The sequence below is a fragment of the Chionomys nivalis genome, chromosome 7 (assembly GCF_950005125.1).
Source record: "Chionomys nivalis chromosome 7, mChiNiv1.1, whole genome shotgun sequence".
NCBI lineage: Eukaryota > Metazoa > Chordata > Mammalia > Rodentia > Cricetidae > Chionomys > Chionomys nivalis.
The window spans coordinates 9,764,482-9,986,859 of record NC_080092.1 but is presented as its reverse complement, the minus strand read 5'-3'; the positions used below and the strand labels follow the sequence as shown (position 1 = coordinate 9,986,859).

At 47.8% G+C, this 222,378-nt stretch overlaps 7 protein-coding genes across 16 annotated transcripts; 3 read left to right on the top strand and 4 right to left on the bottom strand.

The window, feature by feature from the left end:
- Window positions 1–11,597: 11,597 nt before the first annotated feature.
- On the bottom strand, window positions 11,598–22,947 carry Septin12 (septin 12). The gene is made up of 10 exons (XM_057775336.1): window positions 22,899–22,947; window positions 21,225–21,395; window positions 20,308–20,433; window positions 20,159–20,240; window positions 18,391–18,528; window positions 18,162–18,279; window positions 17,978–18,073; window positions 12,872–12,968; window positions 11,896–11,947; window positions 11,598–11,802 (listed from the first exon to the last, which is right to left on the bottom strand). Exons 2-10 carry the CDS (start codon window positions 21,382–21,384, stop codon window positions 11,598–11,600), a joined length of 1,074 nt encoding a protein of 357 aa, XP_057631319.1. The 5' UTR covers window positions 21,385–21,395; window positions 22,899–22,947.
- A 5,479-nt stretch (window positions 22,948–28,426) lies between these two features.
- On the top strand, window positions 28,427–29,339 carry Smim22 (small integral membrane protein 22). 4 transcript variants are annotated; one of them, XM_057776393.1, is made up of 4 exons: window positions 28,427–28,496; window positions 28,808–28,948; window positions 29,030–29,124; window positions 29,259–29,339. In XM_057776393.1, exons 2-4 carry the CDS (start codon window positions 28,813–28,815, stop codon window positions 29,298–29,300), a joined length of 273 nt encoding a protein of 90 aa, XP_057632376.1. In that variant the 5' UTR covers window positions 28,427–28,496; window positions 28,808–28,812; the 3' UTR covers window positions 29,301–29,339. The 4 variants fall into 4 exon arrangements, with proteins under 4 accessions (XP_057632376.1, XP_057632375.1, XP_057632377.1 ...); XM_057776392.1 differs by having other exon boundaries at window positions 28,804–28,948; XM_057776394.1 differs by having other exon boundaries at window positions 28,427–28,534; window positions 28,804–28,948; window positions 29,030–29,109.
- Window positions 29,340–29,669: 330 nt separating this feature from the next.
- Window positions 29,670–34,977, bottom strand: Rogdi (rogdi atypical leucine zipper). 2 transcript variants are annotated; one of them, XM_057776768.1, is made up of 11 exons: window positions 34,834–34,977; window positions 34,697–34,768; window positions 33,826–33,908; window positions 33,636–33,690; window positions 32,823–32,903; window positions 31,832–31,927; window positions 31,178–31,276; window positions 30,740–30,853; window positions 30,600–30,649; window positions 30,374–30,500; window positions 29,670–30,162 (listed from the first exon to the last, which is right to left on the bottom strand). In XM_057776768.1, exons 1-11 carry the CDS (start codon window positions 34,876–34,878, stop codon window positions 30,121–30,123), a joined length of 864 nt encoding a protein of 287 aa, XP_057632751.1. In that variant the 5' UTR covers window positions 34,879–34,977; the 3' UTR covers window positions 29,670–30,120. The 2 variants fall into 2 exon arrangements, with proteins under 2 accessions (XP_057632751.1, XP_057632752.1); XM_057776769.1 differs by lacking the exon at window positions 31,178–31,276.
- A 229-nt stretch (window positions 34,978–35,206) lies between these two features.
- On the bottom strand, window positions 35,207–75,677 carry Glyr1 (glyoxylate reductase 1 homolog). 2 transcript variants are annotated; one of them, XM_057774539.1, is made up of 16 exons: window positions 75,569–75,677; window positions 74,544–74,580; window positions 73,527–73,606; window positions 61,622–61,760; window positions 60,947–61,186; window positions 55,454–55,540; window positions 53,715–53,771; window positions 53,048–53,098; window positions 52,882–52,955; window positions 49,908–50,007; window positions 43,720–43,812; window positions 42,909–43,010; window positions 42,069–42,231; window positions 41,635–41,814; window positions 41,213–41,337; window positions 35,207–37,161 (listed from the first exon to the last, which is right to left on the bottom strand). In XM_057774539.1, exons 1-16 carry the CDS (start codon window positions 75,604–75,606, stop codon window positions 37,087–37,089), a joined length of 1,641 nt encoding a protein of 546 aa, XP_057630522.1. In that variant the 5' UTR covers window positions 75,607–75,677; the 3' UTR covers window positions 35,207–37,086. The 2 variants fall into 2 exon arrangements, with proteins under 2 accessions (XP_057630522.1, XP_057630521.1); XM_057774538.1 differs by having other exon boundaries at window positions 35,208–37,161; window positions 43,720–43,830.
- Window positions 75,678–75,805: 128 nt separating this feature from the next.
- On the top strand, window positions 75,806–108,478 carry Ubn1 (ubinuclein 1). Of its 2 annotated transcripts, XM_057774949.1 has the most exons (18): window positions 75,806–76,553; window positions 80,577–80,864; window positions 87,261–87,347; window positions 87,853–87,948; window positions 88,259–88,393; window positions 89,278–89,381; window positions 90,099–90,534; window positions 94,740–94,810; window positions 96,680–96,809; window positions 96,933–97,051; window positions 97,446–97,574; window positions 97,755–97,901; window positions 98,741–98,791; window positions 98,889–98,931; window positions 100,376–101,596; window positions 103,775–104,018; window positions 104,252–104,341; window positions 106,276–108,478. In XM_057774949.1, the coding sequence occupies exons 2-18, from the start codon at window positions 80,616–80,618 to the stop codon at window positions 106,323–106,325; spliced, it is 3,402 nt and encodes a 1,133-aa protein (XP_057630932.1). In that variant the 5' UTR covers window positions 75,806–76,553; window positions 80,577–80,615; the 3' UTR covers window positions 106,326–108,478. The 2 variants fall into 2 exon arrangements, with proteins under 2 accessions (XP_057630932.1, XP_057630933.1); XM_057774950.1 differs by lacking the exon at window positions 104,252–104,341.
- Window positions 108,479–108,616: 138 nt separating this feature from the next.
- Window positions 108,617–163,027, bottom strand: Ppl (periplakin). 3 transcript variants are annotated; one of them, XM_057776225.1, is made up of 22 exons: window positions 162,833–163,027; window positions 139,085–139,184; window positions 133,192–133,346; window positions 132,505–132,625; window positions 131,874–131,993; window positions 131,750–131,791; window positions 130,480–130,641; window positions 130,291–130,398; window positions 128,802–128,897; window positions 126,533–126,655; window positions 126,236–126,382; window positions 125,287–125,438; window positions 123,528–123,625; window positions 123,185–123,342; window positions 119,873–120,051; window positions 119,646–119,784; window positions 118,546–118,739; window positions 116,356–116,506; window positions 115,332–115,415; window positions 114,109–114,225; window positions 113,734–113,826; window positions 108,617–112,108 (listed from the first exon to the last, which is right to left on the bottom strand). In XM_057776225.1, the coding sequence occupies exons 1-22, from the start codon at window positions 162,892–162,894 to the stop codon at window positions 109,445–109,447; spliced, it is 5,265 nt and encodes a 1,754-aa protein (XP_057632208.1). In that variant the 5' UTR covers window positions 162,895–163,027; the 3' UTR covers window positions 108,617–109,444. The 3 variants fall into 3 exon arrangements, with proteins under 3 accessions (XP_057632208.1, XP_057632209.1, XP_057632210.1); XM_057776226.1 differs by having other exon boundaries at window positions 108,617–112,105; XM_057776227.1 differs by lacking the exon at window positions 131,874–131,993.
- Window positions 163,028–177,853: 14,826 nt separating this feature from the next.
- Sec14l5 (SEC14 like lipid binding 5) lies at window positions 177,854–217,452 on the top strand. Of its 2 annotated transcripts, XM_057776709.1 has the most exons (17): window positions 177,854–178,068; window positions 178,609–178,712; window positions 197,174–197,323; window positions 198,002–198,133; window positions 198,875–199,003; window positions 199,822–200,014; window positions 201,184–201,276; window positions 202,717–202,829; window positions 203,893–204,082; window positions 207,544–207,632; window positions 207,722–207,792; window positions 208,448–208,619; window positions 209,665–209,799; window positions 211,710–211,844; window positions 212,172–212,399; window positions 214,600–214,778; window positions 216,216–217,452. In XM_057776709.1, the coding sequence occupies exons 2-17, from the start codon at window positions 178,650–178,652 to the stop codon at window positions 216,325–216,327; spliced, it is 2,184 nt and encodes a 727-aa protein (XP_057632692.1). In that variant the 5' UTR covers window positions 177,854–178,068; window positions 178,609–178,649; the 3' UTR covers window positions 216,328–217,452. The 2 variants fall into 2 exon arrangements, with proteins under 2 accessions (XP_057632692.1, XP_057632693.1); XM_057776710.1 differs by lacking the exon at window positions 201,184–201,276.
- Window positions 217,453–222,378: the final 4,926 nt, after the last annotated feature.

Below are 222,378 nucleotides of genomic sequence, written 5' to 3'. Positions count from 1 at the left end.
TATCAGCTCTCAGCCACTCACCCACCCAAGCATGGGTGTGGACTGATCACAGAAGTTCACCTTACAGGCCAACGAGGCTTGGAGAAGAAGATAATGAGGGTCAAGGCAACCCAGGCTCCCTACTCCAGGGACAGGTGCTCAATCCCCAGGCTTCCCAGGAGACTGAGATCTTGGGAAAGTATTTCTACCCAGGCAACCCCTTTTACAGAGCAGCTCTGAATCTGCAAAGGGGACCCCAAATTCACCTAATTCCTCACTGGCTCCTGAACAAGTCCCACATTTTCTTTCTGTAATTCGGGAAGGCGGGAATTCTGGCTGCAGAGTGCTGGTGGGAAGCAGTCATGGGCCAGCTACACAAACCCCATAGTATAAGCACCCACAACTCTTACTGTGCTGTAGCGTGCACCGCCAAGGATCCCCCCAAAATTCATGTCCCCTCGAACCTCAGAACACGACTTAAAAGCTGGGTGTGGTAGTGCACACATTTGATCCTAGCACTTGGGAGACAGACGGGTGGACCCCAGAGTTCAAGGCCAGCCTGGTCTACAGAGCAAGTTCCAGAACAGAGAAACCCTGTCTCGAAAAACCAGAAGAAATAAGAAAGGGTGAGGGAGCAGGAAGGAGGGAAAGTGTCATGGGGCTCAATTAATGGGGCATTAGCAGCCACTTTAAGCTGGAAGTGCGAATGGATTCTCCACCAGGTCCTCCATCCCTCCCAACATCTTGACTCTATAGAGGTTTCTGTTACAGAAGCCACTAGGCTATGGGGTCTGTAACACAGGACACACATGCATCCTCCTTCCTACTCTGTGCCCTGGGTACACTGGAAGTACTTACTTGTGCAATGACCTCATGGTGGCCACAGGACACAGAGAGTCAGTCCAAAGATATTCTCGGGTCAGGTTTGCTGCACTGACTCTTTTGGCCTGTTGGCTTCTGGAGAAGTTCTAGCTGTGGAGAGCTTCATCTATTGTTTGTCAGGCTCTCGCCTCAGGGCAGCCTGGCCTGCACACTGGGGCCATACTGCAGGATGAATGAGACACAGTGGCTGGCATGGGACCCATCATGCCTGCACAGCCGTATCAGGGGTATCAAGAGTGGGAAAGATATCACCTTCAGCAGCTGACTCAGCCAACATGAGAACTACCTGCCCATAAGGCCCGTCACAGACCGGCTCCAGAGGCCTCAGTTCTAGACCTCAGGCTGCGAGAAGAGGACTACATTGCCTACAATACACCGCGTGGCTGTTAGGCTTCGTTTTACAGGCTAATCTGCAGTATGCACTGTGGGTAACATAGTTCAGTTGCTAAGTCACTCACTGAATCTCCAGTTCATCCATTCCTGAGTGTAGGTAGGAAAATTTGTTATTTATTTGGAGACAGGGTCTTTCTGTTTAACTCTGGCTGTCCTGGAACTCATTATGTAGAATAGGCTGGTCTCTAACACACAAAGATACTCCTGCCTCTGCTTCCTCAGTGCTGGGATTAAATGCATGCGTGTAGATTTTTTTTTTCTCCAAAGACAGTCTCATGTAACCCAGGCAGGCCTTAAATTGGCTATGTTGTCAATAAAGCCTTGAATTTCTGATCCTTCAGCTTTGACCTCACAAGTGCCAATCTCACCTGCATTCTCTATGACACCTGGTCGGTAGGGTGCTGGGGATCTAACCCAGACCTTTGTGTATACTAGGTAGGCACTCTACCTACTGAGTTACAGCTCTAATCCCATTTCAAATTTCTTTCGTGAGTCTCTGCTAGTTTGGACATCCATTTTTTAAGTCTTGTATACATCGGTACACTTGAAACTTGTGTTTACATATACAAATGAGCATGTGCACTTGAAACTTGTGTTTACATATACAAATGAGCATGTGCACTTGAAACTTGTGTTTATATATACAAATGAGCATGTGCACATGCAACTTGTGTTTATATATACAAATGAGCATGTGCACTTGAAACTTGTGTTTACATATACAAATGAGCATGTGCACTTGAAACTTGTGTTTACATATACAAATGAGCATGTGCACTTGAAACTTGTGTTTATATATATAAATGAGCATGTGCACATGCAACTTGTGTTTATATATACAAATGAGCATGTGCACATGCAACTTGTGTTTATATATACAAATGAGCATGTGCACATGCAACTTGTGTTTATATATACAAATGAGCATGTGCACATGCAACTTGTGTTTATATATACAAATGAGCATGTGCACATGCAACTTGTGTTTATATATACAAATGAGCATGTGCACATGCAACTTGTGTTTATATATACAAATGAGCATGTGCACATGCAACTTGTGTTTATATATACAAATGAGCATGTGCACATGAAACTTGTGTTTACATATACAAATGAGCATGTGCACATGAAACTTGTGTTTACATATACAAATGAGCATGTGCACATGAGCATATGAAATGATGTTGACAGGGATGGCACTGGGAATAAAGGACAGCAGACTGAGAGAAGAAAAGGATGCTGTCAGGAGAAACAATACTAACAAAAAGGTGTTGTGGAATATTTGTTTAACTATGTAAAGATGTGTTGCATTCGTTTACTTTGTTTGTCTAAGGTACCTGATTGGTCTAATAAAAGGCTAACATGCCAATAGCTAGGCAGGAGGTATAGGCGGGACTTCTGGGCAGAGAGTGAGTAGGGGGAGGATCTAGGCTTAACAGAGACAGAAGAAGACAGAGGAAATATAAGAAAGAAAAGGAGACTTAGGGAAATGCCAGGGGCCAGCCAGTCATTCATGGAGGAGGCAGGAAAGTAGGACATACAGAATGAAAGGTTGAAGGCCCTGAGGCAAAACAGATGAGTAGAAATAGGTTAAATTTAAGTTAAAAGAGCAGTGGGAGAAGCCTAAGCTAAGGCTGAGCATTCATAATTGATAATAAATCTCCATGGCTTTATTTGGAAAGCTGGTTGGTGGCCTAAAGAAAAATCCAACTACAGAAAGGCCCCTAAGTCACTTCAACTCTACTTCAAGGCTTCCTTAGAAAGGACGGATGTCGAGACTAAGAGAAAAACAAGCATTGGGCTTCCCCATGGACTCTGCAGCGCCTAGGAGGCTGTGTATACCCGAGGGAAGCATACCTAGGGCCAGTGAGTGTTTCCTTCTCCCAGAAGGCATGTAGAATGTTCTCAACAAGTAGGAAATGCCCCTTTGAGGGTTTCATTTCCAAAAAGTAAAACTTCAGAATAAACTGGGAGTGATGTTACACACCCGTGTTCCAGCTACTCCTGAGGATGAGGCAGGACGGTGGCTGAGCAGCCTGTTTAACGTAGAGAACCAGTTGGCAGCAAAGCAAAGGTGGGAAATGGGCCTGGTGGTGGTGGCGCACGCCTTTAATCCCAGAACTTGGGCAGCAGAGGCAGGTGGATCTCTGTGAGTTCAAGGCCAGCCTGGTGTACACAGTGAGTTCCAGGACAGGCTCCAAAGCTACAAAGAAACCCTGTCTTGAAAAAAAACCAACCAACAAACAAAAAAGTGGGAAACATATGCTAAATCCCTTTGCCACCATCTGCCCAGAGCCAGTGGTCTCTCGGGTCAATTCCCATGACTCAGTGAGTTCGACCCTGACTGTCCCTTCCTAGATCAGCTCAGCCTCTTTCTGCTTCCCTTTCCTGAGCTAGGTGGAAGCCCAGGGTCTATGCACTCAGAAACAGAGGAGGGGACCCGGCTCAATTTTAAAAAACGCTGTGAAGATCACCTACATGAAGACAATATTCCTGGGGGCTGGAGAGATGACTCAGCAGTTAAGAGCATTGCCTGCTTTTCCAAAGGTCCTGAGTTCAATTCCCAGCAACCATATGGTGGCTCACAACCATCTGTAATAAGGTCTGTTGCCCTCTTCTGGCCTTCAGGCATACATGTAGACAGAATGTTGTATACATAAATAAATAAATATTTTTTTAAAAAGACAATATTCCTTCCACATAGACATTTCAAACCAAAATGCTGAAAGGGCAAAGCACCATGCTTGATGCCTAAGCACATACAGCAAAGTACAGCCCTTTCCCCAGCTATAACCACGCAATTTTCTAAGGCCACTCCATTTACAGGAAGAGATGTCATAAGTCCCTTTTGCAGCCTTGTGACCCACAGTTTTTCCTTACTAGGTCACAACCCTATTCAAGGCCTATCCACCTCTATGATTTCATTCCCTCCCCCCTCCCCCCAAAAAACCTCCTTTAGAATCACTGTGGACAGCATAATTTCAGAAGCTACTGAGACTGTCTATGGTTATTGCTAAGACACTCAAGTATGACTGTACCTTGAGAATCCCACACCCATGCTTGGGGGTGTGTACCCTCCCTGAGTGCCTATTAACTTCTGTGCTTAAATCTATGTTCAAAAGTTTTCTCTCAAACAGGATCCCACTATGTAGCCCTAGCATGTGGGCTCTATGTGTTGAGCAGGCTGTCCTTGAACTCAGAGACCCGCCCCCCCATCTCTGCCTCCTGAGTTCTGGGATTAAAGTCGTGTGCCACCCCCACCGTCCGGCTGTAAAGTCTCCTCATTTTTAAAAACATTTTATTTATTTTTATGTACATTGGTGTTTTGCCTGCATGCCTGTCAGTGTGAGGATACCAGATCCCCTGAAACTGGAGTTACAAATAGTTGTGAGTTGTCATATGGTTCTGGGAATTGAACCCAGGTCCCCTGGAAGAGTTCTTTTAACCACTGAGCCATTCTCCAACCCCGTAAATGCTCTTCTTAATGAACTCTAACCTAGCCAGCCAGTGGTGGCACACGCCTTTAATCTCAGTACTTTGGAGGCAGAGGCAGGAGGATCTCTGTGAGTTCGAGGCCAGTTTGGTCTACAAGAGGTAGTTCCAGGACAAGCTCCAAAGCTACAGAGAAACCGTGTCTCGGGAAAGAAAGGAGAGGGAGAGAGAGAGAGAGAGAGAGAGAGAGAGAGAGAGAGAGAGAGAGAGAGAGAGAGGTGGCCTATCTTGCAATCCCAACACTAGTGGGGCAGAGACAGGTGGATGCCTGAGGCTCCATGTCCAGCTTTCCTCGTCTTGACAAGTCTCAGGACAAAGCACAAAAACAAGGTGGATTGCTCCTGAGGAACACCACCAAAGAAACAAACACTGGCTACACACACACACACACACACACACACACACACACACACACACACACGTCAATCCATGCTGGGCAGTGGTGGTTTAAGCCTTTAATCCCAGCACCTACTAGGGAGGCAGAGGAGGCAGGTGGGTCTCTACAAGTTCGAGGCCAGCGTGGTCTGCAAACAGATCAGCCAAAGCTACACAGAGAAACCCTGTCTCGAGCTCCCCTATCCCCCCAAAAAGAAAATCCATTCGCCTAATTTAGTAAAACTGTAGTTACCTCTACAAGTAAAGAACAGCTACAACGCCGAGTTTTAGGCACTCAAGTAGGAACCGGCACTCAAGAAATCCAGAGATTTCTTGACCCAGGTTAGTTGAGTACTAACCCAGGGGTCCAGTCTCCTTCACCTGCCTTTGAGAATCAGCAGAGTGGCTCACACGACAGACAGGGTTCCTGGACCTGGCCTCAGGCAACAGGTCTGCCCAGGTTCCGCCTCCTCCTCCCTCGGCAACCACAGGTTCTTGGCCTGGATGGATCTCCTCCCAAGCTGTCAGTCTTACGCTCCGGAAGCGGAAATGACGGGCTTAGGCTGACCCTGCAACCGGACTACGTTTCCCAGACCACCGCGCGCCGATGCCTGCTGGAGAAGGCTTCGAGAGCTTCTTGGGTTGGGCGGTGCTGCTTTGAGTCTTGTCTGGAGCCTAGACTGAGAGAGTTGTTCTGGATGGTGCGCCGCTACGGACTTTTGCGCACTTTTAGCCTCAGTATCCATGTTGATGAACGGGGACGTTTACTCTGAACCGTCTAACTCACAATCATCCGTTGACCCATTTGTTTAGACGCTGCACACTGAGCCGGGCGGTGGTGACGCACGCCTTTAATCACAACATTCTGGTCTACAGAGTGAGTTCTAGGACAGCCAGGGCTACACAAAGAAAACCTGTCTCGAAAATGAACAAACAAAACTGTACATTGGTCGAGCTGAGTGCCTCATTCCTCTCATATCAGGAGGTTTTCAGCCATCTTAAAGCCACCCTGCAAAACCTAAAACAGCACAAATGCAAGCCTCAGACTGAGTCGGTCTTTTCCTACTTCCAACTGAAACCTTAGTTTGGCCCAGCGACTATTAAGTTATTTTTGCTAAGAAACCTCCTGTTTGTGCTAATTGCTCAGAATAGCCATGGGCTGTTTATCCTCATGACATTGCTGGGCTTGGACAGTCTGTTTCCCACCCTTTATCACACTGGATAGCCTTGGGGGACACTCTTTTCATACTTGTGTTCCTCTAGGGAACGTGTGGCAATGTCCTGGTTAACAACAGGGAAGTTAGTACTGGCATGCAGCCGGTGAAAGATTGGTGGTAACTGTAACGGTTCTAGAAGAGTGCAGGCCAGCTTCTTTATGGCCAAGACTGATGGGGCAGCGCTGAAGCTATGACCAGCAGTGTTGTGTGTAATCCCATTCCTAGAAACGCAACTGCTGAGCCAAAGGGCACGTGTTCTTGAAATACCACAGGGTTTGCCAAGTTGCCCAAAGCTCATCTGAAACTTCACAGCCTATTGTATCATGAGTAATGTCTCAACCTCTGTGTGGCAATATGCTGCCTCTGAGACGGTGGTTACGAGTGATGTGTGCCCGTTGAGCCCTAGGGATAGGAGTTCCTTAAGCCTAGAGCTGGCCGAGAGCAGGCTTGTGAATTCACTAAGCAGGCAGAGAAACAGCAGCATAGGGTCCTTTTGCTGAGCGCTAGCTACGGTGACAGACACTGGGATGAAGCGGAGGGAGTTTTGTCCTCTCACAGTGTAGTGGTTGGAAAGAAAATGGCCCTCAAAGGGAATGATGGTACTATTAGGAGCTGTGGCTTGCTGGAGGAAGTGTGTCACTGTCGGGATGGCGGGATGGGCTTCCATGTCTCCTATGCTCAAGCTATGCCCAGTGTTATAGTTCACTTTCTGTTGCCTTCTGATCAAGATAGAAAACTTTCTTTCTTTCTTTTTTTTTTTTTTTTTTTTTTTTTTTGATTTTTTGAGACAGGGTTTCTCTGTGGCTTTGGAGCCTGTCCTGGAACTAGCTCTGTAGACCAGGCTGGTCTTGAACTCACAGAGATCCGCCTGCCTCTACCTCCCGCGTGCTGGGATTAAAGGCGTGCGCCACCATCGCCTGGCAAGATGTAAAACTTTCAACTCCTTCTCCAGCACCGTGTCTGTCAGCATGCCACCATGTACTGCCATGATGACAATGGAATAAACCTCTAAAACGGTAAGCCACCTCAATGAAATGTTTTCTTTCATAGGAGTTGCCAAGGTCATGATGTCTCTTCACATAGAAAACTTGAGTAAAACACATAGCTCCCTAGTGCAGGAGACTTATGAGATAATAAACCTTGGATAACATGCATAACAAGGCCCGAGGACAGTAAGCAGAAATCCTGGGAATGCAGTTCTCTTGGCAGAGTGATTACCCAGCATGCACAAAGCCCTGGGTTTGATCCCCAGTACAGAAAACTCAGAGAAATTCTCCCGCCTCTGCCTCCAGAGTTCTGGGGTTAAAGGCATGTGCCACCATGCTCAGTTCAGCTTTTTTTTTTTTTAAGTTAAGGAGGATGTCCTAGTTATGGTTTCTATTGTTGAGATGAAACACTGTGATCAAAAGCAGCTTGGGGAGGAAAGGGTTTATTTCACTTGCATATCTGCACACAGAGTTGGTGCAGGAGGGTTCTGTATTTGTGTTGCTTTCATTGTTTGACTAAAGAAACTGCCTTGACCTTTTGATAGGGCAGAGCTGAGGTAGGCGGGGAGGACAGAACTGAATGCTGGCAGGAAAAAGACAGACAGAGAGCCGCCATAAAGCTACAAGGTCAGACATGCTAAATATTTCCCGGTAACCCACCACCTCATGGTAAATACAGATTAATAAAAATGGGTTAATCAAGATGTGAGAGTTAGCCAATAAGAGGCTAGGGCTAATGGACAAGGCAGTAATTTAATTAATACAATTTCTGTGTGGTTATTTTGGGGGTTAAGCTAGCTGGGCCTCCTCCTACTACACAGAGTTCATTGAGGGAAGCCAGGGCAGAAATTTGGTGGCAGGAGCTGATAGAGAGGTCATAGAGGGGTGTTGCTTACTGGCTTGCTCCTCATGGCTTGTTCAGCCTGCTTTCTTTTATTTTTCCTTCCTTCTTTCCTTCTTTCCTTCTTTCCTTCTTTCCTTCTTTCCTTCTTTCCTTCTTTCCTTCTTTCCTTCCTTCCTTCCTTCCTTCCTTCCTTCCTTTCTTTCTTTCTTTCTTTCTTTCTTTCTCTTTTGGGGAGGTTTCAAGACAGGGTTTCTCTGTGGCTTTGGAGCCTGTCCTGGAACTAGCTCTTGTAGACCAGGCTGGCCTCGAACTCACAGAGATCTGCCTGCCTCTGCCTCCTGAGTTCTGGGATTAAAGGCATGTGCCACCGCTGCTCAATTCAGTCTGCTTTCTTATAGAACCCAGGACTATTATCCCAGGGCTTGATGTGGGATTCCCTTCTGTATGCTAGAAATATGTTTTATTATCATTGGTTAATAAAGAAGCTGCACCTATGGCAGGTCAGAATATAGCTAGGCATGAGAACTAAAAAAAGAAGTCAGAGTCAGAGAGATGCCGTGTAGCTGCTGAAGGAGAAAGATGCCAGAACATTACCAGTAAGCCAAAGCCTCAAGGCAATACATAGAATAATAGAAATGGGCTAATTTAAGTTGTAAGAGCTAGCTAGGAATATGCCTAAGCCATTGGCCAAGCAGTGTTGTAATTAATATCGTTTCTGTGTGATTACTTGTGTCTGGGAAGCTGGGAAACAAAAGCAGTGATGTGGGATTCCCCTCTGTATGCTATGAATGTGTTTTATTACCATTGGTTGATAAAGAAGATGCTTTTTTAAAAAATATTTATTTATTATGTATACAGTGTTCTGTCTGTATGTGTGCCTGAAGGCCAGAAGAGGGCACCAGATCTCATTCAGATGGTTGTTAGCCACCATGTGGTTGCTGGGAATTGAACTCAGGACCTTTGGAAGAACAGGCAATGCTCTTAACCTCTGAGCCATCTCTCCAGCCCAAAGAAGATGCTTTGACCTACGGCAGGGAAGAATATAGCAAGGCAGGAAATCCAAGCAATGAAAGAGGAGGAAAGAAGGCAGAGTCAGGCAGATGCCATGTAGCTGCTGAAGGAGAAGGATACCAAAATCTTACCAGTAAGTCACAGCCTTGTGGCAATATACAGATTAATAGAAATGGGTTAACTTAAGATATAAGAGATAGGCCGGGTGGTGGTGGCACACGCCTTTAATCCCAGCACTTGGGAGGCAGAGGCAGGTGAATCTCTGTGAGTTCGAGACCAGCCTGGTCTACAAGAGCTAGTTCCAGGACAGGCTCCAAAGCCACAGAGAAACCCTGTCTCGAAAAACCAAAAAAAAAAAAAAAAGATATAAGAGATAGCTAGGAATATGCCTAAGCTGTTGACCAAACAGTGTTGTAATTAATACAGTTTTTGTGTAATTATTCAGGTCTGGGTGGTGGCTGGGAAACGAAGTACAGTCTTCCTTTACAAAGCAATCTGTTTACATAATGGCGCCCAATGTTCAGCAATGTACATCCACATAAAGCCTAAGAAAGAATTGTAAAGGGGCTTCTAGACCCACAAAAACGGGAATCAATTGGAGCTTCTTGGTATCCACAGTTTTTCAGCTAGGCTCTGCTTGCTGGCCGTAAGCAGAGGCACAGCTTTTTTGTTTGTTTGTTTTGCTTTGCTTTTTCAAGACAGGGTTTCTTGGTAGCTTTGGAGGCTGTCCTGGAACTAGCTCTTGTAGACCAGGCTGGTCTCGAACTCACAGAGATCCACTTGCCTCTGACTCCCAAGTGCTAGGATTAAAAGGCGTGTGTCACCACTGCCAGGCTGAGGTGCGGCTTTTTAAGAGATGGCATCCTGGTTAGTACTGGTGGCACTAATGGTTCTGGCTCTTTCAGGAGTTCCTGCACAAAGCACTTAAATGGGGTTTATGAGCAGAGTGCTACAAGTTGCTTAATGGTGACATAGACCTGCTGCATCCCTGGAGCTGGGGAAGTGAGCATGGTTCGCAGAGGTGGTGAACATACCTCCACCATGTTGGACAGAGTGGAGCCAACAGGCAAAGCCATAGTGTTAGTCCTAGCCACACCTGCTTAGCATTAAAAAAAAATTTCCCCAGGTCAGAAAATTATTACAGATACACAATAAGACAGATTCAGACAAAAAGACCTCTGTATGGGTCACAGTGTTGGATAAATGTACATGGGCTTAGGAGAGAGAAAAGAGTACAGACAGTCATAGATTAAATAGTAAAGGTAATAAAATAAATATTAAAAAGTAATAGAGTAAAAAATGCCACATAAAGATGGAATATACACAGAAAGCCTGAATTATATATATTATTGTGTGGGGTTTTTTTTTTTGATTTTTGGATTTTGACTGTTAATGAGTTAACTTCTTGAAAACATTTGATTCTGGGGGCTGCTAAGCTAAACCAGCATATATATTTTAAAGGTTATCTTGGCTTCAAAATTTGAGTCTAAGAATATGTTACTTTGGAAAAGAGGTTCTGCTTTTGTTTCCAGGCTAATACAGTTTATGGAACAAGAACCTCTAAAAGGTCTCCATGAACCCTAAAAATACTTCAAATTGACTATCTAGTTGAGGATAACCTTGATTTTCTTGTCTCTGTGTGTGTTCTGTATTTTGTATTTTCAAGATATGGCTTCTCTGTGTAGTCTTGGTTGTCCTGGAACTTGATCTGTAGACCAGGCTGGTCTTGTACTGAGAGTCCCCTGCCTCTGCCTTCCAAGTGCTGGGATTAAAGATATGAACCACTGCCGGGCGATGGTGGCGCACGCCTTTAATACCAGCACTCGGGAGGCAGAGGCAGGCAGATCTCTGTGAGTTCGAGGCCAGCCTGGTCTACAAGAGCTAGTTCCAGGACAGGCTCCAAAGCCACAGAGAAACCCTGTCTCGAAAAATTCAAAAAAAAAAAAAAAAAGAACCACCACTGCCTTGATTGGATTCTTCTTTCCAACTAGAATATATTACTCAAAAGTTGGGCTCATCTTGATATGAGCCAGGAACCTCTCACACCCTAAGGCAGACTCATATCCCCAGGCCAAGGAACCACCAAACCTTGAATTTCTTATCCTGTTTCTTCCTCCTGATTTCTAGGATTGCAGGTGTGCACACTGCTGGCTTTATGTGGTGCTGGAGATTCAACCCAGGGCTCTGGGCATGTCAGGCATTCTACCACCTGAGCCATATCCACAGCCCCCAAAGTCACCCTTTTATATCAGACTGGCTCAGAGGACTCATTTACAAACCCTTTAGTTGTCAAAGCACAGCTTTTAGTACAAAGCAACATCGGCTTCTCGTAGATGCTCTGGTCTACATGTAGGTGTGTGTTGGGGGCTGGCTGCTGAGGACTGGAGAAGCCTAGCAAGCTTAGGGCTATGACACTCAGCACTCATCTTCCCTGGAGTCCTTGTTAGCTCGCTTCCGGACCTTCCCTGGTCCAGGGGACGTCAGCTGTACTGGGGAGGCTGGGGCCAGGTTCACCCAGCCTGGCCCTCGGGGCAGCTGGTGGCTCTCGTTGAGTCTGAGGACCCGGTAGTTCTCATAGTGCACATTGTGGGTAATGTCCTTCAGGTCCTGGAGATGGGAACTGAATGATAGGAGCCAAGTCAGCCTAGGTCACAGTGGTCCCACCCAGATCCTGCCTCTCAGCCACCCAAACACAGGGTACCCCACACCTCACCGGATGAGCAGGTCTCTCAGGAGAAGAAACTCACAGTGTGCCATGTTCTCCACTGCAAGACAAGGGGCCTATCACGGCTCTGTCCTCTGAGAGTCCAGAGTAGAGAGCAGCTTCATGTTATGTGGCTTCTGAGAACTGCCCTTGCCGCGGCCCACCTCCTCCTCCCTGCTTCATTCATTCACCTATTCATTTATTATGTATACAGTGTTCTGCCTGTGTGTGTGCCTGCATGCCAGAAAGAGGGTACCAGATTTCACTATAGATGGCTGTGAGCCACCATGTGGTTGCTGGGACTTGAACTCAGGACCTCTGGAAGAGCAGCTACTCCTTTTAACCTCTTGAGCTATCTCTCCAGCCCCAATTGATTCACCTATTCATTTACTAATTGTTGTATCTCTGGGACCTGGCTCCTACAGATAGTTGCTAAACTAGTGAGCCCAGCCCTCACGAAAGACAAAATTTTTGCTTTTGTCTTTCTTTCTTTCTTTCTTTCTTTCTTTCTTTCTTTCTTTCTTTCTTTCTTTCTTCCTTCCTTCCTTCCTTCCTTCCTTCCTTCCTTCCTTCCTTCCTTCCTTCTTTCTTTCTTTCTTTCTTTCTTTCTTTCTTTCTTCCTTTCTTCCTTCCTTTTTTTTTTTTGAGGCAGAGTATCAGATAGCCCAGGTTGAACTCAAACTTCCTAAGTAGCCAAGAATGACCTTGGACTTCTGATTCTCCTACCTCCACCTTCCACCTCTCTCATTCTAGACTTGTGGGTGTGCTGTCATGTTTGGTTCCATCTGTTTAAAATAATGATAATAATAAATCAGGGAGCTGAGGTAGGAGTAACTCCCACCTCCATGCGCATGGAGGGAAACCCAAGGTTGCCTTGCAGGTATGGGCAGCTGCCAGGCAAGGGGTGCGAAGGATGCTGTAGGTGTAGGGTGTGCCCTGTTTCCAACCCATACCCACTGCATGTCTACCATGTCCCCAAACTTACCTTCAATGATGCCCCATTTGGTCTTGCGGCCCAGGACACATCTCCCATTTACTAGGTGTTCTCGGTCAGCCCCAACCACAGCAAAAGGGATCTGCTCCTAAGAGAGAGGAGAGAAGAAATTGAGGCAGAAGTCAAGCACATAAAACTAGGAAGTCCCAAAACTATGAAGTCCGGCTGGATTTCATGCTATCCTCACCTCCTCTTTAAAATGGTGGCACAGATGATGCTGGTGCAGGGTTGTCGGCTGATGGGGAAGTGCCCAGCACAGTTAAGCGTTAGCAAAGTAACGCAAGGAAATGGTGTTATTTTTTGTTGCTGTTGTTGTTGTTTTGAGACAGGGCTTTTCTGTCTAACAGTTCTGGCTATCCTGGAACTCACTCTGTAGACCAGGCTGGCCTTGAACTCACAGAGATCCACCTGCCTCTGCCTCCCGAGTGCTGGGATTAAAGGCATGTGCCACCATCACCCAGAGGAAATGGTGTTGTTATTAACTCCTACATTAATTACATAGTCTTGAGGGAAAGGGTGTGGCTCAGAGCTTAGTATGAACGAAACCCTGAGTTTTGTGTGAATGCATGCAATAATGTGTGCGCACATGCGCACATGCACACACAGAGAGAATATTGATAATATCAAATATCTCAGGAATGAGACAGTAATGAAGTTATAAACAGGCCAAATAGGAATTGTACACAACAGGAACTGGCCCTGGTACCTAGTGGCCAAACTGAACTGGCCACCTTGTGTTTTCCTTCATAAACTTTTACGGATACCACATAAGGATGGGTGGTGGTGGCACACACCTTTAATCCTGAGGCCAGCCTGGTCTGCAGTGAGTTCCAGGACAGCCAGAGCTATGTAGTAAACCATGGCTCAAAAACCAACCAAACAACAACAAAATTCTCATGGTAACTAGGAGTTTACTTAAAAATTTCAATACAGTTAGTTTTCATTTGTACGTGTGTAGGCATGCGTATGTGTGGACACATGATATATTGTCAAAGGACAGTTTGGGAGGGTTGGTTTTCTCCTTTTTCCATGTGGGTCTGAGTATGGAAGTCAGGTCATTAAGCCTGGTAGCAGACACCTTTACCCACTGAGCCATCTCACTCGCTCCATCATAAAGCTAAAAAATAGCTTTCAATTTATTATTTGAATTAAAAGTTATTTATTTTTATTAATTTTTTGAGACAGGGTCTTACTGGGTAGCTCTAGTTGTTCTTGAACTTGCTGTACAGATCAGACTGACCTTAAGCTCACAGAGATCCTCTTCCCTCTATTTCCTGAATGCTGGGATTAAAGGTGTGTGCCTTCTTGCCTGGTTTTGATTTTTTGAAATGACATGTGTGTGTGTGTGTGTGTGTGTAATTTTATTGATTTATTTTGGTATTTTGAGACAGGATTTCTCTGTTAAACAGTCCTGGCTTTTTGTAAATCAGGATGGCCTTGAACTCACAGAAATCTGCTCCCAAATGTCTGCCTCCCAAGTGCTAGGATTAAAGGCATGCACCACCACCACCCAGCTTTATGTATTTATTTTTAAAGAGTTAAAAGCAGCCAGGCGGTGGTGGCGCACGCCTTTAATCCCAGCACTTGGGAGGCAGAGGCAGGCGGATCTCTGTGAGTTCGAGACCAGCCTGGTCTACAAGAGCTAGTTCCAGGACAGGCTCCAAAACCACAGAGAAACCCTGTCTCGAAAAACCAAAAAAAAAAAAAAAAAAAAAAAAACCAAAAAAAAAAAAGGAAAGAAAAGAAAAAAGAGTTAAAAGCAGAGGTTGGAAAAATGACTCAATTGTTAAGAGCACGTGCTCTTTTGGTTTGGTTGGTTTGGTTTTCAAGACCGGGTTTCTCAGTAGCTATGGAGCCAGTCCTGGAACTTGCTCTGTAGACCAGGCTGGCTTCAAACTCACAGAGATCCACCTGCTTCTGCCTCCCAAGTGCTGGGATTAAAGGTGTGCGCCACCACTGCCCAGCAAGAGCACATGTTCTTGCAGAGGACCCAAGTTTGATTCCCAGCACCCAGATCAGTCAGTTCACAACTGCCCAGAATTGTAGCTTCAAGGAGTTGACCTCATTCACCTTTTTTGGGCAGTTGCACAGACACACATATATACACATAAATAAATAATAAAAAATTTAAAAGATAAAAAAATATTATTTTAAATTCTGTCTATGTGTGTGCTCATATAGGTATGTGTATGTGAGTGCATGTGAGGTGACTGAGTCCCAGGTGATTGTGAGTGCTGGGGACAGAACTGAGGTCTTCTGGAAAAGAATCCAGTCTCCTAATCTTTGAAACATTTCCTAGCCGCTGCCTGTGTGTATGTGTGTGTATCTGTCTGTCTCTATGTCTATCTTTCTGTCTGTGTGTGTGAGAGAGGGGGAGTGAGTGTGAGAGAGAGACAGACAGAGAGAGAGACAGACAGAGAGACAGAGAGACAGAGAGAAAGAGAGAGCACTTGCGTGGAGGCCAGAGGACCACTTTCGGGAGTGGTCTTCTTCTTCCACCATGTGGGTTCCAGGAATTGAATTAAAGTCATTAAGCTTGAAGCAAGCACCACTAACCATTGATCCTCTTGCCAGCCTCTATTCTTTGAATTTTAAATTGTTGTTTTCTGCCTAGAGGTGGCTCAGTAGTTAAGAGATGGCTCAGCAGTTAAGAGATGGCTCAGACTGGACTGAAATCCCAAGGTCCAAATCAGGAGCAGAAGGAGAGAGAACACGAGCAAGGAACTCAGGACTGCGAGGGGTGCACCCACATGTTGAGACAATGGGGATGATCTTTCGGGAACTCACCAAGGCCAGCTGGACTGGGTCTAAAAATGCATGGGATAAAACCGGACTCGCTGAACATAGCGGACAATGAGAACTGCTGAGAAGTCAAGAACAATGGCACTGGGTTTTGATCCTACTGCACGTACTGGCTTTGTGGGAGCCTAGGCAGTTTGGATGCACACCTTACTAGACCTGGATGGAGGTGGATGGTCCTTGGACTTCCCAAAGGGCAGGAAACCCTGACTGCTCTTCGGGCTGATGAGGGAGGGGAACTTGATTGGGGGAGGGGGAGGGAAATGGGAGGTGGTGGTGGGGAGGAGGCAGAAATCTTTATTAAATAAATAAGTAAATGAGATGGCTCAGTGGTTAAGAGATGGCTCACTGGTTAAGAGATGGCTCAGTGGGGCTGGAGAGATGGCTCAGTGGTTAAGAGCATTGCCTGCTCTTCCAAAGGTCCTGAGTTCAATTCCCAGCAACCACATGGTGGCTCACAACCATCTGTAAAGAGGTCTGGCGCCCTCTTCTGGCCTTCGGGCATACACACAGACAGAATATTGTATACATAATAAATAAATAAATAAATAAATATAAAAAAAAGAGATGGCTCAGTAATTAAGGGATGGCTCAGTAGTTAAGAGATGGCTCAGTAGTTAAGAGTACTGGCTGCTCTTCCAGAGGATCTGGATTCAGTCCGCAGCACCCACATGGCAGTTTGCAACTGTCTGTAACTCCAAGATCTAACACCCTCACACAGCCATACATATAGGCAAAACAACAATGTATATAAAATAAAAGTAAATAAATTATATTTTAAAAAATGTATTTCCTGAGACAGGATCTCATGTATCCCAGATTGGCCTTAAACTTGCTACGTATCCAAGAATGAGCTTGAAATGTGGATTCTCCTGCCTCTACCTCTCAAGTGCTGAGTTACAGGTGTGCACCACCATTTTCTTCATCGACTTAAAAATATTTAATTTTATTATTATTGTTTGGAATGTTGGAGATGAAAATCAGGGCCTCATGTAGTTACCTTTGAGCTACATCCCAAGGACCTTGAATGTTTCTTTTATGTGGTGATGGGGACCAAGCCCAAGGCCTATGAACCTGCAACTTTATTGGTACAAAAGCCCCTTTGTTTTTCTCCTCTGGGGCTGCTCTTGGGGTAAACTGCAGGGTTCAGGAGTTGCACCAGAGACTATCTGGCCCAAAGAAAGTAAAATATTTACCATCTGGTCACCGACAGGAGTCACCATCTGGCCACCCACATAGGAGTCACACCTGGCCACCCACACAGGAGTCACACCTGACCACACACACAGGAGTCACCATCTGGCCACCCACATAGGAGTCACACCTGGCCACCCACATAGGAGTCACACTTGGCCACCCACACAGGAGTCACACCTGGACACACACACAGGAGTCACCATCTGGCCACCCACACAGGAGTCACACCTGGCCACCCACACAGGAGTCACACCTGGCCACCCACACAGGAGTTTGCCAGGTTCCATGTTTGTTTTTCTCACTTGCAGCTGAAAGGAGAAATTCAAACTTCCTAGCTGCACCCATTCTTGGTTTGGTCTTCTTGAGACACAGGATCACTATAGAGCCCAAGCTAATGTAACCCAGGCTGGCCTTGCATTCACAATCCTCCTGCCTCAGCCTCTTAGGTGCTGGGATTACAGTAGCTAAGAGTTAAAATTTTAATAATTGCAATTACACACACACACAAATATTTTCGAGACACGATTTCTCTGTATAACAGCACTGGAACTTGCTTTGTAGACCAGGCTGGCTTTGAACTCACAGAGATCTGCCTGCCTCTGCCTCTTGAGTGCTGGGATTACAGGTGTGCGCCACCACTGCCCGGCTACATTTATATTTTTTATTTGTTTATTTATACTCTAGTCTGTGTTTGTGCATGTGTGCATGAGCACACGTGAGAGCTGTATTTCACCACATCTGAGTTTGTGCTTGTGTGTGTGAGCACACAGGAGAGGTGTTTTCCACCATATCTGGTTTTCCTCATCCATTTTAAAATTTGGTTACATTTTAGCATTGAGTAGTAGTAGTTCTTTCTGTGTTAGAATGTAAGCTCCAGGTAAAGCCATGGTTGACAAACATTTCTTCCCATCCTATGGGTTCTCTGATGAGAGCTGTTTCTTGCTCATTTTGAATTTGTGAACAGAAGAAGAACCTTTAAATATTTACACACATTTCCTGAAGCTGCAGAAAGAGATCGATTTTCTGATGGGAAGGATGGGTGGGAAGGAAATCAAATGGCCTTAATGTCACCAGCCGTTTGCACCTTCTACAGCATCTTACCCGGATCTTACTGTTAAGGAGCCGGTCGTTGATATCCTCATCAAAACATTTCTGAGGGTAAACATCGATGCAGTGAGTTTTCAAGTTTTGCTGGATCTGGGGAACCAAGCATAAGTGATCTCAGCACACCATAAGTTCTGCTCGCTGCACACTGACCCAGCTCCACCTTGGGCACCCAGATCACCCTGCTCCGGAAGGCGTCTCGCTCCTCAATGGTCAGGCTGTCAGCCCGGGCGATCACGGGCACCACGTTCACAGTCCGGCACAGTCGCCGCAGGAACTCAATGTCCAGGGGCCGTAGGCTGGCCAGGCCAGGACAGTGACAGTAGGGGGTAGTGATGGATGAGGGAGGGAGGAGAGTCAACCCAAAGATCCCATCGAGTGGCCCTCCCGCAGCCAGTGGGTCACCTCACCAGTGGCCAGTGGGAGGCACGAAGTAGACACAGCAGTGCACACGGGTGTCGGGGATGTGGCGCTGGCGAGTGATGAGGAGCTCTTCATGTAGGTACTGCTCATACTGTTGGTTGATGTAGCTCAGGATAGGGTCCCAGCTGGGGTAGAGATGTCCCCTCAGCACCACCTCCCGGCCTCTGGGTGTTCTATCTACATTCTCAGAGACACTCGGAAACCTATGCCTCTCTTCACGTGGGGTCTAAGCTTCCCTGCTCATAAAACTAGCACAGTAATAACACTTACTGGCTGGGCCTGGTGCCACAGGCTCATCATCCCAACTACTAAAGAAACGGAGGCAGGAGTTCAAGCCAGCCTGAGTAATTTAGGGAAACCAAGTCTCAAAACAAAAAGTAAAAACTGGAGCAGGGGATATCATTCCGTGCTTGCTATCATGCCCCACCTCTTAGGTTCATTCTCCAGCTGAATACGTTTACATATCCTAATATCTACATTACCATATCAGATGTATATACAAGAGGAAGGGTGGTCATTAAATGACATTTGGTCTCCAGCATGGTCCAAGACATCACTGGTTCTCACCTGATGGCTGCAAAAGTGTGTGTGTTCATGTGTGTACCTGTGTGGAGGTCAGAGGTCACTCTCAGCTGTCTTCCTTAGTTGCTCTCTATCGTATAGTTATGCCTGACTTGGATTTATCTTATTTTATGTGTGTTTCACCTGCATGACTGTGGTAATTTGAATGTAATGGTCCCCATAAGCTTATACGGAGTGACATTATTAGGAGGTGTGGTTTTGTTGAAGTAGGTACGGCCTTGTTGGAAGAAGTGTGTCACTGCAGGGGTGGCAGCCAGGGCCATAAAACAAAACAAACAAAACAAAACAAAAACTTGTTTTGGAAAAAAAAAGTTGCCACAGTCATGGTATCTTCACAGCAATGGAAACCCTAACTAAGACAATGGCACAAAGGAGATCAGAAGAAGTCATTGGATCCCCTGGAACTGGACGCCAGTCCTCTGAGCCATGTCTCCAGCCCCTGACTTGGAGCTCTATTAGACAAGGCTGTCCTCGAGCTCAGAGAGCAAGCCCTTCACAGAAGGCACCATCTCTGCAGTCTGACTCCTCTGATGGGGTCTTCCCATCTGGGTTCCTGTCAGCACAACACTCCAACAGAGTGCCTGACTGATTCTGCTCTTGGAGATTTTTTTTTTGTTTTGTTTTTGTTTTTTTGAGACAGGGTTTCTCTGTAGCTTTGGTGCCTATCCTGGAACTAGCTCTTGTAGACCAGGCTGGCCTCGAACTCCCAGAGATCCACCTGCCTCTGCCTCCCGAGTGCTGGGATTAAAGGCGTGCGCCACCACCGCCCGGCTGCTCTTGGAGATTGAGCCCAGCACCTCGCATGTGCTGTGTGAGCTTCTAACCCCGAACCGTAACAGTGAGCTGTGTGCTCAACCTTGTTCCCCCCCTTCCGTTGTGGGATAAGAGTCCTGATACGTTGCTCAGGCTGGGTTTGAACTCATGGTTCTTCTGCTTCAGCTGCCAGAGTGCAGGGATTACAGAAGTAATGGATCTCTGGTGCTTTTATTGAGCACCAACTGAATACTAGACAGGCTAAGACCTGTGCATATTCAGCCCTCACCAGCTCAGGAGGGTGAGCTGAGTACAGGAAATTAAGGACCACAGGTGACAGGGACAGATGACAGTCACTCCAGGGTACTTCAGGGTACTTTTTCCCCTTGCGGGGACAGAGGCTGCACACCCAGGACCCACCACTTGTCATTGTTGATCTGGTCTCCAAAGCCAGGTGTGTCTGTCACTGTCAGCTTCAACTTCAATCCCTTCTCCTCGATGACTGTAGAGGGAGAGAAATGGAAGACTATAGCCGTGGCTGGGCCCATGGGGCAGGCAGGGTCACTCACCATGGGTCACAGAGTGCAGCTCCAAGGTTTGTGGCATGGGTAGCTCCAGGTTGGGCAGGCTTGACTGCCACACTTTGGACTTGAACAGCGTGTTCACCATGGTGGACTTGCCCAGCCCACTCTGCCCTGGGAGATACAGAACACAGATATGTATATTAGGTATGTACCTCATAGGGTGTGTGTGTGTGTGTGTGTGTGTGTGTGTGATTGGTTCTGCCCTCCACTCGGCGTTCTGAGCCATCTATTGCATAAGCATCAGCAGTAGAGCAAGGTCATTTGTGGTTGCTGTGTCTGGAAGGCCCTCACCCATGATCACCCTTTGCTGCTGTAATCCCATTATGGGTGGTTTTGTATCTAATGACGCAACATCTCTCAGATATTTAATTTCAGCTCTTCTGTGAGCTGGTAGTTCAGAGTGGATCACTGTGTCCAGGACAGGGGAGGGGCTGTGCCCATGCCTGGTGGGCCACTGTGTCCAGGACAGGAGCAGGGCCGTGCCCGTGGCTGGTGGATCACTGTGTCCAGGACAGGGGCGGGGCCGTGCCCGTGGCTGGTGAGTCACTGTGTCCAGGACAGGGGCGGGGCCATGCCTGTGCCTGGTGGGTCACTGTGTCTAGGACAGGGGAGGGGTTGTGCCCGTGGCTGGTAGGTCATTGTGTCCAGGACAGGGGCGGGGCCGTGCCCGTGGCTGGTGGGTCACTGTGTCCAGGACAGGGGAGGGGTTGTGCCCGTGGCTGGTAGGTCACTGTGTCCAGGACAGATAAGAGGCCATGCCCATGGCTGGTGGGTCACTGTGTCCAGGACAGGGGAGGGGTTGTGCCTGTGGCGACCTGGTAGGTCACTGTGTCCAGGATGGGATAGGGCCATGCCCGTGGAGTCTTCTTCATTGCTCCCTCTGTGGCTCTGCCCCAACTCACCTACTACCATGATGTTGAACTCGAACCCGGTCTTCATGGCCTTGATCCTCAGCTGGTCTAGCACAGCCTCAATGCCCACAGAACCAAACATCTCACAGGGTGGGGTCCTGGGGCTGGAGGGCCGCGAAGAGCAGGGAGAAGGCGATTGCCTCTCCTCCATGGTGCCTGTTGCTGGGGAATTGTTGGAGATGAATGTTGTTTGCTAGGGCTGGAGCTCAGAGGGGCTATTCTGAGTGAACTTTTGAGAAAAGCTTTTATGTAGCCCAAGGGGACCTCCTTCTGCTCTGTAGCTGAAGGTGACCTTGAACTCCCAATCCTCTTGCCTCCACCTCCAAAGTACAAGGACCCCAGGCGGGTGCCACCAGACCTCCTCTGAAATAACCTTGGGAATTGCAGCCAGGACTTCCCGCACACTGGATGAGCAAGCACTCTGCCGACTGAGCTACATCCTGGTCCGTCCTTGTGCCGCCACCCCTCAGTTTCACACTGTACTTTAGGCCAATCTGGAACTCCCTACATAGCTCAGGCCAGGACAGTCTTGAGTTTGTGACAATCCTCCTGCCTCTGTTTCCCAAGTGCTGGGATTATAGGTGTTTACCACCATACCTGGCTGGAGTCCTCACTTCCCAACCATAACTGAGTATGTTGTTCCCTGCTACGCTCTAAAACCCCTGATCAGCCGGGCGGTGGTGGCGCACGCCTTTAATCCCAGCACTTGGGAGGCAGAGGCAGGCGGATCTCTGTGAGTTCGAGACCAGCCTGGTCTATAAGAGCTAGTTCCAGGATAGGCTCCAAAACCACAGAGAAACCCTGTCTCGAAAAACCAAAAAATAAATAAATAAATAAATAAATAAATAAATAAAACCCCTGATCAGACTGAGTCTTCATGACCCTAGGCTGGGGAGACTGTGTCCCCATCCTGAGACACTCTTGTCTCAGAAATATACCCCTCCCCTACTCTTCTCGTCAATGACCTTGCCATTCAGACCTCAGTGTTTGTGGCCGGACTGGAGTCTTCAAGGAACCACAATTAGGGAGCTCATTATCTCAACATGGAACTTGGGGACCCTTCACTTTCTACAGGGGGACAAAGAGCAGAGTTGGAAGAGATGAAGAGATAGCGACAGATCTTGAATGAAGGAAACACCACACACACACACACACACACACACACAAACAGGAGAACGGGGGTTGAGGGCAGGCTGAAATGGGAAGCAACAGAGGACACAGAGAAAGAGAAGTTGGCTCATGTGGCACCTGGTGGAGGAGTTCCTTGGGGGAGCTGTGAGCAGCTGGCAGGTCCTAGGGTGCTCCAAGGGGGAGGGGAGGGCTGGCAGTTAGCCACAGAATCTAAGTCTGCTTCCTTCTTCCTCCTTCCTGTGACTTACCCCCTCCCCCTCAGGCAGGAGGGGCTAAGGCCAGAGACCTGTTCCTTCACTCTAAGCCCTGAAACCCTAACACCAGGCAGTGACCCTGACCTCAACACATAAGACTCCCAGCTAGAGTTGGGAGCCCAGGTCCCCAGTCAGGTCCCTCATCAAGACTTCTGGGTTGATAAAAAGGCTGGTTTCCACTTCCAAGTCCATGCGCCTTAGCTTTCTGTTCAGAACCATGAATAGAGACTCATTGTCTAGAAGCTGGCACCCATGGGTGAACCTGCCTCTAGACACCTACCTTCTGGGCAACCCTGGGATTCGAAGTCACCTGCGCTCTGTGATCTCAGATTACAGATGAGAGAATAAAGCCTGAAACTGAAGGTCACACAAGGAAGCAGCTGAGCTGGAGCAGCAGGAAGTCTGTCTCAGTTTCCTGTTTACGGGAATATGTCCTATGTTATGCCCAGATCCGTGAAGTCCCCCAAAAGCCAACAAGGAGACTGAGTCCTGTATGCAAAAGCAAAGAGCCTTTATTTTAAGCAAGTTTGCAAACTTGGTCTCTCCACATGTCCAAAGTATTGGAATAAACGGAGAGCCCCGAGCTCAGTCAGAATTGGGTTTTTAGAGTAGTAAAGGTGGGGGCGAAGGGTTTCTGAGGTTCAGGACCCCTGATTGGCTGACATTTGTCTAGTGGTATCCTGGTGAGTGTGCTGGCAGGTGATCCTATCTACAATGGTTGGAACACTAGGCATTTCGTTTGGATGGTCTGTTCCTGGGTGATGCCTGGGTAATCTCAGTTTGTGGTTTTTCCTGCAACCAGGTATTGCTTCAGGGTAAACTACTGAGACTCAGGCCTCCATTAAACTTATCGAGGCTAGGTCCATGATAATGGTTGGAAGTTAAGGACTTTGGGTGATCTGTTCCTATTAACTTATCGTGGTGGGCTGAGCCCTACATCTCTACACCAGTATAGTGAGGAAGTAGCTGAGCTGGAGCAGGAGGCAGACTGTCCCTGCTTCCTGGTATAGACAGGGATATGTCCTATACCAGCTGTGTTAGATGACAAGAGAAGCGTGATAGACACATCTGAAATGCCAGCACTTGAGAGGCCGAGGCAGGAGGATTTTGAACTTTAAGTTATCTTCATCTACATGGTTAGATCCTGTCTCAAAAAAAAAAAAAAGTATAGGGTGGGACTGGAGAGATGGCCATCAGTTAAAGCAGTGGAACTCAAGTTTGATATCAGTATCCACATGGTGGTTCACAACCATCTATAACTCTAGTCCCAGGGGATTGGACCTCTTTTGGCCTCCTAGGGCATTGTGCACACATGGTGCACAGATATGTATACCGGCAAAACATTCATACACATAGAATAAAAAAACGTATACTTTTGAAAAAGGGCAGTTGTTTTTGCAAAGGATCAACTTTGGTTCCCAACACTCATGACAGACACTCAGAACCAAATGTAACTATAGCTTCAGGGGATTCAGCACCCTCTTCTGAAATGGAAGGCACCTGTTGCACACATACACACACACGCACACAATAACAAAAGCAAATCTTTAAAAGGGGGCAGGGGAGAGAACTGGAGGAAATGGCTCTATTTGTAAAGTGCTTGTCATACAAGCATGGGGATTTGAGATGAGATCCCCAATATTTTCTAAAAGGTGAGTATTGCAGGCATGGTGATGCATGTTGCAATCCTGGCTCTGGGAAAGCAGAGACAGGCAGATCCCTGGTAAGCCAGCCAGTCTAGCCAGTGAGCTCCAGGTTCAGTGAGAGACCCTTTCTCAAAACATAAGGTGGAAAAAATGGTTGCAGAAGACTCTGACATCAACCTCTGTCCTCCACACATATATGAATTCATACGCACACACAGATATGCATACACATACAAACATGTACACGCACACACTAAACATAAATAGCCAGGTGGTGGTAGTGCATGCCTCAATCCCAGCATTCAGAGGCAGAGGCAGGTAGATCTCTGTGAGTTTGAGGCCAGCCTGGTCTACAGAATGAGTTCCAGGACAGCAGGGGCTACACAGAGAAGCCCTGCCTTGGAAAACCAAAAAATAAATAAAAATCCCTGGCCAATCTGCCCTCTTGAGTGGGCCACATAACACTTTATTTTTGAGACAGGATATCTATCATATGCCCAGGCTGCTCTTAACTATAACCAGGGTGATCTTGAACTTTGATCTTCTTGACTGTATTCCTCAACTGTAGGATTACAGGTGTGTACCACCACACTTAAGTTTTTCTCCCTTAACTCTTGCCCAACGTCTAGACATGGAGGGCTTTCTGTAATACAAGCTTTGATTGGGCTGTCCTACATGCTAGCCACATGGCAGACGCCCAGATCCTGAGACAAGAATCCCACAGCTCCCAGAAGCAGGTACAGAGTGGCTGGATATGTTCTCTGGAGCACAGTGAGGACACCTTTACAAACCTCACGGATGGAAGGCTGCAACCTCCTCATGAGAGAGAGAGAAAGAGGAGAGAGAGAGAGAGAGAGAGAGAGAGAGAGAGAGAGAGAGAGAGAGAGAGAGAGAGAGATGGGAAAGGGCAGAGCTTCAGCATAGAAGTGCCTGTGTGAGACCTGTTGGCCTTTGGATTGCTGGGGGTTACCAACCAGCAAAGTTTACACATAGAGAGGCTACAAGAGTGGTTGACTGTATTGGGTTTAACCCAGGATTTCTAGGCTGGTACGATGGCTCAGAGGGTAAAGCTGTCATGAAACACCGTGACAAAAACAAGCTGGGGAAGAAAGGGTTTATTTGGCTTAAGCTTCCACATCACAGTTTATTGTCAAAGGAAATCAGAACTCAAACAGGGCAGGAACTGATACAAAGGCCATGGAGGATGCTTCCCGGCTTGGTCCTCATGGCTTGTTCAGCTTGCTTTCTTATAGAACCCATGACCACCAGCCCAGGGGTGGCACCACCCACAGTAGGCTAGGTTCTCCTTCATCAACCACTAATTAAGAAAATGCCTCACAGTCCAACCTGTGTGTGTGTGTCTGTCTGTCTGTGTGCGGTTTTTCAAGACAAGAGTTTTTTGTGTTACAGCCTTAACTGTCCTGGAACTCACTCTGTAGACCAGGCTGGTCTTGAACTCACAGAGATCTGCCTGCCTCTACCTCCTGAGTGCTGGAAGTAAAGGTGTGCGCCACCACACCAGGCTCCATAGCCCAGTCTTACTTTTTTTTTAGACAGGGTTCTCTGTGTAGTCATGGCTGTCCTGGTACTCTATAGACCAGGCTGGCATCCAACTCAGAAATCTACCTTATTATCTACTTTTTAATTTTGATTTATTTTTTATTTTTTGAGATAGGGTTTCTCTGTATAACAGCTCTGGCTGTCCTGGAACTCAATTTGTAGACCAGACTGGCCTCAAACTCACAGAGATCTGCCTGCTGGGATCAAAAGGATATGACACCACCACCAGGCTTAGAGGCATTTTTTTTCAGTTGAGGTACCCTTTTCTCTGATTACTCTGGCTTGGATCAAGTTGACATAAAACTAGTCAGCACAAGGTACTTGCAGCCAAACCTGATGATAGAGTTCAATCCCCCAAATCTACACAAACATAGAAGAAACCTACTCCTACGAGCTGTCCTCTGATCTCCAGCACACACACATATGTTGCCCCCAACAACATGCACACATACAACAAATAAATACATTCATAAACAATAAATGCAAAAAATATTTCCAACCTTTTCCTTACAATTAAATTGAGGACATCTGGGGCTGGAGAGATGGCTCAGTGGTTAAGGGCACTGGCTGCTCTTCCAGAGGACTTGGGTTTGATTGCAATACCCACGTGGGGGGTTCAACCAAATGTAACTCCAGTTCTGGGTTTCCAACTCCGTCTTCTGGTCTGCACACATGTAGTGCAGGCAAAACACTCATACACACTAAAAAAATATAAAATTGAGGAATCTCGGGGCTGGAGAGATGGCTCAGTGGTTAAGAGCATTGCCTGCTCTTCCGAAGGTCCTGAGTTCAATTCCCAGCAACCACATGGTGGCTCACAACCATCTGTAAAGAGGTCTGGCGCCCTCTTCTGGCCTTCAGGCATACAGACAGAATATTGTATACATAATAAATAAATAAATTAAAAAAAAATTGAGGAATCTCAGTCTTTATTTCTGGCAACAAAGGTTGGAACCCATAGCCTCCCAAGCTAGATGAGTGTGCTCCGCAGGCTACAGTCGCAGACCAGGAGTTTTTCTTCCATTCCTCACTCTTCTGGGTATCTCTGGGGCTCCAGGCTTCTTTTATCCAAACCTGTCTCACGTGATCCTTTCAGACCGGTTTTCTGGCATTGACTTAGCAAGCCCTAAGGTTTGCACGTCTGGAGGGGTGGACAGATGTCTCTGTGTGGGCTCTGTTGTAAGCACTGGTCAGCTCCTCCCAGGTGACCATAGGTGGACAGGCATGACAGTGTGCTAGTCCAGCTGTAGACGAGAGGCACACACTATTGCCCTACCCCACGTCCTCACTTCTCCTATCCTAGTTCCAGCTGGCTCAATTCTCTTCTGCCCACTTCCTCTTGAGTTCCTTCTCCATCTTGTCCTGGCTAGGTTTATGTCAGCTTGACACAGGGAGCCATCTGAGAGGAGGGAACCTCAACTGAGAAATTGCCTCCACAAGACTGGGCTGCAGGCAAGACCATACTAATTAGTTTTTGGGTGGTGCCATTCCAGGGCTGCTGGTCTTGCAGTTCTGTAAGAAAGCAGGGGAGTAAGCAATGAGGAACAAGCCAGTAAGCAGCATCTCCATGGTCTCTGCATCAGCTCCTGCCTCCAGGTTCCTGTCCTGTTTGAGTTTTTACTTTGGCTTCCCTCAGTGCACTGTGATTCAGGGTATGTAAGCCAAATAAACCCTTTCCTTCCCAAGTTGTTATGGTTATTGTGTTCCAGCACAGCAATAGAAACCCTGATTAGGACAGACATTGCTACCATGGACTAGAACCACGAGCCAAAGCCAACCTTACCTTTCTTGTTTTCCTTTGCTATTTTGTCACAGGGAAATACAAGTAACTTAGCACAGCATCCCGCTGTTTTGAGACAGTTCCTTGGGGTTAGCAATGTGTGGAATTCCCACATCCTGGGGCTGGGTGTTTGGTGGTGCACATCTTTAACCCCAGTGGCGAATTTCCATTTGTTCCACAAACAACCAGGACTGTGTAGAGAGACCCTTTCTCCAGAATGAATGAATGAATGAATACCTGAGGAAGCTGACACTATGGCAATCGGGCGGTGGTGGCGCACACCTTTAATCTCAGCACTTGGGAGGCAGAGGCAGGCGTGAGTTTGAGACCAGATTGAGTTCCAGGACAGACAGGGCCACATAGGAACATCTTGTCTTGAACCCCACCCCCCACAAAAGAAGAAGAAATAAATTGTTGTATTACGGTCACATGTATCTAGGCTGAGAGCACAGCATCTGGACCGTCAGGTGTCAAGAAAACGGGAGAGCTCACTCTGCTTGCTTTCACTGGGGAAGTTCAGAGTTCCAAGAGCAAGGGCCCCAGGCCCTTACGGACTCTAACTTCTGAAACTTTGGGTTCCCATTAAATGCTTTCTTTCAGAAGTTGCCTTGGTCATGGTGTTTTGTCAAAGCAACAGAAAAAGTAACTAAGACATCTGGGATACTGAGAGTAGAGGGTACAGAGCAACAGACAGCCTGTGACTTTCTTCCCCAGCCCCGGCAGTCAGCTGGGCCCTGGCCTTTGCCTGTTCTACACCCTCAGCTGGCCCAGAGGGGAGGGCGGAGCTGGTTGCTAAGGTTTCAGGTAGTGTGGATCCGGAAGCAGGAAGTAGTGTGAATTTCCAGGACCCTGGGCTTACCTGGTTTGGGGTAGAGGGCACCACCAGAGGCAGGTGGGGCACTGGAAGAGGCCTGGCTAGGAAGAGAGAAGGTAAAGGGATGGTGGGTGGGTAGAGGCTGCCAGGTAAGGGTCAGCGGGGTGGGGGTGGGGCGCTAAGGGCCAGCGGAGGAAAGGGAGCCAGCAGGTCTGGAAGGAGATGGTGGAGAGAGGTGTGACAGGGAAGGGAGGGGGTGCTGGGTCAGGAGCAGAGGGAGCAGGAGGAGGCTGGAGGGCTCACAGGGCAGAAGGCAGGGTCTTCCTAGGTTATGGTCGAGGAGGTTGTGGATGACCTGAAGTGGTCCTTTGGGGGACTGGGGCAGGTAGCCACGATGGGACAGGCAGCTGATGAGCTGAAGCAGGAGCTGGAGGCCACTGCAGAGGAAGTACTGGGGAGGCTCAAGAGCCACCAGCTGTTCCAGTCTGATTGGGACATCGCGGCCTTTGTGGTCTTTCTCACATTTGTGGGTGAGTGTGGCTCCTGATCGCAGGCTCTACCCTGGTGTTGGGGCAGGGCCACATCTGGATGCCTGTCTGTCTGGTCCCCAGGCACTGTGGTGTTGTTGTTGTTACTGGTTATTCTTCACTGCTGCTGCTGTTGCTGTACCACCTCCCCCAGACCCCGGAAGGTGAGCCCTGGGAAGGTAAGCCTGGGAAGGGGTGTCACTCAGGAAGGAGAGCTCCTATAGCAGCCTCTTAAGTGGGACAGGCTCTTCTGCAGAGGGTTTAGGTAGAGGTTGGGAGTGTTACCCACAGGGCTTCTCTGTCTCTCTTGCAGGAAAAGCCCAAGGGTGTGGATAACTTGGCACTGGAACCTTAATGCTAGACCTTGGCATGGGTCCTGCTGGATGACAGTAACAAAGCCAATTTTGCCAAAGCCTGAGTCTGGACTGTGTTCTAACCTGCCATGGACCGTGTGGTGGACTCAGGGCCTGAACTCCCGGGTTGACATCTGTCACTATCCCACAGGGCCACTCTGCAGCCAGGGTTCCCTTTCTCAAATGTGTGTTCTGCCTGGGTACAGGCTGTGATGCCAGCACTAAAGGGGCTGAGGCAGGAGGATGGCAAACCCCAGGCCAGACTCTACTTCAAAGGGCCTGATATGGTGTTGAGTGGGGGAAACCAGGTGATAGGAACATGGGAGGCCACTGATCAACCTAGTCCCACTGAGCAGAGACAGACAAGAGCCTCCAGTCAAAAGCTGACCTTTATTTCTTAGAGGTGGGCTGAGGTCACAGGACAAATGTCGCAGCACTGCGGCTCATTCACAGGCTCCCTCCTGCGGCCTGGGCCCCTCTTCCTCCCTGCACATCACAGCTCAGTGTCATCCCACCCCTTCTCTAATGGGAGCCCTGGCCCCACCCTTAGTCCAAAGGTTCCCAGAGAGTCCAGAAAGGCAGGGTTAGGACCATGGCCACACCTCAGCCCACCTACTTGACTGCCCTCCACCATCATAACAACCAGGCCAGCAGTACTTTCTCTAGGTGCCTTGAATGTTTGCTTCCAGCAGTGCAAAGGTGTCCCAGGGTGGTGAGGAGGGAGAGCCTGGCAGTGACAGGCATCACAGGGGGTATGTGTTGGGCAGAGGGACTCCAGGACAGGGCCACCCTCCTGGGAGGAGGATTCCGGCAGGTGCTTGCTCAGAAGGGCCGGGAGCTCCAGTAGCTGGAAAACACAGAGATCTGCAGAGGGTGGGGGTGTGGTCAACAACAGGTTTGGCTTCAGGGGGTATGGTCAGTGGGGTGCTATACCCCACAGAACCCAGATGTGATGTCAAGGTTACAGAAGGGGCTCATGTCTGGGAACTGTTGCCAATGGGCTTTACAACTTGGGGACACTGAAGTATGACGTGGCTCCTGAATGGCCTTCCCTGCCCCAGATGCCCCGACACACCTTATCCTTGAGCTGCTGGCAGAGCTGCAGGGAGACAGTGAAGTACACCAGGGCGTCATTGAGCCAGGGGATCACGCATTCTACCTTGTGTACATGGCTCACCTCTAGGCGCTGGGAGCCCCACTCACTGGGGAAAAATGACAAGTGGATCCCTGAGGGTAGGCCTGGACCTCAGATGCAGAGGGGAGGAGGGAAAGGGCTCTAGTACATCTTACTGTGTACTTACAACATGGCCCCAGGGCTGTGGAGCACTGCACCTCCAGAGGGGCGGAAGTTCTAGGCAGAAGCAGCACAGTCTATGAGGGTGGGGTGGAAAGCTCTCAGCAGGGCTGGTGTGGGGGCATTGGGAGGCAGAGAGAACTTTACCTTAGTGGAGGTGGGCTGCAGGGCATGCAGCTGGTACACGGTGAGACATAGCTTGTTGAGGTTGATGTAGACATTGACCAGCAGGTCAGAGGGTAGGGTAGGCGCAAACATCCGCTGGGGGAGAGAGGAAGTGGGAGGGGGGAGGAGGAATAAGGCCCTTTCCCACTTTAGGCTGTACCACTACAGGGTATGAATTACCTTATGGGGAGCCCCAGTCCTACCCCCAGCTGCTTCTCCATAGGCTGGGGCACTAGAGGCTCCCCACCCGTCTCCATAATCTCTGTGTGCTGCTAGGTTGGAAGCCACTGGCTGAAAACTGGGTTAACATAATTGGGGAGCCAAGAACTGAACCCAGAAAACTGTCCAGGCACCGAACTCCCACTGGCTGTGCTTCTCAGGAGGGACGTCTCTTGGACAGAGGTTATCTGAGGTACTAACCGTGAGGCCGCTGGCAGCAATCTCAGGCAGGGTGAGGGTGGCTGGGGTGGTGAGCCGGTTTCTGGCTCGGGTCAGCTGCAGCATCACAGCGTCCATGAGCTGGGAAGGGGCAGGTCATCACTGCTACCTGAGCGGTAGCAGCTGGGCTCCCTTGTGTCCCACCCCCTTGCATCAGTGAGCAACATCTGTAGCTTCTACTCCTGCCAGGTGACTATGGTTCCCAGGCCTAAACTCTGTAACCCCAGTAGGGGTGCTTGCCATTACCTGGGGTGGGGGTCTTAAGAGAAAAAGCTAGAGTCCTGGGCATCTGACAGCTGTCTTCACATACCGTAACGCGGCCTCGTTCTGTAACAGGATTTTACCGCGACTACCACTGCAATACTAACAGGTAGATATGGGGAAACAGGGCATTCACCAGGTGAGTCTTTTAACATGTGAGCAAATGGGGGCTCACAGTAGCAAAGAACTTAAGGTTGCACATCTCACGTTGAGGTCTGGTGACTGGAACCAGGCCTGATACTGCACTCCAAGTCATCAGCCAATAACTGTGGCCAGACCCGTGAGCAATGACTGGGAAAAGGGCAGCTTCTAGTGAAGCCTGGGGACAGGGGGCTGGTGTTGTTTGGAGTAAGGGGGTGGGACAACAGGAGTCACCTTGAGGACCTCGGCTCCTGTCTTGAACTGGTAGCTCTCATCCCGGTTTGCCAGGAGGTAAATGGCTTGGCTCACGTGGTTTCTGGCATCCTGGATCTGGGAACAGCCCCCACCACCCACATAACCAAAGTCTATTAGTTTCAGGATAGCCACATTTCTGAGTTCTCAGCCTGATCCCATAACACAGGACCCTACTTGATGGGCTGATCTCTCAGGATAAAGTAGCATGGTCTATGGCCACAATACCCTCCACAGCTGTAGTCTTTAAAGTTGGATGACCAGGCCCTGGGTAATCCTGACTGCCAAGGCACAGTGGCTCCGGGCCCAGTGTCACAGACAACTCCTAGTACACCTACAAATAATCCTGCAGGGCTCAAGGAGGAAATAAACAAGGACAGGAGAGACCTCACAGGATTGGGTGGTGGTGGTACCGCCTTTAATCCCAGCAATCAGGAGGCAGAGGCACGTTAATCTCTGCGTTCAAGGCCAGCCTGGGTGGCGTAGAAAATTCAGGACAGCTGGTGACTTACAAAGAAACTGTCTTGAACCCCGCCCCCCAACATGAGAAACCTTTAAACAAAATAAAAAACCCCAAACTCACAGAAGCAGGAAAGGGTAAGAATCCAGACAGAGCAGCACACACAGGCAAAAGCCCTGCTGTAGGGACCAGCTTCAGATCAGGGTGTGTGTATAGTAGGCAGGAGACCTGTGTATGATCCCAGGTACCTGGGAAGCCCCTCTGGAGTAAGTGGCATTCAAAGGGACCTTTAGCTGTCCTCACGTGGTCAAAGTTACAAAGGTAGGGCCAGTTTCACATCCGTCATGTGGAGCAGACACTAGGGCCCCAAGGCACCATCACTGCAGTTCTGCTAGCAAACAGTCTCCTATGTTTGCTGTGGTCACAAAGTCCCTACAGCCAGACTTCCCCATGAAAGGCAATCAATCCCAGGGAGGCCCTTGCTTGGGCCTGCCATTGGGCAATGGACCTCACCTGCTGTAGCTTCCATTGCTTGTCCTCCCGGAAGGCAAAGTGTAACAGCTGGTTGTTCCGAGGCATCTTCAAGTTCACATCCTATGGGCCAGAGTGTGATAAGCAGGCAGAGGTACCCCTGTCCTTCCTGAATCCCTGGAGCCAGGAATGCAGTAGATAGGTGGCTGAGGGCCCATGCACTTGGGGGTTAAGTGAACATGATGTGTAGAAACAGGAACTCAGGTCCCACAAAGCAGTGAAAGGGAAAAGCAGCTGAGAAAGGAAAGGTCTTAAGGAGGGAGTGCTGTAAGATCAACACAGACAGGATTGTCCCCAGTGCCTTGAGGCCTTGCATAGTCCAAAGCTCAGATGTTGATTTAATTTTGATCCAGGGCTAGGCTGCCTAGGGTGCCAACACTCACATTTCACAGGGTCCAGATGTCAGGCCACCCACTCCTCCCCACCTTCCCAAAACAGGGTTTTTCTGAGTTACAGCCCTGGTGGTCCTGGAACTAGCTCTTGTAGACCAAGTTGGCCTCAAACTCACAGAGATCCACCTGCCTCTGCCTCTCGAGTGCTGGGATTAAAGGTGTGCGCCACCACCACCTGGCTAAGCTAGCTAAGCTACCCACTTCTTGTCCCTTGTTGAATCTATGCCTGTCTCATGAGGTAGTGTTAGGGTTGCCTGTCAAGTTACAGACATACAAGGAAACAGGTCCAGAGAGCACAAGGGTCCTACCCAGAGGCATGCAGCTAGCTGGTGGCAGAGCTAAGAGGCCATCACTGTCCTTATCACCAGCAGCACTGTTAGGGAACAGGGCCCGGGGGACTCACCGCCTGGCTGAGGGCATCCCCTTGCAGAGTCAGCACACCCTTCACCTGGTCTGTGCTATAACACACAGGAGTCAGAGGGGTACCTGCTACTGTCCCCTCCTCTGCAGGCTGAATCAGAGTGCCACAAACATTTCCTCCCCCAGGTACTCCAAAAGTGCCCTCCCCAAAGTTCCTGCCCAACCCAGCTTACCCACAGCTGCCCAGGATAAAGTTCTCCTGCTTGGTAGGTCCCTCTGTGCTGGGGCCTTGGAGAGTGAAGCGCAGAGAGGCCTCCTGTGGAAGACAGGGCAGTTCCAATACCCCAGTCTGGTCAGTGCTCCGTTCTGAGGCCCAGATATGTTGCCAAATTAGTCAGGGAAAGGACAAGGTGGGCAGGCCTGACTTGGCTCCTCTGCCTTTGCCCTACCAAGCCTTCAAGCGTCTGTGAACTCAGACCTGTTCGTTCCATGGACTGAGTATTGGGAGCTGCCAGGTAGGAACACAGAACAGAGAGGCACAGTACCCAGCTAACTGGAGCACTGTGATCCGGTGTTGGGAGCAGAGGCAGGGAACCATTCAGTAGCCATAGTAACATGCTTTCCTAGGTCACTGTGCTAGGCATTTTGTGAGACGGTTTATTTATCTCCACAATAGCTCTGTGAGCCCAGCTGGTTAGGGTCAGGGAAGAGGCTCACGGATGTAAATTGGCTGAGATCACACTGCAGGGAGGGGGATACTTCAGAGTTTGGGTTATCAGTTTTTGTTTTGAGACATTGTTTCACTATGTAGCCCACGGCTAGTTTCTAACTCGTGATCCTCTAGCTTCACCCTCCAGAGCGCTGGGATTACAAATTCACCGCCACCCGGTTCATAGATGAAATGTCACTGTTTCAAAGTTAATCCTCACTCAAGACCTCGTGTTAACCCTGGGGTCTAATACCTCGCTGCACACACATACTCACACATGTCACCTTGCCTGCGTCTGGACTGTTAACTCTTCTGAGAGCGTTGGTACCTGAACGCCACGACGCTGCGGGACCGGTGGAAAGAGGGATGGCAGGTCGGCCGTGACCGGCACTTACCTTGAGGATGTCCTGCAGCTGTTTTAGCACCGCGTGCACCTCTGCGTTCAGCAACCAGCGGAACTCCTCCTCCTGCGGACAGCGCGGCGTCAAACCCGTCCGTCCCTGCCGCCCGCCACCCACCGCCCGCGCCTCACCAGCACAGCCCGCTCCGCAGCGCTCGCAGCCATTGCGGTCGCCATCGTCGCGGCCGCTCGCCGTCTCTGAGGTCTGTAGTCTGGAACTTGATGCGCCGTGCCCGGCCCTTCTCCTCACCCCGTCACTGATTGGCAGATGAGGCGCAAGCTCCACCCCTAACCTAGTGACGCCGCACACGATCAGCTACCGCTCCAGATCCCGTCACCGCCCATCTGTCCTTCTTAACCCCCGTTCTCCAACAGGGGCGGGATGCTACGCCAACCAACCTATCTCGACTGCTTACTGATTGGCCAGCGGAGCCATCCCTCACTGCGCTTTCTGTATTGTTCCGCCAGGTGGCGCCCGCCCAGCAGGGACACAGGAGGACTCAGGTGGGCTGACGTTGGAAGGAAGTCTGGGCAGGGATGCCCTCTGACTCCCAGGCAAAGTCCCCAAAGCGCTCTGGAACAAGTGGCACAGCTGTGGTACCAAGAAATGTTTTATTTTTCTTTTTTCTTGCAGTAGCTTTGTTAATTGCACAAAATCATGTTTTGTTTTTGCCATTTAAACATTATCACACAATCCTATTCTGAAAGACAAATGCTCATTAAAAACAAAGCGAAAATAAAAATTCACAACCTTAATCACCTAGATTTGTCATTAAAAGGAAAAAGGGGAGGAGGGGCTTTCTTACAAGCATTTTCACAATGTCACATTTTCTCCTTAAAAGGGAAGGATTTCAAAACAAAAGGTGAAATAGCTTAAACAGAAATAGTCATAAAAAGGAACTTTACAGAATTGTCAACAATATTAAGACAACATTGACTAACCGGTTTCCTTACAGCATCTTCCCCTCCCCTAACCCCCAGGATCAAGACAGAATATGTTCAGACAGAAACAGGCTCAGCATCCCAGTGAATGAGCATTTGTACTGAACCCCAAAAGCATTTGTTGCTCCATGCCTATATGTCCTGAGATCCTTATCCCAGGTTCTTCCCAGTGGAAAAGTCAAATTGTGGCTTTGGAAATCCTAACTCATGAGGAGGAAGGCACACCCCTCAAGTGACTCCTCTCATGTGACATTCTAATAAGCCTCTCTCGCTGGTCCCCTCTCCAAGGAGAAATGCTGGGGCCTACAGAGGACTGGCTCCATCTCTGAGGAGCAGTTAGGTTAACAGAACAAGGCCCAGTTCTCTTCTGTCCCAGCAAACCCAGGACTTGGAACCATTGATAAACTGGCAGAAGTGAGGTTTCATTTCAAAAGCCCAGCCTATGAAATGTTCATCTATGAAATGTTTATTATTGGTGTTGGTCAGGCTGGGTCTGGGCCAAAAGAGGATGTGATAGAAATACTACCTCCCTGGGAGGAAGAGGGAGAGAGGGGCATGCAGGGGACCTGTGTAGAGCAGGTTGAACAGGTGGCCCGGCTGAAGAGACTGCCATTAACGGAAAGAGGAAGGAGCCACCCACCCCACTCCACCGCTCCCGGTGCCCTCAAGACCCCATCCCATGGGTTGGAATGCAAATCCAAACAAAACCTCCTGGGAGGAGCAGGCTCCAGCCACAGAGCCAGCCGTGTAGTCATAGAGCCAGTTGTCTGGGTGGCCATGCTCGTCTCTTCAGTTCACAAAGGCGTTCTGGGGAGGTGCTGCATAATGGTAGTGTCTACAGGAAAATCCTCCTCAGGAGGAGGCCCACAGAGCCTCCTTTGGGAGTCTGCTGGTTCATGATGGCTCAGGGGCCTCTTCTTCCAGGGGCCCAGTTGGGGGCATGGCCCCTCTGCCAGCCTCTTTCCTGGGGAAGTTGAGAGAAGGCTTCCTGTGCTCCCTGCCAATTCTAGTTCCTCTAGTCCCTCGACCAGAAGGGTGCTGAGATAAGACAAGCTTGGAGGAAGAACAGCTAGGCAGCAGTTTCTGGGCAGTTTTTATCCTGGGGTGGGTAAGAGAGTGTGTGTGTGTATGTGTGTGTGTGTGTGTGTGTGTGTGACAGAGACAGAGAACACAAGAGAAACAGTGAGAATACACAGCCTCCTGCTCCAGGGCCAATGCCCAGCTCAAGAGTTCTTCACAGTCACCTGTGGAGATCCTCCAATCCCTGCCCAGGGCCTCAGGGAGGGAGAGTGCTGCTGTTTACTGTGCTGATGCAAGTCTCAAAGTCTGTATAAAAGGAAATGGAGACAGGTAACTGGTCCAGAGCTAAGTCCCAGAACCCTGACCCCACGTTGGGGAGAGAGGCCAGAGGGAAGATGGGAGGGGTGGATGGATGGGCAAGGCTTAGTGTATGTAGGCTCGGTACACTGCAGACATATCATTGTCAGACTGGTCCAGTGCCTTGGCTCTTTTGTATACCTGGAAAAAGAGGTAGATGTCAGTCTCTAGCTACAGAGCTATTGTGTGGAGACCCAGCCCTGATATGACTCTTGTCTGCTGCTTAGCAGGCAGGACCTGAAGCTTGGGATATCTGGGTACCAATCCTGGCTTGATATAGGGCAAATGTTCCAGCCTCTGTGGGCTTCTGCCACAGCTTGATGTGCAGAAGCCAACAGACACAATTCGCATAACTTTACTCAGAGGACTACACATACTCAGAGATGTGAAGTGTTCAGTGCCACTAGGAGTGGCAGCCCTCAGTGGAGAAAAAAGTAATGTTTTATTATCCCCAGGGTCGCTGTGCCCTACTGTTCCTGATGCATGAAATATTTTCTTAAAAATGGTTGGCACTGCCTAACCAACTTTACAAAAGCTCCTTTGTGCTCCTCATCAACATTGCTACGGGACCCTCTGATTTACCTTCTACCTGTTATTTTGTTTTATTCAGTTTAAAATATTTATATTATTATTTTGGTTTTTGAGACAGGGTCTCTTTGTGTAATAGCTCTGGCTGTCCTGGACTCACTCTGTAGACCAGGCTGGCCTTGGACTCACAGAGAGCCACCTGCCTCTGCCTCCCAAGTGCTGGGATTAAAGGCCTGTACCACTACTGCCTGGCTAAAAATTTTATTTTATTATTTCACATGTTTCCTTGTATATCTGTGTACTATCTGTGTGCCTGGTGTTCTTGGAGGCCAAAAGGGTGTTGGACCCTCTGCAGCTAGAGTTACAGATGGTTGTAACCTGTCCTGTAGGTGATGGGAATTGAACCCAGGTCCTCTGGAAAAGCAGCCAGTGCTCTAACTCCTGAGCCACCAACCCCAGTGTTTAAGTTTTATTGTTTATTGTTGTTTGCAATAGTGCTTTCCTGTAGAGCCGACAGATCTCATAGCCTTTCCCCCCCTTCTCACTATGTATCCCTTGCTGTTCTGGAACTCACTATGTAGACCAGGCTGGCCTTGAACTCACAGAGATCCACCTGCCTTGTTCATTAATTTTTATTATTATGTTTTAAAGACAAGGTCTCACTATGGCTGATCTAGAAATCATTATGTAGGCTAGGTTGGCTTCAAACTCACTGAGATTAGACTGGATATGCCTCCTAAGTACTGGGATTAAAAGTGTCATTGATTTTACGTACATGGGTGCTTTATCTGTATTTGTGCACACTCTTATCTGCTGAGCCTTTTCTCCAGTACAGCCTACTTCCCCCAATGCTATTTCTTACACCCTGAAATTTTTACTTGTTTAAAAGCTTCAAACTCATTTTCTGTTTCCTCCATTAAAATACAGAAGCTGCAGAGAAGGGGACAGCTGCCTGTATACCACCATGTTCCCAGAACCTAGAGTAGAGTCTAGCAATAGCAGCCACCCAAAACTCTAATCACTTAAAAGGTTGAAAAGAATCAAAGCCACTGTGTGACAGGCAACAGAGCACCCAGTTTTGCTGAGGTGATATGTGTGGCCACACACAGGGCAGCTGAGCAGTCTAGCAGAATCACCATAAAGAAGAATACACACTCTGGTCATCCTGGTGCATCTGTTAATGCAGAATGGAGTCTGAATAGCTTTCTAGATCAAACACCAAGAACACCATCACTGGCAGGAATGTGATAAGAACCACCCCCCCCCTCCATTTTTTCAGATAAGGTTTCTCTGTGTAACAGCCTTGGTTATCCTTGAACTAAGACCAGGCTGGCCTGGTCAGTGCTGGGATTAAAGGTGTGGCCATCACTGCTCGGCGAGCACTAGAATTAAAAGCATGCACCACTACCCGGTTTGATAAGAAACTCTTAGCAGTCTTCCAGGTAAAAGGAATAATGCCAGAGAAACCTAATTTTTAACAAAGAACAGAAAGATGGGAACAGCTATCTAGAGGAACTAGTCAAGAACCTATGGTTAGGGACGAGTATGTGGTAAAGTGAACAAGGTTTCTGATTTATGCAAACTGGCACAGGATGAATTATGAAGTCATCAAGTTTAGGGTATCCACTGAATACTGACCACAACCACTACAGAAAAGCAAAGTATTGACAAAAAGCCAATATATGAATGAAAATGAAATTCTACCACACACACAGATAGCCTTAGAAAAGATAAGAAAGAACAGATGAAGAAAGGCACTGAAGGAACAAGTGCTCTTCAATACAGGGGCAACATGCTAACGGAGGGGCTAGCCTGGGAGAACCTGCCCTCAGGGTCTTGCGCAGTACAGAGCCTAAACTCACATGATCCAAGGGTTTTACAGTCCATGTTGGGGTGTGAAATGAACCAAAATTCCAGAAACAAACTGGACCCACCATGAAGCTCTCCCAGAACTAGCTCTACAAAGAGCCCTTCCTAATCACATCTAAGATGAGTTTTATGAGGAAGCTGCAAATATAAAAGAAATTCCCTGCCATTAATTAAGTGGGGGACAGAGATGCTCAGCAGTGAAGAGCACTTGCTGCTCTTGTAGAGAGCCCTGTTTTAGGTGGCTCACAACTTCCTGTATTTCCAGGGGGATCTGACATCTCTGGTCTCTGTGGACTACCAGGACTCATGTGCACACATAATTAAAAACAAATCTTTTAAAAAAGTGATTATAAAAGAAATGAAGTGGAAACTCAAATTCCAACTACTTAGGAGACTGATGGGAGAGAATATGTGAGCCCAGGGATAAAGAAGCAGCCAGGACAACAGGGACTCCTTTTCCAAAAGAAATTTCTCAAAAGTGACCATGTGATACACACAATGCATTATATGAGATGGACACAGCACTGATACTGAAGACGGCTGAATGCAAGTCCTAAAACCTCAGGCCATGCAAACATGACATAATTCAGCTGGGTATGTTGAAATATACCTGTAGTCCTAGCACTATGGATACTGAGACAGGAGGATTGTGAATCTGAGCTACCTAGTGAGATTCAAGACAGCCTGCGCTATAAAATAAAATCCTATGAGAAGGGCAGAATTAAAGGAGAGTAACAGGAATCCCACAGGTACAGCTGAAATATGTGAACAGCCAACCACTTTGATCAATAACTGAACAAGACAAACCAGCCACAGAACAAACGCACACTCTATTTTTCTTTCTTTCTTTCTTTCTTTCTTTCTTTCTTTCTTTCTTTCTTTCTTTCTTTCTTTTTTTGGGGGGGGAGGGTGGCATTAGGGATTGAACCCAGGATCTTGTACATAACAAGAAATGTTATCTTTAGTCCTTCCTGTGTTCTGCCCCCTATGAAGACAGGGTTTCTCTGTGTAACAGCCTTGGCTGTAACTTGCTCTGTAGACCAGGCTGTCCTTGAACTCTGCCTGCCTCTGCCTCCTGAGTGCTTGGATTAAAGGCCTCTGCCATCATTGCCTGCCTTTCCTTTATTTCTGAGACTGATTCTCACTAAGTTGTACAGGCTAGCCTTGAATCTTCTGCTTCAGTTTCCTGAGTAGATAAGGCTACAGGTATGTATGCCATACCTGGCTAGACAAACTAGAATAATCCACAGAGCAAAGAAGAAATCATGAAGAAAATAATAACAATTACTGTGGCTCAGAAACATGAGCTCTCATGCTCATGTCATAGGTAAGTCTAGAACTGTTGCCTAGGGTTCCTCCTTCAGGATTACACAGGAAAAATTCAGGAAAAATAGTGCAATCCTACACAGGATGTTCTTTTCCTTTTTTGGCTCAGTGTATTGAGAATAAAATATAAAGATGTCGCCAGGTGGTGCTAGTGCATACCCTTGATCCCAGCACTTGGGAAGCAGAGGCAGGAGGATCTCTTTAGTACAAGGTCAGCTTAGTCTACAGAGTGAGTTCCAGACACCTAGGAATACACAGAGAAACCCTGTCTCAAAAAACCAAAAACTAAAAATACAAAAACAAAGAAAATTTAAGAATTAGGTGTGGGGGTACACACTTGTAACTTCAGCACTCAGGAAGCTGAGCAGCAGAAGGATCTGTTCAATAAAATGGGCTAAGCAAACAGGGAAGAAATAACAAACAACTAAAGGCAAGAATCTAGGGCCTGGACCACTTGATGTCAAGTTACCTCATTGGCTGCAGCTGCCATGGGGGTAGGGTGGTTGACTGCATCGCCCAGTGCAATAGCCAGGCGGAGATCCTTCTGAATGTATTTCAGGTAGAAGTCAGGTTTAAAGTTTCCTTGTAGAATATCTGAGGAGGGAAAGCCATTCATCAGAAGTCTGAAGACCTACATGAAAACTGCTTTAGAGTATCAGCTTCACCTCTAGCATTTCCAAAGTCCATCTCCTAAAGACTGGAGACCCCAACCTGGGGTCTCAAAAACCATTCACTATGTCTCTGGGCCTTCTCTGACTGGGTCAAGGACTGACTGGAAAAGGAGCTCTTTCTACACAATGAACCAAGAAAGGACTTTCCTGGATGATCTGGTCCAACTGCTCAGTTCCAGTGAAAACAAAAATGCAAGAAGAGAGGCCAAAGGTGACTTACTTTGGCACTTCTGGTCCAGGAAGATGCTGGCCAACTGTCCCTGATTGAGGATGTCCAAAAGCGTTTGCTGTGACTGGCCTGTCACCTGGGCCAGTGTCAGCCCCTCAGCGATGGTAGCCATGAAGCTCCCTTGTACCATGTTCACAATCAGCATCATCTTGGCTGCATTGCCAACTTCACCTGCAGGGCAAAGGTGACGTCTCAAGAATCCTATAGGCAGGTCATCTCTATCTGCCCTCACCATGCACCCTGAAAACTTCTTTCATCTGTCCTGGACAGGACAGGTTCTTTTTCCTTCTAGATACTAATTGTGCCTGGCAAAAGAAGCCTTCTTTCAGGGAGCCTGGTGGGAAGGCCATGTGGGACAGACACTGTGCTTCCCTGCCCCAAGCTTTCAATTCCAATATGCCCAGATTGGTGGGCAGATGTATTACCTAAAAAGAAGGAAGTCTTCCCCATTGCTTGGAAGCAGCTGCTGCAGTCCTCATATAAGCCCCTGTCTCCGGCTGCTAAGATCACCAACATCCCGTCATTGGACAGTTGTTGATTCCCTGAGACTGGGGCTTCCAGAAAGCGCCCCCCTCTGGATACAATTACCTGTAAGGAAAGTCACAGCTTCTGATGGGTCTTGCTTCTCCAAATATGGAGGAAGGAACATAGGGGTCACGGCGCCCCATCATAGAGTATGTTAGCATTTGGCTATCTACACTAAGGTTCCAAATTCTACTACTACTGTAGTAGGTCAGACAGGCCTACTACTTAGTTTTAGTAGAACTAAGTCACAGAAAGGAAAAACGGAGCTAGGGTCTGCATCTTGTTTCCCAGTGTTCTGGTTCTCAGAGACCAAGGGGCAAACATAGCCATACAGATACCTTGGCTGAATTCTTACCCACTGGACCCTGCCCATCACTGAATTCAGCCACCCTCAGAACACAAGTGGGCCCAGAAGATTGGTAGGAGGACACTATGCTAGACTCAACTGTAGACAGTTGCTTAAGCCAAAAAGGCCACACTGGAAGTCTGGAGGCTTCTCACTGCAGGAGGGCTGACAGCATGGGGCCTCCTGTCTACTAGCCTGCAGTGACCTTCCATGGCAGTTCCAACCAGCTGAGGCTCTGAAGGGGGACAGTCAAGAGGCTAGTCCCAAGGTTCACGACGTCCGTTCTGGCTTTGGCTCTAGTGTAACCAAACTGCCCGAACTTGGGTGTGGTCAGCCTGGGTCTTGGGCTCCCACTGAAAAGATGATCCAGAGCCAGCCTAGATAAGGCTGCTACCTGGGCCAGCTCGGTGACTGTATCCGCATCCACCGTTGACATGTCCACATAGCACTTCCCAGGGCGGATCCCTTGCAGCACACCGCTGGGGCCCAGCACCAGCTGTAGGGACACAATGAGGAGCAATAGCCCAGGCTTGCAGTTAAGTGCTCAGAAGTCCCTGCAGAACACAGTCTGTTGTTTTTGGGGGGCTCACTTCCTGATCAAAAATTAACTATTAAGAATGAAAAGGAAAGAGCCACTTAATATGTATAGGACAGAAAAGTAATTCCAGGTAGAGGCCAGCCTGGTCTACCTACATAGTAAGTTCCAGACTGGAGACAGCTACATAGTGAGCTTTTGTTTAAAGTCATTCCAGAATATATCCCTTTACTTTTGTGTTCTCTTCCAATGGTTTAAAAGACACAATCTTATTACTTATTATGGGGCTTCTTTGGACTAGATCACTCAGTTTAACAGGATCACTAGTGTTCCTGACTTTGTAACACATGCAAATTCAGCAACAATTAAAACAGGAGTTGGTCCTTGGGTCAAAGAAAGGCACACTCAGCTACAAACAGTCCAGCTCAATAGAATATCTAGAACAAGTTCAGACAAATGTTTCAGCAGACTTCAAGGACTCTAGAAATTCATTTTGAATTAAAGGAAGTCTGTATTCATCTTTGACAACATCTTTCCCAATGGGAGATACCCCCAGATGGGATGTCCCCCCCACATGCAAACACTCACTCAGTGTGCAGGGGAGAAGGGGAGGAGGCCAGCCAGTTCTCTTGGCTACGACCTGAGATGCTGAGGGAAGGGGGATCCTTACGTCCTTGGCTGCCTTTGGATCCGACACACAGGCAAAAGTGATGTCACAAGTTGAAACGACTTCAGCGGGGGTTCTTCCTAGGCGGGCCCCCTCCTGGATGAACAAATCACACTGCAAAAGTCACAGATCCTAACGTGAGCTGCATGCAATGCACAACAAACATGCCGGACAGGCCAGAGATGTGTGGACCCCTGGCTGGTCTCCCAAGGCAGGAGGCTGAGGCCCCAGGACACTGGAGCTGGAGGCCTGACCTCTTGAGTATAAAAGGACAGAAACTTTAAAAACTATATTGTTTTTGTGGATAGACATGGTATCTAGAATGATATACTGTTTTAGAAACACAAAGTCAGTGTCTGTTGAAGGCTGGCAGTTTGAAGAGCAGGATACGAACAGTGCCTATGTCCAGCTCCTCTATGCTAGGAGAGCTCTGGTAAAACCAGCCTAGGGACCTGAGCCACTAGCACATGCAGAGGAGCAGGGTTGGGCTGTGTTGTCCCTTTCTTCTGACCACCATTCTGTCTTGGGCTGGTTCCAAATCCTGTAGCCAGATTAAGACTTATGAAGGGTCTCGAAGATCTAACTTCTTTTTGTCTAAAATTAAAATCATCCAGAATATTCTGCAAAACAAATCACTGGTATTTTGGTGTACAATTCTCCCATAAGATAATTGAAAGAGAAAGCAGGGCGGGAGGAGGCACACCCCTTTAATCCTAGCACTTGGGAGGTGGAGGCAGGGGCATCTCTGAGTTCAAGACCAGCTTCATCTATCCAGAACAACCAGGGCTACACAGAGAAACCCTGTGTCAAAAAAACCCAAAAAAACAAACAAACAACAACAACAAAAAAAAACAAAAGAAAGTATTAAAAGAAAAAAATCAGAATAACTTGGACACACATTTTGTACTGTTGCTTTTCTTTTTAAATAAAAACTTTTTAATAAAGCTTATTTTATATATTTATTTTAAATATTTTGCATATATATATATATGTATATGTATATGTACTACATGTGTGCTTGGTGCCCTTGATGCTCAACTGAAAATGTTGAATTCCCTGAATCTGGAGTTATGGATGTTTGTAAGCCAACACGTGGGTTCTGGAACTGAAACTGCATCCTTTGCAAGATTAAACAGTGTTCTTAAGTGCCGAGTCATCTCTCCCGGACTCCTAAAACTTTTTTTTAAATTGCATTACTTTTATTTGTGTGCCTGTGCATGCACATACACATGTGAAGGTTGTAGAACAATGTGCTAGAGTTGGCTCTCCTTCTCCTGCATGGGTTCTGGGCACTGTGCAGGTGGTCAGTCTAGGCAGCACGCATCTTTACCACTGAATACACTGAACCATCATACTCTGCCACAACTACTTTCAGTTGGTGGACAGTCAATATTGTCTAATTTTTGCTTTGGAAAACTATTATCCAATAACTGATGATCTAGAACTGTAGAGAAGGCTCAACAGTTTAAGAAGGACTTGCTGTTTTGTCAAAGGACATAGATTTTATTCCCAGCACCCACATGGCAGTTGAGAATCTTTTGTAACTCCAGTTCCAGGGGTTCCAACACACTCTTCTGACTTCTAAGGGCACCGTGCATGCATGCTGTATACATAAATACAAGCAAAATATTCATACACATAAAATATAAAGTACATATAAAATAAAACAAAATCTTAAGGTCAGATGTAGTGGTGCACACCATTAATCCTAGCACTTCGGAGGCAGAAGGTGGATCTCTGAGAGTTTAAGGTCAGCCTTGAACTCACACATTGAGTTCCAGGCGAAGGCAGAGCTATACAGTGAGACTGTGTCTCAAAAAGTCAAAAAAAATTTAAGCTGGGCGGTGGTGGCGCTCGCCTTTAATTTCAGCACTCAGGAGGCAGAGGCAGGAGGATCTCTGTAAGCTCAAGATCAGCCTGGTCTATAGAACAAGATCCAGGACTGGCTCCATAGCTACTAAGAAATCCTGTATCAAAAAACAAAAGAAAACAAAAAACAAAAAGCAAAAACAAACAAAAACTTAAAAAGCAACAATATCAACAACAACAAAAACACTACTTATCTTTTTTGTAAAGATTTATTTATTCATGTATTTTATGTATGTGAGTCCTCTGTCCTCACACACATCAGAAAAGGGCACCAGATTACAGATTGGTTGTGAGCCATTAATTAGGTTGCTGGGAATCAAATTCAGGACCTCTGGAAGAGCAGCCACTGCTCTTAACCTCTGAGCCATCTTTCCAGTCCCCATATTTATCTTTTCTTTAGAGAATTTTGATTGTTTATAGATGGTTTTTGCAAATTTCCTCTGATCAGCCTTTGTTGCTCCTCCCTACCTTGTAATGAGCAGCCTTTCTGGAGGCTAGTGCTGTCTAGTCTACTGGGAATGAAGCTTTAGGTTTTGTTTCTAGGCTAAGGAGCTCTCACAGAGTGCCCCATCTTTTGAATTTTGATTTTTAAAAAATTATTTGTATGTACCTATGTTTACAGGTGCACATATGTGTGGGCTCATGTGTACATTAACATGGAGGCCAGAGCTCAACATCTAGTGTCTTCCTAAACTGGCCTCAAGGTTAATTAAAAATTTACTGCAAATGCTCTGTTTTTATGTGGATATGAGGGGTTTGAACTTAGAACCTCAATCTGTTTAGTAAGATTAACCATCTTCCCAAGTTAATTATATTTTAGAGAGAAAACAGGTATACAATGGGCATGGCAGTAACAGGAGAATCACTGCCCCACCCCTTTTATTTAGAGACTATATACTTTACACAAATCAATGTTGACCTGAATATATGTATATACACCATATGTGCACATGGTGGCCTCAAAGGCCAGAAGAGGATGTCCGATCCCTTGAACTAGAGTTATAGACAGTTATGAGGAACATACATACAGCACTGAGATGTGAACCCTGGTCCTCCGCAAGCACTTTTAACTGCTGAACCATTTTTCTAGCCCACCACTTACTCTTAAATCTTTTTTTTTTGGTCAGGCAGTGATGACACATGCCTTTAATCCCACCAGCCAGGAGACAGAGGCAGGCAGATCTCTGTGAGTTAGAGGCCAGCAGCCTGGTCTACTCAGTGAGTTCCAGACAGTCAGGACTACACAGAGAAACCCTGCCTCAGAAAATAAATAAATAAATAAATAAATAAATAAATAAATAAATAAATAAATTTTTTGACAGTGTCTAATTCTGTAGTTCAGATTAGCCTTCAATTTGCAATTTGCTAGGTAGCCTAGGCTGGCTTTGAACTAATGATCCTTCTGCCTATCCACCTGCCTCTGCCTCCCAAGTGCTGGGATTAAAGGCGTGCACCACCACCACTCAGTTTATTCTTTTTTTTTCTGAATACTAAGACCATGTTTCTTATTTATTTCAGAAGCACCAGTAGATCTTTCTATTTTGCTGTCATTCTGATACAGTCTCACTGTGTTGTGCAGTCAGTCTGGCCTGGGAAGTCTAGTCTCCTGAGCAGCTGGGACCATAGACACTTGCCTTTGTACCTGGCCAGAGGACTATTCAAACTGTTTTCTTGCTTTTATATTTATTTACTTAGTGATACATGTATGTGAATACGTGGGTCAGGAGTCCCTCCTTTCACAATCCTGGTCCTGGTGATAAAATTCAGGACTCAGGTGGTTAGACTTGATGGCAAGAACCATCACCTACTGAGCCGTCTCCCCAGTCCTAGAAGACCTTTCCTCTTTTGATGTATGTATATCAGCATCTCACTATGTTTGGTTGGCCTGTAACTTGTTATATGTATGTAGGCCAGGCTGACCTTCGAACTCATAGAGATCACATTGCCTCTGTCTTAAGTTCTGGGATTGAAAGCAAGCATCATCATGCCCAGTCAAAGGCCATTTCTATCAACAGACTTAAAAGAAATTCCAAGGGGGATTATTAGAGGACTACATGGCTTTTTACAGCAATCTCCTGCCTGGTCCTGTGTTGAGTTCTTCAGAGCTGAGTACTGTCCATTCCTGCCCTCTAGGAAGCAGGTGCTCTTGCTCCGCTACTCACACAGGGAGAGATGAACAGAGTGTCTTGCCATGTAAAGTATACAGCATATCTGTGATTTGAATTTGGGTCTGCCTGACTTAATTCTTAGATGCTTCACTCTCTTGTCTATGTTTTCCAATCAAGAAAAACGGCAGGGCTGGAGAGATGGCTCAGAGGTTAAGAGCACTGGCTGCTCTTCCAGAGGTCCTGAGTTCAATTCCTAGCAACCACATGGTGGCTCACAACCATCTGTAATGAGATCTGGTGCCCTCTTCTGTCGTGCAGGCATACCTCCAAGCAGAACACTGTATATATAATAAATAAATAAATAAAGAAAAAAGAAAAAAGAAAAAAAAAAAAAAGAAAAACGGCAGCCAGAGGCACCTCTTTCAAAGGGAAATGTCCCAGTACCACACGTGCCCAGACACCCTGCTATCCCTCACTTGCAGCAACTGCAGTTCTGAGGAGAATGCTGGAGTCACTACTGCAGTGGAGCTTTAGGATCTTACCTCACAGAATCTACCCAATGCTCAACACCTGTGGCCTAACAATAAAGCATGACCTTTGGAGCCCACTATCCAGGCTCCCCACAAAACCCAATCATTTTTCTGTTCTTTTTTTGTTTTTGTTTTTTTTAAAAAGATTTATTTATTTATTATGTATACAATGTTCTGTCTGCATGTGTCCCTGCAGGCCAGAAGTTGGCAACAGATCTTATTAGAGATGGTTGTGAGCCACCATGTGGTTGCTGGGAATTGAACTCAGGAACTCTGGTAGAACAGTTACTGCTCTTAACTGCTGAGCCATCTCTCCAGCCCCATTTTTCTGTTCTTGAAAGGCATCTGATCCAGTACAAACTAATTTTGGGAGTGGAGGCACTGAGGAAGAGAACCAAGGCCTTGCTCTAGCACTGACTTACAGACTAGTCCCTAAAATATTTTGTTTTGAGACAGAGTCTTATGATGTAGCACTGGCTGGCTTGGAATTTACACTGTAGGCCACACTGGCCTTGAAACAAAATCTTTTGCCTCTGTTGGAACCAAAGGCATATAAAACCACACCCAGACCTGAAGACATGCTTTTTTTGAGACAGGGTTTCTCTGTGTAACTGCTCTGGCTGTCCTAGAAGTCACTCTGTAGACCAGACTGGTCACGAACTCACAGAGATCCACCTGCCTCTACCTCCCAAGTGCTGGGATTAAAGGCATGAGCCATTACTGCCTGGTTTGTCTGTTTTTTTTTTTTTTTTGTGTGTGTGTGTGACATTTTTGTTAATTATCATTTTTATTAATATTTTGTCATCATTTAGCTCCAATGTCTCCTTTAGTGATCAGTCCATATAAGAACAGTACTCTCATTTCCTGAAGCATGCCTTGCTGCTTAACCTGCTCAGAATGGGCCGCATCATAGATACAGTATGGCGGTTACAAAGGATGAAGCTGGTCTGCCTACATACTCCACACGATAGGGTATTCTTCATTTTATAGCAATGGTATTTCTGCTGCTATTGTTATTTGTATTTTCTTTTTAAAAAGACTATTTTTTATGTATGTGTGTGTGTGTACGGACACATGAGCACAGGTGTCCATCAGTCAGAAGAGGACATGGAATTTGCTGGAGCTGGAGTTATAGGTGGTTGTAAGCTACCTGATGTATATGCTAGGGACTGAACTTTAGACCTCTGGAATAGTAGTACACAGTACACACACTTTTCAACTGTTGAGCCATCTTTCCAGCTTTTTTTTTTTTTTTTTTTTAAGACAAGGTTTCTCATAACTTTCTCTGTAGACCAAGATGGCCTTGAATTCATAGAGATCTGCCTGCTTCTGTCTCCTGAGTGCTACAATTAAGGGAGAGCACTACCATGCTAGGCTTCTTTGTATTTTTGAGAAAAGGTCACACTGTAGTCTGGAGCTTCCTATATAACCTAGGCTAGCCTAGAATGCAAGGCAATCCTCATGCCTCAATCTCCTCGGTGCTGAAATTACAGTCACAGGCCATCATGTGTGGCACACCTTGAGTAGTTTTAAATATTTATATTTTTATAATAACATATATCCTTCTGTCTGGACTAAGCTTAGCTCATTTTCCTGTGTACAGAACACTACTGAATGGAAACACTGAGTAACTACCCCCAGTTACTCTACTTTCCAAGAGACAAACCTCACCCTTAATACTTACTTTCTCTGCAGTCCGGTTCCAGACAGTCACTGTATGACCCATTTTTAGCAAATTGGAGACAATGCCACTTCCCATTAAGCCAAGGCCCAAAAATCCTATCCTGAAAGAGACAAAGATTGGTTGGTTCAAAGGCACGTCCATCTTGCAGCACAAGTAATAATGTACTTTTTTCTTTTATGACACTGGGTATCAAACCCAGGGGAGTTTCATGTTAGGCAATGCTTTACAGCCTTGGTCCAGCACTGTACCTCTTCTTCTGGATGGTCAGTAAGGGTCCCTAAATGCATATGGCCATGTCTAAATCTTTGACCACCAGATACCAAAGCATGACTTTCCACACCTCATGGCTAGTCTTCCAATCGTGGGCCCTCTTGCTTTTGATAGAGCATCTGAGCTTCTAATTCCACTCCAGTGACAAAGCACAGAGCTGTCTTCAGCTCCTGAATGGCTTCCTGATCAGCAACTCCGTGCACTAGGCTTTCAGACCACTATATAGTGTGCCCCAAATCCATAAACTACAGAGACAAGTGTTGATAGCTAAGGGACTCCACAACGCAGGAGGCTACAGTAGTAGTATGCACTGCCTCTCCCTGACACCTGTTCTTCCAGGTTCTCACCCTACATCCTCCAAAGCTTAGTTTCCAACACCTTATTCTCAATCCATCACAACTCTCAGTGACTGAAACGCAAATGGTAAATTTTGCCTACCTTTAACTTCTGCTACTTATTCTAATTTCCTGCCACTGGAGAAATTGATGGGACTACTATCTGCACAAATACATAAAGACAGCTACTACTGCTATCTTTATGTACTTGTACAGAGATCTTAATCTTGCATAAATGTCTTTTCTGGTTCTTATACTTTGTGAGTATGTTTTGTGTGGTCAAAAGATAACCTTGAGTGTCATTGTCAGACACAAACAACCTTTTTGGGAGACAAGATTCTCACAGGCCTGAAACTTGCTAAGCAGGCGAAGCTGGCTGGCCAGTGAGCTCCAGTGATCTACCTGCCTGTCTCCTTAGCACTTAGATTAGAGAGCAATGTTCCTGTGTCAGCCTCCTGAGTGCTGGACTCCAGAGTGAACCACTATACCCAGCTGGTTTTTATATACTTTCATATCTTCTTGCATGGTATAATAGTTAAATGCCTTTCTTTCAGAAATTTCACTATTTTCTTATTTTCTATTTGGGTTTTCTCTCAGTTCTCAACATTTTCTGCAAATTCCTCACAAAGGCTCTGTGCAGCCTCTCTATACTTTTGGTTTTTCTGGAATCTCACCTGCAAGCACCATTGGAAAATGACTCCTTTAATTGGAGGCTTTCCTTATTCTTTCCTTATACCTAGTACTCAACATTCTCTGTCCCAGCACACACAACATCATGTTAATCAAAGCCACCACCTTCTTCAACAAAGGGTTCTTTGACTATTAGGTTTTATGACAAGACTTTTGACATTCATAACTCTCTTATGTAGTAGTACAATTTCCCCACACAAAGCCTTTCAAGTCAGTCATTTTCTTTCCTTTTGTATCTTAGGAAACTCAACAGATATGAGCAAAGTATCTGTATTTCCAACATGACAAGTAATAGTCCAACAGTTGCTATGTCAGTGTGGGTTAACATGGATCAGTTGCTTTGGTAGCTGACTTCAAACTCAATATATAAAGAAAGAGATGTTTTGCCAGGTGGTGTTGGCATTGCATGCCTTTAATCCCAGCACTCAGGAGGCAGAAGCGGCGGGTCTTTGTGAGTTTGAGGCCAGCCTGGTCTACAGAGTAAGTTTTAGGACAGCTAGGGCCACAGAGAAATCCTGTCTTGAAAAACTGAAAAACAAAACAAAAGAGTTGTCTTGAGAGGGAGTCAAGGTCTTGGGTGAGAATATGATTCAAGTCATTAGTCCTGTGCTGGTCTTGTTTTTAAAACCAATACAATCCTTACTAAAGGATACCTACCTTCTATCCTGGCCCTCACCTTTCTGTTTTGAGACATGGTTGTGCTAAGCAGTCCACGTTGGCCTAGAACTCCTGATCCTTTTCTGTCCCAGCCTCCCAAGTGCTGGGATCGCAGGTGTGCACCACCACCTCTGGGCTCTATCTCCCCCAACCTTTGATCAGTTTCCAACAAGCTCCTATCTTCTGCACACTGCAGAGAGGGAGTTCAAGAAGAATCTATATAACCTGGGGTTTCAAGAGTTTGAACTGTTAAAAGTTATACTGAGTTTACTCTGTGAGAGAACTCTGTGGAAAGTACAAATGAGAATTCATACTTGTTATATTGCTCAAAACACACTTCCTTAGTAATGAAACCCTTTCCATCAAATGACTGCAGGCTCAACTGACTCAGCTGAAGTAGCAGTGAAGCTACAAATACAAGTCTCAGGAAGATTTGGGGCCCATCATGTAGGCAAGGTGGAAAGCAGCTAAGGGTGCATGGGAAGGACAGGGAGGTGACAGAGGGAGAAATGGGTAAGTTAATACAAAGGGCTTTATTTCAAAAACCTGCTTGCCTCTCGCAGGGCTAATCTTAGAGCTCCCATCATGCAAGGTAAATGTATATACTGAGCCAAATTTCCAAGAGTGGCTCCAGACTAGCAGCAGCAGCAAGAGCAGTTAGTCCTGCTACTTGCAAAGAAGTAAATTCTTGGGCTGCACCCTAGACAGACTCTATCAGCTGAGAAGCCCTATCCAGGATGGGGGCCTGAGGCAGTGCTTTACAAGCCATCTTTTGAGAGGCTCAGAGATCTTCTAAAGTAGTTGTTCAGACTCAATGACAATTAGGGAGCCAAGACCTGAGTCTAGTCTCAATGAAGGACCCCATGGGAGGTGGGGGTAGGAATGACAACTTCCTCTGATAAATAAAACTGTTGTTAAATTATTATCAGGCTTGGACATGCCCTTCAGGGTTCCCTTGGTGCCGCTTCCCCAGCTGAACAGAATCCGGAGTCTCCAGGAGGCCTCATCATCCAAGGTCTTACTTTTTGTCTGTGGGTGTGATGCTGCCATTCACCGCTGTGCTGTCTGCTGCCTGGATGGAGGTGGAACCAGTTTCCTAGGGATAGGAAGTACAAATGATCATCTAGCAGACTGACCACAGCGAGACTACAGGTGAGGTAAAAATTGAAAGGCAGGGAGCTTACATACCTCTTCACATATTTTCAACTTCTTTGTGATTGCCTGGTAACAGACAGCTGGCTAATAAAGAGGAAGGAAAAAGCCAGCTTATTAAGTGCAGTGCAACAGGTCTACATGGTAATTCCCCTAAATGGTTATACCTAAAGTGAGACAATAACACAGGATATTTCTTTGTTGTATAATTTTAAGAAATCCAGAGGGAAACATTTATTACCTTTCAACACTCCACATAGCTCTTTGCAGGTCTTTGTCTGACTCTGGGTATTAGGTGTCAACTTATGTATCTTCTTATGGAGCTGGTCAGTAAAAGCTGGGCTGGAAATCAAATCTGCCCACCTCCAAAGTCACTCATTGCTATAGGATCCCTGCAAAGTTTGGCCCAACCCCGTCTCACAAACTTTAGTAAAGCTTCCTGCGATGGCCACAGGGCTGGGAAGCTATCCTGACCACAGAACCACAGGATGTGGACCCAGGAAGCATGGGGAACCTCATGGAGACAGCCTTCATGTCTAGCTCCTTCCGCCTTAGACTCTGAAGGTAACAGCTGATATCTCAGCAGTACAAGTGGCTGAGTTCTAAAAACTGTTCTCAGTTTTAATTTCACTGGCATGTGCTTCCCTCATGTAGCTTGTTGCTACAGCACTCATAAACAGGTTCGCCCCAAGTGAGCACTCACCTTCTCTGTTTGGCTCAGCAGGAAATGATGGAAATGAGGATCGGCATCTTTGACTGGCTGAAATCAGAAAACAGGGAAATCAGATGAGCTGCCCTCTACCAAAGTCACTTCCTCTTGCTAAGATGAGGGACATCCTCCTGCTGCAAGGTTTCTTCAACAAAATTTCTTTCAAAGCTGTTGGGAAACTTCTATTTTTTGAGAAAGGGTTTCTCTGAGTAGCCCTGGCTGTCCTGGAACTTGCTCTGTAGACTACACTGGCCTCAAACATACAGGGATATTACCTGCTTCTGCCTCTTTATTTGGATTAAAGGCATGTGCCATCCCCAACCCTGGCAGTATTTTTTTATTTTCTGTACTAGGGATTGAATCTAGAGGACCTTGCCAAAGCTAGGCAGGTGCTCTACCTCTAAGCCCTCTTTCCACATTTTTTTTTTTTTTTTTTGTTAAGACACTCACTTTATTGCTCTGGCCTCAAACACATAGATTCACCTGTCTTTGATTCTTTGTCTCTTTCATTTTTTTTCTCTGAGACAGGGTTTCTCTGTGTTATAGCTCTGGCTGTCCTGGAAATTGTTTTGTAGACCAGGCTGAGTTCAGATTCACAGAGATCTACGTACCTCTGCCTCCTGAGTCCTAGGATTTAAGGTGGGTGCTACTACCACCTGGTTTCTTTTCATTTTTATTTTAAGCTAAAATGGATTCATGTTACTCAGGCTGGGCCTTCAGCTCACTTGGTTTCTCAGGCAGGCCATGACCCTGTGATCGTCTTGCTTCAGCCTCTGCTAGGATTGCAAGCCTGTGCCATCAGGCCTAATTCTGGCCTTTCATAAGCCAGAGTTAGCATAACTGCCATTCTAGTTAAGGAAAAATGGATTCGAGTACAAAAAAGAGAGATGCTTCTGCAGTTTAAGACCAATCACTCTAGTAACTCTGTGGAAAATACTATAAAGCCCTCCTGCATTTTAGTACTGAATATTCACCAGGCATGCAGCTGGTCTGGCTCATAAGCCACAACAGTTCCATGACTCTCTTCGTTTCAGAACTCTGGTCTCCTTGGGTCTGAGGCCAGACCCTTGTAGGGAGGGCTTGGCTTCCTGGAATCAATTCTGATTACAGTGGCCAAGACCATAGAGCTCCACAACTGTTCACAACTATGCAGGCACAGGGAAGACAGTATGACCCCACACTACAAAACATCAAGAACTGCATTAATTGGGCTTAGTAGCTACATTTCTATAATCCTAGTATCTAACATCGGTATCTGAGGTGGAAGGATATCTAGTTTGACGTAGGCAGGGACTACCTAGGGAGACCCTGTCATAAGAAAAAATAACCTCTCCCCTAACCCTCCCCCCCAAAAACTACTTCCTCATACTTCCTCTAAGGTGGTGTGTGTGTGTGGGGCACATGTACAACAAAACAGAGAAAAAAAAAAAAGAATATTAATGGAAGAGAGGATATTTACAATAAATACAAAAACAATTCTACTCCAAACAGTAAGAATGATAATGGGTCTATAATCCTATATATGATGTTAAATAGGTAAACTGCCTAGAACATTAAACCAAAAACACCGAGCAATTTTTTCCTCCCAGACCTCTGTATTGCTATTCAATAAAACAAAACCAAACAACAGAAAGGGTGGAAATGGAAAGAGGATGACATAGCAAAGCCAGAAAATCTGCTGTGTGCTTGTTCTGACATTGTGGCCCAGTGCTAACAGAAGGAAAATTCTTTACCTCGCTCGCAGTTGGCTGCCATTTAAATGCGGCCATTGGTCCCGCCATCATCCCTTTCACAGTGCTTGACTCAGGGATGGTGAGGTCCTAGAGGAGAAAAGCAGAGAAACCATCAGGATATTTCGCTTCCCTTTTGGCCACACTCAGCCCTAAACTAAGCTCCTGGCAAGTGCCATGGTCTAAGTGTAAGTTCAAGCCAATCCCCGGGGCAAGGTTCTAAGTGGGAGAAGGGCAACTGCTTCCTGCCAACACAAAGTGAGCCTTCTTCTCCAGTCCTGTAGTAACGAAAACCACACAACGCACTTATGTCACAAGAAGGAAGGTTAATTAGGAAGCTGCCAACAGGTCACAGGGAAATTCTTTTTTTTTTTTTTTTTAAAGATTTACTTATTATGTATACAACTTTCTGCCTCCATTTATACCCACACACCAGAGGAGGGCGCCAGATCTCCTTATAGATGGTTTGGAGCCACCATGTGGTTGCTGGGAATTGAACTCAGGACCTCTGGAAGAACAGACAGTGCTCTTAACCACTGAGCCATCTCTTTAGCCCCGGGAAATTCTTTATGGCAAGTAATAATCACTAAAAAAACAGTAGCTTCAGAGAGAATCTACCTTGTCTTAAACAAGAACAACTCTATGGTACTGCTGAGGAGACCTGCCCAGATCTGAAAGTGATGATGAATGCCAGAATACATTTTGGCACGGTTTCAAATGAGTAGCTCTTCATCTGCATGGCCTGGGCCCCACTCCCTTGGACTAAGCTGGTCTGGCCCCTCCTATCCCTGTGATAATAAATCATACCTTACCCACCTTGGTGGGATACCAGGGTGAATGCCCACGTGCCCACAAACATTCCACCTTCCTGGTGCCAGGTCTCCTCCTCTACTAATTTGAGTTTCCCTTGACTCAAAGGGCAGTGATCACTGCTTTGTCACTATAAAGCCACCCTTCTCCCTGTCACTCACACCAAACTGGCCAACATGGTACCATCCCTGTAAGCAGGCAGCTGAACAATGTATCTCTTGCTCCCTCTATGGTTCCATGCAGACTAGATTTCACACACCAGCTCATGGCAGACCCCCTATTTGCCTGAAGCCAGTTTCCCATGTCTCACAAGGAAGCTAAAGTTTGCTATAGCAGCCTTCTGGAAGGGCTCGATAGTCAGTTACCTTACTCCACACTCTTCTTCCCTTCCTCCCCTACCCTCCTGAGACAGAGTTTCTTTGCTTAATAGCTCTGGCTGTCCTGGAACTTGTTCTGTAGACCAGTTGGCCTCAAACTCACAGAGATAACACCTGCCTCTGCCTTTCGAATGCTGGGACTTAAGGTGTGTACCACCACTAATTTTTTCTCTTCCCTTGCCATTCTCTAGTTTAGCAGCACTCCATTCCCCCATCCCAAATACCCCTAACTCAAACCTATCTCAGAACTTCTGTATTACTGGGGATGGTCTTCCATCATGTCTACTGAGTCACAGGCTCACTTTAGGACACCGTGGAAAGGTTCCTTCATGAAAGTAGCTTTATTTGACCTCTCAGTACCTTCTCCCATTTGAAGGTGATGTTGATTACAATGACAGCAAAAGTTTCAGAAATCATCTTAGTACTAATTTACATATATGGTCTTATGTAACCCCATTACTCACAATGGAGAACTAATACTGCCTTCCTTTTACAGAAAAGCAAAGCAAGGAGATCAACTTGGTTAACTGTGAGACAGATTAAAAATTCAAACTCATGGGAATGGTGGCACACATCTTTCATTCCAGCCCCCTCAGTTTGCATAGGTCCAGGCCAGCCAAAGCTACATAGTGAGAACTATCTAAAAATATACACACAAACCCAAAACAAACAAACAACCAGAAAAAAAAATCAACTAACTAACCAAATGAACAAACAAAAACCCATACAAAACAATCCAAATTCCAGTAATTTGGACCTAGGGTTGGTGCTATTACAAGTGTGTTCTCCTTCCACTCCACATTGGGAATCAAGCTGGCATGTAGATGAACCTAAATATGCCTTAGAGAAGTGGGGGTGGGGATCTCTTCCTGAGAGGGGACGTGTCTGTACAGTTCTCAGGTTTTTCCCTAGACATGTGGTCTGCGATGAAGTTGCCCAATAAACATCTGTGTAATAGGATGTTGTAGCACTGCCCCAAAATAGTTCTGCAGTGGCAGATACAATCTTTTTGAGCTAACATGGAAGCCTCCAATCACGTTACTACGTGGCACCTGACACAAGGTTGATGAATTTTTAAATTGTATTTAACAAGGGGCTAGTGAGATGGCTCAGAGGTTAAGAGCACTGGCTACTCTTCCATAGGTCCTGAGTTCAATTCCCAGCAACCACATAGTGGCTCACAACCATCTGTAATGAGATATGGTGCCCTCTAAATAAGTCTTTTAAAAAAAGATTGTATTCAATGAAGTTGGGACAGTGGAGCTCCAGGGACACCAGAATGAGAACAAGGAGTTTACAGCTCTTGGTTCAAACATAAAGTAAAGACCACTATCCCTGATTCACTCTTCTTGGTGTTAGTGTGAAATTTCAGGACTACCACGGGACTGACTGAACTTGGGCTGAAGCTCTAGTTCTTAGCTTAGAAGCAGGAAAGTCCAGTCAAGACATGGGAGCAAACCTCCGGGCAAGATCTGAAACAGATGTCTAGACATAAATTCAGTCTTGTCTGAAGGTAAGCATTTTACACCTCTGAGATCAAGGTTGGCCTTTTCAGTTATCCTTAGGGGACAGAAGATTGTACCACAACAGAATGGCACTCACCTGGGCCTCTGCAGCTAGGAGCCTGTGCTTTACTGCTTACTGCCAGCCAAATGACAACTGCTATGCTAACACACTTGCACTCTAAGCTACAGGACAGATGAGGTCAGATGTACTGTCACTCCAGTACCAGGGCACACTCTCTGAAGCACTGAGCATAGGCCCAACCCTAAAACACCCAGAAAGGACCCAGCTAGGGGGCAAGAGCAGGTTGCTTTCCTAGACTGAAACCTGGTTAAAAGTTACTACCACCCAAGCCGGGCGGTGGTGGCGCACGCCTTTAATCCCAGCACTTGGGAGGCAGAGGCAGGTGGATCTCTGTGAGTTCGAGACCAGCCTGGTCTACAAGAGCTAGTTCCAGGACAGGCTCCAAAACCACAGAGAAACCCTGTCTCGAAAAACCAAAAAAAAAAAAAAAAAAGTTACTACCACCCAAATGAGTTACTCGGTTGTAAGGGTGAACTGCTTCTCATTATCAGCTTGAAGAAAGCCTTGAGATAGAAGAAAGCTTGCATAGGATCCTGGGAGGGCTAGACTGAAGTAACTTTCCACCTCAGTTCTCTGCACACCTGGCTCCTACCTGGAAATAGCTCACTCAGGATTTGGATCTTATACCCATCACTCTTCAGGTACCGTCTTCAGAATCACCCATGAACTCACTCAATTCTCACAAACCTATGAGGCTCCATCAGACTAGGAAACTGAAGGAAAGGAACTTGGCCACAGTCAATCAGTTTCAGGAAGCCACAGGTTATATATAATCCAAACCCAGGGCCCATGTTCTAACCTCTCCATTGTACTTCCCTTTATCTAGTAGGAAGCTGTTTCTGTCCAGGGTAATTCAGGAATCTATGAGGAGCTTGCCTGAAGACAGTGTAATTTGGAAGACAGTATAAAATGTGACAACTCCAATTTCTTCTTGACTGAAAACTACATTATGTCTTTTGGGAGCTCCTATCAGGTCACATTCCTTGCAAAGTCCCCTATTCACTGAGGCTTACAGTTCTCTGAAGCTCCCTACCTCCTGATCATGGTCATAGGGGAACTCTTGCTCTCTTAGCCTCAGGACAGTGTGAAGGACCTTCTCCAATCAGTGGCCCAGAGAGGCAGACCAGGCTGGGTGTTTTTAAAATGTGAATCAGATTCAAACATTTAAATTTAGGGTGTTTTGTATACGATTCTGCATTTCTGGCCCCTCTCATGAAGATCAGACAACCTGGCAGCAGTTGGCCAGGCACCCTGTGAATGGGTATAACTGGGCCAGCTCCAAAAGAGCTCTCCTGTTCTTTTTGCAAACTCAAGGCAGCTTTAGTTGCTCTGTGTGGTTTCACTGGTGTCTGATTGAACCTGCCAGTCTTGCTCTGGTGTGTAGTGTTTCATCAAGGTTTTATAACCCAGTACTCGCCAGCCATCTGGCTTCTGCTCCTTTTATCCTGGCTGCATTATCAGTGTTCACCTCACAATTCACAGGTCACTCACTTCCTGAAATTCAAGACTTGTTAGACACAGGTGAGAGATGCGCCGTTTCTTCCTGGTTTCATCTGGCCACACGTCCAACTTTACTAGCCCTGCAGTACAGTCTGTCTTCTTGAGCACCCCTCTTCATATTCCTAAGACAAGCTCATCTAGTCTCATGGATAAGGCTATTCTTCATCCAAGATGGCTTCCCAAGTCTACAGCTCTAATACTGTTTGGGTCATGCTTCAAATGCATCACACTAAAAGAAAGAACCAAAGGCTAGCATGTAGCTTAGTGGTGGAGTGTTTGCTGGCCATGCGTGAAGCTCCAGGTTCTACCTTTAGTTTCATAAACAATGACAACAGCAAACCCCAAATCCCTCCAAAAGCAAAAAAGAACCAGCTCTCTCTTCTTCAGCTCTATTTCTTTCTTTTTTTTTTTTTTTTGGTTTTTCGAGACAGGGTTTCTCTGTAGCTTTGGAGCCTGTCCTGGAACTAGCTCTTGTAGACCAGGCTGGTCTCGAACTCACAGAGATCTGCCTGCCTCTGCCTCCCAAGTGCTGGGATTAAAGGTGTGCGCCACCACCGCCCAGCCAGCTCTATTTCTTGACTCCTGATTATGTAAGAAAGCAAGGGCACTATCTTCTAGGGGTGAAGTTTGGCGCTACCTTCTTTTTCCTTTTCATCTACACCCCTCCACATAACCAGCTGCCAAATCACAGAAAGGCTTCCTCTGACATGCCTCTGCCCCATTCCTTTCAGGAAATGCTATCCCTTCTCATGGGTGATTATGGCTTTTTATTTGGCTTCAAGCTGTCTTTTCTGTCCTCACAGTTAACAAGGCCCAGTTTGGCACACAATGCCACCCAAACAACTAGGTTAAATAGCTTTCTGGACGCTTCCATTATCATGAATTTACTGTATGGTCCTCTGTGATCCAGTGTCAACTTATCTGTCCCTCTACCTGCCAGGACACTCATGCCAGATTCATGCCTCACATGGGATACATGCTCACCTCTACAGAGCTTTCCCTCCCTTCTTGCTAGCCTTACCCCTGGCCAGGCCAGTGTACCTAAGCAACTCAAGAGACTGCTCTCCTTCCTCCACCTCCTGCTCCTTCTATGTCTGTGCACTTTGTTTTCACATCATTTATAAAACATGGCAGGAACTCCACACCCACTAGATGAGCATGGCTCTACTTTACACACACACAAAAAAGCACTAGTTTGGGAAGCTACAGTGATAAGACAAACCTTCTCATCCTTTGGGGGCCGACCCCGCTTCCGGGGACTTTGCTCTTGGGCTCTTTTAAGGCATTTGGAGCCTCTCTCTGAAGAACCTGAAGTCACCCTCTTCTTTCCTTCTCCCAAGTTCTTCTTCACCTTCCCTTCAGACAGGCTAAGCTTGCGTTTCTCATCACCTGAGTTTGGCCTACTTCTCTCTTCACTGGAATTACGCCGATTCTTGTCATCAGCAGAAGGGTGGGATGATGTCTGAAAGTTCAACAACAATAATGATGACCACTACAACAGTCACTACCAACACTGGCTATGTAGTGCTCCAGGTACTTCTGTGAATTGTCCTCATAGCCACCCTGACAAACAGGATTCTTGCTCACCCATTTGACTGGAAAAACAGTTTAAAAAAAAGAAAATCACGTCACTTGTACAGCCCTAACACTAGCAGGTGGTTATGTTCCTAAGCTCTCTAAGGTACTCCAGAGTTGAGCTACTCCTTCTAAAAGCAACATGCTTCAGAAAAAAGTGAGCCTAAGAAAAGTGAGCCATGGGCATAGAGTTCTGGGACCACAGCTGTTCCCTTGCTGGGCATCTCATGGGAATGGAGAGCGTCTGTGACACATTTCATCTGCTGGTAAACACGCTGAACCACGGGCTGCTGTTGCGGGGAATTGCTAAAGTCTCTCTCACCTGGTCTTTCCCCTTGGCTCTCCTGAGGAACTCTTCAACAGCATCCACAGCTTGCTGGAACCGTTTACCCTTGTTGATCTTTATCATTTCCTCTTTATGAGCATGATAAGGCTTTAGCTGTTCTACTTTGATCCAGGCACTAGTAGAAAATAAACACAGAAAGAGTTTTATCCATACTGCATATGCCAACACAGTCCTGAGATCTCACCAGGGTAAGATTTGAACATCCATTTGTGTTGGTTGGAAATTGGAAAAGAATAAACCTCACCACCATTCATCTCAAACTCTTAAGCCTAAAGCACATTTCCTTCAAACAAACAGAAACACAATAGGTCAGAACTTTCCTTAAGTGAAATCATGGTCATACATTTTATTTTCACTCTCATTTGCTAGCCTTCCATACCCAACCACACACACCTGCAACTGCAGGAGAAGCCTGTAGATAGTCTGCTGTTTACAGTGCGCAGCATGACGGCTATGGATACTTGCAAGCATTATAAACCATGGCAACACTTTCACACAAAGAAACAACTGCTGCTGATCAACTATTTTTGTTTGCTCTTTTTTTGAGACATGCTCTCAATACATAGCTCTCTGTTCTGGAACTTACCATGTAGACCTGGCACTCCTTCTACCTCTGCCTCTTGAATGCTAAAATTCCAGGTATGAACCACCACATGTGACTTAGTCAACTATTTGAACCAGATTTACAAAATCTGTCCATCAACCTAGAGCCTAGAATCAGGAAATTTAACCAGGATTATATATCTACATATCTCCATCCATCCATCCATCCATCCATCCATCCATCCATCCATCCATCCATCCATCCATATAAAAAGCAAGTGTGTAGGAGGTTCTTCTGTTTGTGTGTTACTTTCATTGGTTGAATAAAGAAGTTGCCTTGGTCTTTTGATAGGGCAGCCTTTAGGTGGGTGGAGTAGACAGAACAGAATTCTGGGAGGAAGAAGGCAGGGAGAGCCACCCGCCATGAAGCTGCCAGGTCAAACATGCCGAATCTTTCCCGGTAAGCCATGGCCTCGTGGTTCTACACAGATTATTAGAAATGGGTTGAATCAAGATGTAAGAATTAGCCAAGAAGAGGCTAGATATAACGGGCCAGGCTGTAATCTAATTAATACAATTTCTGTGTGGTTATTTTGGGGGTTAAGCTAGCCGGGCAGCAGGACACAGCCCACTGCCCCTCCATACTACAAGCAAGGACTCAGTTTGGAGAGATGGCTCAGTGGTTAAGAGCACTGGATGTTCTTCTAGAGGACCCTGATTCAATTCCCAGCAACCAGGGGATCTGGACTCTATAGGCACTACACATACATATACATGCTGCACAGACATATAAGCAGGTAAAACACCCACCTACTTTAAGAAAAAAAAAAAGACAAGAATGCATGAACTTTGATTCTTTTGCCTCTACCTTCCAAATGCTGGGAATTGAACTACTTATCAACTGAGAACTCTACCCCAAATGCAACATATAAAGTTTCCTGTTCTTCAGATATTTGTAGCCAGTGGGCCTAAATTTATTCCTTAATGATGGTATCCATTGCTACTAAACCACACACACATATGGTCTGGGATGAGGGGAGCAGCCACAAATGGAAGCTTTAAATGACATTCTTCTTGAAAGGCAAAATGAACTCCTATAATTGTTAATTTCAACTGTCATCATGTAAAAAACATTAAAGTAAAAATCAAAAACAAAAACAGCTGTTAGTTCTGGAGTATCTGGCCTGTCACGGAACATAAACAAGTCTTCTGCAGTAGGCTTTCTGCGGCTCCTCCAAATGCTGTTCTGATTCTAAGCACAAATGAGAACACATTACAGGTATCAGTTGTACCTGACAAGTTATCAGTTAATTTACATGTTTCCCCCTGTAATACTCATAGGATCTCACAGAATAACCTTCAGAAAAAGTGGGCCAGGCTAAGAATACAGAAACTGGGTTACAACAATAGCTGAAGTTTCATTCTTTAGAGAAAGCCAGAGAATATTAACCCATTATGGCCCAAGTGTTTTTTATCCACCTCCATCTTCCTGCACTGGGTGTTGTGTGAGCAGTTGTGAGGATGGGTCAAGAACAAACATGGTAGTCCTTAGACCTTGGCCCACAAGTTTTAGACAGCACACTAGGGCAGGCATGGTATCTATGGCTAAGGCAAAACCCACAAAGGGACAGATACTGGTCTCTGGCACACAGGGTCAACAACAGCAGTGGAGTGAGATATTTTTTAGTGGTTAGTTCAGCTACAGTTTGGAACCTTACAAGAGAGGCATGAATCCAATCCACAGGGAGGAAACATGGATTAAGGTACGAACCTCTTAATGCTGGCTAGTATGTCCCTAGGGTTCCCAAACCCGACCTCTCACTGTATTTATAGAATTCTAAGGACAGAGGTAAAGCCGTAGTACTAACTGGTGGCTCAGTTCTGAGACTACACCAGTATCAGGGATAAAGCCTAAAGAGTCAAGGTTCTCAAGACCCACACTGTCCATCCTTCCCAGAGCTGTAAAACTAGGTTAGATGCGCCACAAGCAATAACCCCATTCACTCCTTTTTGTCACTGCCATGCCTGTTCCTCCTACCAACCTGATTCAGAGAAAAACAGCACAGGTGAAGATTTCTCTGGAAGAAATGCCAATAAATTAGCCCCTAGTTTTTTGAGTCAAAATGTTTTAGACAGATTTCTGATTTCTGTAAGAAAAAAGAATACATACAAAATCCCACTCACCTTCCTGACAGGACTTTGAGAAACTGTGGTGACGCACGCCTTTAATCCCAGCACTTGGGAGGCATAGGCAGGTGAATTTCTGTGAGTTCGAGACCAGCCTGGTCTACAAGAGCTAGTTCCAGGACAGGCTCCAGAGAAACCCTGTCTTGAAAAAACAAACAAAAAAAAAAAAACAAAAAAAAAAAAAGAAAGAAAGAAAGAAAGAAAAAAGAAAATATCCCCAATACAATGATCTTTGAAATATTCAAATGTATTTTGATGTTACAATACAAATATGACTTTGAGAGGAGAAAAGGGACAATGTTAATCTATTCAGGAAATTGATCAAGTGACAGAGAGGTATCCTGCCCCATCAAAGTACAGTCAATAACATGCCAGCTCACCAGAGTCTAGAAGAATCACCTCTAGAAAGCAAACCACACTCAAATCACTTCAGCCATCCAAACAAAATGTGTTTTATACTGGTTATGGTGCCTTTTAGCTGGAATCTCAGTAAGACTTCTAATCCTGGAGAAACAGCAAAGCAGCCTAGGCTGGCATGAAACTGGTGCCAGTAAATGATAGCTCCATGATAGCATCTTTCAGTCATTTTTAGGGGTTAGAAAAACTGCCTGCCAAGTGGGTAGGAAGGTGCTAAATAAAATGCTCAGCTGGATAACTATTTTACCTTGTTTTAGTTCATGTGTATGGATGTTTTGCCCACATGTATGTTGACATACCGTGTGCCTAGTGCTACTCATGGAGGCCAGAAGGTGGTGTCCCTAGAACTGGAGTTATAGAAGTTTGTGAGCTGGTGTGTGAATGCTGGGAATCAAACCAGGTCCTCTGGAAGAGCAGCCAGCACACTCGACCACTGAACCATCTCTCCAGTCCCTTGGCTGGGTAACTCTTCAGCATTAAAAAATAAAAATTTGCAATAAATAAAATACATAAATAAGTGGGAGGGCAGGGTCTAGCTTGGTATTCACTAGACCATTGGTTTTCACTGTTGTCTAGGCTAGCTTTAAATTCATAGAGATCTGCCTGTCTTAGCTTCTCAAATGCTTCAATTAAAGGTGTGTACATCACCAGCCCAGCCTCAAATTAATTTAAATTTACCCATTTATTGATCTTTTTTTCTTTTTTGGTTTTTCGAGACAGGGTCTCTCTGTAGCTTTGGAGCCTGTCCTGGAACTAGCTCTTGTAGACCAGACTGATCTCAAACTCACAGAGATCCGCCCACTTCTACCTCCCGAGTGCTGGGATTAAAGGTATGTGCCACCACTGCCCGGCAATTTATTGATTTTTTTTTTTTTTTTTTGAGACCATGTCTGTATGTAGCCCTGGCTTTTCTGAAACTCAAAGATCCGCCTGCCTCTGTATCCCAAGTGCTGGGACTAAAGGCGTTCATCACCACACTAACTTTAATTTTTGGAGGAAAGGTTCTCAGGTAGCCCAGGTTGGCCTCAAACTCCATATGTAACTAAGGATGAATTTATCCTTAAATCTTTGATCCTTTTATTTTGACTTCTCAGGTGCTAGAGTTATGATTATAGGGGTGTATCACCATGTCTGATTAATGAGTGATCAGGATCAAATCCAGAGCATTATTCATGTTAAGCAGACACACTACTGAGTTCCAGTCCTAGCTCTTGTGATGGCATTTTAAATAAAGACTGTTCTCTTTGTTGAGGGTGGATGATAGGGGTGGTGGTGCTAATATGAAGCTAGGGCTTACACATGCTAGTCATGTGGTCTACCAATAAGCTAGACACTCAGCCTTACACAGCTGTTTTGTTTCTTTACTTGTGATTTGTCTCACAACCTTTTCCTAGGACTTAGAAGAAGTTGTACCTATTGAGACCACTTTGCCATATATCAGGAAGTTAAAAAAATAACAAAACTCATCCAGTTTGTGCCTAAAGTATGAAGTCTTACTTTGATATACAAGGGAGTTAATTATACATTGTTTCTGGTAGTAAATGCTGGAAAATAAGAACTGGAAACCTATGAGGTTACCCAATCAGGTATTTCTTAAATGTAAAAAGAAGAAAGAGCGCCGGGAGATGGTGGCGCATGCCTTTAATCCCAGCACTTGGGAGGCAGAGACAGGCGGATCTCTGTGAGTTCAAGACCAGCCTGGTCTACAGTGTTAGTTCCAGGACAGGCTCCAAAGCCACAGAGAAACCCTGTCTTGAAAAACCAAAAAAAAGAGCACTATCTGTATTGTAATATGCTACTAGCTACATAAGAAGAATAAACAAATCTTGATTCTGTATCTCTGGGATGGTACAATCCAAAAAAACTAGTCAACCTGAGCTGAGTATGTTACTCCCAGCACTTGAGTTGGTTGCAGGCAGTTCTCTTGTGATGTCCAGGGCAGCCAGGGCTGACCTGGCTCAAAAACAAAACCAAACCAAAAGCAACAAAAACTAAAACCTACAAAAACAACAAAAAATAAACTAGTCCCTTGGGATGTGGTGGTGCACTTGGGAGGCAGAGACAGGCAGCTCTCTGAGTTTGAGGACAGCCTGGTCTACAGAGTGAGTTCCATAAGAAACTTTGTTCTAGAAAACCATAAAAGGAAAAAAATCCAAGTAACAACAACAAAAAAACCCCTAACCAACCAACCAACCAAACAAACAACCAAAGGGGTGGGGGGGGAAAGAGAAACTAGTCTACCTGAATGGCTGAAGGAAAAAAAACCAACAACAATGGAATCATTTCATTATTTTCAGATTCATTTTAAAAACCATTAACATTATCAAGAATCCAAATTTCAATTAAAGACCTTTATGTAGATCATTCCAGCCTCTCAGTAGGTTCTACCATAGACTCCTGGCTTAGAGGCCTGCTGTAGTGGGAAACTCAACCTGGCTGCTGCTTTGAATTCATCTGACATGGCTGACAGCATGTTCCTTGGTGTCTTGTCATACTTTCTACAAACTCTTCAAGACAGACCTGCCACTAAGTTATTCTCAAGATAATTCCACTTAAATAAAAATGCCCACACTTTGGAGCTGCTTTCTCCTTAAGTGAAAAACCATATGACAACCTCACATGTGTCTTAGTCACTGCTCAGATACGAGAACCTTACAAGAATCTGGGCTGGAGCTTTGAAATGGAGGCACATAAAAACAGGAGTGGATGGGGACAACATATAAAAAGACACAGGAGCAGAAAGCCCACATCAGGTCGGTCTCCTTCTCTATCTGGATGTGTGAGTAGTCCTTAGAGGCCGAAGTTGACATGTGTCATCTCCAATTTTAAGCTAGTTAGAAATGAAGGCACCAGGAAACAAACACACACATAGGCAAACAAAGGCAATATAGAAATGTCTGAGTTCACTTCAAGCAAAGTTTACCTTAGAGACACCAACAAAGTCAAGCATGGCTGTGCACTCCTGTGATTCTAGCACTTTGGAAGTGGAGGAAAGAGGATCAGGACTTCAAAACCACAACAAGAACAACAAAACAAAGTATCACCATCACTGCCACCACCAACAAAAGAAAACACCAAGACTTGTAATTAAGATGAATTTAGAAAACTTTGTTTCTAGAACTTGATGTACTTAGTTTTTATTGTCAACTTGACACAACCAAGCATGGATCAGGTCCTTCTCCTGAGAAGAGGGAGCCTTAAGTGAGGGAGAACTCAGATCAGATTGGACTGTAGTTCATGGGGAAATATCTTGATGGTTGACAGGAGGTCCCAGCCCCTGTGGGCAGTGTCACAACTAGGAAGTTGGTCTTGGACTGTATATGATAACTGGCTGAATAAGTCAGTAAGCAACATTCTTCTATGGTTCCTGCCTGACTTCCCTCAAGGACTGTGACCCGGAGGCATAATATTGAAAGAATCCTTCCCTTCAAATAGTTTTTGGTTGTGGTGTTTAATCACAGCAACAGAAACTAACAAGGACGCTGGTAACGTCCTCAAGTGCCTTTCTACTTGTGCTGCCTCCATTAAGCAATAGTCACCACTCCTCTATGGGCCTGTTTCTATAATTCTACTACATGACACCTGTTCACTCATGACACTGTCATCAGTCATGGTGGGAGTCACTGTTTGGACTGTTCCTGTTACTGGGGAGAAGAATCTAGTCCATTCTGTTCAGGACAGCTCCACGCAGCCCTGGCACGGGACAGGTTGAACACTGGACCTCACTACTCACTCAGCTCCACTCTCCAACTATGAATGGTATCAGATAGAAAGTGCATAGCTCAATGGCAGGTGAAAAGAAAAAGGTATGCTCACACATTTCCACCCAGTATGTTCTTCATCAACAACCATTTAGTTCTTTACACCTTATTATCAATGAGGCCTGGCTCACCTTTGATGTGGCTTGATTTAAAAAGCTCCTGAGCCTGGGATTCTGGACATCTTACCATTTAAATTTGCAATCCCTGGTCCTCATACGAGAAGAGTAAGAACACCATCCCTATCTACTTCCTGAAAGCAGAAGGAGAACTGGCCATAAAGATTGCCATGGAAACTGAGGTCTCTAGTCACAAGCTGCCCAGTTGGCCTATAGTATTCTCTTAAAGAAGGAAATTCCTTAGGGCCTTTCCTTGATTTATCATCATTATTTATTTTAATTTGCTGTGTATCTGTGTTTTACATGTATGTATGTCTGCACCATGTGCGTGCCTAGTGCTCATGGAGACCAGAAGAGGGCATGGGATCATATGGAACTGGAGTTATACACTGTTGTGAGCCCCATGTGGGTTCTAGGAATTGAATCTTGGTCCTCTGGAAGAGAAGACATTGCTATTAACCACTGAGCTATCACTTCATTACCTGCAGTAGTATTCATGAACTGGTGGCTCTGAGTACCTGCAAACTAAATGAACACTTTCTCATTTCACTATCTCCAGCTAGAGAGCAAACCAAAAATTTCAATAGTGTGAGTGTGTATGTGGGTATGTACTAGACCACGATGTACAGAGGTTAGAGAACAACTTCAGAGAGTCAGTTCTTTCCTTCTACAAGAAGGTTCTGAGGACTGAGCTCAGATTATGTGGACTGGCAGTCAAGTACCTTTATCTGCATCTTTGCCAGCTTGCACTAATCAAAATACATACACTGATTAAATACGTAATTTCTTTTTATTTTTTACGTTCAATGGTGTTTTGCCTGCATGTACGTCTGTGTGAGGGTGTCAGAAGCCCAGGAACTAGAGTTACAGTGAGGTGTGAGCTGTCATGTGGGTGCTGGAAACTGAACCCAGGTCCTCTGGAAGAGCAGCCAGTGCTCATAACCACTGAGTCATCTCTCCAAGCCTTGATCAAAAAAAATTTTTTTAAAGATTTATTTTTATTTATTTGTATTTGTATGCACAAGTGTGTGCATATGCACATGTGCATGCATGTCATATGTGTGCAGGTACCACTGAAAAGCATAAGGTGCCAGATCCTTTGGAACTAGAGTTATAGGTAATTATGAATTAGGTACTATGGGTGCAGGGAACCAACTAGGGTCTTCCAGGAGAGCAGTTAAGTGCTCTAAATCATGGAACCACCTTTCTAATGTCAGGTCAAAATTTTAAACTCTGAGAGCCTCATCTCTTCTTTGATGAGCCATAACCAAGAACAGACTTGTCCAAGGTAGATTCTCATACACTGATTCTTGATATTTAACTGTGGTTATATGGTATAGTTAATAGAGCTATGCTGAAGTTATTTTTCCCTCATTTATTTTAAAGTAAAAGGGAAAAGGTGCATCTTGGAGAGCTGACTCTATCTCATTAAGTCCTGTCCTCAACAGAGAGGCCTGATGAGGTAGGTTGGGCCTTCTTTTCCTAAGAAAAGAATGTAATTTGTTAGATGTTTTGGTAAGAAAGGAAAGGAAAAGCCAGATGTCTAAAACTTTAGGATCATAAATTTTATATATACACACACACTGAAAATTTTTGCTTTTTATTTATGTGCATGTGTGTGTGCCATGAAAGTTAACGTGTACTATGTGAATATTAGTGTCCTTGGAAGTCAGAGACACCTGGTGTGGGTGCTGGGAACCAAATCCAGTCCTCCGCAAAAGCAAGCAGTAAATACTCTTAACTGCTGAGCCATCTTTCCAGGACCATCATTAAGACATTAATAATTTTACTCAATTCTGCAATAAAGGTCCTTGCTAAAATAAAAGTTAATTACATGCATTTTCCACTAATTCATGTGTCAATTTTGAAACCAAGTACATCTGACTGAATCCTATGTTTTTCAGGAATATAACAGCATGGGTTGGGCTCCATTCACTGGGCCAGGGTTCAGTCACCGATGAAGTCTTCAAAATAGGATGAGCCAGGGTCACACTTACCCTCAACCCTAATGTCAGTCTTAAAGCTTCCACCATAGTCACAGACATATTTGCCCTTTAGAAACTTGTTTTTATCTCTAAAATATTCAGTTATCATTTGTCTATAATACCTTCAAAGTGACTACTTCACGAACTAGGGATCATTGTGCTGTTCCTGAACAATCATGCATTCTATTTGAGGTGTCCCTTGCAGAACTCTTGAAGGCCACTAGCTAGTTCCTAACTCCTGACCATGTTTTTTTTTTTTTTTCCCCCAGGATTTGCTTTCCCATAGTAAAGAGCACTACTCTCCTGTCTGACACTTCCCTTCTCTGGATCTTGACTAGCTCTATCTGGTCTTCTGGGAAACAACTAAACTGCACATAGGTTTTCTGGAGAGCCACAGTGCTAAGGTGCAAAAATGTATTGTTTCATGTTAGAAGTGATGCTGCTTTTCCTCACAAAGCATTCCATATGAGGATGATGGCTCAGAAAGGTGAAATAGTTTGCTTAGATCAGAGAGCAGGTAGAACCAGTTATCTGATACACGTTAGGCAGACAACACATTCCAACTTATTTTTTCAAGTACTCTGCTGCTACCAAATAATCTGGAGCTCTCACTCCAGAGATAATACACTGACCTAATAAACCAGCCTTAACACTGAGCACTGAGGAGGCTGTCCTTAACTAATTCATGTGTCAATTTTGAAACCAAGTACATCTGACTGAATCCTATGTTTTTCAGGAATATAACAGCATGGGTTGGGCTCCATTAACAAGAGTGCTGCAAACCCATTTCACTTGTTCAGTGTCCACAAAACAAATAATCAAGTACTTGAGTCCTACACTGGGTTTCATCTTTTAGGACATTAAACCCAGAGCCTCATGAATGTTAAACACACTACTAGGTTCACCCTGAGCCCTTCTAAAAAAATATTTTAACGTGGAAATCCATCAAAGAAACTAAGAGGCTTAAAGTCATTTATAGTTACTTGTTGCCTTGTATCCAATTGTTACGTACCTACTCGAGAGAGCTTATTGTTTAGAAATTACATTATCACTACCGGCACTGGGTTATTATGTATGCACTCAACATGTGCCCTTATCACTGACTACTCAAGTTCATGCAATTCCAATTTCCTGTGTCTTACTTAGTTCTAGTATCTTGTGTAGATAGAGAAACCTTCTAGGATTTTAGCTTTAGAAAAATTTACCAAATAATGGCTTTCAGACCTCAAATAATCTGAATGAGTTCCCATATTTCTTTCAGACATGCCTAATTTTTCATCTAGTCATCTTAAAGTGTGGCTAATAACATTGCCTGTGATTCCCCAGCACCAGTTATGTCAGGCAAGAAGCCTCGTCGTTCCCATAGTTCAATAGGATCCACATTGCCATTTTCATTCCTGATTATCCAAACTCTATTCGTGCTTTCCAACTGGATTCCCATCTTGTTACCCATCATCTTTCCTAGACCTTGCTGTTCCCAACTGACCTCGCCCTCTTCCATCACAGTTTTTAGTTACTTTGGTTACTCTGCACACTATCCCAGCTCAACTACTAAATCTCCTTCTCTTACCAAGCTCTCAAAAGGTGAGGACTAAACATTCACCATCCTAGGAATTCCTTCAGTGTCTAGCACTACTGAATGTAGACTCATATGCAACATCACCAATACCTGTTTTTCTATCAGGATAATCTTCTTTAAGTAGTCTATGGCAATAACACTTTCCTTCCTTCCTGAGGCAGATGAGGTAGTGGTGGTGATGGAGATTGAACCCAAGGTTTTGCACATGATAGGCAAGTGCGTTACTACTGAGCTATAGTTCAGTCTAAATTCAAGGCACTGAAGAACATTCCCTCTTCCACAGGCTCACTCTTAGAACTCAGAGTAACCTTCCTTGAAACACTGCTACCACAAAGCTGGTAAGTTGGCTTATGAAAAAAATAGGGGGCAGGGTATATCTGTATTGTGAAAGTCAACATACTATGTAAACTGAAACCTGGTAGAGCACTCTGACACAAACTCCTGAATGTGTGAAGCAATCTATAAGAAACTTTCATATACAGCATTATATGTTGCTTTTACGGAATTAATATTTTGGCCATCAGTATCAGATTTAGCAGAAAAATCACATTTTTTAAACTTAAAATAACATTTTTCTTTTAACAATTATAAATAAAGAAAAACAACTGCTTAAAGAAATCAGGTTACCTAGCCAGAATCAGGAAATTCTCTTGTACTGAAGAGAAAGTTAAACAAATCACTGCAAATTCAAGTTAATACACATTCTTTCCTCTGTGTCATTTCTTAAACTGATGTAATGTCAAAGACCCTCAAAGTAATGGTTTTAGATTCTTTCAGTTCAGCACATAGTAAGTTACTTTGTCTTAACAATGAGAACAGGATTAAATAAGTACTTTTATCAAATAACATCTTAGCTTCCAGTGTACTCAAAAACAGACCAGACTACAGAAAATCAGCTGGGCATGTAGTTCAGTGGTCAATGGCTTGTCTAGCATGGACAAAGCTCCAGGCTCCATCCACAAGGCAACAAAATTTTTAAAAAATTGATGAGAGAAGCAAATAGGAACTGGTGATTAAGCGAAGATATAAGAAACTACTTTAATATGTCTATAATATGTAGAAAGTTATGAACTCTGGTTCTTACCTGAGGGACATTACTATTGGCCCCAGAACAATTTTTTTGCCAAATAAGAAAGAATACCACTCATTATCTGGGCATGCATTCAGAAAGAGGTACCATTTTTTCACACACTGTAGTAAGCCTGAACTAAGGAGCCTTAGAATATTCCCAAAGCAGGTCAGACTCGGGGGAACACCCAAAGGCACCATGAACTCTCAGGGCATACTACTCACTGATCTTCTGTTCCAAAAAACTTCACAAAGAAGCATTTCTTTCCACGTGGTTTCTTCAAGTCCTTGGGTGGATTAACAATCTGAAGGATAAAAGGGAAAAAAGGTATGAGAACCCAGCAGTCTACTAGAAAAGTGATCTGAAAAACAAAATAAAACAAAAAACCACAAAGATTTTTAAAAAGAACTATGTTCCAAAAGAAACCAAGGCTTTTATTTGTCCTGTATCTGGCAGTCTTCTATGGTGATATGAAGAAATGTGCAAATGTCCCCAAAGAGTCCCCATGGCTAACACATAGTGTACTGTTTAGTACATAGTTTTTATGCAATGGCTCCTGGTATATAAACAGTTAAAACTAACAGCAATATCACCTCTACCCCCAGGTAATATGCGATCAATGAAGAAACAGAAAACATTCTTCAAAATACTTTTGGTGCAAGAAGAGTTAAGACAGGAAATGGTGAAAATAAAGGACCTACTGTGGCACAGGAAACACCATATTGGAAAGAGTCTACAGACATTTCCTGGATTCCTGGCAAGACTGAAAACTCAGAACATTTGGAAAGCTATGATGGAGCACCTCTCGAAAAATCTGGAATGTCAGCTTCTGCAGATATGCACTGGAGCAGCACATATGGTAGCAGGGAAAGAAGATTTAAACTTAGTTGGGACAAAAATACTTTGGCTTTTCACTAACCTACATTTAGACTTTCCTCTTCCTGCAGAATCTGTTTCTTCTTAGATTTAAACATAATGCTACATTCTGATTACAACTGATTTCCAAGATAAAAAAACAACAACGAATTTCACACCCATCTCTGACTGAATACAGACATGATAACTACATAAAACACTCTGGTTTATGACATACCTTTCAAACCGACTGATAACTAGAGGTGAAATACCAAGTGTTATCTGAATGAGCCCATTTGAAGCCTGTGTTAGAGACTGAAGAAACTCAGATTTCTCCCACACCCTTAACTTCAGAGGGCTTCTTTTAATAGTAGCAACACACTCACCTTTCCCGGCCAGGGAGGATACCGGCCCAGTTTCCCCCTAGAGAAAATAATACAGAGTCAGAACTTGCCCTGGAAAAGCCAGTCCAGCTCCTTCAGCCCACTCAACACGCAATTTATGCTCTTGTAACTCTAGGCTGGCACTTTCAAGGGCCAGAACAAAAGCAGGCAAACTGGAGTCCTTAAAGGGCCTTGCCCAGCTGGGCTCAGGACCCTCACACATGAATACAGAACTGTGTGTGCGTGTGCCTGCGGTCCGTGCAGTTTTCCACTGAGAAAGAATAAAGAATAACAAAACCATTAAGAGTCACTGGTCTGGGCCCTCCCAGTGACAGGGTTGGAAACAGTTCTTTCTTAAAGAGACTTTCCCTAAGTCTGGTTTAATTCACCACAAGATCAGCCTGCCTTTGACAAATGATCATGGAAACCTTCCTCTAGGTCGGGAAACTACGCAGCTCCAAGGAGACAATGGTCAGTCTTGATTCTGGCTGTTGCGCGGGGACACAAGGAACAAAACGAGAGGCACTGGTCACCGCCAAGCCATTATTTGCAAAGGAGAAGTCCCCCCCCTTCCCTCGGCCGGGCAGTCGCATTTCGCCACCTGGAACCGAGCCTCCAGCCCATGTCTGTCCCATCGGAACGCGGGTTTGGATGGCTCTGTCCCCCGCGAGGCAGCCTCTCCTGTCTTGAGAGGAGCACCGGAGAGACCCCGGGACTAGGGAACCTGCGCGACAACCGAACTCTCTGCAGTGGCAGCCAGCGTCCGGGTTCCAGAGCCGTAGCCCTCCCCTGGGATGGCCTCGGGGTTGAGAGACCGGACCGCCGCTGCCACCCTCGGCCTCGGTCCCCCGGGGACCGGACAGCCCCTTCCGCCCAAGCGTCGTTTGCAGCACGGCGGCACCTCGTCTTCCCCACTCTCCGCTGCCAGGAGCGCATAATAAAGCAATTCCTGGGCCAGGTGCCAACCCTGTAACCAGGGAAAATAGCTTCGCGCCGTCTTTCCTTCAGCCCTGGCAGCCGGGACTCACCACACCAAGTCGCCGAGCCGCAGACTCACAGCCGCCATCTTACCACCCAACCACCGCCGCCGCACGGGCAGCCGGGAACTTCAGGTCGCCGCGGCACCGCCCATTGGAGTGGGCCTGACCACGTGACGGGGGCCTGCTGTCATCCGCCAAGCGGATGCGCTGACGTCACCGCGCCGCTGGCGCTCATTGGGCGGCTCGGAGGCACGTGACTTAAGCGCCGCGCTCTCAGCGCGTCGAAGCCCGGAGAGTCCGGGCTCCTGCCCCCTCCTCCCTCCGGCTCGTGACAACGAAGCGTCCACGGTCCAAAGCAGCGGCGGCGGAGGCTGCGCGGCCGGACTAGCGCGAAAGGAAGCCGACTGAGCTGCCCACCTCGCTTCCGGGGCTCTGGACTCATCTCAAGTCTTTCTCGCCGCTTCCGTTACGGCCGTTAGTCGGGCGCGGGCCCCGGGCCGTTCCTGAGCCTGAGGTGCCGGGCGGACGGGGCTTGGAGCTCGGGTGCTGCCCTGACTGACCCCGGCGCGGCCTGGAAGCCCGTCTCGGTCCAAGCTGGTATCCCGAGAGGCCCTGGTTCCCCGCGAGCCCGCGCTCGGGGCGGGAGCTCCAGCCTGCCGAGGAGCGCCCCGATCGACGGTCGGTTTCCGGAGCGCCGTCCGCGCCAAACGTCCTCGGCGTCGCCCGACTTGTTTTCTTGGACGTCGACTTGGCATATCTCGGCTCCCCCCCTCACTCCTCCTCCGGCTGGCGAGAGAAAGCGGCGGTTTGTAGAGAGACTCCCTTCGCACGGGCTGGGGACCCGGCCATGGGCCGCGGCGCGGGCCCTCCGCGCGCCCGCACGCAGCGCTCGGGAGCGGGCCGCTGAGCGCGCCGCAGCCCGGGGGTCCCGGGCCGGCATGAGGACCGCCACGGGGGGACGTCTGCGGCCCGCGTCGGCTCTGGGGACAACCGTGTGTGCCGCGGTCCGGTCCAGCCTCCCGCGCTAGCCTTCGTAAGTAGTGTGACACTTTGCAAGAAGTTGTGACAGCTGGAAGACAGATGACAGCGAACTGGGAACAGTTAGCTGCCGAGGGGCAGGGCGGCTGCCCCTAACTTCCGCAGACGGGGTTGAAGCCTGACTTTTGAGTAAGAGAGTTTCACTCTCAGAGCGGGCGGCTGGGAATCCGTGAACTTAACTCTAGGTTGGACTTAACTTTTTTCAGTCAGTGCTAGCTCGGAAGGTGTCGAGTTCATGCCCTAAGGCAGTGGCCCCCATGTAGAGGCTTTGATTGTAAATTGCTCTGGGGGCAGTAGGATGGAGAAGCTGGGTGGGTACCTTAGGTTGACCCCAGCCTGTTTTTCTTTGGAAACAAATTGCCCAGAAGTACTACAGATTAGTTGTAGGGACTGTCATTTACACTGTTATTTTAAACACAAGCTGACCATTTTAAGTGTATTTAATGTTTCATAAAATCACCTAATAAAGCTGGGCAGTGGTGGCGCACGCCTTTAATCCCAGCACTCAGGAGGCAGAGGCAGGCGGATCTTTATGAGTTCGAGGCCAGCCTGGTCTACAATAGCTAGTTCCAGGAGAGGCTCCAAAGTTAATTCTAGCTAATGAAATAAGGCAGGAAACAAAAGTAAATGTGAAAGAAAAGTTGTCATTTCTGTAGATAATAAAACTGCATTTTGCAAGAAAAAGAGGAAAGCCTTTAAGGAAAAAATGATTAAATTAGCATACAAGTTTGTCTCTTTCATCAATAGTCTGTTTAAAAAGTAAAATGGTTAAAAAGAATATGAGAACAAAAACATAAACAGCCCCTGGGATATCTAGAGATGTAAAGGAATCCAGTGACTTTTGCATGCTCTGAGCTGCTGCTGCTGCTGCTGCTGCTGCTGCTGCTGCTGCTGCTGCTGCTGCTGCTGCTGCTGCTTCTTCTTCTTCTTCTTCTTCTTCTTCTTCTTCTTCTTCTTCTTCTTCTTCTTCTTCTTCTTCTTCTTCTTCTCTCCTCCTCCTCCTCCTCCTCCTCCTCCTCCTTCCCCTTCTTCCCCTCCTTCCCTTCCTTCTTCCTTCTTCTTCCTCTTCTTCCTTCTTCCTTCTTCTTCCTTTTTCTTCCTTTCTTCTTCTGTTTTCAAGACATGGTTTCTCAGTGTAGCCCTGACTGTCCTGGAACTCTCTCTGTAGACCAGGCTGGCCTCTAAGAGATCTGCCTGCATCTGCTGGGATTAAAGGCATGTGCTACCACCTCCCTAGGCACAATATTGTTTTTTTTTTTTTTTTTTTTGCCCCCTTTGTGTGGCATTCTAATATTCAAATCATTCAGAGTATTTAAGAGCCTAATTTCACAGCCTGAGCTACATGGAGAAACCCTGTCTCAACACAAAACCAAAACCAAAAAAATACTCCCAAAACTTCTAATCTTTAGGTGTGTTTTTATTTTCTTCTTTGCCGTTTTATTTGGAGACAGAGTTTCACATAATCCAAGGGGCCTTCAACTCCTTCCTTAGCTAAGAGTAATTTTAAATTTTTGATCCTCCTGCTTCCACGTCCACTATGCTGAGATTACAAGTGTCTATTGCTGTTCCCATTTTAATTCACTGTGGGAATTGAACCCAGGGCCTCCAGCATACTAGGAAAGCACTCTGCTGAGCTCTATCTCCAGCCCAATCTTAGCTGTTTTTAAGACTTATAAAATTTCATTAATGTTTTGTTTACAAATTTTAAGAACTTATATGTCAAAAAAAATTACTTGAGGGTCTGCAAGATGGCTCAGCAGATAAGGGTGCCTGCCTCCAAGCCTGAAGACCTACATTCAGTCCCTGGAACCCACACGATGAAATGAAAGAATCAACTTCTGTAAGTTCTCATACATGTGCACACATGCATACATGCATGTGAAAGTAAGACTTGGACAGATGTTTGAGACAGCACCAGATTAAACTTTCCTAACAGTTAATTCTTTTTAAACCAGATTAATTAAATTCTCTTAAGTGATTTAAACTACACTAAGAAAAAAAATTTTTTTTTAATTCTTTCAGATACTTCATATTTCTTTTTTTCTTTCTTTCTCTTTGGGGGGAGGGCATCAAGACAGGGTTTCTCTGTGTAGCCCTGGCTGGTCCTGGAACTTGATCTGTAGACCAAGTTGCCCTCAAACTCATGGAGATCCACCTGCCCTTCCCTTCCCTTCCAAGTGCTGGGATTAAAGGTGTGCGCCACCACTGCCTGGCTACTTCATATTTCTAAAGAGGTAAACTTGTAAGCCTTATAGTAAGCTCTTTCCAAGATCATAACTCATAAATTTAATTAATAAATATGATTCAGAATCTTTTATAAACTTTAGAAGTTAATTGCATTTTCTTGAGCATTTGGAATTAAATGCATAAATTTAACATGACCTTTAATATACCTGACTGTCCTAAATGTTTTTAATGGTTTAGCCCCACAACAATAGCATGTTGTGATGATAATAAAACTTAATCAAAATCTGACTTGTGAGAGTTAATAGGTGATTTACCTCTTCCTTTAGTCCTGTCTCCCTGCTAAGACTTGTACAAATTAGCTAACAGGAATATTATTACTGACTATGTGCATTTGAGTTGTGCCCTCTAAAGACCTGGACTGAGATGAGGCTACATTTTATAAATTTTGGCTAGAGGAAAGACTAGAATCTGGTTGCCAATTTCTTCATCCAATTGAGTAACTTGCTGATCCATTTCTTACAGTAAGATTGTGCTTCCTCTCAGTGGGGAGCCTGTTAGCCTTTAACTTTCAGTTCAGGTTTGTTTTCACAGCCAGGTGAAATTTCTGCAATGTCCTGAGACCCTTGGAAGTTTCCTTTTTTTTGGGGGGGGGGGGGGAGTTTCTTTTTTTTTCCAGTATCCTAGTGCATGTTGGTAAACGTTTTGCACAGGCCAGTCTATTTTACTGGTTATGCCTTTGCTGCCTGATTAGAATGACTTTTTAACTCATTTGTATAGTTTTTACTCCCTTATCTGATCTTATGTCATCTTTTTATGATAATGAACGAAATGAATATCCATTATAGTCTACTATATCTACATATATGATATATATGATATAGTCTACTATATCTACATATATGATAGGCAAATCATTCTGAATTCATATTTGTGATTCATTTTGCAAAATACATTTTGGAGGGAACTTGCACAAATGATTCTAAAATTGATCTGAAATAGGTTAAAAGCCAGTTATCATTATTTTTCAAATATTTATTTTTTTGTGCATTAGTGTTTGCCTGCTTGTATGAATGTGTGAGGGTGTCAGATTTTGGAGTTACAACCAATTGTGACCTCTTATGTGGTGCTGGGAATTGAACCCCGGGTCCATTGGAAGAACAGCCAGTACTCTTAACCGCTGAGCCATCTCTCCAGCCCCCCCAGTTAGTTACTATTTTAAAAAGAAAGATGAGCTTTAATTTCATATACTAAAAGTATAAGAGTTTTCAAGACAAAGCTGTATTGGTTAAAGAATCTCTCAAGTACTTGATTAATGTAACATGGCTTTTAGCATGGACCCTGAGTATATAAGGTCTGCTTTGGTCTGAGAAATCATCAGGAAAAGGAAGATTACTCAGTAATTGGTACTGGGGAAAAAAAATAGTTAGAGCCTGTTCTCAGACTTTAGAGGACATTAAGTTCAACTTAGTTTAGAAGTTAGTATCTATAAAAGACTGAGGGGGTGATTTCTTCCTTATGGTCTGTTTGTAAAGAGCTTTCTAGGTACATAGGAAATGAGAAGGGTCACATGCAAAAAAAAAAAAGTTTCTACTGCATTAATACACAGGTTTAACCTGAATTATGTGATGCAGGATGATTTATAAAAAAGGAAAAAATTTATATTTACCACTTTTTGCTTAAATGAGTTAACACAATTATAATTTATCAATGGATTCTTCTTGACAAGGAAATTTTTTTTTAACTCTGTGTAACTGACAACTGTTTTGTTATTTTGATAATTTCTTCCTTTGTTATTTTGGTTTGACCTGGCCCTTCTTTTCAATGTTAACAGAAATCATGCAGTGACACCTGCTAAGACTTGTTGGTAGCCATGTCGGAGCCCCACAGGGTCCAGTTCACCTCTCTCCCAGGTTCTTTGAATCCTGCATTTTTGAAGAAGTCCAGGAAAGAGGAGGTTGGAGGAACAGAACAGCATCAAGACTGTGAGCCAGCTGCAGCTGCTGTTCGGATTACACTCACCCTCTTTGAACCAGATCACAAACGCTGCCCAGAGTTCTTCTACCCAGAGCTGGTGAAGAACATCCGAGGGAAGGTGAAAGGCCTTCATCCCGGAGACAAGGTACATTCGAGTAGACCCAGAGTTGCTGCAGACCTAATATGAAGATATGTTCACGTGGGCCTTTATCTCAGGGAAGGCCTGGACTCTTGCAAGATCACCACTCATCTAGAGTAGGCACTGGGTAAAAAAAGAATTCTTTTAAGAATCTTTCTCCTAGCCAGGCGGTGGTGGCGCACGCCTTTAATCCCAGCACTCGGAAGGCAGAGTCAGGCGGATCTCTGTGAGTTCAAGGCCAGCCTGGTCTACAAGAGGTAGATCCAGGACAGGAACCAAAAACTACGGAGAAACCCTGTCTCGGAAAATCAAAAAAAAAAAAAAAAAAAGAATCTTTCTTCTGATTTATGCTAGAGAAAACCGTATGGCACATCCAAGGCCAGTTTGAGTTATGACTGGTTATATAAATAAAAGAAGCAACACATTTTTTATGTTAACTTTTTTTTTCTTTTCTTTTTTTTGGGGGAGGGGAGTTTGAGACAGGGTTTCTCTGTAGCCTTGGCTGTTCCAGAACTTAATCTGTAGACCAGGCTGACCTCAAACTCACAGAGATCTGCCTGCCTCTGCCTCCGCATCCCAAAGGTTGGGATTAAAGGCATGTACCACCGCTGCTTGGTAACATTTTTATGTGACATAGGTGAGATCATTCTTTTGATGGTTGCAGTGGTGCATACTTTGCCCTTTCTGTGGTAGAAAGATGGATAGGAAGAGGCCCACACTGCTCATTTCTTTTTACCAGGAGTGTCTTGTTTCTTTTCTGGATGTGTAGAAGTCTGCTTCTGCTTTTTTTTTTTTTTTTTTTTTTTAAGCTTTCTTTTTTTTTTTTTTTCGGTTTCTCAAGACAGGGTTTCTCTGTGTAGCTTTGAAGCCTATTTTGGAACTTCCTTTGTAGACCAGGCTGGCCTTGAACTCACAGATCTGCCGGCCTCTGCCTCCTGAGTACTGGGAAAGATATGCACCCTCATTTCCCAGCTCATTAACATTTTTAAAAAGTGTGTATGTTTTTATGTAGTTTCGAAACAGTGTCTTTGTTTGCTTTATTGTTGTGAAAAACACAGACTAAAAGCAACTTGGGGAGGAGGAAAGATTATTTTAGTTTACAGCTTACACTATAGTCCTTCATGAAGGGAAGTTAAGGCAAGAACAGAAGCAGGAATTATGGGAGAATACTTCTTATTGGCTTGCCTCTTTTGTCTTGCTTATACAACCTAGGGCCACCTGCCGAAGAATGTCACCACCTAGAGTGGGTCATGCCCACATCATCCATTAATCAAGAAAATACCCCCCACAGACTTGCCTATAGTTCAGTCTGATGGACACATTTTCTCTGTTGAAGTCTTTTCCAAGGTCACTCTAGCTGGGTCAACCTGACCAAAAAAAAATGCCAAGAAGTACATAGTCCTACGCCATAGCTTGGAATGACCTTGAACTTAAGATCCTCCTGTGGTGGGATTACATACTTATATCACTATGCCCAACTACAAAATCAAAATATAATTTTTAGTTGAGTCATTCATACATGATAAAGTTTGTGGATTTTCAGAAACTCAGCACAGCCATGCAACCTGTACATGACATGATTCACAAAATAGAACTTTTATCAGGATACTAGAAACATTTCTTCTTGCCTCAAAGAACACTGTCTCCCCATAGGCAACTGCTGTCAAGACCAGTTTTGCATATCTTTGTGTTTTATGTATATAGTCATATATCATAAGTAGGAGGTAGATGAAGAGCATTTTAAGCATATACTAGTGTACTGTGTTAGACTAGGAGAAGAAGGTAAGATCATACTCAATGGAAGTTGGTCTCTAGAATAGCCTTTACTAGAACAAGGATGAAGGAAGGTAGCACCTGGCTCACAGTGTCTGAGAGTGGAGTAAGGTCATGTTGATACAGTCTCTAGCATAGCATCTCAGTGTCAAGTACTCACTTAGCCTGACTCATTTTAGGGATGTTTGGAGGAAGCATGTCTAGTTAGAAGCATTCCTCACTTTTCTTAAATAAAAATGTATAGGGTTATATTTTTTTGTTTGAGGCAGGGTCTCGTGTATCCCAGGCCAGCTTCTTAATTTATTGTATAGCAAGATGCTCTTGAATTCTTTTTTTTTCTTTTTTTAAATATTTATTTATTAAGTATACAATATTCTGTCTGCATATATGCCTGCAGGCCAGAAGAGGGCACCAGATCTCATTACAGATGGCTGTGAGCCACCATGTGGTTGCTGGGAATTGAACTCAGGACCTTTGGAAGAGCAGGCAATGCTCTTAACCGCCGAGCCATCTCGCCAGCCCCGATGCTCTTGAATTCTTGAACCTTCCTTCTTCACCTTCCAGGTGCTGAGATTAAGCCATATGCCACCATACTTGACCAAAAATATGTTTTAGTTATTCTTTTTAAAGCTATGAGTATTTTTCCTATACCTATATATGTGTATTGCATGTGTACCTGGGTACCTGTAGAAACTAGAAGAAGGTGTCAGAACCCCTGGAACTGCAGTTACAGATAATGGTGAGCCATCATGTGGGTGCTGGGAATTGAACCCAGGTCCTCTACAAGAGCAGACAGCATTGTCAACCACTAAGCTCCATTATTTGCTTTTATGTATATGAGTGTTTGCTTTACATGTGTGTGTGTTGCATATAGACGCTAGAGGAGGGGGTTGGATCCTCTGGACAGTTCCAGTTCCAGTGGGTTGTGAGCTACTATGTGGGTGCTGGGAAGGGGACCACAGGTCCACCGCAAATAGTCTTAGCTACTTAGCCATCTCTCCAGCCCAAACTGTTTGCTGTCTTGATTGGTATCTTATTGATAGAATAAAGTCAATGTGTCTATACCAAGGGTCATCTGATAGGGCCATCATGCTGTATAAGGGCCAGTAAACAGGATGAGAAAAATAATTTAAAATCTGTTCTCAGTTCCTTTTTCAATGTAAGGTTAATGTCCCCTTCCTTAAGAGACGTTAGTAGGAGTAGGTTAACATATTTATCTATGGCCTTAAACCAAATGGGTAGAACAACTAAAGTTAGAACTCCAGTGCTCTTGCTTACCTTTTTTTTTTTGTTTTGTTTTGTTTTGTTTTGCTTTTTGCTTTGGCAGCTGGGGTAGAGAAGCTCCATATTTTCAATATTGCAGAAAAATACATGGAAATACACAGAGAAATTTGGATAAAGTTTCAAGGGAATCACTCCTGTACTTCAGTTTTACAACTCCTGAGTCAGGATCCTGAGTGTAGGTCTGCCTTATTAAGAGTATAGTATGCATGAGGTCCTCGACACCATTACCACTCTTAGCATAATCTGATACGTTCGTGTGTTGGCTCAGTTAGCACATATTCTTCACAATGTGAAGTGCTGCTGCATGGCGAGGACCATATAAAAGTGGGAAGGACTATCCCTGCTTAATAGGAATTTACAGTCTCATAGGTATTTTAAGAAAATCCTAGGAGAACAGGTAGCAGAAGTTAAAATATGATGAGGTGTAAGCTCCAGAGGGCTTTGGGTGATCTTAATAATGGCCAGGATGCTGTGTTTGGACAGAGGTAAACCTTTGGTCCAGAAATAGTAATTGAATGGTGTGTTGGCTTGGCTTTGGAGTGTTCATGTTGAATTGAGTAGTACTCAAAAATGGGATTTCTAATGTTATTATAGCTGCTTAAGTTGTATGTGATCATTGTAGAAATATTAGATGATACAAATAAGCACCTGTTTTTAAAAACAGCCGATGTAGGTTTGAAGAGATGGCTCAGTGGTTAAGAGCACTGACTGCTTTTCTATTATAGGACCTGGGTTCTGTTTCTATTAACCACATGGTGTCTCACAACCACTTGTAACTCTAGTTCTGGGGGATTTGATGTCCTCTTCTGACCTCTTTGGACACCAGGCATGCACATACTATACAAAATATACATTCAAACAAATCACTTATACATATAAAATAAAGGTAAAAAATTTTAAAAAATCATTTATTGCTATTTAAATGTTTATATTTTGTATGTACAACAATATTTCAGTATATAGGTACACTGTAAATCACATAACTGATCTTTTGGGTAGGTGGGTTTTAGTGGACTGAAAGGTGTGGAATAAAGGAATTATTTTTTTTTGTTTGTTTGTTTGTATGAAGTTGGGAAATTGAGCCTTACTATGTAGTAAGCTGGCCTAAAACTATTCTTTTGCTTCTCTTTTCCAAGTACTGAGATTACAGGCACGTAGCTCCATGCCTGGCCTAGAGTAGAGACTTGTTTTGAAGCAAACATTAATTTTTCAGTCTTTTATTTATACTCTTAAGTTTGAGCATATTAATCTCTATTAATATTAAAATTCCTTGTTCAAGAGCATATATCCGCTATGAAAAATTTACTTGATTAAAAAGTACATGAGTAAGCTTATGGAGTAAAAATAAACTTTAGAAGACAAGATGAAAATATTTGGAATGATTATCGAGGTTGGCAAACAAGAGGGTTATGACAGTGGGCCCTTGAAGGTATGTTTCTAAGGGTAGCAATTCCTTGAATCAGTGTTTGACATAAGAAGTACTATTTAGACCACTTTTTGAGTTCCTTTAAATTTTTGTTTGATGATGATTATTCTTGTATTGTTTTGGTTCTTCTTTCCTTTTCTTCAATGTGTTGTGCTTACTAGGTAAAGACTATCAGTGGACTACTCAAACCTAATACACTCTTCTAAAGACAGAATGCTTGTCAAGAATTTGTATTATATTCAGTGGATTTTTCACCTTTTTTTATATCCTTTTCTTAATATGAAATGCTTCGTGAATTTGTGTGTCATTACAACAGGAGCCATCTTCGGTGTATTGTTTCAGTTTTAGTATATATTCTGCCAAAGAAAGCACTTTTTAAACTTTTTTTTTTTTAATCTGTTTCTGGGTATGGTGGGGCACACCTTTAATCTCAGCACCTGGGAGGCAGAGGCAAGCAGATCTCTGAGTTCTAGGCCAATCTGGTCTACAGAGTAAGATTCAGGGCTACAACAGAGAAACCCTGTCTCAAAAAACAAAAGGAAAAAGGGGGAAAAAAGACACTAAAATCTTTTTATCTCTCTATTTATTTAACGTATGTGGATGTTTTGTCTGTCTGTGTGTCTGTGCTATCACAGGCCAGAAGAGGGTCTTAGATCCCCTGAGACTGGAGTTAGACATGACTGTGAGCTGCCATGTGGATGCTCGGAGTTGAATCAAAGTCATTTAAAGAGAAGTCAGTGCTCTTAATCCCTGAACTATCTCCTAAGACATCATTTTTAACCTTGACTGTTAAAGATGTTTTATAAAGCCTATTGATCTCAAAATGTTTTCAAGTACCTAAAATAAATTGTTGCAGAAAGAATCAACTTTATTGAGCACAGTTCTGTAGACATTAAACATCTCTAGTAAAGGCCCTTTGCTCTGTTTGAAGCCTCATTGTTAGGCCATTGTAGATACTAAGTTTTGTTGAAATTACATATTCTCTCTTCCTCTCTCTTTAATGTATGGTTCTTGGATTGAGCCTAAGGCCTTGATCATGTACGGGCAATAACACTAAACTAGACCCTTAGCCCTTTTTTCTTTTAGTTTAAGACAAGCCCTCAATGCATTGTTTAGGTTATTCTTAACTTCACTCTATATTCAGGCTGGCTTTGAAATTGAGGTCCTTGTGTGTTACAAGGAGAGGCCTGCTGTTTGTCCCAGCCGCCTGGCTAGCTTACACCCGAAATAACTACACATAAATTGTATTAATTAAATCACTGCTTGGCACATTATCTCTAGCCTCTTATTGGCTAGCTTTCATATCTTAATTTAACCCATTTTTATTGATCTGTATATTGCCACATTCCAGTGGCTTACCGGGAAAGATTCAGCATGTCTGACTCTGGCCACTCCATGGTGTCTCTCTCCTACTCTGCTTTCTTCCTCCCAGAATTGAGTTCTGTCTTCTCTACCGACCTAAGTTCTGCCCTATCAGCTAGGCCAAGGCAGTTTCTTTATTCATTAACCAATGAAAACAACACACAAACAGAAGTATCGCCTACATCACTGTGCCTCAGCCTTTCTAGGAACTAAGATGACAATGAACTGATACACTTACTGCAATTTTGTTTTTTAAACAAAACATGATGTGATGGCAGCATGTATTCTATCTTGCTTTTTCTAAAATTACAGTCTTGGTTCTTTTTTTTTTTTTGGTTTTTCGAGACAGGGTTTCTCTGTGGCTTTAGAGCCTGTCCTGGAACTAGCTCTGTAGACCAGGCTGGTCTCGAACTCACAGAGATCCGCCTGCCTCTGCCTCCCGAGTGCTGGGATTAAAGGCGTGCGCCACCACCGCCCGGCCAGTCTTGGTTCTTTAACCAGGACTATGGCTTTGTATGTGTGTGTGATTTATTTTTTGTGGAATGATCTCTTTCCAGAAAAAAGATGTCTTGGATCCTTTCAATGATGAAGAAAAAGAAAGGCATAAGGTGGAGGCCCTTGCACGGAAATTTGAAGAAAAATATGTAAGATTTCTGTTTGGGCAAGATAACAACTTCATTAGTGAGAGTAGTCTCCAGGCATTTTCATGTTCATTTAGTGGATTATCATGTAGTCAGAAGTGATCTGGAAATAGATGTAGGACTCAGAGGAAATAGATTATAGCTATTAACCAAATGCATTAAGGTTCAGAACTCTCATGTGGCAGGAGAAATGCGTGAGTTAAATGGGCAAATAAGGCCTTAGAGAATGTGTTTGTTACAGAGCAAGAGAATCCATTTATTTCATTCTTCTGTCTTAGGCCACTTATGCAGATATAAATCTGCCCTATTTCCAAAGGTCTTTAGAGATGGGGTTTGGGGTGTGTATGAGGTGAGAGAGGGAGAGAGACACAAAGACAGATAGGAGATATAGGTTAAGGGTAGTATGTGTTTTCAGTACTTTTCAGCCTTTAATCACTAGCTGTTGAGAGTCAAGGCAACATTTATTGTACTTACCAAAAGCATGTGACCCCTTGCTTTTAAATTTCAGGGTGGAAAGAAACGTAGGAAAGACCGAATACAGGATTTGATTGATATGGGGTATGGCTATGATGAATCAGATTCTTTCATCGATAACTCTGAGGCGGTAAGTAGTTACTGAATGTATGGTACTGACAGTGGGGCAGGGTTGTGACAGTTTGTCCTCTTAGTACAAGGAGTCCTGAACTTAAGAGGACGGGACTTCCTGGACCCAGGCTTTGTTTTTTTCATGTGAAAATCACAATCTTTTCTTTCTAAAATACCCAGTAGTTTGCACATTAGTGATTGAGGAGAAGATGTCTTAGCATGGTGTTTGAAGAGTGACAGAAAATTCTAGTTGCAAGGTACAAGATGTGCTTTGTACCTTGTACTATAGAACCAGAAATGGGAGCTGATGGTATGTTTCTCCCCCTTAGTATGATGAACTTGTTCCTGCTTCTTTGACAACAAAGTATGGAGGATTTTACATTAACTCGGGAACCTTGCAGTTTAGACAAGCTTCAGAATCTGAGGATGACTTCATTAAGGAAAAGAAGAAGAAATCTCCAAAGGTTAGGCTATTCTTCCTTTTGGATTTCAGAAATACCTTTTGCTGTGACTGTGAGATCAGTAGGTGACTCTAGTCTTTTAGGAAGGCTGAGGAGACTGGTAGAAAGGTAGAAAGTTGTCTCAACATGATGTGAGTATGGGAATCTGGTCAGGCCTCAGTCATTTCATCCATGTCTCAAGATGTTCTAGTAGGCTCAGCAGCGTCATGTTTGCAGATACGTCTCAGAGTGGGTAGAGCCATGAGGGTGTGAGCTAGTGAACTGTAAGCCATTCTTAATGGCTTCTCCGCTGTGGACTTGGAGAGAACTTTAGTTCTAGGACTGTCACCCACCGAAAAGAGTCAGCCTTAGACTGAGCATATTTTAGGGTCTGTCTACCACTGCCTGTTATTTAAAATGAGAGGACCCACCTACAGCTTATTCTGAATCGTCTTCAGGGGGCTGGAGAGGTGTCTCAGCAGTTAAGAATATTGACTCTTCTTCCAGAGGTCCTAAGTTCAATTCCCAGCAACCACATGGTGGCTCACAGCCATTTTAGTGGGGTCTGATGTCCTCTTCTGGCATAAAGACATACATGCAGATAGAGCACTCATATACATAAAATAAATAAATAAATGGTTTTTTTGTTGTTGTTGTTGTTTTAAATTTTAAATCTGTCTTCAGAACAGCCACCATGGAGTTTCCATCTGGGTGTTTGCTGAACACCGTTGGTGGGATCTATAGGTTCGTGTCCCAGGGACTGCTTTGAAAGAAAAGCCTTTTATGTTCATAAAGGAAATAAAATGAGTCTGAAGATGTATCCTACCTGGAGCAAGGCCAGTGCTGTTTAGTGTACTTGTTCTCTAACTCAGGGAGTTGTATAATTGTACCTTGTCTTTAATTTTCAGAAGCGGAAGTTGAAAGAAGGTGGTGAAAAGATAAAGAAGAAGAAAAAAGATGACACCTATGATACGGAGAAGAAATCAAAAAAGTCCAAGTTTTCCAAAGCCGGGTAAGAGGCAGCAGCTTTTCGCTAGGATAAAGTCTGGCCTGTGAGGGCCAGATGAGGGTGTGACACTTGAGAGCTGGCTTGCCCTCTCCCTCTTCCCCAGCTTCAGAATAGGCTATAGGGCCTGACCTTCCTTTTCTGTCTCCTCCAGCAGGGCTGTTCTGGGTATAGTCAGCCATTCTCATCTCTGTGTGTCAGATAACCTATGTGCCTGTGTTCTTCTGTCAATGTCGGCAGCTATTTCTGTCACCAAATGGTTGTTGGTGTTCCTTGTTCTCTTAGAACTCCTCTCTGTCCCAGTTCTTCTGTCTTAGCTGTTATGTCTATGGTCGTGATTCCTCCTTGGTCAGCCCAGCTGCCTTCAAGTTACTGCTGTTCTTTCTCTGCTTCTCATGCTTTCTTCCCTGAAATACTTTTCTTGCCCCTCCCTTTTTTTTCCTACCTTTTATTTCAGCCTGGCAGTGGTTCTTAACTCACTGGATATTTACATTATATGACACCGTGTTGCTAATCTGTATTCATACTCAAGCTTTGGTCTGACAAAAATGAGTTCTCTCTGCCATGAGGATGGAGGCATGATAACAGAGTGAACTGACAGAACAGAGGCTTTCATGGAGATTCTTTCCTGGGAGCAGGGATAAAGGCTACCCTTTAAAAGGATAACATTTCTCGTGGAGAGAGTCCTGCAAGCTGAGTAATCAGTTTCCCTCTTGCTTGCAGCTTCACAGCCCTCAATGCCAGTAAGGAGAAAAAGAAGAAGAAGTACTCTGGGTTAAGTGTTAAAGAGATGCTGAAGAAATTTCAGAAAGAGAAAGAGGCTCAGAAAAGGAGGGAGGAGGAGCATAAGCCTGTAGCTGTTTCATCAATAGATGCTCAGAGCCTGAGAGAATTGGAGGGCACTTCTGACCCATTGCTCTCACTCTTTGGCTCCACTTCTGATAATGACTTGCTCCAAGCTGCCACTGCCATGGACTCCCTGACAGACTTGGACTTGGAGCAGCTACTCAGTGAGTCTCCAGAAGGAAGCCCTTTCCAAGATATGGATGATGGAAGTGATTCCCTTGGAGTGGGATTGGATCAGGAATTCAGGCAGCCCTCTTCCTTCCCTGAAGGCCTGCCAACACCCCTGGAGAAGCGTGTTAAGGAGCTGGCTCAGGTATGGAAACACAGTATGGCTGAGCTTTCCTGGAAGCTATTTGGGTAGATTGGCATTAGCTCTACACCTTGTGAAGTTTGCTGCCAAACAGACCCTTAGTGAGTTGGGAAATGGAAGTGTAAAGTTCCCAAGTTCTTATTTCATCCAAGAAGGAACTAATGTAAGCTTTGCACATCAGACTTCATTTTTTTCCCCGCCTCTCTTAATTCCTTCACTTCTAGAAATTTTACTTTGGGGAGTTGTTTTCTCTTGTTTTATTTTCTGCCTATTAGTTTCTTTCCCACAATTCACCTTTGCTTTTGTGGTTGTCAGCCCTGATGTTGGCAGCAGGCAGCTAAGGTAGAATGTCATTTTTTAACTCTTCCAAAGATTTTGAAAAATTCATTGGTTTGTCAACACATGTATAAACATAGAACATGCTTAACTGCTACTTGGTTTTACTTGCTCCCTTGTGTTGGGTATCATCAAGAGTGTTCAGGTGTACCTACATGGTGGCATGTGGGAGCTTAACATTGTGAGCCCTTTTCCTGTCCCAGACAACAGCAAACAATCTTTAGCATGGGATAGCTGTGCTGCTATTTTCCTCCAGTATTTGGAGTTGATCCCTAAGTGGTAAGAGCTATCAATTCAGTAATTTAACTGTAATCTAACTGTGGATCATTAATTTTGATATCATTAACCTTTGTTAAAACAACATTTCCATCTAGGCACTATGATTTAAACTTTAGTTCCAGGAGCAATTGTGCTCAACAGCTGTACATTTTGAACTAGTGACTCATAGCATTTTCAATTAGTGTAAAACATCAGCTTTATCTAGAAATGCTTTTCTCGCTTAGAGAAGATATTTAAACACAATATACGAAGCAAACAAAATATCTTATTTACATCTATGATTCCTCTTTGTTGGCCCATGTGTAGTATTGGACATGTGTTCTTCTTGAATATAATGCTTTAATGAATTGTGTCATGCCAGACACTCAATATATCTTAATATGATATTGAAGGGAGAGCAGTTAAATCTGCACTTGGCATGTTTGAGCATAATAATCTATTGCTCAAAATTCATGTTTAAAAATTGCTTCTCAAAATTCATGTTAAAAATTTGTAAGCACTTTGTTTTGTAGTCTCTCAGTTTTATTAACTTAATTAAATAGGACTAAGCAATAGACCGTTGTTTATTTTACAGAAAAGTCAAAATAAAATCTTATGTATGCCCTCACTCCCATAGTAGATTGTGATCAGAGTATTAACCTATTATTTCGCTTTTTGAGGGGGAAAGGTTTAGTGATAATAAAGTGCCACAGCCTGAAACAGTGTTGGACTGTGGTATAAGAAAGCCTCTCTAGGTAGGCATGCTATTTGGCAAGTGGTAATGGCTCCTCGGCATTACAGATTTTGCTGCGCCTGGAGTCCTTCATATGTGTGCATAGGTGTCTGAATGCCTGGTCCTTTTTTACAATTTACTGGAAAGGAAGTCTTTCCAGAGAAGAATTTATATGGACACAGAACATTATATAGAATTGCAAAAGCCACACTCAGCTATTTGTATCCTTAATAAAGAGTTCTATGCTAGATCTTGAAATGAACACAGCGTTTTAAAAATTAGAATGCTGGGCATGGTTTACACTCACCTATAATCCCAATAGTTGGGAGGTGGTAGCAGGAGAATGCTTGTTCAAGGTAATTCCTTGACAACAAAGAAAGTTCAAGATTAGCGTGAGCTGCATAAGACCCTATCTCAACTCCAAAATTAAACTTGCTGTGTATAATTGTTGGTAGCAGTTTAAGTATTTCTTGCTTTATTTTTTATTTCCCTAATTTCATTTTCCTCTCTTTTTAAAAATAAGTTTAGTTTTAAATCTTGCCTTTAGATGAGATACATGCCCATTTCCATTGCTTAAATTTGAAAAGGAATGCTTAGCCTCATTTTGCTCTTGACTAGACTGGCTAACTGTTTCTTTTCTGATTTTGTCTGAGTTCACACTTGTGGCTGTATTCAGCCAGCACATTAGCCTAGCCAGATGCTAGCTGGACCTCCCTATTAAGACCTTCTGTAGATTGTGGTTATCTTACTGAGTTACTCAGCCTTATCTCAAATTTGTAATCCTGCTTCAACCTCCCGAGCAACTGGGATTATGGGTGTGTGGCACTAAGCCCAACGTCCGATGGTCTTTAATTTGGATTTATTTAAAAATGTAGCACCAAAGTAATTTAGTATAAAACCAAAACCAAATCCTCAAATACAGCCTAAGCAGTATAGAGGCTTCAGAAAGAAAGTTTTTTTTTTTTTTTTTTTTTTTTTGAGACAGGGTTTCTCTGTAGCTTTGGTGCCCGTCCTGGAACTAGCTCTTGTAGACCAGGCTGGCCTTGAACTCACAGAGATCCGCCTGCCTCTGCCTCCCAAATGCTGGGATTAAAGGCGTGCGCCACCACCGCCCGGCTAGAAAGAAAGTTTTTAAAGGGTTATACAGGTAGAAAGGTTCTGAAGTACTGGAGAAATGGCTTAATAAAATAAATTTATAGCCTGGTATGGTACTTTAATTGCAGTTCTTGAAATAGAGGATAGAATCAAGAGTTCAAGGCTCAGTGGTTAAGAGTGCTAGTTAGTTGTACAACCATGAGGACCTGAGTTTTGGATTCTGGAATTTATATAACAAAGCTAAGTGTGGTCTAGCATGTACCTGTAACTACACTCAGTGCTCTCAGGTGGGGTGGAACAGAAGAATCAGTGGGCTTGCTGGCTAAAAGCTTAGCTAAAAAGATTGAATTCCAGGTTCAGAGAGAGACCTTACCTCAAAGGAATAAAGCAGAGAGTGATTGAGAAGGACACTTGACATGCTCCTCTGTCACACACCAAGGTAGAATTGTGAATGCTTTTGAAAGTATAAGAAATTGCACGTCCTTAGCCATACATAGTAGCTTATGCCTCTATTCCTATCACCCACAAGGGAAAATGACATTTTGGGGAAAATTTCTATTTTGGTGCTGATCTTAGCTCTTGGGAGGTGGAGGCCTGAAGATCAGGAATTAAAGATCAGTTTCAGCTTTTGAAACCTGTTTCTAGTGGGGAGTGGGTAAAAGACCTAACGGCGTATATCTATTCCACAGTCACCTTGTCCCCAATTTATTTAAAGTCTGATTTCAGAAAGTGTGTTCTGCCTTAATGTTTCAGGTCAGTATTTCTTTGGTTTAGGTCAGTGGTTCTCAAATCACCAAGTGTTATTTTAAGAGAGCTGATGTTTGGGCCACTTCTCAAGAAGATGTTTGGGCCACTTCTCAAGAATACATTCCTCAGATCCAATTCCCAAGATTGTGGTTATAGGCCTTGGGTAGGGAAAGCTGCCTAGGTAACTTCCATGTACAGCCAAGAGAGAATCACTTCAGGGATCTCTAGGCTTGTTCCCAAGTGTCATCTTCAGTATCATGTATTATTTCAGGAGTCTGTTAAGTATATTACAGGTTTTCAAAGGATATCCTTAAGTACTGAAATTACACAATAATTTCTTTTCTAGTAGGAGGCTTATCTCTGGGTACTAGGTATGGCTGGAGTACACAGTATTTTTTTTTACTACTTTCCATAATTTCTGATACATAAAAGCCTTTAAATCAGTTGTTTTCAACTTGTGGGTTGAGACCCCTTGGGGGTCGCCTAACTAAGACCATTGGAAAACACAGATATTTACATTACAAATCATAACAATAGTAAAATTACAGTTATGAGTTTTTTTGTTTTTTTTAGCAACAAAAATAATTTAATGGTTGGGTCACTGCAACATGAACTGTATTAAAGGGTCACAGCATTAGGAAGATTAAGAACTACTGTTTTAAATCTTGTAGGTTTGCTTAAGGTCTTAGTTGCTTTTCTACCACTGACAGTGTAGAAATTCCAATTTACAGTGTAGTTGGTAAGCGTCTGGACACAGATGCAGGGTTACTAGTTGAGTTGGCCTCTGACCAGATTCTTCAAGATTACTGCTTTTTGTTCCGTGATTGGTATTGTAAGTCCCAAGAAACTTGCCCACAGGTATTGCATCAGTTTTATGATTTTTAATCTGGGGCTGGGGTATAGTCAGGAAGATGGTGGGAAGTGTTTTGCTGGCAGGTGCTCTTTGGGAACAGTGATTCTGTGTCTGCTAGTGAGTGTTTGAGGGAAATTGTGAATGGGGAAAGGACACTAATATTTGTTACTGTCTCCTGTGAATCAGGCTGCCAGAGCTGCTGAGGGAGAGAGCAAACAGAAGTTTTTCACTCAAGATATTAATGGCATCCTGCTAGAGTGAGTATCTGTTTGTCTCTGTTTTCCTATTTAAAATGAAACAGGGACACTAGATCCCTGTCTCCATAATGATAGGCTTTATAGACATTATAAAATGCTATAATATATATATTGTCATGGTCTATTGGAAGAGGATTTCTTGGCAAGTATGAGATGAAAAGAGAGAATCCAGAAGAATGACAATCTGGTAACCTCAGGTTTGTTCTGCATGGGGTGCCTCTAAAGGTTCATTCTTGTTTTTACTTGTGCTCCCAGTACATTTCATCTCATTGTTCCCAGATCCCCAAACATCTGGGTGCTTTGCTGTGTGGACTGGATAGAAAGGACAACAAGTATACAAATCTAAACAAAATCTCTATGTCAGGCCAACAGAGGATTTCTTCCTTTCTTCCTTTCTTTCTTTCTTTCTTTCTTTCTTTCTTTCTTTCTTTCTTTCTTTCTTTCTTTCTTTCTTTCTTTTTTTTTTGATTTTTCGAGACAGGGTTTCTCCGTAGCTTTTTGGTTCCTGTCCTGGAACTAGCTCTTGTAGACCAGGCTGGCCTTGAACTCCCAGAGATCCGCCTGCCTCTGCCTCCCTTGTGCTGGGATTAAAGGCGTGCGCCACCACCACCCGGCTTTTTATTTTTTTTCAATGTAAGAACAGTTATCAAGGCTTGAGAATGTTTCCATAAATGCCCACTGAATAGGATGTGGATGGTCCTTTTGGCTCAGGAAGCACAGGGCCTCAAAGAGCACCTGAAGGTCAGGTCAAAATTTTGTGTCAATAAAGAACCCACTTGAATGTACCATATACAGAAAGCTCAGGCTTTTCCTGTTTGTCCAGATGGAGAAACTAGAGAGGTGCAGATTTTCCTGATCTCATGATCATGGGTAGAACTAATAACTGAAACATAAAAACATACTGGAGAAGGCTGGAGAGATGATTTAGTGGATAAGAGAATGTGCCATTGCTCTTGCAGAGGACCTGGGTTTGGTTCCTAGCACCCTCATGGTGACTCACAACTGTCCTTAACAACTGGCTCCTTAACTCCAGGTTCATAGGATCCAGTGCCCTCTTCTGACTTTCATGGGTACCAGGCATGCACATGATAAACACATATATATGCAGGCAAAAAATCCTGCATAAAAGAAGAACCAGTCACTGGGTGGTGGTGGCTCATGCCTTTAATTCCAGCACTTGGGAGGCAGAGGCAGGTGGATCTCTGTGAGTTTGAGCCATCTTGGTCTACAGAGTGAGTTCTAGGACAGCCAGGACTATTTCACAAAGAAACCCTGTCTTTAAAACAAAACAAAACAAAACAAAACAAAAACAAACAAAAAAACAAGAACAGGGAAAAAACAAGAAAGAAAAAGGAATCTTCAAAATATTGCTGGAAAGTATTTCATGGCAATTACTTTCACTTTTAAAGCTTTTGTGTTTTTTTTAATGCTCATACCCCACCCCCCTTCTCTCTTTTTGAAACAGGGTCTCTCTATGTAGCCTTGGCTGCACTGGAACTCACTCTGTATACCAAACTGGCCTCAAACGTAGAAAGATCCACCTGCCTCTACTTTCCAAGTGCTGGAATTAAAGACATAAGCCACCACCATCTACTTCTTGGCTTTGTTCTCTTGGCTACCTTTGACTTGATCTTATCCTTGACCTAAGAGTTTTGACCCTCTTTTCCTAGCCAAATTCATTAAGCTTGAGAGTTTTTCCTTATGGTGTTGTTGGAGATTTTGTTGCTGTGGCTACGTGGTTATATTGTCTCCATCAAGTTAAGGTTCAGACTGCTTTTGGTGCCTACCTTTCTTCTCCAGACTGCAACCTAAGGAAGATGAAACTTGCATCAAGCTGCATGCCATTAATTACTGTGTTGTGTTCTTCAGCATAGAGGTGCAAACCCGGGAGCTGACTAGCCAAATCCGTTCTGGGGTGTTTGCTTATCTGGCTTCATTCCTGCCCTGCAGCAAGGATGCTTTGGTCAAGCGTGCTCGGAAACTTCACCTCTATGAACAGGTGCGTGGCAGCGTCTACATGGGGATCATATATGCTGCATTGTCTCCTTTTGATAGCCTCTTGTGGGTCCTTAGTGTGAGAGTGGTGCATGAGTCAAACCTGAACTTTGTCCTTTCTTTGCAGGGTGGGCGCCTAAAGGAACCACTCCAAAAACTCAAGGATGCCATTGGTAGGGCCATGCCTGAGCAGGTGGCCAAGTACCAGGATGAATGCCAAGCACACACACAAGCAAAGGTTGCTAAGTAAGTGTGTCCTATCTCACTTGGGTGTCATTATTTTCCTATATCTTCTACCCCCTCTTAAAATTATTTGTGTGAGTCTGTGTGTAGAAATGTGCATGTGCCTACGGCATCCAGAAACAGATACCCTGGAGCTGTAGTTACAGGTGGTTGTGAACTGGGGTGCTGGGAACTGAATTTGGATCCTCTGTAAGAGCAGTACATGCTCTTAACCACTGAGCCACCTCTCTGGGTCACCGTCTCTTCTTTTTACACTTCTCAGTATTTCATTTCCAACACAATACTAGGCATTTCAGCATTTTCTGATCTTAAATCAAGGAGACTATTGTAGAAGGGAGGAGGGAGGGGGAAGCTGGTGGGCAGGAGGACCTCAAGGTTCCTTCTGTTCCCTCTGTAGGATGCTGGAGGAAGAGAAGGACAAGGAGCAGAGAGAACGAATTTGTTCTGATGAGGAAGAAGATGAAGAAAAGGGGGGCCGGAGGATAATGGGACCCCGGAAGAAATTCCAGTGGAATGATGAAATCAGGTGTGCACAAACTGGGACCTTGCGTCATTGGAGGGTTTTGTGAGACCAGTGTCTGAGCCTGTCCCCATATTGCTAATGAAGGTTAGGATTAATTACTTTCATGGGTTGCTGAAAGCACAGTGACAACTGTGAAACAGCATTTGGGGTGGTGGGAGTTTCTGATCTCTCTCTGCTTCTCAGGGAGCTTCTGTGCCAGGTGGTGAAGATCAAACTGGAGAGCCGTGATCTGGAGAGGAACAGCAAGGCTCAGGCCTGGGAGGACTGTGTGAAAGCTTTTTTGGATGCTGAGGTCAAGCCTTTGTGGCCCAAAGGCTGGATGCAGGCCAGGTGAGACAGGCTAGTCTAGGCTGACAGTGATCCCTTCCCTCAGAAGTCACTGTCTTGTTGATTCAATTCTGATGTCACTTGAGTACCTAGGGACATAATGGGATCTATAAAGGAGTCTTCTTGTCCTGAGAAGAGAGATCTTACTTGTAGAGTGCTTGTCCTACTTTAGTCAGAGGATTGGCTGCATTCTCATTTCGTCACAGTATGAACTTCGTTGTTTTGATGCAGTGGCTGTACCAGAGGCTGAGAGATCGAAGTCATCTTGGGGACTTCCTCATATATTCACAGGGTGCAGTGCTAATTCCATGTGGGAGCCTAGTGTTGGGCTTCTGTCCCAGAAGCTCCTTTACGTGTGTTGCCACCCATGAATGGAGCATGTCTTTTTTATGTAGGGCATGGGAGGTTAAATAAAGACAGTGATTGATTCATCAGTGATTTAGACAGATGATAGAACCTTGGGAATTATTATTCTTTCCTTATAGAATATGTTATATAAAGATAAATTTTGTTAAGTTTCTCTGAGGGAAAAAAAGACATGCTATATGTGTTACTTCACATTGTCTCCTTAGGTGGATTTAGAATATCAGTAAGAAAAGTACCACTGTCTTAGGGAACTTGTGGCTTTGAGAGGTTGCAGTATAGCCACTGACTTTCTTAGTAGGGCCTAGATGCTTGACTTTAGGTGAGTTAGTGAGGTCATATTAGGCCCGTCAGCTTGTTTGTGGCTCTCTAGTCAGCTAGATTGAGTGCCACTGAGTATCAGGGCCTCCAGGGAAGCTCTAGAAGCAGAGTCGTGGCATGCTGGGGCAGATATGATACCCTAGCCCTTTTTCTTTCAGGACTCTATTTAAAGAGAGCCGGCGAGGCCATGGGCACCTGACGTCACTCCTGTAAGTACCTCAGTGTTTTATTTCTTGGGACACTGCTATTTTAATCTCCTCTTGAGGACCTCTTTTGAACCATTTCTGTGTTTATTTCTTCGAACAGGGCCAAGAAGAAAGTAATAGCTCCCTCAAAAATCAAGGTGAAGGTGAGTCAGCTTGCTTTGGCTATGTGCCATTTCTGAAGCCATGCTCAGGAAATGTCTTGACTGCTCATGGCTGCTTGGTAAGCTTCACTGAGAATAGTTACTCACATGGCACTCTTGAACAAGGCAGGCATCTAAGCAGAGCCTTTAACCCTCTCTCTAGCCTCAGTTTTTCACAGCAGTACTCAGCCAGCCCAGTTGCTGCGGGACTCAGTAGAGTTTGAAGCAACTCCAAAGAAGCACAGGACAGGGTCACTGTAAATGTGAAAGCTCAGCGGTGTAGTAGACCTCTTAGGGAGGCGGTGTGTTCCTGCTGTGTGTGCCCAGTCAGTTTGTGACAGTGGCAGGAAGGAGAAGTGGCTCTGTTAGTTACCTGGGAGAACCACAGGGAAGTAGTGGATGGAGCACAGAAATGTGAAAAACATCTTAGAGATTACAGAAACCTCTCAGTAGGGAACATTGGTCCTTGCCTAACTTTTACCTGTTGAGTTTGCTGTTCCCTTAGCCCTACTTAAAGTGATTGTTAGAACAGATGTTTAAATTGTTTATTCTTGAGTATCTGAAAGGTTCCTACAATATGTGAGAACATACTGTGTTAAGTAATGGGATGCAGGAGCAACGATATAGATCCCATTTCTGTTACCATGAGAATGGCTGATGAGTCAGGTATTGAGGAAAAGTAAGTTAATTGAAAGTAATCCTCATTAGTCTAATTTCAGTCAAGAGCATTCAAGATAGTTTGAATGTCAGCAGATTGTCTTGGTTAGCTTTCTATTGTTGTGATAAAACTCCATGACTAACAGCAACTTGGGGAGAAAAGGGTTTATTTTGCCTTATAGCTTTATAGTTCATCATCCAGGGAAGTTAGGACAGGAACTCAAGCAGGGCAGAAGCCTGGAGACAAGAACTGGTACAGAGGCCATAGAGGAGTATTGCTTACTCAGCCTGCTTTTGTATAGCACTCAGGACTACCAGCACAGGAGTGGAACTGCCCATAGTGAGCTGGGTCCTTCTGTATCAGTCATCAGTCAAGAAAATGCTCCACAGGCTTGACCACAGGCCAGCCTTGTGTGTTTTCTCAGCTGAGATTACCTCTTCTAAAATGACTCCAGCTTGTACTAGACAGTTGATTTAACACTAGCCACCAGAGTATCTGAACAAGTCTTACACTATTTCAGAAGCTAAAAGAAGAAAAATTTTACTGTGGGCATGGGTGTACTTTGTGGCAAAGCATGTTGGCCTAAAATCAACCTCTGCCAGCTAGGCACATGCCAAATAGTACTACAAGGCAAGCACATGCCAGATAGTACTACGAGGCAAGGCAGACTTGGTACCTACTCTCATCCATCACTTATAATTATCCATTTCTCTTGTTGACATCCTTGTAACAGGCCACTATTGGTATCTTTGAATACTTCTAACTATGAGCATCTCTGCTTTTCTTTAGGAATCATCTGCTAAGCCTGACAAAAAAGTTTCTATCTCATCAGGACAGGTTGGTGGTTCCACTACTTTGCTCTCAGAACATCAGGGTGGAGGTCTGAGCATTGGAGCAACTAGTAGGGAGCTTTCATCCCAGGCAGCTTGTGGTCTCACTGACCCTGTACCTATCACTCTGGAGGACTCACTGGATGAAGACATAACCCGGAATCCAACCTCTTCTGTGGAAGCTGTGTCTAAAGAACTGGCTGTATTGAACAACAGAGCCGCCAGCAGTTCTGAATTCACACTGCCTGCACCCTCCAAAACACCAACAGAAAAAGTTGCTGGTGTTTTGTGTACAGAAGAGAAACGGAACTTTGCAAAGCCTGGCTCTTCTGCACCACCACCCACTAATGCTCTGCAGTCACCTCTCAATTTTCTGGCTGAACAGGCTCTAGCACTGGGGCAGTCCTCTCAGGAGAAAAAGCCAGAGAGTTCTGGCTACAAAGAGCTGTCCTGCCAAGCTACCCTCAGCAAGGGTATGTCTGAATTGCACCAGTCCAAAGCAAAGCACCACAGTTTGCCACGGACGTCTCATGGAGCCCAGGCAGCAGCTCCCATGCCTAGCTCCCAAGTCAAAGTCTTTCATGCAGGCACTCAACAGCAGAAAAGCTTCACACCCCCAACCCCCTTTGTCAACAAGCTGCAAGGCCCAAAGCCTGCCTCTCCACAGTGTCATCGTTCCCTCCTGCAGGTGGTAAAGACAGCAACCAAAGGCCAGGCCTTCCATGCCACTATGCCAACCTCCTCTGGAAGTTCACCAGCCTCCAGCAGCAGCTCTCATAAGAACACAGCCTCATCCTCCACTACCCTGAGCCATCCAGCAAAGCAGCATCCAGCCAGCAGTGTGGGACCATCTTATAAGAGTAACCCCTTTGCTGGCTCAGTCTCTAAACATGGGGCTTCTACTAGTAGTCCGTCTCCTGGAGGAGCCCAAGTACAGAGCTCTGTTTCTGGGACCTTGCTACCTGGTGTGCAGTCTCCCTCAGCAGGACAGCCTTCAAGCCGAGCTGCCCCAACTTCAGCTGTGAAAAAAACACCTGTTTCTCAGAAGCTGACCCTGGTGGCTCCTCCTGGAGGTCCAAATGGAGATTCTGGTGGTGGGACCCAGGGAGTGGCAAAGTTACTGACCTCCTCCCTGAAGCCTGCTGCAGTTAGTAGTGTGACATCGTCTACCTCCTTGCCAGTGAGTATCCCAGCATTGTAACCTACCCTTACTGAGGGCATTTGGGGACAATGCTGCTTGCCTTGCCCTGGTCTGCAAATGTAGTCTGAAACAGAAAGTCAGGTAGGGGACAGTAAGTGAGATTAGATACTAGAGAGAGTACTGGATTTCCTGATTAGTCTCACTTTTACTGGTGGTTGGAGGACTGATATTACCTGAATGTTTTTTTAGTAGGGGAACTGGAAGGGGAAAAGGAAGGGAATATCTGTTGGCATTGGGTTCCTGCAGAGATTGAGCCTGCGAGGAGTAGAGTGTGCTCCAGAACCTGCTCTGCCCTCTAAATAATGGTACCTTCAGCTATTAGGTGGCAGTCAGGAAATGTTTAGCCTTAGCACAAACTGGCAGTACCTTCTGGTTGCAGTTCTCTAATAGACTTAAAAGAACCCTGTAAGGGCTGGAGAGATGGCTCAGTGGTTAAGAGCACTGGCTGCTCTTCCAGAGGTCCCGAGTTCAATTCCCAGCAACCACATGGTGGCTCACAACCATCTGTAATGAGATCTGGTGCCCTCTTCTGACCTGTAGGCACACATGGAGGCAGAATGTTGTATACATAATAAATAAATAAAATGGGGGAAAAAAAAGAACTCTGTAAGTCAAAAGTGGTTTGACCTAGCAGGGAAGGTGTGTTGTGAGGTGTGTATATAAATTTAGAAGTCTGGCCAGGGTTGTGTTGCACATCTGTAAACCCAAAGATGGAAACGGGATAATCAGGAGTTCAAAGCCAGTTTTGGTTACATATCTAGTTTGAGACCAGTCTGAATACATGAGACCCTGTCTTAAATTGAAAAGGGGTCTGGAGAGATGGCTCAGCAGTTAAAAAAAAAACACATAAGCCAGATGGTGGTGGTGCATGTCTTTAATCCCAGGCAGATCTCTTGTGAGTTTGATGCTAGCCTGGTTTATAGAGCGAGTTCCAGGATAGCCAGGGCTACACAGATAAACCCTGTGTTGTAAAACCAAAAGAAAAAAGGTGTAGATAGGTCAGTTCATCAAGATCTTGATTCTCCCTGCCTCTCTGAATAGTGACTTGTACACATTAGTTTCCAGGAGAAAAGAAAAAAAAATGGTGTATGCACACATGTTTGTATGAGTGGGAACACATATGTAACATGGTGTGTGTGTGTTAAGTTCAGACTTCACCTTCTGTCTTGTTTGAGACAGGATCTCTTTGTTGTTCACTGCTATACCAGGCTAGCTGGCCCTTGAGTTTATAAAGCTTCTCATCTTGTAGGTGTACTGGATTACAGACTCATGTCACTATACCTAGTTTTATATGGGTTCTGGGGATTTAGACTCGGGCCTCAGAGCTGCAACAGCCGGACAATGGCGGCGCATGCCTTTCATTCCAACACTTAGGAGCAGAGGCAGGTAGACCTCTGAGTTCTCAGTTCTAGGACAACCAGGGCTATACAGACAAACCCTGTCTTGAAAAACCAAAAAACAAACCAACAAACAAAAACCACAAAGGTCCTCACTGAGCCATCCCTGTCCATGTATGTATTACATAGGTTTATATAATAAATTTAAAATATGAGTGTATATAAATTTGTTTATTCTATATTTGTATATCTATGAGTTTGTATGCATTATAGAGATCTATATATAGTGTATATTTTATAACTATATTTTTGGTTTGTTTGTTTGTTTTGAGACAGGGTTTCTCTGTGTAGCCTTAGCTGTCCTGGAACTCATGCCATAGACTAGGCTGATCTCAAACTCACCAAGATCCGCCTGCTTCTGCCTCCTGAGCGCTTGAGATTAAAGACATGCGCCACCACTGTTGGGCTTATATATGGTATATTACTTACATGCTTCACAAAAGAAACATATTTATTTTTGGATTTTTGTGTGGGGGGGTAATTTTTCGAGACAGGGTTTCTCTGTGTAACAGCCCTAGCTGTCCTGGAACTAGCTCTTGTAGACCAGACTGGCCTTGAACTCAGAGATCTGCTTCCCAAATGCTGAGATTAAAGGTGGCACCATCACCTCCTGGCCATATTTACAATTTTTTAAATTGTCTGTGTACCCTGGAAGCCTCTAGATGCTGGCTTATAGACACTTCCTCATTCCTCTTTTGAGTGCTGAATAGTAGGGACTCTCACAGGTGAGGTTCTTACTGTGTGTGTGTTTCCTCCCCAGAAAGGAACCGGAGGGGCAGTGCTGCTGTCCAACACCTCTCCCTTAAGCCTGCTGCCTTCAACCTATAAGTCCAGCAACCCCAAGCTTCCGGGGGCTATGAACTCAAACTCACTGGGAATCATAACCCAGTTTCCACTTCATGTGCTCTCCTTCAGTTCAGACTCCTCTGCCAAAGCAGGGGTCTCTAAGGATGCCATTGTTACAGGCCCTGCCCCTGGGACCTTCCACCATGGCCTCAGCCACAGTAAGTTCTTATCTCCTGCCGCTGTTCCTATGTTGTGTGCCATGTTGGGTCTTGTATGTGTTTGGTGTGACTGTGGGAGTGCCCCTTGTCCAGGGAAGCTGCTTAGTACCTGGAGTAGCTGTTTTGTTCCAGACTGGCCCACAGGTTACCTGGGGCTCTGGATCTCCCAAGCTGCTTTTCTGTTCTGTCTTCAATGTGTGTGTTTTGTTCTCTCCCCTCCTGTTTTCTCTCAGGTCTTCTGGCTGGCTTGCACTCCAGCCCACCCCACACAGCGCCTCTCCCACATGCTGCTGTGTCCACCCATGTCCCACAGAGTCTGCCAGGTAAATGCCAGATGGGCAGTGTGCCATGAGCCTTGTGCACCATACCCCTCCACCCTCGGTGCTTTGCTGTCAGCACTTTTAGCCATCCCTGTTTCATCATCACTGTTTTGTATTTTGCTTTGTCTTTTGAGGCTCTGGCTCTTTGGCTTTGGGTTCCAGAATAATATAAGCCTATTCTACCAGAGGCTTTTCCTGATTTCCTATTGGAATGGCCACTGGGCATGACTTAGCCTGCGTGACAGCAGTATATGGTAGAGCCCGATCATGAAACAGAAGTGTTCCAACCCTTAACGTGCATTTAAAAAGAAGAAAGGTAATGGTGACTCTTGTCCACCAAAGACTAACCAAGCACTTCAGGGCCTTCATGATGAAATCCTATACACCTGCCAGGCATTGTCAAGTGGCAGATGCTATTTGAAAGGATTAAATAGCCACAGAATAGGGAGAGAACATAGTACATATCTGTAAGAGAGTTAGTATGAACCCGAAAGAGAAGCAACTGTCAATCCACCCTGGTGTAACCTTCCTTTAAAACAGACTTGGAAGTGCACCAGGAATAAAGCCAGTATCTCCTGACAGAATGTTGCTTCTGAAAGTAGGCCTGGGTACATGTGCTACCAGCTTGAGAGCATGAGAATGGGGAATAGTTACCACAGGCAGGCATCTTGTAATAAGTGGACTGGCCTCACTCTCTCCTGGATTCTTGCATATAGACACCTCATCTCATGGGATTTTGGCTTAGGAGCCCAATGGGAACCTGATTTTGACCTAGTGTTCTTAGCACTTTAGACCTGTTCCAAACAGGACCCAGGACTGTACTGGGGAGAGCAGGACTGAGCTTAGGGAACATGGGGATTTGTGTAGGGCTATGTCAGATGCAGACTCTAGGGCTATGTGTGCCTTTGACCAGCTCATGGACAGTCAGGGCTCCCAGCTCCTTGTCTGCTTTGTGATCTGCTTGTGTGGTTTTTGTACCAATGTCTTAAAGCTGAGAACTCTGTAGTAAATGTTGGAGGTCTTGTTAGGATGAGGGCGAGTTTGTAGGTCTCCACAGTGGGAAACCCTTTGAGGAGCAAAGTCAGGGTCAGTAGTCATTCCTGTCCTCTGAAGAAGCAGTCACATCTGAGGACTTTCTACACTGGTGGCTGCTACTCGGATTAAGTGTAGTGTGGGTACCTCCCCAGCTCCAGAGAGCCTGTGTGATGTGAGATGGTGCCACTTCCACGTGCTTTGGAAATGGCTTTCTTTGAGAGAAACAAAGTGATTGAAGAACTACTGGAAACACTGGGTCTGTGGAGTTTTCAGTCAACAGGGGGAGGAGGGAATCTGATAGAAAGGGAAAGAAAAACATTTCTTATACTATTTTCCTATCGTGTTCTCTCCATCTCCCCACCTCACCCCATCTCCTGTCTTCCAAAGCTGTCTGAATGGTTGGGGATGTAGTTCATGACTGAGCACTTGCCTAGCATATATAAAGCCCTTGGATCATTACCAGTACCACAAAGAGCAAAAGAAAAAGCACTGGAGGCAAGCAGAAGAGCAGTCACGCAAAATGGGTTGGCCAGGAGCTGAAACTTGTTTCTACTCTGCTTTCCCTTTCTGCCACGTGGACTTGATGCTGATGCTTTTGTCTTTGTCCGTCTGGTACCTGAGTGCATTTTGATGGCAAGAGGGTGGATATTGTCTGGATTCCGTGTGGTCATCAGGCCTTGCAGTTGTCCTTGTTATGTTGCAGAGTGCCTGTTCTGTAGACAGTACTCCATGACCCCCTGCCTGCACAGTGCTAGTGCTGATGCATGATGCAGGATGCTACAAGAAGCAATGCACACAGCCACTGTTTGGGGACATTTGCTCCTTACTTTTTTTGTGAAGTTGTTTATGTCATAAAGGAATTGGAGTGTTAAAAGAATATTCTGTTTTTGCTTATTTTCCAGATGCTTCACAGCTTCATGGGAAAGGGCCTGTTGTACCGAGGAAATTGTGACCACTTTGGAGGATAGAATCAAATGACGTAGGTCTAGGAGGAAGCCCAACATGTAGGTCTCTGATAACAGACATTTGCTGTGCTCTTCCTGCCCTCTGCTTTTATTCTGGAGCAGGAACGAGTTTGAGATGGAGCACTTCTTAGCACTTCTGATGGGCCTTCAACCAAGGGGCAGCTTGTGCTGCTCACAAAGCACTTACTGACCTGGTGCTCGGGGCCTCGTGGCTTTGTCGCTGGACGACATCAAGGGGCAGCTCTGGGCTGAGAAGTGTGCCTAGACTGTGTTGGGAAACATGGTGTGCGTGAGCTCCTGTGGCAGATTTGTTGGCTACTGGGTTCTAGATCTGCCCAAGTCCTGGTATTTGGTGTATCTCAGAGCTCCCTACTGATCAGGGACTCCTGGCCACAGTAGAATCCCTGGATGGTTGTGATTCTCTCCCATCCTCAGGCTGTGTGCTCAAAAGGACAAGACCCAGGCCAGAGCCACAGGTGGGAAATCTTTCAAAATACTAAGAACACCTAATGTGTGCTCTTGTAGGGGCTAGTTTCTCCTCAGAACATGACAATGAAGTTCTTATAGAGAAAAAGATCTTTATAGATTCAACAATCGTAGTAGGATTTTTAAAGACACCTATCTTGGGCTGTTTTCATCATTACCATTGAATGCATTGGATAGAATGGGACTGCTTTTCACACATCACATTATAGGAAGACTTAATTCCAGTGCCTTTTTGGTGGAGCAGACTTTGACAACTCGAATCTATCCATTCAGCCCACTGAGTGGATCTGAGATGAAGACCTTTTTTTAAAGCTAGTATGTATTTAAGACAGTTTTATTTAATTGGGTTTTTTTATGACTGCACATCATAATCTGTGCCGTCCTGACTTGAAAGTCATCTGAGCCCTCAAATCCCAGGTTCCCATAGAGCTACAGCTCTGTTTTGTTTTTCTAGAGTTTATGCAGATGGGCTTCAGGGAGCCCATCAGTCCTCTGTGTCTTGAGCCCAGGGGTTCCAAGCCACATGTAGACATTCCACTCTGTCTTATTCTTAGAAATCTCTCTGGCAGAGCTGCAGGACAGGCCTCTCTGAAGCCTCTGCCACAGAAAACAGGTCTGGGGTACTGGTGCTCTCTGGACAGTGAGCTTCTGTGTGGTCTTAGGGGGATGTGCAGAGAGTCTGGAGAGTCGACAGAGGACAAAGATAGTGACTACAGAGCTTCCATCACTAGGCTATCACACTCACCCAGTGTCTATTTCATATGGACTTAGAGGGCCCTTGCCTATCTTATAAATCTACCTAGCCAAACAACATTTGGGAAGGTGATCAGCACTCAGTGTGCACCCAGGGTGAGTCCGGTGTGCTTTTGGTTCCTGCCTCAAGGGTGTGGAACTCAGTAGCTCTCCGTTTCTGTGAAGGTGGTCACCTTTCCACCTTTTTGGGAGCAAGACCTTTGTCAGTTCTTTGGTCTGGCCTCTGTTCTGATTCCTTTTGTATGGAAGAACCAATTGTTTTCACATTGGGCCATGTGGATTCCTTATCCTTTTATTACATATATTTTTTGCAACTTGGATTTCCAGTTTGTTTACAGAATAGTCTTAGGTAGTAGCAAAAAGAGCCAAAGAAGAGATTTGTATAGCTGAGCTCTAAGCCGAGCTGAGGCCGCCAGCAAAGCTGAGCAGTGGGAACTCTCCAGGCTCCTCTGCCCGTCAAACAACGGGCCCCAGCACCCCACCCCTTTGGTGCTCCCTCCTTCCCCATGTGCCACTGCGTGTGCAGCTAGAGCAGGATGCCCTCATCTTTAGGAATCTAGCGATGCCTCTTGCCTCAGGGAAATGTTTCTTTGATGGGGAGTTTATGAGATTTCTTTTCCTTGTTTATGCTTTATTTGTGGTAATGAAAGAGTGAGTGACTTAAACAGCCATGGCCGGGGAGACCTGCGGCTTGGCTACAGCAGAGGGTGGGGGTAGAGAGCGCTCAGTGGGATGCAAGGGTTTCTTTGGTGGGTGCAAGGCTCTGAGCACTTAACCAGGCGTGGCCAGTTTTCTTAGGTGTGAGAGGGGCTGTGGCTTTTGTGCAGCAACTATGTTGGTGTTAGGGGGTGGTGTGGAAATTGTTAATCTTGTATAAAGCAACTCAATAAATTGTTTTGAGGTTTCCAAACTGTCTTTCCTCATTCTTTTGTATTTGCAAGTGATTCTTCCGTGCATAGGAGCCCTGGTGTGTATGGAATGCCCATTTGTGACTGAGAGCCAAGTCAGCCTCCTGTAAAGGAATCAAACTTGCTTGGAGTTAGAAGCAGCCACCAGATTTTTATTTTCATGCTACAAATAAAGTTCCCTATCACTTCCCATTTTCTTACATAATACTTGAGATACAGAGAAGCAGAAATTTGATGAACAATCAACCTTCATATATCTAAATGCCAGTGAGATAATGAGGACTTGTAAGGCACTGAAAGTAAGCGTAGCACATCATCCATTACTAAGATCTTTTCACTTCAGAAGTAGGAAACAGTTGTTGATACCTGTCTTTCTGGCACATTTTTCTGACTTTCTAGCACCAAGAGCCAGGCATTGTGGATTCTGAACACATTTTCAGTCTGTCTCATTGGAAGACTAACTATTACTGAGCGGGCACTGCTGATAGTTTGATCCCAGCCAGAAAGTTGAAATGGTGAGAAGGAAGGTCAACAGCCCCGATGACCCAGTCTTGAGTGAAAAAGAGTCAGAAAGGAGGCCTTCTGCCCTCTGTGTCACTGTGTATATTGACATGCTAAAGCCCATGCTGTTTTGGTGAATGTGTCTACAATATTTCCTCGTGCTATAGTTTCCAGCTATAAGCACCAATGATGGGAACATATAGGAAAGGGAGAGAAGAGAATATCAAGGTTATTGATGTGGGAGCAAGTCACTCACCAGCCTGAATAATGCTGAGCTGAGAGTTGCCTATCCAGTTGGTGTCTGTGCTGGTACTACAATAGCTGCACTGTAATCAGCCTGATACAGTGTGGATAACACCTAGCTCAGAGGCCTGCATGAGGACTGGGGAGCAGAAGACCCCCAGGAGGTTACAAGCCACCCACCCCTCTCCAAGGAAAGCCAGGCAGAAGAGTTGGACCTATTTCTGCCCAGAAACCAAGACTGCCAGCTCCTGAATGGACATATCCTTGTTGATGTAGCGGTCGTACTGAGCAGGGGTTAACCTGCCACTTTGCAAAGCATCCTCAATAGAGAACTTCTTGCCAGACTTCCTGTCATGGATCACTGATGACTCCCCATTAGGGCCTTTCACTGATATCTCCTCCCAGTCGCACTCCTGGCTTCTGAGCTTCACAAACATTTTCCAGTCGATGAGCCCCGCCCTGTGGGCCTCCTCTGGGGACAGCTCGCGGCCTGTGTCAGGGTCAATGACCACTATGGAGCGCCTCAGGTGGTTCTCCCTCTGCTCTCTCTTGACTGCCACAGAGCCCAGGCGCCTCTGCAGTTCATCAATCTCCATATCCTTGTCCTTGGACATTTTCTTGAGGTCATCCAGTTCCTTCTCTAGGGACCACAGCCTAGAGTTGAGGTGGGTTCCAGAATCCACTGTGGTGATGTTCCTTAGATCTCGAGTTTCTGTTGTTGCCATCTCAATCTCTGATTGGAGTCTCCGGGTCTCCAGCTGTAGGCTTTGCCGCTCTAGCTGCAGCTTGTGATTTTCTTCTCTGAGGAAATCCAGTTCCTTGGATGATTTAGAATTATAGAATTCTAACTCAGATAACTTGGCTTCCAGCCTGGTCATCTCTACATCTAGCTCCCTCTTGCTCCGGGTCTCCTCTTCCAGGCTCTTCTTGAGCCGCTGGATCTCTTGCTCAGTGTCACCCTTTTCCACCTGAACACTCTCAGAGAAGACCACCTTTTCCTTGATCTCTGTCTTCTCCAGGGTAGCCAGCTTTCTACGAAGGGGTTCAAGCTCGCCCTCCAGTAACTGCCTCCGGTGCCGCTCTTCCTCCAGCTGGGCTCGGAGCAGGGCATGCTCCCTGGTTTGCTGTGGGTCCTGCTGCAGCACCACCTTCTGTGTGTGGGTTACCTTCTCACCTGCCTTGGCCTCCTCCTGCTCCAGTGCAGCCAGCCGCTGCTGAAGCCTCTGCACCTCCAACTCAGCTGCCCTGCGTGCCTGCCGCTCACGCTCCAGTTCCTCCAACTGCCGCTCCAGCTCTGCTCGGCAGTGCTGTAGCCGCCGCAGCTCCATACGCAGCTTGTCAATCTGCCGCAGCTCGGCATCAATGCTGTCTGTGAAGGCAGTCACCTCAGCTCTTAAGTCTGGCTCATCTTCATATTGTACCACCTCCTGGCGTACAACCCTTTCCTTGCCCTGTGCCAGCTCTTCCTCTTTGTGTCGGATCTTCCCTTCCTGGGATGCCCGTTCCCCTTCTAGGTCTACCTGTTTCTTCTGTTCTTCCAACAGCTTTATGCGCAGAGATTCTACCTCCTTCTTGGTTTGGGGGTCTTCTTGGAACTGCAGGATCTCTTGGACTACCTCTCTAGTCTGCACCTGTGGCTTGGTGTCCTTCAGGGCCTGGATCTCCTGCTTCAACTGGTAGATCTCCAGGTCACACCTTTCTATTAGCCTGGTCTTGTCCATGATCTCCTCCCTTAGCCGCTGGAGCTCCTGCTCGGTTTCTGGGTCAGTCGTGTATTTAATGACCTCTTTGGTCACTTCTTTGACTTCCACCTGTGGTCCACGCTTCCGTAAGGCCTCCAGCTCACTCTGGTAGCTCTTCAGCTGCTCCTCAGCACCCCTGAATTTGCGCTCCTGCTCTACCAGCTCCAGGCGGAGGTTGGCCACTTCACTTTCTGCCTTGGGGTCTGGCCGCACGATCTCCCGGACCTTCTCCTGTACCACCACTTTGGCATTCTCCTCTTCCAGTGCCCATATCTTTCTAAGAAGCTCTGTCTTCTCCCGCTGGCCAGTGCGTGCCTTGGCAGCCTCATCCTCATATTGGCGGGTGAGGTCATTGACCTCCCTCTCTGTGGCTGCATCTTTCTCTACCTTGAGCACCTCCTTGACGGTGATCTTGCCTTCTGCCATGGCCCGTTCTTTCTCCAGTCTCCTAAGCTTAGCCTGCAGGAAACTCAGCTCCTCTTCCTGCTTCTCCCTGAGTGTACCCTCCTGCTCGTGCTGCTCCTGCAGCCTCCGGTATTCTGCTTCCAGCTGAGGGTCATTCTGCAGCTTTACCACCTCCTTCTCAGTGACCTTCTCCTGCACCCTGCTCTTCTCAGCAGTCAGGGCTGCCACGCGCTGCTGTAGAAGGAGCACCTCCGCCTCACGGGCACCTTTCTGCCGTCGCAGTGCCTCCAGCTCCTCCCGAAGCTGCAGTACCTCATCCTCCTGGGCTCTGTCTGGCTCAATGCGCAAGACCTCCTTGACCACATATTCTTGTCCCCCGTCCCTGGTCTCCTGCTCTAGGGACTTCAGCCGGAGCTGTAGTGCTCCCAGCTCCTCCTGCAACAGCTGGTTCTTGTGTTGTTCATCAGCCAGGGTCTGCTGCAGCTGCTGGAAGCTCTCTTCCAGGGTGGGGTCTGGCACCTTCTTGAGCACCTCCTTCCTCACCAATGACTCCTGAGGCCCCTGATCCTTCAGACTCTGGATTTCCTTCTGGGCACTCTTGACCTCATTTTCCAGCTGCTGCCTTCGCTCCATCTCCTCCTCCAATTCCTTCTTAATCTTCCATGTTTCCTCTGTGCTGGAGCCCAGCTTCCCCCCTTGCAGGGTCTCATGGGTCACTCCTGCTTCTGGCTGCTATGGCAGAAAAGGTAATGAATATATGGTTAGACACAGGCAGGTCTATTCACCTAGAACAGGTTGGGCTAGTCCTGTGATCTTCTGGGGACTCTACTAGTGTAACTTTTACTCTTAAAAATTGAATATGGCGGACTGGGAGATGGCTCAATGGCTAAGAGCACTGCCTGCTCTTCCAAAGGTCCTGAGTTCAATTCCCAGCAACCACATGGTGGCTCACAACCATCTGAAATGAGATCTGATGCCCTCTTCTGGCTGCAGGCAGACACACAGAATATTGTATACATAATAAATAAATAAATATTTAAAAAAATTGAATATGGCAAAATTTTGCAGTCACAGAGGAGTTTGAATTGACCCCAGTCTCCCACCTCTGCCCTGTCCCTAGGGGATGTCTATTGTCCTTGGAGACATTTTCAATGTATATTTTTAGTGAGTGAGCTCCACGTTTACTTTTCCTTTTTTTTTTAAAAAAAAAGATTTCTTTATTAATTATGTATAGTGTTCTGCTTGTGTGTATGCCTGCAGGCCAGAGGAGGGCATCAGACATCATTACAGATGGTTGTGAGTCATGTGGTTGCTGGGAATCAAACTCAGGACCTTTGGAAGAGGTCTTAACCACTGAGCCATCTCTCCAGCTCCACACTTACTTTTTCTATACAAACAGTAGTCTGTTCTGCCGTTACTGACTGGAGGGGCAGAGCACCATCTTGGCTCAAGGTGCCACATCACTGTTTTAACAGTTTAAACCAGCACACTGCCGAGGAGTGTCGAATTACTTCTAGTTTCTTGATTTCAGGTAATCCTATCATAAATGTCATCGAGTCCTAAAAGGTAACTTTTGGAGCTAGAAGGATCAAGTCCTTGGAAGGACTTGAGTTCTGTCCCCAGCACTGATAAGAAAATGTTGGGTGTGGTGCTCTAAGTGTGGGTGCACGTGTAACCCCAGTTCCGGGGAGGCGGAGACTGGAAGCTCCCTGGGACTTGCTGGCCGGCTAGCCTGGCCTAATTGATAAGTTCCAAGCTGACAGGAAACCTTGTCTCACAGGAGGGAGATGGCACTTCTCAGGATGACACTTCAGTTGTCCTTTGCCCTCCACACACAAGAGCATGTACACGCACCTGTACATATGTGAATCCACATAAACATGACCATGCTGTTAAAAATAACTGAGGACTAGAGTTCTTTTTTTTTTTTTTTTTTGGTTTTTTGAGACAGGGTTTCTCTGTGGTTTTGGAGCCTGTAGGACTAGAGTTCTTAACAGAACTCACTCAGCACTCACGTGGTGACTCACAACCATCTGAAACTCCAGTTCTGGGGGGATGCAATGTCTTCTTCTGATCTCCTTGAGTACCAGGCACACACGTGGTACACATACATACATGCAGGCAAAACACTCATAAACAATCAAACAAAGAAACCTTTGATAGGTCCTCAGGAAATGTCTTCTGTTTGGTATGGAAGTTATCCAATGCTAGTGTAGAAGACTGGCTCAGACTAGTATTTGCATTGGTCCTTCTCAGAAGTGTCAACAGAGGACACTCTTCATTCATGGCCTTGTCTCTGAGGCAGGGAAGTCTTTATAACCTTGTAGAACAATCGGAAATGTTCTAAGATGAATTACCTGTCTCAGGAGATTCAGTGCAAACTCCAAGTTCTGCAGCCTCTGTCTGTTGATGGCATTGACCTCGGTGAACTTGGCTGCAAGAGCAGCTTCCTACAGAGAAATTATAGGAGAGCAGTTGGCAGGCAAGCCAACAGGCAAATCTTTCCAAATACTCTTTTCACACGTGTTGTTGTCTGTACTGTTCTCCACTACAGACTTGTACAGAGGAGCAAGATGGGAGCTTCCGTGTGTCTGGCACTGGGCTAGAACCCCTTCCAGACCGCCTCTTAGTGATACTGATATCACGGCCCCAAAGCAAGTTCTTCCTCCTCGTCTGTGGGTATCACAGAGGCCTGCATCCAGAGAGCCTTTGGCAGTCGCTACTCAACTCACCTCTTCCTTCACCCTGGCAGCAGGAGACTGCAGCCTGGCTCTCTTGTTCAAATGGCTGTTCCGTCCATTCTCCAAGTCCAGCAGGGACCTCAGCTTCTCTGCTTCAAGCTCGTAGTCCTGGGTAAAAGAAAGACAGTGCAGTAGTCAGCTAATGGCAACAAAGAAGAAGCTACAATGATTTATGCTCCCTCTAAGGACTCTGACCTGGCCTTGGCCAGGAGCTGGTTTTAAGCCTTCACATCTTCCTCATATCTGCACCTGAGCTGGCTGCCAGGAGGTCCTGAGAGCTACTAAGACGGTGATGGTAAGCTGCTACCTCACTCAGTGACATGCATATGAGAAAAAATGCTCTGCAATTCCCACTACTGCAGAGACACAAACTGAGTGACTCTGGAGGCCTTCCAACAGCTCCAGAGGCCAGATGCTGCTGCTTTAGTGAGCAATGCGTCCTGAACCTCTCCTGCTTTCCTCCACCACAGACCTGGATGTTTCCCATCAAGTAGGCTTGATCATTCACACAGATGTTTCTGAATAAGGCTTTGCTACCTTGTTTTCCTGTTAAAAGTAGCACTATCATATGATTCTGTTTGGAGTACATTATTCTGTTGTTTTGCTTTACTTTAGGGTAAATACCCCAAAGAGTTTACTGTTTCAAAGAGTATAACTGATGATATCGGGTGCCTGGTTGATGGAGGAAGGTCATTGGTTAATTAATAAAGAAACTGCTTGGCCCTGATAGGTTAGAACCTAGGTGGGTAGAGTAAACAGAACAGAATGCTGGGAGGAAGAGGAAGTGAGGTAAGATGCCTCAGAGAGACAGCATGCCCGCTCCTCTCCAGGGCAGATGCGATGAAGCAAGCCGCCAGTCAGACATGCTGAATCTTTCCCGGTAAGACTGGTGCTACACAGATTACTAAATATGGGTTAGGCAAGATAAGTCACCATCTCGTGGTGCTACACACATTAATAGAAATGGGCCAAGCAGTGTTTATATGAATACAGTTTGTGTGTTGTTATTTTGGGGCATAAGCTAGCCAGGCGGCCAGGAGCCGGGCGGCAGGAACGCAGCCCGCAGCTCCTTCAACACCTGGTGCCATATCGTTTTGTCAAAGGGCTGGACCTACACATGGCTACTGCCCGTTTTCCCAGCAACCTACCCAGGTTTCTCTGTATCTCTTAATCAAAAGCCCCTCCTGTGTGCTCTAACAGGGTTCATGGCTCACCTTCACAGCTTGCTGGTACTGCTGGGAATCCATATAGACCTTCTGCACCTCTTGTTCCCTGCTTGCTATCTCATCAAGCAAGTTCTGTAAAACAAAAGATACTGGAAAACTTGTATGTGCGTGCACACATATCCACACACACCCATCAAAAGTCTGAATCCATAGAACCTAAAGTCAACATGCTATAGTTCCAAATGTAGTGATGACTTTCTTGCATACATGTGTTCACCACAAAGGGCAATGCCAAGGCCTGGAGCAAGAGCCATTAATATGATTATCTGTGCCAGGAAACAGGTGTTCATTGTGCTCTGGAATGCCAGGCAGTGCTCTGACAGAGCATGTAATCCTCCAGTGAGCTTGGGAGCCACGCCTGAGGAACTTGTTTGAAAATGAGGAAACAGAAGCCCAGGAAAGACAGCAAGTTAAATGTCGCCATCGGGTTTCTGTTTCTCTCGATCCCTGTCTGTCTGTCTATTTCTATGTGTGCACATGTGGAGGCTAGAGGTCTACGTCATGTGTCTTCCTCTATTGTGCTCTACTTATTTTTTGAGACTGGATCTCTCACTGAGCCTGGAACTCAATCAATTGGGCTATGCTTACAGGTCAGTGAATTTCTGGGACTCATTGTCCCCCTTTCCTCCTTGCTCAGTGCTAGGATTATAGACATGCTTAGCCATGCCTGGCTTTTTAAGTGGGTTCTGGGCATCAAATCAGCTCCTCGTGTTTGCATGGCAAGTACTTTTCTGACTAAGTCACTTAGCCCCGGCCACTGGGTTTCTGAGGTCCTTATGGCACTGAAGAGGCAGGAAGCTCAACCTTGATAATGAGATCTTCCCTACAGGGTTCCACATGAGTGTCTGTTGGGTCAAGCCCTGTGAAGGGCACCGAGAGGGAAGAGGTGACAGAGACATGCGGTGCTTGGGACGTGACACTGAAAGCTGTGGCCTAATCCTTTGTCTTGCCCCATTGGGATTGAGGACCTCTGATCCTCCCAAAGATTACAAAGTAGAAGCAGCCATATTACCTTCTGGTTCTTCAGCTTGGTCTCCACCTGGCTGAGGCTGTCTGTCTCCTGAGGCTGGTAGCTGGGGGTGTTGGCCAAGAACTGGAGCACTTGGTCATAACCACGGCGGTACTCATTGTAGGCAGCCCTGGCTCTCTGCAGGCTCTGGGCCCTGAGGAGACAAAGCCAATCAGGTCGACATAGCAGGCTGAAGCCTCACTGGTCCCTCTGTTTGGGGGCTCTTTCTTGGTTTGTATGTGTGTAGGTAAATAAGTCAGATTGACTGGTCAGTGAGCTCCAAGGGGGCCCACCTGTTCCTACTGCCCCAACTCTAGGATTACAAATCTGTGCCACCATGCCTCCCTTTACATATGTGCTGGGGAGAAAACTCATGTCCTCGTGTTTGTGTGACAAGGACTATTCTGACTGAAGCTATCTTCTTAGCCACTCTGAGTTTTAAAAGAGAAGACAGGCCAGCTGTAACTGAGCTTGGAAAAAGCAAATGGTTAAGCCTGGATTATTAATGGGAGGGTTAGGAGCTGCATCCTAACAGGCACAGGTGCCCAATGTGTATCCCTTGAGCAAAGGGAGGCCATGCTGGAGGCTGGGAAATCCTCTAATCCCCTCAAGATGAAAATTTCAGCATTGCTGGGGTGCAGCAAAAGCAGAACTTATACAGTGTTAAATGCTTCCATGAGGGAAGGGAACCACCTTGAGACAACAATCTAAGTTTCCACCTTAAGTAAAGAAGAATGGAGACAGAGGAGGAGTGGATGGGGAGGGTGGGAGGAAGTGGGAGGCGAGAGGGAGGGGAAACTGCAGTCAGTATGTTAAAAAAAATGGGGAAATGTTATTTAAATAAACTATAAAAGAAAGAAGAGACAGGTACGTTAAATCCAGTGTAAGCTGCATGAAGGAAGCCAAGGGAAAGGAACACAGGAGAGAAAGTTCTGGAACACCAAGCTCTTTGAAATGATCATAAACCTATCGACCTCAGACAGACTTACTAGGAACATCCACTTTAGCACACAAGCAGAAGTGGACGAGACAACACTGGCAGAAGAAAGACAAGCGACAGCCCACACTGATGCTGCCACATCCACCTGCCCGGAGAGACGTGCGAAGACAGTGGGGCTAGGGAGGTCCTTCAGTGGTGCAAGCCTGATCACCCGGTTCAGCTCTCCAGACTCCAAGCAAAAGTCAGTATATAGTAGCAATGGAGGGAGGTGGGAGGGGGTGGGTGCAGGCGGGAGGAGGTGGGTGCAGAAGCCCAGGAAGCTCCCAGGCAGCTAGCTTGACTCAGCTAACCTGACAATGGTGAACAGAGACCCTGTAAATAAGGTAGAAAGTAAGGACTGACATCCAAAATGATCCTCTGACCTCCACACATCCCATGGCATGTACAATCACACACATACACAGATTTCACACACACACACACACACACACACACACACATCACACTCATATACATGCACACATGTTGCTGATGGTTTAGCTGGGGACATTGCACTGACTTTATTTTGTGTGTGTCACTTTATTTTTAAAAAGAGGGTACCCGGGCTGGGGAGATGATTCATCGGTGAAAAGTCAAATGCCGTGCATGCGTGAGGACTGGAATTTGGATCCTCAGAACCCATGTGAATTCTGGGTAGGCATGTGACTCAGCTGTAACTTCAGCTTTAGATCCCCAGAGCAAGGCGACCAGTGTGAATCTCGCTATATTGGTGAATTCTGGGTCTGATGGAGAAAGCCTGCCTCAGTGAATAAGGTAGAAGAATGATCAAGGATGATTATTAATACCGTCTTCCAGCATCCACATGAGCAAACATACACCTGTACCCCAAACACATAAAAACATGCTTATGGGCATGCACACACCACAACACATACAAACACATATAAAAAACAAACAAGAGGCTGGAGAAATGGCTCAGTGGTTAGGAGCACTGACTGCTCTTCCAGAGGACCCGGGTTCAATTTCCAGCACCCACATGGCAGCTCACAACTGTCTGAAAATTCAGTTCCAGGGGATCTGGCACCTTTACACCAATGCACACAAAATAAAGATAAATAAATCATAAAAAATTAAAAAACAAACAAAACGAAGAATGGTCTTGGGTGACACCAGAGGATCCCCACCTAGTATCTCAAGGCAGGCTGGCTAAGCCAGGCCCTTGTCCCAGCCCACTTGTCTGTGGTACCCCTCACCTGCGTTCCACCTGCTGGCTGAGGTTGTTGAAACGCTGGTTCAGCTTGTGGACCTCGGCCTCCTGGCGCTCCAGGTCAGGGCAGTGCTCTTGGAAGCGAGTGGCCAGTGAGTTGGAGCACTGCTTGGCCACCTGCAGGTTCTGTTCCACCTCACCCAGGAGGGACTTCTCAGCCTGCAGCTCAGAAGCCATGGCCTGCCAGATGGGCAAAGAGACAGCAGCTCCCTAAGAGCTCCCTAAAGAGCCTGGCAGCATCACTAGAGCACTGGGGCCCCCTGCTTTGGGAGGAAGTTCAGGCCTAGGACCATGGAGAATGGCTCAGCCTCCACACTTAAAAAGTCTGGGCCACTTTTGCAACATCCTTTTTCATGACAATAAACTAACACTCTGAAAGTCACCTTCTGCGGACTGTTGAAGGGGTGGCATATGTGCCTGCCCTCCTCCAGCCATGAGGTCCTCACTCAGCCCAGTCTCTCTGCTCCAAGGCTGGTCATGCAAAGGGGACAGAGAAGGACTGAAGGCCACTCACGGAGTGCCGTACTGCTCAGGCAGGTAAACCTGTGTCCAAGGCCACTGGTGTCCGTGACTGTGGACCTGCCCACAAGCTGCCCGGCTGGGATGCTACATGTGTTCACCAGAGCTTCCGAAACCTGTTTTCTACAGAACTGCCATTGTGAAATACTGACCTTACCGGCACTTCCCTCCCTGGGCCGGGGGCTAGAGAGATGAATCAGTGGTTAAGAGCACTGGTTGCTATTCCAGAGAGCCCAGGTTCAATTCCCAGCACCCACATGGGTAACTCATAACTACCTGTTGTTAACTCTAGTCCTCAGAGATCCAATGCCCTCTTCTGGCTTATGTGGGCATCAGGTATTGGTGCACAGATATACATGCAGGCAAAATACTCACACATACAAAATATAATAAAACCTTCCAGGATGCACAGATCCTAGGATCAGCCATATTACTACCTATGTTTGTAACTCCCAGATTGACACACCAGATGCTCTGAACCTTTAGGACCCCACCCTCATCTGGTGATGGAGGCAGTTGTCCTGAGCCCAAAGAAAGGACTTCATGGTCTCAAGATCCTAGGTTTACCTCCAGCTCCTGCCTCTTGTTGTCCAACATGTGGCCACTTTCAGGCATTGTGTCATCCTGGATCAGCCAGTTCTCATGTGAGGCCAACAGTTCCCTGCCCCGCTGAAGACTCTTCTCCAAGTGGTTGGCCACATCCACCCTAAGGACACAGGTCACCGTCATATGTGTAGGGGGCAGGTGGCCCCTTGACCCCACTGTGACCACCCTCCTGTCCACCTGCCACCTACTTCTTCTGGGCTGCATCTAGCAGCTGTACCAGTCGTTCATATTTCTGGTTGGTGTCTTCCATCCGGGTCTTCAGCAAGGGGGTAGTGCCGCTGCCCGGGAGGGCCTGCACGAAGGCCTCACACTCAGCTGTGCACTGTGTCTTCTCTGGCTCAATCTGTAGCAGCTCACCGGTGATGTCCTATGGGATCAAGACTGCCCAGGTCAACCACAGTCCAGCAGCTCTCTTCCCCCAGGGATTTGCCCTGGGGCAGTATAAATGGATGAGAAGGCCAACCTCCCTGGTCTGTGGTTTTGTTTGTTTTTGTGTGTGGATGTGCATGTGTGGGTATGTGTGCATGTATGAGGAACCAGAGGCTACCCTCAGGTGCTCCTTGGAAGCCATTTACCTTGTTTTGACAGAAAGAGAGAGACAGAGAGGCAGAGGGAGGGAGAGAGAGGAGAGTGAGTTAGAGTGGTTTGGTACTAGTGTGCATGTGGAGGCCAGAGGCCAATGCCAGTTCTTTCTAGAACCTTATCTTGTCTTCTGAGACAGGGTCTCTTACTGAGAACAGCGTGTACTGATTGGGTAGATTTACTAGCAAGAAAACTTCACCAAAAGTCAGATTTGCGGACTAGTGCAACCATGCTGAGATTTTTTCTTTTAACGCAGGTGCTGGGGATCTGAACTCAGGTCTTCATGCTTGTGTGCGGGCACTTTATAAAATGAGCCTCTCTTGTACCTTGTTTGTTAGTGTTTGACTTTGACACAGGGTCTTTTACTAGGATCTGGGGCTTGTCAATGAGGCTGGCCCGTCAGCAAACCTTCAGATCCTCCTGATCTACCTCCTCGGCAGTGGAATTACAAGGGTATCCCAGCATGCCTAGCTTTTTATGTGAGTGGCAGGGACTGAATCCAGGTCCTCATTCTTGCATGTGAGTTAAGAAGGCAAGCACCCTGCTGACAGAGATCTTCTCAGCTCCTGGGTCTATGTTTTTAACGAGCATCTGGTGCTAGTGAACTGTAAAGACAGTGACTCAGACAACAAACAGGGTGTCACTGGGCACTCGATACTCTGCACCACCCTCCGGAAGAGTCCATGGGATCTTAGACAACCTGTGTAGGGACATAGCCCCACCCATTGGGGGCGTGTTCGCCTCGGGCTAATGTTTACGGATAAAGCTGCCGGGCGTGAGCCCAGCAGCCCTTTTCTTTTGCTCCGCTTTTCCAGTACTCCGCGGGAACCTGTGGTCCTGTAAGTCTATTTCCTTATTAAAGCTGTATATATCTATATAATCTGTCTACATTCATTTGCGCCACCACATTTGGCGCCCAACGTGGCCCCATGTCAGCTAGAAGCAATCTTAGAGGACGACATCCCCTCTCCCAACAGAGTTTGCCCTCAGGGTTGGGGACATCTTTTAGTGGTTGGTTTAGGGTTGAGGGGATGGGGTGATATTTTTTTTTGAAAAAAAAAAAAAAAAGAAGAAGAGGAAGAAGAAGGGGATAACTGGTTTTTTGGGATGATTGGTATTTGTGAATTACTGTTTATAGAAAATTGTACTGGTACTGTTTCTTGTATATTGATATGTTAAATATTAAATGTGAGTGTTCCTACCTCTATTTTTGTATGAGTATGCTTATAACTTTGTCTATATTGTATTGATACATCTACCATATTACACTGTACATTTCTACCTCTGATACTATGACATTGTTTACAGTTGAAGATCATTGTCTTCATATATTACACAGTTGTTTATTCTTTTAGTCTTCAAAGTTAGATAGGTATTGAAAATTATATGTTTGTCATATTTATTTTTAAGTTTATCAGGTCTTTTAGTTACATAGAGATTATATTTAGTATAGATAGTATGATCTTCAGCCTCTTCGAAGAGCTGTAAAAAATGGCCTTTAATCTAACCTAAAATTTCTGTGCCAAAGAGACACAATTACTCCTGACAACACCACTCTACTCCCGAGAGAACGTTGAGCACCAAAGACACTCCACTGGGAGCTTGTCTTCTTGGCAGAACTGGCCTTTGGGTTAAGAAAAGTCCATACCTCAACTTCTGACAAAGATACAGAATATCCCTAAGTGGATAAAACAGGATTGTCTTATCTTGCCAAGACAGGGTAGGATAGTCCTAAGAAAGTTCCTTGCCTTTAATAATGGTATGCCAGTTATGTTAGGCCTTAGCCAAAGTTGGTTGACTCAACATTACAAACGAGACTTTGGGTGATTGCCCAGGTAGTCAGTTGTCTCTGTCAATTGTTACACATTTTGGATATCTCTCGATTGTTAAGTAATATTTATTCCCTTCTCAGATCTTTGACGGAGTTAAAGATTATATAATTGTAGTTACTCTCTATGTTATTTAGACTCCTTGAGATAAAATGTTTAGCAAAAGTTTTGTTCTCAATATTGTTTGTTATATTTATTATTTGTTATTATTGTATATAGTTGTATTTGGTTTGGTTCTATCTTATTTAGACAAAAGGGGGAGATGTAGGGACATAGCCCCACCCATTGGGGGTGTGTTCGCCTCGGGCTAATGTTTACGGATAAATCTGCGGGCGTGAGCCCAGCAGCCCTTTTCTTTTGCTCCGCTTTTCCAGTACTCCGCGGGAACCTGTGGTCCTGTAAGTCTATTTCCTTATTAAAGCTGTATATATCTATATAATCTGTCTACATTCATTTGCGCCACCACAAACCTGCCAGGCAGATACTGTGAATTACCCATGCAACGACTCCAAAGAGTTTGGGAAGGGATACTGTGGGCCTGTGCCCCTGTGCCTGCACCAGAGACCACTGGATTTTTCTGAACCCTTACCTGTCTCTAGGTGACAGACCCTACCACAAAGAGTTGTCAGGCAGAAGGCCGTGAAGGCAGGTGGTGGTACGTGGAGACATCTACTTCTTGCATGGTAATTGCAGTACTCGAATGAGGACCAGGTGGCTTTAGAAACCCTGGCCTGGTTTCAGAAGTTTATCTCAGAGGAAGCAGAAGTGAACTGGGCCTTCAGTTCCACAGCCCACAATACCCCTTGCTCACAGCCTCACTCAGCAGGTACCTGTTAGGATCCCAGTTCCTGCTATCGTCACTATAGCCATGATCTCAGGCTGAAAAGCATTTGGAAGCAGTACCAGGTCACATCTAGGGGCATGGTCAAGTACCAGGTCAGGACATCTACTTGGAGCCTGCTCCTTGCTGCCTAGCCACTATAATTATCCAGCACCTGCTCTGAACGTCTTAAGATACCTTAGAGGTAGAACCTTGAGCAGGAGCCCCAGAGGGTCAAGGGCCCAACCTGAGCCCCAGCCTGGTAATACCTTGAGGTCCTTGGCCCGCTCAGAACTATCCTCTATTGCCCGTCCCTGCTCAAGCGGTGGCCGTAGGATTGCTGTGATGGCCTTCTCCTGTCGGTCCAGGTCACTGGCCACTTTGTCCAAGCCAGCCAGCAACTGTCGCCCCTGCAGATCAGAGGCATCTGTTGGAGAGAAGACAAATCTGGTATGGCGGAGTATGAGTCCCAAGAACCAGCTGGGACTGTGGAATGGCCTGGCCTCCCTCTCTCAACCCTCTAGTCCATCCCTGTCACCCATGCACAGCACAGAGTCTAGTCCGGCCCCTCTTCCATGTCCCTGACCCCTTGCAGGAAGCCCTGGTACCCACCTCCAGGGTTCTCTGTCCTTAGCACCTCATGCCGCTGCTGGAGTGTGTGCTTGCTCCCAGCTGCCTTCTGCCGCACACTCCGGTACTGGCTGCCCAGACTGTGAGGACAAGAATGTACTGGGAACCCAGACCTCATACATACCACCCTCCTTCCGGGTCCCCAGCCTGGGTTGGGCAACAGCCCATGGGAGCCAAGCAGCTCCCTGGAGGGTTTTGAAAAGTCAAAAGGACTATGTGGGGCCGACAGGACGGCTCGGTGGGTAAAGGCGTTTGCCACCGAGCCCAGATGACCTGACTCTGATCCCCAAAACCTACATGGTAGAAAGTGAGAAGCAACTCCAGCAAGCTGTCCCCTCACCTCCATACATCTGCTGTCACATGTACATGCATCCCCATCCCCCATAAGTAATATAATAAAAGTACCATGAGAGCCGCGACAAGGTTTGGGAGAACCTCTTGTGCTTTTGTCCTTTCCCCTCCTTTACCTCTCGTTGCAAGCCCTGCTACCTAAAACCGTCTGTTCGCTAGTGTTCTCTAACACGTGACCTCTAAGGGGGCCGTGCACAGGGGTGCTTGACAAATGTCTGGGAGATGAGTAAATAAAGGCATTCCCTTGAGTCTACTCATTGAGCAAAGAATTCTCAAGTGACTGAAATGACTTACCAACACATACTGACATCAAGGGGCCAGGGCCCAGGAAGGCCAAAACACAGATATTAGCAAAATAAAATATTGAAAGAGCTTTCCAGGGAGGAAAGGTAGGAACCTTACCTACTAAGTCTGCAAAATGAGGACCAGAATCAGTAACACAGCACACAGGTGCTGCGGGCAGGATGTTTAAGACTTGAAAGGCCCAAAGGTACAAAGACAAAATGCTTGCTATACTGGCCCTCAGCCAGACTTCCAGTTCAGCAAGCCAGCCTAAGCTACCACTTTTCCTGGAGCCTTTAAGGGAGGCCAGGATGAGAGGGGTTGTTGGGGGATACTTGATCCCACTGTGAACCCCGAGTTTGCATTTGTGTTAGTTAAATAAAATTAAGCTTGGGTCAGGAGGCTGAGTTAGCAACTAGTTGACAGAAAGTAATCATAGAGCATCAGAGGGCATCTGGAGCTGGGTGGTGGTGGCGCACGCCTTTAATCCCAGCACTCGGGAGGCAGAGGCAGGAGGATCTCTGTGAGTTCGAGGCCAGCCTGGTCTACAAGAGCTGGTTCCAGGACAGGCTCCAAAGCTACAGAGAAACCCTGTCTCGAAAACAAAACAAAAACAGAGGGAAGGATAGAGAGATGCACCAGAGTAGCAGGGAGGAATCTGGAGTGGATATATATATATATATATATATATATATATATTTGGTGGAGCAGAAGGATGTTCTCTTTCAGAGATGCCAACAAGGAGGGAAGTTTAGCTAGTTGCTACTCAACCTCTCTGAGCTAGCAGGTTTTCATCCTAGCCTTTGAATCTCAAGTCTTACTTATAAACAGAATGATAGAGACTTAGTTAAAGCTACCTTTCGTGGCAGTAACAGCCAGTGCCTGCGGGAACAGAATTCCCACCACGCTGTGGCCTGAGCAGCCAGGGAAGCAGGCCAGTAGCTATGGAGTCACAATTGCTGACTGAACTAACAGTAGATTAAGGCACAGTCACTGTGCCAAAGATAAAACAACAAGGCATAAGTCACACCCTACTGTCCACTGAGAGAATGCCCGGGGTTGGAATGGATGAGGCCAGGTGTGGGTCCACCCTCGCGCCCTCCTGTACCTGTCAACAAGAGCCAAGGCCTCAGGGTCGGTGGGGGGAATGATGAAGCAGACAGCTGGGGCACTCAGCTTCTTCCCGGTGCTGTCTGTCAGCTCCCAGTTCTCCCCATTGTTCTTCTGCAGAGTGTAGCTATAGCCCCGAGAGATCAGGCCCTGGTGGTGGGACAGACCTGGCCATTAAGATTCACCTCAGGCCTGAAAGCCCAGTCTCCCTTGCCTCAGTCTTATTCCGCCTCTTCCTCAGGCCACAGAGTGAAATGGAGCCAGCTAAAGAGTGCACTGTTGATGCCAGCTCAGCACCCATCTTTATTTCAACTTCAGTTTTGTTTGTTTTTGCGACAAGGTCTCGTGAAACCTTGGCTAGCTTCAGATTCATTATGTAGCCGAGGATGCTTTGAACTCTGGAGCCTCCTGCCTCTACTGCTGGGGCACTGAGCTTACAAAGTCTGTGCATCATCCATGGATGCTTTCTGCAATGCAGAGGACTCCAGGGCCTCATGCACGCTAAATCAGTGTTCTACTCACGGAGCTACATCCCAGATCCTCAGTTTCACTCTGGGGAACCATCCCTTCCTACCCCTAGTCCGAGTGGGACACCTCTTCTATAGTCCAGTCTCCAGATGGACAATACGGTGGAGATCTGGCCAGTGAGAAGTTGGCAATCCCTCAGCCACAGGGATAGGTTAGAGGTGGCTCACATTACAAAGTGGACCAATGAGGGGCTTCCCCAGGACTCCAGCTAGAATGGCTAGGGTGGTCAAGCTGGTGAGAAGACGGCAGGGCGGTGTGGACAGGGAAAGAGCATGGAGGAGCATATTTACCCCCAGGTGAAAGGGTGGACAGAGAGTGACAGCCATGGGAGATGGTTGTTTGAGGTCTCGGGTATAGCTAGCTACTCCTGAGTGTGCTGTCCAGGTCCAGGTCACCTAGGGTTCCAGCTAGTGACTGACCTGGTCACCCTCGAAGTCACAGAGGGCCTCCACAGGAATGGGCTTGAGCGGAGTTTCGCGGCGGTACTTGAGCGGCACCACCTGCTGCCCTCGCCTCTGCAGCCCCCGCACCACGTCCTCATACTTGTCCAGAGCCTTCTCCTGGTCCTGAAAGAGCAGTACAGGGCCAGGTAAGCCCGGCCTCTATGTCTTGGGAGGAGGATGAGGCAGGCACTGGGTGGGATCTGCTCAGGTCCAGAGCAGGGGAGGTGTGGGGACCCCTTCTCTGGCCTGGCGGGGTCCCATGCTGTCACTCACATCCAGTTCCCGCAGCAGCAGCTCTATCTGGTACCGGTCCTTGAAGTCGGGGTTGTATTTCTGGTTCAAGTCCGAGTCCACCTTGTGTAGCAGCTCCTGAGCATCCTTGATGTCCTTGTGAAACTGGGGAGGCCCAAGGGTACATCACAGATGGAAACCTGCCACAAGTACCTCGACTTCTGGCCACAGCTTCTGCTTATCTCCTAGGTGGGCCTGAGCCTCCCACTCACTCTGAATCTAAGATGTGACCTGTCTGAGCCATGGGACACTCCCTTTTCAGCCTGGCTCCCCAGGGCCTCCCCAACACCCCACTTATATATTGTTTCTTTAGATGCCGGTAAGTTCAGGTTTCTGTGTGTTCCAGGAACACCCTAACAATATAGTCACATGCAAACCTTCAGGGGAGTACCCTCCATATGACAGGTACCCCTTACAAACACCTGACCCAGTGGAACCACTGGCGTAAGCATACTCCATGGGTTTGCACACTAACAAGATCACCCGGCCACGCATTTCCCAGAAGCCATCTGCACTGTTGAGCAGCACCTAACCATACTTTAATTCTAAGCCTGGCCAGCTACCTTCTCTTCGAGTTGTAGAAAGTTCCCTTGCCCATTCTTTGGTCTGTCAACTCTTGACTCGTTTATTTTTAGCTGCCCCTGGTCTGAACACTTGGACTGCTGCCTCGAGAAGGACTTTCGGATCTTTGTGAAATCCTGTATGGCTCAGACACCTCCACCAGCGTCATACAGAGTCCGCTGAGTTCAAATTCAATCTTAAGACCTCAAATCAAACATGCTTGGTGGCGCTGTCACCCTAGCTACTCAGGAGGCTGAGGCAGGAGGATCACAAGTTCAAGTTTGCCTGGGCTACGGTGAGTTCAAGTTTGCCAAGTAGTAAGACCGTCTCCAAACAAAAGGTAAAAGGAAGGCTGGGGATATAGCTCAGAGACAGAACCCTTGCCTAGTAAGTGTGAGGCCCCGGGTTCCATCCCTAGTCCTAGGGAAGAGTGAGGAAGACCCTTCATCATGACAACCACCTACAGCTCTTATTAGAAACACACATTTCCATGAAGATGCCAATTTCTCTGGATAGATGGGTGTGTAAAGAGGTGCCCACCCAGACAACAGGCGGCTGCTTGGCCATAAGAAGGAACCAAGTGCAGAAACCAGCCAGTGTCCTACAGAAACCACCAGGACACCATGCTCAGTGAGAAAAGCCAGGCACAGAAGGACAAAAGACGGGGTTTCTGTATCCCTAATGCCCACCCTGGCTAATACTAGGCAAATCCAGAGATGGGCAGTGGGTCAGAGGTCATCAGGGCAGGAGAAGGAAGGGGGCACTGGTACAGTTGAGGAAACAGAGGTTATCCTGTGTTGTGAATGTAACAAATGGTAAAGTGCTTACCCAAGAGGCTGATGCAGGAGAATTGCTGAGAGTTTGAATTCAAGGACAATCTGGGCTATATACTGAGAACTTGTCTCAAAAAGGTGGGGGTAGAAATGTTAGTTTTCTTGAAAGGGGGCTAAAATGGCAAGTTTTATGTTTTGTGTAAATCAGCAAAATTAAACCGTACAGGTGCAGTGGGGGCAGGAGGACTGGGAATCAAGTTAATCTTCTATTATATATAAATGGTTAGCCTGGGCTACATGGAATCCTATGTTAAAAAAAAACAAAACCTTGGTCTAGTTATATCACTTGGTAAATAAAAGTGCTCATAGCATTGGCAAGATGATCTGAGTTCAGTTCCCTGATCCCTCGGCAGAGTCACAAGAACTCACTCACAGAAAGCTGTGCTCTGACCTCCATCTGTATTCAAGAGGCACCCAGTATCCCCCAAACCGTCTCCTGAAGTCAGGCAGGTTCCTGGTGGTAATGCACCCAGTATCTCCCATGCCTGGAGTCAGGTAGGTACCTGGTGGTAGTGCACCCGGTATCTCCCAAGCCCTCTCCCATGCCTGCAGTCAGGCAGGTACCTGGTGGTAATGCACCTGGTATCTCCTGAGCCCTCTCCTGTGCCTGTAGTCAGGCAGGTACCTGGTGGTAGTGCACCCAGTATCTCCCGTGCCTGTAGTCAGGCAGGTACCTGGTGGTAGTGCACCCAGTATCTCCTGAACCCTCTCCCATGCCTGTAGTCAGGCAGGTACCTGGTGGTAATGCACCTGGTATCTCCTGAGCCCTCTCCTGTGCCTGCAGTCAGGCAGGTACCTGGTGGTAGTGCACCCAGTATCTCCTGAACCCTCTCCTGTGCCTGCAGTCAGGCAGGTACCTGGTGGTAGTCCTCCATGTACTTCAGGTGGCTCTCCTCACAGATGAGCAGGTTCAGGTACTGCTTCCACTCTGCATGCACGGCCTCCATGTGTGCCTGCCAGGGAAAGGAGAGACCCATTGCTACGGTCTGGGAGGCCAGGGGAGGGGCTGGTAGGAATCCAGGTGGAGAGGGTAGAGAAAGGTGGGTGAAGCCTAGGTGAAGCCCCCACAATGGTAGCCAGCTCCTGTTCAGATGGGGACATACTGAGACGCCAAGGAGGGTTACCATGTACAACCAAGTTGGGTAGACTGTGTCTACTCAAAGTGGTGTCTTTAACAAAGTCCCACCAATAGGGCTGTAGCTCCATCGCAGGGTGCCGCCCAGCATACACAAGCTCCCAGGTTCCATTCCACATAAACACTAGGAAAGGTACTCCTGGTGGGGCTCAGAAGTTCAAGGTCATCCTGCTGTCCTTGGCGATATAGTAAGTGTAGCCCAGTAAACTCAATCTCAAAAAATAAATCCCACAATAAACTAAGAATAAGTTCAGTAATGGGAATGCTTGCCTAACAGGTTCCAAGACCTGGGGTCCCATGCCTAACACTGTAAAAGAACAAAGCTTCTGCTCTGGTTGCCCAGAGCGGACTGAGCGCCTCCTAGGCTCTCTCTACCTGGACCACTTGGAAAAGCCTGGGCTGACTGAAGATTGCAGGGTAAAATCGTGGCGGAATTAGATCCTTTAAAAGGAAGGGAAATGGCTGGTATAGTGGTCAGGACTCAGGAGGGCAAGGAAGGCATGAGGATCCAGAGTTACAGCCAAGGCTAGGTGTGCGGCACACACCTTTAATTCCAGCACTTGGGAGGCAGAGGCAGGTGGATCTCTATGGGTCTGAGGTCAGCCAGGGCTACACAGTGAGATGAGAAAGAGGGAGAGAGAGAGAGAGACAGAGAGAGAGAGAGAGACAGAGAGACAGAGACAGAGAGAGATAAACACAGAGAGAGCGGAGCATGGAGAGAGAGAGAGAGAAAGGGAGAGGAAAGAGGAGTCAGACAGGAAGAGACACAGAGAGAGTGAGTTTGAGGTCAGCCTGGGCTACACAGGGAGACTGCCTCAACAGAAGAAAAGAAGAAAGGACACAGACAGGCAGAAGAAAAAGCAAGAAGTTGGCAGCAGAGGTAGGAGAGGTCCAGTTCCTGGAGGAAGATGAGAGGACCAGCCTTGGATGGAAGAGATGGGGGAGCCTCTGAGGAGCGAGGCACTGGCCACACCTGGGGTTCACAGTTCAGCCTCCAGATCTGTGAGCACATGTACCATCTCATGTGACAGTCTGCGTGGGAACCTCAGAAAACAAAGCCAGGCCACATCCAGGCCGAAGTAGGAAGCCCGGGCAGAGCTTAGAAGAGGATGAAGGCAAAGGCAGCTCAGTGTTTATGGGGTGCAGTTAGAAGCCCCCAGCTTGAGCAGAGGAGCCCCTATGGTGAGCACCCTTTCTTGGGGCACACTCACCTCAATGGAGTTCCTCCCTGGGTGCTCCGCTGCCAGCAGTTGGTCACCCTCAGTGTGCAGTTTGTTGATCCTTTCTTCCTTGGCCTCTAGGTTCCGGTTGATGAAATTCTGCCAGGAAGGAGGTGGGGTCAGTACCTGGCTTGGCCACCCTGTGTCCCCCTCCAGAGCTGCTCCTGGCCTTGCGCTCACCTCGTACTGGCGCCGGCGGCTGGGGTAGTCAAGGTTGCGGTCGCTCCAGTCATACTGCAAGCGGCCCTTGGCCTGCTGGTCCAGCCAGTACAGCTCGTTGGTGCAGCGTTGCATGTAGTCCTGCAAGGAGCTCAGGTGCTGCTGCCGTGCCTGCGAGGCTGCCTGTGGGACGAGCATGAGGTGAAGACAGCACTGGGGCCTGGCTCGGCTTCCCTGCTCACCTCTTCTGGGGCCCAGCCCTGCTATTCCCCAGCCAGGCAGAATGGTCCCCTGAAAGCATTCATTCACAAGTGTTTGTGGAGCACCAAGGAGATGTGGAGCGCGATTTTGGGCCCAGGGTACAGAGCAGTGAACAAAGGGAAAGACAACCTTAGAACTGATGTGTCCTTGGAGCTTCAGTTTGCCACCTGTAACGTGCTCACCCCTAGGGCGTAGGGACTTCCACACAGCTGGCACTCAACAGACGGCAGCCATACCTTCTACATTTGCCTTTTATAATTATTTATTATTGATTTATTGATTTGAGGCAGGGTCTCATGTAGCTTAGGCTGGCCTCAAGCTTGTCATGGAGCTCCTAAACTCTGATCCTCCTGCCTCTCCTTTCAGGTGCTATGACGCCAGGGGTGCATGACCAGATTTTATCTGGTGCTGGGGCTGGAACCCAGGGCTTTGGGCCTGCTAGGTGAGCTCTCTACAGACAAAGCTCGTCTCAGCTCCTTATGATTATGTTCAGAGGAGCATCTGAAGCCTTTGTGGGTGAAGAAGGGTTCAGGAAGACTGGGAGGCTTGTAATTCATCCTGTAGAACAGGAACAGTGGTGCCGGATGGTGGGAGTGCACTCGGGAGACAGACGCGGGCAGATCTCTGTGAGTTCGAGGCCAGCCTGGTCTACAAAGTGAGTTCTAAGACAGCCAGGGCTACACAGAAAAACACTGTCTCAAAAACAAAACAAAACAACAACAAAAGAGCACACATACACACACTCATACATGCGGGCACATGTGCACACACATGCCTGGACCATGCTCTAGAAAGTACATGGCATCTGCTTGTCAGGTAGCAATGCTGCACAAAGAATTGAGTAGGGCTCAGTGTAGCTCCATTGGTAGAGTGTTCTCCCAGAATGCATGGAGCCTGGGCTCCCCACAGACTGCTATGGTCACACTGGAGTATGAGTATACAGCGTCACCTTCAGAAGATCATGGTGTCCCAAGCTCCCAGCCCATGAGCCCCCTACCCATGTCCTCTCCCATCTCCCAGGGCTTCTCACCAGCAACTTCTGATACTTCGCCTGGAGTTCACTGTTCTGTTCCTGTGGGGAGAACCAAGGAATGAGGTTAGACCAAACTTGCCCCTCTCTGCCCCACATCTCCAAGTCTCCACCACATACGCACCTTGTCCTTGGCCAGGTGGGGTCCAATGGCTTTGACTTCATTGTGGAAGATGTTGTGTTGTTCTACCTGACTGTCCACCAGAGGAAGGTCAGTCCCAAAGCCCTGGCTGCTCAGCTTGTCCTGGAGGGTCGGTGGATAGACACCAGGAAGAAGATGTGGGCTGGGGGCAAACTTTGGCCTACCCCACAGGAGCCTGGGCTTTTGACCCCAACCAGGTGAGTGCCTTTCCCCCAAATTTTTCTGGAGCAAGTGGTGGCAGGTGGACCACTGCTGATGCTCATGACCTTAATCTCGCAGTGACCTGTGGGACCCTGGTCACTGTTTTTGTGTTACAGGTAGACACACTACTAACAGTAGACGTGCCACAAAGACACCCGGATGTGGCTGCCACAAGCTTTGCCGTGGAGGAGATGAGCTTCTCCAGTCTGCCCCCATAGCTGCTGGATACCAATGAGCTAGGCATGAGAGGCACAGCTGGCAAGGACTGAGGTCTGACTGTGTGACTCCAGGCTAGGCACTGTCCCTCTCTGAGCCCCACTCCTCTTGTCATGCAACTTCAGGAGACTGCATAATGGTGACCCCTACTCAGCAGGACCGCGATACTGTGAGCTGACCCTGCTCCAGGCCATACCAGCTTCTCGTCCACCAGTGCAGCCCAGTTGACCTTTGGGTCGGCCTCCTTCACTGCCAGGCTGTACATCTGCTTGTGTTTTCCCCGTAGGTTGGTCACACGCTCTTTCAGCTGGCGGATGCTGGGGGGGGGGGGAGATAAGTTACCATGTTAGTGGGACTTGCTCAGATGATCATGATGTAAGCCCTAGAGAGGGGGATAGCAGCCTTGGGCACCACACTACCTCTGAATCCTGTTGTTCATACTGTCTGCTTTCCTGAACCTTCCCTCCCTTTTTCTGAAGGGCTACTAGAGAAGGTTTTGGAAGAAACAGGCAAGAGCACTGTTCCCTGGAGCACATGCCCAGCACAGTCACGGGCAGGGCTGTGTCACACAAGCACAGGGGGCAAGGGGCACGGAAAGACCCACGACGCTACGGGGTGGGCGCTGGTTCAACTGTGTTGAGCTGCAGTGTGGCCGTAAGCTCAGGAGACACAAAGATATAGAGTCCTGAAGCAGTGAGCGCATCTATTCCCAAAGCCTCAGCCTCCAGCTACGGAACTTAAGGCCTCTGGCACACATGCTGGATGTCCACCTACTCTGTGACACCCTACAACAGAGCGTGGTCCTGGGAGCTAGAGAGCACCAGCCCTCCTGCCTGGATCCCAGCCTAGCATGCCCTCTGGGGACCACACAGAGGGGACTTACTCCTCAGCGATCATGTCCCCCTGTGGATGCTTCATGTGCTTGGCAATGGCCGCATCCGCCTCCAGCACGTACAGCAGCTTCTCTGAGTCAGACACCTTCTGGAGGGCCACGTCCCGGTGCTCAGGAGGCTGTCCCTCTTGTAGCCGGGCCAAGTCCTGAGAAGGAAAAGAAAGGAGTCGGTAGTGATAGCACAGGGCCTGAGGGGCAGGACCTGCTGGGGGCTCCTCTGGCCTTGTCCGGACTGGCACTCAGCAAACACAGCTGGGCACTGACACACAGGGGTGAATGGTCCCACTGGTACCTAGGCATGGCTCTGCCGCCTGGTTTTCATAGCCCAAGCTGGGAATCCTCTGCAAGGCAAGCTGACAGAAATCTTGCAGGCACCAGAGACGGAATAAGGGAAGCTATGTTAGCTCTAGCTCAGGGAAGCCCCTCTGAGGTGCTGACATAATCTAGGCTGAAGGACAGAAGGAAAATATGTTCTAGGCAGAAAGAAGAGCCTATGCAAAGTCCTGAGGAAAGACAGAGAGCAAGCCATGATCTAGGCACCAGTGAGAGGCCACTTGGCTGGAGGCAGGGCTAAGAGGAAAACCAGAGCAGATGGGGGCCGGTCACGTGATCTATGGACACCAGAGCACGGGACTCCAAGGAAGAGCCAGTCACACGACCCAGAGCATAGAAGGTCTCCAAGGAAGAGCCTGAGTTGAGGTTTTCAGGAGCCATGCAGCAGGCTGTCAGCATTAGGGTGTGAGCGGGAATAGAGCGTCGTGCATGACAGCACCTGATGGGGTGAATTGGGCTGTTCTGTGCTGGGGAGGAAGAGTGGGTGGTAGATACTTAGAGCTGATAGCTTCCCTGTGAGTCTAGAATCTCCGTTTAGAGAAAACAGCTAGTTGACAAGATGGGGGTTCTTTCTTTGTAAAAGGAATTATTTTGTATTTGTTATGGGTGTCTATGTGTGTGTGCACACATTGGGTAATCACAGGGGCCAGTAGAGGGCGTCAGATCCCCTGGAGCTAGGTTTACAGGCAGTTGTGAACTGCCCAACATGGGTGCCATCTCTCCAGCCCCAGGACAGCGTATCTACATACAGTCTGTGTACTGCACCTGCCGTGAAGCCGGCCAGTGTTTTGAATCCCTAAGGCTGAGTCCAGTAGAGGTCAGGAGGGCAGTGAGTGAACTGAGGGCAGGATAGGCAACACTGGGGCACCCGCAGCAGCATGGCCTGCCACTGGTTGGTTTTGGGGACCTTATCTCCACCTGTTTTCAGAAGAGGAATGTTGAGGCTGGGAAGCAGTTCAGTGTGCAGGTGGTTGCCTAACAGGTGCAAGAATCTGTGTTCTGTCTTGGCACCACAAAGACTGAAAGAGAGAAAGCAGGTTGAGCATGCAGCTCAGGGGCAGAGGTGATCCCACCCAGGGAGCGGTGATCCCACCTAGAGAGAGGTGATCCCACCCGGAGAGAGGTGATCCCACCTGGAGAGAGGTGATTCCCACCTGGGAGGTGAGACTGGAGAGAAACAGAGTGACCAGGGTGTGGGATTCCATTGAGGTAAAAACTCCCCAACAGGCCGACTTAAGGGCAGGAGGCAGAAGGGTGGGTACCTGGCCCCGGACTAGGGAAGAACATGAAAAGAAACAGCAGAGACACTGACACTGAGCATCATGCTGCCCTAGAGAGGTCCTAAGAAAACTGGATGGTGCACTCGGACCACGTGTACCTTGTAAGGTGCAAAGCAGGCCGCACTCTTTAAAGTGAGAAGAAAGGGTGTGTATATGAAAGTGACTTTGGCCCTGGAGAGGCTGAGGCAGGAGAATCACATTCAAGGTCAGTCAACCCTTTATAGCAGGAACTTATTTCAAAACAAAACAAAAACAAACAAAGGAAAATGGGGTTGGCAAGATAGCTCTGTGGTTAAGGACACTGCTGCTCTTGTAGAGGACCTGGGTTCTGTTCCCAGCACCCAAACAGCAGCTCCCAACCATCTGGGAGTTCAGTTTCAGGGGATCCAAAGCCCTCTTTGGGCCTCCGTGGGAGCTAGGTATGAATGTGATGCACAGACATAGATTCAGGCAAACACCCAGATACATACAACAAAAACACAATTAGGAAAGGGAACTGATAGGGTCATTCAGGGGGTAGGATATCTGCCACCCGGCCTGACGAACTGAGTTCATCCCAGGACCTGCATGGTAGACAGAACGAACTCCTACAAGTTGCCTTGTGATCTTCATATACGTGCCATGATGTGAGAGCACACACACACACACACAAACACACACACTAAATAAATGCACGTGTTTAAAAAAAACCACCAACCAACAAACAAACAAAGGGAGGGAGGAAAGGAAAAAGAGCCAGACTCAGTTACATAGTCAGTTCAAAGCCAGCCTGGGCTACATGAGATGTGAGACTCTCTAAAAGGAGGAAGAGGAAGAGAGCAAAGTCGAGGACATGGAGGTACAGCTCAGCGGCAGAGTGTGTGCTTAGCAGGCGGGGCCTTGGGCTCCATCCTGAGGACTGGAAAAGTAAAAATAAAAGCAGAAAAGGAAATGGCAAAAGGAGGGTGGGTCCAGAGATGCTGCAGTGTCCGGTCCAGGAGGGCTCAGCTCCCTGTGGATGAGGAGATGGTATCCAGGCTTCCCACCCCGGGGCTGTCCAGGGAGTTGGAGCAGAAAGGGAGCCGGCTCCCCCAGTGACTCGGAGCTGAGGCTGTGGAGTCAAAGGCCAATGGGCCAGGCGTCCCTGACCTGGGCAGGCAACACAACACATTTCCTGGCTTGGGTGGAATTTCATACTCTCAATCACTGACAGACCCAAGGCCACCCTGGGCAGCCACAGTGTCAAAGATTAATTCGTCAAAAGAAAAGTCTGTAAATCTTCACCGAGTGCTACAGATGATGTGGGTGGAACACGTCTGGCCGAGATGAGGAGACAGGGCACGGGGGAGGCTGACAAAGGGCTCAGGTCAGTCGGACTTTACGGACAGTGAGAGGAGTTAGGGAGAGGCCGCCTCTAGAGGGCAAGCACCAAAGACTTTCTAAAAAACTCCTACCTAGGTATCCTATCCTGCCTAGGTGACTATCTACCAGAGCAGATTCACAGGGTGAGTTCACTGATGGGAGCCACTTCTGGGCTCTTTCTGTGAGTTACACCTTGATAAAAACAGTCCTTCAGATCAGAAAAACTGCCAGGGCCCCTGCACAACTGGCCCACTGATGGACAGGTGGGAGAGCGAGGAGATCCGTGTGGGCGCCGGGCAGGTGATCCGTGTGGGCGCCGGGCAGTTTTGGTGGAGGAGCTACGGAGGGACATGCTCCATCCTTCAGGTTTGTCTGCACACAGGACACCTCACTGGATAGCTCTGTCACAGGGATCTGCAGGTCATGTGACACAGAGACAGAGAAGGGGAGGGGTTGGGGCAGGGGCTGGGGAAGAGAGAGCAGGGCACGGCTACCTCAGGGTGCTCCTGGGGAATGGGAATGACGCTAACATTGTACTGAACTGCCTGAAGCAACTCTCACCAATTAGAAAAACGAAAAGTTCAGGAAAATGTTTTGGGCAGTACAATGGACAAATAATGATGCCTTCTGTAAACAGGGAAGGGAGGAAGGAGGGGGAAGGGAGAGAGAGAAAAGCCCAGAGGAAGGAGATGCTTTGGCCCATTTACTCAAAAAGTGGCTGCTGCCTGGGCTATGGTGGCACATACCTTTACTCCCAGCACTCAGGACAGAGGCAGGAAGTCTCCGAGTCTGAGGCCAGCCTGGTCTACAGAGTGAGTTCCAGGACAGCCAGGACTACACAGAGAAACCCTGCTCCCCCCACCCCCCCCAAAAAAAAATCCACAACAAAACAAAAGAGTGTCTGCTGTTTTTTCAACTGTGTTCTGCTGAGATTAAGAAGCCCCTCCGGAGGGAGGGGGAGTGGACTGGGGGGAGGAGAAGTGGAGTGGGGATAGGGGGAGGGGAGCGGGGGGAGGGGGCAATATGTGGGAGGAGGGGGAGGGAAATGGGAAACGGGGAGCAGTTGGAAATTTTAATTAAAAAAGAATAAAAAAAAATGAGGAAAAAAAAAAAAAAAGAAGAAGCCCCTCCGGGTTGGGGTGTCGCTCAGTGCTGTAGCGCCTGCCTAATGTGCACATTGCACGGGCTCCATCTCAAGCTCCACATACACGGGCAGATTGCTGTCAGTCTGAGTCTGAGTCATTCCTCAGGCAAACCCAAAGGGAAGCCTGAGCATGCACCTCCCCGCAACACACACACACACACACACACACACACACACACAGAGAGAGAGAGAGAGAGAGAGAGAGAGAGAGAGAGAGAGAGAGAAGGTTGGCTACCTCTGTGGATGGAGTTTATGAGATGTTAATGTCCCTCATCATATTGTTTATCTGTCCTAAAATGTTAGTAATGAGAACATGCTATTCTGGTTGTGAGGAAAAACAGACACACCCCAACAAGATGATTTTCATTTAGGAAAATAAACAAAACACCATTTCAGGGCCCCATGAGAGAGGATTAATGGCATCTTGAGAGGGGACCGGCATTCTGAGTGGTGGGGGATATAGGCTGGGGAGGAGCGCTCAAGGACCCCAGGCAGAGGGAAGGTGGCCCCATTCCTGAGTCCCTACAGGGCCATCCTGGGCCAGGACTGACCCCCTGGCTTCTTGACCCCAGCGTTCCTACTTGCCACCTGCCACCCCCACCCTATCCTCTGGGCACTCTGAGCTGTCTGTAGACGGGCCCTGGGACTGTATATGTTGTCTGTCAGAAGTGGTTGTGGGAGCAGGAGCGGCCACAACAGAGGCTAGAGACAATAGTGGGGCCTCACAGACCATGACTTCCCCACCCTCAGTCCCCGACTGCTCAGGGCGGGCTCTTAGTCACCTGGTGACTAAGAAACCAGATGAAACACAGCTCTTCACTACACTTGAATTTCAAATAAACAACAATCCACACTACAGTATAAGTGAGCCCTGAGTAGCACCTGGACCCGCTGACACTCAGGGAGAAGTACTCTGAAATTCAAATGTAACCCGGTTTCTTAACTCACTTCCTTTGTCCAGTCCAGCAGTCCTACAGGCAGCCACTCCTGGGCCGGCTGTCATTGACTACTCCCCAGTTCTTTAGCACCTCAGCCAGGAGGCCAGAAGAGGACTTCCTATGCCCAATGCCCTGGATTTCCTCCCTAGCACTGGGGTTCTGGGAGGGGGGGGGGTGGAGAAGGGAGAAAGAATGGGAAGGTGATATGCATTTCCCAGCGAAGAAGGCTGCAGACTGTGGCGTTGGAGGTGTACAGGGAGAACAGGCCTGGTTTCCCTGTGGAGCCCCAGGCTGTTCCTCCTGGGTTTCCTGACTGGGTGAGCGCTCCTACCCTTTGAGAGGGAGTCAGACAGTGGAGACATCATTCAGCCAGTACAAGTACAGATCCCACCCCAGGTTAAACCCCTAAGAGTTCTTTTCCTGATCTGGAAGCTCCACGGGGAAGCTCCACCCACAGGGAAACTTTACTCTGGGGAAGGCTCTGCCCAGGAAAAGCTCTGCCACTCCAGAAGCTCTGCCTAGTCCTCGAGAACAGTATAAGCCAAACAACCCCTCTACTGTGTTACTAGGTTACCAATTCACCTCTCCCGTTTTTTTTTTTTTCCTCCCAATTTCTGTCTGTGTAAGACCCAGGGCAGGAACTCAGCATCCTGTAGGCCCTGGGCTGGAGCGGTGTCTTGGCACAGCTAGGGTGAGTCAGTACTGCAGGTTCCCCACTCTCTAGATGCCAAGAGCTGTACTTCTTGGAGCAACCACAAAGACTTCTGGATATGGGTGACGCTGGGGCTGTCGTTACTAGGTGAAGACCAAGATGCAGAAGGCCCTGATGGGGAGAGCTGGGTACTCACACTCTGCATCTTGGCCTCGGTGTCCACAATGTTCCTCTCCACCTGGTCCGCATTCTTCTGCAGCTGCTCAATCAGATCTGAGAGTTCCTTGTTGGAGATGCTGCGGACAGAAGGAGCAGGGAGATGGAGCTCAGTGCAAGCCCCTAGCTTCCGGACTCCCGGGCTGGCCCACCCTAGGCCCCAAGCAGGACCTGCCACTTCAGTCAGACTTCTGGGAGCTAGCTTGTCCCCACAGGATAAAGCTACTAACACCATAAACAGTGCATGGGGCAGGAGTACCAAACCTCACTTTGTCTATTGTGAGGATTTAGAGCTTCTATTCGGTCAAGTTGTCAAAGCATGAATCTTTTGTTTATGTTTCTTTTTCCCCTCTGGAGTTGGCCTCTTTGTGTTGGCTGACTTCCACTCCTGACTCAAGCCATACATACTGGAACTGAGACATATAAGAGGGGGACCCAGCTCAGCTCTTCTTGTGGCACTTGGCAGGTTGGAGCACTTAACCCTTAAAGCACCACTGAAGTCTGTAAAAATCACTATGCGTATTAATGATGGTCCCTTGGGTTCTTATTGTAGACACTGCTGATGTGCATGGTCCGGCAATTGAGCAAAGACATTGAGAATGTCCCCCTTCTTGCCCTGGCTGCCTTGTGCAAAAAGACCGTGGGTCAGATAGATAGCAGAACTGCCCTATGCCAGCTCTGTGATTTCTGAGCACTCCATGGACATCTTGAATAAACTACATGACAGCCACAGCTGGTTGTCATGGCTCCTGAAGGCAGCTGGAGACAGAACTGTTTGAAAAAGTTTTGCATCAGACATTTTGATGTCACAAACCTTGATGAAAGCAAGATGAACCTACAACTATCCCTACCCAAGCCAGAGCAGGAGCACTTCCCTGGCATTCTATCAGAAGGACTGCTGTGATTGGTGTAGAGAGAAAATGCAGTGATGGGTACAAATAGGAACCTTTTTTTTTTTGCATGCAGGGTGTGCTGTGATTGGTGCAAATAGGAGCCTTCATTTGCATGCAGGCGTGCTGTGATTGATACAAATAGGAGCCTTCATTTGCATTCAGGCTGTGCTGTGATTGGTGTTAAGAGAAAGTGCAGTGATGGCTGCAAATAGGAACCTTCATTTGCATGCAAGTGTGCTGTGATTGGTGCAAATAGGAGCCTTCATTTGCATTCAGGCTGTGCTGTGATTGGTGTTAAGAGAAAGTGCAGTGATAGCTGCAAATGGGAACCTTCATTTGCATGCAGGTGTGCTGTGATTGGTGCAAATAGAAGCCTTCATTTGCATGCAGACTGTGCTGTGATTGGTGCAGGCACCTCTTTTATCTACATAAGCAGGTGTTACCTCACTTGGGGAGTTGGCTGGACAGTTCTCTTCTATGCTGCCTCCCCTGAAACACTCAGGTTAGGTATCAATGCAAAAGTGTGAACCCCAGCAGCCCCAACAGCAGGTGGTGGGGTTAAGCCACAGGATAGTGGTTAACAATGGCAAAAGGAACAACGGTGGCTACGATGGAACCACAGAGACCCACAGTGCTAGGCTGTCAGGGGCTGAGGAATTCTAGCTTGCTTTCTTTCTTTCTTTCTTTCTTTCTTTCTTTCTTTCTTTCTTTCTTTCTTTCTTTTGTTTTTCAAGACTAGGTTTCTCTGTGTGGCCCTGGCTGTCCTGGAACTCGCTCTGAGACCAGGTTGAGCTCAAACTCAGAGATCTGCCTCTCTCTGCCTTCTGAGGGTGGTGATTAAACCATCACCTGGCCAGGTTTCTTAGACTTGCCTGAGAGCTGGAACACTTGAAGGGCTGAGAGTCCCAGTGGCCCAGGCCTGCCTGGGTTGGTATACAGCTGAGCCTGGTGATACAGGCCAGTCATCTCATCTACTTGGGAAGCTGAGGCAGGAGGATCACACATTCAAGGTCTGATGGGGCTACACAGTGAGTTCAAGGCTGGCTTGGGCAACATAGTGAGACCCTGCCTCAGAATAAAAAGCAAAAAGAGGGTTGAGGAAAAAATTAATTAATTAATTAATTAATTAATTAATTAATAATTTAAAAAAGGGCTGAGGAGCAGGTCAGCAGTGGAGCACTCACCCTGGCAATAACCTGGCTCTAGGTTCTATCTCCAGATGGTTAAAACCCAAATGAAAAGAGACCTGTAACACTTGCAGGTACCTGAGGCCTGCCCAAGAGTGGAGACTCTAGCTGGCTGCCTCTACTGCTGCCCCTACCTGCCATCACAACTAACTGCTGTCAATCACCCGGGGATAGCACCCAGAAGTGTGTTAATGCTAAAGCCCCACCCTTGCACAGCTCCTTTCCCACCCACAATTTCAGTAGAGCAGAAGGACCCGACTGGGTGACTGATAACCAGATAATCGGTGCAGACCACTGGGCCACGTTCAGTATATTCTTGGAGACATAATTCACACCGCATTGGCTCACCCATTGACAATACACACAGTGGGTTTTAATATATTTAAAGTTTCACAGTCGTCACCATTAACTGAAGAATCTGTTGTCACCCCTAAAACCTCATGCCCGTTAACAACTGCTTCCCACCTCCCTCCCTTCCTTGCAATCACTACTCTACTTGTTTTTTTTTTTTTTTTTTTTTTTTTTGGTTTTTCGAGACAGGGTTTCTCTGTAGTTTTGGAGCCTGTCCTGGAACTAGTTCTTGTAGACCAGGCTGGTCTCGAACTCACAGAGATCCGCCTGCCTCTGCTTCCCAAGTGCTGGGATTAAAGGCGTGCGCCACCACCGCCCGGCTCACTACTCTACTTGTATGCATTTTATGCTGGCTGTTTTATCTGTGGCCCTTCATGTCTGGATTCTCTCAGCATTTACAAGGTCCATCCCAGCCACAATCTTTGTGAAAAAGCTTACCCTTTTCCACAGCAGCCTAAAATTCCATTGTATAGGTGCGCTTTAAAAGATGTGGACAAGTTCGGGGTCTTGGCCAGGATGTATATAAGGAGAGGCTACAGAGAAAGGTGGGTCCTGGGTGCCTCCTTTGGGTTAGGCTGGGGGGAGGTGGGGTGCTAGATCCTCAAAGTGACCCTCCTAGTTCGGGAGGATTGAGGATGCTATGCACTGCTTCAAACCTTGGAGTCCAGGTCCCCAGAGCCCGGGGCTCTGTGTACTATTGCTGTTAGTTTTCAGGTTCTCCTGGGGACCTGGATACCCACCAGTGGTTACTAATAAGGTAAACAAAGCTGGGGGCACAAATGACAATAGGAAATAGAAGCTCTGAGTGTACCTACTCACCTCCTCGACTTTGCCCTAGGGCCTGCCCTGTGGAGGCTCACAGAGAACAAGACTCAGGCCACACTTCTGTAGAATCATCCGAGGAAGATGATTTCCTACAGAAAGTCCTCATTCTGTGCACCACTTAGGACTAATACCTGCCAGTTTAGGCAGTTAGGACGCCTCCTCCACCCAGACAAGTCACAAGCCAATATCAGGCTCTGAGAAGCCCAGCATCAGACACTGGTGTCTGAGGGGTGAGCCAAGAGGGAGCAGAATGGGGGAATTCATGCAGAAACCAGGCTAGAGGAATACATTGAGCTTCCCAGAAAGGAGAGGTCAGGGCCCACCCTGCTCTCCTGTTCCTCAGCTGGGCAGACTGTGGGAGACCGAATCCCCTGCCTCCCATTCTTGTCACCAACTGGCAGCCCACCTGCTGCAGCTGGAGACGCAAGGCTCCATGACTTGCTCCTGCCCCTATGAGCCACTGTTAGGACCTCCCAGCCTCTCCTCAGGGTATGTATCACGTGCTCAGCCAGCATTGCCCCAGGCTGGTCACTTGTGGAATGCCACCACTGTTAGGACCTCCAGCCTCCGCCAGGGAATGTGTCATGTGCTCAGCCAGCATTGCTACAGGCTGGTCACTGTTCCAGCAGAGTTCAGCACACAGGATGGGGCACAGAGAGTGGGAACCGAGAGGGGCCAGCTGGAGCTTGTGCAGTTTCAGGCAGGAATTGTGTCTCTGTTTCTCCGTCTGCTGAGCAAGGATGAACACAAAGGCATCTTGTTTGTCTGGCACTGGCTGAGTGACTGGCCAGACAGCAGTACCACCTCTGCATCATCCTCATCCCGAGACTTAGGGAGGCTTGCGGAGAACTTTGCAGATGAGAAAAACAGGACTCAGAGACGTCAAACACTCTCCCGGAGTCACACAGCCTGTGAGCAGAGAACAGTAGTTCTCCCCGGAGCTACTGACTGCTACCCAGATGGATGTTGCGAAAGCCACGTGACCCAACACAGGGCAGCAACATGCATCACGATAACAACAGGCGCCAATACCGACTTTCTGCACACCAGATTCCTACTCCCGCCTTACGTTATCTTCTTGGAACCGTGTAATTAGCATGATGGAGAACCATATTATTATCCCAACTTTATAGATGTGGAAAATAAGGACCAGAGAGGTTAGGTAACCTTCCCTGAGTCACACAGTAATTACATGACAGAGCCAGGATTCCAATTGAGGTAGTGCCCAGAGTCCGTGCCCTTAATGTCTCTATTTGACAATCTTGGGGGCCCTTAGAGCACACAGTACATACTTAATAGACTGTTTTAAGATGCCATGTGCTCAAAACTGCCATATTTTTAACCAGTATGAAATGGTTGTAATAATAGTAAAGAATAGTGGAAAACGGTGTCAACTGCTAACACGGACATGGAGAAATCGTCCAGCCCAGCCTCCTGTGCTGCTGGTGAGAACGTCAAACGGTGTGGGAGTGGTGGACAAAAACAGATCCATAAAGTGTGACCCAGCACTCAGGAGGTAGGGCTGCAGCAGCAGAAGTTTAAGGTTACGTAATGAGTTTGAGGCCACCCTGTCTTCAAAGGGGGATAAAAGGATGGAGTGACAAAATGGCCCCGTAATGATCAGAGTTTGGCTCTCAGTGCCCATGTAAAAGCTGGCATGACACCACACACCTCTGCAGCCCTAGCACCAATAAAGGCAGAGACAGGGGGATTGTTGATGCTTGCTGAGGGGTGGGGAGAGAGAGACAGACAGACTGCGGTTCATTAAGAGACCCTGTCTGGATGAAACAAGGCGAAGAGTGATAGAGAACTCAAGATGGCCTCCTGTGACTGTACCTGCATGCACGCACTCACACACACGTGTGCACTCACGCGTGTACACACACCCCACAGAATAAAGACAAATGTGGTAGCTCACACCTGTGATCCCAACACTCAAGAGGCAGAGACAGGAGGATCAGGAGTTCAAGGTCACCCTCTGATTGATTTGTAGCAAACTGGAGACCAGGCTGGGCTACATGAGGCCCTGCCTCAGAAATAATAAAAAATATAAATAAAAATACACAAATAAGTAAATAAGCTGGGTATGGTGACACATGCTCTTAATCCCAGAACTTGGAAGACAGAGGTAGGTAGATTTCTATGAGTTCAAGACTAGCCTGGTCTACACATCAGGTTTCAGGACAGTCGAGTTGCACTGAGAGATCTTATCCCAAAACAAACAAACAAACAAACAAACAAGCAAACCAGTAATTAAACGCAGGCTCACTATTCAACCCAAAGCATTCTCGCTCCTGGATCTAAACCTAAGAGAGATAATGCGGCTTCAGTCTGGCCAACATTTCCGTAACAGGTAAGAACTAGAGACAACTCAAATATCTATCAACCAATGAGCGGGTAAGCCATCCGTAAGGCTCAACCACACGACAAGGCGTGCTCAGACACCTGCTACGATAAAGATGATCCCATGAACATGACCCTCGGGGCCAGGTGCCAGCTGTGAAGGACACATTGGTGAGACATATCAGAGTGTGTGTGGGGGGTCCCCAGGAGTAGAAAGCAGATTAGGTGAGCCGGGAGAGGGTGCAGGAATGCTAAGGGTGGGGGCAGTGGCACTGGGGGTTGGGAGTGATAAATTGTTCTAAGTTACTTGTGTTGTTGGATGTACACATCCTGAACATACTAAATCTCACGAGCTGCATCCGCTCAGCAAGTGAACTGCAGAGTTCGTGTACTCTGTCTCATAACACCCTTGCTAAAGAGACTGGCCAGCTGGGCAGAGTGGCACACATCTATTTCCAGAGGCCGAGGCAGGGGGATTATTGCAAATTCAAGGCTAGCCTGGGCTACATAGGAAATTCTACAGTGTAAGGGTATTTCAGAAAAAGTCAACACCAGACAACTAACAGGAATAGTTAGAGTGAGTCTAGGGTACAGCTCAGCGCAGGAGGCCCAGGGCTCCGCCCCTGCAACATGGACAGAAGTCTATGTACAGTGGTTGTAAATACATGGTGGTGGTGGGGGTGAGACAGGGTCTCTGTTGTCCGGGTTTGACTTTAAACTCTTGGGACCACCTGAGGGCTGGGGCTGAGACAGGTGAAGGTACCCCTTTCTACCTGGGGCACCCGGCTCATGTTAACCATTGTAAAAATTTGTAAATACCAGGGTTAGTGATAATAGTAAGTTAAGTTTATATTGTCATCATGGCTAGTGTTCATTTTCCCCGTAAATAAGCAAAGGTTTGGGGGGATGGTGCCATGTGACTCCCTAGTAGGAAGCTGTTGGACTCAGGCTTGCTGCCCCAGCTGCCTTGAACAAAAATTCTGCCAGTCAAATAGCCAGAGGAACTGCCCTCACGCCACCACCAGCCGACTAGAACACTCCGTAGTAACACCTCTAGGAAACCACTCACTGATCAAAGCCAGCCCTCCAGCCCTGGAGGTGTGCATGCCATCTTTTGCTGTCACAAGCTTCAGTGAACTGGAGCTGACCTTGTCTACCCAGGTAGAGAGGGAGCACTTCCTGACTGGCCTAGCAGAAGGATTGCTGTGATTGGTGCAAACACCACCTTTATTAGCATTCACGTGAGAGCCTGTGATTGGTGCAAACACCACCTTTATTAGCATGTGAGAGCCCGTGATTGGCTACATAAGCAGGCTCACGCAGGGGTTCTGAGGAGACACTTTCCTGTGCTTCTGTCCCTCCTTTTGTGACCTTAGGACCTTTGGGGTTGAGAAGTGAGGCCAGACTGAGTAGCAAAAGCTGGAGGAACCATCAGTGGCCAGCAGTGACAGCAGTCACAACAGCAATGGGCAGATATAGGAGCTGAACCAAATGGCTGAATACCCCAGCCTGTCTTCTTAGGGGCAGGCAACCCCAGCCACCTGGAAGATGCCAATGAATGCTTGCAGGGTCTGACTGTCACCAGCCCAGTGGTGAGTGGCCTGGTACTTATGACACTGCTCAGGAATCCTGCTGCCCTCTGAAATAAGTGGCATTATTTATTGTAATTGTTTTGTGAAATTTTTTTTATGTGTGTTTGCCTATATGTATGTCTATGTACCATGTGTGTGCAGTACCCAAAGAGGCCAGAAGAGGGCATCACATCCTCTGGAACTGGAGTTATAGACTGTTGTGAGCCTCTGTGTTGTGCTGGGAATCCAACCCAGGTCCTCTGGAAGAGTAGTCAGTGCTCAACGGCTGAGCCATCTCTCCATGTCAGCATTATTTATCCTGCTTTTACAAGGTTGAGGCTGGAACATTCTGTGCTTTTGCTAGGGTTTGGGGTCTGAGTAAGAGAGCGAGGGCCACGTGTGTTCCAGTGAAGCTGCACAGGCATGTGGGGGTGGGACCCACAGGGTGGGGCACAGGAACAGGCCTGGCAGGTTGGGCTTTTAATCTTACCAATGAACCACACTGGGCATCCACTCTTGATGGCCTTGATGAAGGCTGAGATACGGTCCCTTCCTCCACCCTCTTCCAAGATGTCCCGCCCACAGTTGGCAACCACCTGGTTGGAACAGGGAAGCTGAAGCACTCCCAACCACCTACCCCCATGCCCAGCCTCACTTCCATGCCCAGCAGTTAGCAGGGCTGTGCACACTGTCATTTGAAGGTGTCTCAGAAGCCATCAACTCCCATCTGCCCATTGTCCAGGCAACTTCGGAAGTAAAGGCACCACCCAGGGTCACAGCTGTGGAGGGGAAAGACCTGTGTCTAGAACCAGACAGGGCTCAGATCCTGGCCGCACCAGCCAACAATGGGCCTGTTCCTTTCGTACTGAGGATTGAACTCAGGGCCTCATACAACCTAGGCAAGTGCTCTACCCCTGAGCTACAGCCCCAACCTTCTTTTCAGTTTTTCAGAGATAGGGTCAAAGTTGTACAGGCTGACCTTGAACTCACTCTGCACTCAGGCAAGGCTTAAACTTTTGGCCCCCCCCCGCCCCGCTTCAGTTTCCCCTGTAGCTGTGATGACAGACCAGTATCACTACGCCCAGTGAACTATTTATCCCATGACCCTTCTCATCATCCCTACTATGAGATCGATACATCCTGCTGCCTAGGTAAAGGCTGCATCTGACATCTGAACTAAGTTTCAAAGACACTCTATATTATTTTGGGGGTGCAAGGACTGAGCTGGGGGTTCAGAGCAGTGTCTAAAGGCAGTAGGGTACCACTCTCTGTCTGACCACACAGGGTGCACCCAACATGCTTCTGGAATACACGTGGGTGGCCTGGCACCTCAGCAGTAATAATTCCCCTGGGGTCACTGATTCTCTGCACTGTCCCTCCCTCTAGAGTTGCCATTAAAAATGGAGCTGCGGCTGAACTGCCACCATGCTGCGTGTGGCTTTTGCAGCTGGACCCTCCTCTCGGGGACAGGGCTTGATTTCTGCCATGCTGGTCCTGTAAGCCAGGTTCACAAGGCCAGGTATAGGACTTATCAGGGGTCCTGATACCTGTTACTTGTTACCAAAGCCAACACCATACCACTGCTGGGACTCCGGCCCAGTGACTCCATGATCTCCATCCCACAGTCAGCCAACACACAGGCCTAGGTGGGCCCAGGCCACAAAAGACAAAGTCAGAGGAACTTCCTTGACAGCTACAGGGGGTAGGGTTGGGGTAGGGGTGTTTCTGCTGGTGCTGGGAAGACAGTGACACAGACGTCCACCTAAAGCAATCTGGTGCGGAGATGGGGGGCTCATACTGAGGCCTGCCTGAGAAATGCTACCTCACAGTCTTGGCTCAGACTCCATCGAATGTTAAGGAGCAGGACCGAGATGGCTTCCAGGACTTCGCCGAACCCAGAAATGTCAGCCCAGGCCTGACTTGTGAGTTGGGACTGCCAGCTGAGAAGGTCTTGCAAGTCCAGTAGGGTCCTCTCATGTCCCTCTCTCTTCTCCCAGGACAAAGTGAGGCCAGGCTGCTAGTGCCTCCTTGGAGCCTGTGCTGGCTAGTGAAGTCACGAGAGAGGAGGGAACCTCAATTAAGAAAATGCCTCCATCCGTGTTATTAAGTTAAATAAACCAATCTGCGGGACAAAGAAAAAGAAAGAAAAAAAAACCAAACAAACAAAAAAAGAAAATGCCTCCATAAGATCAGGCTGCAGAGAAGCCTGCCCAGCATTTTCTTAATTGATGGGGGACGGCCCAGCCCACTGCAGGAGGTGCTACCCCTGGACTGGTAGTCCTGGGTTCTGTAAGAAAGCAGGCTGAGCCGGGTGGTGGAGGCGCACGCCTTTCCCTGACTTTCTTCATGAAGGAGTAAGATGTAGAAGTGTAAGCCAAATGCCGGGCGATGGTGGCGCACGCCTTTAATCCCAGCACTCGGGAAGCAGAGGCAGGCGGACCTCTGTGAGTTCGAGACCAGCCTGGTCTACAGAGCTAGTTCCAGGACAGGCTCCAAAGCCACAGAGAAATCTTGTCTCGAAAAACCAAAAAAAAAAAAAAAAAAAGCCAAATAAACCCTTTCCTCCCTGAGTTGTTTTGGCAGTGGTGTTTCGTCGCAGCAACAGTAACCCGAAGACAAAGACAATGGGGACAAATAGGCATGGCCAGGACTGGGTCTGAGAACATGAGGACCTGACGAGAGCTTTCTGGGGACAGAAACAGGAACAGGTATCTCTTTGTATCCCTAGGATGTATCTGGAGCAGAGCAACGTAGGGGGCAGGGCAGGGAGTCACAGACTGGCCCTGGCTCTATCAAGGGCTGTTAGAAGTTCAGCAGCTACAACCTGGCCTGCTTTATGCTGAGGATGCAGTGATAGTGACCGCCAAGTGAGAAACTGAAATCTGAGCCCTGTGCTGTGTGATTTCACAGCACGGCTAGGACAGCGCCTAATCCTGTCAGTCCCGGCGCAGACACCCATCAGAGGAGCTAGGAACAGGGACATCCATGGCATACCCAAGCACAAACACTCTAAGATGGACACAGGTGTCTGAGAGACCCTGAGTCATGTCCTGATGGACCCCTGACCAACTGTTATTTTATGCAGGGTCACCCGTCCTTTTCCACAGCCGGGGCAGGGAGCAGAGCCGTCTGTCAAGCACATAAACAGATCAGATGCCTCCTATCTTAGTGCATTGTCAATGACTTAGCTTCTCTGAGCCTTCTCTGGGGCATGGGGATAGCTAGGCTAGAAGGCCTTCACCACCAGGGGCTGCTCACTTTCACATAAAGTCTCCCAAGTCTGACAAGGAAGTCATGTGACCTGGAAGACGGTGGTGTGACTCCAGAAGGTTCTAGGGCCTCTGTAAGGTGAAGCAAGCAAGTGCTCAGAGCATCCATCTGTCTCACTTAGGGTCTGGTACCTATAGATACTTAATTAAAGTCAGTATTTGCTCCTAGGTACCTGCTCCACCTCTACACACACACACAAACACACACACACACACACACACACTTGCTGGGGACCAGGCCTTTGCCTCCAGCTCCTTGACAACCTGAACCCCCAAAATCCAGGGCTTCAGCCTTGCCTAGCCAAGTCCGGGTCTGACTGTAGAGGGTCAATGTATGAAGATGTAGCTGGACACCAGCTGCAGCAACAAGGCCCCCCGGCACACAGGGCAGGGGGCTTGGTTTGTCCCCAGACTAAGAAAACAGCCTTCTCCTCAGAGCAGACATGCTGAGAGTCCGTTGCTTCCTAGTGACCCCAGAGAGGCCAGATCTATGCTGCGACCCTTACCCCAGCTGTCCCTGCCTGCCCAGCTTCTCTTTGCTCCCCTGCCTCTCCTTGGCACTCTGTTCTTGGCATAGGCACCTGACTCTCCAGGCCTGAATCAGTTCCCATGCACCACCCCTCGGTCCTGTCTCAGTTCCTCCCTTTTGGGCTTAATTCGGTCTTGATGAGTGTTGGGTGTGTGCAGGTGGGGAAGCGGGAACCATCTGAGCAGGAATGCCTGGAACGTGGGCGTGCACAGTTCCCCGGAACTGCTCACCTCCCCAGAGCCTCCTGCCAGCCCCAGCCACAGCACATTCTAGGTCCCACTTGCCATTCCGGGTCCTACCGGCCTCTGGAACCAGGGATGGGCTCACTGGCTCCTGGGGCTTCGGTCTTTTAAAGGCTCACTTGGGTGTGGTAGAGCCCCAAATCTGGTCTTCTATATAGTGACTCTGAACATAGCTAGAATGTCAAGAGTTAAACACAGAGCACGCGCTAGGTGCTGAAAGCCTACCTAGTCTTTTCATGTGTCATAATTTTCATTTATTAAAATCTGAGGATCTGAGAAGGGCAGCACTATAGAGTTACTGGGGCTGGACTCTTTCTCTTTCTTTTTTTTTTAATTACATTTTATTTATTTATTTGTTTGTTTGTTTGTGTGTATGTATGTGTGCTGTTGGAGAAGTGATGGAGGTGGGTCTTGTATTAATCTGTTGCTTTCATTGGTTAATTAATAAAGAAACTGTCTAGGCCCATTTGATAGGCCAACCCTTAGGTGGGTGGAGTAAACAAAACAGAATGCTGGGAGAGAGAAGCCAAGTCAGTGAGTCGCCATGATTCTCCCACTCCAGACAGACGCAGGTTAAGATCTTTCCTGGTAAGCCAACTCGTGGTGCTACACAAAATATTAAAAATGGGTTAGATCAATATGTAAGAGCTAGCCAATAAGAGACTGGAACTAATGGGCCAGGCAGTGATTAAAAAATACAGTTTCCGTGTAATTATTTCGGGGCATAAGCTAGCCATGCGGGCGGCTGGGTACCGGGGACACAGCCCTGCCGCTCTTATTACTACAGAGAAGAGTGGGCATGTGTGTGGGTGTATGTCTGTCTGCACATGGGAAGGTGGGGGACAACCTCAGCTGCCATTGCTCAGCTGCCTTCTACCAGTTATTTGAAACAGGCTCATTCATAGCTGGGACTTTACGAAGTGACCCAGGCTAGCTGGCCAGCACGCTTCCAAGAACCCGCATCACTGGGACTACAGATACTTCACAGCACACCCAGCACTTAACACGCGTTCCAGGGGTTGAACTCGGGTACTGACACTTGTAAGACAGACATTGTCCTGACTGAGCCATCTCCTCAACCTCTTTGGTGTTTGGTTTTGTGTGTGCGTGTTGCTTTTGTTCTTGTTTGTGAGACAGGGTCTCATTATGGCCTTCAGCTGATGAGCCTCCTGCCTCAGCCTCCCTATGGCTAGATTACAGGGGCGCACTGTCACACACTACTTTTCAATGGCCCTCAGTTCCAGGCCTTGAAGGTGTTTGGGGCTCATCAGCATTGCTGCACTGAGCAGGTACATTAAGGAACATCAGCCACTCTTATACTTACCACACTTATGCCTCCAACAGTCCCACAGTCCCACAGTCCCACAGTCCCACAGTCCCACAGTCCCACAGTTCTACACTTCTACAGTCCCACAATCACACAGTCCTACACTCCCACAGTCCTACAGTCCACAGTCCCACAGTTCTACACTTCTACAGTCCCACAGTCACAATCCTACAGTCCCACAGTCCTACAGTCCCACAGTCCTACAGTCCCACAGTCCCACAGTCCTACAGTCCCACAGTCCCACAGTCCTACAGTCCCACAGTCCTACAGTCCCACAGTCCCACAGTCCCACAGTCACACAGTCCTAAAGTCCCACAGTCCTACACTCCCACAGTCACACAGTCACACAGTCCCACAGTCCCACAGTCCCACAGTCCTACAGTCCCACAGTCCTACAGTCCCACAGTCCCACAGTCCCACAGTCCTACAGTCCCACAGTCCTACAGTCCCACAGTCCTACAGTCCCACAGTCCTATAGTCCTACAGTCCCACACTCCTATAGTCCTACAGTCCCATAGTCCCACAGTCCCACACTCCTATAGTCCTACAGTCCCACAGTCCCACAGTCCCCAGTCCCACAGTCCTACAGTCTCACAGTCCTACAGTCCCACAGTCCTACAGTCCCACACTCCTATAGTCCTACAGTCCCACACTCCTACAGTCCCACACTCCTACAGTCTCACAGTCCTACAGTCCCACAGTCCTACAGTCCTACAGTCCCACACTCCTACAGTTCCACAGTCCTACAGTCCTACAGTCCCACACTCCTATGGTCCTACAGTCCCACACTCCCACAGTCCTACAGTCCCACACTCCTATAGTCCTACAGTCCCACACTCCCACAGTCCTACAGTCCCACAGTCCCACAGTCCCACAGTCCCACACTCCCACAGTCCCACACTCCTACAGTCCCACAGTCCCACAGTCCTACAGTCCCACAGTCCTATAGTCCTACAGTCCCACACTCCTATAGTTCTACAGTCCCACACTCCTATAGTTCTACAGTCCCACACTCCTACAGTCCTACAGTCCCACACTCCTACAGTCCCACACTCCTACAGTCCCACACTCCTACAGTCCCACACTCCTACAGTCCTACAGTCCCACACTCCTACAGTCCTACAGTCCCACACTCCTACAGTCCCACACTCCTATAGTCCTACAGTCCCATACTCCCACAGTCCTACAGTCCCACACTCCTACAGTCCTACAGTCCCACACTCCTACAGTCCTACAGTCCCACACTCCTACAGTCCCACACTCCCACAGTCCTACAGTCCCACACTCCTATAGTCCTACAGTCCCACACTCCTATAGTTCTACAGTCCCACACTCCTATAGTTCTACAGTCCCACACTCCTACAGTCCTACAGTCCCATACTCCCACAGTCCTACAGTCCCACACTCCTATAGTTCTACAGTCCCACACTCCTATAGTCCTACACTCCCACAGTCCTACAGTCACACACTCCCACAGTCCTACAGTCACACAGTCCCACAATCCCACAGTCCTAAAGTCCTACAGTCCCACAGTCCTACAGTCCTGCACCTTTTTCCAGAGGAAGTTATCTGAGGCTCAGCAGACTTTAGAAACCTGTTCAAGGTCACACAGTTAAGAAACTGTAGTATCAAGATCTGAATCTAAGTAGTTGGGCTCCAAAATAACCTCCCCAAACCAAGGGGGACATCAATACTAAACCACATCCACCATATCCCAGACAAAGTGACAAGAGACACCAGGGACAAAAGGGTGAGGCGTTCGCTATCAGGAGTGACACAGTAATTGACATCTTGTTGGCATCTTTGTCAGGACAATTAATCCCAGGTAACAGGCAAGGTAACAATCAGTGGTGGTAAACTGAGGCTGAGTCATTCTTTCAGATGTGACCACAAGGGACTCCCCATCTGTCCCTCTAAACAGGACTTTCAAGTGCTAGGAACCAGCTTCACAGAAACCTGGGCCACACACCCCACCCAGTGATGAAACAGGCTCGCTCTCTGACCTTCAGGCCACTTGCCAAGATGGGTGTCATTGGCTTCCATGGAGGTAGAAGGCTGAGCTTCAGAGCCGGCTGGTGTGGTGGGGGCCTCAGTGATTCACCTGACACATCTGCATGTCTCCACCCAAGAGGGGCCAGTGGAATTGCTTTGTGGTGGTTTTTTAATGCAGTTATTATTATTATTAATTTTATTTGAGACAGTCTTCCTATTTACCTAGACTAGTCAGTAAGACTAGTCAGTAAATGTCTATACTAAGAACTGCAGTAGCCCAGCAGGTACTCCGTAGATATTCAATAACAGCTCATACATTTTACTCCTGCTCCCTGACTCCTTCATCTCCCTTCCCCTGTCACAGGCCCTGGAGACTGGACTTTGACCATAAGCCCCTGGAGATATGAGCTGTAGGCAGGCCATAAAATGCCTGGTTCATTTAATGCCTATATCCCAAGCCCCAAACTTATGCAAGCCTTTGAATTAAGGGTTACAGATGGGCCCACCCTAAAGATGAGTAAATCTTTATTGTTCTAAACTTTATAGGTCAATAGGAGGGCTAAGAAAACACCCCAGTGATTATAATTTGGATGATTACCTAGCCTCATTAGTCCCATTCGGACCTCACAAATCAACTTGTTTTTGTTTGTTTGTAAAAACAGAATCTTACTTTGCAGACCAGGCTGGTATTATACTTGCAATCCTCCTGTTTCAGCCTCCTGAGTGCTAGGATTACAGGTACTCTTATGATCTAGATTAATTGTGGAAAATATAGCTCAATCCAATAAAAATGAGTAAAGAACAAAGAAATAAAAAGGTAAACAGCAACACAGAGTGGATCCAAACACATTGGTTATTACAATAGATGTAAATGACTTAAATTCACTAATTAAGGGACTGGGAATCTAGTTCAAGTTAGCAGAGTGCCTAGCATGCATAAAGCATGGATTCAATCCTCAGCACCTCATAACTCGGGCATGATGGCTCATTCTTGAAATCTCAGTATTTGGGAAAAGGAAGAAAGAGGATCAGGAGTCCAAGGTGATCCTTAGTTACATGACAAGTTAAAGACCAGCTTGGGCTACATGAGACCCTGTCTGTCCAAAGACAGATGGTTATCCTTCCCAGGCTGGCCTGGAACTCACAGAAATTCACCTGTCTCTACCTCTCAAGTATTGGGATTAAAGGTGTACACCACTGCTGGTGGTGGCAGCACATGCCTTTAATTCCAGCACTCGGGAGGCAGAGGCAGGCGGATCTCTGTGCATTCCACACCAGCCTGGTCTACACAGTGAGTTTCAGGACAGCTAGGACTACACAGAGAAACCCTGTCTCAAAAACAAAACAAAAGGTGTGCACCACTAGGCCTGACTTGTTTAAGACATACCTGAAACTGATAAAAGAAAGACAAGCATAAAGGAATGGAAGGTGACGTTCCAGGAAGCAGCCACTGAAAGGGGAAGCATGATCTCCATAGTATGATCTAAAGCCAGGACAGAACATGACATCAACATCACTACTGTGGTTACTCCTGACTACACAGCCCAAGAACAGAGGGAACTTCTCAGGAAGGTTCAGACTTCATTAGTCTGAGATAAGATATATCCTGGTAGACTTCCTCAGGGTGTTTTGAAACACAGCCAGGGCTGAGAACAAGGAACTAATGGACAGCAACTTTTAAAGCTGAGTAACATGCACGAGAGAAAATTCCAGTCTCCACCGGAAGAAAATCTTAAGAGAAAGCCACATGCAGGGGGTGTTTAATAAATGCCATATTGATTAGCCAATTGACTGATACTTTCCCTACTAGAAACTTCTGTGGTAATTATGCAATAAATTCCCCCACACCCAGTTATTAATCTTGGGGAAGCAAATCCTACACTGAGTGGGTTGCTGTGGTAGTAATTCCTGCTCTATTTTTAAAGCCTGAACTGTTTCTGCCCAGGGAAGGCCGCCCACCTGCTGGCCTCTGGGCGTCTGGTTCTCATTACAGACAGAGGTCAAGTTGCTTTGGGTCATGAAGCTGGTCTTGAAGATTCCTATGGTATTTATTATCTGGCTCAAGATAATCAAGGTGCCTCTGGTCATTAGAATGTCACTCTGAGGGGTAAATCATCAGGACTCAGTTGAGCTAGCAGAATAGTACCAAAAGGAAGTGGTCACTCCACGTCTGCCACCAGGACTAAGTGGGTGTCCTTTCATTGCCATATCATTTCTGGTTTTCTTTAAAAAGAAATAATTGGTTGTTTATGTTACTTTTCTAGACCCCCATCTCAGGAATATATACATTTTTTTTATTTTTATATACTTATTATTTTATGGGTGTTTGTCTGTCTGTAATCTATATACCACAGTGTGCCTGGTGCGTGAGGTGGTTAGAAAAGGACTCTGGACGCCGTGGGCCTGGAGTTGCATAAGGTTCTGAATCACCGGGTGGTATTAAGATCTGAACCCAGGTCTTCTGTAAGAGCAACACACGTTCTTAACTGCTGAGCCATCTCTCTAGCCACGCCATTTATTTAATACATGTGTTTGTCTACATCCAAACGTAAGTTACAAATTGCTTTGTGTTTTTTTCTTTTTAATTGTTGTTGTTAGTTGCTTTTGTTTTGTTTTGAAATAAGGTTTCACTATGTCACCCAGATTGTCCCTGAAGTCACCATCTTCCTGCCTCAGCCTCCCTGCGCTGGGATTCCAGGCCTGCACCACCACACCTGACTGCTGTTTGTGCATTTTAAAAAAAGCCTACTCATCTTTCACCCACTTGCTTTGCCTGCTCAGGACGACCCCACGAGGAGACAATGCGCCTTGTGGAAGCCCCTCTGAAGCTGTCTTTATCAGTCCATCTCCTGCTGGCCCTTGACTCTGCTTAGATGCCCCCAGCTCCCCCTCCGATGTGTCAGTACCCAGTGCTCTTCCTTGTGACCTCTTGTTTACTCTGCCTTCTCCCTAGCCCAGAGACTGGGTGGGGATGGACCACATTGCTGGACCTCTAGTATTCCCTTTTCCAGAGAGAGCTCTGCCCTCATCTACTTACCTTCTCCATCCCCTAGCCTCTGATTTGATGGCTGCACCCTTTCTCTCATTCCTGGTCCAGTGGGTTACCACACAAACCCAAATGACCCTGAGATAACACTGACTTGGCGAGACAATGGGCTGGGAGGATGGCTGTATCCCAGTAGAGAGGCTTGGGGGTGGCGCTCCCCTAGGAACCAAAGTAAATCAGGGAGAAGACGCCACAGAGAAGGGGAGAGTGCACTTTAGGCAGGGGGCACAGCCTCGGCAAAGGCCTTATGTGGTTGGCTAGGAGCACTTGGAGACGGGATAGGTACTGCACTCATGCTGTGCAAGGTGGCATGGGTTAGAGCAGGGATAGGTACTGCACTCATGCTGTGCAAGGTGGCATGGGTTAGAGCAGGGATGCTGAAGGGCATCTGCAGCCATGAAAGGGCCCTAGCAGGTTCTCTGAGTTCTGGAGGCCACAGGAGTGAGGAACCATTTAAGGGAGAATCAGGTAGCAAGAGGCTGCTCGGGTTTAGGAGGCTGGGACTACAAAAGCAGAAAGAACAAAGCCCGGAGGCCAGTTTCCTTTTCTGCTGCCTGGACAGGCTGAGGCAGGCAGGAGGGCACAGACAGTGCCAGAGAAGTCCCACATTGCCTAAAGGGGATTGCCGTACCCTGGGAGTGCCTGATCCCCATCCCCTAGCTTTGGGTGTTAACTAACACTTAGGGTGTTGACTGAACTGTGTTTCCCCAAAACTCCTCCCCTCTTCCTCGCAAGGTTGGCCGCTGATAATGCCTGCCCACCATTTTCATTAGCAGTGCTGCCCAGGGGCTGAGCCCAGCTCTGTCCCAGATCTGCCAACATCACCTGCAGAGAGAGGCGGGACCAGGATGTGGAGGCTCCCAAGGGCAATCCCAGCACAAGGGAGCTAGGCAGAAAAACTGCCATGGGTTCAAAGCTAATCTGGGCCATGTAGTTAATTGGGGTCAGCCTGGGCTACAGAATGGGTTTGAAGCCAGCCTGGGATATATAGTGAGCTCAAGGTTATCTTGGACTACATAGTAAGTGGAAACCCTGCCTAAATCACCTTCTCCAATGCCATCCCTAAGAACAACAGGGAAGGCATAGTAAGTAGCAGTCTGCAAAGCTGGAGAAAACATTCTGCCATCTGGCTTGAGAGTCCCTGGACTGGGCTGTATGGGGGTGGGATTCCTCCTCAGGCCCCAGTGTAGGCCACTTGTGAGTCCAGGATGGTACCATTCAGTTTCATTGTCCACCTCTGCGAAGTGGGACCCAGTCCCTCTGTGGGCATGGAGTCAGAATGACATATGACCATATCACAGCCATGAGGCCCTGGTCAGGTGCAAGGGAGTCATGGGCAGCTGACTCTGTCCAAGACTCCCAGGTACCTGGAGGGCGGCACACTTAGCTAACAGGCCCTCCCCTGAATCATTCTCCTTCCGGCTGTCATTCATCAGCAGGTACACGCATGGCCTTGAGTCTGCTGCCTGGCAGGCCTCTAGGCATAGGTTCCCGAAACTCAGCAGTCTGTGATGGCTGCTTGCTCTGAGACTGTCCCATAGCTGGGCCTATCACACAGTCGATTTGCTGGTCCACTCAGAAGCTGGTCCGAGTGGCGTCTGTATCATCACTCTCATCATTCAGAGATGTGATTCCTCAAGGTCACACAGCTCAGGAAAGGCCCAGCTGACTGGGGCTTGAACTCATGCCTAGTGGACATCAAACACTGCTCTTTGCCACCAAGATGGTCAGGGTGCCCTCAAGACATGCTTCTTGCCCATCCCCTCTCTACACACAGGATCCTCCCACGTGGTCTCAGCCATTAGTGCTGGTATTCTGGACTGCCAACGTGATAAGATCTAGATTCATTTTGAAAACAAACTTCTGGGCATGTCTGCCAGAGTGACTAAATTAGGTTAGCTGAGGTGCGAAGACCCACCCTAAATGCAGGCAGCCCTGTCCCACAAGCTGGGGTCCCAGATACGAAGAGAAAGGAGAAAGTGACCTGAGCATCAGCGCCCATCTCTTTCTGCACACTGAGGGAGCAGGGGGACCAGCTGCCTCACACGCCTGCCACCAGTACTTCCCCACTGTGACAGACTGTATCCTAGAACAGTGAGCTAAGGTAAACCCTCCCCTCCTTAAGCTGCTTTCGTCCCAGCAATGAGTAACAAACACAGCCTTCTTGAAAGACTCAGCAGGGCCAGGAGGTGCTGTCAGTCTCTGGGAGAGGGTATGAGGGTCAGGTGGGGTGGGAGGGGCACATGATTGGAGGTGGACGTGTGAGATCAGTTCTATTTAATTTTTTAGACAAAATCTCTCTATGTTGACCAGGCTGGCCTGGAACTCACAGAGACTGCTCATTGTGGTCAAGTTTTTGTCTGTGGATTCAGCCTAACCCCAAAGCCAGATGATCTTAACTGCTCCACTTAGACATCTTTCCCAGGAAGCCCGCCCCCTCCCCCCCATGACCTGGATGCACTTCAACCTGACAACCTCACTTACACAATTTCAGAACACCGAGTGGGCGGGTTGCAGACCTGGTCTGGCCAAAAATGATGCTCTGTCCTCCTGGCCCCATCAATCCAACAGTCACAAGGTCATACCTGTGTTTAAGCTTAACCTCATCTTATCTCCCACTGTGACGCCAGCAACTGAGTGCAAGGAGTTGTCTAGGTCTCTCTGAGCTTTGCTCCACCCCCTGGGAGTAGCACCGAGGGCAGGCACATCCCCTGCATCCATACATTTGTTTTCAGACAGGGTCCCCTGCAGCTTAGGCTGCCTTCAATCCCTCTATGTTAACAGGACCTTGAACTTCTGACCCTTCTGCCTTCACGTCCTAAGTGTTCGGATGACAGGCATCATGCTTGGTTTTGTACAGGTCTGAGACTCAAACTCAGGGCTTTGTGCACGGTAGACAAGCATTCTACCAACTGATCTACAGCCCCAGACACAAAGACCCTGCCTTTATACCATCATCGTCATCATCATCACCACCACCATCATCATCATCATCACCATCATCATCATCATCACCATCATCACCACCATCATCACCATCATCATCATCACCATCATCACCATCATCATCATCACCACCATCACCACCATCACCATCACCACCACCATCATCATCACCATCATCACCATCATCATCATCACCACCACCATCATCATCACCACCATCACCATCATCATCACCACCATCACCATCATCACCATCATCACCATCACTATCACCACCATCATCATCATCCCCACCATCACCATCATCATCATCACCATCATCACCATCACCACCACCACCGTCGTCTTATGTTGACACTTCCTATGGCCCTCACCCTTTTCTCATTTAATCCGTAGCCAATACTCACAAGCAGACACTCTGCTATCCCCATCCCAGGCGAGAAGGTAGCTCAGAAAGGTCAAGAATCCCCACTAAGCTGTCCAGTCTGGAGAAATGGAGCACATGCCCTCCAGTACCTCCCTGTTAGTCTAGCTGCTGTCCTCGGTGACCTGCACCACCAAACCTGACCCTGTCATTAGATCAGGTGTGAACACCAACTTCTACACCTGTCATTAGGAACCAGGGCGACAGGAGCAGCGGGGTTCACACCCTGCCTAGCACCCCTCAACCCCTGTCGGCTGCTAAAAGGCAGACAAACAGGGAGAGTGCCTCTCTGTCCCCTGACAGGGGCTTGTGCTGTCCAAGTCCTTGGATGCCCAGGTGTAAAGTTCCTCGGGGCTGCTGGGTCCCCCGAGCTTGGGAAAACGCTAACAACCCTTGCTCGGGTACTTCTGATATCCTGGGAATTTTTTTCCTCCAGGCCTCCACAGGTGAAATGCTGATCATCCCATACTTTGCAGGCAGGGAAACTGAGGCTTAGAGCTTCCCACCAGCATAGCAAGACCAGGATGAGCAGCAAGCCTTCTGTTCCCTGGACCCGAATTCCTTCCCCCAGTACTGCACTCTCCCTCCAACAGTGACAGAGGAGCCACAGAGAATGGAGTGAGGAAAAACTTAGTGGGTGTTCCCCATGGCTAGCAGCTAAAGTTTAGAACAACAAGGGGACACATACCATCACTACCACGCCATCATCATTGTGCCTGCTACAGGGCTGGCTGGACACCAGCCACTGCTACAGAGATTCTTGTAGTCCCAGTTACGGGGATGCTGAGGCAGGAGGATGGAGTTCAAGGCCAGGCTGGGCTTCACAGGGGTTTGGAGGTAAACCTGAACTACATAGCAAGTGCCTGCCTCAAAAACATTTAAAAAAAGAAAAAGAAGAAGAAAGAGAGAGGGGAGGGAGAGAGGGAGGAAGGGAGAATGGAAGAAAGGAAGAAAAAAAGAAAGAAAAAGAAATTGAGTAGGCACAAGGTGGGCCTACCACAGTTTTGTCAGGAACTAGCCCTCCAGCGAGGGTGGGAACAAACGGAGGGCATCCTGAGTTGGGAGACCGTGAAGAGAGTGACTGGTCCCTACTCAGGGCTCGGTGACCACAAGGCCATGGGAGCCCAAAGGAGGCTTCACCCTGTCCTGGAGCAAGAGACCTCTGAGCTGAGACCCATGCCAAAGCTGCTAGCCAAGGACAAAGTGGGTTGCCTTGGCCAGGAGGAGGACAGGACTCCCGTACTTAACCTCAGTGCCCCCAGAGTCCCTGCAGCTGGAGAAGATGGAGCTCTTCCTTCCTCCCTTCCCTGATCTCTTGGCTTTGCTGTTAGTCCAAGCCCAGGCCTTCCGGGCTGGAGGGCTGGGAGTGTGGGGTGGGACCTGGCCCAGCTCCTGGGATGTGTGACTCTTCTCCTGTTGAGGACCATAGGGGCCTGACCCTTGTGGGACTGACATGGAGTATCCCATTGTGCAACACTCAAGAGAGGAGCACAAGGACTGGATGGGACTCCAGCTGGGACTGACAGCCAGCTGGATCAGACACAGAGGAACAGTACGAAGGGCCTTGCCCAGTCTCCAGGGTTGTGAAAGACAGGGTTGATGAGGGGAGGGCAGGAGAGGTGAGGGGACCTCGGAACAAAGGAAGAAATGACTGAGCTTCAACAGCCCTGTCCGTGGGACAACCGGGCAGCAGAGCTTTTGAAAACACAAGACCTTGCAGGCCACACTTCAGGCTGCGGTGCCCAGGGCATCTGCCTCATAAGTAGTCTGGATTGAACAGAGACAGCCAATGGGGAAGCTCCCGGCCCAGAGTGGAATCTCTAGCCTCCATCTGGAGTTTGGGGAGGGGGGCGGAACTGCTCTTGGTCCAGTGGAGGAGGAATCTCTCAGCCAAGTGAGCTGTGACATTTGTTGCTTCTCATCTGCCTGAAGTTCTTTGGGGGAGACCACCCCCCACTTCCCCTAGGGAGGTTTCAAGGCAGAGGCACGAGTTTCACCCCCTCCCTCAATCTCAGCAACTCCACCAGTCTCCCCTAAACCGGTTATTAAGCGAATGAATACATTAGGCTTATCAAAACCGACGTGGGCTGCTTCTCCATCCAGACGCATCAAGACATGTCATTCGCTTCTCGGGCGGCCCTGGGAACCCAGGGATAGCAGACGAGGCCAGTTTCGGGGCTAGGGGGGTGGGGAAGCGCCAGGAGCCACACCCCTCAGAAATCGTGCTGTGAAAAAGAGGCCCGTCCCCACCCAGCCCGGCTGAGCCGGGACTCCCGAGAGTCTGGGAGTGACTAAATCTGGACTCCCGCGGCCCCTGCACCCACCGCGGCCTTTGAGTGCTCCGGCGCAAGTAGGCAGGTGCAGCCGCGGAGAATTAGGACAGGTGACCCACCCTTGGAGCCACCGTCTCTCGCAGTCCAACTCCAGCCGCACCTGTTCGGTCTACAGGTCCCTCGGGAGAGCACCCTACACCCAGCTTATTTTCCTAGAGTTCCAGGGTGGCCACACAAAGCTTCACAACCGAGATTCCAGGCTCAGGGCAACTCTACAGCTTGGGGTACAGTCAGTGCTCTGTACTCCCTCCCTGCTCAAGCACCCCTCATCTAGGCCCCCAAGTAGCGCATCCCGGGACTCTAGAGTTCCTTGTGTTTCCTTCACCGATCTCATCCCGCCAGAGCAGAACTTCCCAGTTTCAGAGGGACCTCCGCCTGGTGTTTCCACGCATCTCCAACTCCTGGCTCAGCTCTGAGTCTCCCGTATCCCAGCCCAGGGTGCCCCCTTACCTCCGGGTTTGCACCGTTGGGCTGTATTTGCCTTTGTTTTTCTTCCTGAAGAGCGAGTGCATGGTGGCGCTTGGGACGGAGGGACCTGGGACGCGGCGACAGGCCCGGCGCGCACCGAAAGCGGGCGGCGGGCTCAGGTGAAAGGCAGCGGCGGTGGCAGCGGCGCGCGGAGCCCCTAGTGAGGAGGGCCGCGACTCTGGGTCACTACTGGGACAGGGCGGGGCGATCGCCCGCCACTCGTTTGCCAGCCGCTCCCCAGGAAGGTGGCGCTTACCTTGCAGGCGGGGCTTCAGGCGCGCTCCCTTGGTCCCTGCCGGACACCGCCCCCGCCGCCTGGTACAGCAGAGGCTGCGCAGCCGGTAGCCAGAATCGGGGCTCCCAGTCCACCTGCGCTGGCACACGAGGCCGCGCCCATCATGCACGTCGGGCCTGGCGCGCCCCCTGGCTGAAGAAGGGCTTACCTGGGCTTACCAAGACACCAAGACACTCCTCTTTTTGATGATTCCCCAGCTGGAACCTCAGACAGATGTGGGAGACTGAAGGTGGTGGTGGGGTCCCTGCGCCCTGTATGGTCAACAAATCACATTCAAGGTGGGGGCAACGTGACTGGTGAGGGCTAAAGCTACCACCTACGGCGTGGTACTGAATTCAGATTCTCTGGACACCTATGGCCAGTCAAGATTTCTCTGTGCCAGGTTTTACTTATTGCCCTCTGCCTCAGTTTCTCCCTTTGTCAAAGGATGATAACGATCCACATCCATAAAGGCTGTAGGGAATTTCTGAAGCTAATTCACAAAAGAGCTTGGCACACAGTGCCAGCCCAAACAAGCACTAAGCTTGGCCACTACTGTCACCCAGGCCAGCTGGGGAGGACATAAATATCCCTTGAAACTTTCATAACCCCGGGCCCTGGTATGATAGAGACTTCATGGTGGGTCATAAAAGCTGCTTAGTTCTGGCTGAGCTTAGCAACGTTGCACAATCCTGCCAGCATGTCCTGGGGTGAGACAGGACTGGGGACAGAAGGCTGGTGGAAACACGGAGCTTTCTCCCATTCCGAGCTGGACCCACATCCCACGAGCTCACAGCCAGCAGCAAGGGACACATCTCTGTTTGTGTTGACCGATGGAAAACTGAGTCTGGGTAGGAGTGAGAGTGGAAGAGACACCCGAGAGTGCTCAGTGCCCCCCCCCCCGGGCGGGGAGTAGGGGGGTTGGGGTAGAGAGTGGGGTGGGAGCTCATCTGGGAAGATGCACTCCGAAGAGACTTCACAGACAGTCAAAGTTCACGTTCAAGTCGATGGAAAGGGCCTTGATCATGGCAGCAAGAGACTTGGGTTCAAGTTCAGCGCTTAGTCTCCAGTCTCAGTTCTACGGGTTTAAAATAAGCAGGTTGGTGCTGGAGTGTGTGTGGGGGGAGGGGGGGAAGTCTGGCTCAACAGCTAAGAGAACACACTGCTCATGCAGAGGAGCCCTGTTAGTTCCCAGAACCCATGTTTGGTGGCTCCATCACCGCGGATCTGGTGTCTTCTTTTGGGCTCCACAGGTATCTGCTGTCACCTGCACACACTATGCACACACCCACGCATGCACCCACACATACACATAATTTTAAAAACAGAGCTTTTGAACTCTAGAGGTTGAGGCAAGGAGTGCAACTCCTGAGTGTTGGTGGGAGGGAATACCTGTAAAATATGCTTTTTTTAAAAAATATTTATTTATTTTATTTATTATGTATACAATATTCTGTCTGTGTGTATGCCTGCAGGCCAGAAGAGGGCACCAGACACCATTACAGATGGTTGTGAGCCACCATGTGGTTGCTGGGAATTGAACTCAGGACCTTTGGAAGAGCAAGCAATGCTCTTAACCTCTGAGCCATCTCTCCAGCCCCTAAAATATGCTTTTGTATACATAGAAAACTTCTGGAAGGACCCATGAAAAATTGTTAGCCTTGAGTCCCCCAAGGGTGAACAAGTCTTCAGTGGGGAAGGAGGGGAGCAGCCAGGACAGACCAGTGTTTGAATCTTTACTTGGTCTCTTTTCAACTGTGGGGAACAATGAGGAAGACCCTTTTGTCTCACTGGGCCTCAGTTTTCTCCGTCTGTGAAGTGGGTCAAAGCAGAGTGACTGTCATGGGATGAGACCCTTCATAGAGAGTTCGTTCCTAACACAGCCTGGTTGTGATTAGAGAACTCAACAAAACCAGGGACAAAATCAGCTCCTTGGATGCCAGGTACAGAGCTCTGAATAAAACTCCAGATTTCCCCCAAACACTCAAATCCTTTCCTCAACAATTCCTGGGTGGATGAGTGGGTGAATGTGAAGTGGTTTGGGGAAGGTGGTGCACAGGGAGCACCAGGCTCATAAGCCTGGAGCACCACAGAGTAACGACAACAACATTGATAGCATCTTACTCAGGGTCTCATCTCTGGTGATCAATTCTCCTGAGTGCTCCCTGTGAAATGAAGCCCGCAGGACTCCCTGCTCAGGAGGGACCTGGTATCCTGGCTTTTTCTCTTGGGAAGGGAAGCCATACCGAGAGTCACAGTGCCTGACTGATCTTTGGCCCCATCTGTCAGCTGCATGTGCCCCAAATCTGGACACCCCTCTCTCTACCCACCACAGTTTCCACTCGCAAGCTCAGGGCAACTGGGCCTGGTGCGCACTGACTCAGCTGGACCCAGTCCAGGAGTGTTGGAGGGAATTAACAGATTAAGGGAGGAATTCCACTTGGCCCTCACCCACCTTCCCACTCCATGTTCTAAAACAGCCTGCCCAGGGCTGGTGCAGCTGTGTGTATATGCATGGGTGTGTGTGCACGTGTGTATACACATACCCCACACACATCTCTGGGCAGGCAGGATGGGGTGGGGGATCTGGCCTCACTCGTACATCCTCTGGGGGCCAGATGGGGTTAGTTCGGCCTTGCCAAGCTGCCTCCTGCCAAGTGACTCATCCCCTCTGCTGTGGCGGGGGCAGGGAGGCCAGCACTGGGGCTGGGTGGATACTTGTTCCAGGATGGTCAAACCTCATGGAGGAGGCACCTGCCGGGCCAGCCAGTGCTCAGCAACCAGTGACCCTTGGCCTCTCACACCTGTCCCTTTCCAAAGCTGGAAGGAGGGACTTCTTTGTTGCAAGGGTTACCCACGCCCTCTTTGTGCTTAGCATTTCCCCAGAAGTTGGAGAGGAATGCACACTCGGCACTCACTTTGAACCAGTTTGAAACAGGAAGAACAGCATTCTCTCAGCCCGGGAGCAGAGGGCCATGCTCACAGGACCAGAATGAAGCCTTGTCCTCCCACGGTGGAGGCCCAGGTCCATCTTCTCATAGATTGTCCCTCCCGCATCTCCTACGTAACTCCTCCTTCACCTGGGGAACACTTGTGATAGAGATTCCAGTCAGGCATGGTGGCATAGGCCTGTCACCTCAGCAGAGGCTGAGGCAAGTCCATTAAAAGTTCAAGGCCCACCTTGGCTCCAGAATGAGTTCAAGGCTGTCCTGAGTGACTTAACAGGACCCTGTCTCCAAGCACAGACTAAAAAGAGCTGGTGGTGGGCGGAGCTCCGTGGTATACTCTTTGCCTGGCATGCGTGAGGCCCTACGTCCATTTTCAGGTTTCTCTCCCTAAGATTATGACTGAATAGGTCTTTAGAGAAGCCAAGAAACTGCATCTTCTCAGCACCACGCTCTACCCAGTGAGATAACCAGCCAGAGAAGCACTGCTCTGGGACACAGAAGCAAGCAGTTAGGGGACGATCTGAAAAACACAGTTCAAAGGCAGCCTGGGTTTGAACCCTGGCTGTGTGATCGCAACAGGGGCTTAACCACTCTTTACCTCCTATGTAGGGAGCAGTCCGTGCAAAGGGATGCTTGTGTTCAGAGCCCTAGGTATTGAGGTCTCTCTCCTCGCAGCACTCCCAGAGGGCAGGAGGGGGCTGGCCTAGCTTTGCCCTGTATTGTGTAACATATTTACTTTTCTTGCAGGACAATTCTCCGAATGGAAAGTCAAGCTGGCCCTTCAGCTCACATGGGCTGACTCATACCTGACCCCGAGCTGTTCCCCCCTCCCTAGAGCTCCTCATAGTTTCCCCTTGGCCAGAGAGGAAGCTGAGCTCTGGAAGCAGGCACAGAAGAGGGTCCAGGGTGACTCATTGAGCCTTCTTGCTCCTGAGTCACCCCTAGAGTATTCACCTCGGGCTCTCACCCTCTGGGGCCCCTGTCAGCCTCCTCCTGCCTGATGGGTAGCCCTGCCCAGCGGTCACTCCTGGAAGACAGGTTCCCATGACTCTCTGCTACCCTCCCTAGACTCAGGTATGCACCTGTACAGTTGTGTACGGTGCCAAAATATGGAGACAACTCCCACTATGGCTGAATGGTGATTGCTGTGAACCCCAGGGACATGGCCCTCCCCCTACAAGGCCTAGTCACAAAGGGGTGACTCTGAAGATCAGAAAGCTCACTCTAGGACCATCCCTGGTCCTCTCACACTCACCATGAGGGTTTCTCTGCAAGGAGGTCACCCTGCCAGGGCGGGGTGCTCTAGGTGGGGCTGAACAAGCTCTGCCAGGCACAGCATCCCTGCAGGACAGGCTGCCTTGCCTCCTGTCCACGCCCAGCTGCTTCTTCCTGCCTGCTGCCCGCTCCTCCCCTTCTGAGCCCTGCTAGGCTCACGCATACCAGACCAGTGCAGCTGCATTCTTGGGCCAGTGTCTAGGGTGTGAATGACCCTGGGTCTAGTCGGGTCAGAAGGTCAGGGCCTTGTTCCCTCCAATGCCCAGAATACCAAGTGATAGTCAGGCTACAAGGCACAGACCTAGAAATTAAACCATCTGGGCTCAAAAGCCAGGTTAGCCCTGCTCCCAGATGTGTGACCTCGGGGTGGGGGTGGAGGGATGATTTGCCCTCTGCTAAATGAGAAGAATTTGGGAACTGAACTGTTGAGTCTGAATTCTTTCATGTCCTTGTGGTGTGACCCTGAGCAAGTATTTTCAATTCTCTGAATCCCAGTTTTCACACCTGCAAAATGGGAGCATCCGGATACCAACTCCATAAACTCAGTGAAGACGCAAGACAATGTCAGGTAATGAAAAGTGCATTCTCACAGCGGCGTTCTGATGCGCCTTGACTTGAGCGCCCGGCTGCCAACCCTGACGGAAACGATGGAGGAGCTACTTCTGCTCCATGTCTTTTAGCTGTAGCTGATGATCATGACATGCCTCTCAAGGCATCTCCCAGAGGCTCAGGACCATGTGCTGGACCAGCCCCCTCATCCCCACTGCTGCCAGCACTAACCACTTGCTGGACAAAGACTATGTTCAGTCTTTTCACCAAGTGAATGAATGTGGTCCCAGGGAAGATCCCCAGAGCTCCAGGCAAGAGTTAGAGAAGAGTTCCTATAGAGCTGAGGATGACCTTGGATTTCCAATCCTCCTGCCTCCACCTCCTAAGTACTGGAATTACAAGAGTACCTAGTTTGTGTGGTGCTAGGGATGGCAGCCAGGGGTTTGCGTGTGCTAGGTAATTACTCGGTCAACTGCGCCACATCCCCAGCCCATCATCATCCAATACTTATTGAGCAGATATTATTTGACAAGTCAAGTTCCGGCTCCTCGGTATGTGATATCAGGGTGGAGCCCTCAGAGGGCTTTGCTGTGGAGAAGCAGGGAGAGGATAGAGATGGGGTAAGTTCAAGGTTCCCAAAGAGCAGCCCAGCACACAAAAGAGCGACGTGTACAAAGATGCTACTGGTGGGAGGGGGCTGGGAACACTGTGGTGGTCAGACCTAAGGCTGAGGGCATTGGGAAGAGAAGACCCTCAGTTAGAGGCACGAGGTCCTCACGTCCTCCTGCATTACTTGCCAAAGAAAGAGGTGGACCCATGGCCTCTTGTGCTTCTTTCTTGGGCAATGATCCATTTACATAGCACCTCTGTCCATCCAGCCCAGGAGTTACAAGATCCATCCTTCCCACTGGGGATATGGTGGAACCGGAAAGCAGGCAGCCACATTGTCCGTTTCCTCGCTGTGCCCATGCATTTGTATATCCTTGTGTTTGGGTGCATGTGTATGCATGGGTGCCCTGCACACACGTGAGCATGTGGAGTCAACTTTGGGTAGGTGTTCCTCGGCACTGTCTACGTTGGTTGCTTTCTGTTCGTTGTTGTTGTTGGTTTGTTTGTTTTGTTTTGCTTTACTTTTCAAGACAAGGTTTCTTTGTGTAGCCCCGACTGTCCTGGAACTAGATGTGTAGAACAGGCTGGCCTTGAACTCAGAAATCTTTCTGCCTCTGCCTCCTGAGTTCTGGAGTTAAAGGTGTAAGCCACCATCACCAGGTGCTTTTTTTTTTTTTTTTTTTTTTTTTGAGACAGGGTTTCTCTGTGTAGCCCTAGCTGTGCTGGAACTCACTCTGTAGACTAGGCTACCATCGAATCGAACTTGGATATCAAACTGCCTCTGGAATTAAAGCCATGTGCCACCTCCACCTGGCTCAATATATTTTTTAAATGGGGCTGGTAGAGCTCATTGTAGCTTCGTTGCTGGGAGATAGAAACAGGCAGATCCTTGGCAGCTCTTTGGTTACCTAGCCTGACCAAATCAGCAAGGCCCAGGTCAGAGTGAGAGACCCTATCACAAAAAACAAAAAGCGACGGGCAATAAATAAATTAATAAAAATAAAAGCGCCAACAAATAAATAAAAATAAAATATATTGTATTTATTTTTAGTGTATGTAAATGACTGGTTGTGTGTGTTTATGGACACCACATGTGTGCCTGGTGCAAAAGAGGGCATCAGATCTCTGGAACAGGAGCCACAACCAGTTTTGAGTTGCCTCATGGGTACTGGGAAATGAACCTGGGTCCTCTGCAAGAGTCGCAAATGTTCGTGGCTGCTAAGCCAAGTCCAGCTCCAGTCCCAACTTTTACGTAGCTGCTGTAATTCAGGTCCTCAGCTATGGCAGATACCTTACACACTGAGCGGTTTCCCCAGCCGCTCCCCGCCCTAGAAAAAGAAAAGAAAGAAAAAGCTCAAGCGCCAATCAGGGAGCTCGGATAAATGAGCGACCTCTGCAACTGGAAGGTGTGCAGGTGGCTGGCGCGTGGGAGGTGTGACGTCACGAGGAAGGAAGGCCTGTGATGCAGTGGGAGCGGATGCGTCTAGAACAGCCCCTCTCCTCCCTGCCACCATCTGCCCATTAGGTCTACTTTGACTTTTGTCCCCTCTCTGCTGAGCTCAAACATTCCAGCCTGGGACCCGGTGCCAAGCACCCATTGGCTGCTCTTGCAGCCATTCTTGGATCAGATTCAGGGCTTAATCCCAAGTCTGGGCGAAGGGCCCAAACTGATGAATCAATCCCAGCTCTGGACAGAGTTCCCTCCTCTCTGCCCAGGGTCCCCGCCCCGTCCTTGCTTGAGGGCTGGTCATCGGGATCCTCATCAAAGGGCCCGGCCCTGCTGCGCATGGGAGGAGCCCTATCCAGGAGCTTCCCCAGCCTGAGGATGCTGGGACGAATCTGGAGCTGCCAGCCGCTCCCTGCTGGGATTTTTCTTTCCGTTTCTGAGGTTTGAGCACGAGACTGCATGAATGCAAGCGTCCTTCTGAGCTACATGCCCAACCTTTTAAAAATTTTATTTATAGCTAGGCACAATGGCTCATGCCTTTAATTCCAGCCCTTGGGAGGCAGGAGCAGGTGAATCTCTGTGAGTTCAAGACCACCTGGTCTACATAGTAAGTTTCAGTATAACCAGAGCCACCTAGTAAGGCCCTGTCTCAAAAAAACCAAAAACAAAATAATAAATAAATTTATTTATTTATGTTTTTAGATAGGGTCTTACTAAGTTGTCCAGCCTGGCTTTGAACTTACTCTGTAGTTCATATTGGCCTTGAACTTTTACCCTCCTGCTTCAACCTCTAGAGTAGCTGCCATTACAAGTGTGTGCCACCAGGTCTAACTGGGGGCCTGACAGTTTGGCCGTTTATTTTTGCTTGTGTGGAAGTGTCAAAGGCTTCTTTCTATTCCGGTCAGCTTGGCCAGCTGTGTGTTGGGAGCTGTCATATTGAACAGCTCTAGAGCCAGTCGGTTGGTGGGGCTGGGCTGCAGCCCTTCAGGCTGAGGACAGATGACCCTGGAGTCTGCTCTGTGGATATGGCACTCTGACCTGACAAGCCTGTGGAGAGACTCACACAGGGAGGTGAGGACCCCGCTGACCGCTGACCGGGCCCTGTCACAGGCTCCTGTCTGCCCTGTGCGAGTGACCCTGTGCAGAAATGGGATTCTCCTCTGGCTGCAGGTTCCCTCAGCTTCCCCTTCATCCACGAAAGTCATCTTTGGGACCCTTGTCACCTGCGGCATTTACCTGAGCTTCAGATCCAAGGCCTCACCCCTCACCTACTTGGTCCTCATTCCCAGCACTGCGGGAGACTCTGTGTGCTCCCAGGCCCCTCCTCCTCCTCCCTCCTCCACACCCCTCCTTCCCTCTCACTGGTTCACTGGTCTGTTCTAAGCCCAGCAGCCAGAGGCTGAATGAGGAAGATCTGTGCTCTTAGGCTCACCCTGAAGAGCCCGTCTAGTCACCTCCTCACTCTCCTGGGAACACACTCCTGCTACAGGGCCTTTGCACTTCCGTAGTCTCTGTCTGCTCCCCCAACTCAGGTCTACCCTCACCCTGCTTTTTACTGCCCCTATCAAGTGCTCAGAGAAGTCTACTGTGCTGCAGAACTGGCTCCCGTCTCTCTCTGAACAAACAGTTGTGCCGTTTGCTTCCCGGCAACTACCATGCCCAACACCTGCCTGGCTCTCCCTCCACCTGGCTCTCTCTCATTGAACCAGCGTTGAACTGGGAACACTGAGAACAAGTCAGTGCCCAGATCCCTGCCCTCCCCAGCTGATCTTGAGAGACAGGGAATCAGTTGGTCTCTCTCATTTCCTGTAGAGCTCAGGGTGTGGCAAGGAGGGGCAAGGAAGTAGCAGGATCCTCTCCCCTACCAAGTCCTCTCAACAGGTTCCATGCTTCACTGTGGGATCATGGAGGCAGGTGACCCCAGGGTAGGCAGAGGCTTGTTTCTGTGTTTTAGGGTGCAGTGACAGGTACCCAGCTTTCCCTTGGCCTTAGCATGGCCACACTATTTAGGGCCCTATTTGTTGGCTCTCTTCCCTCAGGAAGCCTCTCTTTACACATGGCCTGGTGCCCCAGTGAAGCCAGAAACCATCTCCCTTCAGAGCCTGCAGAAGGATGGGTTGGCTGACGCTCACCTCTAGCCCGGTGGGGCTCATTTCAGCTCTAGGACTGTGAGATGGGAATTTGTACTGGATTTCAGGCCACACGTTTGTGCCTGTGACAGCAATCCAGGAACTAGCATGGAGGTTTGCTGTGGGATAATCCTTCTGTTCACTGTGAAGATGTGTTGCTTTCATTGTTAATAAGAAGCTGACTGGCCAATAGTTAGGCAGGATTTTCCGGACAGAGAGAATGGTGGGGAGAAGGGCAGAATCTGTGGAGATACCACGAGACTCAGAGCGAACAGGGTGGGAAGTATGGGCATGAGCCTCGGGGCAGCACATAGATTGATAGAAGGGGGACAATCAAAGTTGTAAGAGCTAGCTAAAAACGAGCTGTTGCCAATCATCTATAATTAATATTGTTAGGTCTCTGCGTGGTTATTTGGGGAGCGGCTGGCCAGACAGCCTGCAAAGGCTCCTTCCCTAGCCTGCAGGGGTCCTGTGCCTGGACCACCAAGACCTCTGGAGGCAAGCAGAGGAAAGGACCTTGGTGAAGGCAGGGAATAAGGACCAAGGAGGGCCTCCTTTCCGGGCCTTGATTCCCAACATGGATACCCTCTAAATACAATCACCCAAAGGGTAGACAGTGACCACCCAGGGCCCAATAGGTGACACCTCTCAGACTTCCAAATCACACCCTGTCTCTGCCCTTTTTGAGATGTTTTCAAAACCCAGGAGCCGGGCATGATGGAGGCTCAGGAGGCTGAGGCAGAGGAGTGTAAAGTGGAGGCTAGCTTGGGCTGCGTGGTAAACCTTGATAAAGAACAACAGAAAGCAAAGAGTTGTGGTTCACGCCTGAGACCCCAGCACACAAGAGGTTGACGCAGCTAGGTTTGAGGCCAGCCTGGATGATCTAGTGAGCCAGCAGGAGGTTGATTGGCTGCATCCTGGGCTACAGAGTAAGACTCTGCCTCAAAAGCCTCCAATCAACCACACAAGAAACAACCAAGAGGTTCGGAGGGATTGTGCCCAGGTTCAGAACCCACGAGGCTCCTGGGGTGCTGTGGCCCGTCTGGCCGGCTATTTGTCCGGATTATCTCCCCATTGCTCACACGCTTCTTATCCACCTGTGACGGCCACGCTGTCAGCCCAGATGCTTGTCCGCAGATGACTGAAATGTGCCCTGTCCACGGAGGAGCATGACTCAGTCACAGAAAGGAAGGAAGGGTGGGGCACTGTCGCTGCCCAGCAGCCTGCAGAGGAGGCCCTAGGGTCTGTCCCCACTCTGGATAAAACAAACAAAGTTCTTGACCAAAGCTGTGGTTGTTCACACCTATAATCTCAGCTCCCAGGGGGCTGAGTTGAGAGGATGATGAGATAGGAGTGGTGTAAGTTCAAGGCCAGCCTTGACTGTGTGACGAGACTGTCAAAGAAAAAAAAAAACAAGAGCCAGACATAATCACTATAGTGATGACTCAGCATTTAAGCTTGCTTGCTGCTCTTACAGAGGACCAGAGTTCAATTCCCAGCACCATGTTGGGTGGCTCACTACTGCCTCTAATTCCAGCTCCAGGGGTCCAGTGCCTCTGGCTTTGCCAGTGTTGGTCTTCGTGTTCCCACACCATACATGGACGCACACACATACAGAGGATTTAAAATAAAAATAAACTTTAAAGTGAAATAAAATGAAAGAGGGGACAGTATGGCCACACATCTGTGAGCAGAGAGCCCGAATTCACTAGGGTGGATCTGTGAACGCATCCACACTGCTTGCTGGGCCACCCCTGTGTGCCCCCTCACTCCGATCTGAGGATCCTCCACTGGTTAGTCTTCTCACCTTTCTGTGACCTTTGGCTCACTGGTGACTCCGGGTGGAGTCCAGAAGCCTTTATGGAAATGAAAAATTTTGGGACAGGCTGGGGATCGGAGTGGACAGGGACCCACAGTGCAGGCCCCTGGGTCAGCCCCTGGGTCAGCCCCTCTAGACAACGCTCCTGCCCATCAAGACTGCAAAGGCACCAGGAACCCTGTGTGTCATTGTTAGAACCTGAGCAACTGTGCTCAGGAGCCCTGACTGTGACCTGGGTGGCCTTAGATGGCCCCTAACAAGGAGGCCCTAGGCTAGGCTGTGTGTTGAGAATTGGAGAAAGAACACAATTTTGCCAGGTGGTGGTGGCACACACCTTTAATCACAGGACTTCGGGGGCAGAGGCAGGTGATCTCTGTGAGTTTGAGGTCAGCCTGGTCTACAGAGCTAGTTCCAGGATAGCCAGGGCTACACAGAGAAAACCTGTCTCAAAAAACAAAAACAAAACCAAACAAACAAAACAACAAAAAAGAATACAATCTAGAATCCTAGATTCTAGGCCGTCGGGGACAGATGAGAAAGCCTTCAGAATCAGCAGCTGGGCAGGCTGAGACAGAGACTGCTTCATGGGTGTAGGCTTTCTGGGAGGGGTGGTGTAATGAAGCCCCTCCCAGGACTGTCACGTTGGTTACACAGCCTTGTGAATGCACTGAGGTCTGCTGTACTGCACAGTAAGAAGCTTACAATAGACACGCTCATGCTATATGTATTTTATTTTACTGTGTGTATGTGTGCGCGTGTGTGCGCATGAAGATGTAAATGCTTGTGTGTGCAAACGTGTGTGGGAGCTAGGTATCTTCTTCCTTTCTTTTGTTTTGGTTTTGAGATAAGGGTGTTTTATGCCAACCTGACACAAGCTGGAGTCACCAGAGAGAAGGGAGCCTCAAATGAGAAAATGCCTCCCTAAGATCTGGCTGTGGGCAAGCCTGTAGAGCACTTTCTTAGTGAGTGATTGATGGGGGAGGGCCCAGCCCATTGTGAGTGGTGCTATCGCTAGGATGGTTCTATAAGCAGACTGAGCCAGACAGTGACGGCCTACGCCTTTAATCCCAGCACTTGGGAGGCAGAAGTAGGTGGATCTCTATGAGTTCGAGGCCAGCCTGGAACCTGGTCTACAAGAGCTAGTTCCAGGACAGCTATGGCGGTTACACAGAGAAACCCTGTCAAAAAAAAAAAAAAAAGCAAGAAAGAGCAAGAAAGCAGGCTGGGAAAGCCATGATGAACAAGCAGTATCCCTCCATGTGCCTACCCTGTGTGAGTTCCTGACCTGACTTCCTTTGATGACGAACAGTGATGGAAGTGTAAGCTAAATTAACCCTTTCCTCCTCAAGTTGCTTTTGGTCATGGTGTTTCATCACAGCAATTAGTAACCCTAACAAAGACCCAGGATTTCTCTTGTGTAGCCTTGGCTATCTAGAATTCACTCTAGACCTGGCTGGCCTCAAACTCAGAGATCCACTTGCCTCTGCCTCCCAAGTGCTGGGATTACACTGGCTAAGATGTCGTCTTGAGAACTCTCTACCTTACATTTTGAGGTGGGGCCTCTCACTTGAATCCAAAGCTCACTAATTCTGTGGGATCTCCATCTTCTGCACGCATGCTGAGGTTGCAGGTGGGCTGCCACACCTGCCTGGAATTCACGTGTGGGCTGAGTCGTCCCCTCCCACTGTTCAGACGTTCTTAGCAAGCGCTGTTATCCACTGAGCCATCTCTCTACACCCAAGTTACTGGTTTATTATTTATACTTATTATGACTTATTTTTGGTTTATTAACTTGTTCCTGGTCGTGTGAGTGTATGTCATATGTGCGGGTACCTTGAAAGTCAGAAAAGGATGTTGGGGACCCTAATGCTGGAGTTAAAGGCAGGGGTGAGCCACCCAGTGTAGGTGCTGAGAATTGAACTTGGGTCCTCTTAACCACCGAGCCCCTGTTTATTTATTTTTTGAGTCGGGGCCTTATGTAGCCCACGCCGGTCTCGAGCATGCCACTTAGCAAGGATGACCTTGAACTTCTGGTCCTCTTGTTTCCATATCTGAGTGCTGATAGTACAGACTGGGGAGGGTGAAATTCAGAACTTCATGGGAGCCAGGCGAACACCACCAACGCTCCAGCTCCCCCGTTTTTTGTTTTAGTTGAGGTGAAACTTAGAGAACGTACAATCAGCCATCTTAGAGTAGACCATTTGACGGCGTTTAAGAACCTACAGTGCTCTGCCTACATTACCTCCCTCGAGTTCCAAGCCGGTCCCTCACTACAGCCGCTGTCTTGGGGATCGAGTGCATTCGTGTTTGAGCGTCTTTCGAAGAGATCTGGACGGGTTCGTGCAAATGAAGTGGGTGGAGATAATTAGCAGAACCGAGCTACGAGGAGGTTATGTGTGGGTGGAGGTGGTGATACTAATTCACGTTTGTTGGTCTGGGGCAGGAGGGAGCTTGGTCCACACATGCACCCCCTTTCCTCAGACTTCCCTGCACCCAACACGTCACCCACTCTTTCTCCTAGTGCAGTCACATCTCCCCTTAAGGTTTGGAGCAAAGGAGGTTGTGATTTAACTGTGCTGTTGGGAAACACCAGATGACAGTGTTACAGTCACTGTGCCTTGCTGATCCCGGGGCAGAGAACAAGGTCCCCTCAGCGAGTCCAGCAAGGATAAAACAGCTGGTACTGAGCCATACCCTGCGGCAAATTGGGTTATCTTTTGCTGCCACCTTGTGGTAAGTCTGGAAATTTCAACTCCTATTTCTGTACTTTTTAACCTAGATAGCACTTAGCACTGTCTGCTAGGTCCTGGTAAGAGCTTGCTGCTCCCTGGGCATTCACGACAAAAGGATGGCAACGATACCGGGGCCATCTCCTTTGCTCTTGCAAGGTGAGACAGCAGGTTGGGAAATGGGAGGGCTGACGGGAGTGAGATTGGTCCCTGCGAACCCTGGGAAGACTGTCATGGTTTGGATGCGGGTAAAATTAGAATAGGCGAATGCCTTCCTCCCAGTCACCCCTGCACTCCTTTCCTGGTTATCTCTTTCTCGGTACTTTTCACCATATTTAAATTATCAAATAATAAATATTACTCTATTCTTAACATTTACTTTTGTTATTTTAAATTATATGTGTGTGTGTGTGTGTGTGTGTGTGTGTGTAGGTATGTGCACGTAAGTGCAGGTGCCTACAGAGGTCAGAGGAGCTGGTTCTCCCCAGAGGTGGGCTCACAAGACGTTGCGAGCGCTTGACTTGGATGCTGGGAATCTAATTCCGCTACTCTGACTATCTCTCCATCCTGCCGAATTTATTTAACATGAATTTATTTAACATCCGAGGGCCTGACAGTGCGCGCTCTGCGAAGGTGTGAATGGTGAATAAACAATGCTTCCGGAAAGGTTGGTCTGGACCACTGCTGCCTCGGAAGCGACCAGGTGGAGGAGCTGAGCTCAAGGCCAGGTATCAGCTGGGCGTTGTGGCGGTGGTCTGTAATCCCAGCACTTGAGGCAGTCTAGCCGCGAGTTCGGGGATGGACAGGTCCGCCTCAAAGCAAACCAAACAACAACAAAAAGTTCATCCCACTGCATGAAGGAGAGGTTACACAGAGCGAGGCTGCGCTGAACTGTACCTATGGGCAGGTTCAGGTGAAGGGGTGCACGGCCTGGAGGCTGGGTCTTCATGGGGGCGGAGATTGGGTAGGGGCGGAACCTTTGCTGAGTCTGGATGACTGTGGATGCGTTCAATATGGGCGGGGCTTTGTCGAGCCGTGGCGTATTGGGAGCAAGGGCGGGGCTGAAGGCGTGACCAAGCAAGGGAAGGGTAAAACCGAGGGGCAAGGTATAAGACTGCGGGCAGAGTCTGACCGGTGTGGGTTGGGACCAGACCAATCAGGGAGCAAGATAAACCTCTAGGGGCGGGGCCAAGTCAAGCTAAGTTCTCCCGCTGTCCCGGGTCCTGGAGCTCTCCGGGCGGCACACGTCTGTCACCGCTCTGGTCCTTCTTTTGCAGGCTGGCCACCGCGTATGTAGGATTGAGCAAGAGACTGGTGCCAGGCTGTTGAGCTCCAAGGCTCTGTGCTTCGGGCAAGGTGTCTGCTGGGACTCTGGCGAGTTCAGCTCCCTGGTCAAGCAGGTGCCAGAGCACTGTGCTGTGTCTCCAGCAGCTCCAAGGGTGAGCGGGACTGTGGGGCCTGCGCGTGCTTGCATAGAATGTTTGAATAGCTTTGTGTGGGTGAGCACTGTATGCACCTGGGGAATTGTGTGTGTGTGTGCGTGTGTGTGTGCATGTAGTTGCTACAGAGAGCAGAGTGTCTGTGCAAAGTTCTGTGCTGCGTGTACAAGGTCTGTTCTGTGTGGGCGTGGAGTGCAGGGGAAATGTACAGAAGGGTGCATGTATTAGGGTATTACGCAGGAACATGAACCGGCAGGCACAAAAATACTGGGGGTGGCGGGTGGGCAATAGGGCAGGATATGCACGGCAAGCCGTGGGGAGACTATGTAAGGACAACGGTGGGAATGGAAGAGTTGAAATGCATGTGCCTGTTTGAGTGGGTGGTATTGAAGGTACCTATGGAGGACTCTGGAAGAGTGGGGATGGGGAGATGCCATGCTTGCTCTCAGAGGGGTGGTACCTGGCCGGGAGCCGCTGGCAATCATATCTGTTCTTCGTGTGATGGGAGCTGCCGCCTCACTAGTAACGCTTTGTTCCCAGGCTCTGTGCTCACCCTGTCCTGGTGGCGTCTGAGTTTGAACATGGTGCAAAAATACCAGTCTCCTGTCCGAGTGTACAAGTATCCGTTCGAGCTGGTCATGGCGGTGAGTGACCCCTGGTTCTCGGTCCCTCTTGTGGCTGGAGGTCAGCTATGGTGGGAAGGAGAGGGGGCATTTCAGACTATGGAATGGGAAAGAATTGCTGAACTATTCCGCTGCCCTGACTTCTTTGCCTGGCCACCGCCTTCCATCTGTCATGACTCTTGGAACACTGCCTAGCAGATAGAATACAAGATCTAGTGTGGTGGTATGTGCCTGTAATCCCAGCATTTGAGAGGCTGAAACAGTATGATCGGAAATTCAAAGTCCTCCTGGGTTACATAGAAACAAAAATAGGGGATGGAGATGTAGCCTCCTAGTCTGAGGATGTAGATACGATATGTCTGAGTGTCTTACTGGGAGGCAGTTGGTTGCCTAGGACTGAGCCCAGATCCTTGGCCTCCTGAGGCCAGAGCTGGGGCATGCCTTGGATTCCTCCTCTGGGTTTCATCACTCGGCCTCCTGGAGCTTCAGTCTTTCCTTGGAGAAATGGGGGCAGTGCAACAGGCTTATGGTGGAGAGTAACAGAAGTGACTGGTGTCCCGGAAGGCACATGATTGACACATAGTAGGTACCTGTGACATATGGCACTCCTGTTATCACACAAGATTTAGAGCTGAAAGCAAAGCACAGCAGTGAATGCTTGCCAAGCTAGTGCACACAGAGAAAGGGGGGAAGAGACACACACACACAGAAAGGGGGGAAGAGACACACACACATATACACACACAGAGAGAAAGGGGGAAGACACACACAGAGAGAGAAAAGACAAGGTTTTATAAATAATTATACTGAAATATCTTGCAAGTGTGTCCAACCTGTGACCCATGGGCTTCATGTGTCCCAGGATAGCTATGAATGTGGCCCAATATAGTAGTAGACTATAGTCATTCATCATATGAATGCGTGCCAAAGTGTCCTAAACACCAGTGTTTCCCCAATCTGCTGCACCCCACCCCTACTGCTAACCCTAGCCTTCTTTGTAAGATCCATCTCAGCTGGTGGATATGCACAGGCTTCCTGTTTGGTCCACCTCTGTGAGCCCACATGCTTCTGTTTTCCTAGTCAGATAAACGATGGAGGCCCACAGGAGGCATCATTACACACAACTGGTTCCCAGGGTGGGAGGCTGGCAATGTGGGTTACTTCCCTCCCAACCAGTTCTCTGCTGCCTGTCTTTAAAGTGGGCATCCCTGGCTTTCCAAATCATGGTGATGGCCGTGGACATCTGGAAGCTCCTACAGCAGGCTCTGATGAAGAGGAAATGCATCTTGAATTCTGGCTCTTACTGTGGCTCTTGTCCAGGCAGGCTGTAGGGTTGGTTCCCCTTCTTTGCCACGGGGCTGTGACTCCAGAGGGTGAGACTCGGTCATTTTGGTCAGAAGCACTAGATCCACATTGTTTCATGGCCCACTCTGGCATAAGGTTGTCATGGTGATTGACTCTGTGTGTGTGTGTGTGCGTGTGTGTGTGCATGTGTGTGTGTGCGCGTGTATGTGTGTGTGTGTGTCCATCCCAGGACAGAGCTCACTTCATACCAAGCAGATGAAAAATACCGGATGAGGCCGGGCGGTGGTGGCGCACGCCTTTAATTCCAGCACTTGGGAGGCAGAGGCAGGCGGATCTCTGTGAGTTCGAGACCAGCCTGGTCAAAAGAGCTAGTTCCAGGACAGGCTCCAAAACCACAGAGAAACCCTGTCTCGAAAAACCAGAAAAAAAAAAAAACCAGATGAGATGAGAGGCTGTATATCTTGTAGACCAGGCTGGCCTCGAAATCACAGAGATCCGCCTGCCTCTGCCTCCCAAGTGCTGGGATTAAAGGCGTGCGCCACCACCGCCTGAGAGGTTGTATCTCAACTGGAGGCGTGCTCTCCCAGCATGAACAAAGCCCTGAGCTCAGTGCACAGCACCTCATAATTTCACATGGTGGTGCTCAACTATAACCCCAGCACAGAAGTTTAGAGGCAGGAGGCCTCTTGTCATGAGTTTAAGGCTAGCCTGAGCTATTTGAAGATGCCATGGAAAGGAGAAAAGTCTGCTGAGATGGCCCATTGGGTAAAGGCGCCTACCTTCAGACCTGAGAACTGAGTTCCATCCCTGGCACCCAGATTCCCACAAGCTGTTCTCTGAACTCCACATGCACAGCCTCCCAAATAAAAAAAAGTATTATTATTATTATTATTTTGGTTTTTTTTGGGGGGGTCAAGGTTTGTCTGTGTAACTTTGGAGCCTGCCCTGGTACTAGCTCTGTAGACCAGGCTGACCTCAAACTCAGAGATCTGCCTGCCTCTGCCTCCGAGTGCTAGGATTAAAGGCACATGCCACCACCGCCCGGCAGTAAATGTAATTTAAGCATTTCAAGACATCTCTGAGGGGTAGTGGTGGTGACTCTAAGTCCCTACCGCTCCTGGCAACTCACGCTTTGTAAGCTTCAGAACCCACTCACTCACTGAGTCGAAGAGAAAGCCTGTCCTCACCTTCTGGGGTTGTTTTGAAACCAGGGCGTTCAGTCATGAAACCAAGACACCTGTCTGTAGGGTGAAAAATGATGTGCTGTGTGGGCCTTATAAATGTAATCTCAGCTTATCATGCCCAGGTTATAAAATAATTCACAATCCAATGTGGTTGGTACATGCCTATCCTAGCAGTAGTTGAGAGAATGACAGAGACAAGAGCTTCAGGAGACCAAAATCATTGTGAGCTACAAGGCTAGCCTGAGCCACGTGTGACACTATCTCAAGCCTCCTCCGCCCCGATTTAAAAAAAAGGAAGGTTTTTAAATAATGAATTTCCAGCACTTGGGAGTCTGAGGCAGGATGATCTCTGTGAGTTTGAAGCCAGCCTGGTCTACACAGAGGGTACCAGGACAGCCAGGGCTGCATAGAGACTCTGTCTCTAAAACCAAACCAAACAAACAAATAAACAGCAAATTGCACTGAGTCATTTTCAAAGAGTTCTCTAGAAGGTGGTCACAGCCATGGCCTCTCTTCTTCCGTCCTGTTCTTGTCTGTATCCAGATCTGCAGCTTCTCCACAGACAAAGACACTTTGCTAACGTTGACAAAACACTATTGTCCCTCAAATAGCTACATAACTAAGCGGAACTTGTGGCTCTGGAGGCACAAAGGGGTTTTTCTGCCCTTAATGCCCCTCTTTGTTCCTCAGCTGATACTTGCTCTCAGCGTGGGTTCCAGGTTGGACCACTGGGGATGAACTCAGCTGCCTCCAGGCATCTGAGGAGCTGCGGGCCGGTTGGTGTCTGTTTAACAGAAGTATATGGGACACTGAGTCACCCTTTCATGCTTTAAAAGCCCACCAGCAGAAAATGAAAAACAACTGATTTTCTGACTGATTTATAAAACATTTTAAAGATTAATTCATATATCTATGACATGATATGAAAGATTATATCATATATTATGTGTATGTATGTATGTATGTCTGCATGAATTTACGTGCATCTTATGCATGTAGGTGCCCACTGAGGCCAGAGCATGTTGGAACTGGAGTCACAGGTTACAGTGAGCCACCCGATGTGGGAACTGGTAATTGAACCCTGGTCCTTTGGAAGAGCAGTAAGTGCTTTTAACCACTGAGCCATCTCTCCAGAAAGATTTTTAAAACACTTTATTACACTATTTTAAAAAGAGAAAGATACTGGGAATGGGAATTTATATGGAAGTCAGAGGACAATTCAGGTTTTTTGTTGGCTTGTTTTTGCTTTTTTTTTTTTTTTTTTTTTAAACTATGTGAGTTTTGGGAATTGAACTCAGGGCTTTAGTCTTACCACAGGCACCTTTACCCACTGAACCACTGGTCCAATTGATTGAGTTTATTTTGAGGTAGGATCTCACTCAGGCTGTAGCTCAGGCAGCCCTGGAACTCACAGCAACACTCCTGTTTCAGCCTCCTAAGTGTGGAGACTGTTTTAAAAGATTTGAGCCAGGGAGATGACTCAGTGGGCAAAAGAGCTTGCTGTGTAACTATGGGTACCTGAGTTAGGATTCCCCTGCACTCATATAAAAGCTGGGTGCAATAGTGTGCACCTCTAACCCTCAGGAGGGGGTACAGAAACAGGCAGATCTCCAAAACTCACTGGTCAGTCAGCCTAGTAGAGATGCACAGAGCTCCAGGCTAAGTGAACAATTCTGCCTCAAAATTAAATGGAGATTAATGGAGGAAGACACCAGCATCAACTTCTGAAGTCCACACACACACCTATTCACACACACACACACACGCATACACGCATACATGCCCACATGCACACATACATGCATGCACAAAGAGAGAGTTTGGACATTTTAAGCTAGATGTGGTGGCTCATGCATTTGGCCGGCTAAGGCAGGAAGATTGCAGATTCAAGTTCAGCTTTGGCTATATAGTGAGACCTTTAAAAGGAAAAAGAAAAGAGAAAAAGGAAGGGACTGTTGTGTGTTTATGCATGTGTGTGGTATAAGTACATACAGTGTGGATGTATACATGAACATGCATGCGTATGAGAAGGCCAGAGGTCGCTGCCAGGCACCATGCTTCCTTAATCATTCTACACCTTTATTTTGTTAAAAACACTTTCCAGTACTTTTCTTGGGGAACATTGGGGGGCAGGGTCTTACTATATAGACTTGACTTGGCCTAGAACTTGCTAGGTAAGCCAGGCTAACCTCAGACTCACGGAGATCTGCCTGCCTCTGCCTCACAAGTGCTGTGATTAAAATCTCACTGCAGCATCCAGCAATGACTTATAAAAGATTATTGTATTTTAAATTATGTGTATGCGTGTGTGTCCATGGGTAAGCAGGCACACATGTGTGTAGGTATTGATGGAGTCCAGAGACATCAACCTCCCTGGAGCTTCCTGACATGGGTGCTGGGAACAATGCTGGGGTCTCCTAGAAGAGCAGTACATGCTTTTTAACTGCTGAACACCTCTCTAGCCCCTTAAAGTTTTTATTTTATGACTAGATAATTTACACATTGAATAATACTATAATAGAATGATCTGATTTTTTGTTTTGTTTTTTTGAGACAGGGTTTCTCTGTGTAGCTTTGGAGCCTGTCCTGGAATTTGCTCTGTAGACCAGGCTGGTATCGAACTATCTGCCTGCCTCTGCCTCTCAAGTGCTGGGATAAAGGCATGCACCACCACTGCCCGGCTTCTGATATAGTTTTAAACAGGAGGAAAAAAGGGGAAGTTTTGAGGCAGCCTAGCTCCTGCTTCATGTGCACAGCCAGAGAGAGACAGAAAAAGGCACCCACTTTTATTTGAGACAGGCTTTCACTGAACCTGAAGCTCCTTGTTTTTTTATATATATATTTTATTTATTTATTATATATACAGTGTTATGTCTATCTGTATGCTTGCATGCCAGAAGAGGGCAGAAGATCTCATTACAGATGGTTGTGAGCCACCATGCGGTTGCTGGGAATTGAACTCAGGACCTCTGGAAAGGCAGTCAGTGCTTGTAACCTCTGAGTCATCTCTCCAGCCCCAAGCTCCTTGTTTTTAAATGTGGGGCTGGGGATGAAACTTAAGGCTTCATGCTTGGTACCCACACTCTAGGTAGCTACAGCTTGCTGCTTTAGACATTCTCATTTGAGATATCTTTAACAAGACACAACTCTCTCTGAACAAGATTTTGGCTTTATGAGCTGCATTGAAGTTTCTTGACCCAGTCCTAGGAAACAAACTTCAGACTCCAGGGTGAGAGACTTTTTCCCTTCCTGTGTGTGAGTATGTAGTGTTAGAATCCCACTGCCAAGCCCCCCTCACAGACACCGATGGACGGGCACCCTCCTGGGATATGTCTATAATCTCACTTGGGAAGTGCACCTACACAAAGGGCACACATTCTGTTCCTCACTCTCTTCCTTCCCTGCTCCTGCCCCCTGCCCAGGAAGCAGAGAGCCTGGCTGCAGGCTTGCCCTGAACACAGAAGCTCCTTCCTCTGCTGAGACTCCACCATGCTGTCTGTCTCTGGAGCTGCAGCCCGAACTCTACAAAACGTTCACCGTATTGTTGCCACTTTGGCTGTCCACAGAGTTCATAACCCTTGTAGTAAATTCCTTATTCTTCAGGAATCTGTCTGTGTCCTTTTGAGCCCCCACCCCCATACAAACCTAACACTATGTTCCTTTAACTTTTGATGTCATTTTGTCCTGTGTCAGTAACACCCAGCACACAGCAGAACTGGGACCGAAATTTAGAGAGCCTCACTCCGTAGAGTGAGCTTACGTCGTGACTCTTGGTAAAACCATGATCAAACCCTTGGCCCTGAGGATTCAGAAATGACCTTGTCCTTTCTCGTGTGGCCACTGTCCCAGGTTGTCTTGGGTTCCGAATCCCCTTTGATTCTGCGAATGTAAGGAGAGACAGCGCGAAGCGGAATTTCGTAAGCAGTAGATTTCCCACAGGTTGTGGGGACGTCATTCCATCCCCCTGCAATTTCGTGTTAAAATATTTAAACCTTGGCCGTGCTGTATTGATACACAGCGTGTAATTGAGCAAATGGATCATTAATAAGGAGCCGGATCCTCTTGCAGCACAGGCCAAAAGCAGTTCCCGTGGACTGGTTGCTGTGGACAGCCTTTTAATAAAGCAGCTGGGGCCTTATTTAAGTGAGATTAAATGAGTTCCCTGGGGCATCATTTGATCTGGTTGCTAACTGATGAAGGGAAGCAATTCTGCCTTGGTGATGAACCCTGATTTGGGCAATCCCTATCAATTGCCCAGTAGAGTCTCCTGATGTCAGAGGGTGGCAGGACACGAGGAGGTCCTGGGCCATCATTCCTTTCTGCATGCATTAGCTCCCAAAGGCACTAGATCACTGATTGTTGACTTGTTTAGTTGTTTTTAAGGGTCTTTTTTAAATTAAAGAACTTTCTGGAAGTTGATACCGTGTCTGTCTGGTGGTCAAATTTTCTTTCTTTTCTTTGTGCGTATGGCATGGTGTCTGTCTGTGCACGTGTGTCCATTATTCTCCACCTTGGCAGGTCTCTCAATTTAGAGCTGTAAGCACCAGCAATCCTCTTTTCTGTGTAGTAACCGTGCTGGGTGTATCTCAGATTCTCATGTATCTCAGATTCTCATGCTTGTACTTTCTTACCTACTGAGCTATCTCCCCAGTTCCTGATTATTTATCTTTATTGTTTGTTTGTTCGAGGCAGGGTTTCTCTGTGTAGACCAGGCTGACCTCACACTTAGAGAGATCCACTGTCTCTGCCTCCTGAGGGCTGGGATTAAAGGTTATCTTTTGAGACAGAGTCTTGCTCTGTAGCTCTTGGCTGGCCTGGAACCCTTATGGATATCATGATACCAGGATGACTTTGGACTTGTGTCTATTCTCCTGCCTCTGTTTCCTTAGTTCTGAGATTATGTCCTGTGCTACCATGTCTGGCATTAAAAACAAAAACAAAAACCACATTTTTTTAGATTAAAATTACTAATTTATGTATGAGTGTTTTAACTGCATTGTGTGCATGTGTGTGTGTGTGTGTGTACCACATGCATGCCTGGTGCCCAAAGAGATCAGAAGAGGGTGTTAAATCTCTTGTAACTAGAATTATAGATGGTTGTGAGCTACCATGTGGGAGTTGGGAACCAAATATTGGTCATCTGTGAGAGCAGCCAATATTCTTAACAGCCAAATCATCTCTCCAGCCCCCTCTCCGACACTTTAAAGGTATTCTTGTCTCCTTCCCCTCAAACTCTCACGTAGTCAAGGCTCAAATGCAACATGCAGCCAATAATGCAATATGCAGCTAAGATTGGTCTTGAGTTCCTGACACAGCTTCTAGGTGCTGGGGTGGTAGCTGTGTGCTGCCAGACCTGCTTGGGTGGTCAACAGCACAGACATAGCGTTCCTGGTGCTGAGACATGCTGTCCGAAGCATTTGCTTGTCGCTCACAGTGCGGTACACACCAAGTTCACTGCTGCAGGCTGGGCTGCCGTGCTGTGGCAGAGCACGTGCCAAGTGGGTTCCAGCTTCAGCTCCATAAACAACAGCAACAAAACAAAGCCCCACCATGGCAACTACTTTATCTCTACTGTCAGTGACACTAGGGACAAATGCATTGCTGGGCAACTGGCACCCCCAGAGGCCTCTCACCGCCCAGCTGAGACTACCTGCAAAACACCTCTCGCTCCACCACTGCCGTGGACTCTGGAGACCCGCCGCATTGCTTGGTCTACAAGTTAAACCGTCCTAGGTGTCTCGAAGGGAGGGAGTCACACTGTGCTGTCCCTTTGTGCATGGTTTCATTCCACCCAACTCCATCCGAGTTTTATTAATGTTTGCACTTTGTTTGTGTTATGGAGGGGGTAGCGTTCATGCCATGGCGCAAGTGTGAAGTCAGAAGACAATGTCTGTCTGAGTCTGTTTTCTTCTTCTACTTTATGGGCACTTTGGGGAGGGGTCAATCTCAGGTCACTTAGCAGCAAGCACCTCCACCTGCTGAGCCATCTCACTGACCCTGCACTCCTAGCCCATACCCCCCCCCCATGTATGTGTATGCATGATGTGTGTATGTACATGCGGGTACCCATGGAGCCAGAGGCATCGGCTCCCGCAGAACTCGAGTTCCAGGCAGTTGAGAAGCACCTAACATGAGTACTGGGAACCAAACTCAGATCCCCTGGAAGAGCAGTGGGAGCCCTTACCTGATGTCCTGCCTAGGCATCAGCTTCTATAGACTTCATCGTCTCTCAGTAGTGTTTCACTGGGGACCAAGTGAAACTCACTCAAAAATGTGTCTTTTGTGGGAGAGGAGGCTGTTAAAGATTCAAGCCATAGTTTGGGGGAAGCTGTATTAGAATTCTGTTGCCTGGAGGTGGGCATCCAGCCAGGAATGCAGGACTGCCAGACTCCAGTCTTCCTTCTCTACCCTAAGAGTGTCGGTTTCATTCTGCAGAATGGGGTCCCATAGGATGTGGCCTTGCCTGGACAGGCTCTGGACCTTGGACCCGCTCTTTTGCCGAGCAGGCAAGCCGGGTTGTTCAACACCCCCCCCTCCACTGCCACCTGGCAAAGAGGCTGTAACTGGATGCTCCTGTCACCCTGTGACCCCCAGAAGGCCACACCGCATGCCTATTTGGTCTGAACAGGCGCAGGCTTCCTTAGCGGGTGGCCAGGCCAAGTATGGGGACATGAGCTGGTGGCTGAGGTGCCTGGCAGGGACTGAGGTTGTTTGAGCGGTTGCAGCATAGGCAGGCCCTGTGACCCACTGGTGGGAACAGTGCTCAACCACCCTGTCACCTTCAGGGTAGAGTTGTCACGCACTGAGCCAGCATTTAAATTTCTGTTCCTTTTCTGAGCGCAGCACAGGAAGGGGATACAGGGCTAGCTCAATGGACCCTCAGACAGGCTCTTGCGAGGGCTGAACTGGGAGGGCAGACACACTCCCACGTAACTGAAACTGAGTATCCAAGAAGCCATGGGATGGGCGTGTCAGGACGGTCTAAAACATGAGTTTACACCACCCCCATGTGTGTTTGTAGCGTGTATGTGTTTGTGTGTATGTGGTCTGTTTGTGTGTGCGCATGCATGTGCACACAGGGGACCATTTGGTTTGAGGGGGAAACACAATGCAAGAACCAGGAACCCATACTTTAGTGGCCAGAGGGTCAAATGTCAGCTTCTCTCCTCACAAGCTGTGTGATTGCGGGCAAGCAGGTCAGTCTCTCTGAACTTTGGATTCTCTGTACCCACATGATTCCTGCCTACTTCCTCGGATTGTTGGAAGGGGTAATGTGAAATGCCTGGAATGTTTCATCCTGACCCTCAGTGACTGACCCTCAGTGCTCACTGTTCATGTTGCCACGGCGACAGCCGACAGCTGCACTGTACACATCCCTTCTCGGGACTCAACACTAGGAACTCAAGCAAGATTTTCTGGGCAGTGACCACATTCTAGAACATTCTCCTGTGAAAAGGCAAGGGCCCTCTAGTTCCTGCCCTGGGATAGGAAGGAGTGACTTATCTTTCTGCAGTTGGAGCAGCATCCTGTTTTCCCGACTTTAGGATGAGAACGTGAAATATGACAGGCAGGAAGGAGTGGCTCAGTGGTGGAGTGCCCTCTCGCCAGGCTAGTCCCCTGACTTCCCCCTGCGGGAGTGGGGTATCATAGAAATGTGACAGGGGACACCAGGCTTCCACACTGTTGTGCTCTGCATGGGTCTTTTATGCTCTCTGAAAGAGGAACAGCGGTGCACAGCGTTCCTTGGTGACCACTGTCCTCGACACTGACAAGTAGCTTTGGGTTGTTTATCTCCCCCATTGCACTGGAGCCCTGGGGGCCTCTGGGTGAAGATGGGGCCCTTTCTCTTACAGTTGTAGAGAGCCACCTGCTGCAATCAGCATCCCCAAAACTTGTTATCTGAGGTCTTCAGATGGAATTCTCCCCATGGGAAGCAGGCTATCCATCGGCTGTGGTGCTGAGCCTGCGGCCTGTCCCCTGTCTTTGGATGCCATTCAGGTGGTTCTCGGGCCTTGACATGGTAATATGAGTTCCCTGATTGCATTGCCATTTGTGTGCCGGGGAGAGAGCCAAGGTTGGGGCTGAGGACTTCTGTGAGAAGCAGTATGTGAAAACACCTCACCCCCATGCATGGACATGCGCGCGCACACACACAGCTGATTTACAAAAACCCAGAGACAGGAATTGGGGTTCAACTTGAAGGTCAGAAAAGCAAAACAGTCAGTCACTGGGTCTTACCTTGACCTCCGTCCATAATGGCGATCCTGCCTTCAGGAATCTCAGAATGAGACTGTGTGAGAGCTGTCTCCTCCTGCCTTATATTCCTCGCTAGTGCTGGGATTAAAGGAGTGCACCCCTAACCGCCTGATTTCTATGGCAAACTAGTGTGGCTACCAGGATTAAAGGTGTGTGTCACATCTGTCTGGTCTGTTAGGCTGACCAGTGTGGCTCTTTTACTCTCTGAATTCAGGAAGGTTTATTTATTAAAATACAGATAAAGTATCACCACACACACGCACACACACACACACACATACATACTCGCACACGCACACACGCCTATCACTAGGCGTGTTGATAAGAGCTGTCGAGGAAATGAATGGGACAAAAGGATGGAGAGGAGGCAGCTATGGGGGGAGGTGCCCGGGATGAATCCCTGGAAGAAGGGTAGCTCCCTCCAGAAAGTCCTGGTGACTCATACCTCCCACTCTCTCAGTCATCCAATAGATGAGCTTCTCAGGCATGGGGACAACTGGTGCAAGGTCCTGTAGCAGGACGAGCTGGATGCGGTTCAGAGCTAGCAAGGCTAGTATGGCCGGAACAGGGTTAGGGGCTGAGTGGGAGGGGGGCTGAGCGGGAGGTGGGTTGATGGACCTGGAGGCCAAATAAGGAATGTGAAGTTTGTGCGTGCGTGCGTGTGTGTGTGTGTGTGTGTGTGAGAGAGAGAGAGAGAGACATAGAGGCACACACACAGAGAGACACAGAGAGACAGAAAGAGAGTCTTTGCATACTTACAGTTACATATGTAAAGGCCAGAGGTCAATTTCTTGTTCCTTAGGTGCTGCCCATCTCATTTTTTGAGGCAAAATCTCTTGGTGGTGGAGAATTCACCCAATAGGAGCTAGGCTGGTTGTCCAGTGAGCCCCAGGGATCCACCTGTCTCCACCTCCCATCTCTTCATCGCTAGGATTGCAAACATGTACCACCTTGCCCAGCATCTTTTACATGGGTTCTTAGGAACTAAAGTCAACCCTTGTGCTTATGAGGTATAAGGCAAGCACTGTCCTGATGGAGCCGCCCCCAGCCCAGGGCTTGCTCCTTTGTTTCTCTAGGGTGGTAGCAGGGACTTGACGGTAGTCCAAGACGGGGTGGTGCAGCCGTGGCCTTGCAGGAATTGAAAGACTTAGGGCAGAAAAGGGAAAGATGTGGCTGGACAGGCCCGGAGCACAATGTCTGGTTCTGTTTCTGAGCCTCCCACAGGAGCAAGTGCTGAGCAAGGGATTCCTGGAAGGGGGGGGGGCTGGGTACTCTGGATTCAAGTCCAAATTCATCATTTCATTCTGTGTGACCTGGGGTGAATCAATGAGTCAGTGAATCAGAATCAGTGAGCTCCGGCTTCCGAATTAGTCAAAAGAAGACATTCTTCCAAGGATGGGACAGAAGAGAGCTCGCAGCCAGAGGAGCACAGCCCAGACTTGCTGTGTGACATCCTTGCCGAGCTCTGGTGATACAGGAACTTAACCACGTCATTCTAGTGATGGATCAATGGAGGCTCTGAGAGGACCAGTGACTTACCCGAGTCCCCTAGTTAGGAGGCACCAGAAACCAGGTCTTCTTGAGTTTGTGCAGGGGTCACTTTCTGCTAGCTTCCCAGATGCTACATCTCTTGCTGTTAACATTCCTTCCCCGGGGAGATCTAACAACATTTACCCCCCAATAAGGTCTCAACGGTGAACCAAAGTACCATGCCACCAAAGAGCCACACGGGGAACTGATGCGCTCATTGGGCTTACTTCAGAGCACGGGTGAGGAATTGCTTATAGGAGTGTGTGTGACCCCGAAGACACCGCACCGGAAGATGACCACAGCGAGAATGAAGGTTTCCTCATAGCCTCAGAGCTGGAGATCTTCTGTCAGTTAAACTATAGACACCATATTCTTTTTTTTTCTTTTTTTTTTTTTTTTTTTTTTTTTTTTTTGGTTTTTCGAGACAGGGTTTCTCTGTGGCTTTGGAGCCTGTCCTGGAACTAGCTCTTGTAGACCAGGCTGGTCTCGAACACACAGAGATCCACCTGCCTCTGCCTCCCAAGTGCTGGGATTAAAGGCGTGCGGCCACCACCGCCCGGCTTAGACACCATATTCTTTAGCACACCTGAGACCCCACATGAACTTCGGGCAGAACCGCAGAAGGCATGGTTGGGCCAATGATCCTCCCCACTCCCTCCTCCCATGAGAAAATATCAAAGGCACCCCAGCCCAATGGGCAGTGACAGCTCCTGCAAGCAGGCCCAGCTGATCTGATGGAGATGGTGACTGTTCTCTGAAGCAGCTACTCAGAGGGGAGATGGAGTCTAAGCCAGCCCCATTCTCCTTCCTGCATTTGGTGCCTGAGGAGGAGTCGGCTTGTCATACCACCCTGGGCTGTCACTGTGTTCTGACACTACCTTGTTTCAGGCCTAGAGAAGGGTCTTATTTGGGCACGCTGGGAGCAGGTGGCTGCCGAGGGCCCCTGCAGTCTCTTAGACTATCTGCTCTGCAACCCTGCTTAGAGGGGAAACGCCTATTCTGGTGGTGGGACACACAGTTCTCAGGTGTCTCCCTCGGTAGCCCTGCCTGTCACTTTGGGCTGTTGGAGCCGGAGGCTCTACCCAGCAGCTCTAACAGGTAGGCTCAGCTATCCATCTTCAGTGAGCCTGTTGAACAGAGACATAATAGTGAAAAGCAGAGAAAGGATTCCTTCACTGTGGTCACACCTGGAAGAAGAACAAATAAAGAGGCCCAGTGACCTTTAGATGGGTTTTTCATTGGGACCGTCGGCTCCCCAATAATAACACAGAGACTGATTATTAATTATGAAAGCTCTGCTTAGCATAGGCTTGTTTCTAACCAGCTCTTATAACTTAAATCAACCCATTTCTATTAATTTACTTTCTGCCTCAAGGTTTTATTACCTCATCTCCATGTTGCTCATCCTACCTGCTCTGCATCTCCACCTTCTTCCCAGCATCCTCTCTCCTGCCTAGCTATTGGCTGTTTAGCTTTTTATTAAACCAATCAGAGTGACACATCTTCATGGTGTACCAAAAGATTATTCCACAACAATGACCACCCCTCCCAGCCCATCTTTGGTGCCTTGGCATGAGGTTTGGGTTTAAGTAGAAGGCAAGAGGTCTATGTAGCGAAGCTGTCTTGACCGAGTCTGGTCCCACACATTGCTCACCCATCACTGTCTGGGTTCTAGACGCTCCTGCAAGGTGGTTTGACAACTTGTCAGAACTGCGACGTCTGTTCCTGGGAGACAAGTCCCCCTTTTACTGGCACCAGGCTTCGGTCTTCTCCTTCTAGCATGAGGCTCCTGGGAAAATTCTAATTTCTTGAAGACCATCATTGCAGTAGTCAAAGGGAGGGGTACAAGTGTCTCTCTTTTTTAAAATTTAGTGATTTCATTTTTGATATTATGATATAATCACATCTTTTCCCCCTTTCCTTTTCTCCCTCCAAATCTCTCATATATCCATCCTTGCTCCCTTTCAAATTCATGACCTCTTTTTTCATTGAATGTTTATACATATGTATATACATGTATATTCCTAAATATATAAAAACAACCTGGTCGGTCTATATAACGTGACTGGTGTATATGCTTTCAGGGTTGACCATTGGCATTGAATAACCGTAACCCATTGTTGTGCCCTTCCCTGGGGAAGACTATTTTCTCCTCCCTCAGCATCTTCAGTTGCCTGTGGTTCTCTGCGCAAAGTTCAGGCCTCATGGGCTCCCCACCCAAGACATCTCTTTAGAATGTCTTCATTCCTGCCATGGAGAATATGCTGTTGCCTCAGAAGCCAGGAGTCCCAGGGTGTGTGCCACATATATTAGCGATGGGGGGTCATGTTTGCTTGGCACTCTGCGGGACCATGTCTGCTCCTCCTCACTGGCCTCTAGCCTCTTTCTGTGAGTCCTGAGGCCCCTGCTCCTTCCAGGCCAGGGTGGTGTCTCCTCCCAGGGGCTGAAAGGACAGAGAGGAGGTTACTGTCCTCAGATGCTGCCACTACTTCTGGAGTTTGTGCTGGTCTCAGGTTTGGGGCATGTGGGTTGTGCCAGGCTCAGAGCCGAGTCTGGTTGGAAGCATCTAGAACGGCGCAGGGTGCTGCCATCTCTGAAGACTTGATAGCTTGGGGGTCTTCTCTAGTCACCCTCACCAGCTTTGCATCTCAGGGAACCTCAGTACTCAGAAAGAAGCAACCCCCACATCCAGGGTGTGAAGCAGTTTTAGGGACAGCAGCCTCACGGATACTCCTTTGGTGGGCTCATTGGTGTGGAAGCCAACTAGATACCGAACAGCCATAATGAAGGATCCCACCTGCTCCTCTCTAACCCCTCAACACTCAGTTCTCAAAGTGACCCTTTACAGTGGCACAGAGAGGTTCAGTGTCCTTCCTAAAGCCACATAGTTTATGCATGGTAGAATTTGCACCCAGGTAGGGACTCACTCATCATGACTGAAGCAAGCATTCCATGGGATCACACACACACACACACACACACACACACACACTGAAAATATACCATACTAGCCAGGTGGTGCACACCAATCATCTCAGCAGGTAGAGCAGAAGTTCAAGGTCATCTTCCATACAAAGCCAACCTAGGCTACGTAAGATTCTCTCTCTAAAAAAAAAAAAAAAAAAAAAAAAAAAAACCCAGGAACATAGCTCACTGGTAGAATGCAGGCTTAGCATGCATGAGACAAGGCCTTCCTTGAACTTTTGTTGGTTCTCCTGGCTCTGCCTACTGAGTGCTGGGATTATAGGTGTGCAACTATGCCTGACTCATTTTAACCTTGTGTATTCCTTTTTCCTTTTCATTCTTTTTTTTTTTGTTTGTTTGTTTGTTTTTCGAGACAGGGTTTCTCTGTAGCTTTGGAGCCTGTCCCGGAACTAGCTCTTGTAGACCAGGCTGGCCTTGAACTCCCAGAGATCCGCCTGCCTCTGCCTCCCGAGTGCTAGGATTAAAGGCATGCGCCACCACCACCCGGCTCTTTTCTTTCATTCTTTATTTAAACTTTCCCCATTTATTGTGTGTATGTCTGTGATGTGTACGTGGGAGTTGGTTCTCTCTTCCATGGAGGTTTTGGGAAAAGAACTCGGGCTGTCAGTCTTGTTGGGAAGTGCCTTTACCTGCCAAGCTATCCTTTCTTCTTTAAAACAGATTTCAGTAAATTCATGTGTGTGTGCAGGTGTCCAGTGTGGGGACTGGGAACATGATTCAGAATTCAGGTCCTGATGGCTCTTAACCTCTGAGCTGTTTCTTCAAAACAAAAAAACCCTCCATTTTTGCTTTCTTATTTTTTTTATTATTATTTATTCATTTATTAAAGATTTCTGTCTCCTCCCCGCCACCACCTCCCATTTCCCTCCCCCTCCCCCAATCAACTCCCCCTCTCTCGTCAGCCCATCAGGGTTCCCTGCCCTGTGGGAAGTCCAAGGACCTCCCACTTCCTTCCAGGTCTAGTAAGGTGTGCATCCAAACTGCCTAGGCTCCCACAAAGCCAGTACGTGCAGTAGGATCAAAACCCAGTGCCATTGTTCTTGACTTCTCAGCAGTCCTCATTGTCCGCTATGTTCAGCGAGTCTGGTTTTATCCCATGCTTTTTCAGACTCGGTCCAGCTGGTCTTGGTGAGTTCCCAATAGAACATCCCCATTGTCTCAGTGTGTGGGTGCACCCCTCGTGGTCCTGAGTTCCTTGCTCATGCTCTTTCTCCTTCTGCTCCTGATTTGTACCTTGGGGTTTTTTCTTATATTTTCTTTAGATTATTAAATTTTATTTTATGTATATGACTATTTTGCCTGCATGTTTGTCTATGCGCCTCAGGCCAATACGTCAAACAGCAACAGATCCCCTGGAACTGGAAGTGTAGATGCCTGTGAGTTGCCATGTGGGTGCTGGGAATTGAACCCGGATCCTCTGTAAGACTAGAAGTGCTCTTAACTGCTGAGCCATTTCTCCAGCCCTCCTTTCACTTTTCTATTAAAGCCACAAAGCCTCAAGTAAAATCCAGTTCTCTTTTTATTTTGACACCACAACTAGGAAAGTGTTGCCTAGCTCAAGGTCACAAGTTTGTTTGTTTGTTTGTTTTTCTGAGACAGGGTTTCTTTGTGTAGCTTGGAGACCAGTCTGGAACTTGTTCGTTCTGTAGACCAGGCTGGCCTTGAACTCACAGAGATACACGTGCTTCTGCCTCCTAAGTACTGGGATTAAATGTGTGCGCCACCACCACCCAGCATGGTCACAAGTTTATTCCTGCCATTTTTGTTGTGTGATTCTGGGGGCAGAATCCAGGGCCAACCACATCCCCTCCATCAGTGAGCTAAGTTCCCAGCCTGAAATTTGTCTTAACATATGGAGCTTGTATCCTGTGACCTTACCAAACTCAATTATTAGTGTGTTAATACTGTGTGTGAGAGTGTGTGTGTGAATGAGTGTGTGTGAGTGTGTTTGCGTGTGTTGAGAGAGACTGTGTGTGTGAGAGAGTGTGCGTGTGTGAGGGAGAGAGAGAGAGTGTGTGTGTGTGTGTGTGTGAGAGAGAGAGAGAGAGAGAGAGATAAAGAGATTTCAAGGCTTCTTTTATGTAAGATAATGTAGTCTATAAATAGAAATAGCTTCACGTCCTTTCAGACTGGGTTTCTGACCCCAGTCTGAACTTTGGTTTTAAATAGAACTGAGGAGAACTCACACCTGAGTCTTATTTCTGACTCGCTGGGCAGAGTATTCAATCTTTCACCCTTGAGTATGAAGTTAGCTTTGGGTTTTTCCTCCTTGGCTGCCCTTTTATTGGTGGTGTTGTTATCATTTTTTTGTTGTTGTTGATGTTTTTTGGTCTTTGTTTTTTGTTATTTTTTAATTAGGAAGGGTGTTGCATTTTATCAGGTTCTCTCTCTCTCTCTCTCTCTCTCTCTGTGTCACTATCTCTTTCTCTTCCACCTGCAGGGCTGTTGTGTAACTTGGTTTGACTCTCAGCACTTAGTTCTCATCCACATTGACCGCAGGCTTTTGTCGTGGTAATGGGGTCATAGGTCACCAAATTACAACTCTTGTTAGGAGAATCCTCACTCTCATTCCTTTTTCTGGACAAACATACATGCATACGACATGGAACATTCCTTCTTAATGCACACATCTGGAGTCCCATGTCCTAAATCGAATTCCAGACTTCTCTGGTTGCCTGAGGATCATGTTTCTTGAAGCCAGCCTGTGGATGCTCATGTCAGTGTTGGTGGTGTCTTCCCAGGAACGCCTTGTGGGTGGCAGAACAGCCTTCATTTTTCTGAAAACCCATCTTTGTGTGGAAGCCATTCTGCCTGGCCCAGGTTAGAAAGGCTCAGGTACCTTTTCTGAGAAATAGAAATTTTTTTCCTTTTAGTGTCGAGCTAGGAACTAGGTCTAGTAGCTCAGGCTGTCCCCCCTGCCCCAGAAGGCTGTGAAACTGCTTTTGACTGCAGAGTGAGTTCAAGGACAAGCTGATCAACTTAGGGAGACCCTGCCTCAGAAAGGAAAGAGCTCTGAGATTGTAGCTCAGTGTTAGAGTGCTGGCCCTGTTGGGTTCAATCCCTAAAGTCACCAAAATAAATAAATAAAAAATATAAAAACTGTCCTGATGGGGCCTCTGTGTATCGCTGCTCCGAAAAGGAGCCAAGAGGTGCGTGTTCTCACTGTGACTGGGTGCTTCTGTCTAGGGACGGAGCGCGAACACACTGTTTCTCTGTCCACAGGCCTATGAGAAGCGCTTCCCCACCTGCCCCCTCATCCCTGTTTTCCTGGGTAGTGAAATCCTGGGCGAGTGGAGAAGCGCCGATGGGGCTGTGCACACGGTGGAGCGGAGCTGCCGGCTGCGTGTGGATGCCCCGCGGCTGCTGCGGAAGGTGGGCACGGGGCTGGGGTCTCGGTGTGCGGGCTGTGAAATGGGTTCACTTGTGGTGGAATGGGGACGTTGGGGCCTTGAGATCTTGGGAGGTGTAGCAGCGGGAGAGCCCAGGCGTAGGGTCTGCGAACCAGAGGCAGGTGAGAATCCTGGGATGTAGAGTGGGGTGTGCCGGTTTCAGGGTTTGGGCCACAGCAGGGTGGTGGAGGTGGCTGGGTGATAGTGCTGTGTCTGGGATTGGGGAAAGGGCAGGACCAGACTGTCTGGTGGCAAAGGCCCCCCATAGGCACGGTGCGTGGGTGGGGGAACTCTTGGCTTGATGGTGGTGGCAGTCTAAAGACTTGAGGGTCCTCATGGTGGGAGTTATTTGAGAAAGGCTGAAAGTCTCCCCAAGGGCCCCGAATTCTGTGTTGGGCGTGGCCTGAGCCAGTGTGGATGGTAGCAAGAGCAGGAGTCATCCCCCTCCCCCCCAGGGTGGGTGTCTCTTGTTGGACTGGATGGCAGAGGGAGCAGGGTATCTGTTTCTAGACTGGGGATGGCACAGGCCAGGCTAGAGGGTGACAGGAGATGGAACTTGAATTTCCAGCTGAGGGGTGACCCAGGCTGTGTGGGAGCGGGAGTGGGGATCAGGGCGGTGGCCTGCGGGCTAGCGCCTCTTCCTTGGGCTCTCCCTTCTCAGATTGCTGGTGTGGAGCACGTGGTCTTCGTGCAGAGAAACGTGCTGAACTGGAGAGAGAGAACCCTGTTGATCGATGCCCACAACGAAACCTTTGCCAGCCGAGTGACCGTGAAGGAAAACTGCCGCTACACAGTGAGCTCCTCCGACCGACCTGGCACCCCGATGCTGTCCCAGGGCTGGGTCCTGTGTGTCCCTCCGGTCTTCCCTCCCCCACATTCTCCTGGCCCCTCGTGGGTGGGTTTTACTCCCATCTCCTTTTTTAAGACCCAGCATCACTATGTAGCCCAGGCTAGTCTGGAAATTTGCCATTCTCCTGACTCAGCCTCCTGAGTGTTGGGATTATAGGTGAGTGTCGTCATACACAGCGACGATTTCTTTTAATTGCTGACATATATAAATATATGAACATTTAAGGATATTTAAAGTCATTGTATATAAATATATGACATAATAACTATCAAAATATATCTAAATACATATTGATAATTTGTATCATGTACACGATCTGCACATTACACATACACCATTTTATCTCTTTGTGTATGTGATTTTCCCTCTCTCTCTCTTTCTTTTTTCTTCTTTTTTTGAGACAGGGTCTCTTTACATAGCCCTGGCTGTCCTGGAACTCACTATGTAGATGTAGACCAGGCTAGCCTGGAACTTGTAATTCTCTGGCCTCGGTCTCCTGGTGCTGGGATTATAGGCGTGCACCACCATGCCCAGCTTGGGAAAGGGCTCTTTGTTCCCCGCACTTAGACTTTGCATCATCGTCTGGGTGGGGAACGCTGTCCATGGCATGCTCTGGTGGCCACAAGAGAAAGAGAACCCAGCACCCCATACTGAGGCCCTGCCGTGACCCCTTCCCATCTGCAGGTCCATCCTGAGAATGAAGACTGGACTTGCTTCGAGCAGTCCGCCTCCCTGGATGTCCGGTCCTTCTTTGGCTTTGAAAGCACCTTGGAGAAGATCGCCATGAAGCAGTACACGGCCAACGTCAAGAGGGTGAGTGACGCTGTGCTAGCCACACCAGGACGGTGCGCAGGCCTGCTCTGCCACCAGCGGCTCCTGGGGCACTGGACAGCAGCCCTGGCTTCTTATTTCGGAAATGAACACTGGGGTCATGACCACACCAGTGAGGTCACAAGTGGGAAGAACTGGCTTGTTCTGGAGGTGTCCTGACATGGTCCCAGCACTGCTCCGAGGTGCTGCAGCAAGTCCAAGACCAGCCTAGGAACTCAGTGACATAAACAGCCGGAGGCACAGCTCAGTATGGAGCACTTGCCTGACATATGTGAGACCCTGGCTTCGATCCCCAGAACCAGGTCATGGGAAGAAAAGTCTCACTGGGGCCGGAGTCAGGATTTAGTGGTGCAAACTCAGCCTAAAGTCTGCCAGTGAGAGGCTGAGGGTGTGGCTTAATGGTAGAGGGACTGCCTCCAATCCTCCAGTGAGGGATTGCAGGTATAGTTGGGTGGTAGAGTGCCTGCCTAGCCTGTGGGAGACCTTGGGTTTCGCTCCCAACACTACAAAGTTTATTTCAATTACTGTTTATTTCAATGGCCTCAGACTCCAGGTCAGATAGTGGCCTATTTACCAGGTGGACAGTTTTCTTCTGGTGATACACATTACCAACATAAAACCGAGCTATCTGCATTTGTCCTGTGTTAGCCTTGCTCATCTCCACTCCTCTTGGCCTTGTTTTAGCTGTGCAATAGCCATATGTCAGGACTGGGACCTGAGCACGTATGCCCTCAGAGCCGGTGTGGTGACCTCGCAGTGTGCTGCTTGCTTGGTGACATCTTTGGGTCTGTTGCTTCCAGGGGAAGGAGGTGATTGAGCACTACCTGAGTGAGCTCATTTCCCAGGGAACATCTCACATTCCCCGCTGGACACCTGCCCCAGTCCGGGAGGAAGATGCCCGCAGCCAGGCTGTGCATCAGTGTCCCAGCTCCATGGTGACAGATGACCCCAGTAATGCCCCGGGCCCTGATCCTGAGATGGACACAGCGGATGGTAGGTGACTCCAAGTCTGTGCCCTCACTTGTGGCTCTAGGAAGCCGGCCACACCGCCTGGCTCCCCGAGAAGAGGGAAAGAGGCTGTAGGTTGCCAGGGTTGGGGACAGTCTGGCACCCACTCAGCCTCCTCTCTTGCTTCTCAGAGTCGATCTATTTCTAGACCAGGAACTGACCTCTGGTGATTTGAGGATATTTTTAATTGCATGAGTAATGCAAGATCATGGTAGCAAAATATCTAAACGAACTGGAAGATGAATAGTGAGAAGTCAGGGCTGGAGAAGTGGTTCAGTCAATAAAGTGCTTGCCTTGCATGAATTGCATCCCCCCAGACCCCACTAAAAAAGCCACCAGGCACGGTGTGCCCACTCATGATCTTACTGCTGGAGACGTGCCAGCTGAGACTAAGTGGTCCTATCTGGAGAGCCCTATACCAGTGAGAGATTCTCCCTCAAACAAAGCCAAGGGAGGCGATACCTGAGGAACCATACCTGAGATTGGCCTCCACATACATATACATACATACATACATATATATATATATATATGCATCTGATATTCACACATGCACATACAGACACATGCAAAAGAAAAGGATGACGATTCGTTCCCTCTCTCTAGAGTCATCAGTAGTTCTGTGTTTCATAAAGCTTGCTGGGGCATATGGCACATGAGGGCACACGCCTCCACACGCATGTGTACATGCATATTCACACTTAGAAGATATGGAACGGGTGGCAGGATGCCAGGCATCCTTTTGTACTTTGCTGGTCCTCACTAACGCTGTTAGCACACACACCCTAACACCTCATCGTACTGTATGAATGCTCTATGACTTACTAATGTTGGCTCGTTATTATCGTTATTGTTTGAGACAGGAGCTGGCCCTGAATTTGGTATGTAGCCGAAGATGACCTCGAACTTACATGCACGGTGCAGGCTATTTTAGTCTACTTTAGAACTTACTGCAAATCATATGGTGTATGAAATCATATCGTGTGTGTGGCCCACAGTTTGTATGTAGAGGCCAGAGGACAACTTGTGGACGTTAGTTCTCTCCTTCCACCATGTGGGTTTTGGGCATCGAACTCAGGTCAGCTGATTTGGTACTAAATGCCTTTACCTAATGAGTCATCTCACCAACCCCCTAGTTCTTTGTTTTAAAACAGAGTCTCAAATAGCCCCTGAATTTGCTGTGGAGATGAGGACGTTCATGAACTCCCGATCCCCCTTCCTTCTCCTCCCTAGTGCTGGGATTACAGGTGTATATCACTTTGCCTGTCTTAGGTGTGCATGTGTGCATGTGTGTATGTGTGCATGTGTGTATGTGTGTATCTGTTCATGTGTGCATGTGTGTATGTGTGCATGTGTGTATGTGTGTATGTGCACACGTGTGTGCTTTAATTAGAAGTAATGTGATACATCTTTGTACTCAAGGGATGAAAAAATATATGTACTATATACATAGTACAGCATTATTTTATTTTATTTTATTTTAATTTTTAGAGACAGGGTCTTATCATGTGTTTCTGGGTGGCCTGAAACTTGCTATGTAGACCAGGCTGGCCTCAAACTCACAGAGATCAACTTGCCTCTGCCTCTTGAGTATAGACCTAGTACCATGCCTGGCCTTATATATTTATTTTTGAGGTAAATTTACTTTGAGATATTATCTCATGTATCTCAAACTGATTGTTAGCTCTCGACCCTTCTGTCTTTACCTCCCCAAGTGCTGAATTTATACGTGTGCACCACCATGTTTAGGGACAAGTCAGTCTTTAATGGTATAGAAAGTGCTCACAATATGATGTTAAAAACAAAAAGTAAAGACTGGGGCATCAATAGTCAGAACCTCAGCACAGAGTGCGAGAATCACCTCCACACCGAGATGGAGGAGAGGAATCCCCAATCGTGGTAACATCCAGGTTTCAAAACTATCTAGATAACCATTTAGAGAGATGATTTTGGAGCTCTTATGGCTGACTCCACAGCCTGGCTAAGAACCACACTTCAGAGCTCAGGCAGAAGACAAGCAGAAAGGGCCACAGAGAGTAGGCCATGTGGTAAAGACCCAACGCCACCAGACGTCATAGCTAGTTTTATGTCAGCTTGACACAGCCAGGATCACCTGAAAGGATCTGGCTGTTGGGGATTTTTAAAATTAGTGATTGATTGATGGGAGAGGGCCCAGCCCATTGTGGGTGGGGCCACCCCAGTCTGATGGTCCTTAGTTCTATAAGAAAGCAGGCTGAGCAAGCCAGGATGAGCAACATCCAGCCAGTAAGCAGCTCCCTTCTGTGGCCTCTGCACCATCTTCTGCCTCTATGTTCTGCCTTGTTTGAATTCTCCTTACTTCCTTCTATGGTGAACAGTGGCATGGAAGTGTAAGCCAAACAAACCCTGTCCTCCCCACGTTGCTTTAGTCACAGTGTTTCATCAGAGCAGCAGGAACCCTAATGAAGACGCCAGATTCAGTGACACAAACCTCTAACTTAGCACTTGGGAGGTATGGGTGGAAAGATCAGGAGCGCAAAGATAGCCTCTGCTATGTAGTGCATTTGAATCTAGCCTGGAGCATGTGAGACCCTGTCTCAAAACAAAAAAACAAAAACAAGCAAACAAACAAAAAAACTAAAAAAGAGGGAGACGGAGGGTGGTCTCTTACTCCCCCTACCCTGAAATCCCCATTTTCCTCTCTCCAGGGCACAAGCTGGATGCAGACTACATCGAGAGGTGCCTGGGGCATCTCACTCCTATGCAGGAGAGTCGCCTGGTCCAGCTCCGGCGCTGGTTACAGGAGACTCACAAAGGCAAGGTGGGTGTGGGACACGCACTTTGGTGACAGGAGTCTAGGATTGGGGAGGAAAGATAAGCAAGCTTATGCTATCAGTAATACTAAAGACTTATGTTTTGATTCATTTGATCACATCTGTCCTTCACACACACTGACGCCACCACCCTCCTGCTAGTGATACTTGGGGCCAGGAAGTTCTTTGGTGTAGATGTTTATTACGTGTATTGTAGGGTGCCTGGTAACACCCCTAGTCTCCAGTCAGTAGATGCCAGTTCCTTGCCCCATGCAGGTATGACAATTCAAAATGGCCCTTGGCATGGGCATATGTCCCTGGGGGGGCGTGTGTGTGTGTGTGTGTACCTGCACAATCAGGTGCAATTGAGGACCATAGCTATATAGTACCATGCTCATTTGACCATGGACTCTGTCCTTCTCTAAGAGTCAAATGACTTAATAAGGGTGATTGTTGATTGTCTAGCTTTGGCCTTTAAGCTCTAGCTTCAGTAACATGAATGTGCACCACATACCTCAGTCCCAAGCAGGACTCTGTCGTCAGCGCTACTGAATCAGAACTTCTTTGCTTAGCATGGATCGCCTACCTTTCCCTCCCCAGCCCTGGGGCCAGACAAGAGAGTTGCTCAGTGTGGGCCTATGGTATAACCTGTCTGCAAATGTAAAACGGGGACATTGTTCATATCATGTGGGTCACAAACACTGATCCACATCAAATGCTTAGGGCGGAATCTGGCTCAAAGGAAGAACCCCAGAAAAGACGGCTTGTGCTAGGATTGGTTTTGCACTGATGTTATATTGGGAAAGGAAGAGGAGTAGAAGGGGGGCAGGAGAGAAGGGGGTGGAGGAGGAGTTAGCCCAAGGAAAGATGCTATTTCCAAGACAAACAGGGAGGGATGCTAGGCAGCCACAGTGTGCAGCTGTTCACCACAGCCCCTCCACCTACCGTTTCTCTTTGCTTTGGCTATTTTCCCCAGCTGTTTTGCAGATGAGGTAAGAGGGTCATTTCTGCCGCTTCATCTGAAGGGTTAGAAGTACCGTTCTGTGGTCTTATCCCTTCTCTGCCTCTCAGATCCCCAAAGATGAGCACATCCTGCGCTTCCTGCGGGCACGGGACTTCCACCTGGACAAGGCCCGGGACATGCTGTGCCAGTCCCTGAGTTGGCGGAAGCAGCACCAGGTGGATCTCCTTCTGCAGACCTGGCAGCCCCCTGCTCCCCTTCAGGAGTTCTATGCCGGAGGTTGGCACTACCAGGACATAGGTGTGTCCCACATCTGAGCCGTGTGTGAGCACCGAGGACACTCTACACGATACACCCCATACTGATACCTCACGGTCCCTTTTAGATTCCTGGGGCATCTGGAGATACTTGTGACGTGTTACCCGGCTATGCAGAAGGTGGAATAGGCATAGATTTTGGTCTTGGGAAGATGTTTCCGCCCTAGGGCCATTGCAAGTCACACTCTTGTTAATACGGTATAGATTGACGTAAGCAGCCAAAGCAAACTGGTACTGAAACACCCAGTGCCAGCTCTGGAGGCTGGAGTATGAGATCAGAAGACAGCGGGCCTAGAGATCCCGTGATTCGTAAACAAGCAAGCAAATAAACAAAGGGAGTCAAGAAGCTCTAGGAGAGAGTCCTACCCCTCCCCTCTCAGCATTTGATAGCCCCTGAGTTTGTGGCTGCATCGTTCTTAATTTCTGTTCTCACTTGGCATGGCCTTCCCTGTGGGTATCTCTGCATGTCCCTTCACCACCTCACAGGAGCCCTGGGTCCTTTAGAACCCACCCCACATCTATTCTGATGTCATCTTGAAATCCTTACTTGACATCTGCAGCTCCGTTTACAACTTTGGTCCCATCTGAAGGTTCTGGTGGACATAAGTTCTTGGAGGACACTATTCTTCCTACTGTAGGTACCCTTTCCAGATTTAAAACGTATAGAGCGCTGAGGCCAATGACTGCTGTGTTCTTTAAGGTCTTTTATGAAAAATGGTGCCCATGCTGATAATGGCAAATGCTTGGTTCTCCTGAAGAACAGGCTGGGGTGGTTTCTTAACACGTAGTTGACTCCTTATTCATGGCTTTCATATTTGTGAACTCTCCCTACTTCTATTTTGAAATCCCCCAAACTAGTAGTTTGTTCCAGGATATGTTCAGAATGGTAAACATTTCCAGTGCTCTGAGGGGCCGGGGATATGGCTCAGTCAGCAAAGTGCTGGCTGTGCGAGATGAGGTCCTGAGTTCAATCCCCAGCACCCACTAGAGACCTAGGTGCAATCGCATGTGCTTATAGTCTCAGGGATGTGGAGACAGGAGGCTATCTGTGGCTCACTGTGGAGATAGGGCTATCTGAGGCTCACTGGCCAATCTAGGCAAACTGGTGAGTTCTAGGTTTAAAAAGAGATCCTGTCACAAAAACAAACAAACAAACAAACATGACGGACACTGGGTGTTGGTGGCACACGCCTTTAATCCCAGCACTCAGGAGGCTGAATCAGGAGGATCTTTGAGTTCAGGGCCAGCCTGGTCTACAGAGTGAGTTCCAGGACAGCCAGGGCTACACAGAGAAGCCCTATCTTGAAAAACAAAACAAAAGAAAAAATCTTGATGGAGAATAAATTAACTAATTAAAAGATAAAGAGGATGAAATCTGATGTTGACCTTTGGCCTCTACACTCACACACACACACACACACCATATTCACACTCATACACACCCCACACACCCACATACACACACACACGCACATACAGAGTCACCTGGCACACAGGATCTCTGTTGAGATTGGCCAAATCCATTCTGTATTTCTTCTTTTTTTCTTAAACTTTATTTTATATGTATGGGTATTGTGTCTGCCTATATGACTGTATAGCATTATGTGTACCTGAAGAAGGTATTAGATCTCCTGGAACTGGAGCCACAGACAGTCATGAACTGTTATGGGGGTGCTGGAATTGAACCCCAGGTCCTCCAGAAGAGCAGCGAGTACTCCTAACTACTGAGCCATCTCTCCTGCCCATGTATCTTCTTGTAGCTGTCTCCTTCTAAACAAATGTTCTTTTCTTGTGACACTTTCTTGTCTCGGAAAGATTTATTTTTATGTGTGTGTGAATGTGTGTGTGTGTGTGTCCGTGTCCACAGAAACCAGAAGAAGGCTTTGATCCATTGGAACTGGAATTACAGGCAGTTGTGGCTTTCTGCCGTGGATGCTGGCAACTGAACTCTGGACAGTATGGTTGTTGTTTTTTTCTTTTTTCTTTTTCTTTTTGAGAGAGTGGCTTATTTTGCTGTTTAAAATAACTAGCAGTGTTTGCCTAGTAGTCCAGGCCTGACATCCCAGCTACTTCAGCAGCTGAGGCAGGCAGATTGCAAGTTTAAAGCATGTGTTGGCTACAAAGTGAATTCAAACCTGGCCTGGGAACTCAGTGAGACCCTATCTCAAAACACAGCGTGAGAAGAGAACTGGAGATATGACCTAGAGGTAGGGCACCTGCCTGCGTGAGGCCCTGGGGCCCAACCTTAAAACCACAAGAGGGAACAACCAAACAGGATGGGATAGCTCAGAGCACAGGGTGGATGCACTGGTTTCTGCGTCAGGACCTTCTATAGGAGACGCTGTTCTCAGCAAGTTTCTGCCTCTGAGTTATGGTGCTGCTGGTTTTGAGGTCAAGGTTGGTGAATCTAATCCGTGGTCTAAATTACGTAGGAATGCAGGAGGCAAGGCTATCTGGTGATAAGGAGACCAAAGAGGTGGCAAAACACTCAAAGGGACCCAACTCTGTATCCCCAGAAGCCATGGCTGAGCGTTCCCTAATTCAGGGTTCAAGTGGCTTCACAGAGCACAACTTGCACACAGCACACGCGTGAGTGTGGAGCCAGGACGACAACCTTATTGTTTGGTGTGGGTGTCTCACTGAACCTGGAGCTCAATGACTAGATAGACATAGCAGGCTGGACGGCCAGAAGCCCCGGGACCCTTAGGTATCTGACTCCCCCGCAATGGGATTACAACTACATGCTACCACGATGGCCTCAAATTTAGAGACCCACCAGTTTCTGCCTCCTGCTGGGACTAGCCACGTGTGCCACTGCTCTTCACGACTCCGCCTGGCTTTAAAAACAAAACAAACGAACACAAGGGGGTATTGGACTCAAGTCTTCACACTTGCATAGCAAGTGCTCCACTGAGCAATCTTCCCAACCCTTAAAAAAAAAAAAAAGGAACTACTGATTTCAGTTTTAGGCAGAAAAGATGGCAAGATGGTGCAGGCGTCTCCACATCTGACTTAGGCTCCCTCCTCCATTTTTTTTAAAATATTTATTTATTTATTTTATTATGTATATAGTATTCTGTCTGTGTGTATGCCTGCAGACCAGAAGAGGGCACCAGACCTCATTACAGATGGTTGTGAGCCACCATGTGGTTGCTGGGAATTGAACTCAGGACCTTTGGAAGAGCAGGCAATGCTCTTAACCGCTGAGCCATCTCTCCAGCCCCCCTCCTCCATTTTTGAATGTGTCTTTGTGTTCAGTTTTCATAAGGGGTGGCCAGGTGCTGTCAGAAGCAGGCACAGTAAGCTTACTAGGAGAACCCTCCAGCATGACCTTGCTCCTAAGAGGAGAGTTAAGTTCTTGTGCGTCGCTTTGCCGGTTCCTGATGTCAACACTCCCCCTCAAAGCTATCTCTTCTCTTTGCTGGGCTCCGCCCACTCGCAAAGATGGGCGCCCGCTGTACATCCTGCGCCTGGGCCAGATGGACACCAAAGGCCTGATGAAGGCAGTAGGCGAGGAGGCGCTGCTGCGGCACGTGAGTGGATCCTTGGCTGGCGTCGGAGGGGGCGGGCTGGGGGCGGAGCAGCATACCCAGCTGTTCTCAGTACCATGCCTGCCTTCTAGGTTCTTTCTGTCAATGAGGAAGGACAGAAGAGGTGCGAAGGGAACACGAGACAGTTTGGCCGACCCATCAGGCAAGAACCCGAGTTGGGGACGAAATCCCCAAAGCAGGCTAGCTAATGCTGACTGCGCATGTGTGGGGCGAGGTAGCTGGCTAGGCACTGTGCGACAGTGCTATCCCCTAATTCTTACAATAATCTGCTGAGGCAGGACTCCTGGCCTGGGTTTTGCTGGTGGAGAAATCGGGACTCTGGCTGAGATAATTTGAACTGTTCCTGGCTGGTTCCACGCTTAGCTCCATAGTTCCTCCCCTTTGCTTCTTCTTCTTCTTCTTCTTCTTTTTTTTTTTTTTAATTTTATTTTTCGAGACAGGGTTTCTCTGAAGTTTTTGGTGCCTGTCCTGGAACTAGCTCTTGTAGACCAGGCTGGCCTCGAACTCACAGAGATCCGCCTTCCCCTTTGCTTCTTAAGGCCAGCCTTCCTCAGCTCCGATGGGACCTGTCTCCTCTTAGGGACCCATTGTCCCCCTCTTCCTCCCGCACATTTCCATTCCGGGGCTGAGTAACCTACAGGGACAGTGAAAGTGTCCCATGTCCCTGCTTCCAGCCCTGCCTTCCTGAGCCCTTTGCTCCATTCCAGGTGCCTGCGGGGGAGGAGGGGAAAGGCGGTGCTGGAGGCCCTGAGAGGTGGCAGAGCCAGGTAGAGCCCCAGGTCCCGTGTCTGTCACAGCTCCTGGACCTGCCTACTGGACCTCGAGGGCCTCAACATGCGGCATCTGTGGCGGCCGGGGGTGAAGGCCCTGCTGCGGATGATCGAGGTGGTGGAGGACAACTACCCCGAGACCCTGGGCCGGCTGCTCATCGTGCGTGCGCCCCGCGTATTCCCGGTTCTATGGACGCTGGTGAGATCAAGAGCCAGAGTGGGGCCACAGTGGGTGAATCCTCTCCCTGAATGATCGGGCAGAGATGATGCAGATCCAAGGTTGTCAGGCTCCATTCCTGGAGATGGACAAATAACTGGATTATGGTAGGGGTTTATGACATGACGAATGGACCAAAAGCCTATAAATCATGCTTTTTTTTTCTTTTTGGTTTTTCGAGACAAGGTTTCTCCGTGTATCCCTGGAAGTCCTGGGACTTGCTTTGTAGACCAGGCTGGCCTTGAACTCACAGAGATCCACCTGCCTCTGCCTCCTGAGTGCTGGGATTAAAGGCGTGCGCCACCACCGCCCGAATCCCGCACTTTTTAATTTTATGTTTTTGGACATAAGTGTTTATTCATGTGGGTGCACACCTGTGTCAGGTGCATGTGCACGTATGTACATTTGTGCAGCAGTCAGAGGTCGACCTTGGGTGTCTTTGAGACAGGATCTCTCACTGAACATGGAGCTCACTCATTAGGTTAGGTTAGCGGGCCAAAGAGTCCCACGGATTCAGGCCAAGCCCTAAGCACTGGGTTGACAATTGGGTGCTCCCAAACCCTGCTTTTTTTTTTTTTTTTTTTTTTTAACATGTGTATTCTGGATTTCAAATTCAATTCCTCATGCTTGTGTGACAAGTACTTTACTGGCTGAGCCATGTCTTTAAAAAGATAAAAACAGCTAGCTGTAGTGGTGTACACCTTTAAAACCAGGACTCATGAGGCAGAGGCAGGAGGATTTCTGTAAGTTCTAGGTCAGTCATATATATATATATATATATATATATATATATATATATATATATATATATATAGTGTTTCAGGACAGCTAGGCCTACATGGTGAAATCCTGTGTCAAAAAAAAAAAAAATCAAGTCAGTAGCCTTTTCAAAACAAAGCAAAAAAACCCAAAACCAAAAACTAAAGTAAAAACAAACACAACCAAACCAGAAAAAAAAATGAAATAAAGCCAACCAGTAAAATGACCTATTCGATTTTCTGCTCTATGACTTTGGCCCCACCCACAGGTCAGCCCCTTCATCAATGAGAACACCAGGCGGAAGTTCCTCATCTACAGCGGCAGCAATTACCAGGGCCCTGGCGGCCTGGTGGACTACCTGGACAAGGACGTGATCCCTGACTTCCTGGGAGGAGAGAGCGTGGTGAGTCTGTCTGTGGTCCTGGGTCCCAGAAAGGGGCGGGGCAGGAGCCTGGGGCCAGGAAGCTGATGGACAGCACTTTAGGGGATCCCGCCCCACTTCCTCTCGCCAATGGGAGATGCTGGCTTTAAGAGGGGATAGGCCTGGTTGTAGAAGCTTCCCCAGAGAGGTGACATCTCTTGAGGTGGGGGGGTCTTCCTTTGGTTCTTTTAAAGGCAGCGAGGGCAGGACAGGTGGTACAGCATTTAAGAGTACTTGCTGAGGCTGAAGAGATGGTTCATCAGCTAAGGACACTGGCTGCGTTTCCTCAGGTCCTGAATTTATTCCCAGCACCTACATGGTGGCTCACACCAGCTGTAACTCCAGTGTCAGGCAATCTAGTGCCCTCTCCTGGCCTCCATAGGCATTGCATGCATGTGGTACATAAACACGCTGACAGAAAACATCCATCATACACATAGAAATAAATGTTAAAACATTGCAAAAAGAGCACTTGCTATGCAATTTAAGGATCTCATATAGGAAGGCAGGAATTCGCAAATGCACAGATCCAGGGCAGACAGATGCAGGAGGACAGAGGTGGCTTGTTGGTTTCTAACCTTGCTAAGAGAATTGAGCCCCGGGTTCAGGGAGAGACCCTGTCTCAAAGGAATAGACGGTGTGATGGGAGACCCCCCAATACCCTTTTTGGCCTTCCCCTACATGTGTGCCGTGTGCATAAATTCACACACACACACACACACACACACACACTAAATAAATAAACATCTTTTTAAAGGTAGTAAGTGAGCCAGGCCCAACCCATGTCCCCTCCAGCTGGGATGCTCAGGGAAAGCAGTGTCTGGACTCCCTTATGCCTCCCAGGAGGGCAAACCTGGTCATGCTCTCATTCCCATGGCCATCTGTGGGCACACTCATCGGTCCCCCAGCACAAAATGCTGCACAGACGCTTGTCAGTGAAATGGTTTGCTTAGGAACTTTGTTCAACTTGACTGCTCTGTTCTCGTGACACAGATGAAGGATTTCTTTTGGGTGACTGACCTACGGCTCTCTCAAGGACTTACCGAAGGACAGTGGGCAGCGACTGGCCTGCTATCCATCCTCCCTTTTTGTCTTCAAAGTGAAATAAGGAAACCTGTGTGCCTATGCTTGGGGTCTGAGGCTTGGCCTTCCAGGGCACCTTTCTCTGGGAGACATCTATAGAACTAGACAGGTCCACACTGGTCAGTGCCCACTGCTGAAGGAAAGATGCTGCCCCCACTTAGAATGTATTGCAGAAGAGGGAACCACACCTAGCCAGACACCATGAAAAGGGCCAGGAGGGGGTCTCTCGGTCTCTCTCTCTCTCTCTCTCTCTCTCTCTCTCTCTCTCTCTCTCTCTCTCTCTCTCATTTTGTGTGTGCGCACACAAATACCACATCATGCATGTGGAGGTTGAACAGAGGCCTGCAGGAGTGCGTTCTGAAAAATGGAACTCAGGCTCAAACTTGAAGACGGGTGCCCTTAGGCACTGAACCATCTCACCAGACCCTGTTTGTTTTGCTCTTGAGAAGGGTCTCACTATTTAGTCCAGGCTGGCTCAGAACTTGGGGCCCCCCTTCCTGAATTCTGGAATTCTAGGCATGAACCATTATACTTGACCCAAACATAGTTTTGTGCCCTGGTCAGTCATGTTCACCCTGTGTGATCTTGGGAGAGCAGCCTGTCCCCCTTTATGGCCCCATCTTCCCTCTTTCCTTAAATGAGAAGAGTGTGTTTTACCCTGCTATTGGTTCTGAGGGCTCCAGAGGGTGGTGTCACAGGAGCCACTGCCCAATAGGGGTCACTATTCTAAGCTGTTTCAGGGCTCACAGGGCACCGAATGAGGCAACCCTGACCTGCTAACCGTTTTAGTCTTTGAAACCTCTCCTCAGTGTAACGTTCCAGAAGGAGGCCTGGTCCCCAAGTCCCTGTATCTGACCGAAGAGGAGCAGGAGCAGGCTGACCAGCTACGGCAGTGGAGTGAGACCTACCATGCAGCCAGTGTGTTCCGTGGGACTCCCCACGAGGTGCCACCTGGTCTGTGAGGGCGTGGGTGGGGCGGTGTCTTGGATCATGTTCCTTCAGATTGGTTGTGGGGTGATTCCAGTCTCTCAGTCTCTCAGCTCTGTCCAGGAAGCTTTGGGACATGGGATGGTTGCAGAATCCCTGGGTGCCCTTACACCCCTGGCACCTGCAGTTCACCCCAGGTGACCGGGCCTTTCAGGGAGAGGTGGGGTTCTGGCGGGGAGGGAATAGTGTATGTGCAGGTCATCCTGACCACAGGGAGACTGATAGATGACCAGAGAAGAACACCCTGACCTTCCACCTCTTCCACCTCTACTCCCCTTATGCAGGTTGCCGTGGAGATCCCAGAAGGAGAGTCAGTCATCACCTGGGACTTTGACATCCTCCGAGGAGACGTGGTGTTCAGTCTGTATCATGCAAAGCAGGCACCCAAGCTCGGTCCCCAGGAGCCTGGGGTTAGAGTCAGTGGGCAGCTGATCGACAAGAGCTGGGTCCTTGGGGTAGATTACAGCCGTGTAGAGGCGCCCCTCATCTGCCGGGAGGGCCAGAGCATTCAGGTGTGTAGGCATGGGCTTTGGGTACTGACTCAGCATGGGGTGTCAAGCATCCCTCCCAGGCCAGGTCTCTGGGGAGGCAGCTGTGGACAAAGAGGATATGCTCCCAGCTTCTGGGATCCTGCAGGGCGACTGGGGAGCGAGACCCACAGTGTCTGTGTAATAGGAGGTCCTTCTCCACCCCAGAAGGCTCCGTGAAGGGCGGATGGGCACTGAGCTAAGAGGCAGCTGGAAGCCAGGGAGAGGTCTTGGAGCTGCAGTTTCCCCACAAGGAAAAGAAACCATTAAAGGGCCTAAGTGACCTAAGTGAGGCTGGGGCCATAGCTCAATCAGTGAAGAGCTTGTCTTTCTTGTAAACACAAAGACCTGGGTTTGATCCTCAGAACCCATGTGGAAAAAAAGCCAAGTGTGGAAACACACTCAGGCACAAGCACATGCATACACATGGTGGCCCCAAATGGTTACCACTGGTGCCATTTAAATCAAACAAAATTTCTTGTCTCTAAATTTAGAAGGCCACAGGTCCAAAGTCAAGTAGCCTGCAGGGGTTTCCTAAAGGCTCGAGGAAGGGTTCTTTCTTGCCCCTTTGGTGGGTCCCTGGCTTGTCCTCGTTGGCTCTGCCCTCCGTGCCTCTGTTTTGTTCAGGTCCCCTCCCCTCTCTCCTGTAAGGATAGCAGTAGTTGTGTTTGGGATTGACCCTAAATTCTTAGATGAAAAACAGGAGAATCATCCAAATAAGGTCGTCTCTCTGAGGTTCTGGGTGGACATGGATTTGGAGGGACACTTTTCAACCCATGTAATCACCTCATGGTGAGTGAAGGATGGGGCTTTGGAACCCCAAGTCCCACTTTCCCATATGAGTTCATTGCAGAAGAGGGCCTTCAGGGTGGTCGGGGCTAGAGAGGTGGAGGGGATGTCCCAGGTGGAAGAAATGGCAAGGACTACACTAGAGAAAGAAGCAGGAGATGCCATGGGCTGGGATGAGTTGTGGAGCCAGAGGAAGCCTGCACAAATGGAATGGCCCCCAGGTCAGCAGCCAGATCCAGCACCCCAACACCCTGGCCTCAGAATCTTCCCAAACACCCCTACTACGAAGTTTTGAATGTAGGGCTGGGAGTCCACATCTCCTGCCTCCTATGATTCTGGCATGAAGGTTTCCATGGCAGCTGAGAATCTATGGGTCTAGGGTCAGAACATGAATGTGTTGTGAGCTACCATGCTCATTCCCACAATCTCCCCATGAGGCCACTGTTACAGGCAGTGTTATACCCCTGCACACACACACATTCACTCTCTCAGATGCACACATGTACATATTCGCATGTACACACATATTTACACATATACACATACATATACATTTACACATAAACACACACATGCACATATATGCACACAGAGGCACCCAGCCACCCAAAACACATAAATTGAAGATGTGGAGCATCTTCAATTTCTCCCCCCTTTTCACATTTAGTTTTAATTTTTCACATAGACACATACACAGATACACTGACACACACAGACCCCCTCACACATTCTCTCTCTCTCTCTCTCTTTCTCTCTCTCTCTCTCTCTCTCTCTCTCTCTCTCTCTCTCACACACACACACACACACACACACACACACACACAGAGTGAGAGTCCTCTGTGGAGCCTTGCAGATCACAGCCAGCTCCCCACCATCCCACCGAACACCCCCACAGTGTTTCCTCAGAGCTGCCCCCCTCCAACCTTCCCAAGTCCCCCTCCGTGTCCATCCACACAGTCTCCCTAGCACCCCCTAGTGGCTTCTCAGAAGCCCTTGGATTGTAGAACTCATCAGCTGAGACAGCGTTCCACAAACCCATCTGCTGCCCTGAACCCCTACACCCTAGTATCTCCTCCCCTACAGTAAGCAGGAAGCTCTGGTCCCTGGGATATGGGCAGTCACCACAAGGAGGCTTTGGGAAGTGCTTATATAGGATTTCCTGGGGTATTGGAAAGGACCAAATAGAAGGAGTCTCCTTTCCCAAGGCTGGCACAAAAAATCCATGAAGGCTCAACCTCCCATCTTGTCTCCAGGAGAACCCAATTCCCCATCTTGTCCTCAGGAGGGCCCAGTGGAATGCAGCTCCCCAACCTGTCCCCACCTTGTTTCCAGGGGAACCCATTTCTCCATCTCTTCCCCAGGAGAACCTGGGCTTACTGTGGGTTCTGTGTTTCAGGGTTCCCATGTGACTCAGTGGCCTGGCACCTACCTGCTCCAGTGGCAGATTCACAGCCCCTCTGAGAGTGTAGCCTGCAGCCTCCCTGGTGTGGATGATGTCCTGACGGCTCTGCACAGCCCTGGCCCCAAGAGCAAACTGCTGTACTACTGTGAAGTGCTGGCATCCCAAGACTTTAGGTAGGGGAGGCCTGGGACTCCCTCCTGCTCTGTGATGGCTGACTGATGATGCAGTGGCTTGGGGTTGGCTTCTCTTGGGTGGACATCAGTAGCCCTCTCTCAAATGCTGACCCTTCACGCTCTGTAGAAGCAGACCCCTTTCAAGGATCTCAGTGCACCAGGCCTGGGAAAGACCCTTCACCCTTAGAGTCCTCAGTTTGTAACTACTCTAAATATTCTAGAACAATGTCTTGCAGATTGCTACTTTGGGTGACTAAGATACCCCCCCCCACACACACACACCGAGCTTCCCAGTTGCCTTGTGCTGCTAAACAGGAAGCACTAAAGATGCCACCCGGCACACAGTAGGCACTCAGAAGTGGATGAAGCAGGCAGCCTGGATGTGGAGCATCTTCAATTTCTCCCCCCTTTTCACATTTAGTTTTAATTTTTCACTAGTCTTGAGTCAGGGTCTCACGAAATATAGGTTGGCTTTGAGGTCACTATGTGGCTGAGAAAGACCTTGAACTCCTGCCAAGTGCTGGGATCACGTGTGTGCACCTCTACACCTGGCTTTAGGTGGTACTGGGAACCAAGCCCAGAGATTCGTGCCCGCCAGGCAAGCACTTTGCTGATGGAATTATGCCCATTCCCTTTAGTTTTATTTGTAGAGAATGAGTGTAGCTATATGTGGTAGCATATAAAAGGCCAAGACAGGAGGATCCCAAGTTTGAGTCCAGCCTTGGCTACATAATAAGAAACTATCTCAGGAAACCAAAAGAAACTAGAAAGTTTTTTTTTTTTTTCTGGCCATATCTTATCTGTTATCTGGAGTGGGGTTAACTGGACAGAAGGTCCATCTTGGTAGCCCAGGCTGACCTGGGCCTCAAATGCTCCTACCTTGACCTCTTGAGTGCTGGGTTTGCAGATTTGTGCAACCATACTTAGTTGTTTTTTGTTTATTTGTTTTGTTTCTTTTTGTTGTTGTTGGTTTTTGGTTTTTTGAGACAGGGTTTCTTTGTGTAACAGTCCTGCCTGTCCTGGAACTCGTTTTGTAGACCGGGCTGCCTCGAACTCACTGAGATCCGCCTGCCTCTGTCTCCTGAGTGCTGGGATTAATGGCGTGCACCACCACCGCCAAGCTCCGTACTTAGTTTTGACTGAAGAAAACCAGAGAACAAACCTGGAACTGAGATTTCCCAGGCTATGGGTTTTTTCTGCTCCATTCTAGTCAGCATAGCTCCTGGCTGCAGTCAGCCTAACTGGTCTCTGCGAACGAGTTGCAGGGAGCTGGTTGCTCCTCTCTGCTTGTGATGGCATTACTGAGTTTCCCCTCTGCATTGGTTAGCCCCTGGAGGTGGTTAGCATTCTTGAGGAAGGAGCCCTGGGGCCTCATTTGCGGTATTAACAGCTTTTGCCTGGAAGATAACTTAAGGTGTACACACGCTTCTTCCCCAGGGGCTCCATGTCCAGCCTTGAATCCTGCACCAGCCGTTTCTCTCAGCTCAGCGCCACCACCTCTTCCTCCTCCTCTGGCCAGTCCCATAGTGGCTCAGTGGTGTCCAGATAGCTGGCTGGGAACCTGCTGGCAGCCCAAGTGCCTCTGGTATCAGTGTCCAGGCTGAGAAGAGAATCAGTCCAGACACCTGGGCCCATGCTGGATACAGACGATGCCACAGCTGGGGTGTGGGGACTCCCACAGCAGAGATCCACCTCTCTGCCTGTGAGCTGAGGGAGCCTTACTTCTCTGCGCATGAGCGGACAAGGACAGACTTTCTTTTAAAAGCTGAGACCTCATGGATACTCCATCTCCTCCTATGTCCTGGATCTGGAGTCTAGGGCTGGGACCAGGACTGGGCCCCTTCTCACCATTTACTGTGCTTCTAATAGGTTGGCTCTTTCCTCTGGGAGGCCTTTTCTACCATGGGATCATCACTGTTGGGCATCCTCCGCTATCTCCCAGGAGAGTGCAAAGGAACGGCCCTTCCCAAAGTTCTAGTCCACTCTCCTTAGCTTGCTGGGGCCCGGGTCCATTCTGAGCCTATCACAGTTGCCAGGGAGTGTGAAGGGCACTTGATTGCCAGCACGGTCATATAGCCAGTCTGGACCAATCACTGTGACTTGGGGGACTACAGTGTAGTGATTGGCCAGCCTGGATTACGGAATAGTGCTGGGGCCAATCACGTGGTCTGGAAAGGGCTAGGTGGGCTGAAGGACTACTGGGGATGGGTCGCCTCGAGATGGAACCTTAGTCCTTAGTGCCTGGTTGTTTAGCTGTTTGTGGCTGAGCACAGTCCAGGGAGCTGCGATGGGAGTCAGGGCTCCGCTTCCTACAAGAAACAACCCACCATGGACTGCTTTTCTGCCTTCTAGTCTGGGACGCACCTTACCCTGACTCAGGAACATAGGGAGCCTAGGGCTTCTGCCTAGTTCTAGGCAGTGATGGGGTGTTGGGGTGACTCCAGCCTCTCTTGTTCCCCTCCAGAGTCTCTTCTTCCCGAGGTGCGGCTCCTTTATGATATTAAAAAAAAAACAAAAACAACTAAAACCCTGCCCGGTGGTGGTGATACACACTTTTAATCTCAGTACTCGGGAGGCAGAGGCAGGCAGATCTCTATGAGTTCGAGGCCAGCCTGGTCTACAGAGCAAGTTCCAGGGCAGGCTACAAAGCTACACAGAGAAACCCTGTCTCAAAAAAAAAACCAAACCCCAGCACTCGGGAGGCAGAGGCAGGCGGATCTCTGGGAGTTCGAGGCCAGCCTGGTCTACAAGAGCTAGTTCCAGGACAGGCACCAAAAAAGCTACAGAGAAACCCTGTCTCGAAAAAACCAAAAAAAAAAAAAAAAAAAAAAAAAAAACACCAAAAAAAAAAACACCCCCCCCAAAAAAACAAAAAATAAACCAAACAAACAAAAACAAACACGACAAAACAAAAACACAAAAACAAACTCTAAAACCCTTTCTCCAAATGTCAGGACTCTCCTGGTCAGCAGCACAGGAGGACTTAGTTCAGGTTGGGTCTGGTCTCAGCATGGTGCTGGGAATCCCCTGAGGGTGGAGGTGGTTGTCTCTGTCCTGGAGTTGCTCTGACTCCGGAACTCCCAAGATTGATACTACTTTCCCAGATCTTCCATGGGAGACTAGTGGGTCTTCTTGGAGACCAAGGACTTGTTCTTTTCATTTCCTGGATCCACAGAGGTTGAGGTCACTGCTTGGTGACCTCCTCTTAGTTGCTGCCTTTCTTTGGCATTTTTGTATTTTGCCTACAGTGTGGCTTAAAACTTGAAGCACAGCAAAAACAGAAGTCAGGATTTCTGGTTTTCCTTAACCCACATCCGTTTCCATCCCTACCAACCAGTGCTGACCTACACCACTGCCCTGGGTTCCACCCAACGGAAGCTCTGTGCACAGTCTCAGGCCAGTCTAGCCCAGAAGTTCCTCATTGCTTGTCAGCCAGCCTTTCTTACATTTTGGGGTCACTTCTACAGCTTCCGGGGCTAAGGGGTGGTTTCCGGCTGTGGGGTGAGGTGAGCAAGTATAGACTGCATGCCTGCACCTGCCCCAAATCCAGAGCAGTAGGAGAGGGACCATTGAAGGAAGAACCTTCCACTGATGGAAAACCTGGCCAGAATTCTTCCTTGTTCTCCTCTTCAGGAATAGCAGTGAGACACGGGACTGCAGCATTGTGTGTGTGTGTGTGTGTATGTGTGTGTGTCCATCTTCCAGAGAGACACTGAAAGCCAGTTGTCTCCAACTCACCAAGAGCAATTGGTGATCTTTTCAGTGATCTCTATTGTTTTGATTATTATTGTTGTTAATTATTTGCTGTCATTGCAGTGAGGCTCAAACCCAGGCCTTGTTCATGCCAGGAAATCACTCTGCCGCTGAGCTGTAAGGCCCATTGCTGTGGTGACTGTTTTGTTTTTGTTTTGACTTGGTTTCTTGTGTCCTGGCCTTGAACTCTACATAGGCTAAGGATGAGCTTGAACTCCTGGTCCTTCTGCTTCTGCCTCTAAAGTTTTGGGATTACCTGTGTGTGCCTCTACATCGATTGTTTGAAGGTCTGGGAGCTGAACTCAGAGCTTCATACATGCTGGGCCAGTGCTCTACCGCCGCACCTCAATCCCAGCCCCGCTCAGTGATCTTTAAATGAGCTCTACCTGACTCTCAAACCAAAGTGTTCCCCTAGATGTGCTTTGGGGAGAAGCTGTCTGGCAGCCTTTGCACATTTCCCCTCCAGACAGTGAAGAACAGAGCACGACAGAGTCTTGAAAGGCTGTGCCTCTCCTGTCCCCCAACAAAGCCGTCAAACAAGAAGAATCCCTTGTCCTTTATTTGGGGTGGTGGAAAGGGGTCTGACCACAGGTATGGCTAGATTCAGCAGAGCTCTCAGCTGCACCTAGGCCTCTTGACTCCTCGTCTCTTTGCCCGTTGGCCTCCTGTCCTCTCTCTCTGCTGACAGGCAGCTCCAAGCCTGTACCCCCAGGGTTTCCAGTGTCTAAGAGAAAGACGGGTCCCTAACTACAAACTCCTAAAAGATTCTGACTGACGCTGCTCATGTCATACACATACACAGACTAGCAGGGACTGGGGAATAAGAAGTCCTTCTGGAGGAAAGCTGGGTCATAGCACCTGCAGATGGCTGTGGTGGCATCCACTGTGTCCTTCTACACTGGCACTCGGGAAAGCCAGCAATAAAAATAGCCCGAGGGTGCTTGGGAGATGACTCAGCTGGCCAAAGGGCTGCTGCGCTAGTATGAAGACCTGAGCAGTCGTGGAAAGCCAGATGCGGCGGTGCACACTGCAGTCCCAGTGCTGAGTGGAAACAGGAGGATGCCTGGCACTCAGTAGCGGGATTCGTGAGCTCCAGGCTCAAGGAGAGACCCTGTCTCAAAGAGTAAGGTGGAGCACAAATGTTGAAGACGCCTGATATCAGTCTTTGGTCTCCACATGTGCACACACATGTATCACACATGCACAAAAGATGTCATCTTCAGCCTCTACATATGCACACATATACATCATACACATGTGTAGAAGGCACCTAATGTCAATCTTCGGCTTTCACATGCACACACGCATCACACACATGCACAAAATGTCCCCCAGGAGGGCCTGCCAAGCTTGTGCCCTTTCCCTTATCCCAGGATAGACAACCACATGGTGTGGGTTTCTTCCTCCACTTTGTTCATTATCCCCCTGTGGCCAGATCAGAGCGATCTACACCAATATGACTTCTTGAAACCCCAGACTTTCTTTCACTCGCTGTGAAATCCTGTGCAGGTGACTTTCTCTGTGCCTCAGTTACCCCATCTGTAAGATGGGGATGGCAGTGCCTACCTCACCAAGTCACAGCGGGACAGAGGACGTGACCGGCAAGGCCTCCACACACAGAACGCACTTGGTGAGTCCAGTCCTGGCACACTCAGGGAGAGACCTGTTGGGATCAGGGGAATTGAAGAGGTGGCTGTGTTTCTATCCTGGAATCCCTGGATGTTTCTCTTAACTCTGAAAAGCTAACCAGTCAGCAACAACCACATCTTCCTGTTCAGTGAGAAACAGGGTATTTGCTTGATCCTAGGATTTGACAAATGCATTAAACATTTTATGTTTGAATATCATCTGCTGTCAGTTTCTTAGACCCCTGGTGCCTGTCCTGGGTCAATTCCAGAATTTCTTAGCTGTAGCCACATGTGGCGGGGGACACCTGTAATCCCCAGTGGGGAAGTGGAGGCAGGAGCATTTCCACACATTTGAGGCGAGCCTGGTCTGTGTAGCGAGTTCCAGGCCAGCTTGGGCTGCAAGGTGAGAGACCCTGTTTCAAAAAACAAAACCCCAGACTCAGACCATTTCTCAGCTGATTTTTCTGAGGGTCTAGCCACAGCTGATCAAAAGTGCAAGGCCCCGCCCAAGGCTTGGCCTTCCCTACTCACAGCTAAGAGCTGGGTGCTGGTTACTGTGTGGAAGGAACATCATGGGGCTGGGACGTTCCTCTGTGTGATGTCTTAGAACTCAGCGACAGCATCCCAGCAAGGAGGACAGTGCTCACCTGCTACCCAGCATCCCGGGAAGGAGTACGGTGCTCACCTGCTACCCAGCATCCCGGGAAGGAGTACGGTGCTCACCTGCTACCCAGCATCCCAACATGGAGGACGGTGCTCACCTGCTACCAGTCACTCATTCATCGCTCATTTACCTGCTCACTCATTCATTCTCCCGTGGATTTCTCTGCAGCCACAGAGACAGGTGCACCAGAGGAAGACAACCCCCAAGAGGGCACAGGTTGGGCTCACGGCTGAGCTGCTGGCCCTGCTGACGTCTGCCTCAGCCCTCAGCCCTCCCCTGAGGCCTCCTCTGGGAGTCTGGGTAAGAGAGAGCAAAACCTGCCCCAGTCTCCCTGCGGCCCAGAGCTACTCCTGGGGAGCCTACCTCTGGGACATCAGGGCACCGTCTTGGCAGAAGCAGCCGCCGTGGGAGTTTGGGCAGGGCCTTGGTGGCAGGAGCCACAGCTGCTAGGAGGTAAGGGGGTTGACAGGGAGACAGAGGTAGCCAAGCTGATTACTCCTCGCCTGTTCCAGATCCTGCAGGACCTACCAAGATGTTGCCCAGGAAACATCATGTGAAACCCTTGAGCTCTTTCCTGAATTCCAGATTTTCCCAAGATACGAATTCCTTTGAGAATCTAATGAGCCATGGACACACACACATGGGTTTAATTTCTATATCAGGCTTTTAAATATAGAAAGTGGCCTTGGGCAGTGCCAATGTCCTCTTGATACAGGATACCAGCACTTTCTGGGGCCACCTCCTACGTAAACCACTTGCCTAGATCCTGCAGGGGTGGGCCAGCTACACAGGACTGTCATGAGAAGAAACGGAGCTGGGCCAGGCCTGGTGCTACACAACTGTAATCCTAGCTCTTGGGAAGCTGAGGAAGAGGATCGTGAGTTTGAAGACAGCCTAGGTTATATATCAGGACACTGTCTCAAAAACAAACAAACAGCGGGGCGGTGGTGGCGCACGCCTTTAATCCCAGCACTCGGGAGGCAGAGGCAGGCAGATCTCTGTGAGTTTGAGGGGAAGGCATCCAGACCAAGGGCAAGGGAAGAATGTCACTACTTGGTCACAGCAAGTCACTACCCTGAGTGACAGCAGGGGTGTCTGTGTGATCTCTTCTAAAGAGAAACCAAGCCGGGTGGTGGTGGCATACGTCTTTAATCCCAGCACTTGGGAGGCAGAGGAAGGCGGATCTCTGTGAGTTCGAGACCAGTCTGGTCTACAAGAGCTAGTTCCAGGACAGGCTCCAAAACCACAGAGAAACCCTGTCTCAAAAAACCAATAAATAAATAAATAAATAAATAAATAAATAAATAAATAGAAACCAAGAATTTGGAGTGCTGACTTTAAACACGGACAACCGAAGTAAATTGTATGGATGAGGGTGTGGCTCGGTTGACAGTGCTTGCCTAGCAAGCAGGAAACTCTGGGCTCCATCCTCAGCATTCCACATACTGGCTGTGGTGGTTCGGGCCTGCACTCGGGAACTCAGGAGGAGGAAGAGGTGGAAGGATCTGGAGTTCAAGGTCATTCTCAGCTATGTGGCAAGTAAGAGGCTGGCCTA

Coding starts and splice junctions, on each gene's coding strand:
- Ubn1 (XM_057774949.1), top strand. CDS start 80,616: ATGTCGGAGCCCCACAGGGTCCAGTTCACCTCTCTCCCAGGTTCTTTG. Junction 96,810..96,932: donor AACTTCACCTCTATGAACAG/GTGCGTGGCAGC, acceptor CTTTCTTTGCAG/GGTGGGCGCCTAAAGGAACC. Junction 101,597..103,774: donor CATCGTCTACCTCCTTGCCA/GTGAGTATCCCA, acceptor TTTCCTCCCCAG/AAAGGAACCGGAGGGGCAGT.
- Glyr1 (XM_057774538.1), bottom strand. CDS start 75,606: ATGGCGGCTGTGAGTCTGCGGCTCGGCGACTTGGTGTG. Junction 61,187..61,621: donor GAGCCAAGGGGAAAGACCAG/GTGAGAGAGACT, acceptor TTGAACTTTCAG/ACATCATCCCACCCTTCTGC. Junction 43,011..43,719: donor ATCCAAAGGCAGCCAAGGAC/GTAAGGATCCCC, acceptor GTGTCCCTACAG/CTGGTGCTGGGCCCCAGCGG.
- Septin12 (XM_057775336.1), bottom strand. CDS start 21,384: ATGGAGGAGAGGCAATCGCCTTCTCCCTGCTCTTCGCGGCCCTCCAGC. Junction 12,969..17,977: donor TCCTTAACAGTAAGATCCGG/GTAAGATGCTGT, acceptor CCTCTCTCTTAG/GAGCAGATCCCTTTTGCTGT. Junction 11,803..11,895: donor CTGAGAGACCTGCTCATCCG/GTGAGGTGTGGG, acceptor CCTATCATTCAG/TTCCCATCTCCAGGACCTGA.
- Sec14l5 (XM_057776709.1), top strand. CDS start 178,650: ATGGTGCAAAAATACCAGTCTCCTGTCCGAGTGTACAAGTATCCGTTC. Junction 199,004..199,821: donor ACACGGCCAACGTCAAGAGG/GTGAGTGACGCT, acceptor TGTTGCTTCCAG/GGGAAGGAGGTGATTGAGCA. Junction 200,015..201,183: donor TGAGATGGACACAGCGGATG/GTAGGTGACTCC, acceptor GTTTTAAAACAG/AGTCTCAAATAGCCCCTGAA.
- Rogdi (XM_057776768.1), bottom strand. CDS start 34,878: ATGGCGACCGCAATGGCTGCGAGCGCTGCGGAGCGGGCTGTGCTG. Junction 33,909..34,696: donor AGCTGCAGGACATCCTCAAG/GTAAGTGCCGGT, acceptor TGTCTTCCACAG/GAGGCCTCTCTGCGCTTCAC. Junction 32,904..33,635: donor GGGATGCCCTCAGCCAGGCG/GTGAGTCCCCCG, acceptor TCTGGCCCATAG/GATGTGAACTTGAAGATGCC.
- Ppl (XM_057776225.1), bottom strand. CDS start 162,894: ATGCACTCGCTCTTCAGGAAGAAAAACAAAGGCAAATACAGCCCAACG. Junction 131,994..132,504: donor CACTGGTGGACGAGAAGCTG/GTATGGCCTGGA, acceptor CCGACCCTCCAG/GACAAGCTGAGCAGCCAGGG. Junction 123,343..123,527: donor AAGGACAGAGAACCCTGGAG/GTGGGTACCAGG, acceptor TCTCTCCAACAG/ATGCCTCTGATCTGCAGGGG.
- Smim22 (XM_057776393.1), top strand. CDS start 28,813: ATGGGACAGGCAGCTGATGAGCTGAAGCAGGAGCTGGAGGCCACTGCA. Junction 28,949..29,029: donor GGTCTTTCTCACATTTGTGG/GTGAGTGTGGCT, acceptor TCTGGTCCCCAG/GCACTGTGGTGTTGTTGTTG. Junction 29,125..29,258: donor GGAAGGTGAGCCCTGGGAAG/GTAAGCCTGGGA, acceptor TCTCTCTTGCAG/GAAAAGCCCAAGGGTGTGGA.